General features: G+C 48.5%; 8 protein-coding genes across 21 annotated transcripts; 5 read left to right on the forward strand and 3 right to left on the reverse strand.

Annotated features, from left to right (window-relative positions):
* Nucleotides 1-285: 285 nt before the first annotated feature.
* Nucleotides 286-33,602, forward strand: MLLT1 (MLLT1 super elongation complex subunit). Its single transcript, XM_069878345.1, has 12 exons — nucleotides 286-421; nucleotides 3,431-3,611; nucleotides 6,915-6,997; nucleotides 16,888-17,031; nucleotides 18,621-18,746; nucleotides 20,298-20,843; nucleotides 25,661-25,748; nucleotides 26,558-26,669; nucleotides 27,835-27,934; nucleotides 28,150-28,221; nucleotides 31,040-31,111; nucleotides 31,628-33,602. Exons 1-12 carry the CDS (start codon nucleotides 410-412, stop codon nucleotides 31,754-31,756), a joined length of 1,665 nt encoding a protein of 554 aa, XP_069734446.1. The 5' UTR covers nucleotides 286-409; the 3' UTR covers nucleotides 31,757-33,602.
* A 3,368-nt stretch (nucleotides 33,603-36,970) lies between these two features.
* Nucleotides 36,971-58,711, reverse strand: ACSBG2 (acyl-CoA synthetase bubblegum family member 2). 2 transcript variants are annotated; one of them, XM_069878031.1, is made up of 15 exons: nucleotides 58,673-58,711; nucleotides 53,653-53,782; nucleotides 49,757-49,827; nucleotides 48,694-48,935; nucleotides 47,369-47,457; nucleotides 46,670-46,790; nucleotides 45,720-45,800; nucleotides 45,073-45,222; nucleotides 44,717-44,893; nucleotides 43,434-43,615; nucleotides 42,458-42,691; nucleotides 41,600-41,817; nucleotides 40,898-41,037; nucleotides 40,068-40,314; nucleotides 36,971-38,485 (listed from the first exon to the last, which is right to left on the reverse strand). In XM_069878031.1, exons 2-15 carry the CDS (start codon nucleotides 53,775-53,777, stop codon nucleotides 38,370-38,372), a joined length of 2,193 nt encoding a protein of 730 aa, XP_069734132.1. In that variant the 5' UTR covers nucleotides 53,778-53,782; nucleotides 58,673-58,711; the 3' UTR covers nucleotides 36,971-38,369. The 2 variants fall into 2 exon arrangements, with proteins under 2 accessions (XP_069734132.1, XP_069734131.1); XM_069878030.1 differs by lacking the exon at nucleotides 58,673-58,711 and adding an exon at nucleotides 54,117-54,234.
* Nucleotides 58,712-76,889: 18,178 nt separating this feature from the next.
* On the forward strand, nucleotides 76,890-149,540 carry RFX2 (regulatory factor X2). Of its 10 annotated transcripts, none has more exons than XM_069878036.1 (18): nucleotides 76,890-77,001; nucleotides 113,737-113,846; nucleotides 117,279-117,368; nucleotides 118,355-118,434; nucleotides 119,113-119,377; nucleotides 123,534-123,608; nucleotides 130,519-130,700; nucleotides 134,201-134,320; nucleotides 135,380-135,495; nucleotides 136,528-136,646; nucleotides 137,610-137,722; nucleotides 140,582-140,733; nucleotides 142,560-142,657; nucleotides 143,723-143,872; nucleotides 144,574-144,782; nucleotides 145,114-145,267; nucleotides 147,222-147,264; nucleotides 147,419-149,540. In XM_069878036.1, the coding sequence occupies exons 2-18, from the start codon at nucleotides 113,742-113,744 to the stop codon at nucleotides 147,526-147,528; spliced, it is 2,181 nt and encodes a 726-aa protein (XP_069734137.1). In that variant the 5' UTR covers nucleotides 76,890-77,001; nucleotides 113,737-113,741; the 3' UTR covers nucleotides 147,529-149,540. The 10 variants fall into 10 exon arrangements, with proteins under 10 accessions (XP_069734137.1, XP_069734141.1, XP_069734138.1 ...); XM_069878037.1 differs by having other exon boundaries at nucleotides 76,929-77,001; nucleotides 113,734-113,846; XM_069878035.1 differs by lacking the exons at nucleotides 76,890-77,001; nucleotides 113,737-113,846 and adding an exon at nucleotides 114,617-115,270 and having other exon boundaries at nucleotides 147,419-147,576; nucleotides 147,887-149,540.
* Nucleotides 149,541-152,467: 2,927 nt separating this feature from the next.
* LOC138731958 (la-related protein 6-like) lies at nucleotides 152,468-155,369 on the forward strand. The gene is made up of 3 exons (XM_069878271.1): nucleotides 152,468-152,634; nucleotides 152,926-153,136; nucleotides 153,922-155,369. Exons 1-3 carry the CDS (start codon nucleotides 152,468-152,470, stop codon nucleotides 154,909-154,911), a joined length of 1,368 nt encoding a protein of 455 aa, XP_069734372.1. The 3' UTR covers nucleotides 154,912-155,369.
* A 7,831-nt stretch (nucleotides 155,370-163,200) lies between these two features.
* CERS4 (ceramide synthase 4) lies at nucleotides 163,201-204,373 on the forward strand. 3 transcript variants are annotated; one of them, XM_069878140.1, is made up of 12 exons: nucleotides 163,201-163,245; nucleotides 167,109-167,163; nucleotides 176,161-176,334; nucleotides 187,042-187,159; nucleotides 189,673-189,791; nucleotides 191,707-191,764; nucleotides 193,817-193,867; nucleotides 194,946-195,038; nucleotides 195,892-196,020; nucleotides 196,813-196,919; nucleotides 197,305-197,461; nucleotides 202,455-204,373. In XM_069878140.1, exons 2-12 carry the CDS (start codon nucleotides 167,144-167,146, stop codon nucleotides 202,644-202,646), a joined length of 1,218 nt encoding a protein of 405 aa, XP_069734241.1. In that variant the 5' UTR covers nucleotides 163,201-163,245; nucleotides 167,109-167,143; the 3' UTR covers nucleotides 202,647-204,373. The 3 variants fall into 3 exon arrangements, with proteins under 3 accessions (XP_069734241.1, XP_069734239.1, XP_069734242.1); XM_069878138.1 differs by lacking the exons at nucleotides 163,201-163,245; nucleotides 167,109-167,163 and adding an exon at nucleotides 171,548-171,739; XM_069878141.1 differs by lacking the exons at nucleotides 163,201-163,245; nucleotides 167,109-167,163 and adding an exon at nucleotides 171,626-171,731.
* Nucleotides 204,374-209,549: 5,176 nt separating this feature from the next.
* LOC138731844 (kelch-like protein 23) lies at nucleotides 209,550-215,226 on the reverse strand. Its single transcript, XM_069878099.1, has 3 exons — nucleotides 213,952-215,226; nucleotides 212,458-212,869; nucleotides 209,550-212,255 (listed from the first exon to the last, which is right to left on the reverse strand). Exons 1-3 carry the CDS (start codon nucleotides 214,928-214,930, stop codon nucleotides 211,943-211,945), a joined length of 1,704 nt encoding a protein of 567 aa, XP_069734200.1. The 5' UTR covers nucleotides 214,931-215,226; the 3' UTR covers nucleotides 209,550-211,942.
* Nucleotides 215,227-217,223: 1,997 nt separating this feature from the next.
* On the reverse strand, nucleotides 217,224-222,321 carry LSM7 (LSM7 homolog, U6 small nuclear RNA and mRNA degradation associated). Its single transcript, XM_069877782.1, has 4 exons — nucleotides 222,223-222,321; nucleotides 220,716-220,806; nucleotides 219,452-219,523; nucleotides 217,224-218,286 (listed from the first exon to the last, which is right to left on the reverse strand). Exons 1-4 carry the CDS (start codon nucleotides 222,259-222,261, stop codon nucleotides 218,144-218,146), a joined length of 345 nt encoding a protein of 114 aa, XP_069733883.1. The 5' UTR covers nucleotides 222,262-222,321; the 3' UTR covers nucleotides 217,224-218,143.
* A 140-nt stretch (nucleotides 222,322-222,461) lies between these two features.
* On the forward strand, nucleotides 222,462-253,842 carry SPPL2B (signal peptide peptidase like 2B). Of its 2 annotated transcripts, none has more exons than XM_069878083.1 (15): nucleotides 222,462-222,619; nucleotides 233,200-233,319; nucleotides 236,387-236,569; nucleotides 237,227-237,316; nucleotides 237,710-237,849; nucleotides 239,585-239,727; nucleotides 240,591-240,687; nucleotides 240,841-240,957; nucleotides 242,411-242,492; nucleotides 243,588-243,662; nucleotides 243,789-243,851; nucleotides 245,252-245,351; nucleotides 246,907-246,984; nucleotides 247,666-247,826; nucleotides 248,802-253,842. In XM_069878083.1, the coding sequence occupies exons 1-15, from the start codon at nucleotides 222,563-222,565 to the stop codon at nucleotides 249,087-249,089; spliced, it is 1,794 nt and encodes a 597-aa protein (XP_069734184.1). In that variant the 5' UTR covers nucleotides 222,462-222,562; the 3' UTR covers nucleotides 249,090-253,842. The 2 variants fall into 2 exon arrangements, with proteins under 2 accessions (XP_069734184.1, XP_069734185.1); XM_069878084.1 differs by having other exon boundaries at nucleotides 247,666-247,894; nucleotides 248,802-248,929.
* The last annotated feature ends 2,953 nt before the right edge of the window (nucleotides 253,843-256,795 follow it).

Genomic DNA, 256,795 nt, shown 5'->3' on the forward strand with positions numbered 1-256,795 from the left:
GCCTCGGCGGCCGCCAGTCGCGGGGGGGCGGGGGGGGCTGGCGGAGCCCGGGCGGAAGCCCCGCCCCCCGGCGCGGCGCGAAGCGGCCATTGGCGGCGCGCGGGTGCCTCTCTGGCGGCGTCGGTTTCCGGTTCCGCGGGGCGGGCGCCGGGAGCGGGGGGGGTGGCGGGGCTGCTGCCTGTGAGTGACACACAATGAGGCGAGCGGCGGCGGCGGGGCCGTGAGGGGCCGCGACCGAGGAGGCGGCGGCGGCCGAGGAGGCGGGGAGGGGGGTGGGGGGGGGAAGAAAACGGAGAGCGCCTTCGCTCCTAGAGGGGGGGAAGAGAGACCCCCCCCCGCCGACCGCCCAGCGTAAACCGCCGCGGCGGGAGCGAGCGAGCGAGCGGGGCCCGCGGCGCTGCGCCCAGCCATGGACAATCAGGTGAGGGAAGCGGCGGCGCCCGCCCTGCCCCGGGGTGGGGGGGGGAACCCCGGCGCCGCCCCCCCCCGCCCCCCAATCTCCTGCGCCGGGGGCACCCGGGGAGGGGGCTGGGACCCCTCGGCATTGAGAGGGGGGCGGGCGTCCCCCGGTCTTGGAGGGAAAGGTGATACCCCCTCGGTGTTGCTGGGGGGCGTCGCCCCCTCTTTGGGGAGTCACGGATCTTTCCCCGCGCCCCCTTTTTGGAGGGTGGGGGGCGTCGCTCGTCCCTTCGGGGGCGGCCGCGCTGCAGCCTCGCCCGCGGCGGGGAGGGTGGAAGCGGCGGCGTTTCCCGCAAATTCCTGCCCGGGAAGGGGTGGTGCCGGCGTCGCTGCCCCCGTCAGCCGCCGTGCAAGGGGTTAATGCCACCGGGAGAGTTATTACCGCTGCGGGGAGGCGGTGGGAAGCCGCCTGTTGGCGGGAGGGCGGGCGGCTGGGGGGCTGCGGCAGGCGGGGGTGGATGCTGGAAGTTTACCTGAGGTGATGTGGAGCGGGGCTTTTGTGTGCGAGGGCGGGCGAGCCGGTAACAGGTTACCTACCGGGCTGAGGTGCAGGCGGCGAGTCCCGCTATCCCTGGAATAATCAGCCGAAGGAGAGGGAATGTAAGCTGGTTATGGATTTCAGGCAATTAGCACATCAAACAAAAAAGCAGAGCAGCTTTCAGAATGTTTATTGAGAAGTTGAAAAGCAGACTCCTTTGTAGTATTACAAATTGTTTGAATAGGATCCTGATTTCCCTTTGTTGAGAGACATGCTTGGGGAAAAAAAAAGAAAAACCTCCATTTTCAGTGGAGCAACTTTGGATGTTTGTTATGTTAGGAGATCTTTCCAAATGTGTTTCAACTTCTGGCTTAATTCATAGCGATTGCTAATTGGACCGATATGTGAGGAGTGTAGCAAGTACAACTTTCACTCTCAGTTAAACAGCTCTCTTTCATGTTTAATTTTGTTCTCTTACACATAATCCCATCTGTTTCTCAGCTAGAATTTCTCAGCCGTTTCAACTAGAAAGGCAGATTTTGTAGACCGACAGTCGTTTGCGCTTCTCTGGAGAGGGGTAGTAACTGGCAACAGTAGCACGATTTAAAGGGTAATTATGGAATCGATAATGTGAAGCTGCTGAACAGACTGGATCAGTTGATATGAATGCTTGCGTGAAGGCTGTGGGATGTATCCCAGATAAAGTAGACCTGCAGGCACCCTCCTATGTGAGCTTAGGATTTAGGTAGATAGTCTCCATGTAATGCTCTTCTGCACTAAGAGAAATCGCCGTGCTTTGAGTGAAATACACCTTGTCTTTTTTCTTATTCCTTAACATAACATGAAGGAACAGACAGCTGCATACCTTTATTTTTAGCGCGGAAGGGAGATGGAGACAATGTAGATAAGCCCTAAAGTCTAGAATGTGAAAAAATGGCCTGCCAAGAGAGCATGCAGAGGAAGGTAATGTAAAGGAATGCTGTAGCAAAACAGGTGAAGCAATTAATTTGATGAGTTTGTCCCCAAGTCATAGAATTTATGTGTTGGACAGCAGCTGAAAGTATCTCACTATCAAGATAATTGCCTAGAAGAGTGTGTAAGGCTTATAGCTGAGCTGAGAACCAGGCTGCAGTTTGGGAGGTCGAGCTTTGATGCCTGGTGCTCTGTAGACCTCCTGTGTGATCTTTTTACAAAGAAAAGAATACTGGGATTGAGTGACTTATGCTTTCTCAGAGAGCATTAACCATCCCCTGGAACTCACATTCCCGTTCAATGTCAGGATGGATATGCAAAAGTATTTTTTGAGCGTTAATTGTTGTCATGTTCCTTGTTGGGGAAATGAGGATAGCGCTTCTCCTAAACGTTTGTCTAGATATTGGGAAGCTTGCTTTTTCCATGTTCATCGTTTAACACAATGCCCTCGGGTTGCGTATGTGTCCACCTGTAATGTAGGTGTTGACACACAATGTTGCCTCTTCCCTTGCTGGGAACTGCCAGAAAGAACAAGACTCTTATTTCCAAGTCCTGGGTGAAGAAGGGGGTAAAGACTCAAAACTGCCTCTTTGTTGTAAGTTTCCAGTTGCTGGGGCTGGATTTTGTTGGGCTGAGTTTGGGATTGCTGTGCTGCTGGTCTGGTTTGTGTCATGCACATGCACAGCATTAGCAAGCAGTCAGATCCCTTTAGTGTTATTCCCTGTCCTAAACCTTTCCCTGAGATTTGCTTGCTTTATCTTGTGTCTGTATCACGTTTGACTTTCCTCTGCTACTTCTACTTAATTTGCTTTTTTTCTGACTGAGAAGTCTGCAATATTAAATGGATCTTCACAATTAATTTAATCAGTTTTTTAAGACATTTAATGGGATATTTGTGCGACACTGAATTCACCTTCTCTGTTATTCCATGATTAAAGTGGGATTCGGGTGTGCAAACTAGAATTGGGTCATTTTAGCGTTGGATGCTGTGCAAGCATGCGCTGTGTTAGACTTGGTCTTTGAAAGTATGTTAATAAAATACATTTAAAAGAATACAAGCAGTATTGTAATGGATTACATATCCCAGAGAATATCATAAAACACCAATTCATGATCTAATTTTTCCTGTTTTAAGATTAGTTTTCTGTCAGTGCTGTGAATTTTGTAAGCTGTGAACATCGAGTTCTGTCTCTGACACTTTCCAGAAATAAAGATTCCGCAATCAGGACTTTGCTGACAATTCAGTTGATAAGCGAGGGAGATAAACCTACCCCTCTTCTGAAGCTGCTTTCTCTGCAATGCTAATGTTGGGGAGAAAATAGGTATGAAATGGTGCTAGGAGCTATTTTTGTGATACCTTTTCTGTTGACAATGCTGTAGTTCTCAGAATTAGACCAATCTCTCTGTGGAGGCTGCTGAACTCCTCCCCTGCGGTGATTGTCTTCTGGCTATGGGGCTTAGCATTGTGCATAATGTTAACTGTTTCCTTTTGCTTATGGTGTTACCTCTGTCCTAAAACAGTGCACGGTTCAAGTCAAACTGGAGCTGGGGCACCGAGCCCAACTGCGGAAAAAGCCAACCACTGAAGGGTTCACCCATGACTGGATGGTGTTTGTCCGCGGCCCAGAGCAGTGTGACATCCAGCATTTTGTGGAGAGAGTGGTCTTCCGGCTACATGAGAGCTTCCCAAAACCCAAGCGAGGTGAGTGTTTGTGGAGATGCGTTGTTAGATCTCCTCAATAGGCGAGATCATTGTGCACATCAGGATTATCTCAGACTGTCGCTTTCCTGTAAAATATCACCTTAAAGAGGAGAAAAATGTACGCTGTGTGTGTTACAGCTTTAATCTTTCCTGTCTCTGTCTGAGGAAGGTCAGGGAGAATGGGACCTTTCTTCCAGTGAAAAGGCTGAAGGGGAGTTGCTTTCTCCTCTTATTTAAGCATTAGTACGTGCAGGTTCCAAGAGCCTCGGTGACAGCATAGAGTCATAGAATCGTTTGGTTAGGAAAAACCTTTGACATCATTGAGTCCAACCGTACCTGTCCACTACTAAACCAGATCCCTGAGGAGAAGTCAGTTTGTGTTACAAAATGGGAAAGATGTGTTTGATAATACTGGATGCTCCAATATATGGTTTGTGTGCACTCTGGAATGGGGAGACTTTGGCATCAATCATTAAATAGCTGTCAGGGTTATTCCCGTTCCGAGTTGCAGGTGTGTTTAAGCCAACAACAATGAACAGTGCTATAGGGGTGGTGGTCTTTTTGCCCCTGGCTGTATCTTCTTGTGCACAAGTGCTCTGTAGTCAGCAAGGTTTGGGACAGTAAACTAATTGTAGCTTTTTTTCTGCTGGATCTGTTCGTTGTTCTTTCTGGCTGTGCAGCAACATCAACCTTATTCTTGGCACAGGGCAGCAGGAATGCGTGGTTGAGGTGGACGAGCAGGAATTGCCCTTTCAGCAGCAGCAGACTTAGATCTGCTTAAGATTGTGTAACTGCATGTGCAGTGTTATTGTTGTGTGGTGTTACAAGGAATGCTGGCTACTGAGGAGTGTTGCTGTAAATGACTTTGTAATATGTGTCCTTTGAAATATTCCTTTGGAAGCCGGCTGGCCGTGCAGGATGTCTGAGGATGACCTCCTGCTGCCTTGGGTTTTGTGGGAGTCCACAGTGGAAAGTAACTCAGAGGTGCTGGGCTCATAAGGCTACGAATTGAGTCTGTATGTTAATAATATCTCCTTCCAATTGGCGTAGTAAAACTGATGTATGATAAGCAAGTGCAATACTGTGCTGAAAGCTGATTTATGAAATAGAAGTTACAGTCTGCCATGCTACAGTTCTTGTCATCTGCTGTAATTACTTTATTATAAACAGCTGTGTTGAGGTCGTCCATGGTCTGTGCTCCTTCAGCTGCCATCTCTGCCTCTAAAGAGATGGTTTTTTCCATCTCGAGGTCTCGGGTGCTTTCTTAGCTTGCTGATAATGCCGACTGCTCGTGACCAGACGGTCTGGGTTGTACAGAAGTGGTATGGCAGATGTGTGTTATTTCTGTGTTTCTTTGAAGGGTTTCTTCAGACGGCTCGCTCCTCCTTGGAGCAAAATCTGCGGGTGAAGGTGGCTTGTGCTGCTGGCAGATTGCTCGTGTACTCGTTTTAATTTGTTAGAATAGAGCGACTAAGGAACAAAGGCTGCTTGGCAGAGTGTCTGAGGGTTCCTGCTGCCATATTGGCACTGGGCTTTGGTTTGGGGCTTTTTCCTCTATGTGATAGGGCTCTTGCATGCAATTCAAGTTCAGGCAAGTCTAGAGATGTTGATTATTTTAGATGCTCTCTTTCCCCCCCCACCCCAAGCTGAATTTTGAGTGCTGCTTTCTAGCACCTTAATGATGGTAGAAGTGCTGAAAGCTGGGATAATATATCTGCATTAAAGGAAAATAATTTGTGTGCTTTTTAGGTTTGAGGTGCTGTTTCCTAATCATATTAACTACTTGGAGTTCTTTAGAGAAAGTAAAAACATTTGCACTGAATTCCTCTAATTACTTAATTGGCTTTATTTACATATAGTGTAGTGCCTAAATCATACCAAGTGCATCTGGTTCCCAAGAGGGAGAATATCTGTGTTGGTCTCATTTCCTCTGGTAGCTGTTTTGTGTAGTTATGTCACGGCCAAATAAATGATCCCAGAACCCTTAGAGTCGGCTCTCACTGTACTAAAATGCAGTGGGAGATGATTGAGTAGCGGGGAGAAACAACAGGTAGAGGGCTGTGAGAGCTGAGGCAGGAAGCACAAAGATTAATTTCTTAGCAGCAATTAACTTTTGTAATCACCGTTTATGCAGTACACAGAACGGTGACATTAGTGGCAAACTGTTCACCTTTCTCTGCTTCCGTGTATGTAAAGCAGCGCATACCCGCCTGTCAGGTTTGTTGGGAGGTACAGATGCAGTGGCTTGTACTATGGCTGTTAGGCAGCTATGGAAGTTGAGCATTGCAGGAGAGCATTGCAAGGAAAAAAATCTGCTTGCATAGTATAGTGAGTGTTTCAATTTGTAAATATTGGCATCAAAGTAAATGTTACCTTTCTGGACTGTTCCAATTCCTGCCTTTGGGGTCTTGATGGTTTTTTTGCAAAACACCTGTAACTGGCAATTTACACTTCTAGAGTCATGGAATGGTTTGGATTGGAAGGGACCCTAAAGCCCATCCAGTTCCAACCCCCTGCCATGGGCTACTTCCCACTGGATCAGGTTGCTCAAAGCCCCATCCAGCCTGGCCTTGAACACCTCCAGGGATGGGGCAACCACCACTGCTCTGGCCAGCCTGGGCCAGGGTCTTCGTTCATCATGAAAAATTTCTTCCTAATGTCTAATCTAAATCTTTCCCCTTCCAATTTAAAGCCACTCCCCTTTGTCCTTTCACTTCAGGCCCTTGTAAACAAGTCCTTCCCCAGCTTTCCTGGAGCCCCTTTCTGTACTGTATGCTGCTCCAAGGTCTCCCTGGAGCCTTCTCTTCTCCAGGCTGAACAACCCAAACTCTCTCAGCCTGTCCTTGTAACAGAGGTGCTCCAGCCCTCAGATCATCTTTGTCACCTCCACTGGACCCGTTCCATAACTTATGTTAGGGATTCCCGAACGGGACACAGGACTCCAGGTAAGGTCTCACCAGAGCGAAGTTGAGGGGCACAATCCCATCCCCCACCCTGCTGGCCATGCTGCTTTGGATGCAGCCCAGGATATGGTCAGCCTTCTGGGCTGCGCGAATGTAATTGTATCTCCTGGAGACTCTGGCCTGAGTGTTTTGTTTCCTTTCTGTGGGAGGAGCTAAGAACAGATTTTTGTATTCTTGTCTAAACCCATGACCACCATCTTATTTTGGGTTTTTCCACAAGGGTCAATGTTCTAAGGATGCTCTGAGTTGTCAGAGACCCATTTCTCATCTTGCAACTCCTTTTCCCCTCAGATTAAGTTGTATTATATTCAAAATTAACATTTCGTTGTTCTCTTTTCAGTGTGCAAGGAGCCCCCGTACAAGGTGGAGGAGTCTGGCTACGCCGGCTTCATTATGCCCATTGAAGTGCACTTCAAAAATAAGGTAGAATCTGATTTCTGGTCTTGTAATTGTTTTGAGCTGTGCCAGAGCCCGAAATCGCCTGACAGAAAGACTCTAAATTATATGACTGTTTTATGTGTGTGGTTTTTATTAGTCTAATAAATAGAATGTAACTGGGAGCTGGAAGCTCCTGCCAGACTTCAAAAGACAGCTTTTGGCAGAAATGGGATTGTGTAGAAAGGTGGTGTCAGGACAGAACCATGGTCCCAGAGATTTGGAGCAGAGATGGTGCCGCTTGCAGCAAGGTGCTCTAGCAAGAGAGTATTAAAGCCATTTAAAATAATTTATGCAAATAGGGAAGTAAATAAACATAAACCACTAATTTTATAAACATTTGTAAATGCTGTGTTGACTGGCAAGATAGTGAAAAGTCTATTTTTTTAATTTGCAGTCTTATTAAATTAACTGTACAGGTATAAAATTTGTACGGCACCAAGACAAAGATCTGCATATATAGGACATATAACGCTGTGTTAAAAATAATCGTTCTGATTCAGTACTCTTCCAAAAAGCAAATACTAAATATTTAAAACCTTAAGATATGTTGCCAACAGTACGAGTTAAAATTGGGGATTTATTGCATGCTTTAAGTCTTAACACAGAGGTCACACATTATGTGACTTGGAGGAGGCTGTGAAAATAGGGATTTGGACACTTGTACTCATATGAACATGGTTTCAGTCAAATTGGTTTGTTAGATGTAGATACTGAATCTTGCCGAGTGTGATTATTATTGCAGTAAATAAATTAAAAATCATAGAGTCATTTGATTGGAAAACAGGTTTGAGATAAACAAGTCCAACTGTCCCTGACCACCACTAAACCAGATCGCTGAGTACCTCATCTGCCTGTCTTTTAAATCCCTCCAGGGATGGGGACTCTCAACCACTTCCCTGGGCAGACAGTACCAGTGACTGAGAGCCCTTTCAGTGAAGAAATTTTTCCTAACATCCAGTCTAAACTTCCCCTGGCACAACTTGAGGGTCTTGCAATTGGAGCACAACAATTCTGTGCAGTGCTGCAGGCTACGGGAAGAGTGGCTAGAAAGCTGCCTGGAGGAGAAGGACCTGGGGGTGTTGGTTGACAGCGACTGACCATGAGCCAGCAGTGGCCCAGGTGGCCAAGAAGGCCAATGACATCTTGACTTGGATCAGAAACGGCGTGGCCAGCAGGTCCAGGGAGGTTCTTCTCCCTCTGTACTTGGCACTGGTGAGACCGCTCCTCGAATCCTGGGGTCAGTTCTGGGCCCCTCACCACAAGAAGGATGTTGAGGCTCTGGAGCGAGTCCAGAGAAGAGCAATGAAGCTGGTGAAGGGGCTGGAGAACAAGAGGAGCGGCTGAGAGAGCTGGAGAAGAGGAGGTCCTTTTATGCCAGGCAGCTTTCCAGCCACTCTTCCCTGAGCCTGGAGCCCTGTGTGGGGTTGTGTCCCAAGCGCAGGACCCGGCGCTTGGCCTTATATTGAACCTCATACCGTTGGTCACAGCCCATTGATTCAGCTGTTCAGATCCTCTGCTCAGATATTCTACTTTATTATCACTAAGAGGGAATGCAGATAAACTAAGATTTGACCATTAGGCCAGAACACTGTAATGCACGCTCTTGCCTTCCCCTCAACCCTCCATCGCACTGCTTTTCCTGACAGCGCACCACATTTAACAACCTAATGAGATTTAGATCCCCAGCATCCTTCCCCCTGCACCTCCCACAGATGTATCTGTGGTTTCCTTCCCACCCTGGTCTAGCACCATGTACTCTCCTGGTGGTGTCAGTTGTCAATAATTAATGGTTTACTTGGGTTTTTTTTGGCCTACTGCATTGCTCTTACCTGACTTTATGAGTCTGAGCAATAAGCCTAGTAATGAAACAGAACCACAACAAGACCGGTATTCTAAACCTGGGAATGTTTTCCCCACCACTTTCTTTTGGGAGGGTGGGGAAAGCCAAAGGATGTGAAGAGAAATGGCTCTTAGAGGGCAGGGATGGAAGTTATCAATAGAATCAGCTATTTTGGCAAAGACTGAAAATTATTACTTGAATGCAAAAAGCTGAAATGCAGTTTGAGTTCTAGTGGCTTTGCTGAGGTTTAGGGTGGAAATCAGGAAACACTTAATCAAGACTGTTTGCTTCATTCATGTTCCAAATCTGTCTTTACATCTCTGACCAGAACACATCAGCTTCTCCACGCTGGTTCTTCTAAGGGAATCTCGAATGTCTGTGATGGGTGAACAATGTCTTGTTTTACACTCACCTTTTATTTTGCCTTCCTTCTTTCACCCGGGCTTTCTTCTGCTTCCCTTTTCCCTGCAGCTCTGTGATGGTATCGTCTTTCACAAGTACTAAGATCTTTATTCCTCATTTCTGCCTCTCCTGTGTGTGTTTGTAGGTGCCCTTGTTTGCATTCCTCTGCTTTCTTCCTTTCCATCCCTTGTATTTGTGTGCTTCTCACAGACCGTGGAACTGGCAGCTTCCCTGAACACAGCTTGGGCTCACACCCACCGGGGTCATCGCTCTCATTGTTTCTGTACACATGTGACTGGGTAGTTGTTCTTTCCAGCATCAGGAATAGGATAGCTTTTATAAAGAAGGGAAATAGGTGGTCTCTGTTCTCAGTGGAAACAATGTAAGTAGGCGCTAATTTAGAAGAAGGCAGTTTGGTTTTGGCATTTTGGTCTTCAGAAACATGAAGAATTAATAGGACCAAAGGTTTAGTTGCAGACATGTTTTCAAAACTACAGATATTCAAAATGCTTGTCTTTGCCCTCTTTATTGGATGCTTGTGTTGTGGAGCAGTTCTTTGCCACTTGTAAGCTGATTGACAAATTGGCTGATGGAGTTCCACATAGCACTTCCAATTATGAAACGGGGGCAAGCGGTGGCTGAGGGAAGAACATGAAAGCTTCAGCCTTCTGGGCGTTTGAACAGAGCCAGGTTCCCAGGCTCAACCATGACCTGGAAATACGTAAGATATGCTGAGGGTGTTTGAAATTTGCTTTTACTGCTTAATAGTGTTTTCTCCATCCTTCTGTTCACAAATGTTGCATTCTCTGCACACATGGAAGTTAAGGGTGGTGCTTAGGATTGCTGGAAGCTTAGAAGCTGCCTGGCGATATGAAGAATTTGGCTTCTCTGACGGCTCTTGCCCAGTGATAATGCCATCTTGAAACAGTAATATTATTTTCAGTAAGTGGAGCTGAAGGAAATGCGAGAGGTAGATACTTCTGTGAAGACAGAAATGCCAAGACAAAAGAGAAGCAAAGACTGGGATATAGTAGGAATTAAAACGATTGGGAAAGAGGAAGAGGAGGAGTGGCAAAGGCTTAGAACAGAGCCTGTTTTCTCCTGCATCAGCGAACGTGATGTTAAAGCACTCACCAAATCAGTCTTTACTGCTTTGAGACTGTGTGTTTAGTCTTTGGGAGCTTCTTGACACTGGTGGGAAGCAGATATTTGCCTGACTTGAGGACAGCATCAGACTCAGCCCTGAATAACTCATTCCAAGTAGGTGTTAGGGATTGATTCTGAGATTGGGCAGAAAGTGTTCTCATAGGTGGCTGGGCAGGAGGAGCCGGGGTCTTTTGCTGGCCATATGCTCCCTACATCCTAGCACGTCTCCTCTCATCTGAAACAAGAGTAGCAAAGGCGCTGGGGCTTGTTTATCAATGCCTGTTTAGATTTGTAAAGGTGGGAAGAGAAGGGGTTTAAAGAGGGAAGGAACTGATCTGTGGAGGCTGATCTTTGCCATGGTTGGCTGAAATTGTTTTTCCACGGTTTAAGCCTTCTTTCTTAGCAGTTTCCTTTCTCTGTTCTAATTTGTTACTTGGATGATAAATTGTGGTTGTCAGAGCCAGTCTGCTCTTTGCTTTGGCTGAAAAAGCATGGGTCTGGTTGCTGCCGAGGAACAGTTTTACTAAGAACGACTTAAGAATGTCTTTAATGAACTTGGTCAGGGTGTTTTTTTGGGCAAGGTTGCATAAAGCTGCCTATTTACCCTTTGTGTTGGGGTACTCCGTCATTGTTGTCTGGAGTAGGAGGGTTGGTGCTCTTGCCCCCAGAATCTTTGGTGCCTTTGTCAGGCATGTGGGGGGAGCAGAGTGTTAAAAAAGGAGTAGAAGCCTGTTCTTACAGTCTGTGGACACAGCTGGACTTTGTTGGCTTGTTTGTCCTACCTGTGCTGTAACTCAGTTCCTCATTACATAGGGGCTTTCTCAGTCTTGTCATTTGAACTCCAGAATGTGTCCGTGGAAAATCACTGTGAGCGTGGGAAGGCTGTGTGTCTTGGGTTTTTCTGGAGAGCTGCAGCGACCATTGTAGGCCCCAGGACTTGCCTCCAGTCTCATTTGCTGTTGGCGGCCCTGCCAGAGCCTTCGCCTCTATTCCTGACCCTGCGAAACACGTGGCAAGGCCTCAGCAGGTGTAGAGTCAGAGCTTTGGGATGCACAGTTGACTGATGACAGTGAATCATTTGGGACTGTTGGACTGAAAATGTTAGTGTGCTATTTTTGGTTTTGAATCCTTTGTATTCCTTCCTGTAATGAATGAGGACTGCTGTTAGTGGCTGCTGGTGCCTGAATCAATACAACCCAGGGACAATAAATACGTTGCGGGTTTTCTGCTGCTCTTCCCCTTTTCTCTCCCCAACTCAATTTCAGTCTTGAGACTTTTTCATGGCCTCTTTGTTGTTTCCAAATCCATCTTCTATCCAGAGGCTGTAATACAGGTGTGGCTTCAGTACTCATTCACAGTTACGTGTTTTGCATCCTAATCAACTCTAGATCAGCCCCCAACAGAAGCTGAAGGTCCGAGGTACTGTACAGCCGTGCTGTCCTGATGTGAGGCCAGCGGTGTTAATGCAACGTGGGTAAGGTGTTTTGTTAAAGCCTGTTCAGAGATACTGCCTCCCAGTTTCAGTGCTGGAGATAAAAGGCTTCCAGTGTTTACGTAATGGATACATGGAACTTGGGCTATTTCTATCAGTGGAAAGGGAGATAAGCCAGGAAAGCAGAGAAATCACTCTCATTTTTCTGGTTAGCTTCAAAATAAACATGCATATTTTAGTCTAGAGAAGAGAAAGCTCTGGGGAGACCTTAAGGCAGCCTTGCAGTACTGAAAAGGGCTACAGGAAAGCTGGGGAGGAGCTCTGGATCAGGGAGTGCAGGGATGGGATGAGGAGGAACGGGTTTCAGCTGCAAGAGGGGAGATTGAGATGAGATTTTAGGAAGAAATGTTTCCCTTTTAGGGTGGGGCAGCCCTGGCCCAGGTTGTGCAGAGCAGTGGTGGCTGCCCCATCCCTGGAGGTGTTCAAGGCTGGGTTGGATGGGGCTTGGAGCAACCAGATCCAGTGGGAGGTGTCCAGGGGTTGGAACTGGATGGGCTTTGAAGTCCCTTCCAACCCAGACTATTCTGTGTTTCCATGATTTTACCCCTTCTGCAGTATTTATAGGTTTAATTATATAAAATACATAGAAGAATGTTGGAGGTGGGGGACAAATTACTTGTGTTTCAGTGCAGGAACTCAGTAGAGATGTTGTGCATGAGTGCACGCATGGCAGGATGAGTGAAACAGGATCAGTTAGAACTGCGCATCAGGACTGGGCTGTTAGGGACGTGTTGGTGTCAGAAGCTCTTGAGGAGGCAGTCCAGGGGCTGTGTCTGCACAGGACGCTTGATTTCACTGAACAAATTGAAACAGTCTTGGGCCAGGGTCTGTGGGGCTTTGAGTAAAGGAGGAGTAGGTTTAGTCTGTTAGTGTTTGTTTAGCATTGCTGCAGGTTGTGGAAGGAAGAGTAGAACTAGTCACATTGGCCTTTAAGTGGAAGTATTTGTTGCTCATGTCTTTTAGATCTGTTCTATATTGCCTTACTTACCAAGCCTACAGCACTTTCTATTGTGCTGCTGCTGAGCAGTGACTCCTTTTTACCTTTTTCCTGTCACAAATGAACACATACTGTCAGTTTAGCCATTCTTCTCTGAGCTGACTTAGTGGCTGGACATCAGGCCGCGTGTGCATGTGCTCTGGTAGCCATTCAGTGTGGCACATAGATACAACGTTCTGAAAGGAGGTTGTAGTGAGGTGGAGGTTGGTCTCGTCTGCCTGGCAGCCAGTGACAGGACAAGGGAGGAGGTTGAGGTGTTTAAAAGACAAGTAGATGTTGTACTTGGGGACACAGTCTGGCGGTGGACTTAGCAGGGCTGGATTGATGGCTGGGTGCAATGATCTTAAGGGACTTTTCCAACGGAAACCGTTCTATGATTTTATGGACGGGCATCTCCATAAACAGAATAGATCTCAGTGCCTGGCAAGGAAGTGCTGTCAAATGTAGCAGCTCTACTGGCCCTGCCAGTATTGTATCTTGTGTTTATAAGAGCCAATAGATCATTAAATGCTTGTCATTGAGCAGTCAGTGTATATTCCTAATTTTCAAAGGCAGTTATAGGCTTCGGATGGGAGCAGGTTCCAAAATGCTCTTCTGTTATTTTCCTTAACCCTGCAGAATCTCAGAAAAGATAAAGGGGTTTCACAGACTTGTTAGCAGAGGTATCATATGGCTGCTGGCTTTCAAAATGAATATTGGGCTATTCACTTTTAAATGTCCTGTCTGGAAGCGGAGTGGAAGACCAGTCAAACAGGTTGTACGAGCCTGGAAGGGAATTTCATCTATATAGTAAACCGGTTATGGATAAATGCCTTCGTCAGGCTGGATCCATAGTGAAAGGGAAGCAGCGTTAGATGTTATAGTTATTGAATAACCATCGCTCTGCTTCCTTGGTGTGCTAGATTTGTGTAGATAATCTTGTTTTATGGCTTTCCAGAAGTGATTTATGAGCTTTGTACACATGCTACCAGTGAAGTTCTTTTGATTTGTGTTTAAGTGGCGCAGGGCACACCCTGCCTTCAAAACAGGACCAGGAAATTTTAACAAAGGACTTTGAAAGATTCCTACTCTTGCGATAAGTGCCAGAAGAACTTTAACCCATTACTTCAAAACTCGGAAGAAAAATAAAGTTACTCCAGCATTGGTAACCATGAAGTGGCAGTCAGTGCAAGCAGGAAGCTGGAAAACAGTAAAAATAATGTGTAACTACTCAGTTTTGGAGGTTGGAGGACGATTAGGGGTTTCACTGAACAGAAGGGAATTTACAGCAGCTGCAAATAAAGCTAAGCTCCAGCTTTGTGGTGCACTTTTCTGGTTTACTTCTTCGGCATCTGAGGTTTGAGGGGCAGATATAAACTGAAAGGTGGCTTGCTCAGAGATCCCATACTAGTTAACAGTTTCACATCCAAATTTATTTTAATCTTAATAATGGCAATATCTACCAGTTAGAAATGGGTGTGATCCATCCTTTCTAAAGCCTTTCTTGGAAGTACAGTCCTTTAAAATAAGCTTGTGGTCATGGAGAACAACCAAACATGCACAAAGTCTCTCCTCTTCTCAGTTTTACTTGTTGACATCAAGGGCTGAATATCCTAAGGTGGATTAGTCGTATAGTAGAGCTTGGCTTCCTGGTGTAGCAGGGGGACATGAAGTGGTGTTGCAGCATGAAAACAGCCTGCTTGGACTTCAGTTTGTAGAGTGATAAAGCGCCTGCCCTTTGTTGCAACTCCAAGCAGCAGGAGGTGTGGATCCCAATGTGTTATTTGGAAAGGCTTTGAAGTGTGGCACTGTGGTTTCCATGTGGCTTTCCATGTAAAGTTACAGGATGTGTAGGTCCAGGCCAATTGAGAGAGATTTTTACTTGGCTTTCTTTGTTTTTTCCCTTCTTTCTCCTCCTCCCCTGGCTGTTGAACATTTTAGGGGGGGCCCAGATGGGTGAAGCTTTGGAGTGTCCTGAGCTGTAATCATTAGCTGTTGGTAAGGGCAGTAAAGTGAAGAATGTTTATTTGCAGCTTTTTGCTTTGAGACTTTTGTACTCATTCTTTTAGGAGTGCTGTAATCTTAACTGTTCATGTGGAGGGGGCTTCCGATGGTGTCAGATGAATCAAAGGGGATTTTAATGGTCATGGTACTCATCTGGGGCTCGGTTCCCAGGGTGGCCGTGATCTCCGAATTGGAGAAGAATCACATTGAAACACTGCCTTAATTTTACAAAAAGTGGCAGTGGCAGCAGAGGTACAATAAATATTTGGGAGATTAGCTGATGCTTTTGAGTCCAGATGAAAATGGGCTCTCTAGGATAAAAGGGAGTTGAATCTGCTGCCGCTTTCCTGCTCTGAAAGCAAACGGGCAGGTGACACAGCAGAGCTCTGATAATGATGGCGTAACAGCTTTGGGCTGAAGCCAGCTTTTGCTGGAGTATCCAAGATCAATTTATTCTGTGTCGTAAACTAGGAAGAGCATTTTAGAAACCATTCTTAGGCCACATTTGGATTTCTGTTCATCCTTCATTTAAGTTTATTAGACTTTGAGGGACCCTGTACAGCTGCTGGTTTAACTCCAGGGTAAGCACACACATGCAGAGCTCACTAATGATTCTGTTAATGAGAATGGTCTGAGAAGAGAGGAAAATGACAAGGCAGCATATTTAACAAGTATTTTTTTCCTTGTTACCATTCATCTGTTTTAGTAGACATTGAATCCTTTTAGGTGTGCACAGATTCTTCAGGAGCATTCCAAAAGAGGGCCTGAAGACCTTGTGTGGGTAGTGTGTTCTTGCCCATTAATGGCAGGCTCTTCTTTTGTGTGTCTGCCCTCCCCAGTTTGGGGAGTCAGGAGCCAAGACTCTGACCCCCAGGCAGGCTGAAGGTGGTGATTTTGATGTAACGCAGGGGTGGTTACCACGCATTTCATTGTCAGAGGTACCATTTGTACTAGAAACAGCTTCTCTAGTGATGTTAGCACCCACCGAGCAAACAGCAGGAGTCTGTGTGGTCTGAAGCCGTTGGACGCTTCAGCCTATTTTCAGCAAATCTAATGGCTCGGACTAGCAGCCTGTGGCGTCTGTTCCCGTGCAATAATGCAGCTCCGCCAGGAAATCAAGCTGCTGGATAGGAATTGTGGAAAATACTGCTGTGTGGCTGCTTGATGTTGCGCGTTGAACGAGGCATGTGGGATGCATTCATGTAAATACTGAAAGGATCGGAGGGCTCAGTGTGGTTTGTAGGAGAGTCTCGCTTGCCACATTTTGAGTTTTCATCTTGAAATGCAGAATGCAAGAGGATACCAGGGAATGTCATATGGATATTTGTAATATACAAGTAGATGCAGTGTTTGCAATTTCAGGAGGGGGAAAAAAGGAAGAGATTTCTTCCATTCTCTGCAGCAAATGCCATGTTAGCTGTGCTTCAGCAGGTGAAACAAAACCAGTGAGGCGCAGATGATCCCCAACATGCATACAAACTCCGGATTTCTTCACTAAAAGTGCCCTTGGAAAGTTCAAAAGCCCAGGATATCTCCCCATTCAGCCCCTGCAATGTGCATATTGAAAAGGGTTTTAGAAAACAAGTCATCCTTTTACCATTGTGGTTAATCTTTTCTCAGTACCGCAGAGATCCTGGGAGTTCAGGAGTTGTTCCTTCTCTTAATAAAGGATTTTGCTTTTCTTGATATTGATACTTACAGAACAGTTGCTTCCCAACAGAGATAGGGTCTGAATTTTGGTGAAAACAGACTAGGATAAAACTGATGAATCTGCTTTCCTAGGAACTCGAGCAGCTTTAAACAGACAGTTGTCAGTCAGTGTCCTTGTCTGTGCATTGCTTTGCCGTGAAAAGCTGTGCTGGAGTTCCTGATGAACAAAGTGTTAACTTTAGGCACAAATAGCTTACTTTCTACCACTCTGATCTCATGTGAAAATGTACATGCAGCACTCGGTGGTTTATTTGGGATTTCCAGGAGTGACTGTTGGAATCCTCTGAAGTCTGTCTTGTTTTCAGGAGGAGCCGAAAAAGGTTTGTTTCACATATGACCTGTTCTTAAATCTGGAGGGAAATCCACCTGTGAACCACCTTCGCTGCGAGAAGCTGACTTTTAACAACCCCACTAAAGAATTCCGACGCAAACTCATCCGGGCTGGCGGGGTAAGTGCCAGAGGGACAGGAGAGCCAAAGAGGTCCTGCTAAAATGTATATAGTTGTCTTGTTTTGCCCTGGGTTTTCTTTACAGCTGCAGCCCCACAGGCTACAGTTCTCCACGTTCATCTAAAGGATGACCCAGCCAATTTTTACTCCTGGTTTTATGACTGCAGCACTTGAAGCAGAACTAAGCCATTACTCGTGTGATTGGTGGTGCCTCATTCTCAATTTAAATGTGACCATTAATATCAAAGTACAAAAAACCTCGCTGGAAATGGAAACTTTGCATGGATGTCACACGCTGTCCATTAGGCAGTTATGGTTGTCTTCGACTTTCAGGGGGTTGGGAGCTGTAGCAGTATGGAAACACTCAAGAAAAGGGAGAGGCTTCCAATGTATTCATTACTAATTTTTGCTGCAGGAAAGCTTAATACTTAATACTTCCTGGTCAGTTGGCTGCTTGTGGCTTAGATAATAAGAAAATTAAGGAAAGGTGTTTAGAATTTAGAGTAAAAATGGGTGTGGGAGGAAAAAAAAATACATACCCTCTTAAAGGCACCATAAGATGTGGACTGCTGCAGTGGGAACTCTAACTTCTGGGAATGTAAATGCAGTGATAGACTAAAGAAACGATAACTGTAAGACCTAGGCAGAGCAATGCATGTCACAAAGTGCATGAGTTTTGTAACCAGACAGAGAAGGCCACAGCCATGTTCCCAGACAACTGTGTATAAACTAATGTGTAATTGTGTTCTATTCAAAGGCTTCATTCAAGGTGAGCTGGCAGAATTTTCTTCTGAAAAATCATGTTTCTAGGCTGAAAAATTAAACAAGTAAAGAAAGCTGTGGGCAAGTGTGTCAGTAATAACTCTCAAGAGCGACAGATATTCTGGGCAGATCTGCCCAGAGCTTCCTCAGCGTGCCAGGGCTTTTCCGTATCTGGCACAAAGAGGAGTGTGCTTATTTCAGCAAGGGGGTGGTTCGAACCTCGTTTGCTTTCTAGGATTTTTGTAGCAGGTTGTTGTGTTCCTTATGTGTTGGGGTGTGTTTCAGCTATGAATCACGCTCAATGCCGTTAATCCAGTGGAATTTTTGACAGGATTCTTGACAGAAGGAAAGTGTTTCATGGAGCTCAGTGTTCAGATCGTCTCAAGGGAGAGATTCAGAGCCTGCTTTGTTCTTTTAATTTCCTGAATGAATGAATTCAGCTTCTCCTGAGTTGCTGAAGTCTTGCTCATCCCCTCCAGATTTACCTTGCTGCCCTTCTACAGGTTAAAAGCATTTGCAGGGAATGCACAATTCTTGTGCAGAGTTTTATTGCCTGCTTGTGCTCAGAATTCTGGAGTTCCCTTTGGGGACAATACTCGATATCACACGGTGCCTTTTGTTTGTTTGTGGTTTTAATGCTCTGAGTCTGAGGAGTTGCCTTGAAACTGAGCACTACCCAGACAATATCATTGTATGGCCTTAAGCAGGGGGGAGAAGCATCCAAAAGATGAATGATGGTGTTAATTGAGCAAGTGACTTAACGTAATCATGCATTAATAGTCCATGCAACTTTACTCATACATAATTTTTGTCATTTTTGTTACCAGGTGATGGTAATGCCGGAAGGAGCAGAAGCGGTTTCAAGGCCAAGTCCCGATTACCCAATGTTACCCACAATACCGCTGTCTGCCTTCTCTGATCCCAAGAAGACCAAACCATCCCATGGGTCAAAGGTCAGTGAAGCTGCATTTGTGTCATCCTGAGGGGAAGAACTTCAGGCCTTGCTGCTAGGAACTCATTCTACAGCTGTTTCTGACAATGTTTCCCCTGTATCCTGTGGTTCTCTAGCTGATGGGCTGGAACTCAGTGTAACTTAGGAGTCCTTTTTATGATTTGCTAGGCTGCTCAACAGGGAAACTTTGGAAGAAAAATGAAATACCAGAGACTGGGATTCTTCGGTGAAGTATCTCTTCCTCCCGCTCTGCTGTAGTGCAGGAAGTTGAATGCAGTCCTCTGTGACTGCTCTGATGTCTGTCTGTGATGCTGAGGATGAGCTCTGGGGATCTTTCACTGTAAAGCTGTGCTCCAAGTCCTTGCATCTCTTGGCAGCGCGGCTAAGAAGAGCGTCCCTCTGTCGTTAGGGCCACTTAGGCCGGTGGTGTAAACACCTCCTGGTAGGAGATCCAGAACATAAAATACGCTGCACTCAGTCAAACCAGCGATGTCAAGATTTGATGTTTTCATCCAGTAGTATCTGGTCCTTGAGACTGCAGAAGCAGATTAAGCTTTCTTCTTTTCACTCATGTGATGAAGCTATTCTTGTGCAATTTTACATAGGAGAATCAGTCGACAGGCCATATGTTTTGACACAGATTACAGACACTTTATCAGCCTGAACAGTCATGAATGTTAACAGCAATTCATTTTCTGGTGTGATTCAATTCTGATACCCATTTTGTTCAGGGCTCTGAACACTTCTGGCACTTCGATTACGTCTTCTGATGTTGGTGACAGTCTCCTGCGCCTCCCCAGGTTGCTCTGAGGTGTGTGCAGGTGTTTGCATCTCAGTGTGTCCAGTGTATTTGCCAGTGTCTCCCCACCAGACTCACTTCTGTGAGCACTGAGTTCACACATAACTAGCAAAGGGAAGTAATCCTTTGCCTTCATGCGTGCCTGACTCTTGGGACAGGCAGTGACAGGCTCCTAATGATCAATGTCCTAAAGTTCTTATTAAAGGCAATAAAATACCTTCTGATAGCAGAGAGTTTGGCTCTCCTGTGGTGTGGGGCTGTGCAGCATTTCTGTCAAGCTGCTGCATTATGTGCTAAGCTGGAGGCTGGACTGCGAACATGATCTGCATTTCCTGTGGATGTAACCTTAAACTTCTCAGGTGCTGGGTTTTTTCCCTGAACTGTGATGTGAAGTGTAACTTCTTGTAACGCTGCTTGAGTGGGTTTCCCCCTGTCAGGCTTCAGACATTAACCCTGCAGGTTAAATCTGAACCAAACATCTATCAGTGTTTATAGACCAGGGAAAGGAACAGGTGTTTGTGCAACATTTTGTCCTCTCCTGATGGAGTTTAAGTGTCTGCTGTCAGTTTGTGCCCATCAGCTTTTGGGAAGTCAAGGTATCTGCCTCAGAGGTGGATCCGTACCTCGGGCACGTGTGGGTGGGTTTCTGCATGAAATGAATGCTTTGGTGTGATCGATGAGAACAAGTTTTATCAATCTGTGCTGAGCTTTGATTTCATACCTCACTTGCATGTTTCTGTTGCTGCATTTTAGGATGCAAACAAGGAAAGCAGCAAGGCATCTAAGCCCCACAAAGTAACCAAGGAGCACAGAGAGAGGCCAAGAAAAGACTCTGAGAGCAAAAACTCCTCCAAAGACCTTGAAAGAGAACAAAACAAGCCTTTGAAGGACTCCTCAAGAAAACCAACTGAGAACAAACTGCCTAAGGAGGAGAAGGCACCTCCAAAAGCTGCTTTCAAGGAACCAAAACTGGCTGTGAAGGAGACCAAACTGGAGAACACTTCTCCGAAGGGTGGGCCACAGCCGGAGTTGAAATCTTCCAGCAAGAGGCCCTCTAACGTGGAGTCACCAAAGCCCAGTGCCAAAAAACAAAAAAAGAGTAGCTCCAAAGGGGTGAAGAATATCCTAGGGACATCTCCCAGAACCTCGTCTTCCTCATACCCAGAGAAGAAACAAACCAAGGAGAAGATGAATACCAAAGTGGAAAAGGTAAAATCTGAAAGTGAGGCCAAGGAGATCAAAAAGCCTGTGGAAATGGAGGAGTCAAATTCAGAAGATGAAACTTCTTTCAAGTCAGAGGTGAGTAGGGATTTGTCCTCTATCAGAATTTTTAAGTGTGCTGCTTAAATCCCTGCATGAAAAAGGCGCTGAAAAATATACCTGCAGCTAAGATAGAGCAGTAGGTCAGCAGGCGCTTGGGCTTGGTTGTATCACAGACAGAGCTGCTGAGAAGTCAGTGTTTCAGGTTATCGGCTTCCCTTCATCCCATCTGTAGGGCTGGAGTAGAACAGGTGTGGATGTGATTCCTCCTTGCTTATGAAATATAATGATTTTGAGCATGATCTTAATTCAGAAAAAGAGGAAATAATTTCAGTTCTGGTCCTGAAAAACCCAGTATTAAAATTTAAATAGAACCCCTATTCCTGACATGGAAACATGCTGCTGGCTAAAGCTCAAAACACAGTCACGTGGCTCTGAACCCAAATAACTTGTGCTGTAAAATATAAACCGAATTATGGTATGGTGCTACTATTTTTAAAAGCTGTCTAAATGTATTTTTCATTTTACAACTAAGAACGTTCCTTGTCCTCTGTTTTCTAAAACTTGTTTTCTAAAAGAAGGCAAAATAAAGTAGGAGGGGAAAACCACAACTGAAATCCAAACTCTTAGAATCATGGAATGGTTTGTGTCAACAGGGATCTTAAAGATAATCCACTTCCAAACCCCCTGCTGTGGGCAGGGACACCTCTCATTGAATCAGAGTGCTTGATCAAGGTCCTAACCAGCCTGGCCTTGAATACCTCCATGGATGGGGCAGCCACCACTTCTCTGGGCAACCTGGGCCAGGACCTCCCCACCTTCTTTGTGAAGAATTTCTTCCTAATATCTAATCTAAATCTTGTCCCTTTCAATTTAAAGCTGTCACTCCAAGCCCTTGAAAAAAGTCCCTCCCCAGCTTTGCTGTCGCCCTTTTCGGTCCTGGAAGCTGCTCTAAGGTCTCCCTGGAGCCTTCTCTTCTCCAGGCTGAACAACCCTAACTCTGTCAACCTATCCTCATAGCAGAGGTGCTTCAGCCCTCTGATCATCTCTGTGGCTTCCTCTGGACCTGTTCCAACAGCTCCATACACTTTCTTATGTCGTGGATTCCAGGACTGGACATAGGGCTCCAGGTGGGGTGTCACGGGAGCGGAGCAGAGGGGCAGAATCCCCTTCCTCGCCCTGCTGGCCACGCTGCTCTGGATGCAGCCCAGGACATGGTTGGCCGCCTGGGCTGTGAGCACCCATTGCTGGCTCATGTCAAGCTTCTCATCAATCCGAGTCCGTCTTCTCAGGGCTGCTCTCTTGCTGCTTTTCTCTTGTGTATTTTGTATTTGCTATAAAAAAAACATGTATCTTCTCATAGGATTCACAGGATTGTATCCCATTAATTTTTTCAGCTGCTTCCTGCTGACCAATTTTAAAAGATTTGTTGTACTAGAATGAATCTAGCAGGGATGATTTGTATCATGATTTAATCAACACCACAATGCAGTGGAGAATTATTTCAGTAAGGATTGATGGGTGTATTGCAGGAAGGATTTTATCCAAAAGATGCCCAGCAGAAGCGTTTATCGGGGAAGTGTTAATTCAAGTTACTCAGCAAAGGTTTTTTTTCAGATTGATTAAACATGCAGCTTGTGCTTCTCAAAGCAGCAGCCCCTCTCCATTTTTAGCTTTATACCTGAAGCACGTTGGTGCGTGGCCCACCTATTCTTTCTGTCCCAGATACGCGGCCCTTATTGCATGCTCCTGCGCTCTGCTGAGCTCTGTGATCCTGAGCAGCTTGTACTTCCCTATTTCTTCGATGTCATCCATCCCCTTGGGACTCGCCATGCAGCTTAAGCCAGTAGCGCTGTTAAGGCTGTTCGGTGAAACCACAAACTGTGGTTGTGGTTCCTCAGTGTCTGCCACAGCCCTGTCCTGCCCAACTGAGCTCTGTGTGCCTCCGTGTCCTGTCTTGCACTGGCTCTCTCATCCAATGGATGCCAGACAGAGGGATTTGAGTGCTTGCCCAGAAGGAGGGTGAGAATACTCAGTGATGAAGGGAGAACCAGGCAGCTGCCAGTCGGAGCAGCTTAGGTTTCTGTGGAACTCGAAGCTCAAGGGTGTAACTGCATAATGCATTGGCATCGGCAGAGAAGGCCGTTTGAGCTCCTTTCCCACCCTGGGGGGGCTCGTTTGGCTCCCAGTGCTGCAGTTTGCTGCTCTGCCATTTGTATGGGTACAGCTGGTTGTGGCTCTGTGTGGTAAAGCCACATCACTGAGGCAAAGGAGCAGCTGGAGGTGGACTGGGGCCCGGAAACTCTTAAATCAGCTTTGGTGCAGCAGCCAGCGTATTGTGCAACATGCTCTGAGGCAGCAGCTCCACGATTGCTTTGAGTTGACATCTTTGTGGGCTGTTGTTGAAAGGAACAGTCTTGCTCTCATTTGTGCTGCTGGCATGAGAGCTTCGGTGACTTTGCAGTGGGTGGGAGGGGTTTCTCCTTCCATTTCTTTCTTCTTCCATTCATCTCCTGCTGAAATTTAGTTTCCATCCCTTTTTTTATCTCCCTCCTCCCCACCCCGTTTCTGTCAAGTCCACTTCCCTGAACTAGCCTCATCCATGGCTGCCCAAATGCTTGTGCTGACAAAAGGGAGAGGCTGGGATGTGAGGGCAGGTTTACATTTTCCCGTTGTCGGCATCTGCCTTTGTCATCTCCCAGCGACAGTAACTGCAGCCTGAGTGTGCAGAACATGTCCAGCCAGATGCCTTCCGAATGGTGGGTATAGCTGGTGGGACAAAAGGAGAGACAGCGGCCTGTACAGCTTCCAGCTTCCATTTCCTAGGGTCTGTTAAGTCATTTTAAGTGAATGCCTGCTAGTTTATTAGGAATAAAGGTGAACTGTGGGCAAGAACCAAGATCTGGGCTCCCTTATACTGAGAATATTGTTCTTTATTATCATTTGCAATACTTTTAAAAAAATAGGGCTGCTGCACTGTGCCAGTACTTCAGATAGCAGCGTTGATAAATTGTTTTTCTTTGCTACTGCATAATTTACAAGGTTGGTAATCCTCCTTTTTGACATTTTTCCCCGCCTTCTTACAGCGGAATAAATGAACCTCAGAAATCCTTGGGTAATAAATTGTAGGGAAGGGTGGTGCTGGGATGAAAGCCCTGCCACCGCTTTCATTGTTAACGCCCACAGTGGCTGATGTGCCTCTTTCTACCTGTTTACAATGGTTTTGTAGTATTAAACACTGTCTGTAGTGAAGTTTCTTGATGAATGAGAATGAGTGATTTTTCCAGCATCTGGATTTGGTAGTGAAAGTAATAGATTCCCAGGAATGGTGCAATGAAATGATCTGCTCGAGGGCAGGAAGGCTCTACAGAGGGACCTGGAGAGCCTGGATCTGTGGGCTGAGGCCAGTTGCATGAGGTTCAACAAGGCCCAAGTGCTGGGTTGTGTGTTTGGGACACAACAACCTCACACAGGGCTCCAGGCTTAGGGAAGAGTGGCTGGAGAGCTGCCTGGTAGAAAAGGACCTGTGGGCGTCGAGGGATAGTAGGCTGAATGTGAGTCAGCAGCAGCTCAGGTGGCCAAAAAGGCCAGTGACATCTCGGCCTGTATTTGGAATAAGGAGGCCACACCTTGAATCCTCTGTTCAGTTCTGGACCCCTCACTACAAGAAGGACATTGAGATGCTGGAGCCTGCCCAGAGGAGGGGAACGGAGCTGATGAAAGGCTTAGAGCACAAGCCTTATGAGGAGCGGCTGAGGGAGCTGGGGTTGTTTAGTCTGGAGAGGAGGAGATTGAGGGGAGGCCCAAGGAGGAGGTTGAGTCACCATCCCTGGAGGTGTTTAAAAGGCAGGTAGATGATGTACTTGGGGACTGGTCCAGTGGCAGGCTTAGCAGGGCGGGATCAATGATTGGACTAGATGATCTTAAGGGTCTTTTCCGACTAAAACCATTCTGTGATTCTATAAAATGGAAACGCTGAATTTCAAAGGAATTGCTTTAAAAAAGCAAGGTAATATTACAGTACCTTGGGAATCTTTAAACGTTTCCTACTGGGTAACAAAACCCCTTTAAGATCTTAGCAGCAGCTGGAGTGGGATCCCTGACTGAGCCATCCCTGCCACCTTGTGGCCCTTCAGGCTAAAGCCTGCAGTCGCTGTGCAGCGTCTGGGTTTACATTAAAACCATACACAGCACTTACCGCTCTATTTCTGGAAGCTGTTGCTGGCAGTAGTTCCTTATCTATTTACTCACCCTACTGCACAGTGTGTTCCTGGCATTCCTGCTGGATACTGACAGGCAGTGGGGTTGGTTTCACCAGAATTTAGCTGGTTTCTGCCATGTTTTCACAATAAATTGGAAACAGGACCATGGATCCCTCAAATTGGTATAGAAACAACTGTTTTGAGGGTCTAGGAATAAGTTCGAACTCATTTTGGAGTCAAGTGAGCCAGTTGGGATAGGCATCCTCCCCATGATCAGTGTGAGTTATCCAGAGGAGGTGTGGAAATGTTGCAATAAATACAGAGTCTAAAGGCTTCAGCTGTGCTGGCTGCATGCTGGTTGTCTCTCACAGTTCAAAGGAAGGATGTTTTTCAGGTGTTGTTTTTCATCACTTGAGGCTGTTTGGAATGGAAGGGTTTTGTTGGGAGCTGCTGATGCTACAGCGCATCCAAATTTTCATAAATGTTGGTTTCATTTATCCAGCATTTTGTGTATTTTCTGTAACTCCAGGACTGCATTCAGTGCAATGTTGTAGAGTGCTCACATGTTTCTTGTCTTAATGTGCTCTGCACTGACTTTCTAGATTAGAAAGGTTAAGATTCTTTTTCTTTCTTTCCCTTCTATGGGGGGTTAAGTCTGTCCAGTCCAGCCCTTCCAACTCCAGCTCCAGCTCCGACTCCAGCTCTGACTCGGATTTTGAGCCATCTCAGAACCACAGTCAAGGTGTGTTGCAAGAAATAAAATGTGTTAAAAATCTTCCTTGCATGACTGTACCAGGCTTGTGAGCATGAGATCTGCTTCCCCAGCACCATGTGTGAGGCCGATATGTTGTCTTGTGTGCCACCACATGTTGAAGCTGTGACACTTCAGCAAGAAAAGGCAATAATGTCACAGTGTAATTGTGAACAAGTGTTCCTGTGTTGGCAGCTGATTTACGGAGAGGGGATCTCTCTGGATTTAGTACTTTCCCTGTAGACTCTGGTTTTTGCCTTGGTTTATAAATGTGCTTGCTGCTGCCTGATCTGTAGTGCTACCAGAATATTTCTCCTCCAGTCTCATCTATGTTCTGTTAAAAATCATCCCTGTGACGTTTGTCACTTGGCCAGGGCAGAACAGAGCTCCTTTTGTTGATCCCCACACTGATGATCCAGAGGGACGCACTGCAGCAATCATAAACGTTCAAACCTCAGCAAATGCTGTGTTACTGCAAATGCTGCCTCTTGAATGACATCTAAAATAGTCCCCAAACGCAGGAAAAATGTGTCCTTTTGTTTTCATTTGAGAAGAGTGGGAGGATGTGGCAGGGGGCCAGGGTGACTTTATTGCAGTTGTAAAGTTTGTCAACTCTGCTCTAGCTTTGAGACATGATTACACTGTGTTTTAGCAATAGCTTTGTACAAAACCCGGTGGCATCTTATTGAGAAATCTTGATGTATCTTAACAATAACTGATTTGGGTTAGATTCAGTAGCTCAGATGGAGTTCTGTTTCACGTGTCCTAGTGCTGAATTGCTTTCTCCCATCTCACCCCAGGCCCGCTGCGCTCCATGGTGGAAGATCTGCAGTCAGAGGAATCGGATGATGATGACAGCTCCTCTGGGGAAGAGGCAGCAGTCAAAGCAAACCCAGTCAGCCGGGATTCCAGGTGGTAACAAAATGGGAAGAAAGATGTTTGTTGTATTTTTGCCCTGCACGTTTGGTGTTTTTGTGTGTCTTCCATTTGGAGGGAGGAATCAAAGCAGTGTGGCTGTGCGTGAAAGAAGGAGAGGAAGGAGGGATGCGTGGGATGGGGACAGAGTCGATGGAAACAGCAGGTTGAGAAGAGAAGTTGATGAGGAGCAGTCACCAGAGCTCAAAGAGAGGAAGCCCATGGGAAGTGATGTGTGGTGAGCTTGCAGGTGTTGGTGGCAGAGCCTCTTAAACCAGTCATGTCATTATTATCTTCAGATCTCTGCTGGGCTAGCTGGTGTGTGGCACCTTTGATCTGCAAAGATTAGAGGGGTGCTATGCTGGCTGTCAGCTTGTGCTGCTCATCCTGCAAGTGGCTGCTATGAAACTGCAAGGTGCTCGTCTTTGCTGACAGCATGTGCTGACAGTTGGTTACTTGGTTCCTTCTCCCCTCAGGAACACATTTGTACTGAAAACCTGGACTGTCAGGCTGACTATTTGAAACCAAATGCTTGGCTCAGATAGCAGCTGCAAATTGCAAATGATGCTGGTGTTCATCGAAACTAAACAAAATCCATTGTTACGCTCTGTCATTACCTACTAAACAGGAAGGGAGGCTTTGCAGATAGTTAATAAACAGTTCAAGATCGTTGGAAGTAGGATACCTGCTATGATACATCTGTAGGACTATGAGAAGAAACAAGAAATCCCACAGGTCACAAGAGAAACACCAAATGTTTTTGGGTTTTTTGCCTGTGTGCCCATGGAGGTGTGGATAAGCCTCTTGTGCAGGTACTTTATGATCTGGGAACAAATACCCAACATGAAAAGTTGCTATTTGTGACAATCAGGTGGTGCTTACTCAGTTACTGTAAGGAGACCTGTGTGTGAGAGAGCCGGGCTGCTATCTATAATACATAAACTAAAACTTCCCGCTCTGCCTGTGAAGGGAACGGAGACAGCAAAGGTGTTGCTAGCTGGGGAAAAAAAGACTCTTGGAAATGAGACTCGCCTTTTCTGCCAGACAATTCAGTAGTCTGTAATAAAGAAGAGAATTTCACTTAACTCTATGTGTTTCTATTGATAGCTCAGTAAGTTTCCTGTTACCTGGTGATGCTCATTCTCTGCTGCTGGTTTTTCAGACTGAGCCTTAGTGACAGTGACAGTGATAACAGTGCTGATTCCTGCCTTCCAAGTCGAGAACCACCTCCTGGTCAGAAACTGCCTCCAGCAAACAATAAGGTATTGCATCCTGCATGCCCGTGCCATGCTCCTTTCCACTGCTCTTGGTTCCCGCCTTGTGTTCAGTCCACGGTTTCCGACTTGCACCAGAGTTTCCCTGTTTCACTGTCTCCATCAGATGGCTGGTTTCTATCTGTTCAGCACTGCGCTTCCGTTAAACCACCACATTGTCTGAACTGATTTGGGTCCCTAATGTTGATCTATTTTAACCTCAGGCATCTGGAAGAAAAAGCCCAGAGTCTTGTAACAAGCCAGAGAAGATCCTGAAGAAGGGAACATACGACAAGGTATGTTTGAGGATTTATGTATCATAGAACAATTGGAGGCATTTGGGCTTCCAGTTCCCATCTCTCCCATCCCCAGGGAAAGAGCTGCTGGGGAAAAGACTTGCTGGTTAGAAACTAAAACTAGAGTTCTAATGAAATAATAATTATAATAATGATAATAAATAAAATTGTAAAATACACACGAATATATGAAATCGCCCTTGCCCCCCTCGATGGCTACATCACAACAAATGCTGCAGAGCAGGCATGAGGGAAAGTGTCCAAAGCTGGGAGGGAGCTGGGCTCAGGACCAGATTCAGGAATGTACATATCTGGATTTGGGGCAAACAGACAGACAAGGTCCTCACTAGACATTGGCCATCACAGAAGAGAGTGAGACCCTTGTGATCCATCAGTTTTATGTGGAATTTAACATATATGGGATGGAATCCTCTGCTGGTCAGTTTGGGGTCAACTCTCCTGCAGATGCTGCCTTTTCCGCCTCTTTGACTTGTGGCTCCACCAGCTCAAGGATGGCCTTGATTTCTACAGGAATAAGTGTAAGAATTGGCCTTTCTGCATCGCAGTGCCCCACGTGATCACTGCTAGAGAGAAACCCTGTCTGAAGCTACCTTTCAGAAAATGAAGTTACTTAGACGAGACTGAGCTGAAGTTAGAAACTGATTCTACATTAGCTCAAGCCACAACAGACACTGACATTTCTATGTAGAATCAGCCTGGCCTTCTCAGATCATTCTGTCTCAACAGGTTAAAGGCTTGAGAGTGATGAAAAGCAAATGTTGAAAGGGCAGGACTTTGGAGACTGACACTACAGAAATTGTCTGTTGAACAGCTGGGCCCCCAGGCTGTTTCCATGCACAAAACTTTAAAATTGTTTATTTATTTGCCCTTTCTCTGAACCACTGGTCCAGCCACTGCAGCAGTGACGAGGACCTCTACATTAAAAGGCCATTTTCATGCACCTTTGATCTGACAAATAAAAGATTGTCTTTGCTGGTGGAGTTGAAACCTTTGCTCAATGAAATTCCCTTTCCTCCTGTCCCCAGGGAAAGCTGAGCAGTTCATGCACTCCTAAAGCAGGACAAGCTTGCAAGCGAATAGCCAAACCCTGAACTGGCCAGAAAGTGCTCTGTCATTTTTTTTCATAAAGAAATCAAACGGGAGCTTAATGCCTTTCCTCTGTCTGATTGTTGAGGTCCTTGCAGTAATTGGAGAATCAGTCTGCAGATCTCAGGTGTTTTACTGCTTTTCCAGCAGGAGAATACAGCCCGGGTTAATCCCTTTGTGTTAGGTCTGAACAGAGCACTGTGCAGCCGAGTCTGCTGCCAGCCACAAAATTCTCTGCTGTTAACCATCGCTGAGGTGACCGCGATTCACACCTCCAACCCTGTGTTTAGTTTTGGGCTTCTCACTACAAGAAGGACATTGAGGCACTGGAGCATGTCCTGAGAAGGGAAATGGAACTGGAGAAGGGTTTAGAGCGCAAGCCTTTATGAGGAGCGGCTGAGGGAGCTGGGGTTGTTCAGTGTGAAAAAGGAGACTGAGGGAGACCTCATTGCTCTCTACAACTCCCTGGAAGGAGGTTGTAGTGAGGTGGAGATTGGTCTCTTCTCCCTGGTTGCCAGTGACAGGACAAGGAGAAACGGCCTCAAGATGTACTGGGGAGATTTAGGTTGGATATTAGGAGGAATTTCTTTACTGAAAGGGCTGTCGAGCGTTGGAAGAGGCTGCCCAGGGAGGAGGTTGAGTCACTGTCCCTGGAGGTGTTTAGAAGATGAGCACATGTTGTACTTGTGGACGTGGTCTGGTGGCAGACTTAGCAGTGCTGGATCGATGGCTGGACTCGATCTTAAAGCTCTTTTCCAACTGAAACCATTCTGTGATTCTATGAGATTTGGAGGGAGTGGTGTCTTTTGTTAGAGTACTTGTTATAGACAGAGGGGACACCCTGAAGATCAGAGAGCTTAAACACCATCAGCTTTCCCTGCTTTCCCTGTCAGGGGCTTTTATAAAAGCCTTTGGCCCTCCCAACAAGTGCAGTCTTCAGCACTGCTTGGATGTTGTGGGAAGAGCATGTTTCTCTGCTTAGACCATGGGTACATAGCACAACTGGCTTTTAGGGGAGAATTTGTTGAGGATTTTTGTTTTGTCCTAATTAACTGAGTTCAGTTTTGCTGATACAGATGTGAACAACTCTGGGGCAGCTTTACAGATGAAGAATCCATCCCTTGTGAGCAGTACTGTGCCAACAGAAACTCACCTTGTTGGCTGCCTAAATTAAAAATCAAACAATCCACCCTTATGTAAGCACAATTAACATGTTCAGCTTGTAATGAGCTCTGTATTTCCTATGGTGGTGTCTGTAAAGCTAGAATCACCTAATTTTCCTTACCTAAACCAAACTCACTGTTCAGGAGATTGCTGGGGTGTTGGTCACCGAACATTGCTGGGGGTGCTTGCATGTAACGAGTAGTTCATTAGGTCAACCTATTGGTGAAGAACTCACTGCAGTTCACCAAGATGAACCTCTCCTTATTGAGGACCTCTGAGCATTAAGGTTCTGACCACTTCGTGAAGCTGAGTAGAGGTGTGTGTTTAACAGTGCCATTACATAGTCTTGATGGTCTTCAGACCATCTGTATTTGTGGGAAGTCATTGGTCTCCTAGTACTTGATAAGGATGGAGGAGACAATAAAAAATGTAGGGAAGAATGTCTATAAAGGCCTCCAGCTCCTCTGATCCTTACTATGGGATTCACTGTGGCAGTCATACAAACATGCCACCCATGTCACTGTTTCTGTTCCTGCCTCCTTTACAGGCCTACACTGATGAATTAGTGGAGCTTCACAGGCGACTCATGGCACTACGAGAGCGCAATGTGCTACAGCAGGTAGAGATCCTTTGTCAGCTTTCTGGGCAGCTGTTGTTCTCTGTAATCTCTGTGTCCAAGGGTCTCAGCCAGACCCCTGTGATGCTGGATCTACACTTGCCTCCCCTTTCTGAGAGGGGCTGGGTCACTTTGAAAGCAGACATACGTAGAACAAAAAAAACCCAAAAAAACCAAAAAAAAAACCAGCTTTGCATGCAATGTTTTGCTGGAAAAGATACAGAATAGTGGTGTGTGCATCCTCCTTCTGTCATCCTGGTGGCATTCCTGGGCTCATTTAAAACAAAAGACATGCCCACGCCACTTTCCAGGCTGGGACAGTCAGGAGTGCAGGAGGAGTGAGTTTGCCTTGCTGGGAGAGGATTCCCTTCATGTTGTGAGACCTTCTCATCTCTGCAGCTGTTCGGAATGGATGAGAAAGGGACTGGATGGGTGGCTCTGTACCTGCTGGCGTTGATGCCGTCCTTAACCTCTGTACGCATCTCTATTTACATTCTTGCTTGTCTCCTTTCTGTACAGATTGTAAATCTCATTGAGGAAACCGGGCATTTTAATGTTACCAACACAACCTTTGACTTTGACCTCTTCTCCTTGGATGAGACAACCGTCCGTAAGCTGCAGAGCTACTTGGAAGCAGTAGCAACATGACGCTTGGCCTTAGAAGCAGGCTGCTTTTGAAACCAGAAATCCCGTTTATTGGTACCAGGAAACAAACCCATGGAACTAGGCCTTCTTATTCTCTTGATTCACCCGAAGCACTGCCTTAGAGAACAGCCATGCTCTATGAATGCACAGCCAGCTGCACTTTCTTGTAGGCTTCAACCAAGCACCCCGATTGCTGAGTCTGTCCTCCCTAGCTTCATACGTCTGCTTGGGCACAGTCCTGAGTGGAGCAAAAGATGTGCTGCGCTTAGCTGCACAGTGTGACCTTTTTGGTTTTCCTTCAAGAAACTGTGTGTTAAGAGCACGTTTTCAGGCGTCTCTGAGATCTGAAGAAGCGTGGACGATGTTTTCTTCACCAAATCTAGGGACCAGCCTGCCTGCGGAGAGCTCTAGCGAGTCCCAATTCCTCCAGCTCCATGAAGAAGCATTCATGCTGTATAAGTGAGATTGGCTTTTACAAAGCTAGCTGAGAGACTGATGACAGAGGAGGCTTCCTGGGGTCCCGCTGCTCTGCTGCGGAGGAAAGGGGATGGATCCCAGTTTGCATCACTTGCGAGTCGGCTCTGCCGTGGTCCGGTACAGAGCTCTGCTGTCCTTAGGCTCCCGATTCCTCCAGGGCATCGTTCCACGCGCAGGACCTTCAGCTTCCTGCAGAGACAGCTCGTGCTCTTTGAAGAGGCCTCCAGAATCTGCTGTCTCCCGCTGGGGTTTTGAGATGTTTTGTTTGTTGATCTGAGCTCCTAAACAAAGTCTCACTCCTTTCGGTCTGCTTTAACTGTAATAGGACTACAAACCTGTAAGCTGTATATTTTCTATATATATTATATATATGTATGTACTGTATGTATAAGAAGGGCCTAGTTGGGTCTCATGATCTTAAGGGTGTGTTTTTCTGTTATGTTTTTCTAATGGCTATGGCAGGGGAAGGACGCTTAATAAGGTTTGACTTGTTTGTTCAAATGCCTCTTGTGGACAGTTTTTAGTGTTTGAAAGCCTAACAGCGATCTTCAAAGCGTTTTGTGCTCTGGAAGGGACTCACCTGGCGTCTTCTCATGTGTCAGTGTTTAATACCTTTGCCAAAATCCGTGATTGGTTTTGTTCTATGTTCTCAAAGAGGAATCTCCTACAGTGGCCCCTATAGTAGTGGCTGTACTTTGGGAAAACCAAAACAAGGGAGAATTTTACCTTGGGACGCCCCTGGAACGTGCTGAGGTGTCGACTTGAGCACAGCCAGGTTCATTCCCCCCAACTCTCCCACCGCGCTGCCTGTTGGCAGGAAACCATAAACACTAATCCAGACTGTCATGTATTCCTAGTTAAACTAGTATTGACTCCGAGCGTTGTCCGGGTGGGTGTGAGGGAAGCCCTGTGGCTTTTACCAAACCTGTGTTATGCTCCTGCTCCCCGAATTCAGTATTTCTTGACAAAGTGCTCGGTTTTTCCAATCAGTATCGAAGCTTTAGCCAAATGTCGGGTGGGCTGCGGGCAACGGGGAGGGGAGCGGCGCTCTGGAGGAGCCCTCTGCTCACTAGCAAACCTCTCGTGTCTGTGTCAGCCCCGCCTGGGAGCTAGGGGGCTGTTTGCTCTGGGGTTTGCTGTCCCTTCTCCTGTAGGAAATGGCAGTCCCTTGTTTTGGGTTACTCCTTTCTTTATCATGGAAATGTTGCAACTAATCAACTGAAGTGGCAATATGATGATAAGCTTGTTTGAGTTGGGTCATGTTGACCCGATTCCCATTAATTTTGTCTTTGTACCATCTTTCATGTGTTGGTGTGTGTGTGTATATATATATATATAAAAAAACCAAGCTCATGCCAGGTGCAAACCCTGTCACGACAGTGATCTCGCTGTTTTCTTTCTTGTTGGACAACGCCAAGCCTGGCTAGACCCCCTGTGCGCAGGTGTACACGGAGAAGGTGGAGGACAGCGGGAAGTGGAGGAGCTGCAGTTGTGTCTCGGTTGGCAGCAGGATGCTCCGTGGTGGAGGCCGGCAGGCGAGTCCCTGGGTGTCGCAGCCTCGGGTGCTCGGAGGCGCCGGGGGTCTGTGCGACCCCCTCGCTGGGTCCGTGGTGCCGGTGGCCGGCACAGTGTGGTCGCTGCCGCCCCAGCCCCGGCTCCCGCTGCCTCCCACCCGCTGCCCCAGTTGAAGGGCAGGCTTGGTGACGGTGTCCTGTCCCTGAAGCAATAGGAGCAGCGGCGGAGACGAGCCTGAGCTCTCCCGAGGGCTTTGCCTCCTCTCCACCCGGGTACCTTTCTCCCACAGGCGTTGCATCCATGTCGCCCATCCCGGCAGCGTTTCTCCTGGCACTGCCAGGAGCCTCCAGTTCCCCCTCAAGGGATCGGAGGTGCCACCTCCCTTCCGCCCCCTTCTCGTGTTCAGATCCCGATGGTCCCGCTGCTCCCAGCTGGTCCAGGAACACGTGTGGGAGGGTGTTCCTGAACTTGGCTGGAAGTGGCCGGGGCTCCTGCCCACGGCTGTGGCATCGTCCTGTCCTGGAATCGACTTTATTCGTGAAGTCTAATGAGCATTGATAGGAATTTTGTTTGGTTTTTATAAGAAGTATTTTACACATGGATTTTTTTAGACTGTTTATAATCTCCTTGAAAACCCGAGATAGGATTGTTCCCCCAGCAATAGCTCTTCTCCGTTGTGTGCACATGCCGAGTTGTTACTAAGAGGTTTCTTGCAAGTACTTAGTTGTTCTACAGAGTTGTTGTTTTTTGGGGTATGTGGTAGCGTCGGGGACCGCAGGAGGAAGGACTCTGCAAACAGAACGGTCACCTTTGGGCCTCACCTTGTGTCCCCTTCTAGTTCCATGAGCGAGTTCCCGTGTAGATTCCCTATAGGCTGGCTGAATGCTGTTCTGAACATGCCGTGTACAGGTTTTTGTGGATAAAGTGTTTGTTCTTGTGTCACTCTTGAGAGCATGGATGGATTCTTGTACTCTAGGAAGGAGGTGGCAGTGCTGCCCTCAGCATTGCTTCAGGTCTCCGAGGATGTGTAGTAGCTTGCATTGTTAAAAAAAGGAAAAAAAAAAAAATATATATCCCAAATTGACTTCTAGCCATAATGGTTTTTCCAAGGAAAATGGACAGAGTTCTGTTACTTTTGGGTGTCCTTCACCTTGGTACTGAGGGCGCGAGCGAGTGCTGGTCAGTCTGAAGGCTTTCAGAGTTGCCGTGAGTTGGAGGTGGGATCAGGACACGGCTTCCTTGGTCCTCGGCCTTGGTAGGAAAGGGCAAACGAGGGGCCAGGAGTGTTTTCCTGTTGTCTTGGTCTGCGTGTGTATTAAGCTTTGAGGCTTTGATTACTGACATTTACTCTTAAAAAAACAAGGATAGCGAGGCTGGCTGGATCCCGACGCACCCGAGGAGCACCGGGCGCAGGCAGCGAGCCTGGCTGTGCGGTGGGAGCATTAGAGCCAGCGGAGCAATTGATGCAACAATCCAGAAGCGGTTTTTGTCAGATCTTGAACGTATTTGATGGTGAGAGAGGTTTAAACTCCCTTTTGGAGCTTATCCCGGCCCGTTCTCTGCAAGCAGAGACCCGAGTCCCTCTGGCTCTGCAGGTTCCAGCCTGGAATGCCCGGGAGCGCGGGCGGAGCGCTCGGAGAAAGCTTCTCTCTCCCAGGCCAGGAGCCGGGCACTCCGAGCTGGGGTGCTCATGTCGATGCTGTAGACAACGGGGAGTGCACCGTGTGCGGCTTCTAGAGGAGGAAACCCGCTCGGTATCGCTTTCCTGGGGGGTGAAATAGCCATCAAAAACGGACGAGATGAGATTGCACTCCTAAAGAAAAAATGTAAGTACTTCAACTTCTAGATGATTTTTAATTGTATTTCTGCTAGAGCCGAGGTATTAAATACCTCGTCACTTGAGGGGTTTAAAAGTTGTGTTGGGAAAATGAATTCTTCACTCAGCTGTAGGAAATTCAGCTGGCCCAAGACTGAACTTCAAGATTAAAATCATGTTTGTAATACGTTACAGGATTGTTTGTCCTGAATTTTAAACTTTTTTTGTTAAATTTGTGGAACTATGGAGGAATTTTCTAGAAAAAGTGAAATAAAGTAAGATGGAAAAGCAAACCCTCAGGTGTTTTGTGTTTGTTGTGTTGCTTCTTCAGGGTCAGCACTGAGACTTTCCCCAAGGGCCTTTTCTCCTTGTTGCCTACAGGAAAGCTGGGGAGGGGCTGTGGATCAGGGAGGGCAGGGAGGGGATGAGGGGAAAGGGTTTGAAGCTGCAAGAGGGGAGATTGAGACAAGATTTTGGAAAGAAATGTTTTGCTGTGAGGGTGGGGAGGCCCTGGCCCAGGCTGCCCAGAGCAGTGGTGGCTGCCCCATCCCTGGAGGGGTTCAAGGCCAGGTTGGATGGGGCTTGGAGCCTCTGATGCAGTGGGAGGTGTCCCTGCCTGTGGCAGGGGTGGGACTGGATGAGATCTAAGGTCCCTTCCATCCCAAACTCTTCTATGATTCAGTAGTGAGCAGGTATTGTTGGACTCGAGATGAAAGATCTTTTCCACCCTGGGCATTCTGTGACCCACTGCCCCCAAAACCTACCACGACCCAGCCGGGACAGAGAACAAGTCGTGTGGCTGCTCCTCCCCTGCAGGCTGGGAGCAGAGGTTAAGCGCTTCATTCTCTGGGCCAAGGCTGCAGGGTTTGGGCTTTGGGCTCCTCCCTGGTGCTGCTGAGGGAGCAGCTGCAGCCACAGGGAGGGAGCCAGCACTTTTCCCAGCCCTCCCACTGCTGAGGTGAATGAACCTGGAGCTGAATTAGCCTGGAGACGAGGAGGCTGAGGGGAGACCTCATTGCTCTCTACAACTCCCTGAAAGGAGGTTGTGGAGAGGAGGGAGCTGGGCTCTTCTCCCAAGGGACAGGGGACAGGACGAGAGGGAATGGCCTCAAGCTCCACCAGGGGAGGTTCAGGCTGAATATCATAAAAAAAATTGTCACGGAAAGGGTGATTGGTCCCTGGCAGAGGCTGCCCAGGGAGGGGGTTGAGTCACCGTCCCTGGAGGGGTTTAAGGGACGAGTGGACAAGGCACTGAGGGACATGGTTGAGTGGTTGATGGGAATGGTTGGACTCGATCTGGTGGGTCTTTTCCAACCTCATGATTCTATGATCTGCCCTGTGTGCCCAGACCCCAAGCCCAGGTGAGCCTCACTGTGCAGAAATGACCGAAGCGCTGAGAGACAGGACCTGCAGAGCTGTTTATTAGGAATTCCCCCAGCGTTGGAGGCATTTCCAGTTCACAGAGCCAAGAACACACGCTTGCAGGGGCTCAGCAGCGAATACAAGAGCACATTTCTACCCGCGCTGTAGGCACACAGGCACGTGGAACCCACCGAGCCCCAACAGGGTAACAGAGCTTTAGGCTTCACCCCCTCAGAAGCCCCGTTCCAGGCGCTGTCACCACCCAGGGCTGGAGGCGCAGAGCCACGGGGACTGAGGCGAGCGCTGCTGCTGTTATTCAAGAGCCGGGGGGCCTCTTGCCCTGCCCCTCAGCACCCACACCTCCTTGTCTCCTCTGGCCCTGGGTCACACCCAGACCCCAGGGCCCCACTGTCCCACCTGTGCTCCCAGAACGGTTTCTGGTTCCAAATAAGCCAGTTTACACCCCCTCCTTCGTCTGCTGCGGGGATTAATGCTCACTGCAGGCCCGGGGTAGCGAGGAATAAGCATTCAGAAGAGACCTTCAAGAGGTACTGGCTCTGGAGAAGTCCACGCTCTGTGTCCTGCATTCCCTGAATTCCACGTAAAGGGCCTTTCCCCGGGCTGGAGTGGCTGAGCACAGCCCTGCAGGAACCAGGTTCCCAAGCCCAGCTCCTCTTTACAGGTGCAGGTACAAAGCCTCAGCCCTCCCCAGCGCTCAGGGCAGCGTTCCTGGGGTTGTAAGGCTACAGGCAGACCCCACGCACTTGTACGCAGCCTCACGAACGGTCCCTTTGCACTTCACAGGCCGTTACTATTTTAACAAGACAGTTTATGGCTTCGTTCTAACGCAGTAAGATAAACCAGACTCAACATATTGCACAGACAAACCCAGCGAAGGGAGGCTCCACCCACGCGGAGGAGCCGGCGCGTGTGGTCACACGGCATCGTCATCCCCGACAGGAGACGGTTTAGGGTAGAGAGATTGAAAATGATTCCGATGGTATCAGCATGCAGTAAACGTGCATCGGGGAGGGAAGGGCAGCGCGAGGGAGGCATCTGCCTTTCTCCCTCAGCAGGGAAGCTGCAGTCCCTGATTGTTTTACATTCAGAACAGGAAAAGAAAACTTTGGTTAAAACATAACTTATAACGTGGATTTAAGGTAAACGTTGCATTGCTCTTAGAAGAATAAAAAGACAAAAAATACAAAGCAGGGAGACCTGGGAATATCTTGGCATGAGAACACAGGCAAACACCGAACACCAACACGCTCAACCACGCTGCGGTACGAGGGCCAAACTATGTACAGAGAAGTGATGTGGAAGGACTGGTGATGACCAAGCCTCCTTTATTTCACCTCAAGGCAGGGAATCCTTCCTGGAGCCCAGGTGGAAGGCAGGGAAAGCCTCCTCCAGGTTTGCTTCAGTCCAGGGCATGGAGCTGCCACGCTACTGCTGGAGAGGGTTCTCCGGTGTGGTGGGTGTTTCCACCTCCATGTAAAACTGAGCAATTACATCTTTGTATTTCTTTGCCACCTCCGGTCTCTTCAGCTTCATTGTTGGGCCTGGGGAAAGAACACAGCATGGGTTTTGATGGTGCCGGTGTCACAGACACACACATCGATGTTAGAGGGGAGCCTGGAGGAAGATTTGGAACACAGGAACTGATACTGACTTCTAAATTAGCCTTTGTGATTCCTAAAAATTCCCTTCCTTCCCCATGCATAAGAAACAGCCCAACCCTCCTGCAAGAGAGAACGCTGGACCAAGGTAAACGCTGCTCAGCTCGGTCCTGCCAGGCAGACTGGGAATTCACAGAATCGTAGAATAATTCGGGGTTGAAGGGACCTTAAAGATCATCCAGTTCCAACCCCTCTGCCATGGGCAGGGACACCTCCCACTGGATCAGGCTGCCCAAGCCCCATCCAACCTGGCCTTGAACCCCTCCAGGGATAGGGCAGTCACAGCTTCCCTGGGCAACCTGGGCCAGGGCCTCCCCGTCCTCACAGTGAAGAAATTTCTCCTTAAGTCCAGTCTAAATCTGCCCCTCTCCAGTTTATCCCTGTTCCCCCTTGTCCTATCACCACAAGCTTTTATGAATAGTCCCTCCCCAGCTTTCTTGTAGCCCCTTCAGCTACTGGAAGGTCACTGTAAGATCTCCTCGGAGCCTTCTCTTCTCCAGCCTGAACAACCCCAGCTCTCTCAGCCTGTCCTCGTATGGGAGGTGCTCCAGCCCTCAGGTCATCTTTGTAGCTTCCTCTGGACCCGTTCCAACAGTTCCATCTCCTTCTTATGATGAGGATTCCAGAACTGGACACAGGACTCCAGATGGGGTCTCACAAGAGAGGAATAGAAGGGCAGAATCCCCTCCCTCACCCTGCTGGCCGCGCTGCTTTTGATGCAGCCCAGGCTACGGTTGGCTCTCTGGGCTGTGAGCACACGTTGCCAGCTCATGTCGAGCTTCTCATCAACCAGCATCCCCAAGTCCTTCTCTGCAGGGCAGCTCTCGATCACATCATCCCCATCCTGTACTGAAATCAGGGATTGCCCCGACCCAGGTGTAGGACCTTGCACTTGGCCCTCTTGAACCCCATAAGGTTCTCACAGCTCCACTTCTCCAGCCTGTCCAGCTCCCTCTGGATGCCATCCCGTCCTTCCACTGTGGCAACTGCCCCACTCAGCTTGGTGTCATCTGCAGACCTGCTGAGGGTGCCCTCCATCTCGCTGTCAATATCATCGATGAAGATTTTAAACAGCACCAGTCCCAGTACAGAACCTTGAGGGACACCACTAGCCATGGATCTTCATCTGGACTTTGAGCCATTGACCGCTACTCTCTGAATATGACCCTCCAACCAGTTTCTTCTCCACTGTACTGTCTACCCATCAAATCCACCTCTCTCCAATTTAGAGAGAAGGATGTTGTGGGGGACTGTGTCAACGGCTTTACAGAAGTCCAGACAGATCACATCCGTCGGTGTACCCGTGTCCACTGCTGCGGGCACCCCATCCCACCCACCCCTTACATGACAGGGGAAAGCCGTAGTGAGGAAGGGCCGGGGCAGCTCCCTGTACGGGTGCCCTGGCTGTGCTGTCTGTTCCAGGCCCCAGGAAGGAGCAACCCCAAATGTCCCATCCACCACTCACCCAGTTCACCACCAGAGAGAGAGAAGTCCTTCTCCAGGAGGACCCACTTCTGGATTTTCTGCGCGTTGGAGACAGCCCTCTCATTGACTGCCGTGATTCCCTTCTGGATCGCCACGTAGACAGCCTGGTCTTTGTTGCTGATGATCTCAGAGACTTTTGTAGCCCTGCTTCCCAGTTTCTGACAGTATTTGATAACTTCGGGAGTGAGTTCATCTCCTGGCTCACCGGTTTCTGCGTTTACCTTGCACTGCAAGACAGGTTAGAACTGGTGACTTTGTGTCACTCAACACCTGATTCCCTTCAGGCTCAGGAGCCTCAGAGCTGGGAGAAACTGAGGTTGCTGGTTGCCATCAGCCTCGCTAATGAGCAACAACCACTAACGAGCGACAGCCACTGTCCTGAACAGCCACCAGCCTGCAGGGTCTCCAGATAGAAGTCCAGGATGACAGTTTAAAACAGAGTTTCTTAAAAAGAAGTTCTTGGGAGCTCCTTAGTCCCCAGGATGCTCCACAAAAGACTGAAAATGGATAAGGAAAGCAAAAGGATTTCTGTTTTTTCAGTCTCACTTTTAGGTCTTTTACTTCTCTTTCTGCCCTGTTAGGTACAGGGAGACTCCACTGCCCTGAAAAACAGAACCTGATCGTCTGACCAAGTGGCAACGCTCATTTCTCTGTACAGTTAGAAATGCAGTTTGTAACTCAGGTACAAGCCATACCCCACAATGCCTCAAGTCCCTAGAAGACCGTGTATAAATGTATAACAATTGCCTTCCTCACTGGAATTAACCACACTCAGTGGCACAAGCAGATTCCCACTCTCTTTTCCATTACCTTTAGCGTTAAAAGCATAGCAAGGAATTTTGCTCTGTCTCCAACCAACATGGCATTGCTGATGATGGGAAGAGTGTCTTTTACAGCATCCTCAATGGGAACAGGAGGAATATTCTCTCCTCCAGCAGTGATGAGCAGCTCTGGAAAATAGCCAAATCTTGATTAATGCTTCAAGATTTCCCTCCTTCCTTCACGATCTGAAATGACTTTATTATTTCTTTGTGTCTACCAGATCAAATAGTGGGGGTGTGTCCCAACCCCTGGAGAAGGCAATAAACCAGGAGGACTCGAGGCAGGCTGGGAGAGATGGGACTGAGCTGTGCACAGTGTTCCTGCAAGCCATTTTCACAACACAGTTAAGGTGGTGTTTGCTCTTCGAGGCAAACTAGCACAGCGAGCTGAACTGGAGGAGCCTGGACAGGCCCAACACCGTGAAAGAAGCCAACAAAGCATTAACTACCACTGCTGCTGCAATCAAAGGATTGCTTCTTGCTCTGCAAACACACAATGGTTTCAAAGGTCGTGCCTCTCCTGCCATGCTCGCTGCCAGGACACGCAGCAGCCACGTTCACGTTAAATACCTCAGAAGGAGAAGAGTCTGATTTCTGTGCAAGCCACAGCCATATAACCAGGGTTAGCAGGGTCTGAACGCTTCATATCACAGCCCCGTGTGAACCAGGACAAAGTGAGGGGATGCCTTACCTTTAATTCTGCCGGTGATGAAGAGGAATCCATCCTTATCGTGCTTGCCAAGGTCACCTGAATGCAGCCAGCCCTCTTCATCAATGGCCTCTCTGGTTTTCTCTTCCATGTTCAAGTAGCCCATGAAGATGTGCCTTCCCGAGAAGCAGATCTCCCCGACGCCATCTGCATCCGGATTATGGATCAGAGTCCGGCAGCCTTCGAGTTCCTTCCCACAGCTTGAAGAGAACACAAACATGAACCCAGGTCATTTTAAAAATAACCCAATCGATAGCTGAGCAGCAGAGCGAGGTTACTGCAGCGCCCTCCCAGCTGAACGGTTGGAACAAAGCCAGGCAGCTTTTTATTACAACCATGGAACTCATACCAGGCCTTTGAGGAACTACAGGAGAAGTCGTTCTGGCAGAGCCATCAGGGCTCACACACTTGGTGTTTTCCACCCATTGTTGTTAAGCACCTGAGCTCTGAGTGAGAAGATTTATGTCCCTGGCAGCAAACTTTAACTGCTAGTGGTATTTACTCTGCAGCCTGAACCTAAGGGGACTGAACAAGGCATTCAAAGCAACAGCATTTATTACTTTGGCATTAAAGTGACCTGTAGGCTAGAGTTACTAATTCTTCCTTCTTCCCGTGAATCCTTTGCTTCCTCCTCAGCTTCTACAGAATCCAGGCCAAGTTAGATTTAAGTAAAATAGCATTCGCCCTTCATCTGCAAGATGTGACCGAAGGAACTGGCTCCCTGGTGACTTTTTATTGGCAGCAAAACTCCAGGAATGAGCTGCACCAGGCAAGGCGGATGTGCCAGCTGCAAGGGAAACTCAAAGCAACTTTTCTTCCCATCCACTCAAGGGTATTTACCTGGTAAGCTTGAACAAGTGAGGCAGAGACATTGTGTGAGGCCCAGAGCTCTCGCTCATCCCATACAGCTCAAGCACAGGAATGTTCAGACTTAGAAAGAATTCCAGTGTCTCCTTGGAGATGGGAGCAGCCCCTGTGTAGCACCTTGTGCAGCGGTCCAGCCCCAGGGCCTTCCGCACTCTGTTGTACACTAAGTGCCTGGCTAAGCGGAAATTCACTGGGTCTTCAGAATAGCTGTAGAAGGGAAACAGTTATGAGATCTCAACCACCCAGGAGAACTTCTCCCAATTCCTCCTTTCACCTTCCTCCTATTTCAGTTTATTCAGTACAAAAATCATAGAATCATTGAATGGTTTGGGTTGGAAGGGACTTCAAAAGCCCACCCAGTTCCACCCCCTGCCACGGGCAGGGACACCTCCCACAGGATCTGGAGCTCCAAGCCCCATCCACCCTGGCCCTGAACACCTCCAGGGACGGGGCAGCCACCACTGCTCTGGGCAACCTGGGCCAGGGCCTCCCCACCATCATTGTGAACAATTTCTTCCTAATGTCTAATCTAAATCTTCCCCTTTCCAATTTAAAGCCACCCCTCCTCGTCCAGCACCCCAGGCCTTTGTAAAAAGTCCCTCCCCAGTTTCCTGGAGCCCCTTTCAGCACTGGAAGCTGCTCTAAGGTCTCCCCCACAGCCTCCTCTGCTCCAGTCTGACTAACCGCAGTTCTCAGCCTGTCCTCACAGCAGAGGTGCTCAGATCATCTTCATGGCCTCTCTGAACCCACTCCAACAGTTCCATATCTCTCTTATTTTGGAAATGAAATAGAAGAAATCGCTGCCCTCCCCAGCCTTTGCTGCTGATCCAAGCTCCACACTTGAGTTTTATTGTCTATGATTCTGTCTGTTAGCCAGGATAGAATTCCTGACCTGAGAGTAGAATCCTCTTGATGTTCCTAACAACCCTCAGCTGTAGTTCATAATTACCCATTCATCCGCTTCAGGTTTGTCTGCAGCCCAACTTCCTTGGCCCATGAGGCCACTTTTCTTCCAAATGCTGACGATTTTGCACCTATGGATTTCATTTTTTCTTCAATCTTTTCCCAGACACGAGGAACTCCCAGGAAAGCAGTCGGCCTCACTTCCCGAATGGTGTCTATCAAGGAGCCCTGCGTAAAGAAGAGTTTAATGCACCTTTAAATAGAGCTTCACTATAATCTTTAGGTCAGCACTTGCCACCAGCTGAGACTCAGGGCTCTGAGTTCATTATATCAACTCCAGTCATAGAATCATGGAATGGTTTGGGTCAGAAGGGACCTTAAAGCTCATCCAGTTCCAACCCCCTGCCATGGGTAGGGACACCTCCCACTGGATCAGGTTGTTCAAAGCCAGAGAAAGGGCATCCACTTCTCTGGCAACCTGGGCCAGGGCCTCCCCACCCTCACAGCAAAACTTTTCCTCCTAAGATCTCATCTCAATCTCCCCTCTTGCAGCTGAAAACCATCCTCCCTCATCCTATCCCTGCACTCCCTGATCAAAAGTCCTTCCTCAGCTTTCCTGGAGCCCCTCTCAGTACTAGATGCTGCTCTAAGGTCTCCCTGGAGCTGAACAACCCCAACTCCTTCAGCCTGTCCTTGTACAGTAGGTGCTCCAGCTCTTGGATCATCTGTGTGGCCTCCTCTGCACTCACTCCACCAACAGCTCCATGTCCTTCCTGTACTGAGGACTCCAGAACTGAGCACAAAACTCCAGGTGGGGTCTCACCAGAGCGGAGCAGAGGGGCAGAATCCCCTCCCCTCGCCCTGCTGTGCCACCAAGAGAAAGGAACCCCAAGATCATTCAAAAGCCAGAGTGATTTTGAGAAGACAGCAAGGGTCAATGCTTTCAGTGCCAACGCTGACACAGTGCCAAGAGAAGATCAGCTCTCTTATCAGGACACAGATTTAATGGTGGTAGCATTTTGCAATGTGGACAAAGCAAATAGAAAGCCGTTGCTCAACCAAGCTGTTGGGGTGGAGAAATGGTGTCAGGTGAGACACCAAGAAGCTCCAAGTTGTGAAGTGCTTGGTCAGCTTATCCCTGGCTTGCAATACAGAGGCAAAAGGCAAAGGTCAGAGTGGTTACATTCACGAAACAGAGATCCTCAAACAGCAGCAGCGGTCACTGTGCAAATAAACAGTGAGATAAGTCAGCGGTGTTGAGTTTTGAAGCATCAGCCCCAGATACAAGCAGGTAGATGAGAGTAGGCGTTTATTATCTTATGGTTTTACCTTTAATGCATCTGGTTGAGCAAAGAAAACTTGTACACCATACGTCATTGCCGTCCAGATATCACACATCTGCGCAGCGATATGGCTGAGGGGCAGATAGCTCACCACCACCTCCTTCTGCTCTTTGCCATCTGCCAGCATTAGGAAGCGCCCTGCGGCCAACGCCGTCCATGTCAGCTGTAACAAGAACCCCCAGCAGGACTGAGAGACAGCTCTTCCCAGCAGGCACAACCCAGAACACAGCTCACAGAACACGCTTGTGACGTCCCGCGATCTCAACACCTGGTATGTTTTCCCTCCGCACCCACCCTAGGTCACAGCTCTTGGGATGGGCAGCAAAACAAGAAGAAGCTTACGTTGTCGTGACTGAGCATCACTCCCTTCGGCTGCCCCGTTGTCCCTGAGGTATAGATGAGCGTACAGCACTGGTTAGGCTTCTGCGACTCAATGATTTCACGGAGCTGAGGGTCTGGAACATCTTTGCCAAGGGCCATGAACTCACTCCACTGGACAGAGAAGAGAAGAGCTCTATCACTTTGTAAGCTTATCACTCACGCGCAAAATTAAACATTATGCTACACAGGAGCAGATGGAAACAGTTTCCTATGTCCAAACCCCTGGAAAGATCTGGAAGAGGTTGTAAATATGCACTGTCAGCCCCACAATGTTTTCTGGTTACCAAGAGAGGCATGGTGAGAAGCAGAGAGACAAACCCAACCCTGAGGAAGCTCACAGGCTTTGTAGCAACCTTGGGAGTGCCAACGTGGAGCAACAGCGGGACCTGAGGCTGCCTTGGAGAGTTCAGTATGCTAACACCTGCCCTCCAACATTGATTATCAAGGTGTGAGCAAGCAGACAACTACTGCTTCAGCAAGGTGAGCAATCCTTCACCCAAACCAATAGAAGCTCCCGCAACGACAGTCCCAGGGAAGGTGGTGGTCATTTGAAACCATGAGCTACGCACAGCTGGGGCTTACAAGCTGTGAAAATGCTCAGTACTTACCGAGTACAGATCTGGTCTCTTCTCTTTTACCTCTTCCCCGTACTGGACAATGGCTTTCAGATGAGGTAGTCTATGCTGAATCTATGTTAAGAAGGGAGATTCAGGAGAAGGAGCAAATCCTGCTTGTCCCTTCTAAGCCTAAGTACCCCACCACTTCACATGCTACTGCTCCTTGCCCTTTGCAGTGACACTACGAAAATCTCATCTGTGTTACTGAGAGAGAACGGGGAAGCCTCACTGGAGGCAGCAACCACTTGGACTGAGATCATAGAATCACGGGATGGTTTGGGTTGGAAGGGACCTTGAAGACCATTCAGTTCCACACCCCTCACCATGGGTAGGGACACCTCCCACTGGATCAGGTTGCTCAAGGCTCCATCCAACCTGGTCTTGAACACCTCCAGGGATGGGGCAGCCACTGGGCAACCTGTTCCAGTGTCTCATCACCCTCATTGTGAAGAATTTCCTCCTAATGTCTAATCTAAATCTTCCCCCTTCCAATTTAAAGCCATTCCCCCTTGTCCCGTCACTCCATACCCTTGTAAAAAGTCCCTCTCCAGCTTTCCTGGAGCCCCTTTCAGCACTGGAAGCTGCTCTAAGGTCTCCCTGGAACTTTTTCTTTTCCAGGCTGAACAACCTCAGCTCCCTCAGCCTGTCCTCATAGCAAAGGTTGCCAGACAACATAGGGGAGGCTCAATTGTTCTTTTTGGCTTCATATATTTAAGCTCAAGGCTTTGCTGAGCTGTGGAACCACCACTTCACCTCTCTTGAGGTGAAGCAGTAGAGCATTCTCCACTGGCTTGAGCAGGGAGCCCATTAAGGAGGTTCCATCAGTTCATCTCCACTTTCAGACCCAGCATTTCCCTCCGGTGTTCCCCTTCCTGGCAGGAGCCCTCCCACACCTCTCTATCGGACGCTGTCACCTCCAGCCCTTCCAAAAGCGTATTTACCTCTAAGATCTTCTGAAGCTGTTTATCGTTTTCCACCACTACAATGTTGGCATTACAGTTCTCTGCTACATAGTGACAGGCCTCAGGAGAGTTTGTAGCATAGATACCAACGGCAAATCCCCTGCAAAAGAAAAGGGGGAAAAACAAACTGTGAAGGAAACCAGGGAACTAGAGGAGAAGCAAAGCTGCTGGCAAAAGTCAGAGCATTTCAAATATCAACAGAGGAAAAACTTTAGGAATAATATCCCATAAAACAAAAACAAAGAGCAGAGGACTTAATTCCAAGAGCAAAGGCTCTGGTCAGGGGCATGGGAAATGTCAGAATGGTGTAAAGGACCGCAGTGTCTCCGGTGGAAGCAACTATCAAACTCCAGGCTGTGATCCTCTGGCATTTCCCATCACGGTTTTCTTTAAAGCATAAGCAGGCTTTTGCATGAACCTGCTGCTTGTCTTCATTTGAGAGAAGCACCTGGCTAAAAAATGACTTCTTTGTCTCATTAATCCATAATGAAGTAAAGAGAAAGCTTAGGTTCTGCCTATCCTTATTACACTCACACAGAAGCAGTCAGTTTTGTTCCAGGTTTTTGATGAGATTCTTTATTTTGGTTTTTAAATTAAAACTGCTTCTCACATAAGTATTGACATTTCTGTCTGAATGCTAAAGCAAAATGCATGTCAAGAGCCAAGATTCATCCTTACCCTGCAAGGATGGCTCCAATGTCAGCAATGAACCACTCTGCAGAATTGAATCCCAAGATGCAAACTCCATGGAAACGCTCCAGTCCTAGCTGTAAACAAGAGATGAGATTACAGCAACCTTGGTTTCCCTTTGAAGGATGCTTAAGAGTTAATTTACAGATCTCTGCTGTGAGCACAAAATCAAGGGAAGCATTCAGGCTATTATATAGTAATTCACACTGGAAAACTTCCCAAGACCTGAAACTTGATGGGTTCTGTATTGGATCAGACACTGTCCCGATTTATCAGTAGGCAGGGAAAAAGGGATTTGCTCAGGTCTGCACTCGGTGTGAGCAGCTCACTGATGCTAATGGCGTTCTAAACCTGCAATCCAGGTAGTGCTTAGTCCCCTTTGGGCTGGGAATAAGAACCTAACTTAGACAAAAGGACCAAGGCCAGGTTGAAGGAGGCTTTGAGAATCCAGTGGGAGGTGTCCCTGCCCACGGCAGGGGGTGGAACTAGATGAGCTTTAAGGTCCCTTCCAACCCAAACCAGTCCACGATTCTGAATCTATGAACACCTGCTGTGACATTTAGTCATTTGGTACAGGTTATAGACAGTAGGTATCAAGGGTGACAAAGCAATGAGCTCCAGGGGCAGTCAGAGATGCTTTGCCATGGAATTCCAGCTGCTGAAGTCCCAATTTTTAAATCTCCTTCTGCTGTTCTCTGGTTTTGTCCCAGAGAGGAAGTCTGTAGGCTGGAAGACCCCACCATAGGAGTGAAAACAGAGTGGCCTTAACTTCAAGAAGATTTCATAATAGTGCCCTGATCCAGTGGGAGGTGTGCCTGCCCATGGCAGGGGTTGGAACTGGATGGGCTTTGAGGTGCCTTCCAACCCAAAGCAGTCCATGATTCTATGATAATGATATTAGTACGTAGAGAGAATGTGAGTTTCTCTCTCCAAGTGTCTTCATTCCCAACAATACAGGGAAAAGGCTTGGCCACTTTGACATTTAAGACTGATTCATACACATCCCCTCAAGGTTTTGCACAGAAAGATTACAAGTCACAGGCCTTCTGAGGGGTGTTGTCCTGGTTTGCCATACACTTCAAACACCTCATGTTAAAGGCTTCCCCACACACTTGGTTTTAGTTGAATGTGGAAGCAAGTTGTAAGTAATTCAAACAAAACCACTGTGGGAATTACCAGGTTGTTCAAGGCCTGTCCAGGTATTTCCCTGTCAGTCCAGGACTCTCCACACTCAGAGAACTTGCAAAGTTTGTCCAAAGCCATGATTAAACCAATTGAACCCAAAGGAGGAGCAGAATCCAACCAAACTTCACCTTCAAGAAGCTTTTTGCTGCTTTCCAGCACTCATCATAGTACATCTTGTACGTTAGTTTCACCCACTGGCCACCCTTCTTGGAAGCAAGGGCATAACGATCACTGTATTTACAAGCAGCTTCCTGGAACAGCTCATGAACGGTCTTTGGCACCTCGCTGCCTACGCCCTTTTCCTCCATCCTCAGCTGGACTTCCCCATCTCGCCGTACTGTCCACAGACTGGAGTCAGGAGGTGAAGAAGCTGGGGTAAAAGAAAAACATTCAGCACCTTATATTTAGAAATCACTCACTGCTATAATAGAAATATAAATACAAGTATCAAATGTATGAGAGTAGATGCTGTTATACCTCCTCTTGCCCCTCTTTTCTGACTTTTTGCCATATGACACTCAATATTTTAGATGACAACTGGTAGATGAAGTCTCTAAAGCACTTTCAAAACTGTGTTAATCATGCCTCATTCACATCCCCCTGCAGCTTCCTACAACAACCACGGATGCTGTGTTTTACCTTCTTTTTTTCCTAAGGAGAAGTGGCAGCAGCAAGTTATTATGCAGAAAAACATTTTAGGAGGGTTGGTAGCAACAGGACAAGGGGTAATGGTTTTAAGTTAAAACAAGAGAAGCTTAGACTAGGTATTAGGAAGAAATCTTTCATGCTGAGGGTGGTGAAACACTGGCACAGGTTGCCCAGAGGGACGGTAGATTCCCCAGTCCCTGGAGTTATGTTTATTCAAGGTCAGGTTGGATGGGGCGCTGAGGAAGTGGTGAGTGGAATATGTCCCTGTTCACTGCAGGGGGCGTTGGACTGGATGACCTGTAAAGGTCCCTTCCAACCCAAACTGTTCTATGATTCTATCACCTAGTAGATAAGCACTAGGCAGTGATGTTACCTGTTTTACTCCTTGAAGCACATCCGTGCTTTAAAGTCAAAGTTCAAGAGGCTTTTGCACAGACTGCCCCGCAATTTGAGTTTCTTCTCTCATTGTTATGGTTTGATAACTTCCTCTCTCATGTCAATAATAACCTATGCACCTCACAGTAACTAAAGCCTTTCACTTACCTTTGAAGCTATGCGTGTCTGGCTTTTCGTTGGTGCCCTCATCTGTCTTGATGCCAGGGACCTCATCAGCTCTGCAAGGCAAAAGCAGTTATCCCTAGATAGGCTTTACTTGTTCCACCAGTTCTATCAGTCCTTGGATGCCAAGTGGTTCCTATGCTCAGTTTTGGGCACCTCACAACAAGAAGGATATTCAGGAGCTGGAGCACATCTAGAGAAGCAAATGGAGCTGGGGAAGGGGCTGGAGAACAAGGGTTTTGAGAGGGAGCTGGGGTTGTTTAGCCTGGAGAAGGCCAAGGGGAGACCTCATCTCTGTCTACAACTGCCTGAAAGGAGGTTGTAGCAAGCTGGGTGTTGGGCTCATCTCCCAAATAAGAACTAACAGAACAAGAAGAAATGGCCTCAAACTGTGCCAGGGCAGGTTTAGACTGGAGATTAGGAAAAAAGTCTTCACAGAAAGGGTTCTTAGGCACCGGCAAAGACTCCCAGGGAGGTGGTGGAGTCCCACTCCCTGGTGGGGTTTAAAAGACGGGTAGATGAGGTGCTCAGGGATCTGGTTTAGTAGTGGACAGGGACGGCTGGACTCGATCTCAAAAGGTCTTTTCCAACCAAACAATTCTATGATTCCTGATGTTCTGCAAGTGACTTTATTAATTTTACCAGCCTGCATGGCTTCCACAATAAAACAGACCCCTTTCAGAGCATGCAAACTTTGCCTGTACTGCTTTAAAACATTGGCAGGTTGTCCTAATATAGCTATAATTTCAGATAAGCGGCAGAAGAATCCACGAACACAGCATCCAGCAAAACAGGGATCATTTCATACCACAGGAGCGAGAAGCAGGGCAGGAAGAGCACGTGGACCTGGAGCTTTACCCCTGCCCACGGTACGCGGGTCTACAGAACGGGGTTGCCCTGGGCCTCTCTCCTAAGCAGCACAGCAATGCCCCCAGTTCCACATCCTGCAGCGAATCCCACAGGGATGTCTAGCAGGAGGCCAGGCAGCTGAAGAGCAGGAAATGGATTTAACAGGAAGTCTTGTTAGGCATTCCTAATAAAATTAAAGCTTTGGGTTCCCGTCAGATGTTTGTGAAGCACAGGAAAGAGGCACATTCCCTGCCTGTTTCAGCCAGGCTCCTCACCAGGAGGAGCAATGCCAGCTGAAAGCTACACCTTTTCCTTACAACCTTGCAAGATCTGGTGAGATATCACCTGCCTGCGTTTGCAGAATAGCATTCTTCTTTCCCTCCTTTCCAAAGGGAGACTTCACAGCCATAAGTGATGAGGACAAGGAATAATGAAGTTTCACCTCCGACTTCAGACAAGTTGGACACCAGATGCTGTGTGATGCAGTGTTTAAGTCTCTCTGCCTGGCTTCCTAGGCCATCCCACCCTCCAACCTGCAGGCAGATGACCTCAAGTTGCACCAGGGCAAGTGTACGAATAGTAGGAAAAATTTTTTTACTGACAGAGTGGTGAAGCCCTGGCAGAGGCCGCCCAGGGCAGTGGTGGAATCTCCATCCTCAGAGGGGTTCAAAAAGCACCTAGATGTGGTGCCTTAGGACATGGTTTAGTAAGGATGGTGGTGCTATGCTGATGGTTGGACTCGATGATCTTGGAGGTCTCTTCCAACTTTAATAATTCTATGATTCTATGACCTTGGTCCATGCTGTGGGCAATAACCGCTTGGACCATCAGTGTAGCACCAAGGCCCGTGTTTCATCGAGCCAAGGCTCTATTCCAAAGAGCCACAAATGCCATCTTGCCTTGCCATGCCCTTCCAGGGCTGTGCTCTCCTGGCCATCACGATGGTGGTGGTTTCCTCACGCCAGCACTTGGTGTTTCCACTTCCCAATGGCAATGTTTGGTGCACAGCTCCTCCCTAGCTCAGGCTCCCAGGTCTTTCGAAACGGCTGCAGGCCCATGACACCACAACCACCCCAGCCCTCCACAGGGGCAGCTCTAGGGCCAGAAGCAACTCTGCCTGTCATAATCAGCCCCTCCTGTGCCCAGTCAGGAGCCCCTTGGTCCCTTGAAACTTCTCAGCCTGATCCAGGCAGGGATCCCCCTGAGCCCATTTTCCTCCCTTTCTACCAAACCAAAGGGAAGACAAGTGAGCACAAAGCACTGCAGGAACATCAGTGTGAGGAGTAAATCGCTCCCCTCTGGTTTACGTTGCCTCTGCCTACAGGGAAGCTGGGGAGGGGCTCTGGATCAGAGAGGGCAGGGATAAGATAAGGGAAATGGCTTTGAGCTGCAAGAGGGGAGACTGATATGAGATCTTAGGGAGAAATGTTTTGCTGTGAGGGCGGGGAGGCCCTGGCCCAGGTTGTCCAGAGCAGTGGTGGCTGCCCCATCCCTGGAGGCGTTCAAGGCCAGGTTAGATGGGGCTTGGAGGCTTCTGATCCAGTGGGAGGTGTCCCTGCTCATGGCAGGGGGGTTGGAACCAGATGGGCTTTGAGGTCCTTTCCAACCCAAAGCATTCTGTGATCCCATGATTCTCTGAATTTCTAGGAGATGCTCAACTATGGTATTATTGCTTTGGGCATCTGATAAGATTTAAGACAGAGAATATTTGCCTGTGCACACTCCAAAAGCAAAACTGCCTCTTCTATCTAATCTGTAAGTGAGGAACCACAGAGAAGTAAATCAATTTTTCCCTTATTTCCCCCAAAGGGATTACAAGATGTTCCCTACCACTTGTTTCCTCCTCATTACTGAGAGCATTTTTCAGCACAAATTAAACCTCAGTTGCAATAGTTCTGCATCATTTCTCCACTGGCTTTTATGATCAAAGCATGCAAATGACCCTGTAGAGGAGCAAAAGAGCCCCAGCTATTTCCGTTACAGCAAATTGAGTCATCTCTGTCTCCCCCTTGCCACATGCGATTTGGTAGAGAACTTTTTGTTGGCTATATCCCATACCCTGTGTGAGATACAGACTCTCACCTGCTTGTTAGTAAGAGGCTGTTGAGATTTACAGAGACTTAGAATCACTAAGGTTGGAAAATACCTCTAAGCTCATCCAGCCTGGTCATCAGACCAACCCCACCGTGCCTATTAAACCCCTTGGTGCCACATTTACATGGTTTTTGAACCCCTCCAGGGAAGGAGACTCCACCACTGCCATGGGCAGCCTCTGCTAGGGCGTCACCACTCTGTCAGTAAAGGAATTTTTCCTGATCTCCAATCTAAACTTCCCCCATCCCAACTAGAAGCCATGAGAAGTTGGATAATAATCAGCACAGGACCTGCTCACAAACCATCCCCACAGCAGCACACGGCGCTGTGTGCAGCACAGCACCACCTCACAAACAACACAGGACTCGGGAGGTCCTCCAAGTAACCAACACCCTCTCAGTTACACAGGACAACAATTACAGAAAGTTCCTTTACTTTAGGTGATCTTTCTGACTACACAGAATAATCTACCATTCATAGAATCATGGGCTGGAAGGGACCTTAAAGCCCATCCAGTTCCAACCCCTCCCACTGGATCAGGTTGCTCAAAGCCCAATCTAACACCTCCAGGGATGGGACAGCCATGACTTAAAATTTATATTGAACTTAATATTAAAACCTACCTAAAACCTAAATCATATAAATATAACCAACTCGCTATAAATACAGGACATTCCTGTGCCTCAGTCTTCTATTAGATGCACATTACTCCAAGCTCCATACTCTGTGGTAGTTCTGTACAACAAATTGAATTCTGTTCCTTTTCCTCTGAGAGGATGAGATTGGGGATTCAGCTTTGGGATTGCGGAAGTTGTAACAAATGTTTGAATTTTTTTTCAAAAACATCTTAATTAATCCAAGTAATTATGATGGAATACAAACTCTAGCCTGCATGTACAGGTCAAAGCAAAGAAAATGTCATCTTAAATTACACCAACCTCATTGCAGAGCTGAGCAGCACATCATCCAGTGCCACCTCACCGTTCCCCTGCAGACCTGAATTAAAATAAGCGGTGGGGTCTGGTTCCGCAAGTGCCACGCGTGTGTCTGACTCACACAGCATTGTCCCTGCAAAAACAGGTTGTAAAAATTAGCATACAATGCAACACTGCAGTAAATCAGCTCCCGGTGATGGAGCTGCCTGATCGCGGCGAAGCCGGTGTGACCTCAGAGTGCTGTGTTTGCACGAAACAGGGTAAATTCTAACAGCGGGCACAGCGCGCTCCGCACTGCGCTGGGTTCGTTCAAGCCCCCTGATCAGCACTAGGCAATAAATCCACTCCCACAGCCCCAAACGGCAGCTTTCGGAGAGCACCGCGAGCCCAACAATTCAAATTCCACACACCCTTTGCCTCAAACACTCCCCCCTCAGCTCTCAGCCCCCTCCCCAACCCAGCCTTACACCGCATCGCCTCTGCCTTTGTGCAGCCTCTCTTCCCGCAGCCGCTCCAGACGACGTGGACTCTGCTTTATTTTTAAACTAGCGCTCAGGAGGCAGATCTGGAGCATCTTATGTCATGTGCTGCCTGCCTCGCAATTGGAAGCAGCTCATCACCCCACACCGTCGCCTCTTACGGAAGCCCTGGCCCCGCGCCTGCTCGCCAGCCTCAGGAACCCCGGGGGGTTTGGGATCCCCCTCAGGGGACCCAGCCCCGGACACCCCAGAGACTGAACCCGTTCTCAGTAAAATCAGCCCTCGTGCTTTTGTGCCGCGTTGAGCATTAGGGGATTTCAGCACCTAAACGGAAGGGTTTCCAGTGCTGAAAACAGCATTGGTTTTATTTAAGGTTTACATTTGTTAAAGGCTTTTGATGCTTGACTTGACAGGCTGAGTATTAATTGTTCCAAGGGATTTCTAACAGATTGGTGATGTATCTCATTGCCCTTGATCTTTTTAAGCAGTGGATTTCAGCACACTGTACCGGCATTAGAGGGACGCAATTTAAAGCGGGGCAAGGAGCAGGTTTGTCTGAATAAGGAGAGGCAGGAGCGAAAGAAAAGAGCCCTTTTATCTAACAAACCTGACCCAGCCCAGCTGCAGCCTCTGACGGGTGGGAAAACCATGGGCAGCCACAATCTAGAGTGAGCAGCGCTGCCTCCAGCCCAGGGAAGCTCAGCCCCCCCTTTCCATTTCCTCATCCACGCAAGGAGACGTCGCTGCTCATGCCACACACTGCTCCAGGCTGCAACTCAGCGCACAAATAGTTTCCTTTATGAGCAGGCAAGAAAAGGATGGCTCCAAAAAACCAGTCTCTGAAGGTCCCAGAGAATTGGCAGATGTCACCCGATGCCCCATTCTGGGCTAAAAGAGTGGGTTATTCCGTTTATTTAATAAGAGCTGTGAGAAAAGGGGCATTACTGGGGACTCACAGGTGATGAAGGGACTGGAGCACCTCTGTTATGAGGAGAGGCTGAGGGACCCGGGTCTGTTCAGCCTGGAGAGGACTGAGAGGGGACCTTATCAATGCTGATCAATACCCAAAGGGCAGGGGCCAGGAGGATAGGGCCAGACTCTGCTCAGTGGTGCCCAGTGACAGGACGAAGGTCACCAGGCACAAACTGGAGCCCAGGAAATTCCACCTGAACATGAGGAAAAACTTCTTTCCTGTGAGGGTGACAGAGCACAGGAACAGGCTGCCCAAGAAGGGTGTGGAGTCTCCTTCTCTGGAGATATTCCAACCCACCAGTACATGCTCCTTTGCAACTGCTCAAGGTGACTCTGCTTTAGCCAGAGGGTTGGACGGGATGAGCTTCAGAGGGCCCTTCCAGCCCCCTCCATTCTAGGATTCTCCGATTATCTTTACAAAGCAGCCACCCAGACCTGTGAGACCTGGGTTCAGTTCCCTCCCCAGCCTGCAGGAACTCAAGCCCACAACTCACAGAGGTGACCACACTGTCTGGTGTCTGCTGCAGCCGTCACCACCATGTCTCTTGCTTAACGAGAGACCCAGGCAAGGAGGAAGAGGAGGAGAACATAAGCGAGGAGAAGCGTACCAAGATGCCATCATTGCACTTAAACCCCTTTCACAATCCTGTACTTACCTTCTTTCCCAGCGCCCCACAACAACGAGTTTAAGTCCTCTGCACCCCTTAAGCAAGCTTTTCTCTCTAACTACAGCACCATCTGCTCTTTATTGCAGCAGGAAAGGTTCAAGGGAAAGAGTGGAGGTGTCCTCAGGCCAGCTGTCCCACTGCCCAGCCCAGCGAGCTCTTGGGCGACAGAAGCTGGTTGGAAAAACATTGGGAAGAGAAAGGCCAAGTCCCATCTCTGTCACTGTCACATCCAGTAGGAAGGGTTTTTGAAGGAGAATCCAGATGTCAATGCCACGTGGCCCTCAGCACCTGGAGAGCAGCAGCCCACCACCACCTCTGGGATGCCTGTGTGCACTCACGCAGGAGCTTGCAAGCTGAAATCTGTGGTGCAATCTGGTCATGCCAGTTCCCTTGTGGACGCAAGCCACCGGAAGTCAGTCATGGATTTTTAAGTCAGATACAGGACTGTGCTGAGCTATTTACTCTCTCCATCCCTGCTAAGCACTACACCTGGCCCCTTCCTTCTCTGATGATTTGTTACAAACCCAGGTACGCTACACACGTCACTGGAAACACACGTGCTCATGGGGTAAATGGGAACACAATTGAGCCTCTCCCACCACACACAGTTTCCAGAGGAGCTAACAAACTGTGATGCACTACGCTTCTTCAGGAACATGAGAGCATGCACCCAAACAAGAATCTGCCAAGAGAAACCTCCCTTTTAATTAAACCTGTATGACAACTTCAGTCATTTAAATACTAAGCCTCTCCTGCTTTGAGGGAATGCTGTGTCCCAGAAGAACTGGAAGCAGGTGAATGATTCCATTGAAACCGCTGCAGAGCTTCACTAACAGAGAAGTGCAATGACGCGTGAACTCGTGACAGACAACGGGACAGGAGGAGAGGTTTCATTTTTCTGAACACGCCTTCACTTAAAACACACCCAGAGCTCCAAACCTATCAATTCAAATTCTGGTCTCCGTCCCTCAGCCACTTGATACTTTCCAGCACAGCCCACTTTGCTTCCTCCTCCTGATCTCTTTTCATTCTAACACCATGACATCTTATCTGATTCAACTACCCCTGTGCCGATCAGCTCTAGGAGATGACGGTGTTACCTCACCACATTTCCACTAAAAGATAAAACTGGCATTTTTGTTCCTTAGTTTTCTTTGATAATTTATTAAGCGAGGAAGCTGAGCAAAGCCCTCTTCCTCTTTCAGCCAAAATCCATTTTTAAAAGAGCAATGCTGAAAGCTTCCTAAGCACTGAAGGTTTTCTCCTCAGCAGCACCAGTGACCATGCACCGGAAGTTATAAACACTCTCCCAATGCAGGAGAAGAGGGAACAGGAGGAAAACTGACCTCAACCGCTATGAGGACGCTACCATGCCAAGATCTTGAGTGAAAGGCACAACTGCAGCGGACGCTGGGCTCAGCGCTGAGCTCGGGCTGAACAGTGCTGCCCACGCACTGTCACTGTCAGCCAGACCCACAGGCACCAGCGGCGTTGATACCGCTTGGATCCACAGCAGCACAGGCCACCACACAGCTTGTTAGTCTCAATTTCATGCAGATTTCTGGGGAATTCACCTAAAACATCCCAGTGTGCTGAAGGAGTGCTGTGACTCATGGGGAGGCTGCTCTGTTACCGCACCATCTGCACGTTCGCCAGTGCAGGGGGAAACCCCCGTGCAGGCAGCTGGGATGCACAGGGATGCATTTCCACCACCCGTGCTCCTGCTAGCGCCCATCACCCACAGCTCAGTCCCTGCCTGATGTCCAGTGTCACCAAGAACTGGTGGCACAGTCAGCATCAGAGCATCTCCCAGCGCTCTAGTCACCTCACACCGTGTCACTGGTGACAGCTGCCCACAGGAATGGACAGGACTTCTTACACCCCCCACCGCCCTCAGCCCTGAATTGGCCATGGAGTTATTTAACCAAAACCTCACCATATTCCAGCTCTGTTGGCCAGGCCGCTCATTTGTGAATAGGATGTTGGGAGAAACCAGCTCAGCAATGTCAGGAATCACAGAATGTCCTGAGCTAGAAGGGACTCAAAAGGATCAAGTCCAACTCCAGTCCCTGCACAGGACACCCCAACATTCACACGGGGAGGCTGAGGGTGTTGGCCAAATTCTTCTGGAATATTATACAATCATAGAATAGTTTGGGCTGGAAGGGATCTTAAAGATCACCTATTGTCAGGCGTGGCACTGAAACTGCTTTCCTGGGGAGCTGTTCCAGCCCTCCACCAGCCTGAGGGGAGAACCTTCTCCTCATGTCACAGAATCACTAGGTTGGAAAAGACCTCTTAGAGTTCAACTGCTAAACCATGTCACAAAACCATGTACCTGAGCATCTCGTCCATCCATCTTTTAAATACCTCCAGGGATGGGGACTCAACCACCTCCCTGGGCAGCCTCTGCCAGGGACCAATCACCCTTTCTGTGAAAAATCTTTTCCTGATGTCCAGCCTGACCCTCCCCTGGTGGAGCTTGAGGCCATTCCCCTTTGTCCTGTCCCCTGTCACTTGGGAGAAGAGCCCAGCACCTACAACCTCCTCTCAGGGAGTTGGAGAGAGCAATGAGGTCTCCCCTCAGCCTCCTCTTCTCCAGGCTAAACACCCCCAGCTCTCTCAGCTGCTCCTCTTGTTCTCCAGCCCCCTCACCAGCTTCTTCACTGGACTCGCTCCAGAGCCTCCAGTCTAACCCTCCCCGGCACCTTCCTGCCCTCTCTGGCTCCAGGCACCCCCAAAGTTCGCAGGGAAGCACCGTGGGAACAGCTGGACCGAGCCCCCTATCCCTATCCCCATCCCTATCCCCATCCCCGTCATGGCGTACGTGGATTCCCGCCTTTCCAGCGCAAAGAGGGGGGGGGGGGTGGTGTCACGTGACGGCCGCCCCGCGCGCCCCGTTACCTTGAGGAGCCGCAGCCACCGCCTCGCGCGCCGCCACGCGGGGCCGTTTAAGAGCGACGGCCGCGAGGGCCGGGGCCTCCGCCCGGGGGACGGGGCGGGGCCTGCGCGACCCTCCCAGCCAATCGCGAGCGGCCGGCGGCCCCGCGCGGCGGCGCCATTGGGCGAGGGGCGGGCGAGAGGCGCCGAGGCCCCGCCCCCTGCCCGGCGCGGGTCACGAGCGGCCATTGACCCGGCGCGAGGCCGCCCGGCAGGACCGCGGCGGCGGCTCTGGGCGCCCCGGCTGCTCCGCTGAGCCCTGAGCCCCACGGCCCCGACGCTGAGAGCTGCAGCCCTGTCTTTGAGCCCCGCAGCCCCAACGCTGAGAGCTGCAGCCCTGTCTTTGAGCCCCACAGCCCCAACTCTGAGCCCCAGCCCTGTATTTGAGCCCCACAGCCCCAACGCTGAGCCCCAGCCCTGTCTTTGAGCCCCACAGCCCCAACACTGAGCCCCAGCCTTGTCTTTGAGCCCCACAGCCCCAATGCTGAGAGCCCCAGCCCTGCCTTTGAGCCCCACAGCCCCAACACTGAGCCCCAGCCCTGTCTTTGAGCCCCACAGCCCCAACGCTGAGCCCCAGACCTGTCTTTGAGCCCCACAGCCCCAACACTGAGCCCCAGACCTGTCTTTGAGCCCCACAGCCCCAATGCTGAGAGCCCCAGCCCTGCCTTTGAGCCCCACAGCCCCAACACTGAGCCCCAGCCCTGTCTTTGAGCCCCACAGCCCCAACGCTGAGCCCCAGACCTGTCTTTGAGCCCCACAGCCCCAACACTGAGCCCCAGACCTGTCTTTGAGCCCCACAGCCCCGACACTGAGCCCCAGCCCTGTCTTTGAGCCCCACAGCCCCAACACTGAGCCCCAGCCCTGCCTTTGAGCCCCACAACCCCAACACTGAGCCCCAGCCCTGCCTTTGTGCCCCACAGCCCCAACACTGAGAGCCCCAGCCCTGTCTTTGAGCCCCACAGCCCCGACGCTGAGAGCCCCAGCCCTGTCTTTGAGCCCCACAGCCCCAACACTGAGCCCCAGCCCTGTCTTTGAGCCCCACAGCCCCAACACTGAGAGCTGCAGCCCTGCCTTTGAGCCTCACAGCCCCAACGCTGAGCCCCAGTCCTGTCTTTGAGCCCACACAGCCCCAATGCTGGGCCCTGAGCCCTGACTTTGAGCACCCCAGCCTCGCTACTAAGCACCCAGCCCTGCCTTGAGCCCCATGGTCCCGTCATTGAGTGCCCTGGCTCCACCATTGAGCTCCATAGCCCCACCACTGAACACCCCAGCCCCGCCACTGAGCCTCGTGGCCCCACTCTTGAGCGCCCCGGCTCCTCCTTTCAGCACAAAAGCCCTTCCACTGAACATTGCCCCACCATTGAGCACCCCAGCCCCACCACTGAGTGCCTCAGCCCCATCACTGAATGCCCCAGCCTCACCACTGAGTGACCCTGCCCTGCCTTTGAGCACTTTGGCCCCTCCATTGAGCCCCTTGACCCCTCCATCGAGCCCTGTGGGTCCTCTGCTGTGCACCCCAGCCCCACCACTGAGCACCCAACCCCACCACTGAGCCCCTCAGCCCCACCACTGAGCCCTTCAGCCCCACCACTGAGCCCCTCAGCCCCACCACTGAGCCCCTCAGCCCCACCACTGAGCATCCAACCCCACCACTGAGCCCTTCAGCCCCACCACTGAGCTCCTCAGCCCCACCACTGAGCACCCAGCCCCATCACTGAACTCCTCAGCCCCATCACTGAGCTCCTCAGCCCCACCACTGAGCACCCAGCCCCACCACTGAGCTCCTCAGCCCCACCACTGAGCACCGTGGCCCCGCTCTGGCCCCACCACTGAGCACCACGGCCCCACCACGTGCTGTGGTGTGGGAGGAAGGGAAGCGGTGCAGTGGTTGCTCACAGCCAAGGGGCTGCAGCAGAGGAGGAGGCTGCCCCCCCACAAAACCAGCCCAAACAATTGCCTCCCAATCAGCACGAGCAAAGGGAACGGGCTGGATCTGTGCTGGGGTTGTTTAGCTTGGAGAAGAGGAGGCTGAGGGGAGACCTCATTGCTCTCTACAACTACCTGAAAGGAGGTTGTGGAGAGGAGGGAGCTGGGCTCTTCTCCTAAGTGACAGGGGACAGGACAAGAGGGAATGGCCTCAAGCTGCACCAGGGGTGGGTCAGACTGGACATCAGAAAGAAAATTTTTCATGGAAAGGGTCATCAGGCACTGGCAGAGGCTGCCCAGGGAGGTGGTTGAGTCCCTATCCCTGGAGGTGTTTCGAAGATGGGTAGACAAGGTGCTCAGGGACATGGTTTAGTGGTGGATAGGAATGGTTGGAATTGATGATCCAAGAGGTCTTTTCCAACCTGGTGATTCTATGATTCTATGTTAGACACAGTCATTGGTCGGTTCTGGCCATGGTAGCAGCAGGCACTGTTCCTGGGCACAGGGGAGAACCTGTGGTCTGGTGCCAGCTCCACTATCTCCTGCCCTCCCTGGGTCTTGGTTATTTAAACTGGGGTCAAATCGCACATTTTCTAATCTATTTTTTTACAGGTTGTGTTCAGGCAGATCACCTGACTGTTCTTACTTGTTTCTAGTTGACAAAGTTGCAGAAAAGCCAGAAATTTGTTTATCCTGTTAGCAAAACAGCTGTATCCATCTAATTATTGATGCTATTTTGCCAGGGCAGACCAAGAATTCCTGAACATCTGTTTTCTCCTGCAAATTCTCCTTCCCACCGCCCACAGCTATTCCCCACTCACACGGGGTGGGGAGGAGATGGTTCACACCATTTAGCCGATGAGCAAACCTAAGGAATACGTCATGGGAGAAGCTCCTGCCAGAAGGTCAGGGCTGCAGCTGGAGCGGCAGCAGGTCCAGAGGATGGAGCTGAGGATGTTGCAGCTGCAAAACAGCCAGAGCGCAGTGAGAGGGCGATGGCCACGTCAGCCCCAGGAGCCCTGCGCAGGGCCGTCTGCGGGTCCAGGCACCCACGAGTTCTCACTTTGGTGGCTCTTTGCCACCTCCTGCAGTGTGAGCCTTCCCTTTCAGCCTGGCTGCGCTCCCCTCCCTTCCCCAGCTCCTCTCCAGCCTGTCCAAATACCTCGAGTGGCTCCATTTCAATTCAGATGGCAAATCTATTCTGAAGAGCGAAGATCCAAGCAGCACCTGGAGAGCTGGTAAGATCTGTAAACTTAGCAGACTCCTGGTTCCACGCCTCGGTCGTTAGCCAGCCCCTGCTCTGCTGACAGAAGCACGACATCCTTGGCCAACCAAGAAAAGATTCCGTGGCACAACCCAGAGGTTAACTGAAACAGCAGGAGTAACCAGTTCTATTTTTGGCAATGCTCTGAGCCAACAAATTACCTTGGGCAACAGCTTTGTGCTCCCAGTGTCCTTGCCTGTCACACTGGGGTCGCATCACCGCAAAGGTAAATGCTGTGGTGTTTGCAAAACTCCCATCGGTTCTGGGACCGGAGGGGACCACTTTACTGGTGAAAGACCAGACAAGAGCAAAGATCGGTGCAGACGGTCCTCAGGCAGCTCTGCCAAGAGGAGGAGAGGGATTCTTCTCACTGGCTATGAGGGATCAGCCTATTCCTTGGCATGACTACAGGAACTCTAATTATCGATTGGCGATAGCCCAGCCCAGCCCTTTATAAACACACATAGAGTTGTTAAGCTTGAACTAGGAGTGCTCCAGAGTGACTGCATTCTTTGTCAAGCATCACTTTTGTTGGCTTTGTGTTTACTAGCAATTAACTCTCGTGGAGTCCCAGGGTTCTCGCTTTCTGAGGCACAAGAGCAGAGCAGCCCAAGAAGCTCCGGGGGATGTTAACCCAGTACAGAATCGCTCACCTGGGGTGAATTCTGGCTGTGGCTGGCTGGGCCAGGACAGGCTGGAAAGCCTTTGCTGGTATCGCTTGTTCCAATCACCGGCTTCTGCCTGACCTAACTGAATTTTCATGCCATGCAAACTGCAACCAGCATGAGTTATGTAGGGGGGGAAACAGTAAATGCGTGTCCTAGTTCTGCATTTGTTGGCTACAGAGAGGAGAGGCAAGTGAAGAAAAGTCAAATAGGATCTACAGTTTGCATAGACAATTTCAGTCTCAGGGACTTCAAAGGGAATAAAGGCCACTTTCTCATCATCTGCCAACCAGCATAGCTCTGCAGAACCAGCCGTGCCCTGTGGCCACGCTCCCTGCCAAGATTAACATCCAAAACCAGGCTGGGGATTTTACAGCAGAGGAACAGATAAGCAAGCATCAGGGCCTTGGCGTTTGGCTCTGTAAAGCAGACCAACTACTGAAACGCATTGTCTGAATGATCAACCCACATTAGAGCACTCATCCAGATTATCCAAACAAAATACGTTGTCAAATCCCAGTATAAAGTTACATCTCAGTTTGGCTCAGGTGAGAAGAACTGTCCCATCTGCTGCACTTCAAAAAGCAGGTCACGAAGCGTGAGAGAGTCCAGCTGTAGACTTCCAGAAGATACCGGGCAGAGAGGGAGTATTCAAGAAATGCTAAAAGCCATTCCCCTTTGATGATGTCTGTCTGTGACAGAGTCCCTCTTAACCGAAGTTTCACATTACCCTTGAATTGTGCTTGTGGCACAAGATCGTGAGAGGGAGGAGGTGGCTGTAGGTTAAGCAGCCTCAAGCTCTGTTCATAACACAAGCTCAGCCTCCAAGGGACAACCAAAAACTCCATCAAATCCGTGTCATTCCTACTGGTAAATTTTATGGTGAGGATACCCAGATACCGCAGCGAGTTGAAAATGCAGATACATGTGTGATTTCATAGAATCACAGAATCACTAGGTTGCAAAAGATCTCTTGGATCATCGAGTCCAACCATTCCTATCTGCCATTAAACCATGTCCCTGGGCACCTCATCTACCTATCTTTTAAATACCCCCAGGGATGGGGACTCAACCACCTCCCTGGGAAGCCTTTGCCCAGGCCTGATGACCCTTTCCGTGAAAATTTTTTTCCTGATATCCCGTCTGACCCTCCCCTGGCGGAGCTTGAGGCCATTCCCTCTCGTCCTGTCCCCTGTTACTTGGGAGAAGAGCCCAGCTCCCTCCTCTCTACAACCTCCTTTCATGTAGTTGTAGAGAGCAATGAGGTCTCCTCTCAGCCTCCTCTTCTCAAGAGGAGGCTCTTGAGGCTCCCCTCAGCTTCCTCTTCTTCAACACAACCTCCAGTTAATGGTCTGCTTGGAACACTTCTGGTAGGAAGCAGCATGTTGGTTGTCTATGCCTAGGATGTTACACCTTGTTGGCTACAGAGAGATAAAACCCTTTTCCTGAGTGCAGACACTCCTGGAGGGATTAAAAAAGACATGTAGAGGTGGCACTAGGGACATGGGTTAGCTTAATGGTCAGACTCAGTGATATTAAGGGTCTTTTCCAACCTAAACAATTCTATGATTCTCTCGTTTCTCTCCTGCCTTGGCACTGGCAGGTATTGAACACACTGCAGCAGAAGCCCGAGGTGGAGGAAGATGCCGTTGGGGATAAGATGAGAGTGGTAGAATAAGTGCCTTGACACAGCCCGGGGTAAATGCAAGTTGGGGCCGTGGCGCTTTAGACTTGCGCATGTCAGATCACCCACCTGTGGTTAGGAACTGGGGTGAACAGCCAGCACACTCCTTCCTGACAGGGGGTTTGCTGGGGAGGTGCAGGCTGGCTGCCGAGAGCAGCGATCTTCATCTTGGGTTTCCTACAGAACACCACCACGCCTTCTGGTGAAGCAGAAACATTTACCTTTGTGGATTCTTTCCTATCTCAACCAAAGAATCATCTCTTCCTACAACTGTGGGCAGAGAGAGTGTGGAAATATGTTTCTTTTTCAGCTTAATCATCCCCCGTATGGAACAAATCGTATCTGTCCACCTCGATGACCCAAGGCAGTTTACACAACTTTTCACTTTCATCACCCTTCCGTTGCAGCCCTGGCGTCAGATCTGTAAGCTCTTCTGGGACAGCTTTTGGGAACACTTTTGGGAACACAACTTTCCAACTCTGGAGTCACTGGGAACAAGTGACTCAGCCCAAGATGTAGTTGCACCTCAGGACGTTGACTTGAGAGATGAGATGGGGTGGAAGGGGCAATACACTATTTCAGCAATTTCCACGTGAAGCTCAGCAAGAGCAAAATTAATGTACTGAGAAAATATGCTGGTAAACATGCGGTCACAGAGAAGGGAGAGAGACAGAAGAGTCTGTTTATAGCAGAGTCATTTCTGAGCTTAGAAGGCCATGCAATCTTTCTGTGCTTGCAGCCCAGAAAACCAAATGTATGCTGGGCTGCATCCAGAGCAGTGCGACCAGCAGGGTGAGGGAGGGGATTCTGCCCCTCTGCTCCACTCTGGGGAGAGCCCACCTGGAGCCCTGTGCTCAGTCCTGGAGTCCTTAGCACAGGAAGGACATGGAGCTGTTGGAGCAAGGCCAGGGGCCGCAAAGATGGTCTGAGGGCTGGAGCAGCTCCCATACGAGGACAGGCTGAGAGAGTTGAGGTTGTTCAGCCTGGAGAAGAGAAGGCTACAGGGAAACCTTAGAGCAGCTTCCAGTACTGAAAGATGTTCCAGGAAGGCTGGGGAGGGGCTCTTGATCAGGGAGTGCAGGGGTAGGATAAGGGGGAACAGTTTCCAGCTGAAAGAGAGGAGATTGAGATGAGATCTTAGGAAGAAATGTTCTCTTGTGAGGGTGGGGAGGCTCTGGCCCAGGTTATCCAGAGCAGTGGTGGCTGCCCCATCCCTGGAGGGGCTCAAGGCCAGGTTGGATGGGGCTTTGAGCAACCTGATCCAGTGGGAGGTGTCCCTGCCCATGGCAGGAGGTGGAACTGGGTGGGCTTTTGAAGTCCCTTCCAACCCAAACCATTCCATGATTCTACTATCTTTCCCACCAAGGCCTTGCAACATCTTTCTGGTCACGTGAAAGGGTTCTATAACAAATATGTGTAGGTGTCTCTTGAAAACAACACCAGACCCTGTCTGTCAAAGGCACAAACACCTTTTTATTCTTTTAATACTCATTAAAGCCTCCACACTAGTGGATCTTGAAACACCACAGTACAGGCAAAGGTGTTTGGTTGTTTTACGCAACATGCAGTGATGTACACAAAGTGTGAAAGGCAGCAGGGAACTGGAATTTCTAGCCTATATAATAATGCAGTTTGATGCTGGGTATCACCTCTCTGTGGAGCTCTTGCCTATATTTTCCGACTGTTAAAGCTAAAACTGAACGGCAATGCTATTTATGTCCATGGGTAACTCCCCTTTTGGAAAACAAAATTGCTGGAAAGTCATTTGCTCCAAGATGAGATGCATACAGAAAGCACACATGGCAGAGGGGAGCTGTTCCCAGCTCAGACAAACCAGCTGTGTCTCCATAATGTCAATAAACAGACGCCTTACCTCTTTTCTCTTGCTGCTGCGTGATGGGAACACCAGGATTGCTTCCCTACTCCCAAGCCGAGGGACTTTGCTGCAATGCTGTCACAATGTTTACCAGGCAGGTCTAGCCCAAAGCAGAACAAGGCTGTGCCTTGTCTTTCCTCCCTGTTTAAACTGTGTTATAACCAGTAAAGAGGATGAATGTGTAACTAGAGTAAGAGATAACAACACGGAAACATGCTCCATTGCTTGATGACACAGAGCCCAGACAGACGCTGTGTGCTTTGAGACAATTCAAGCAGAGAAGTTGCTGATGATGGCTGGAGGGCAGTGCAAGACCTATGCACCTCTTATTTGGTCTTAAATGTTAATAATCCATAGGGCAACTTAATGTTTTTCTGTGGTTTTTTTTAAATATAAACTCACCGGAGTAAAAATGTTACAGAACTTTTAAAGGCTCACAGTGATGAGGGTGTTGGGCTTCCCCAAATGACCAAGCTGTACCTTTCTCTTTAATCTCCATGTTCCAAACTTCCATGAAGTCTTCAACTTATTGTTCCAGTTCAGGGTGGAAGAAATGACCTGAAACACTAAGAAGAGCCACAAGGTAGGCAAATAGACAGTGGTTGTCCTCCCAAGGTCTGGTTGATAATAATTCTAGCCCAGCTTACCTGGCTGGTACATGAGTCCTCGTCCTTCCATGACCAGCTATGCCTACACAGCCACAGCAGAACAATTCCCAGTGTGGTTTTTTTTAATAGCAGAAAGTTCTCCCTACTCTGATGGCCGGAGGGAATCGTGCCATCGCAGCAGCTGACTCTCATCACCTCAGCACAGCGGCTGCAGCTCGTGGCATCGCAGCTCAGGCTCATTTTGCTGCTTGTTGAGGCTGCCAAGCCAGGCTTTGCACGAAGGTGGCTAAAGGAAAAGCACACCTACCTTTCTCTTGGCACTGCTGGGCAGATAGCAGAGGCTTGGCATGGGAAGGTGAGGACAGACCTGGCAGTTCACTACACCCTGTCCATCACCTTGAAGACTTAGCTACACCTCCCTTCAACATAGCTGAAGGCGTTTGCCACAATCCTTCTTCCAGCAGAGGAGGAGTGAAGTTCTCACCCCCTACACACCTGGTGACTATCAGCCCTGAAGATCTGTTGATGCACAAACGTTTGCCAAACTCATTGCAGGCAAAAGCATTTGATAAGGCTTAAATGATATAAATCACTTCTCTGAATTAGGGCAGATGATCTTGCCTGATAGTAATTTCAGCGATGTTTTCTCTGCTTCAGTGCTGGTGGCATTCCCCTCCAAGAGGCCCAAGAAGGTGCTGTGAATTTAAGGCAGGATCTTTCCACCAGTATACCTGTATCAGGGAGATAAACAGCCTTAGCATAAACCACAGAGAAAGCTGGGTTGAGCTGGTGACTGATTTTGCATGGCTGCGCACTGGGCAGTGATCGCACACACGGCTTTGCCAGGAGGAAAATAACCCTACCTGTTAGGAGACAACGAACTGATGAAGGTGTGTAACATCTTCATCCAGAAGCTGCCTGTTGCTAACATTAACTAGAAAAAAGAACCCCCAAAGCAGGACTTTTTTGCCTGCATTCATGTGGTGTGGTTTTGGAAGCTGGGGTAATAACAGCTCGGACATAAAGGGTCTGTGCCGGAATTTCTTTGTCTGCATTCCCAGAAAACATTGCTGCACTGAACAAACATGGAAATATGAATTAAGTCCTCCTTGGCCTCAGCCCTAGGAGGTATCACTGATGACATCCAGGAACCTCCTGGTTTGCTTGTGCCCTCCAGTAGCTCCTGGGACAGCTGAAGTCCTCCGTGAGGCCAGGATCTGTGAATTCCAGTCTGTTCCTACCTGTCTGCAGAGGAACTCAGCCACTTGTTCCTCCTGGTTGGGCAACCTGTAACTAACACCTACTACAATGCCACCCTTACCTACCTCTTTAATTCTTACCCAGCCCCAGGTGAGCTCCTACCTAAAGACCCTGTATTCCCATTGCAGCCCTTTGATCTTGGGAGCCACCCCACCACATCTCCGTGATCCCAGCCAGATGGTAGCCCTGCAGCCACATGAAGGTCTCCAGCTCTTCCAGCACACTCCACACTGCTGGCATGACTGTGCAGGCCCTTCAGGGAGGCACCTCAACACGCTGACTTCCTACAAATGCTTTTGGGGAATTCTCCATGGCGGTGCCTTATAAGCCCTTCACATACAAGTGCTGAAGGTGACACTGCTTAGACCGTTGTGTTGATTTTGTGAACCCTTCCCATCACATCTCCCAGGCCCTTTGCTGGTTGAGCCTGTCTGCCACTCCCTCCCAGGCTGCTGGTTACTCCATCTCCCCATCGCTCTTAGAGCATGGGCTTATCTGGGAAGCAGGGGGAGGCTTATGGAAACTCTGCAGTAGAAGTCCTGCATTGTACAAAATTTCCTCTGAAACCTTACGCCAGAGCTATTCAGTCATTGAGGGTTTGATTACACAGCTGTTGCCTTCATACAAAAGTTGTATTGATTTAGTTATATCCATATGATTATCTTTGATTACATTCAAGTTGTGGACACATTCTCCTCTAGCTTCTGTGAGCTGAGAAGCCTACAGCTCCTTGCAGGGAATGGCACACAAAGCCCCACATACACTCGTATTTCCACGTACCCCGTGGGTTTTGCAGAATTTCAGGATAGCTACAGCCAAACCTAACAGAAAACAGCCCAGATAAACGCTCAGTCCTTTAATCCTTCTGAAAGGAAATTTCCACTTAGGGAGGAAGAGAGCATTTGGGTTCCTAGCTGTGCTAAAAACTTGTTGAGGGGAAAATGCAAGGTTGAGAGGAGTAACCTCATCTAAGGCGCTGGAGCACTTCCCCTTAAGAGGCCAAGCTGAAGAGAGTTGGGTTTGTTCAGCCTGGAGAAGAGAAGGCTCCAGGGAGATCTTAGAGCAGCTTCCAGGGCTGAAAGGGGCTCCAGGAAAGCTGCGGATGGGGCTCTTGATCAGGGAGGGCAGGGATAGGATGAGGGGGGAACGGTTTTAAGCTGCAAGAGGAGAGATTGAGATGAGATCTTAGGCAGAAATGTTTCCCTGTGAGGGTGGGGAGGCCCTGGCCCAGGTTGCCCAGAGCAGTGGTGGCTGCCCCATCCCTGGAGGGGTTCAAGGCCAGGTTGGATGGGGCTTGGAGCCCCTGACTGAGTGGGACGTGTCTCTGCCCATGGCAGGGGGTGGAACTGGATGGGCTTTGAGGTCCCTTCCAATGCAAACCGTTCTGTGTTTCTATGATTCCAAAAAGTCTACATCGTCAAAGCAGCGAGCTGGGAAGCCTTTGCTGGGGACTGCTGTGATACTTGCTGCCACCCAAGGGAGAGAAAAGAAGGGGCAAGGGAAGGGCTGAACTACCTTTCTCTTCCTCTCATCCTCCGCACTCCTCTGTTTGCTTCCAGGCTGGGTAAGGCTGGAAGGAAATCAGTGCTCTTGTATCCTGTCAGGACAGGACAGAGCATTTGGGAACACTGGAGCAGCGACAGCCTGGAGTTTATTTTCCTGCTGGAGAGATGTGTGGGCAGAGGAGGACGTGTGCTAAGATGCCACTGGGAAATTCCTGCATGGCACAACCACACTCAACAGACTCATCCTCCTAAGCCCAGCCAAAAGCACTGCTGAGGACTGTTGTCTAAATAGCAGCAAATGCAGACGCGTATGATGCAGATGACAATGCTCCCAGGGCTGTTTTTGAGCAGGCTCACACCCAGCAATACGGATACACTGCCATACTCGTGGGATGTGGCAGCTCCACGCAGGAAAAGCCATCGCTGGTACCTCTGAAGAAGGTTCCTCCAGAGTAAATGGTATGGAGATTTACTCTGTTCTCAAGTGCTTCACATAATCAGCCACCTGTCTGCAAACCCCAAACCTATCCCATCTGCATTCCAGTTTAAAATCATTGTGAAGTTTTATTGCTGACGTATTAAAAGAAAATGCTTTATTGTAGTTTCAACAATCTTGGCTTCCATGAGATGGTGCTGCTTACGCTGTGCTAGAATGGACACAGAGCCACCAGCTCAGGTTCTTTGTTCCATCCTTCACACCAGATGCACTCAGAGCACTCACCAGTAAAATACAGCCTGGGCAGGGGGAACTGGGCACAGACAGGGAAGAGCTGTGAGAGTTAGTACCTGTGTAGCAACAGGGATTCTCCCCATTAAAACTGCCTGAACACAAGCAAATTTTTAATTGTTTGTTTTTTTTTAATCAAAGGCAAATTTTTGCTTTATTTCGGTTTTAATCATAGAATTGAAGAATGGTTTGGGTTGGAAGGGACCTCAAAGCCCATCCAGTTCCACCCCCTGCCATGGGCAGGGACACCTCCCACTGCATCAGGGGCTCCAAGCCCCATCCAACCTGGCCTTGAACGCCTCCAGGGATGGGGCAGCCACCATTGCTCTGGGCAACCTGGGCCAGGGCCTCCCCACCCTCACAGGAAAACATTTCTTCCTAAGATCTCATCTCAATCTCCTCTCTTTCAGCTGAAAACTGCTCCCCCTTATCCTACCCCTGCACTCCCTGATCAAGAGCCCCTCCCCAGCTTTCCTGTAGGCAAATTCTACAGGATCCTCTGGTATTTTTTTCAATTTGTCAGCAAAATAATTGAAGGGAGTAGCATCCTTGAAAGTTCCACTGTCAGCGACCAAACTAACACTGTTTTTCACAGATAAACGTGAAATTTCACAAGATCCTGCTACCTTTGCAGGGCATTTGCTTCCACCATAGGACTAGTTTTTATCAACATCTCCCTTTAGTGCAATCAACTCAAAAGGATCCGTCCAGCAGGATTGGATTGTAGCAGAATTCTAGTTTGTTTTGAGGACCATGCCCTCCTGTGGGTGTCTGCTACAGCTGCAGCAAACGTGCTCCCTTAGATCCAGGCTGGGTTTCCTCTCCTACTTTACCAGCTGTTTTCTTCAGTGAGGATCCTTCCCCAAGAGCCTCCCCAGTCCCTTGCGGAGTGAGGGATGAGCTCCTTAAAATTAACAGAAAAAAATCATTTCAGTGATCAGCTTGACACAAGAGGTGTCAGACAGATCCTTAACTAAAAATAACAGCCCTGTAATACTGCTTCAGATCCTGGGAGGGAGCAATCTGGCTTCCAGGGTTTGTAGGACTTCATAAACAGTTGAGTACTAGGCATTATCAAAAATTTCAGGATATTGCTGACAGGGTGTGACAAGACAGGGAGCCTCTGCTTTGAGTTTCATGCAATAATTGGGACTTTGGAAAGAATAAGAGCACATCCAAATGTGTTTTACATTTCTTTTGCAAAGGCACGAATTTTGTGCAGCAGAGTCATAGAATCATGGAATGCTTGGCTGGAAGCAACCTCAAAGCCCATCCAGTCCCACCCCTGCCATGGGCAGGGACACCTCCCACTGCATCAGGGGCTCCAAGCCCCATCCAACCTGGCCTTGAACCCCTCCAGGGATGGGGCAGCCACCCCTGCTCTGGGCAACCTGGGCCAGGGCCTCCCCACCCTCACAGCAAAACATTTCTTACCAAGATCTCATCTCAATCTCCCCTCTTGCAGCTCAAAACCATTCCCCTTCATCCTATCCCTGCACTCCCTGATCAAGAGCCCCTCCCCAGCTTTCCTGGAGCCCCTTTCAGCCCTGGAAGCTGCTCTAAGGTTTCCCCGGAGCCTTCTCTTCTCCAGGCTGAACAACCCCAACTCTCTCAGCCTTTCCTCGTATGGGATGTGCTTCCATATGGATCATCTCCATGGCCTCCTCTGGACTCATTCCAACAGCTCCACGTCCCTCCTGTCCTGAGGACTCTAGAACTGAACACAGGGACCCAGGTGAGGTCTCCAGTAGAGAATCGTGCCCTAAAACCTGAAATGGTAGCAGATCTACATACGAACACTCTGTCCTAGGTAATACTGAACTGGCAGGGACTGTGGGTGCTTCTGAAGGGTTTCAGTAAGCTCTTAGTAAATTTGAGTGATGACTCAAAACAAACATGATGTAATTCAACATGGACAAATACAAAGTACAGCGCTTAAGCAGGAAAAAGTGACCGCAGTATTGCAGGGTCAAAAAAAATGATTTATGTAGCACTTTTTTTAATGAAAAACCTGAATTTTTCTCTACAGGTAAAACAGAGGGTTGGTTAATTTAAAAACCAAGAGACTGAGGGAAGGAATGGTAATGATCATTAAACACATCAGAAGAAGATAGTAATAAAAAGGTATTAATCTGGTCTCCATTTTCGATGGTAAAGGGGGATGTTTATGTGCATTAGGTGACATTTCAAAAAAAAAAATCCACCTCCATTTTCTGTTTACTGTTTATTAAGGAATGATGCCCTCATCTGAAGGGTGATCTTTCTAAATATCCTTAGCTTAAGGGTCCGCAGCCCATCAAAAGAGCAACTTATTTCCCCCTCAGAATCCCCTCAAGCATGTCCTTGGTAATTAGACACAGCTTCATGATTTTTCCAGTATAACTCCCGTATTAACAGATGGGAAGGTTTCCTAACCCTGAATCTGCAGACAGACCAAATACTAACCAGCAAGTCCAGTCACTCCGGTTTATATTGCCTCACTCCGGCACTTTCGCTCTGCCTCTCCCTTTCCCAGTAACTCCTTTCCTGATACGTTAGGTAAGAAAACAAGTAATCCTGCAGCATTTGGAGCTGGCTGTGTTATTGGAGTCGCCATGGGTACAAATTCCACACACTTCCTTGGCTGAGGCTGGGACATACTTTTCAGAAAACGTTACAGAAAAAATACATCACCAAAGCTCTTTCTTGCCTGTCAATACAGCGACCATCCTTGTTCCTCCTGAAATGCCTGATGGGGACTTTTCAAAGCAATTGAAAAGTGCCTGTGATGATTCCGCTGGGTTTAACTGGGGGGATAAACCAACACCACCACTCCCCCTCAAAACAGAAATATTCTGTAAGCTTTATAAAAAACGCTGTTTTCCTTGGCAGCACCTGCCTTCAAACCTGTGGTGAAGAGCTCAGACCAACCTGGAGCACACGCTGGTTTTTATTCTGCAACCTTACTGCTAGAATTAAAATAAACAGGAGAGGAGTGGGGAGCGGAGTAGCTCCCTCTCGTGTGATTAAAGCAAGAGTCTGAGCCACGGCAGATCTACTGGTCACGTTAAATGGGAGAGGAATGCCCAAGGACTGGTTAACTCTGCATGGGCCAGGCCAGCTCTGAGGCAGTGGGGCTGATATGTTTTGGTGGGCAATGTAGGTACCAACAGGACACATCCCCACGTGTTTTTAAGGCTGTCCCTCCGTTTAAAAGTCTCCTTGCCAACTCTATCCTGGGCAGTTGGACCAGCAGGGCGAGGGAGGGGATTCTGCCCTTCTGCTCCACTCTGGTGAGACCCCACCTGGAGTTCTGTGCTCAGGAAGGACATGGAGCTGTAGGAGCGAATCCAGAGGAGGCCATGGAGATGATCCGAGGGCTGGAGCACTTCTTGTAGGAGGACAGGCTGAGAGAGTTGGGGTTGTTCAGCCTGGAGAAGGCTACAGGGAGACCTTATTGTGACCTTCCAGTACTGAAAGTGGCTCCAGGAAAGCTGGGGAGGGGCTCTTGATCAGGGAGTGCAGGGATAGGATAAGGGGGAATGGTTTGAAGCTGCAAGAGGGGAGATTAAGCTGAGGTCTTAGGAAGAAATGTTTTGCTGTGAGGGTGGGGAGGCCCTGGCCCAGGCTGCCCAGAGCAGGGGTGGCTGCCCCATCCCTGGAGGGGTTCAAGGCCAGGTTGGATGGGGCTTGGAGCCCCTGATCCAGTGGGAGGTGTCCCTGCCCATGGCAGGTGGTGGAACTGGATGGGCTTTGAGGTCCCTTCCAAACCAAACCAGTCCATTCCATGATTCTATGATTCTTTAGAGGCAAAACTGTACTTAACCTCGAGCACAGAGCCAAACAAGAGAATGTAGCTGTTCTTTGCAAAGTGACTGGGACAAAATTGTTCAGCATGAGCCAGGGCTCTTGCAACTGGTTAATATTGATTCCCAAGGGAGCTGCTTTAACTGCCTGGAGAGCTTTGTACATGCCGATTAATTTTCATAGGAATCTGTATCCAGAGGAGCATCCCAACCATGTAGAAGATTGGACTGGATGATCTTAGAGGTCTTTTCCAACCTGAATGATTTTACAATTCTATGAAACAGAATTTGTGATGCCAACTACTGAGAGCCTGCTTTTTACTGCAAAATGAAAGAATAAAGGCTACCCTTATGGAGATATTTTTGTCTCCATGTGTTCAGGACACTGCCACTGCCTTGCTGCTGGTGCTGGTCAGTCATTTCCAGACTGGAAATGTGACCCTCGGGCTACAAATCCCCTCCTGGTCACTCAGGGAAGGGATTTCAAGGCACCTCCACCTGAAATCTGCTGAGTTCCCAGCCTGAACTGCTTCGAGGAGGGCAGAGGAAGCGCATGCTGCACAGCACCGACTGTCACTGCAGGTGTAACAGGGATTTCACTTGAGGGGAGAAAGTGTAGAGCTGAGATAGCTGCTGATTTTGTAATTCTCAGCATCCAGAGACCATTGTTTAGGCTTCATTTTCTCACCACCAACAACATAAAACCACAGAATAATTAAGGCCTGAAAAGACCTCTAAGCTCATCCAGTCCAACTCTCAGCCCACCACCACCATCCCTACTAAACCATGTCCCACAGTGCCACGTCTACATGTTTCTTGAACCCTGTTGGGGATGGTGACTGCACCACTGCCCTGGGGAGTGCTTTACTAATCGTTCAGTAAGGACATTTTTCCTAATATCCAATCTAAACCTCCCCTCGTGCAACGTGAGGCCATTCCCTTTCATCCCATCTCCTGTCACTTGGGAGCAGAGGCTAGCACCCACCTCACCACAACCTCCTTTCAGGGGGCTGCAGGGAGCGATGAGATCTCCCCTCAGCCTCCTTTCCTCCAGGCTAAACACCCCCTCTGCCAGTACTCGTAAGCCTCGTTAAAAACCAAAAAAACCACTATAGTTTATCACTTTTGGAAAAAAGGGCAGGCAACTCAAGAAGTATCTCATTAGGTCATGAAAGGAGATAATTAGAAAGGCAAAAACCTAGCTCGAACCCAATCTGGCCACTGTTTTAAGAGACAAAAAGCAACGCTTTTACAAATAAATCCCTCAGTTAATCTCCCCACCGTAAACTGGCACCGTGCGGGTTCTCCGCAGCGCAGTGTCCCAACGCCTCGTCACGCTGCACATGTACAAATACATGGATCTGGGGGGGGAGCGCATTCTGCACACATTGTGGCCAAGCGCAGGCACTGGGAGCCGTTCCCGAGTTGCCGGCAGCTGGCAGATGTCTCCTCCGGACTCGCTCCGGCCCTGCACGGAGCTCACTGAACACACGCTCCTTGCTGCTGCAGCCACCGAGGCTTGGAGCCCGGCATTTTGTGGCCTTAGCCTGTTCTTTGAAAACCATAACTGATGCTCCACCAGGAAGTGGTTGCTGTCAAACAGACAATTTTCAAAGAACCATGGAGTCATAGAATAGTTTAGGTTGGAAGGGACCTTAAAGATCCTGTAGTTCCAACCCCCCTGCCATGGGCAGGGACATCCCACTGGATCAGGCTGCTCAAGGACCATCCAACCTGGCCTTAGGATCATAGGATCGTAGGATCATAGGATCACCAGGTTGGAAAAGACCCACTGGATCATCGAGTCCAACCATTCCCATCAATCACTAAACCACGTCCCTCAGCGCCTCGTCCACCCGTCCCTTAAACCCCTTCAGGGAAGGTGACTCAACCCCCTCCCTGGGCAGCCTCTGCCAGTGCCCAGTGACCCTTTCTGTGAAAAATATTTTTCTAATGTCCAGCCTGAACCTCCCCTGGTGGAGCTTGAGGCCTTGAATACCTCCAGGGATGGGGCAGCCACCATGCCCCTGGGCAACTTGTTCCAGGGACTCCCCACCCTCATTGTGAAGAAATTCTTCCTTATGTCCAGTCTAAATCTGCCCCTCTCCAGCTTATCCCCATTGCCCCTCATCCTATCACTCCAAGCCTTTGTGAACAGTCCCTCCTCAGCTTTCTTGTAGCCCCTTCAGGTACCGCAAGGTCTCTTTTTTTACATCATGGGATCCAGCCTCATCCACCCTCATCCCCAACCCAACTCCGGAGCTGCCGGTGCCTCATCCCCCCCTCACACAGACCCTCACGGAGCGACGCTCCGCAGCGCTTCACTTCTGCTCCTAAAATCCACCCCAAAATCAGGCCCACGAGCCCTGTTTCTCCACCACCCCCACCCCCCCCATGTTGGCGGTGACTTCACAGCCGGTTGCTATGGCAACGCTTTGATGTCATGAGGAACCGCGAGCTCGGGGAGGAAGAAACCGGTGCCAGCTCCGAGAAGCCCCGTGCGCGAACCAGGATTTTTTTTTTCCAATATTTAACACTAAATATTAATATTTAAGTGGCAAAATCAAACTTTTTGCCCCCGCTATGGGAGCGGGCAGCTCCCCCCATGGCCGCTTCGCCCCCACTCGTATCCCTCCCCCCCCCCCCCCTCCCCTCAACATTAACGCGTGCCCGGGGCGCCCCCCCCGCCCTGGAGCGCCAAAGCGCGCGCCAAGTCGAAGCCCCGCCCCCCGCGCGCTGCCATTGGCCCGCTCGCCGCCCCGCCCGGTGACAGGCGGGCGCTCAGCCAATCAGCGGCCGAGCGGGGGGCGTGGCCTCGCGCGGTGACGTGCGGGGAGAAGGGCGGGGGGGAGGGAGGTGGTAGCAACAGTTGCCTCGAGACCCGGCGCCAGGCGCCATAGTGACCGTAGCCCTGGAGACTGTTACTTGCCAACGGGAGCAACGCGCGGCCCCGGCCGCCGCCGCAGCCCAGCGCAGCCCGGCGGGGAGGGCAGGTGAGCGGGGGGGGGCCAGCCCGGGGTGGGGGGGCCCATTAGGCAAGGGGGGGCCCGCTAGCCAAGGGGGTCCCAGCTGCAGGGGGGGTCCGGGTCCTGCTAAAGGCGCTCCCGCCCGATAAGGGGGGTCCCGGCTGCAAAGTGGGGGGGGTTTCTTGTGCAAACCTCAAAGGGGTTTCTTGTGCAATAGGGGTCCCGTTCCCTAAGGGGTCCCGGCTGCCAAAGGGGCTCCTTGCGTAAAGGGGACCCGCTAGCCAAGAGGGTCCCAGCTGCAGGGAGGGTCCAAATCCTGCTAAAGGCGCTCCCGCCCGATATGGGGGGGTCCCGGCTGCCAGAGGGGCTCCTTGCGCAAAGGGGACCCGTTTACCAAGAGGGTCCCCCCCCCGCCAAGGTGTCTCCGCTGCAGAGGGGGTCCCGACTGCAAGGGGGTCCCGCTCGCTAACGGGGTCCTTGTACAAAGGGGGATCCGCCTGCCAGGGGGGTCACAGCTGCAGCGGGGGTCCCGGGTCCTGCTGGAGGGGTCCCCTCGCGCTAAGGGGGTCCCGCCTTCCAGGGGATCCCCCTTGCCCAGGGGTCCCGGGGTTGGGGGGGGGGGTGCCCCGCGCAGCCCCTGTGGGGTCGGTGGAGACGGCCCCCCCCGTTCCTGCCACCGGCGTCCTCTGCTTCCCGGGCCGTTTCCCCGGGCTCCGCCGCCTCCCGGTGTCCCGGGCGCTTCCCCGGGCGGCTGGAGAGGGGGGGCGGCGCCTCGTCCCGGCACCGCGTCCCGCCCGCCGCAAACGGCTTCTCCCGGCTCTGAGAGTCACGGTGGGACCGAGCCTCGGCTGCCAGGGACCCCGCCGGGCTTCGTCCCCGCTCCCGGGGCGCTGGGAACACGCGGGGACCGGGGAGAGGGGCCCGGCTGGCAGCCCTGTTGCCTTGGCTCCCTTTCCCTGGGCACTGCCCAGCTTGCACCCCTCTTGCCCGGCCTCCCTGTCCCCGCTTGCGCCCCTCTTGCTCGGTCTCCCTGTCCCCGCTTGCGCCCCTCTTGCTCGGTCTCCCTGTCCCCGCTTGCACCCCTCTTGCCCGGCCTCCCTGTCCCCGCTTGCGCCCCTCTTGCTCGGTCTCCCTGTCCCCGCTTGCGCCCCTCTTGCCCGGCCTCCCTGTCCCCGCTTGCACCCCTCTTGCTCGGTCTCCCTGTCCCTGTTTGCACCCCTCTTGCCTGGTCTCTTTCCTCCCCTCCTGCTCTCACTGGGATGTGTTGTGGGATTTCATCTCCAGTTCATCCCTGTAGCTTGCCAGCGCTTTGAAATCCCAGTGCTTGCTTTCTTCTTGGTCTTAGAAATGAGTGAAAATTGCAGTGAGAAATATTTTGAAGCATCTGCCATCTATTCCAGACTTGGTTTCTCCTGTTTGTTTTGAATAAAACGTGTTGTGAAACCAGACTCTTCTCCTGTTAAAAGCAGGAGTTTGTGTATTTGCCTGTTTTAAGGGAGAGGTCCTACGGTTTGATTAAATCTTTCCACTCTTTGGCTTAGATACCCCTCCAAAGTACTTTTTTTTTTTTTTTTTTGATTTTGCTGTTCAGAGAAGCAGATCTTACTAATTAAAGACCAAAGTGGAAATAGTAATTTCTTAAAATTTACTTTATGTTTTGAGCTTGCAGTATCCTTAAACTGACCATGCTTGGTGTCAGGTTCATTTCTTAATCAAGGTTTTTTTCATCTGTTTCTGCTCAAACTTTTCAACTCTCCATCTCGGTTACTAATCATTTGAGAACAGAGGGTTATCGCTGCCTTAAAAAAAGAAATAATCCAGTCTCATGATCTAAGCCTGAAGCTCCCAGAGGCCTGGGTTCCTTCTTTGCCTCTGCTCTTCGACTTGCTGCCTGCATTTGCTTCAGTTGGATGAATTCAGTCTCATCTTGGGCTTTGTTTGAACGTTACCTGTCTAGTGGAAGCTGGTTGGTATAGAAGGGGAGGCACCTCAGGAGCCCTCTCATGGTTACCTGTTTCAGGATGGGTTCGATCAGCTCAGGAAGGAATCTTGCGGGAATCTAGGCTGAGCCGAGTGGGACATTTGACTTCCAGATGGCTGAAGTCAGGAGAGGAAAGAACCACACTTGTAAGACCAACCTTTAGGTGCTGGATATCGTGTTGGGACTGGGATGTGGTGGCTCCGTCAGCAATGCTCATTGTTTCGTTTTGAAAATCTTAGCTCATATTTTATAAAACCCAACACATCTCACAGGTTCTTTACCTCTTGGTGTTGCTGTCCCAAGGGACCTGAAATATGTTTGAATGTTGTGAGAGGTTTTGCATTTTCCTCACAGCTGTGGGCATGCTCTGGGTTTGTGTTTTAAGCCTTTAGAGTCCATGTTCTCAAAGCTGTTCTCATACTGGTGAGGTTTGGAAGTCCTTATCTTTTCAAACTGAATCTGGGTTGTCAGGTAGCTGCGGGATCTTGGCCTTAAAGGTGAATGCACACACAAAAGCTACCAAGGGGTGACAACTGCAGTTGCTTTGTCTCCACTTGCTTTCTGCAAAATGGGAATGATCCTAGGGCTTTCATGGATGGGGATAAGAGGATTTGCTGCCACAGAGGAATGCAAGAGCCAGGTCTGTCAGACTTCACACAGGGCTCCCACAGACAGCCCCTGCTTTGCACTTCCCTGCTGTGCCATTTGCATCTCATGAATTCCTCTCATAGTGCCGTGTCCCTGTCCTGGGGCCCCGCGTGCCAGCTCTGTTTGCTGTGGAAGGGTCCGAGTGAGTGTGAAATCCCAGCGCTGTGCTACAGCCGCCAGAGAGGGTGCAAGATGTGCAGGCAACACGCTGGGTGCTGTGGCCATGGCCAAGTGCAGCCGATTCTTCCTTGGCATCAGATTTGCCCTCTCAGAGAGCGTTTTGTAGGTTTGGGGTGGAGATTTTTTCCTGTGAGAGTGGAGAGGCCCTGGCCCAGGTTGCCCAGAGCAGTGGTGGCTGCCCCATCCCTGGAGGGGTTCAAGACCAGGTTGGATGGGGCCTGGAGCCCCTGATCCAGTGGGAGGTGTCCCTGCCCATGGCAGGGGGTGGAACTGAATGGGCTTTGAGGTCCCTTCTGACCCAAACCATTCCCTGATTCTATGATTAACAAAATTGCTTCCTGCCCATTCCAGCTTGAAATACTTTTCAACTGAACCTGTGCCCAGCGCTGTTGGCAGAGAAGGCAGATTTATAAAGCTCACCTGAAGATGCTCAGGCAGAAGAGAGGGGTCCATTTTAGTTTTCAGTTCCCTTTGGGCTGAGAATGAGAAGGTAAGAGGGTAAGCTAGACAATGGGACTGAGGCCAGGTTGGATGAGGCTTTAAGCAACCTGATCCAGTGGAAGTTTCAGTGGAAGTTTTTCCATGGTCATGGCAGGGGGAGTGGAACTGGATGGGCTTTAAGGTCCCTTCCAACCCAAACCATTTAGGCTTCTATGATTTGCAGGTTGGGCATAGAGATAGAGGGCCACCTTCATCAAGGGATTGGCACCTGTTGAGTCCCTCACAGCTGGGGGATCCCAAGACCTAAGGCTGAGTGTGGTCTAGAGAGAGTCACTGTTAAGTCCTGTTTTAGGTACATTAGAAATCCACTTTCTATGTATTTTTGTGTGTGTAAATGTGAAATGGTAATTTAAGGCTGTAATCACTGAAGACCTGAGCAACCGGGCTGTTAGCATAAATTCTGCACTTGAGAGAGAGTCTTCATCGCCACTAAAAATCACCTCTGTGCTTGTTGCCCTCCCTGTCACAAAACTTCTTCAGGGCTGCCACGAATGTAAAGCTCCAGTTGGTGGTAAATCACTGGAGCTTTTCCTAGCTCCATCACAGTAAAATAGTCGGCGCCAGTCATTGTCTTTAAATAGTCTCAGACTTGTAACACCTCAGAGCACTGACAGCTGCTAGGTTTAATCACAACATGTTTTCGCTTTTAATACAGGCCTGTAAACATAGCTCTTTTAACGTATTCCAGCATATTTTCCTTGTTCAGTTTTAGTACTCAGGAGCTAAAAGCGTCCGGCGGCGTGCAGAGTGACAGCGCAGGGAGGGCAGTGCTGATTCAACAGGCGTATCTCACCACTCAGCCTCTCAGCCAGAGTTTCTGCTGGAGGCTGCTGAGTTATATTTAAACCAAGTTTTCCCTTCTTTCCCTCCCTCGAAACAAATGCCAGTGCACTTAACGGCTGGCTGCCCGCCAGCTGGAGCAAAACGCTGCCCGGGCCCGCGTGCCAGGGCTCGCCGTGGGTGCTGCAGGGAGGAGCACCCAACCTCCCCCGTGTGTCAGCGCGTGCAGCTCGGCCATCTGGGATTATGTTTCTGATATTTGAAACATATGCAAGGTTTCCTTCTGTAATCTGCGCTTTGAGACTTGGTATTTTGTCTTATTTGGGCTGGCAGTTCTTTATTCCCGTGTTCAAACATTCACCAATCCACCTTATTGTCTAAGAATGTGCTGGCTTTCTCATGTGAGGCTGTTTCTGCCTAAGTAGCACATGAACTAATTATGCCATAAATACATAAACAGATGACAAAACATTCCCATAGTGCAAGCCAGGTGCCCCTTTATACACTGTACAAAGAGGAAAGCTTTTGTACAGGGCACTGCCTACAGAAATTCACTTTTCCTAGCACAGAAAGAGGGGGAGATTATTGGGGAGGCCCTCGCCCAGGTTGCCCAGAGCAGTGGTGGCTGCCCCATCCCTGGAGGTGTTCAAGGCCAGGTTGGATGGGGCTTGGAGCAACCTGATCCAGTGGGAGGTGTCCCTGCCCGTGGCAGGTGGTGGAACTGAATGGGCTTTGAGGTCCCTTCCAACCCAAACCATTCTGTGATTCTGTTTCGGTACCCAAACTGCTTTCATTTGAGGTGGGGGAGGAAAAAAATCCCACTTGCCTTCAGCTTTGGGCATGTCTTTATGCAGGATGGCCGTGTTTGTGATTCACCCAGCTACAATGACTAGAAATGTATAAATTTCCATAGTTCAGCTGCCTTATTAAAATAAGATGTCCTGATGTATCGACATATGATTTCATGTTGATGAATGCAAAAATCTTCCCCTTCCAATGGTATTCCCACTTGCTTGTGACACTGAGGCGTTAGGTGGTATTTATCCAGCATTAAAATGTATATAGGGTTTAAAATTGTAATATCGGCAAGAGTCTTCCCAAACTGAACTTCATAAGCAGCTTGATTTCGTTGATCTGATCTTACCCAGGAGTTAAGAGCTGTAGCAATGCCAAATGAAGGTATTTAAAAATCAATTTAAAGGCAATTGATAAGCTTGTGTTTTTTTTCCCTAAATTAGATTTCTATTAAGAAAGTAAGAATTTCTTTTCCTGAGCTTAATAAATGCTGAAGAAGTCTCAGCATAGCACAAACATGTCATGGTGATGAAACTTGGAAAAGGATTAACAACTGAACATTGCAGTTGCTTTCAAAGAAACAGGGGTCACAGAATGCAGCACTGATGATGACTATATAATGCAAAAAAAGACAAAACGCATTCTTGTTTCCTTGTTACTACCGGATGCTCTGCTGAAGGAGGAAATCCTCTGTGTCTCTCTCAAGAAGCTGACAGAAGGAATAATTGTGCTGACTGCAGCAATATTCCTCACTGATGCATCATCTAATTCAGTGATGCACATTGTGACTGTCCAGTCCTCTCGAATAATTTTTCCCTTTTTGAGGTGTTTTTTTCTCTGCCTTTATGTACGGGAACGCCTCTGACTGTGACTGAGGACAAGTGACGGCAGGTACCTGCGTGTGTGCTGTGATGAAGACCAGGAGCTTGAGACACGTCCTGTTTTCTGTGGCAGAGTGACTTCATGCTTAGACTTCTTTAGGGCATCTCCTATGTTCACAAAGTCTCCAGTCCTTGCAGAGAAAATGCAGAACACAACCAGCTATGCAGGAGTTTGTTGGGATTACGTGGTTGGTGGCTCTTTGAGGTTAATGTGAGACAGAGGGCCCTGTTGAACGAAGCCCATAATTAAAGATACCCTTCTTTGGGAGCTGTCACTGCCAGAGACTGATGAGAAACAGAGAGAAAGGAACAGAGAGAAGAGAGAAAGGAAGAGGCACGGGTGGAATGATTATAAGCAAACAACTTAAGCATAACAAGCCATTTCCTTAGTTGCCACCTGGTTAGCCGTTGTGAGACTGTGCTTTAACATCAGTGTAAGATCCCATCACTACCATGACAACCCTGGAACTATTCTGGATATTTTCTGGCTTAACGCACAGTTGATCAAACATTCACCTTGTTTAGGGAATTATATCAGTTATTCTAGTTCTTACCCTCCACCAGAGAGGAGAACTGGGATGCTGGGAGTCAGCTGGCTTTAGAAAAAGGAACCTCGTGCTTGCAGGCAGTGTCCCTACCTGTGCAGGGCAAGGCAACAGTTTAGGAGGAACCTAAATCTTCATGTTTATGACCATAATTGGGAGTGTAAAGAAAATTCTGATGTGGTGTATTCGTCCACAAATGGCCAGTTTTGGGTACAGAGGGTGCCTGCTTGTCTGCTTCGTTAGCAGTGGGTGTGTGTGAATGGGGGGGGCCAGGCTGAGGAGCTCTCTGATCTCAGTGTGACCAGCCTGCCATCGCAAAGCCTGTGAAGATCCTGTTCTGCTGGTCTGTCTTGAGTAGCAAAGACACACTGTTTTGTGAGACTTTGAGTTAGATCAGCCTGCCTGTGTGTACCTGAGCAGGTAGAGAGGGGGAGACTTCGCTGGGACTTTTGTTTCTAAAACAGTAATTAAAGAAACTGGTGCACTGAGCATTTAGTTTTTGTTATTTTCATGTCTAGGCGTCCAAGTAGCCGTGTGCTGTGATGCAGTGATGGCCCGAATACAACACAGGTTGAAATTACTCTGTGCACTTGATTTGGGAAGGTAATTTATGATGGCTATGATGTGTATGCTCCTAGAATAGCACCTTTTGGAAAAAAACATGTTCAAAGGCAGAAACGGTCCAGATGATCTGAGCGTGCAGCATCCGATGACAGCTTTTGCACAAAGGAGTTCCCATGCTTTGTTGCTGACAGGACTGGATGCTGATGTAGTGGAGCTCTAATCAGTTCATGTGAAAAGGCCTTTTTCTTCTCCCTGCTTGGCTTTCTCCAAAACCTGACCCTGAGCTGAACCAATGCTCGGTGTTCTGTGGGTTGAATTAATCATAATTGTAGAATCATAAACGTGGAATGGTTTGGGTCAGATGGGACCTCAAAGCCTATCTAGTTCCACCCCCCCTGCCATGGGCAGGGACATCCCATGAGATCAGGCCGCCCAAGGCCCATCCAACCTGGCCCTGAACACCTCCAGGGATGGGACAGCCACCACTTCCTTGAGCAACCTGTTCCAGTGCTTCCCCACACACAGAGTGAAGAAATTCCTCCTTATGTCTAGCCTAAATCTGCCTCTCTCCAGTTTATACCCATTGCCTCTAGTCCTATCACTCCAAGCCTTTGTGAACAGCCCCTCCCCAGCTTTCTTGTAGGTGCTCTTTAAATACATTACTGCTTCTTGTGCCTAGGATGGGCTTACTGGCTGGTGGTGTACAGGTTCATTAGTCTACTCAGTGTGTCGGTGGGACTGGTTAACGAGAGACAGCCCCATGGTGTTTCTCTCCCCATCACCATGTGGCCATCATAGCAGAGGGTCTAACCAGTGTCTGAGGATGGAGCTGAGCCTCCACCTGGAGAAAGTGAGGCTTTGCTGAGAAGGGTGGGGAAGGCAGCCTGTCCTTACTGCACAGGGTATTGCTGCCTCCTGTGAGCAAGCATGCCTGTTCCTCACTGCTCAGCAACCTTTCCTGTGTGCTGCAGCCCGAGCTACGGCTGGAGAAGGGGAGGATTTGGAGTAGTGTGATTAGGTGGACAAATGGTTCCTCTGCATGCAGCTTGGGGATACTCGTGGGAAAGGAGGCTGATGGCCAGATTCTGCACAGAGCTGGATGTTCCAGTTGATTCAGGCAGAGCTGGGGCCTTTCTGGCAAGCAGGCAGCAGTGCTGTATTTTCTTTTATTCAGACTCTGTTCTTGTTTGGACAGCAAAGAGAATCTGTGTGTAGCCTCTGATAAGATGAAGCTTGCAGAAAGCTGGGAGGAAGCAAGCTCTGAGATAAGACCAGTTGGTGTGATTTGTAGGCAGGCTGTTCATCAGTGCTGTCACCTTGTTGGTCTGTCAAAGGATGCCTTTCTGCTTCTGTTTCCTCCCCTGCTCACCCTGAGTTGTCTTGGAGTCAAAAACGAACTCAAAATCCATCTCTGGGCTGTGAAATGTGGGAGTTTATGTGAATAAGTGCACAGGGACTGGTTCTGTCTAGTTTATCTTCAGTGCTTGCATTTAAACAAAGCATTTTTTGTGCTGTTTAAACCTCAAAAGAAGATGAAATGCAAATATTTTCAAATATTCATGACCTTAAATAACCAATCACAGAAGGAAATTTTCCCTTAATAGGTACAGATAAGAAGAGAAATAATGGCTTCTGGTGACCAAGCTGATCTTCAGTGCTTCCTTTATCTTAGCAAATATTCATTATTCTTAACATGATAGATGCACACCATTGTTCAGAAAAGTTGCCCTCATCGGTAAAGTGAAATATCCCTCATCCAGGTCTGAAACCCTTGCCTGCAGGCTGCCTGTTCTCCACGGTTGGTTGAACTCAGGATGCAGATTTTTCTATATTAATCACCTCCACCCAGACTGTAAATATCATGTTCAGCCTTCCTGTTTCAGGCACTAGCTCAGGTACATTCACCTGCTGAGGCTGACACGCTGCTGCTCTCCGACTGGTGCTGAGTGTTGCGAAAGCAAAGGTTGTTCTTACTCATGGCTTAGCTGAGATCTCTTGGTCTCAATGTTTTCCTTTGGCGATAGTATTTACCGTGGTAGTTCCCAGGAGGTTCCTCTCAACACTGAGCTGATAAAACCAGACAGGAGCCACTGACACACAGGAGGCACTGGGATGGTTAGAACGCTGCTTGTGGTGCTCATAAATTGACTTGTTTAAAATACTACAGTATTGTCTTATATGCTGCAACCATTAGAGATAATAGTGTAAGGTAAGGAGTTGTAAGCCAGGTAATTCATGTTTCAAATCATATTGAAGCAGCAGAAATGCTTTTGATTCTTACCACTGCTGTTTTCTGTATTTTCATTCTTCCCAATCTGGATGCTGCTCAGAACTTACAAAAAAACCAAACAAACAAAAAACCCAACAAAACCCAACCTCTTTTTTAATAAAAAGTGCAGTCAACATCTCCTAACATTTAATAAACTGTGTGTTCCCTGAGGTTTACCTGGCTGCCGAAACTTTGAGTCAGTTCATTATTGAATCTTTCTGGAGGTAGAGGCACTGAGCAGAAATAGCTTCTTGCAGCCTGGTTATCTGATATCCGTTAAAACCCAGGACTGAGCTGCTGCAGTGCCAGGAAGCCCCAGCGTACCCTGACAATCTGTTACCCTGGGTGCTGCAGCAGCACCGCCAGGGCTGGCCTCTGCCCTAGAGCGCTAACAGTGGTTTCATGGGCCAGGCAGAGCAAAGATTGTCTTATGACAGAGCTGGAGGTTAATTATTTTGTTCTGGCAGCGTGCTTTATCTGTCACAGAAACCTCCTCTGCAGTCACCATCCAAGACATTCCAGTGTGGTGCCTCATCAGCTGCTGCTGCGTCATCTCCGTACTGTTGGGAAGGGCCGTCGCCACAGCCCATCGTTACTAGGGAAGAGCCCGCTGCGCCTTCAAATCAAGAGTCTTTGGGATGTTTCGGCTTATAGAATCGTAGAATGGTTTGAGTTGGAAGGGACCTCAAAGCCCATCCAGTTCTAGCTCCAGCAGGGCCACCTCCCACTGGATCAGGGGCTCCACAAGCCCCATCCAACCTGGCCTTGAACACCTCCAGGGATGGGGCAGCCACAACTTCCCCGGGCGACCTGGGCCAGGGCCTCCCACCCTCATAGTGAAGAATTTCTTGCTAATGTCTAGTCTAAATTTTCCTCTTTCCAATTTATTGCCGTTCCCCCATGTCCTATCATCCATAAGCCCTTTACAGATCAACTTTGCTGAGAGCAAACACCCTCCTGTGCCTTCATGGAGGGAACACATGGCACAAGCTATTGTGATGGTGCTTAATTAACAAACATCTAATTTTTAGAGTTGATTTCTTAACGATGTGTGAGGACAGAGCACACACAAGTATGGGCTGGGTAATACCTCTCTGTTTATTTCCCTGTATCTATTGTCATGATGGGTTACTACCCCATCCCTGGAGGTGTTCAAGGCCAGGTTGGATGGGGCTTGTGGAGCCCCTGATCCATTAGGATCCATGGATTGGAACTGGGTGGGCTTTGAGGTCCCTTCCAACCCAAACCATTCCATGGTTACAGCCCGGCCAGGCAGTGGATTGCAGGGGAGTCTCTCCTAAATACAAACAGTGGAGCGAGGACTTTTGTACATCTTCTTTATGGATGCTTTCACTCATAAAAACATGATCTGCCTAATTGTAATGCTCAGGATTTTTTAAGTCTGCTCCTGTTGCCCTGTAGGGAAATGTGCTTTGTCTTTAGCTCTACAAGTACCATACACGCTCTGCCTTCATATCTCATTTGCAAAAAGTGCTGATCGTAATTTCCTTGATGAGACTGAAAGAAGACATTTTAATATCAAAACATCTGAGGGGGTGCCTGTCACAATAAAATCTCTGTGGGTTTATGGAGGCATGGGGCTGTGGCTGTGTATGGGAGATAGAGGTATAGTTTACTTCTTAAATACACACGCAGAGACATATTTAAATATGCCTCTATAGGCACATTACAGTAGAGTGTAGTTGCAAGAGTGTGCCACGCTGGCAGGTATTTATTCCACGTTCCCCACGCACCGCCTTGCCTCCAGACCCTGTCCCTCGGGGTTCCTGTGTAGATTGGTCTCTGATCTAGGAAGCCCCTTCTTCTCCTGCTCTGGATGCCACATCTGTTGGTATTGGTGAGTCTGTTTGGGAAACCCTGCTTTATTTGTTCTGTGCTTTCATTTCCATTTTCTATTAGGAAAAATTCAATACCTGCCTTCTCCAGGAGCCAGAAAGTTGAGGTGGGTAGGCCTGTAAGGATTCATATCTGGAAAGTGCTTTGGAATTCTCAAGTGGTTGCTGGTTTACTCACTGATGGAAATCACTTGTACCTTGTTTTGGATGGTGTCTTACTGCTCTCAGAATGCTTTGTGCACTTGGGTTTCACCCTCTGGACACTGAGAACAGGATTGCTCTGTCCCCTCTTCACAGAAACACCTCCTCGGTGGATTTTCTTCTCCCTGCTTGAGAGGGCTGACGTTCTGCAGGGTGCTGGCTGGGGGAGATGTGGAGACTGTGCTCAGAACCAAGTTTTGGTCCTGAAACACTGAAAGAGGGAAACCAACCGTCCAGCCCCTGGAGAAATGATTTCATTAGATAAATGCTTTTGGAGCAAAGAGTAATTGGGGGATTTCTTCCTGAAACAAGTCCAGACTTCAGGCTGGTTTGAAATCCAGGTGAACACACATGTTGAGTACTCTCAAAAGAGCGAATTTTGGAACAAAAATATCTGAATTGTAGACAAGGAAAAACTGTTGTTCTGTGCTGCTTTGTTGGCAGTACCTGCTGAGAAACACAAGGCATTGACACTCCCTCTCTTCACACATTTCAGGAGACAATTGTATGTCGTGGATTGAATTTTTTCAGCTGTGTTACAACTTCATGTCCTTAAAACTCAAGGTTTTTTCTTAAACGCCAGCAAATACCTAAATTAATAAATCATACATTGCAATTCTTATTTGTGTTCCCCGAAGAATTACTTAATGCATTGGTGATGAATCTCTTATTAGTCTATCATTAAGGAATGTTTGTGATAGCTTTCATTTTGGCAGCTACTTGGTTGAGTTTATGTTCTGCTGTTGAACAACAAAATGTTCCACAGTGAACATTTTGAATGCATCTTCTGATTTCTAACTGCTTTCTCCACACATCAGGCTTGAATGAGATGATTAACCAGAACATTATGCAATATTTCTGCTGGAGAAAAGTAAATTGTCAATGGACTTTACATGGTTAGAGCTGTCCTAGTCTGACAGTGAATTAATAGGTGTTAAGAACTGATAGCCTGTGGCCTCGAGGCAATAGTTTTTATATGTTTTTCTCTATCAAGTTTATAAAAATGTTACTAATTTTCTTGCATTAGCAAGTTAAGATGAGGCTTAAGCTGCTGTCTGTGTGGGGGAATCATGCTTCCAGGGAAATCAGTAATAGCATGTGCTGAGCAGTTAAAGACAGTAGGCAATAGCATGGTCTAATAATCTAATGACAGAGGATTTAAATGTCTGTACCCCTTTGCACCCCAGAAATGTTTCTCAGCTGGGTGTGAGTGGTCTGCATTACTCCTTTGAGACAACAGTGTGGTGAAAACCTGTTTTGAAAAGTAAACTGATCTGTGTAGTGGTGGCTTCTTGAGCTTCACAGAATCATAGAATTGTTTGGTTGGAAAAGACCTCTGAGAGCATTGAGTCCAACCATCCCTGTCCGCTGCTAAACCGTATCTCTGAGCACCTCATCTACCCATCTTTTAAACCCTTCCAGGGATGGGGAGTCCACCACCACCCCCGGCAGCTGTTCCAGTGCCCGAGAACCCTTTTAGTGAAGAAATTTTTCCTAGTATCCAATCTGAACATGCCCTGGCCAACTTGAGGCCATTTCCTTGGTGGCTGTTTTCCCACTGCAGAAGCACCAACAGGTCCTCCCTTGGACACACGTGTGCACACACTCCTAGAACTGAGGATCACGGCTGCAAACACAGGAAATGTTTAATTTTAATTGTTTTTCCTCTTTGCAAATGGCTTCTGGCATCATTGCTGTAAGTGCCTCTTTCTGATGTCTCTTATGAACTCAATATAAACTGCTTGGAGGACTACTCCAGGTCCATTTGTTTGAAGTGTATCTTTAAGATCCCTCCATAGCTCCATGCCAGTGTTGGAGGGTGTTAGCTGATTTTTTTTAGCGTATAGTGATTGTGGGAGACAAAAAAACCCCTGCTGTGAATGCTCAGCTGAACAATGTGCATTATTTCAGCTGGAGTGCTTTTTGCCTGAGCAATGTAAGTGCAGATGCGGAGATGATGATGGTGGTGTTTTTTTTTTCCCTCCATCTGCAGCAAGTAGAACTTCTCCACTAAGAGAATTAATGCTGCACTTGATCTTTAAAAGCTGCTGTTAATGTCTCGATTGTATGTGCCCCCCTGGCCTGTGGCACTGAGCTGAACCCCTTCACTTCGGATTCACAACATGCTGAGTAAGAACAGAAACTGCCCCTCCTGGTTTGGAAGATTGAACTGGAAATGCAGGATTAAGAAAATCTACTGTTTTTTGGTTTGAAACAGGCAGATGGGATCATTTAACATATCATTTGCTAAAGTTTATTTTGATTGAAGTCTGATGTCAAGTAGCATCCCAAGCAAATATTTAAGAACAAAGTACCATATTGCTTACTTAGAGCCCTGGGGCTGTCGGTTTAAACTAACTAAGGTTATAAAATCACTCGTATCGGCCAAGGTTCTGTTAGCAGAACAGTAATTGTTTGTATATAGTATTTTAAACCAGTTGTGTTTTCTGCTATTTCCTTAATGGAAAGCATGTTTTGACATCTTCCCCTTAGCTCCCTGCCTGAGCTGTCTGGATTTGGAATTCCATCTGGCTGCACTGAAGACACTCTTTACTCTGTTCCCCATCTGAATCTCTTCTCTGTACATAACGGAGCCACTGAAAACTTTAACTATTTTTTAAGAGAACAAATCATTCTGCTTTTAAAAGTGGCATTGCCGTGGCCTTCACTGGCCACCTGCTGAACCGAGGCACTCTAGAGGTATTGGAAGCTGGTTTTAAAATGCTTTTAGTTGTTTGAAGCATGTTTGGCTCATAAATCCCTCCAGATCATAGCCCATGAAAGACCTGTGAGTCAGGGAGTAGGAAAGGGTCAAGTATAGTTGTTGGAAAAACCCCAGCCTAAGACTTTAAGAACAGAATAAACTTTTTCAACGATGCCAAAACCCACCCATAATTAATACTCCTTGACCTGTCCTCTTTCCCCTTCATAAATGTCTTTTTTTCCTTCATTGTCTTTTTGGAGAAGAAACCTGCAAATAGGAAATTTACCCTATGGAATGGGGAGAGTAGTGTTGGCACATGTCTTCTGGCTTTCTGATTAGACCAGGGTTATGCAATTCAGTCAATGGAAGGAAAATTAGTAGAGAGCAGAAATGGGTCAGTAGCAAATCAATTCATAAATTAAGAAGGAAAATAAAGAGTGAATTCCTGATACCACTGGAAGAGGTGGATGCTGGCTGACTCTGATGCTTTTGAAGCTGTGCAGCTCAGACAGGAGAATCAGTTTGAGATGCTTTAATCAAGCCAGCCGTGCAATCCCTTACGGAAACAATCCATTGAAAGCTTCCCAGCCCACACAGAGGAGCAGGGTCTCACCTCTTGATGCCTCTGACTGATCTCTCTCTGCTGCACGTAATGACAAATCGTCATTGTTCTTGGCAGCAGAATGGGGGGGAAGGTTGATGCTGAGGGTTCAGAGTAATTCAGTGTTTCTTTCGCTGTGCTTTTTGCAAAAAACCCAGAATGTGTCGGTGCTTCAAGCAGTTCTGGAGGGTGCTTCAGCATTCAACTGGTGCTCCTGGAAGCAGGGATGTCTGGGTGCTATGGCTTAGCCGACACCCTCGCACCTCCTTGGTTGTTCCAGAAGGGAAGTGGCTGCTCCTGGTTTTTGCAGCTTTGGTCCAGCATCTGTAGATCACTGGCGTGTCACTGTGGGGGAGGCTGACCTTCCTTATAACAATAACAAGTTTTGTTAATCCTTGCAATGTTAATGAGGCTCTTTGTGTGAATTCGCAAACTTCTGGGCTGTGGAGGGAGTTCCACTTTCCTCCAGGAGCCCAGCAGTTCAGGCCGATTCCTCCTCCACCCTCCAGCTCATCCATATATTTCAGAATAGACGGGGTTGTCTGTTGCTGTTAAACTCTGTGTGACCAAACATGTGTGAGCTGTTGCCATCTGAAATAGCTGTGAAACGAAGGATAAGAAGGCATCCCAACCGCTGAGCCTTGCGGTCACTCACTGTGTCAGGGTAATCCCCTGTCCTGTGCAGTCACTCTTAGGTGATGCTTAGGATCTTGCTTCTCGCTCTGCCTTTTCTGCTCCTCTGTAAAATGCTTTATCATATCATGAGGGTGGGGAGGCCCTGGCCCAGGTTGCCCAGGGAAGTTGTGGCTGCCCCATCCCTGGAGGTGTTCAAGGCCAGGTTGGATGGAGCTTTGAGCAACCGGATCCAATGGGACGTGTTCCTGCCTGTGGCAGGTGGTGAAACTGGATGGGCTTTGAGGTCCCTTCCAACCCACACCATTCCAGGATCCTATAAAATGTGTAAAATGCCGCAGCCTATAAACTGTGGCCTAGTCCAAAATACTGTTCGTGTTGTGCGTTGAAAGGGTATTTCTAGAAAAATTCTCTCTTTGTTAAGAGCTCTGCTTGTATTTGCCTTGCTGATTATTTTGCCTTAGGAGGGCAGTCACTTTGTTCTCAGGAGCCGATGGCTTTCCTTTCCAGAGGAGATGGATTTGTTTTTTCCATCCCTGAATAATTTAGATACTATCGATAGCCTAGAAATATTACTTTGCAGAGTAACTTGCGTTAGACCACAGATGAATATTCTGTATTTCCACCTGCAAATTACAAACCTGCTGCATTACGTTTACTGTTACAAAGCTCGAGGGAATGCAATTTAGTTTTCATTTAATCAATTTATTTTGTGAAGGAAAACTTATATCAAATCCAGCAGCCCTATTAATAGGTGCATCTCAGAAATGAAACGATGTCTGATGCTGGTTCCAAATGTGTTGCGAGATTGGTGTTAGAAAAAGAAAACCAAACCAAAAACCACAATTATTGCTTCTCTTAATTGTGAAGTGGGCAGAGTCATTGTGAATAAAGAGATGTGTTTTAATTTTAAAAGGTTTTGTCATCCTTGGCTGTAGCAACCCCAACCCAGGAAACATCTCATAATTTGACAAACAAACATTTTCTGCCTGGCCTGTATTACAGCAAACATTGAGCCTGAAAACTTGGATTGAGATGGTGACAGAATTTAATAGGATGCTCTCAGCTGAGGCAAACACCGTTTTGTTTGTCCAGAGCATGGCAATGTGAGAGTGGGGCAGAGTGGTGCCCTTCCAACCCCTGGAGGATGCAGGTGTAGCGGACCCGTGACCTGCATAGAATCATGGAATCATAGAATAGTTTGGGTTGGAAGGGATCTTAAAGATCATCTAGTTCCAACCCCTTGCCATGGGCAGGGACATCCCACTGGATCAGGCTGCCGAAGCCCCATCCAACCTGGCCCTGAACACCTCCAGGGATGGGGCAGCCACAGCTTCCCTGGGCAACCTGGGCCAGGGCCTCCCCGTCCTCATGGTGAAGAAATTCCTCCTAATGTCCGGTCTAAATCTGCCCCTCTCCAGTTTACATCCGTTCCCCCTTGTCCTATCACCACAAGCTTTTATGAATAGTCCCTCTCCAGCTTTCTTGTAGCTCCTTTCAGGTACTGGAAGGTCACTGTAAGATCTCCTCGGAGCCTTCTCTTCTCCAGGCTGAACAAGCTCAACTCTCTCAGCCTGTCCTTGTATGGGAGGTGCTTCAGCCCTCAGGTCATCTTTGTAGCTTCCTCTGGACCCGTTCCAACAGTTCCATCTCCTTCTTATGATGAGGATTCCAGAACTGGACACAGGACTCCAGATAGGGTCTCACAAGAGAGGAATAGAAGGGCAGAATCCCCTCCCTCACCCTGCTGGCCGCGCTGCTTTTGATGCAGCCCAGGCTACGGTTGGCTCTCTGGGCTGTGAGCACATGTTGCCAGCTTATGTCGAGCTTCTCATCAACCAGCACCCCCAAGTCCTTCTCTGCAGGGCAGCTCTCAATCACATCATCCCCATCATGTACTGAAATCGGGGATTGCCCCAACTCAGGTGTAGGACCTTGCACTTGGCCCTCTTGAACCCCATGAGGTTCTCACAGCTCCACTTCTCCAGCCTGTCCAGCTCCCTCTGGATGCCATCCCGTCCTTCCACTGTGGCAACTGCCCCACTCAGCTTGGTGTCATCTGCAGACCTGCTGAGGGTGCCCTCCATCTCGCTGTCAATATCATCGATGAAGATTTTAAACAGCACCAGTCCCAGTACAGAACCTTGAGGGACACCACTAGTCATGGATCTTCATCTGGACTTTGAGCCATTGACCGCTACTCTCTGAATACGACCCTCCAACCAGTTTCTTCTCCACTGTACTGTTTACCCATCAAATCCACCTCTCTCCAATTTAGAGAGAAGGATGTTGTGGGGGACTGTGTCAACGGCTTTACAGAAGTCCAGACAGATCACATCCGTCGGTGTACCCGTGTCCACTGCTGCGGGCACCCCATCATAGAAAGCCACTAAGTTGGTCATACCCGACTTGCCCCTGGTGAGGCCGCGCTGGCTGCCATTTATCACCTCCATGTCCTCTATGTGCATTAGCACAGCTTCTAGGAGGATCTGTTCTGTGATCTCCCAGGCACAGAGGTGAGGATGACAGGTCGGTAGTTTGCAGGGTCGTCTTTTCTACCCTTTTTAAAAGTGGGCACTTCACCCTTCTTCCAGTCACCAGGGACTTGTCCTGATTGCCAGGCTGAGGGAGCTGTGGTGGTTTAATCTGAAGAAAAGGGGACAGAAGGGAGATCTTGCCACTCTACAACTCCCTGAAAGGAGGTTGTAGTGAGGTGGGGGTTGGTCTATTCTCCCTGGCAGCCAGTGAGAGAATAAGGGGAAATGGCCTCAAGTTGTACCAGGGGAGATTTCGGCTGGATAGCAGGAGGAATTTCTTTACTGGAAGGGTTGTCAAGCATTGGAAGAGGCTGCCCAGGGAGGAGGTTGAGTCACTGTCCCTGGAGGTGTTTAAAAGAGGAGTAGATGTTGTACTTGGGGACATGGTCTAGTGGTGACTTAGCAGGGCTGGATTGATGGTTGGACTCAATGATCTTAAAGGTATTTTCCAACCAAAACCATTCTATGATTCTGTGTGAAGCAGAGCCTGCCCGATGTTCTTATTGCAGGCTGGTGGCTTGGCTGGACGTGGCCATTGCTTGGGACCTTGTGTTTTCACTGCATCGTAAGAAAGGGTCTGGTGCCAGGACCTTCAGATGCCAGGAACCACTCTGTATCCAGGCTCCTTCCCAGGCTCTGGAGGTGTGTGGATGCTGCTCCTTGCTCCAGCTCCTGCTGTTGCTCAGTTTGCAAGTGGAAGCATTCTTAGCATTCCTTCCAGTCTGCAGGGTAGCTCCACATCTAATTACACTTCTCCACAACAGCTCGCCAGCAAATTAACATTATAATGGATCTTAAAGTTTTGTAATTACTTCAGAGTGCGACTGGGCTGCCACAGAGCGCTGGGCTCTGCCCTCAGCAGCCTTTCCGCCTAGGGCACAGGTGGGCAGCTGCTTCCTTCTCCTCCCTTTGGACTATTCCTGCAGGTGAAAGATTTGTTGTCCTGAGGCTTTGTTGTCTTTAGCAGCACCTTCCTCCTCTGTTGCAATGTGTTGTTCTGGCAATTCCTTTGGATAGAGGAGTGTCATCAAAGTTTGGGACCAATCTGTCAAGGGAAGCTCAATATATTCCCTGAATTTCTTTGCTGACCTGAAGTATCCCGGCCATTTCCAAACACTGGCAGGCGCCGCTTTCTTTTGTCCTGTCCCAATTTTGATTTTTTTGTTTCTACAGGCAAAAAAATGTCTACTGAAATAGCTGGAAGAGTTGCCTTTGGCAAAGATGGGGGTGCTCCTTGCCAAGTGGTAGCAGCACTGGTTCACCCGGAGGGAGGGGAGCAGAAAGCCTCGCACAGTGTGTAGTCTCTCAGATTATACCTTAGCTTGCCCTTGGGCAGGGCAGCAGCATCATTCTGCTCCTCGTCCCCCTTCTTTACAGCTTTGTGACTCATCCTGGCAAAATCAGGGCTTCGCTTGGATCTGTTAAAGCAAGTCCAGAGGAGGCCACGGAGATGATTCAAGGGTTGGAGCACTTCAGCTACGAGGACAGGCTGAGAGAGTTGGGATTGTTCAGCCTGGAGAAGATAAGGCTCCAGGGAGACCTTAGAGCAGCTTGCAGTACTGAAAGGGGCTCCAGGAAAGCTGAGGAAGGACTTTTGATCAGGGAGTGCAAGGATATGATGAGGGGAAATGGTTTTCAGCTGCAAGAGGGGAGATTGAGATTTTAGGAAGAAATGTTTTGATGTGAGGGTGGGGAGGCCCTGGCCCAGGTTGCCCAGAGCAGTGGTGGCTGCCCCATCCCTGGAGGGGTTCAGGGCCAGGTTGGATGGGGCTTGGAGCCCCTGATCCAGTGGGAGGTGTCCCTGCCCATGGCAGGGAGTGGAATGGTCTGGATAGCCTTTGAGATCCCTTCTAACCCAAACCTTTCCACTATTCATTATCACAGGAGAGTTCCAGCCTCTTGCCACTCAGGGGCTGGATGCAGCAGGAGCAGCAGGGATGTTTGCGAAGCTTCATTCTGGAAGCTAAACTTCAGTCATGATTTTAGACTCCCTGTGTAGGCAGCACAGAGGCAGTTACCCCCAGAGAAGGGCTCAGAGTAGGTGCAGCTCCTCATATCCAAAAAACTGAGGGCTTCAGCCCCCATTGAGGGTGCCTGGGGTTGCTGGATGCTGGAATTGCTGCACGTCCCATAGCACGTGCATCCAGAGCATCCTCCAGGTAACCTGAGTGGATTCAACCCGCACACGGCTTTACCTCTCTTTCCAGCTTAGTTTAGCCAGCATCTGCTTTTGGAAAAAGATCCATCTGCTATGAATTGAGATTGCTGCCTTTTTGTAGAAAGGGGGGAAAGGAAAGAAATAATAGTTAATAGTTAATGCATATGAGCAGCAATGCTGTTCGGTTGCCTAGCAGCCAGTTAGACAAGCAGGAGAATAAAAAGGGCTGAGTGAATGTGGCTGGAGCTGGTTTCTCAGTTTGCGGGTGGAATCTGACCCATGCAGTCCATTTTTTTTTCAGGAGGGGAAGGAGATGCTGGAATTTACCGCTAATGGATATTTTAGCTCTGTTGGATCATCTCTATCCACTCCTCCACCCCCATCTGTTTTTCCTTTCCAGTTTTTCAAGTGTAACTTGGAAAGCTTTAGCCATGAGGAGGTGTTAAAGTTTTGGATGGTTTCTGGAGATAGAATGGGCAAAAAAAATCTCTCAAAGTGGCTTTTCCCTTCTATTTAAGACTGGATTTTTAGCAGTCTGGAGCTCGTTAGCATTTCACGGTCCCTTCGATAGCACTGCTCTAGAGGCTCAGCACAGGCAGAGAACGCTGCACAGACTGGAAATAGCTCCTGCAGTCACACTTAACGCTTCTAACATTGCTCTCGTTCCTGCAAGAAGTGGATGTGCATTTCATTTTCTGGAAAGCAAAAGGGGAAAGATACTTTGAAAAAGGGGCTGCAAATAAATTGCCCCCTCCCCATGTGGCCAGAAATTCCCACAAGTGTAAGGTTGGATTAAAACCCACTGGGAGATAAAAATATGGAAAGCTGACTGTTTAAATACCGACTTTCTGAAATTGGGTCCTTTTTACTTTTTCAGTAAAAGTTGGAAAGCTCGAAACCCTTTTTCCAGTCAGGCCTGGCTCTGTGAGAGTGACAGGACTCCAGCAACCGGAGCCTTAACCCCCCCAGCATCCACATTTGAGAGGTGTCAGCTCTCAGCTTTAAGGTATTTTCCTCATCCTAGCAGTGACTTTTTAGCATGTTAAAGCAGGAACCAGGGTACTTGGCAGAAAGGAATGGAATGAGAAGAATCTTGAATTTCATTTGCCCATCTTACTAGGGAATAAGCATAGTGGAGCTTTCAGGGCAGCTTAGCCTCCTTTACGCTCCAAAATGAGTTGATGGGTCTTGGGTCAATGCCAGAAGAGATATCGCTCCAGTAATTTGGGTGGAAGGAACAACAGGGTCCAGACAGAAAGTCTTGGCTTGCTTGCAGGCTTGCATTCAACTGAGACCGGAGTTATTGAGGGACTGGTTGTGTTCATATACTGCTGTCATGGCAGAGATGTTCCTCTTAGCCAGCATGATCTCATAAAGTCCTTTATATGGCCAAATGTTGCAGTGTTAAAACATCTTTTAACTGTATTTCACACAGCCTGGAGGCTTCACTGCTGAAGTCTGCTGCAAGGCAATAGGACGTGCAGGGGTAGCGCTAAGGAAAGGAGCTTATTTTGAGTTTACTTTTCTCTCTGCTGAGTGCTATGCTACCAGATCACCCCAAAGAGCTGCAAACGGTGCATATTTTATCCCTTTGCTGGGCAGATTCTTCAAGCTATGACATTTCTTAATTTTCAGTTGTCAGTTTTGAGTTGCCAAGCTGTGCTAAACTCTTGGCTCTTTTCAGTGAGTGTCGCTCTCTGTTGAACGTCGCTCTGAGCAGCATAAGAAGATCAGCTGCCTCCTTCAAAATGTTCCTGGGTTGACTGATCTTGTCTAAGGGGCAAGGATTCCCCAGGAGGAGATAACTGCAATCAAATGCTGGAAGACCAAGGAGCAGTTTGGGGGCTGAGGTCAGCGATAGTTTGAAAACAAAAACCCCCTTAAATATAGAACACAATTTTTAAAAGACCTTCTTTAAAAAGAGCCCAGTACTTTGACTTTTAATTGTTGTCCAGTAAATGAGTGATTTCTGCCTTTCATGACATCTCAGAGAAGCGAATGCCACGCTGCAGTTCTCTTGCCACGCCCTGGAGGACTCTGCCCTTAGAGAAAGGCCAAAGGAAGCACTAAAAGCCCCCCAAGCTTGAAAACCAGGAACGTCAGTGATCAGCTTCGCTGTGAAGGTGATCCGATAGGATGCCAATCCCTAGGCTTAGATTTAAAAGCCAGAGGGACAAATTCTGCCCTAATTCTGCTCCTATTGAATTTGGGAGCCTGTGGCAGCAGCACGAGGCCTTAATGATGATTAGCAAGCACAGCAGAACTTTTATGTTTTAGATCTCACTCCTGAACCCAGGACAATGATCCATCTCCACCAGCCCAACAACAGTCTGTCTCTATTCTTTCTTTCCACGGAGAGCAAGCTCTCCCTTAAAATCCTCTGAGCATTTAGAGATCATTGCTTATGATGAACAGCCTGAAATTTTAATGTAAAAAAAATGCAAAGTAGAGAATTTCAATTAGTTTTCCATGTTGATGGAACTAGAAGAAAACATCTTTCTGGAGAGTCTCTCCTCTTCATTGAGTCAGAGGACACTCAAAACCCACAGATGCTCTCTTCAAAAAGCTGATTCCCCAGCCACACTGCATTTCCTTGGACTCAGATGCTACCAAGAAAAGCAAACATGGTTTAATGAACTAGGTCTGACTTTACAATCTAGAATTCTGCCGGGAAACTTCTAGGAATCTACAAATAGGTGGGAAGAAAAGGCTGAACGAGTTCTGGCTGAGGGGTTTGTGTGTTTGTGGCTCTGAGCAGGTGATGCTGCAGCTCTGCTGGTGCCTGTGTGATGCTTCCCTGGGATGCAAACTGGGAACGCGAGGCTCTCGCGTAGCGCCTGGTTACTGCCGCTTCCAAAGAGGGTAACTCCTTATTAATAGCTTTAAAAACAAGGATTTAAAAAACAAACTGAAGAAAACTGCTCCTTTCCTGGGCATCTGCTTTGAAGAGCATAGCCTGTTAATCCGTTTATTCTGAAATAACAATTAAATCAAAGAAAATAAAACCAAAACAAAGCTCCCAGCCCCGCAGCCCTCCCCCTTTCGGTTACTATAGCAAAGAAATTGTTTGTCAGTCCTCCCGGGCTTCTGAAAATACCCGCTGACATATTTAGTGTGCGTTCGCGGCGGGGAGGGCAGGCGGGGAGCGGGGATGGGGATGTTTGGTTTGGGAAGGGCTCCTCGCGTCGCCTAGCAACGCGCCCTGGACACGGGAGTGGACCGCGTCGCCCCTGGCAACCGCTGTTGCTCCCCAAACAGCGTGGGCCCCGCATCCTCCCCCAGCATCGGCCTCTGCCTCCGCCAGCACCCACTTGGGATGGGCCTGGGCTCGCACCCTATGGGGTGGGGGGTCCCTCCTACCCCACAACCCCTCCTAGCATCTTGGAAACGAGGCTAACGACAACTTCTCCTCTCTCCGCATCCGTTTATGATTCAAAAGGACTCTAAATCTTTCTACGCAGCTTGACAGAGTCTCAGCGCAATCCCGGTCCGTCAGCACGGCGCTGGAGGATGAGCTTTTACAACAGCAACTCTGCCTTGCCACTTGTTGAATGGATAAAGAACCTTGTTTTCTGGGTGTTCTCCCAGCCCCTCTCTGGCCAGACTGCAGGCAGAGGCTCAGTGGGCCCCGGTGGCTGTCACAAAGCCACCCGCTTGTGTCTCCAGGCCAAAAATACTGCCCACAGGAATTTGTTGCCTGGATAGAAGATATAACTCTGTTAATTCTAGTTTGGTAACAGTCAGTTCTCTTTCTTTGGGTGAGGGAGAACTACTAGAGCAGTGTACAGTTGTTGCAAGCCTTTATCTTCTCCTGATCATCTAGAATAGGGTCTGTCCTCACCAAAAATACAGCACTGCCTTTCTCCAAGTACAATGTTCAGATACATATTCCCAGACGGCATTTCTAGAGCCTCTAAAGCAGCCTTCCCATTTCTTTGCCTTTCCAGGAAGGATTTTGTCTCTGGATAGTTTGTCTCTTCTGTCTGGGGTCTTGTTTAGTCCTGGAGTCTGCAGTTACCAGTCACCAAGTGCTGTATGAACCCTAAATTTCCACAGGTAAAAAACCTCAGCTCTTCCCCTTCGGCACTGGTAGCAGTGGAAAGGAATTGCTTCTGTCCCAGTACTCGCTGAAACATGCACTGAGTGCTGTACCATCCCTAAAGGGGTTTAAAAGATGGGTAGATGAAGTGCTTAGGGATATGATTTTAGTAGTGGACTACTGTTGACTTGATTATCTCAAAGGTCTTTTCCAACCTAGGAATTCTATGATTCTGCAGTGGAAAAGTTGAATACCAACTGGGAGGTCAGCTTTGGGACTCCTATGCCAGCCCGTGGCTTCGATAAGCACACTTGCAAACACATGGAGATGACGTGGGCTTTGAACTTGGGGTGGTTTTACTGCACGTGTAGAAGCAGAATCATCAAACAAATCCCAAACTCGTGCGAAAAGTTTGCGCATCCCCATAAGGATGTTTCGGTGTGGCACCATCACGTAAAGGGTGAGCCTCCACCTTCTGGGGAGTTCAGGAGACCCCAGGGCTCCGTGGTGGTTCCTCCCCAGTAACAACAGTCCGTGGTCAGGGCAGTGTCCCCAGGATGTGCCAAGATAGTGCAGCCTGGAGAATCATCTCCTGTGCAGGCTGAACAGTGGGGCTGAGCTCATGCAGATGTTTGAGGGAGACAAAGAAACTTGGGCTCGGTGTCAGGAGAAAGCAAACAAGCCCTCACTCTTCTTTTCCTCCTCCTCTTGCCTGCAGAAGCACTACAAAGGGGAAAAGTGGCTACCTCTTGCTTCTCTTCTTGCTCCAGCTCTTCTTTCTGGCTTCCCAGACTCCCCAGTACAAACCCACAGCAACAGCAGTGCTTGCGACCGCTTGTTTATCCCCTTGTGCCGTGTTTCGTTCCACCCCATGGTGGAATTTCTGCCGGAGACCTCCGGGGCACTGACTCAGCTGATGCTAAAAGATAGGAGGCAAAGTCATCTCATCTCCAAACAACCGCAGTTTATGCTTGTGGCTTGTTCTGCTTCACTTTGTGAAGCACCACAATCCTTGTGAGTGGTGCTTTCTCAACAAATAACAATATCCCAGGCTCGGGTTGGCAGTGGCTACTTGCTGCTCGTGATGGAAATGGCTGCTGCTGCCCCCACCTCAAATGAAATACTGCTGCAAACCCCTGCTTCACGCTTACAACAAAATGATGCAAGAAGTAAGTTTCATCTAAGTAATTGCATTTTTTGAAAGTTAGACACCATGTCCCTCTGAGAGCATGGTTTCTTTCAAGCAGAGTTTTTCCAGATTCTGTTATTTCTTTGGCGATGATAAGGTCTTGTGTTCAGTGTGATCTGTGCTGAACAGATGTCTCTTCTGCAAGCCCCTCTGTTTGCAGTCTTTCCCCATCTCTAACGCAAAGTCAGGCAGAGCTGGAGCCAGCTCCAAATTAGCGGAGATTTCGCTGTTCATTTCACTGTGAAGTTCATAATAACATTAAAATGAGTCCTTGGAAAGTAACAGAATATGCATAAGATTTGTGGGAAAATGTATGCATCTGTACATAAGTGGGAAATCTCTTCTGTCCCAGCTCTTGCCTCGCTACACGTGATCGGTGATCACTGCCTTGTGTTGCCCGGGCCTGAGAAAGGATGCTCGCTTTCTAAAACTCCACAACGAGCCTTGGAGAGTTTATTTGCCAGCATTTGGGGTATCAAAAAGGCTGGCCTGCCGTAAGGCCATCAAAAGGATTGTTCAGTCCAAACAAGTAAAAAGGAGGGATGATGAACATAGAGATTTAAATTAAGCCAATCTCTTGGAATTAATTTAAAATTAGCGACATAGTCCATATTTTCCTGCCATAGGACAAGCTATAAAAGCAGGTCTTGCAAAACCACAGTCGAGTACCAAGATTTGCAGTTTTGGTCCAAAACGAGCTGAATTTGGTCAGGGGAGGATTAGCTGCACCCAGGTACCTGGGATTGTCCCAGGAACATGGAGACAAGCAGAGCTAGAAACCGCATGTCAAGTAACTGGATGTACTGGTTTGATTGATGGTTGGAACCATAAGATTTGTCCTAGAGCGGAACCTTTCACTGCTTTTGTGCCAGATTTTTGCACTTCTGCTATTAACTCACAGCTCTTGGAAGCCCTACAGTGCATTTATTAAAAATATGGGAAAATGTGAGCACAGAACTCATGTTTGCTTTCACTAGATAGCACCAAAACGTGTGTTACAGCCTGTGTCTGAAGGACCTAGACCTGGAGCACAATGTAGTGTGTAACTTTCCCTTTCTCTTTCCAGACATGACAGCTTCCAGACTGCTCACTTTTTTCTGGAGTAGCTTTATTTGCCGTCATTGTAGTGAAACTTCCCTGAAGTTGTGATTTAACTGATTAATTGGGAAGAAATGAGGAGTTTCAAGCAGTTGTTGGTGGGGTTGTGCTAAAAATCTGGAAGCTGTTGGACTTTTCCATCAGAGCAAAAAGCAGAGTCTGCGGGCGACTAAGGGTGAAATGCAGCATGGTGGCAAACGGGGTGCGTGCAGGTGGTCCTGAGCACCAGGAGGGATCGTTCAGATCTGCAAGAAGCCAGTGCTGGCTTTTGACACTTGGAGAGTGTGCGTGTTATGAACCCAGAAAGAAAAGGGGACAGGTTTTGGTATGGGAGGAAGGTTCACAACGTTGCTTTGCCTGTGGTCAGGTCTGAGAGCTGTGCATGTGGGATTTTTTCACAGGCTGCTGCCAGCAACATTAAACCATCACAGCTTCTGCTGTTCAGTCTCAGCTGGCTTTTAAGGAAACTCCAGATTCTATGGCCAGCACAGATGCATTCCTCGCTCTCGTGTGCCTCTCTGGAAGTTACTGTTAAAGAAACAGCCAGGATTAGCAAACTGCTGTTACACAACAATTAAGTGTGTGTATATATCTATTATTTGACTTGTTTCCATGAAATCTAATTAAAGAATGAGTGTATATTTGTATTTTAGTGTATTATTAACTCGCTAATAAAAGCCATTTCCATTTTTGTATTTTTCCACGAGGACCAGGTTTCTGAAAAAAACAAGCAAAACAACCAACCCCGGCTGCCCTTGAACCGCGTGTTTGGGGTTTATCTGTTTCCAGGTAACTGGAGCTCCTAGACAAGCAGCGTTTGCTTCTGTTTTAAATTAATTTAACCTAATCAGTAGAAGGCTCTGGTGCCTTCTTTGTTTATAATGTTTTGAATCAGTGTAATAAGCAGCCTTTCCAGAACGAGCTTATTATCAAGTTCCTTACCATGTCTGCTTCTCTTTTCCATCTCGTCCACTTACCAGCGCTTCTTGAAAGGGCAAAGGTGATGGCACGAGGCTCAGGACATCTGTAGATGAGCTGGTTCAGTGTCAGCTCCTGTCAGTCTAGAAGAGCTCACTTTCAGCTGCGATGGGGTTGAGGGCACATTCACACTCCTCAGAGCACAGAAGTGATCCTAACCTCTCCCCTCATCCTCTGCTGGTTTAGGAAGGCCTGATTGTGAAAGGCGAATGCTGCTTCAACCCTTGGGACACAAACAACATACGAGTCCCTGTTGCTGCTAGTGGGGATGCTGGGCACCACCCTGCAGCATCCCAGGCTCTGTGAGGTGGCTCGGTGTTGCGTGCGTGCAGGTGTTACAGGCTATCCTTGGCTTGGGATGAGGGGTTTGGTGTGAAGGTCAAGGTTTTCATGAGCTCCTATCAGATCTTAAGCTGCTCTGGCATTTCCTGGCTCCCACTGAAAGCCCAGAATAGCAAGCTCTTCTTCCAGGGCTTTTAGAGCAGCTAAAACCCCAGGAAATACTGTTGCTTTCCTAACTCAGTCCAGCATTGTGATTGCCAGTGGTACAACACTTTGGGCAAGTATTAAATTCAGGTGCCAAGCAACCAGACTTCCAAATGCTTTGAGCTGCAGCTGTGTTAGGAGCTTTGTTCTCCAAGCATCCTTTGTATGGTCTGCAGGACGAGATAACTCCTAAACAGGGATGCTGGTAGAGCAGCTTCTCCTTGGCTCTGCCATCTGAAAGCAAAGAATTTCTTCTTGTTTCATAGCTGGGTGAGCTGGAATCATGTTTTGCCAAAAGAGGGTGCAAAGCTGGAGGATCCTAAGGGAAGGCTGGGAGGGGCTTTTGATCAGGGAGGGCAGGGATAGGATGAGGGGGGATGGTTTGAAGCTGCAAGAGGGGAGACTGAGGTGAGATCTTAGGAATAAATATTTTACTCTGAGTGGGGAGGCTCTGGCCCAGGTTGCCCAGAGCAGTGGTGGCTGCCCTGTCCCTGGAGGGGTTCAAGGCCAGGTTGGATGGGGCTTGGAGCTCCTGATCCAGTGGGAGGTGTCTCTGCCCATGGCAGGGGGGTTGGAACTGAGTGGACTTCAAGGTCACTTCCAACCCAAACCATTCTGTGATTCTGTGATTGGTCCTTGATTCTGTGATACTTGGTCCTTGGTCTTAGTTCAGAGCCAGATGCGATGCAGGCTGCAAGTGCCTGCTTGTATTCTCCTCCAGCTTCTGAGGTTCTTGGGCAATGGAAAATCAAGTTATTATTTTCCTAACTGGAATTTCAGGGGAATGCCAGTTATTTCTTAGAGATACCATGGTTTGGAGGCACGTGCGGTGGGGATAAAGGATGCTGGATTTGGTACAAGCATTTGCCGTAGCTCTGCTCTAGGGAGGTAGAATTCACTTGATTGCTCTTCTTCTGAAGAACAAAACCCTTCTTTCTGTGCTCTGGGTAAAACACAACTAATGCCTTTTCCGGGCACGTTATTAAACAGACGCCAAGCCAAAACCGTTGAATGAAATGGAAAAAATTTAAGGTTTTCTTTAGTAAAATAAATGTGGCATGGAGTATGGTGAGATTGATGGATAGTGTGCATCTGCTAGAAAAGAAAGTCAAGACCTATTCTTCTCTGCATCCCTTTTCTTATTTTTGGTCACTTTTGAGAGTGTTGAGGATTCTCAGTAGTGAATCTATGAGAAGTAAAATCCATAGTTCCTTTTTCTGTAGTCAAGGGAGAAAATACCATTTAGAACGTGATGGTTAAATAACATTTTTATTTCTTCTGAATTCAGTTGCTGCTCTTCTGGTTTTCCTATTTATTTAAGCTGCAAGCCAACGAAACCTGCATCAAAGTTCCAGAAACCAAAAATCTATTTTTAAATGTAAGCCTTCCTTTCAAAATATGCAAAAAAAATGCACAAAGCCACACAAAAAAAGGCAAATCCTTGGATTTTCATTTTGATCTTCGCAGGTTAATGTTAAGGATGAGAAAAAAATATTTTTTATTTTTAATAAACTACAACCTTCCTATTATTTTCAAGAAAATACCGGATACCAGGAGATTTCTGTAGAAAAAATCATAGCTGTGCCATGAGCTTGTATGGGAAAACATGGTCTGGTTACCTGGCTTTTACGTCTTGGTCAGCCTCAGACCCCCTCAACAGAGAAAGCTTGGAGCACAGCGGAGTGCCCTGGCTGTTGGGTGACAGCACTAAAGGTGTCCAGAGGCTACCAACTGCTTTGAGTCAGGGTAAAGTTTCCTGTAAAATGCCACCAACAATCGCATCAACCCCTGCAGTTCTGGTGCATCCATCCTTTTTCACCGTGTCTTGATGTATCTACAAGAAGGACGTCAAGATGCTGGAGCATGTCCAGAGGAGGGGAATGGAGCTGGTGAAGGATTTAGAGCACAAGCCTTATGACGAGTGGCTGAAGGTGCTGGGGTTGTTTAGTCTGAAGGAAAGGAGACTGAGGGGAGACCTCAGCACTCTCTATGACTCCCTGAAAGGAGGTTGTAGTGAGGTGGAGGTTGGTCTATTCTCCCTGGCAGCCAGTGACAGAACAAGAGGAAATGGCCTCAAGATACACCAGGGGAGATTTAGATTGGATATTAGGAGGAATTTCTTTACTGGAAGGGTTGTCGAGCGTTGGAAGAGGCTGCCCAGGGAGGAGGTTGAGTCACTGTCCCTGGAGGTGTTTAAAAGAGGAGTAGATGTTGTACTTGGGAACATGGTCTGGTGGTGGGCTTAGCAGAGTTGGATTGATGGTTGGACTCGATGATCTTAAGGGTATTTTCCAAATGACACCATTTTGTGATTCTAGGAGAAGCGTGTCCCTGTCCCCTGATGGCATCCCCATTTTAGGTTGTATCCGCAGGCCATGCCGTGGGACGTGTCTGACAGCACATGGAGGCTGTGATTAAAAATCCACAATCCTCTCTTTCAGCTGGAGAGCCAGTGCAGCTGGCATTTGCTTCCTGTTTGAAGAACATGCACCATCAGGCATAAGAAGGCAGGCGTAATTATAGCAGCTTCACCTGGAAAAAAAAATTTTCTGCCTTTATGTCTTAATTTAGAATCATAGGACATTAAGGCTGGAAAATACCTCTAAGCACACCCAGTCCAACCACCAGCCCAACCCCACTGTGCCCACTAAACCGTGTCCCCAGGCGCCACATCTACACATTTTTTGAACCCCTCCAGGGAGGGAGACTTCCCCACTGCCCTGGGAGCTTCTGCCAGGGCTCCATGGCGCTCTCAGTAAAAAAATGTTTCCTAATATCCAATCTGAACCTCCTCTGGTGCAACTCGAGGCCGTTTCCTTTTGCTCTATCAATTGTTACTTGGGAGAAGAGACCAACACATGCCTTGCTCCAACCTCCTTTTCATTTCATTTGAAGTGAAAGCCATGAAGTGCATCCTTCAGTCATTAAAAATCTGATTTCCCATTGATTACCATACTTCAAGACTGAAATGTTCCTGGTGGATTTTTATGCCTCACATTTAAATCTTCTTTGAGAAGAAGTGGTGAAGCCCATTTCCGAACTGCAAATGGAGGTATTTCCTTCCCCAGCAGAGGTCCTATCACTCACCAAGGCTTGCTGGGAAGCTTAAGTATAAGTAGTTGTGAGAAACTTTGTCCCAGAGGTAGAATAATTGTCTGTTCTTCTTTAAAAAAACAACAACAACAAACTAATCAAAGTAATTTCTCCTTTCCCACATTTGTGTTCCGGTATTGTATTATATTCTATTTCAAAAGTTCTGCCAGAAGAAAAGGGTGTAATAAAGGAATTTAACACGTTTAAATAAGATCAAAGGATGACCAAGTAAGCTTTGAAAAGCAAATTAAATAAAGTAGTTCATGATTCGTCTTCCAGTGAGCAAATGATTCACTGAAACAGTGACAGCTTCAGTATTTTGAATGCAACACTGGTGTTTGTATGATTGTGACGCTGTGATTTTATGATTCTTCTGGGTTAAAAAATGGCTTTCCCTGGTTGCTGGCATGGGGTAGCTCGTACGTGTTACATTTTCCCCTTCGAAAATTAAAGATACATAAATACAAGACCTAAATCCCCCAGGAGAGCCAAGACTCTGCCAGTCTCACCCCTGATTTATGTAAGGTTGCACTCAAAAACATGAAAATAAGGCAGGAGGAGAGTTATAGTCGCTTCAGGTGGTGGCATTTTCTTCTAGCAGGAAAACACAAAGTACGTCGGCCGCAATGACAACAGAAGCCACCCTGGGCCTGAGGAAGGCAGGGACTTAAATTGTCTTTTATTTGAAGTCTCGAGCTGGCCGGGCTGGCTGCTGGTGCTTACGTGTCTCACGGAATGAGGACCAGAGCAAAATAAACCAAATGTCTCCCCGGGCCGGCTCCCTGCTCTGGCTCCCATCAGCCCCAGTTATTAAGACGTTTGAGGTCTGGGCATTGAGTGCCAAAACGTTTTTGTTTGAGTGTTCGGGAGCTGATGGTTTATATTAAAACCTTCTGTGGAAAATGCCTTACGGTTCCTCTGCATCTCCTGGATGGCAGAGCTGGGGGTGGGCAGCTGGGACCAAGGCTCCCTCCCCACTGCCAGGGGTTTTGCATCAGCCCCTGCTCCTTTCCCAGGCTCACGCTGCGAGCTCGGGAATCGGTGCTGAGGATGCTACTGCTTTCCCTTCTCTGCACTGTGCGATATCCTCCTGCTCCCCTTCCTTCTCTCCCTGCAAACTTGAATGTGGAGAATATTTCAAAATGCTCCTCTTATCTCTGTTTTCCCAGCATTTTGGAGCTGCTTTAGGCAGGAGAGATTAACAAAAGCAAGGCTATTTACATGAAAGCAACATGGCTTATGAATGAAACGGTGACAATTGGAGTTTTTATCAGCCCTGGAGGCTTGTAATATTCCTCCTTGTCTTTCTCAAACGCATTCAGGCTTTGACAGCCCGGAGACGGGTGCTCAAAACCTCCCTTACCTAGAGGAGCGCTGTGGCTTTTTTAGGAGTGGGAGAAGTGAAGCGCGGGGCAGGGGAAGCGTCGCATTCAAGGTCACAGAGCAAGCTGGTGGCACAACCAGAAATAGCACCTAGAAGTTACTCGTTTTTTTCTATATTTCCTGTCCTGTCACCACTGTTTGCTTGGATACCGAGATAGCTGTGTGCAAACAGAAGGTTTCCAGGGCGCAGCAGCCTCGTTATCTGCCTGATTCATTCAGTGATGATGCAACCTGGAATTCAGATGTCTGCAATGCCTTCCATGGCCCTGAGCCGTGATGCTGCATGGGACATCACCAGCCCGGTTGAGCAACTGGAGTTTTAAACTTGTCTCTACCTGAAACACTAATGGCTGAGTCAGGCCCTTCACACTGCAATTTTATGCCCTATGCCAGGTCGGGTCCCATCTGCTCATTCCACTGGCACAATAACTGACTTGTCCTATTGCTCTTCCTAACCCGCTAAGGAGCCCAGGAGCTGAGGAAATCAACTGTGGATGCTGATCTTCCCCGTGCCCCACCAGCAGCTTTGTTGACTGCTAATTAGATTCTCAGTTTGCGCAAACTCCCTACTACAGGGGGACTGCCAAGCTGTCAGGCTTTCACCGGCTGTCAGAAGCCACAAGACACCTTTAATAGCTCCTGTCAGTGATTTCTGCTCCAGCCACGAGTTGGAAGCAGGTGTGGCTGGGATGAACTTCTTTCTTAGACCAGATCTAAGAAGAAGGCAGCAGATCTTAGATCTCTGGGAATTTGGAGGGCTGACTTTTGAGCCACTGAGTCTCTATTAGAAGAGGAGGATCAAGAACACTGTAAAATTTCCTCCCCTGTGGGAGGTGAAAAATGAGATTGAAGGAGAGCAGCGAGTCCTTTCATGGGCGTTTGCTTTAGGGCTGTGGCAGAAGTGCCAAAGGGCTGCACAAGCTGACGGCTGAGCTCCAGCAGCAGATGTTCATTTAGTGACTGCAAGGGTTTTCCTTAATTTGTACACACAACACCCACGAAAAGGGAAGAACAAGACCTTGGATGCCATGTTTCCTCTCCTTCTTGAAAGGCGAAGCTTTATTCTTCCTCTGGAGCCTTGGATTGGGTGCCAGTTCACTTGGTAGCTCTGCTCCTGGGATATCGACAAAGCTTTGTGGCACCTTGTGATAGTTTCTTGGAGCATAAGAATTCTGTTTACGTTGTCAGCTTTTCATCAGCGCAAATTAATGTTAGCAGAAAATGCGCACATGTATCTGGGTCTCCAGTTCTCAGGAAGCACAGGATGGCTTTAATGAGAAATGAATTGTCCTTTATCCAGGATGTTTCACCGATAAACAAAATAATGAGAAGTCTTGTTCGTGTGCCTTGTTGGCCCACTACTCGTGTGTCTGTCTACCTTGTCTGGAAGTACCGGCTGCAGCTTTCATCGGGGTCTTTGTGTCTGGCTTGGTTATCATCATTAACGGAGCCTGCATTTCATAACAAATCTGAAAATAATGGTGATGATTTATTTTGGTAGTGGACAATTCAACTTCCCCCTGCCTGCCTCTCTTTTGGTCATTGATGGAAATCAGAAGACAAAATTTCTCAGCAGAGATGAGTAGATGGTAACTTTGAGATAACATCACTTCTAAGTGTCCTTTCCTGATTAGAATGACACTGCAAAAGAGACCTTTCTGTAGTCCTAAAATGCCGAGATCTGACCCTGCCAGAACTATTTTCAGATTGATCATTAAAATATATCGGGCAACTTCCCCAACTCTCTTCTGTAACCTCACCTTGTGATATTTTTCTGCTCACGAAACCCTAGAAAACAGTGAACCAGAGTCCTGGGCACAAGCATTGGACTATAAAGCACTCTTAGGGAAATGTGTGTGATAAAAATGACCCCTCTCTTCTGCCTGAGCATCTTCACGTGAGCTTTATAAACCTGCCTTCTCTGCCAACAGCGCTGGCCATAGGTTCAGTTGCAAAGAATTTTGAGCTGGAATGGGCAGGAAGCTGTTTCGTTAATTGTGGAATCGTGGAGTGGTTTGGGTCAGAAGGGACCTCAAAACACATCCAGTTTCACCCCCTGTCACTGGATCAGGGGCTCCAAGCCCCATCCAACCTGGCCTTGAACACCTCCAGGGATGGGGCAGCCACCACTGCTCTGGGCAACCTGGGCCAGGGCCTCCCCACCCTCACAGGGAAACGTTTCTTCCTAAGATCTCATCTCAGTCTCCCTTCTTTCAGCTTCAGACTGAAAACGCTTGTCCACTCCCTGCACTCCCTGATCAAGAGCATCTTCCCAGCTTTCCTGGAGCCCTTTTCAGCCCTGGAAGCTGCTTTAAGGTCTCCCTGGAGCCTTCTCTCCTCCAGGCTCAACAACCTCCACTCTCTCAGCCTGTCCTCATACAGGAGGTGCTCCAGCCCTCAGATCATCTCTGTGGCGTCCCCTGGACTAACTCCAATAGATCCATGTCCTTCCTGTGCTGAGGACTCCAGAACTGAATGCAGGGCTCCAGGTGAGGTCTCCAGAGGGCAGAGCAGAGAAGCAGGATCCCCTCTCTTATTTTCACAACCTCAACTCAGTATCTCCTGACCAAGAGGTTCTGACTGGAAACCAGGCAGGGGCTCTGATGGGGAAGAGGCGAGCGCTGCCTTTATTCAGTGGGGCTGCAGGGAGCAGGGTTGTGTGCATCTGCCTTGGGCAGGCTTGAGGGCTCTGAAGGGACCTGAGTGGCAATAAGTAGTGACTAAATTTCTTTACCTTGTTTCTGGATCGTTAAATTAGCCTGGTAACTGTGTTTGGAGCAGTGACTGTGGGTTCTGTCCCTGCACTTTCTCCTGGATGCATAAAAGATGATGTGAAAGAGAAAATGATTTGCAAGCTGCAGGGTTTCTGGGGAGTCAGGAGAGCAATTGTAATGTGCTAATGGGCAGCATGGGAACATGGGGTCAGCACTGATGGAAAAGAAGTCTTAAAAACCTATTTTGTGAAGAATCTCCATATTTTGTGGTTTGTTCGTTTTTTTTTCCCCAAAAGCTGAAAGAGAACAAGCAGCCAGCTTTTGTAACTTCACCCCCCCTCACATTTCTTTTTACTATCAAATGAGCAGGGCCCAGTGCCCCTCAGTTTCTCTTTTTTTTTTGCCTCTTAACTTGCAGGGAGATGGGTAAAAAGTTTAAATATTTGATGGAGAAGAGAAATGAAACAAAAGATTTCACATTCATTTGGAGGCTGCATTATGGTCACAGTGAGGCTTAATAAGGAGAAATGGCACCACTCAAAATCTTGGTGCTTCTGAACCTTTTAGTTTTGAAATGACAGCAGAAACTCTCTTAAAATAGTTTTTAAAACAAGAACTTTCACAAGAAACTGACACAAAAAGACTCCCTCACCCCTGTATTACATCAGGGGAGACCTCATTGCTCTCTAGAACTACCTGAAAGGAGGTTGTGGAGAGGAGGGAGCTGGGCTCTTCTCCCAAGTGACAGGGGACAGGACGAGAGGGAATGGCCTCAAGCTCCACCAGGGGAGGTTCAGGCTGGACATTAGGAAAAATTTTTCACAGAAAGGGTGATTGGTCCCTGGCAGAGGCTGCCCAGGGAGGGGGTTGAGTCCCCTTCCCTGGAGGGGTTTAAGGGATGGGCGGACGAGGTGCTGAGGGACATGGTTTAGTGATTGATGGGAATGGTTGGACTCAATGATCCGGTGGGTCTTTTCCAACCTGGTGATTCTATGATTCTATGAGCAGCACCCCCAAACCACTCTGTCCGCTCTCCATGGCAGTGACCCGCTGTGTCCTGCGGGCGCTGGGCTGTAACGTGTCCCATGTCGCGTTGGGGACAGACACCGGGTTCTGGGCTGGGCCATAAGGGAGCGAGGAGACCTGGGGATGGAGAGCCTGAGCTGCGGGGAGCCTCCCCATGCCCAACCCTTTCCTGCGTGGCCCTCGGATGCTGCTCGACATGACTGAGAGCTGCTAGGATGGGGGCACTGGGATGTCTCAAAGGTGCTGAGAACATCAGCCCTGGAGGGTGGCAGCGTGGGAGCCAGACTGCAGGGCGATGGCGTGTCTGTGATCGGGGACCTGGGTGACGCTGGTGGGACCTGGGGGTGAGGGCATGGATGGGAGAGTGGAGAGGGTTCTTTGTGGAGTGAGTTTTAAATGATGGTCGTTCACCGTTCTGCTGTTCATGTTTGATTATCGATTGTGATCATAAACCCAAACTGACCGCCACACTTTCCCAATGAAAGCATTTGCTAAGCTCCAGGCATGCACTTAGGTTGATTAGATTTGTTTTTGCAGTAGTTAAACATGATAAGGCAGAGTGAGAGAAAAAAAGAATTTTAAAAATACGCTCTTACTCTTCCAGCTCTGAAGTTGTCCTCGCTGTGACACAATAATTTTCCAATGCCACTTTTTGGTTATATTTAGAAGCGCATTTTCTGTTCCTTCCCTCTCCTTTCTGTGGAACAATTGTGCAACTTTCTTTTTCTTAATATAATACCGTATTAAAATTAGCTCTAAGACTAAAAAGAGTCCTCTGTGTAGGAAGGTAGCTACCTTCCTGCCTAGCACTTCCCCTGCATCTTCCACTGGGATTTTGTTCCTGTCAGACGTGGGTTCCTTAGGCGTTTGCTGTGGTGGAGCTGTGCTTTCCCAGGCTGATCTCCTCTGCTCTCCCCAGCAGTGAGCATGCAGAGTTCAGAGGGTGGATCGGACTCAGCAGCTTCTGTGGCTCTTCACACTTCTGCCTCAGCCCAAGCTCCGGTAGTGCAGCCAGTGCCAGCGTCGCAGCAGGTAACGTATGCGCAGCTGGGAACGCCGTTTCCATGGAGAAGGGACCTGTTTTACTGGCAGATGTATTTTAACCCAGGGTTAAATGTGGGAGAGGATTGTTAATCAGTTTGTCAAGGCAGTGGCGAGAACCTGTTGCTGGACTTCGTGTTGGCAAAGGCCATAGATGTTTCATGTGTTAGCCTACAAATATGCAAGCTTTAAAAGATGGGATTTAGGTTTTAACTCAGCTACCCAAGGAGATAGTTTCGTCCTAGTTTGGTGTTTGCTTCAGTACAATATTTTGTTGTCATGATTTGGTGTGCCTATAAAAGCAGGAGAGCATAAACCATCACAGAGTGACAGGTTGGAAGGGACCTCAGGGATCGTCTGGTCCAGCCTTCTAGGTGATCTGTAGTTTAAATGAGATGGCCCAGAACCCTGTCAAGCTGAGCCTTGGAAGTGTCCACTGTACAGCACTCCACCACTTCCCTGGGGACATCATTCCAGCATCTCTGCAAATAAGGTACCAAGCTCAGCACAGAAGAGGTGGGGCGAGGGCTGTTGCAGGGGCAGGGTGGAGGAGCCACGTGCTGCTCTCTTCCTTTGGTAGGTGGATCCTGACATTTTAAACTGGGGAAGGAGGATCCATGATTCATATGCATGAATGTGTGAGGCACTGGGAGGTCTCCTGACAGGAGAGGAGTGATAGCTTCAGCTGATGAATGAAAACTGCCTTCTGCGAAACGGGAAGGGTTAAGTAAAACTGGTTTCTTTTTATTCTGTTTGGGGAACTATCAAAAGAAGTTTCTGTCGCAGGAAGCTGGATGGATAAGAGGATGGGTGGGTGTAACTTAGCTACGCCCTTCTCTCCAATTCCCAAGTGAGCAGATGGAGCTGCCATTGGATGCTGATGAAAAGGAACAATTAAAAATTGTGGCAGGAGCATTTGTTTTGCCAGGAGACTTGGACATTCACGTTGTGTGATTCAGTGTGTGGTTGGCTGGCTCGCTCTCATCTTCCAGCCTTCCCATCTTTGATTTCTCTGAGTGATGTTTCTTGTTTGTATTGAAGTGGTGTGGATATTGCTGGTCAATAGTCGATCGTCAGTCATTAGTGAGAATTTGACCATGTCAGCATGCTTGAAGAAGTTTACAAGACCCATTGGCTTTGGATTATGAAGTTACCTCTCCAGCCATTGCCAAAGTTGTCATCATGACATGGAGTATTAAGTGGATCTTCGTGATTAAGGACAACCCAGAGGATTGTGGAAGATTGCTGAAGAGGAGGAGCACCCAGAGCCTTCCCTTCTCACCAGCAGCACAAAGGAAATACTGGGAATGAACCGGCAGCATGACTGGTGTGAGGCTGAAGCCTTTGGTGTTGACCACTGGTCTGCCTTTCACTACGAGCAAAGGCTGTATGAACAGGATGGTGTCATCTTACAGGTTGGGGATGACTAATTAATTGTCTTGGTTCGAAGGTACTAGGAGCAACCGGGCAGGCAGTGACAAATGAAACACGTAGCTGAGCTGAGCAGCAGTGCCAGAGGAGGAGGTGGTCGTTGGGTGAAAACAATGACAGTGAATGGGTAACAAGAAGGAGAAAGGAAAGGATCTTGCTGAGGCTTTGGTGTAGGGGGCATTGCAAAGGCCTGAATTGGAAAGGGGCTTAGAACGTTCCTATCGTGCACTGGTTACAGCTTCTTTAGGAGAGAAAATGGACAAAGTGATGTGTGCATGTCCTTACCACTAGCTCAGCTCCAGGATCTCCAACGTGTCCAGAGCTGCTGAAGGACAGCCTGGAGTCTGGTGATGGAGAGGCTGAACATTATCATATTCCTAGAGTTCTGCTAAGTATAGAATTTCTGGCAAAGGGTGTGTTGGAAGGGTGTCAGAGGGCTAAAAATCATAATTATGTACAAGTCTTACGAGGAGCAGCTGAGGGAACTGGGGTTGTTGAGCCTGGGGAAGCTGACAAGAGACCTTATCACTGTCTACAACTGCCTGAAAGGAGGTTGTAGAGTGGTGTGTGTTGGTCTCTTCTCCCAGGTGACAGGTGGTAGGACAAGAGGGAGTGGCTTCAAACTGCATCAGGGGAAGTTTAGACTGGACATCAGGAAAAATTTCTTCAAAGAAAGGGTTCTCAAGCACTGGCAGAGGCTGCATAGGAAGGTGGTTGAGTCCCCATCTCTGGAGGGGTTTAAAAGGGAGGTAGATGAGGGATGTGATTTAGTAGTGGAGAGGTGCAGTTGAAGATGACCTTAAATGTCTTTTCCAACCTAATGATTCTATGAGTCTATAAAATAGCCAGTAATTGTCAAGGTCTCTTCTGGGGTTCATCAAACGAGGGCTAAGGGTTTGAAGCTGAGAGAGGGGAGATTGAGATGAGATATTGGAAAGAAACGTTTTGCTGTGAGGGTGGGGAGGCCCTGGCCCAGGCTGCCCCATCCCTGGAGGGGTTCAAGGCCAGGTTGGATGGGGCTTGGAGGCCCTGACCCAGTGGGAGGTGTCCCTGCCCATGGCAGGGGTGGAACTGGATGGGCTTTAAGATCCCTTCTGACCATTATATGATTCTATGTTAGATGGTTTTGTAGCTTTTTGTTCAGTTGGTCCATCTGCGTGGTATTTTTAAAGCCTCATGCCACAGAAGAGGACTGTCTCCTTGGAGACAAGGAAAGTCCTCATCGGTTTAAAAGACCTTACTGATATTTGGCTTGGACTATTCCCTTATTACCCTCATGCCTGGGTCCCAGGCTCTGTTCCCATGAGCCTCACTTAAATAATTACTTTCCATCCACCACATCTCTGGGATCATTTTGGATCTGCAAGGTGCTGAACTCTCTATGAGGTGTGTGTCCAACCTTAAACTGGATGCCCAGCATTTCTCAAAGAGCTGGGAGATAATGGAAATGACAGGGAAGAGGCCAGTGACCACCGCAAGGCAACACGAAGCATTTCTATGCCCTTAGTGGCACTGAAATGAGATGCAGAATTGCTGGAGCTTTGGTGCTGGTAGAAGTTGTAAGGTCTGTGATGTCTTGGAGGATGCGATTCCATGAGGTAGGATGTGGTTTGGTACTGAAGCTGTGAGAGAAGAAACTTTGCAGCTGTAGGAGGAAAACATGGATGTGTGAGGAGCGGTTCTTGTTTAGCTGCAAGTGAACCTCGTGTTGAGTTCCTCCCATCAGTCAATTGTTTGCTGTTATTTCCTTGCATGGAGACTCAAAGATGATCCATGTCAGAAAATGTGGCTCCAGCTTTTCCCCAGTTCAGAGTACTGAGTTGAGGCTGGTGTCCGGTGCAGATTGTACTGGAAGGCTGGGGACCACAGGGACACTGAGTACTGCTGCCACGGGAAGGGGGACAAGCTTTCCGTGGAAATTTGAAAGGGAATACCTGACTCCCCTGTGTTGCCAACTGAAAGTAAGTGTGTTACTGTGCCTTCTTCTTTCAGAGGGTTTTGGTCCAGGCAGCAGGCTCCGCTCCCAAAGGAGCGCAGATGCAGCAAATCTCCGTTCCCAGAGTGCAGCAGGTTCCACAACAGGTAAGACCCCCTGCGGTGAGACACCACGCAGGGTCCCCAGTGTCCACAGGACCCCGTCTCCCACATGACATTTGAAACTATGCCAGGTAGCTGCTTAGAAAAATCCATGCTCTTAATTAGAGCTTTGTGCACTTAGGGAATTGAAGAGCACTGTGAGAGCACCTCTCTCCATCCCTCTTTTCCTTTCTTAGCCTAATGGCAAAAGAAACTCAAGACATTTAAAGTTTAGAAAGGGCAGTTATGTTTCACACATTTTGATGGATTTGATGGATGCTTTTAATTGCCATTTAATAGCCACCTTCCTTTATAAGATCTTTTTAGAGGCAAAGTATTTGGGATGTTTTTAATTAAACAACCAAGGGTACTGACTGCCTGTGGCTTCATCGAAAGGCTGGGTGACAGATAGCACCATGCAAGGGCTTTTATTTATCTGAACTTTGCCTCTTGGAGTCCTTGTTTCCTAAGAAACCAGCCATGTGTGGTGCTGCTTCATGTGGACAGCGGGTCTGGATCCCTTGACTTTCTCTCCAGCATTTTTTTATTTGGTTGCTCAGTTTCAGAAAAAAAACAAACCCTTGATGGAGGGCAGTGTGGTCCCTGCCAGCCCGAGGAGGAAAGGGCCGAGGTGCAGAGGGGCACTGCCAAGCTCCTCTCCGAAGGGAGGGCTCCAGCATCCTCTCAACCTCATTAGTCAGCGGTGAAACAGCCCTCAAACATGCGTGCAGAGGAAACCCAGCTCCATTGTTTCCACTGCTCCTGGAGCAATTAGTTATTTATTCATTTTAATTTGACCTTTTAAAATAAATACATCCTTTGGGAATCCTAAGCAAGGGGGGTGGGCGGTTGTTTATTTTTCTTTTCTTTTAAAAAGAAAGCCTAAATGTCAAGGTAAGGTTGAAAGTTGATTGAGGGTGTAATATGCAATTTCTCCTGCTGTTCCTAGGTGATAACATATCTGTAACTAGAGGTTGTGGTGCTTGTTTCAGGTGCAATCCGTGCAGCATGTATATCCATCCCAGGTCCAGTATGTGGAAGGAGGAGAAGCTGTTTATACCAATGGAACCATGTAAGAGGCTTTTGTTGGCTGTGGCCAAACCCTGTTCCCCTCCCAGCTGGGCTGATTTCTAGAGGCCTCCCAGGCTCTTTCCACCCCAGTGCTGCTGCTGGCACTGCCTGCTGTTCAAAGGAGGAAGAGGAGGGACCGTTTCACATGCTACGCTGTGTGCAGGGATTGTTTCAGGCAGACTCCAGCCTTGGGGGAGGTGTTGATCTCATGGAGGGATGGTTCTACAGGGAATCCTGCTCTCCCCTACATAAAAGGGTCTGGATTTTATCTCTGCCCAGCCTGTTGTGTGATGAGGTGGGATGGCTTTAGGAACCAGAGTGTAGCTGCTAGAGGAAGAAGGGGGGTTTGTTTCCTCTTCTTCCTGTCTGCTGCCCCCGCTGCCCTCTGGGATGCTCCCAGCCTTTGGCACTGAGGTTACCCACAATGGCTGCTGAGCAACTCCTGGGCTTTGCTCTCGCTGCCGCTCTGGGCCTTTGCTCCAGGCCTGGTTAGTGCTGTCAGGGTGACAGTGTTTTACAGCACAGGGTTTGGTTCCAATGGAGAAAATCTCTCTGACAGTGGAGTTGAGTTTTTCTAAAAGGTGGTCCAGCTTGGGCAGTCTATTGTCCATGAGATTAGCTCTCAGCTCCTCTCCACTGAGATGTATTCTACCTTCTGACCCTTCTGTTCCTTTGACAGACGAGCCGCCTACTCCTACAACACCGAAGCTCAGATTTACGCCCCCAGCAGTGCAGCATCCTATTTCGAACCGCAGGGAGGTGGAGCTCAGGTGACTACAGCGGCATCCTCTCCTACAGCCATTCCCTCTCACAACATGGTGGGCATCACCATGGACATTGGGGGAAGTCCGATCCTCTCCGGCTCGGGAGCCTATCTCATTCATGGGGGGATGGAAAACACTAGACATTCTCTGTCACATACTTCACGCTCCTCTCCAGCAACGGTATGTAGCCCTGCAGATATTGCAGCTCAGGGGCCAGAAATTATTCCAAGGGAACTGAAAAGCCTTCAGAAAATAAACCTTCCTATCGTTTCACTGTGTATATGTCTGTATAATGCCATGCAAATGCAAGGGAGAGAATAGACACTGGTGTGCTGCAGATACTTTTTGTTGAGAGCTGGGAATGGTGCTCTTGCTGATGGGCAGAGCCTTGTCAAACTTTCTGAGTGGATCACTGGAATTATGCACCGTGGAGAGAAGACAAAATTCTAAGGTTTGTTTTTGTGGGTTTTTTTTCCCCTGAGCAAAATGTTTTGGTTTTCCAATCCATAAGAACTGCCTATATTTACGTTTTCTAATCGGTATGGCTTCTGAACACAGGGCCAAAATAAAGAACTATATAAATATATTCATATAATTATGAAGAGACCCAGAAAATCCATTATTAACACAGTGGGTAATTAGCACATAAGGTGTGTCACGCTGATCCTGCCAAGTGCACAGTGATCTAGAAGTCTTTGTATGTATCTGCTCCACCATTGTGTATTCTGTCCATGCCATATGTTACAGAAAATGTATTTTAGGGATAATAGTGATGAAACAGAAATGTTTTAAAGCTCTGATTTTTTAATCCTATCCCTCTGAATGTCAATCAACGTGCCGGGTTGGTAGAAGCACAGCTGGACAGCTGTGTGGGACTTGGGGATACAGCTATTAACCCACCACAGCTGTTCTGCAGCTGGAATCCACCAGCCCTGGTGTAGCCACTGCTGCCAGGAATGGGTTGGAGCTCATTCACTGGGACACCGCTCACCTTCCTTTCCAGACTGACTTACTTGTGTTCATGTGTTTGATTGTGAACATAATTACAAACGTAGGTGAAATTCAGTGTATGTGACCAGGTTTTGAAATGTGAGCAGCACCACCCAGGGAGAAAACCAGGAGCCGTTTGCTACCAAGTACTCTTGAAAATCCAGCCAGTTAGGTTGTCTTGCTTTTCCCACTGAGTTTTAGAATATAGACTACATGGATTTTGAATCTTTGTGCCTTGAAAGGTTACCTTTGATCCTGGAGTGAACGTGCTCTGCCTTAGGTAGAAGTAGAGGGAAAGTCCTAAGCTTTAGGGGAAAGAGAAGATGACAGAGGCATCTGGATTAGCTGGGCTCTGTTTCTTGTGTGGGAATTTTGTGTGTGTTTTAACTGTTCGTAGTTAAAAACTGGCATCGGGCCATCCGCTGGTTTTTGTTATTTGAAGGAAGGAGTTGCTGATAGTGTCACCTGCCTGGGACTGCGTCTGGCAAAGCACAACCTCACTCCTGGGTTTTGGAGTTTTTTAGTCTCCATGGTGAATAGCACAATATAAAAAGCCCGAGTAGAATAGTGTCAATAGAAATGTCCTGTGAACAGATGGATTTTGTCACTCTCTATCACGTAAGATAAAGCTGTTCAGGAAGAAAGGAATTCAGGAAGTGACCTTTATGAAAATACATCTGAAATAAATTCACTCTGTTGCCTGTTTGACCTTTCAGAAGGTGTTTTAGCACAAACTGGGTTTCATGGAAGGGCTCAAGAGGTGAAATAGTACTTGTCTGGAAGGCAGCGTCGGGATGGGTCGGTGTGTGGCTCTCACTTGTGTCAGCACAGACCAGAGTCGGAGGGGGATGGAGCGAGCTGTGGTAACTGCTTTGAATTTCACATGGTAATGGGTGGACAGATAGCAGGAGGCCTAAGGAGAGCAGTGACTAGATCAAATCGATGGGTAGGGGCATTATTTACCGTGGCAATGTCTTACGTAAACATAGAATAGAGAAAGCTGATGTTAAGGAGGGTGGAGAGGCAGTGGTCCTGGCAGAATGTATTTGGGGCAGGATTAAGAGCTTTGGGGACAGAGAGACAAGTACAGCTCCTGCAGATGCAGGCAAGGAAGCCACAACGTTTGCATGTGGCCTTGGGGGTGCAGTGCAAAGTGGCCAGCAAAGTGGGGACTTGGCAACTGAGATGCAGCTGAAGGGAATGGGGAAATAAGAGGGCTTGGAGGATGTTCAGTGCTTGAGGTGGAGCCAACACTGAGACCTTGGAAGCGAAAGCAAGGAGAATATCATCAGAGGAGACTGGGAACAAGATGGTGCTTTGGAGTTGGCAGTGGTGTAAGAGCTGAGGGATATTTAGTAGAGAACATGTACACTAAACCTCCAAATAGTTAAAGAAGCCCCTCCTCCATATCAGCTGGAATAATAATATTCTGCTCCATTAAATGGGCCGAAAGAGCACATGAAGCAATTCCCTTTGATATCTGTGCCCATAAAGCACTATTAGTCTTCATTGAAACTAGGCTATATGAGAGAGGAAATCCTTGAGACCTCCCATAAGTGGGTCCTCAGAGCTCCTCACTTTCCTGCAGGGCTGTTTAAGAGCTTTTAGTCTTTTCCCTGTATATGTTTCTGCAGATGTCAGGTGTCCATTTGTATGGGACGGGCAGTGTTTCTGTGCTTGCGTAAGAGGCATTGCTCAACTGGTGCCTCACGGCTTCTTGAACAGAGGAAGGAAACGGTGTCTCCCTCTGCCACTGACTCATTTCCTGAAGGCTGTATCAGCAACCAGCCTTTAGTTCCTCATGGTACCTCACCGTGTACTAGACAATTTTCTCTAAAACCACTGACATGCAGTCTTAGCCTGACCCTTTTTAGAAATCAGTGACCCTTTTAGAATCCTTGAGAAGTGCCACAGTGACAGCACTCATGGATGGAAACCAAGGGACACATGGAGGTGCTTAACAACGTGTCCTGTTCAAACGTGGATGTGGCCCAGAACATATTTTAGGTCGTTGAATGTCACTTGAGAAGTCAGATCAGATTTATTCTATCTTCTCACCTTTCTGGTAGAGCTTGGTTTTATAAATGACTGGTTTTATCTCTACCTTCGTCTTCCCCATGCAATGAGTCAGTTGGAATTGGGGTGGAGGGAGCTAACGAGTAGTGAAAGAGGCCATCGTCAGATCGTTGGGCAGATGTAATGCTTTGTGCATGTGCCCACAGATGAGTTTAGGACCATGCAAGTCAGGTGAGGACAGATGCTAGAGAGAGCTGCTGACTGCAAGGTTTACTGGCTGATGAGTGCAGCCTTGTCCTGCCTGTACTCACGGGGCACAGATCACAGGGCTTTGAGAACCTCTGCTGGAGAGGAACAGCAGGTTCTGCTCCTGGCAGTCCCTTCATGGGGATGGGGGGTTGTTTTGGGTTCTTTTTTTCCTTCCTCACTTGCAAAAAGCTTGTGCTGAGGAGCTGCAGAGCTCCGGGGCCAGCAGCCATCCTTAAGTAGTTGCCAGAGGTCACCAAGGGAGCCCCAGGAGGAGAAAGGTGAAGAGTAGAAGGGTCCAGGCGAGGGTCTGGGCACAAGGCAGCAGCCATAGCTGGGCTGAGTGTGGGTCAGAAGCCAGGGAGAGGAAAGCAAGGTGGCTTTTCAAGGGCCAGGATGGCTCACAGTGACTTCGTTTGCAGAAGCTCTGCAGTCAATGGAATGAGCACAAGTAGCATCAAGATTAAGCTGACTTAATTGAAACCTGTGTTCTTCCTCCAGAGTCCCTTTGCTGTTCTCTTCAGTAGCAAAGAGCTCTTATCCATCCCAGCTTATGCATTGTGTGTGGCAGCTCTCCTCATGCCCCTGTTTTCTGAAGTTGCCATTACATTTTTATCAAATTGTTAAGAAGCGATAATAACTGCAGTCATTACTTCCAGTTTTCCTTGAAAGATCTGGGTGAAAAACACCTTCTTTGCAGTAAACGTCCTTTGACCTGCTGCTGGATGTCTGTCTGGTGGTTGTTTGGTCTAGGAATGAAGGGGAAAGGAGAAGGAAAACTGCTTTTCTTTTATAAATGGGCAGTGCAGGTAGTGGAGGATCAGTCCCCAGCCCGGTCTCGCTCTTTCACCCTGACAGGGATTCCTGCCGTGCTGTCCGTTTGCATGCCACACAATAACATCTCTGCAGCTTCATCCCATAAGGACTGTGCCTCATCCGTTTGCCTCTTTTTCACAAGATGTAAAGCATTAATCATTCAAATATTAAAGAAATAATAACCCTGGCTGTTGCTAACTATCTGATTTCCTTTCTTTTTCTTTCCACCCCCCTCCCTTTTTTTTTCCCCTGTGCGCATTTTCTTTAGCTTGAAATGGCGATTGAAAACCTACAAAAAACTGAAGGGATTACATCACACAAAAGCAGTTTGCTCAACAGCCATGTAAGTTACAATCGGAATTTACAACCTTTTTCCTGCTTTGGTGGGAGCATTCTTTGCAACCCTTTGGTGTATTCAGCAGCACAAGCCACTCAAAGCAGCCTGGGATTCAGCTGCGCTGCCCAAAGCAGCCTGGGATTCAGCTGCGCTGCCCAAAGCAGCCTGTTCCCGAGAAACACAAATCTGAAAAAAGTGCCCTGGTGTAAATGTTTGTTTATGGGATGCTCTGGATTCTGCTCACTGCCTCCGCCCTGTGTTTATTTATTTATTTCATCTGCCTTGCAATGGAAATTGCTGGCAATTCGATAAACACATTTGAGGAAGTTCTGTCCTTTCACTGGAAATGAAAGGTGGCTGGAAAAGAACTTGCAATTCCACAGCGATAGCTCGATGTGGATCGTAATAGACACCCCATAGCCAGGGCGTACCAAAAGCCGATGCCTGTGAATGCCTTTATTGCCTCTTTCTGTGCCTCAGGAAGACCATTATTGTGACAATGCTTTGCTTAATCCGCTTGCTAGACCTCTCTCTTCCCACTGTGCCAAGTTTCCCTGCTTTGTGTGAAGTTCCCTCTATCCTACTGGCCCTTCTGCATCGTGGTTTGTGGTTCCCATGCTGTGATGCTTCACCATGAGCACATGCTTGGGTGAGACTGGAAGAGTCTAATTCAAGGCCTGTTGAAGTCATTGGACTTGCATTGACTTTGCTGTGGTTTGGATTAGACTAAAGCATGTTCTGCACTGATAAATCACAGTGCACAAAGTGATGCTTCTTTATTCTAACAGATTTCCTTTTGCTTTGTGTTTGAGGATGGATCTGTTGTCGTTCTTTGGTCCTGCAAATAAATTCTGTGCTCTCTTCACCCAAAATGAAATGAACATGACATGGAATAGTCTGATTCTCTTAAGCTGATGCCAAACTCCAGGCCATGAATGAGCCTGATCCTTATTTCACCTTCTAGAAATTGAAGGTTCCTGGTTGTAGTGGGGGAAACACAAACTTGCAGAATCAGGCTGGTACTGAGCATCTTTGTGCCTCCCTCCTGTCCCAAGCCGTGGCCTTGCTCACACCCCTGTGCTGTGCCCGAGTGCCACGCAGATTTGTTTAAGGATAATATTGCTCTGCAGAATGTTTCTTGTTCATCGCAGCGCAGAATGGGACAGAGTAGAGCAGGATGGGGTGGACTGTGGTGTGGTATTGAAGGAGGGCTGAAAAAAAGCAAGAAAAGGGCAAAGGAAATAAAGCAAAGATAGAAAAGAGATTCCATGTGACCACAGGCTGCGTAGGATGGAGTTGGGGCCCGATCCAACCTCTGATCAGATCTTCCCAACCCTTCTCTTGCAGGGTAGCGGTAAAGGACTTAACATCTTTCTTCTCGGGTCATGGTTAATAGTTTGGTGTAAGGCTTAAGTTCTCTTAGAAATTCTAAAGCAAATAAACTACTTCTTGAGCATGTGTGTACACATCAGCTCTCTGCTCAGTGTTGGTCCAGGCACAAGCAACGTGCTGCCCCGGGCAGCTCCAGCGCTGGGGTGAGTAATTCCCTCTGCCAAAGCACAAAACCCGAGCCAAGGAAACCTGTGGGGCCCCTGCTGCCCTACGAACCTGAAGTGTCCTTGCTTTGCCTTCCTGGAGGACACAGCGATGCATGTGGGAATAATGAGAAGGTGATGGCACGAGCAGTGCCTGTCAGAAATGCAGCTCGTTGCAAGACTGGACCAGGCAATCTCTTTCCAGAGCTGGAGGAAGGTCGGTGCTGTTGCCAGGGAGGCTGCGCGCCCTCTGCCTGGGGGTGTTCTCAGGTCTTGACTGAATGATCCGAGGGACCTGACCTCCTTGGAAGTGAGCCCTGATTTGAGAAGGAGGCTGGACTGGAACTGCAGAATCATCGAATGGTTTGGGTGGGAAGTGACCTTTCAAGGTCATCTGATCCGACCTTCCTGCAGCGAGCAGGGATGTCTTCCACTCAAGCAGGTTGCTCAGAGCCCCGTCTAACCTGACCATGAATGTTTCCAGGGATGGAGCTCCCACCAGATGGAGAATGGAGACTGCCAGGGGCTGCTCCATGCTGCAGGTATAGGACAGCACTAGAGCTGAACGGCTCTGCGGGTCTTCCCCAGCACACGCAGTGTTACAAGGGTCTGTGTTACCTGGGATGTTCCAATTCCCACATCTTTATGTTAAAAAACCAACAAAGATGCAGACAGAGGAGGGTCTGTCTCAGTGCTTATGTGATTGACAGACGATATTGTCAGGCTGGAGCTGAGACCCAGAAAGTGAAGCAGCCGTGACTGTGGTTTGTTCAGGCTGAAAGCAGAAGGGGAGTTGTGAGATAATGCTGATTGCCCTGTTAGTTGTGACTTAATTGTTTTGAGTCTTAAGGCTGCAGATTTTCTCGTTAAGCATTCTGTCTCTCTTTTTAAATTTCCCATTTTGCAAATCTGTAAATTCTTGGCGTGGTGGTTTATTTTGTTGTGGTCAGCAGATGTTTCGTGCCAGGAATGTTTGGATTTTTCTTATTTAAAAGCAAAAGGCAAACTAAAGGTATCTCAGTCAAGAGGGAATTTTTTACATAATGCTGTTTTAACAAAGTCAATGTGCAATGAAGCCACACTTGATAACTTAATTTACCTTCAAAAACTCTCTGAGAGGTTATTTAAGTGCACTTGAAATATCACATTTGGAAGGCAAGCTAATGCTCTTACCCCAGTGACACGGGATGTTTCTAATGAAATCACGGCAATCCATGACCGTTACTGAAAACGCTCTGCTCACAAGGGTGCTCCAGAGCCACCAGGGCAGAGGATTACACTTTGCTGATTATGAGCTTGCAAATGATGTGAAAAAAGGTGATAACGATGACTACAGTTGTTGTACAGAGCGCCTAGAGCTGGGCACCTAAGGAAGGAGTTGGATGCTGTGACCTGCCTGAGGTCCCCCAGCTCCTACGTCATTGCGCTCACAGGAGGAGGGGAAAATGTGTGCTTTCCTCACTGCCTGTAAAACAGCCCCCCCAGATCCCAAAATAGAGCCCCCAGACCCACTGGGTTTCTTCCTTGTGGGTGAACGGCTCTTCGATTAGTGCTGATGAAGTTTCTCCCCGAGGAAAGGATCTTGCCCCCAAATGATGCTTGGGTGGAAACATCCAAAATGAGACTGAACGGAGAAGTAGGAAGCCTGTTAAATGGGACAATTCTCCCTTGGCCAGGGGAGGATTGCGGTGATCTAATGCAGGATGAACCTCCTGCTCAGTGGAGAAAAGCAGGAGATGGTGGAGCTTGTGCTCGCGTATTCTGATGGCTCAAGGCTTAACAATGCGAGGGACCAGAGCCGACAGGTGCTTATTCTAGAAAGGAGACTTCTGAAGAAAATATATGGGTTTTCATGAAACTTTAGCTGCAAAATGTCAGTGGGATCGAGCAGGGGCCTCCTGGGAAGCGTTTCCCCCCATCGTGGAGCTCAGGATGCTCAACAGGCACCCAGGTGGTCCAGGCTCTCTCCTAACTCTGAGCTGGACTGAGTGGGAATGTAGGAACTCGCTCCTCTGAGTCTCCAATACAAATACCTTAAATGTGAACCACAAACATGTGCCACCATTGGTTTCTTCTTCTTAGAGGTGCCCGTAAGAAAATCTCTCAGAAAACAAAGTTTTTTCTTTTCTCAGCCATCCTCGTGTATTGCTTTTTCCATCCCCAGAGCCACTCTCGACTCGAACAAGAACAAGGGTTTTGCTAAAGATTTTTATTTTAAATCAAAACACTCGATGGAAATAAAATTGGAGTAGAAATGGAATTGAAATGTTGCCCTGTAGTGCCGATAACAAACAAAGCAGCGTACGACTGCGTCATGATTTTATTGGAACCTGATGTATGAACAGAAAGGGAACTGTAGAAAATCTCAGTGTCTTAACTGAGCAAGATTCAAGAAGTAAACAGAGCAGGGGATACAAATGGAAGAAATCATTAGTGTTCTCATTTGCAGTGCCCAGTCTGTTCTTATACTGTGGTGCAGGAAGAGGAAAAATCCTGGTTTGATAATTATTTATATTCTGGTTGATTTCTTTTTTTAAGCTCTTTTGTGCATTTCGTAATTGATTTCTGATTCGATGGTGGGAGTTCATAGCGTGAAACTCTGCAGTGTTTAAAGGAATATAAAAAGGCACTTGCAGGAAAAGAAAGCTGGAAGAGGAAGGGAATAGTCTAGAAATATTTGGGATTAGACTGAAAATCATAAAATCATGGAATGAGTTGGGTTGGAAGGGACCTCAAGGCCAATCCAGTTCCAACCCCCCTGCCATGGGCAGGGACACCTCCCACTGGATCAGGGGCTCCAAGCCCCATCCAACCTGGCCTTGAACCCCTCCAGGGATGGGGCAGCCACCCCTGCTCTGGGCAACCTGGGCCAGGGCCTCCCCACCCTCATTGTGAAGAATTTCTTCCTAATGTCTAATCTAAATCTTTCCCTCTCCAATTTAAAGTCTTCCCTACTTGTCCTGTTACTCCAGGCCTTTGTAAAACGTGCCTCCCCAGCTTTCCTGAAGCCCCTTCTGGTGCTGGAAGCTGCTCTAAGGTCTCCCCGCAGACTTCCCTTCTCCAGGCTGAACAACCTCAACTCTCTCAGCCTGTCCTCGTACAGGATGTGCTGCATCCCTCGGATCATCTCTGTGGTCTCCTCTGGACCTGCTCCAACAGTTCCACCCCCTCCTTACGCTGGGGATTTCAGAACTGAACACAGGGCTCCAGGTGGGGTCTCACAAGACCAAAGTAGAGGATTAAATGTCCAGGATTAAATTTAATTGAGAGGACTTTACCTACAGGTGAATTTTCCATAATAACATGCAACTTTTTTTTTTTTTAAGGTTGGTATTAGAGCAGGTTGAGGCAATGAAGAGCTGGTCCATTCAGTATCTTGCATAGGATAAATAAAAGGTTCAAAACTGAAGAACCTTCTTAACCATTTAAGTGCAGGGGTTGGGCCAAGATTAGCATGGATGTGGAGTACTTAAAAACTGAGCTCCTGGTCTTTTAAGTCAAAACCACCAGGATCCACTTTTGTTAGAGCTTCACTAGGGAAGGGGAGAAACTCAAATCTATGAATCTGCTCTTTGGGGCTTCCCAGGGATGTCTCCTCTGCAGATGAGAGCACAAAGGGATGTGGGTCATTAGCAAACACCTCCTCTTAGGACTTGAGAATTTGATGGTCAAAGAGATCTTTGTCTGTGGAAGAGCACATCAAAGAGTGTCTTTACTGATGTGTAACTGGAGGTGGGTGGGAAGGTGACAAGCAGCTCTGTGAAAAGCAGGAGAGAGAGGAAGATGGCTAAGAGGTTTGTCATCTTCCAGCTGTAGCAGCCCCTGGTCTGCTCCCAAGGCCACCAAAACTGATGGATCCAGTCACTCCTGGTTGTTTTTTCCTCTTTGAGCTGTGGCAACTGCTGGTCTGCACCAAAGGCCAGCAGAGCTGATGGATCCAGTCCCTTGTGATTGAACTTGTGGTTGCTTTGGATCAAAGCTGACTAATGAATGAAATAGTTTTAACTGTACAGCTTTGGATTCAGCTCATTTTGTGTAGCAGAAGTTTAAATTTGGATACATGAATGATAAGTGCAGAACATACATTCATAGGTGCTGAAAAGCCTTTGGGCGAGAGCACAGTTGGATATGAAAATAACTTGAAGGAGTGAAGTGTCAGAGATGTCATCGCACATTTCAGGTTGTATCTTCACAGTAATTGATCTAAAACTCCAGGGTAGCAGTGAATTGAGACCTCAATGATTCACCAAGAGAGAATGGAAGGGAAGAGCCAGGTAGTGGAGCACAAGTGGAGAGGATGCAAGCGTAGGCTGGCTTGTACAGCCATGGGCATGGTTAAATCCCACTCATTTCTAGCCTGAGTTTGTTTTGAATTAATATAATTAAATTAATTAATTTAAAATTAAGTAATTACAAGATGTGCTTGAACTATTTATCGTAAGGAGATGATGCGGCTCGTATTCTGGCAGCCGCAACCTGAGTCTGGTTTGGTGTGAATGCAGGTGCTTCTGGTGGAGCTGAGCCTCCTACACGCAGGGATGGAGGGTTGGGTGGAGAGGGAGTCCTGCAAATGTCAATCCCAAATCTCCCTAACGACAATGAAAGGGCTGTTACCAAAGCTATTGATTTTAATCCATTTGTACCTCGAGTTCCTTCGAAACCTCACTTAATATAACACTTATTGGTGCTGAGGTTGTTTAAGCCAATTAAAAGAGATCAGGCGTTTTGTCTTTCTGCATTTTAATTCCTGTGCTGGCATTGCGTGCCAGGCCTGCCCTTTCAGGCCAGCTGGGTATAAATAATTCATATCTAATGGCAAACTTTAATCAACAGAAATGTCAGAAGAAGTTCAGGTAGTAAATTTAGAAAAATAGATGGACCCCCTCGGATATTTCAGGTTGCTTTGGTAACCGCTAATTTTATTGTTAAGGGAACAGTTTCAGACATGCCAATCTCCAAATTAATAAAGCCTTTGCAGCATATTTGGTTTGCCTAAAATGTATTCTTCTTAGGCAGCATCTTGACATCTTTATTCCTGGAAAATGCAAGTTCTTACAGCTTTATTTTGGCTCTGCAGGAATTCATCCGAATCCGAGGTGGACACGGGGATGGCAGGCGGACGGTGGTTTAAAGCTCTTGCACAATCTGACAGCATCTTTGCTTGGGTTGTTGGCTCTGGGCTGGGGGGCCTTTTACTTTTACTTGAACAAAACCAGCATAGGTACCACTTGAATTACCTGCCCAGCACTGAGTTCTCTTGAACTCTTAATGTCAGATGGGCTCTGCTGACATTTAAGAGTTGACATTGTTTTACGCAGCTGTTGCAGCCCTCTTTAGACTTTCATGTGTTCTTCATTTATTTATGTTTTCCGTACATAAAGCTCCAGTGGTTGTTGGACAACTACGAGACGGCGGAAGGTGTCAGCCTTCCCAGGAGCTCTCTCTACAACCATTACCTGCGGCACTGTCAGGAGCACAAGCTGGATCCGGTGAACGCCGCTTCCTTCGGAAAACTGATCCGTTCGGTGTTTATGGGGCTGAGGACTCGCCGCCTGGGAACCAGGTTGGTATGAATTTACATTGAAATGAACCCAAAAAACCTGCCTACAACTTCTCTCCTCTATACCGGGATCTTCCTGAGCATCACTGAGCAGGCACAGGTCTTTCCAAGAGCTACGGAAATGACCAGCTGTCATCTGGTGGCAAAAAACTTTGCTATTCTGAAGCACAGAGGTAATTTCCATACGCTGTGAGGCAAAGCTGCTTTCTCACTGTGAAACAGCAGGGCGAGAGGCTTGACAATACAGTTAACTTCAGACACCAGGTCTGTGGTGCCAGTATCTTGTCCAGCCATGCAGTGAAATTTGGTCCAAGTCCATTTCCTAAGGGCTCTAAGAATATTTTGTTTCAACTTAGGCTTCTTCTCATTCCACTGCTGTCTCAGAAAGATGAAGTTACTTGACTTCACAATTGCTCTTGTCAGCTGCAGAGCCCACAGTTCTGGTGTGGGAAATGGTTTCTTCCTTAGGGTCCAGTAATGTTCCTCCCTCACAGATGAGAACAGAATCCATGCCCACATCCTTGATGCCCACAAACTGTACATGCAAATAGCTTCTTTCTTAGATGCCCAGAGCAACAGGCTGAATCTTGTGACAGAATTTATGCTTTTAATACATCAAAGATCCATATGATGTTACAACAAAAGCATAACATAAAAAAAGTATACTTGCTGTAGTGACATACGTGTCCTTCAAGGGAGCATCCAAAGCTTCTGCACAGCTGGGTTTAGTATTTTATCCCAGTTTCTAATTTAGAAAAGTAATTAATACACTATAGAGACAGTGATTGCTCTGATTGTGTCAGATTTTATATGCAAACTTAGGTATTTGGGCTTCTAAACAGGAACAAAACCGGATGTGTCCAGGGCATTCCACAGCTGGAGCGTGGAGGCAACAGTCATAAGTAGAGCAGGGGAGAGCTTGGATTTCTGAAGATTGATTCAAGTGCAAGATCTCTGAAATAGTTTCTTTAGAGGAGAGAAAATCTTTAATCCCATCAGGGATTAAAGAGGAGGCTGAAGGGAGACCTTACTGCTCTCTACATCTACCTAAAAGGAGGTTGCAGAGAGGTAGGTGTTGGTCTCTTCTCCCAAGTAACAGGTGATAGGACAAGAGGGAATGGCCTCAAGCTGCACCAGGGGAAGTTTAGGTTGAACATTAGGAAAGATTTCTTCTCAGAAAGGATTCTCAGGCACTGGCAGAGGCTGTGCAGGGAGACCATAGAATCACCAGGTTGGAAAAGACCCTACCGGATCATTGAGTCTAACCATTCCTATCAAACACTAAACCATGTCCCTCAGTGCCTCGTCCACCTGTCCCTTAAATCCCTCCACGGAAGGTGACTCAACTCCCTCCCTGGGCAGCCTCTGGGTGCCCAATCACCCTTTCCGTGAAATATTTTTTTCCTAATGTTCAGCCTAAACCTCCTCTGGCAGAGCTTGAGGCCATTCCCTCTCGTCCTGTCCCCTGTCACGTGGGAGAAGAGCCCAGCTCCCTCCTCTCCACAACCTCCTCTCAGGGAGTTGCAGAGAGCAATGAGGTCTCCCCTCAGCCTCCTCTTCTCCAGGCTAAACACCCCCAGCTCTCTCAGCTGCTCCTCTTGTTCTCCAGCCCCCTCACCAGCTTTGTTGCTCTTCTCTGGACTCGCTCCAGAGCCTCAACATCCTTCTTGTGGTGAGGGGCCCAGAACTGAACACAGGATTCAAGGAGCAGTCTCACCAGTGCCGAGTCCAGAGGGAGAAGAACCTCCCTGGCCCTGCTGGTCACGCCGTTTCTGATCCAAGCCAAGATGCCATTGGCCTTCTTGGCCACCTGGGCCCCTGCTGGCTCATGTTCAGTCGCTGTCAACCAACACCCCCAGGTCCTTCTCCTCCAGGCAGCTTTCCAGCCAGACTTCTCCTAGTCTGTAGCTGCAAAGGGTTGTTGTGCCCCAAGTGCAGGACCCGGCATTTGGCCTTGTTAAACCTCATCCCATTGGTCTCAGCCCAGCGGTCCAGCCTGTTCAGATCCCTTTGGAGCCTCCTGACCCTCCAGCAGATCGACACTTCCACCCAGCTTAGTGTCATCCACAAACAAGTCCCCATCCCTGGAGGGGTTTAAAAGGCAGATAGATGAGGTACTTGGGGACATGATTTAGTAGTGGACAGGTACAGTTGGAGTTGATGATCTCAAAGGTCCTTTCCAACCTAATGATTCTATGATTAAAGAAAAATAAGCAAAAAACCCACTTAACATTGCAGATGTGCAGGCTGAGAAGGAGGAAAACCTCCATAAATATGGGAAGAACTGTCCACCATTGTTTTCTTATCCATTCATTTAGATTAGAAATGCAACTGTTATTTTATTTGCAGGTACTTCAAATCACTTAAGCCATGGCTGAAGCGTATTTCCTACCTGAGCACTCAGTGTGTGTAAAGCCTTTTGCCACTGCGACACAGGCTGAACCATCCACCCATCCCCTTGAAAAGAGAAAATCCCCTTAATAGGGAAGGAAGACTTAATTATTCGACAAATACTCCTCTGTTAAATGTCATTTTAATATAGTTTTACCTAAATGTATCTTCTCGTGGGAAGCCTCATTGATTTAAGGTGCTTTCCAAGCCTGTCATAATGACACAGCAAATGGATTTTAAGCATCCCCAGTAAGCGGAGACCTGGGCGCTGCTCCCCTGCCTTGGTCTCCTCTCCCACTGAGGACTCAGCTCAGCCACTGCTAGCGACACGTTGGTTAAAGCTGAGCTGGACATACTGTTGTCATGTATCCATGGCTGCAGAATTGTCCTTCTCGCTTCCAAAAGCAGATGCTTGAGGACTGAATAATTCCAGTTTGGTGGAAAAAAACCTTTTTAACTGATACAGCTGTCTAAAGTGATGGAAAGACTTTCTCCTAAGGAGCATCACAGCAGCTTTACTGACCAGCAGAGGAAGAATTAGAGCCTCTTCTGCTTGCAAAAAGCTTTCAAATTTGACAAAACCTACAAAAATGAGCAACTTCAGGAAGAAAACCACATCAAAAGTTGCCGTTGCTGTGAAAGTGCTGGCAACAGAAAGGCATTTTTCTTATCACAGCTGACTATTCAGTCAGGCTTGTTTTATCTGAGTCCAGATAAAGATGAGAGTTCATTTTTATGGCAAAAACAAACCCTTAAACCCTAATCAAATGGCAAAGAGTCCCCTGAGGTCCTTCTGTCATTCTGTTTAATAACTTTGTATTGTAACATTCGTCTCTTCTCCAGTTACCATGGGTTACTTGGAACAAACCTCGCTGGGTTTTAAATGCAGATGTCACTGAACTTTGTGACATGTGGTTTGAAATTTTAGAGGGGGTGATGGCATCTATTAGTTCATTAGTTCAACCGTTCTAATAGGGCCTGGGAGCCAAGCGGCGCGAGCTGTAAGGAGCAGGGTGTAATTGTCAGAAAAAGCCTGAAAGTCAGCTGCAGGGCTACGATGTCCCTTCCATTGAGTAGCTTAAACTGAGCAATTCCAATGCTGATCCTTCCAGGGGAAACTCCAAATATCATTATTATGGGATCCGTCTAAAACCAGAGTCTCCGCTGAACCGCTTGCAGGAGGACACCCAGTACATGGCAATGAGGCAGCAGCCCATCCACCAGAAGCAGAGGTAGGTGCTCCCAGTGTCTTGGAGCTCGTTAGCGGTGTCCCCAATACTGCCACGGGCACAGGTCCTTTCTCAAAGAAAGCTGCAGACCCCATCTTGGGACTTGGCTTGGGAGCGTGTTGGGACGGATCAAACCCAAGTGTTGCTGAAGTGCCGGATCCCTGCTGTGGAAAAGGTTTCTGTAAGTCACTGAGTAGTGGAAAGGTCCAAAACCAATGCCAGTAGATGTCCCATCCCTGGAACCATTCAAAGTCAAGTTGGAAGGGGCTCTAAGCAATGTGCTTGAGTGGAAGGTGGCCCCGCTCACTGCATGGGGGTGGAGCAGATGGCCTTGAAAGGTCCTTTCCAACCCAAACCATTCTACCATTCTATGAAGCAGCTCTTACCTGCCTAGAATTTTTGTCAGTGGCTTGACCCAGCCTTGCTGTGACGGAGAATGTGCTGCTTTTCACTGCCTCCCTCTGGCCAAGCTGCATTAGGACCTCAGCTCTGGAGTTACTGGGGCCAATTCGGTGTAAAGGTCCCCGGGGCTTGTGTGGTGCAGGGGTGGGTTCTGGGGTTTGGATTTTGAGGTTTCTTTTGCGCAACAGTGCAAGCTAAATGGTGCTGTAGTTGGTCTTGTGTCTCAGTAATTCTGAATATAAAAAACAATGTGCAAATGAATTTGGAATTGTCTTCTGGAAGTGCAGACACTTCTGCTTCTTGTGAGAGTAAAGAAGGAGCAGAATTTCTCTCTTCAGCTCCCAAACAGAAAGACAATGCAAAAATCAGCTCTCAAGTGTTTGGGCACCCACTCCAGCTCTGTGGCTCTATTTTGTGTCACCTTGTGCAAACTTCTTAACCCCTTTAATTCTCTCTTGGAGAGTGCTTTTCAACAGGAGGTTCTCATTTTCCCCCTCCACTTGAGTAAATGATAGAAGAAATCAGCCCTAAAAAATGCTGTCCTTGAGTGTAACCTCCTGTATTACCTGACGAATGCAAAAGCCTGCATGAGCACATTGTGAATAACATGCGTGGGTTTGCACGTGCCCCTGTCAATCCCAAGCTGTGCTCTAAATGCAGGTATCGACCGGTGCAGAAGATGGATGGCATGGCAGAGAGCGGGTCCCAGAGTAACCCACACACCACGCCGGAGCAATCGGTCGCTGCTCAAAGTCAACACCATCAGCAGTTCATAGGTGAGGAAACTGCTTCAATGGGTTAGGTAGCTCACGTCTGGGCCCTGGAGCTTTAAGAAGATGGAAACACCTTGTCCAGCCAGCCCCTGCTGTTCTCCATGTGTTTGTTTTAATAATAAATCTACAGTATTATATATTTTGTATATAGATACATGCTATATATTGTGCATATTTAATATATAGCTCGTGTGTATACTAATTAATATATACTTTAATAAGCTTTTGTAATGCATATATTATATATAGTATCTATTCATATATATATATATATAGTATATATTCTAATAAGCTCTTGTAACATCACACTTCCTAAGTGTATTTGCCAACTCCTTTACCCACAGGAAGCTTTTCCTTGTGCTTTTTGGTCTGTCGGTTCCCCCTGAGCAGGTTTTTAATCCATCTGGTTTCATCCCAATTGGATGAAAGGAGCAGAGGTCCTGAAGGGCCTTGCTAAGACCGGCAGCCAGAGAAAGAGGAGCGATTCTCTTCATTGAAAGGGCTGCAATGTGTATCCCACCACAAACAATCCGTCTGGACCTTCTCCTTGAGAGACGAGCTCTCCAGCTTTGCTGGTCATGGTTCTACATGTCTCCACCACCTCCAGTGGAGATACCAAATCCCAGCCAGCTCCAGCCCTTTTCTGAACTACAACTGCTCCTGATACCTCTACTGTCCAATTATATTTTCCATTGGACTCTCAAAATACCAGAAAGAGATTTTTCAGACTTTGGAGAAGATCTAGCGGGAAGCATGGTAGATGAGGACAATGTATTTTTTGTTTCTTTTATTACAGAGAGAAAGAAATTGCTTTTCTTTCCCCACAGAATAAGTGGACTGCAGTTGTTCACTTTTTCCCAGTATACCAACATGAATCAGGGCAGGCAGTAGATTATCGGTCTCTTTTCTCCTGTTTTATCCCACTGAAACATTAAACCAGTGATGGCAGCACCTTGAGCTTATCCGTAGTCCTGCAGAACTGGGTGCTCCTAACTCTTACCATCTCTCCCAACCTTTTTTTTTTTTTTCCCCTAGATGTAACCCACGTCTTTCCCGAGTTCCCAGCCCCTGATCTCGGTAACGTCCTGTTACAAGAAGGGGTCACCATGAATGACGTGAAAACCCTGCAGCTTCTTTACAGGAGACACTGTGAGGTGATTATTTTGAATATTTTAAATTGGATTTATTAACTGATGTGGGATATAATTCACAAGCTCATCACATATCCTGCTCTTAGGAAAACTAGAATGTAATAGGGAAGCTCAACATGAGCTGCCAACGTGCACTTGCAGCCCAGAAGGCCAGCTGTGTCCTGGGCTGCATCCAAAGCAGCGTGGCCAGAAGGGTGAGGGAGGGGATTCTGCCCCTCTGCTCCGCTCTCATGAGACCTAATCTGGAGTCCTGTGTCCAGTTCTGGAATCCCCAACATAAGAAAAGCTATGGAGCTGTTGGAATGGGTCCAGAGGAGGCCACAAAGATGGTCCAAGGGCTGGAGCACCTCTGCTACGAGGACAGGCTGAGAGAGTTGGGGTTGTTCAGCCTGGAGAAGAGAAGGCTCTGGGGAGACCTTAGAGCAGCTTCCAGTACTGAAAGGGGCTCCTGGAAAGCTGGAGAGGGGCTTTTTACAAAGGCCTGGAGTGATAGGACAAAGGGGAATGGCTTTAAATTGGAAGGAAGAAAATTTCGATTAGACATTAGGAAGAAATTTTTCACAAAGAAGGTGGGGAGGCCTGGCCCAGGTTGGCCAGAGAAGTGGCTGCCCCATCCTTGGAGGTGTTTGAGGTGAGGTTGGATCGGGCTTGGAGCAACTGGATCCCGTGGGAGGTGTCCCTGCCCATGGCAGGGATCTGGAACTGGATGGGCCTTGAGGTCCCTTCTAACCCAAACTGTTCCATGATTCCATGATTCGCTAGGTATCACGGCTCAAGTATCGTACATTATGTTATATATTTTCATTGTGTGACCTGGTTAATGTTATGTTGATGATTGAAACAATGCCCTTCCCATTTTTTTTCTTGTAAAGTATTTAATCTAAATGGCAGCACATTACATTTATGCTTACACTGCGTGACAAGGTGCCAGGAGAGCAGCTAATGAATTGTGGTCTTTGTTTTTAGGCAACTTTGGATGTTGTAATGAATCTTCAATTTCATTATATCGAGAAACTGTGGCAATCGTTCTGGAATCCTAAAACACCATCTAGTGACAGCTCTGCTGCCCTGCCATCCAGGTACGCTGCTGCACTTTGATTGTTTCCGAAAGCTCCATTTTTCAGTGGTGTTTTATCTTTTAAAAATGCATGTTTTCAGCTTCACTAGGCATTGTGACAGCTTTGTAGGACTTGAAAGTACTTACTTCCCTGCAGAATCATTAGAAAGAGTGTCCACAGTGTTTAATATTGTAGTGACCATGCAAGGTTCCCCCCTCAGAGGAAAGCATCTGCTCTGATTACGCTCATCTACAAGTCTTATACCTCCTGGAACACTGCTGAATCCAGAATGCAGGGAGTGTCTGGATGGATTTCATAAACAATCAGCAGGAGCAGCCAGTAACGATCCCATGTCATTAGGTCTCAGTCTCAAGTGACAGCTCAGACTCTGAGGTTTTAGTGACATCTCAACTGACTCGTGTCTTTGGATGGCTGGCTGGATCTTTAGGTGTTTTGAGGCAGATAATGGCAAATGAAGCTACTCTGATCTTTGTACTCCCGCCCGGGTCATTGTTATTGCCTTTTCTTCATCTTTTATGCCCTGGCAGTCTGCCGCCAGGAGACAGGGGATGGGAATAGTGAAAAGAGAGAAAACAAAGTTTTCTTGTTAAAATTTATATTATAAGTCTACATTGTCCACTCCCACTGATTCTGTAAGGAGTTCCAGTACTGACATTCTATATTCAGAAGGAAAATGGTAGAAGTTTGAGTAATAAGCGAACATCCTATAATAATCTGTAGAATATGGCCCTATTGTCCTCAGTAGATGTTACCCAATGGATATTTTCCCACAAAGAACTGCAGTAGCTTTTCTTTGAAAAGTCTCTTTTAGTTAAAGATGTATCTCCCAGGTGTGTTGCAAGCACAGAGAGTCTGTGCTGGGTACCACCAGGCTCTCGTGGATGCTGGAGACAGCGTTTCCACAGGGCTCTGTCTAAGCTGATGCCTCTTGCTAAGGCTGTGCCTCTCCCTGCCACTGCTCATGATCGGGACAGGGAAATAAAGCACTCCCACCCCTGCTTTGTGGGATATACACAAATATCATAGAGTCATAGAATAGTTTGGGTTGGAAGGGACCTTAAAGATCATCTAGTTCCAACCCCCCTGCCATGGGCAGGGACACCTCCCATTAGATCAGGCTGCCCAAGGCCCCATGCAACCTGGCCTTGAACACCTCCAGGGATCAGACATCCACATTCCCTGGGCAACCGGTTCCAGGGCCTCCCCACTCACATTGTGAAGAAATTCTTCTTTATATCAAGCCCAAATCTACCCCTCTCCAGTTTATCCCCATTCCCCCTTGTCCTATCACCACAAGCCTTTATGAAAGTCCCTCTCCAGCTTTCTTGTATATCCTTTCAGGTACTGGAAGGTCACTGTAAGATCTCCCCACAGCCTTCTCTTCTCCACGATGAACGAGCCTAACTCTTTCAGCCTGTCCTCATAGGGAAGGTGCTTCCAACAGTTCCATCTCCTTCCTATGTTGAGGATTCCAGAACTGGACACAGGACTCCAGATAGGGTCTCACAAGAGAGGAACAGAGGGGCAGAATCCCCTCCCTCACCCTGCTGGCCATGCTGCTTTTGATGCAGCCCAGGATACAGTTGGCTCTCTGGGCTGTGAGCGCACATTGCCAGCTCATGTTGAGCTTCTCATCAACCAGCACCCCAAGTCCTTCTCTGCAGGGCAGCTCTCAATCACATCATCCCCATCTTGTACTGAAATCGGGGATTGCCCCGACCCAGGTGTAGGACCTTGCACTTGGCCCTGTTGAACCCCATGAGGTTCTCACAGCCCCGCTTCTCCAGCCTGTCCAGCTCCCTCTGGATGCCATCCCATCCTTCCACTGTGGCAACTGCCCCACTCAGCTTGGTGTCATCTGCAAACTTGGTGAGGGTGCCCTCGATCTTGCTCTCAGTATCACTGATGATTTTAAACAGCATCAGTCCCAGTACAGACCCCTGAGGGACACCACTAGTCACAGATCTCCATCTGGACTTTGAGCCATTGACCGCTACTCTCTGAATATGACCCTCCAACCAGTTTCTTCTCCACTGTACTGTCCTCCCATCAGATCCATCTCTCTCCAGTTTAGAGAGAGGGATGCTGTGGCTTTACAGGAGTCCAGATAGATAGTCTAGATATTGGGCAGGGACACCTCCCACTGGATCAGGGGCTCCAAGCCCCATCCAGCCTGGCCTTGAACACTTGCAGGGATGGGGCAGCCACCCCTGCTCTGGGCAACCCGGCCCAGGGCCTCTCCATCCTCACAGCAAAACATTTCTTCCTAAGATCTCATCTCAATCTCCCCTCTCTCAGCATTTGAAGGTGTTAAAGACCTTGAAACCATTTGTAGGATCTAGCAATACCAGCTACCCTGCTCAAAAATCTGGTCATGGCAAATGTTATGTCCCCACTGCCGGAGCCAAGGAGGTTTAGGACAGAGGAGAGACATGTGAAGGTTTTGGACATAGCTGGGTCTGTAAGGAGGAACCAGCTGAGCCTTTGTTTGCTGAGATGACTCTGTTGAAGTACAGTTCCCGTGGACACATAAACATGAGGCTGAAGACAGAGGAAGCAAAGGCCAAGGAGATGTGGATTTGAGGGAAAACTGTGGCTGGAGCTCTGGCCCCGCAGACAGAGAGGAGCTTGCAGAGTCATAGAATCATAGAATCATAGAATAACCAGGTTGGAAGAGACCCACCGGATCATCAAGTCCAACCATAATGAAGACTTACACAAATGATTGAACATTTTCTTTTGAAAGAAACACGAATGGCATTTTTCTGCTGAAAACTTGGGTCAGAAATCAAGAGGAAGGGTGAATGTACTGAAAGCAAACCTGCTGCTAATGTTACCTCCCTCCTCCTTTTCACACAGCGAAGAAGAACATGAAGGGACCCTGCCGAAAGATAAGCTGATCACCCTGTGCAAATATGAACCCATCCTCAAATGGATGAGAAGCTGTGACCACATCTTGTACCAGGCCTTGGTGGAGATCCTCATCCCAGACGTGCTCAGACCAGTGCCCAGTGAGTATCCTCAGTGTGGTCGGGAGAATACGGGTGGCCCTGATTCCAGCTCAGCTCCTGCTTCTCACTAGGCTGAGTCACGGGATGTTGTGTCTGACAAACAGTGATCAACTCATTCAATTTGGCTACCACTTGCCACAAAGATTTCCATTGTAAAAGCTAATTTAGAGGGGTTTGTTTTGAATGCAAGCTAAAATATTATGGCAGTAGCAATATTTCTCCTGCAGCATTGACTGCATCAGTGGCATGTCACGGGCCAAGCTTTTTAAAATTTCATAGAATCGTAAAATCATGGAATCGTTTGGGTTGGAAGGGACCTCAAAAACCCACCCAGTTCCAGTCCCCATTGGGCAGGGACACCTCCCCCTGGATCGGGTTGCTCCAAGCCCCATCCAACCTGGCCTTGAACACCTCCAGGGATGAGGCAGCCACCACTGCTCTGGGCCACCTTTGACCACCCTCTTCGTGAAAAATTTCTTCCTAATGTCTAATCGAAATCTTCCCTCTTCCAATTTAAAGCCATTCCCCCTTGTCCCATCACTCCAGACCCTTGTAAAAAGTCCCTCCCTGGCTTTCCTGGAGCCCCTTTCAGTACTAGAAGCTGCTTTGAGCTCTCCCCAGAGCTGTTTTTTCCCAGGCTGAACAATCCCAACTCTCTCAGCCTGTCCTCATAGCAGAGGCTCTTCAACCCTTGGATCATCTTCGTGGCCTCCTCTGGACCCATTCCAACAGCTCCATAGCCTTTCTTATGTTGAGAATTCCAGAACTAGACACAGGACTCCAGGAGGTGGGGTCTCATGGGAGCAGAGTAGAGGGGGGTTTGTTTTTTTGCATATCACACTTCATGACTTTGTCTAAGTGTCAAGGTAAAAACATAAGCTTCATACACAAGGAAGCACAACTCATTCTCTGTGATTTGGCTCCTCGGTGAAGTGCGTGCATCAGTCGCCCCGAGGCCTTGACTCACATAGACTGGTTTGAGCAAGGCTGGAAAGTCATGTCCTTTGGAGGTGCTGTTGTCAGTCTACGTGCTGGAGCACATGTGGCTTTAAAGGGCATATTTCAGAATCTGGAAGATGGTCAGAAGACCATGAATATGACAAGAATAAGAATCACAGAGTCATAGAATCATAGAATCACTAGGTTGGAAAAGACTTTTGAGATCATCAAGTCCAAAAAGACCTTTGAGATCATCAAGTCCAACCGTCCTTGTCCACTACTAAACCAGATCCCTAAGCCCTTCATCTACCCATCTTTTAAATACTTCCAGGGACAGTGACTCAGTCACCTCCCTGGGCAGCTGTTCCGGTGCCTCAGAATCCTTTCAGTGAGGAAAGTTTTCCTTATGTCCAATCTGAACCTGCCCTGACACGGCCTGAGGCCATTCCCTCTCATCCTATCACCTGTCACTTGGGAGAAGAGACCAACACCCACTTCTCCACAACCTCCTTTCAGGCAGTTGTAGACCATGATAAGGTCTCCCCTCGGCCTCTTCCAGGCTAAACAACCTCAGCTCCCTCAGCTGCTCCTCATAAGACTTGTTCTTCAGCCCCAAAAAATTAAGAATGAGAATGAGAATGAGAATGAGAATGAGAATGAGAATGAGAATGAGAATAAGAGGAAGAAGAGTAGTTTGAGTAACGATATTGGAGAATATGAATAATAAAAGTTTGAGTGCATCTCCGGACCCAGCAGATATCCTAGATGCTAAATCGAGACCATAGCTCACCAGATCTCAGGCTGTGCTTTCCACAGCAGTCTTCAGCTAGAAAGTGGTGTCCAAAGATGATGGAGCAGCCTTTCTAACTCTGCAGACTTCTTTGCAGGCACACTCACCCAGGCGATTCGTAACTTTGCCAAGAGTTTGGAAGGGTGGCTGATGAACGCCATGAGTGAATTTCCTCCCCAGGTTGTCCAGACCAAGGTAAGCAGAGGGAGCACGGCGCAGGTCGGGGGTTTGGACTGTGGGGGTGTGTGTGTTGCTGTTTTCCACAGTGATTTGGAACCACTGCTGGGGTTTGGCCACATGTATTCCAGATTAGCACGATGTAATGAATACTTATGAAACCAAATGAACAAGGAGTATGAGGGCAGGCAGGGCAATTTCTTCGTAACCAGAAGCTGATGATGGTCTGTCCATCAAGCCATTCCTAAGTCCTGAAATTGCAGATAAAGGTTTGTGGAAGAAAATCTCTGCACTGGGATGAGGCTGTCTTAGTGGAAAACACAGGACACCTCATGGGTTGAATCATAGAATGGTTTGGGTTGGAAGGGACCTCAAAGCCCATCCTGTGCCAACCCCTGCCATGGGCAGGGACACCTCCCACTAGATCAGGTTGCTCCAAGCCCCATCCAACCTGGCCTTGAACCCCTCCAGGGACAGGGCAGCCACCACTGCTCTGGGCAACCTGGGCCAGGGCCTCCCCACCCTCACAGCAAAACATTTCTCCCTAAGATCTCATCTGAATCTCCCCTCTTTCAACCTAAAACCATTCCCCCTCATACTGTCCCTGCATTCCCTGATCAAGAGCCCCTTCCCAGCTTTCTTGAAGGCCCTTTCAGTACTGGAAGCTGCTCTAAGGTATCCCTGGAGCCTTCTCTCCTCCAGGCTGAACAATCCCAACTCTCTCAGCCTGGCCTTGGATGGGAGGTGCTCCAGATGCCATCGTAGAGACTGGACATAAGGCTCCTACTCCCCATCTTCTAAAGCCACGTGTTCTTGCAGCCTGTCCTCACTTTGCTGCTCTCTGCTGGAGGCAAACCATGAAAACTTGTTAGTTTAAAGAAAAGAAATGCAGAGGCTGGTTTGCAAGATCTATTCAATGCAAAAGTGCTGCTCTGGAGGGCTCGTGTGTGCTTTGGACAGCAGCGTGGGTGGAACTGTGCAGGTTTTCCCAGTTGATGTGCACTGTGCGCTTGAGCTCAATGTTCACTTGGCCTTTGAGCCCCAAGGCCTCCTGCTCGCGATGGCCTGCGTGCTCTGTTGCAGGTCGGGGTGGTGAGTGCCTTCGCGCAGACGTTACGGAGATACACGTCCCTGAACCACCTGGCTCAGGCTGCCCGTGCGGTGCTGCAGAACACTTCCCAGATAAACCAGATGCTCAGCGATCTCAATCGGGTCGACTTCGCCAATGTTCAGGTAACTTATGATGTCTTTTTCTAGATCCTGTGGTCTAGAACTGGGACTCAATAATGAGGTTGTCTGCTGGTAACCTGCATCTTATTTCCAATACTAAAAAGCAATTAAATGAACAATTTAATGATTTCAGTGTTACTTTTCCAGGTAAGTCTGCCTTCTCACTCTGGATAGTGGAGAAGGTATTAAGGAAATTCTGTAAGAAATAGTACTACCAACAATAATACAGTCCTAATAATACTGTACTGTGGTCTGGAATCCTCGTCTACTTAAAATGAAATTGAATTAGAATCATAGAATCATGGAATGGTTTGGGTTGGAAGGGACCTCAAAGCCCATCCAGGTCCACCTCTGCCATGGGCAGGGACACCTCCCACTGGATCAGGGGCTCCAAGCCCCATCCAACCTGGCCTTGAACACCCCCAGGGATGGGGCAGCCACCACTGCTCTGGGCAACCTGGGCCAGGGCCTCCCGACTCTCACAGCAAAACATTTCTTCCTGAAATCTCATCTCAATCTCTCGTCTTTGAGTGCCAAACCATTCCCCCTCATGCTGTCCCTGCATTCCCTGATCAAGAGCCCCTCCCCAGCTTTCCTGGAACCCCTTTCAGCACTGGAAGCTGCTCTAAGGTCAATTCCTGGGTTGGGATGCACCAGCCGTGCAGGCTCGGCATGAGTAACCGTCAGCCCTTCTTCCCGAGCAGGAACAAGCCTCGTGGGTGTGCCAGTGTGAGGAAGGCATGGTACAGAAGCTGGAGCAGGATTTCAAGCTCACTCTGCAGCAACAGAGCTCTCTGGACCAGTGGGCTAGTTGGCTGGATAATGTTGTTACTCAAGTCCTGAAGCATCATGAGGGCAGTCCCAGCTTCCCCAAGGCAGCCAGGCAGTTCCTGTTGAAATGGTCCTTCTATAGGTACGTTTTCTTTCTCGTTTTGGAGATATTTCTGTATTGAGCTTTGGGCAAATAAACAGCTCCTTGAAAACCCAGGCAAATTTCTTTATTCCCATGCAACTCTGATTAACTGTTGTTCTGCCCTGGTACAGAAGGGAGGGTTGTGTTTCCGTATCCTTTCAGGATGGGGTTAGGAAGTCTATTGATTTCTTAAAGTGCTTTCGTACTCTTGGGTTAGAGGCGGGACCCAGAGCGCTGCATCCCACAGGACCCTCAGGGCCCAGAGTTCACAGCAGCTGAGACACAAGTGTAAAACACAACTCACAGGTTTTGTTTCCCGGCTATTTTCCAGCTCCATGGTGATCCGTGACCTCACTTTGCGCAGTGCTGCCAGCTTTGGTTCCTTCCACCTGATTCGCCTGCTCTATGATGAATACATGTTTTATCTGGTGGAGCATCGTGTTGCCCAGGCGACGGGGGAGACGCCGATTGCTGTAATGGGAGAGGTGAGAACTGTTTGTTCCCTAGAAGCAAACCCAAACCAAGCAGCGCTTAAAGAGACACGAGTAGTTCACAAACCACACTCTGTCCTGGATGTGGTTTTGTATCCATGTTTGCCAAAGGATTTACTGAGTTGTTTTGAGTGCCTGGGACAAGAATCCAGCTCCTTGAGCTTCTTCAGTCCTAGCTTGCTGATACCTGTGCTGGTGGAGCCTGGGGCAGCTGAGCATCTGCTGGGCTCTGGAGTTCTGGAGGAGGAAAGAAAAGGATCTCCCCACTTCTCTCCATAACCTGTGGTCAGCAACCCTTGCTTTAGAGTTCCCACTAGGGCAAAGTCCCAGCAAACACAAAGCCTAAACCAAGCAGAAAAAGGTCCAAAAGTTACTTTCCCTGCAGCTTTCAGTGGTAGCATTCAGTGAACTTCAGGCCTCTGCAAGCTCCAGTTACACGCGCAGTCAGCCACTCCCTCAGTTTTGAGTTGAGGAAGAGAAATGGTGGATTATTTGTGGTGGGTGGGTGAGATTGGTTATTGTTTTAACAAATCAGACAGTAAATCTGGTGCCTGGCTTGCGAACAGGTCCTGGCCTGCTGAGCTGAAGCCACTTCCAAATCTTCGTTCTGAAATCACAGAATCATGGAATGGTTTGGGTCAGAAGGGACCTCAAACCCATCCGGTTCCACACCCTGCCATGGGCAGGGACACCTCCCACTGCATCAGGGGCTTCATGCCCCATCCAGCCTGGCCTTGAACACCTCCAGAGATGGGGCGGCCACCCCTGCTCTGGGCAACCTGGGCCAGGGCCTCCCCACCCTCATCATGAAGTATTTCTTCCTAATATCTATTCTAAATCTTCCCCCTTCCAATTCAAAGCCGTTCCTCCTCATCCTATCCCTGCACTCCCTTGTAATAAGTCCCTCCCCAGCTTTCTTGTTGGCGTCGATATAAAAGTTCCTGATCAATCTGTGACAGCAATGTAGAAACTATTGTTAGGTTAAAACTGATCTCATTTGCTTATTGAAGCTCTTACTGTTTTCTTCCTTCCATGGAGCTCGTGTAGGGGAACCAGACAAATCAATCCCATGCTTTTTGCTTTCCCTTCCCCTCCCGTTTGACCCATGCTGTTGCACGAAGTCAGCAGCACCATGAGTTCCCACCATTCCCTGCAAAACCTCTCTCTTTATTGTTATTAAAGGAACATGAAAGGCAGCGAGCAGCTTCCAGTAAAACCTGGCTGTGGGAGACTCTCATCCTTCAGGTTTCACCTTTCCTTCATTAAACTCTTGCAGTATTTCCATTCTCCAGGAGGAGGTGGATTCTTCCCAGCAAAAAAGGATGAATCCTGTCTTTCCATTTCCATTGCTCGCTTTATAACTCCTGCTCCAGCCCTGCATGACTTGTTAGCATTATTGTTACAGCGCTTAGTGTTTCAGACCTCATCGCAGAGGGAGACAACACAGCTCCAGAACCCAAGACCTGCCCAGCTCTCTGCTTATACTTGGCAATGTGCTCTTGCAAGCCAAAGTGCTTTCCTGATGGGAATGCGAAGGCTTTGCAGCGAGGTGGAGTGATGGCAGAGTCCCAGGGGAGGGGAAGGGCTGGCATGTGGGAGCAGCTGCCTGGCAGACACAGAGGGCTGGAGGAAAGGCACCATCCTTTGGTCTGTGGCGCCACTTGGTCATGACTTGGGAGATGGAAACATTTCTCCCTTCGTTCCAGAGCTCGATCCTGCCCTGGATTGTTGTGTGGTGTTTGCCCAGAGGTTTAAATGTCAGTGGCAGACTTTTCCCCAAAGCACATGGTTGGTTTTGCTTTCTGCTCTTCACCACTGGCACTACTGATGTTTGTGGTTTCTCCTGAGCTGCTTGTTAGAATTGCTTGGAAATAGAAGCCAACTTGCAGGTCTGACGCCTCAGATCTCCATAGGCCTCACTTACCTTATAAGTCCTTTTCTCTTTCAGTTTGGAGACCTCACATCCCTGTCCCCGACACTGCTGGACAAAGGTACCTCCTCTCCCTGAGGGGAAATCTTGCTGGGTTGGGACTGAATTGCTGTGGGAAGGGGAACCTCGTCCTGGTTTTTGCCCCCTACCCTGTTTGGAAGAAGGACCTTTTCCTCTCCGATCCCCTCTCTGATGCTGAGACGTGTCCTTTGCAGATGACATTAGCGACCTGGGCAGCGAGGTGGACACGGATTCCCGGAGCGTAGGGGAGCCGCTGGTGAAACGGGAACGCAGCGACCCCGGCCACTCGTTGCAGGAGATCTGAAACGGGGACTCGGCTTTTTTCCAGCTGGACGAAGACACCCGGAGCCAGGTTTGACAGTCGCAAGCCTGAGTCTCCCTGTATCTGCGTTATTAGTGCCTCTTAGTTTCTCTTATGTTTACTTGTGTTTGAGGATGGGCTCGAGGGCTGAGCCCAGGCGGGCGGTGGGATGGGGCTGGTTTGTCCGCCTGCTCTCCTGCCTGCTGCCGGCAGCACAACCGCTGGCTGGAGGGAAAAGGTCCAAAGTCTACGACCAAGTGACAGAAGCCTCTGTGGTCAGCAACGGATCGGATGTGTGTGGCTAGGAGAGGTTCTCCTCTCCAGCCTGGGCCAGGCGGGCAAACGAGGCTTTCTTTTTCAGGGAAGGTGGTTTGGGTTTCTTCCCCACTTCTCAGACTTCACTGTGATACAAACTTGAACCAATCAGTGCCCAAGAAGAAGGAAAAATGCCTGACCCTTCTCCTCCAGACTTTCAAGACAAGCTGTCCTGGCTCTGACTTTGCCAAATCATTCGTGCCAGAGCCCACAGGACAGTCCGTCTCTCTTGTACCTGCGCGGGGCGAGGGCTCCGGGCTGCACATCCGTCTGGTCCCAGTGGATCGGTGCTCGTGCAAGCTCTGGGACTGATGCCTGCATGCTCCGGGACTGACGTGTGCTCGCTTTGGGAATACGGGACGCGTGTTCCCACCTGCTCCCTTGGCTCCCCAGCCTGGCCTTTCATCACCGATCTGCAAATGCTCCTGGGACGCTGTCAGGCCAAACATACCAAAGGACTCGGAGGAAGCGGCAGCTGCTCACAAAGCGTGTCTGTTGCCCGCTGCGCTCTGATGGGCAATCCCATTGCCTGCGCAATCCCTGTCCTTGCCAGGAGACCCAGGCAGAGGGGAACCGGTCCCATGTCCTGGGTTTTGTAAGCTCCTCACTTCATGTTCTGCTCAAATATTGAAGGTAGGGAAGCTCGCGGGGCTGCGTCTGGAGCGTGGGCGAGGGTGTGCGACTGCAGTGCCTTAGGGTGGGCCCGGTGCCTGCTTCCCCCCAGCTCTGGGCGAGCCAGCGCAGCTCAAATCCCGATCAAACAGCCCCGTCCCGCGGAGCAGCGAGGGGCTCTCACGGGCCCCAGCTGTGCTCAACACCACGTTGAACATTTCCCCTTGCTGTTTCGCTTGTCCTTCTGTGGCGTTGTTGCAGTGGTGGCTCCTGCAGGGTGAAGCTGGGGGAGCTTCTTCTCTAGGGGGTGTTTATTCTCCCTTTCTATGTCCTGTGGAGTCTGGGCTGACGTGGGCTGCAGGGCAGAGGAGGGGGCTGGAATCTGTCATCAAGCCAAAGCACCGGGACGTATCTTTCTGTGAATAAAGGCTGTGTCATAAATAGCTTTTATTATTATTATTATTCTTTCTAATGATACAGTATTTGATGTGAGCTTTTCCAGGGGTCTCATGTACATTTACATCAGAGTATATTCTATCCAAATATATTATTTACTCATTCCAAGTGGTACTGAGGTAGCTCTGACACTTTACAAAACGTTGCTAATGGAAAGTAAAAAGGAAGTGTGTATCGTGGCACATCTTTCCCTCTTTCTGTCCCGTCCTGTTGTCTGTCAGGGTGATGTTTGTCTGTAAATGTCTCCTATCAAAGTAGCAGGAGACAAGTGAGAAAGCTGGATTAATTTGTAAATAACGGCAATGAACCCTCCCTGGGTTGGAGTCCACACTTCAGATCCTGCTGGTGAGATAAGATGGTCTAAAAAACCAACTGAGCAACCAAGGCTTAAACTCCCCTGCTCCCACCGAGTGCGATATTATCTGCAGCTGGGGCATTGGCTCTGCTTTTCACCCCCCACTGACCCAGCCCAGCCACCTTCTGCTCACCACGGACGTGCAAATGAGATGCTCTGGAGCTGTGCAGCACTGTGCAAGGAGTCTGGATAACCCCCTAAACCTGATACGGACAAAATTCCCAGCTAAAACTGAATAGCAATAAACATGTATCAAACGCTCAGGCCTGTACAATAATTGGTGTGGTCCCATTTCTTCTTCAGTCAGCGAAAGGAGATGTCAGGCAGATGCTGCAGCCTTGTGGTGGCAGGGGGAGATGCAGGATCTGCCCAGCTCAGACTAATTAAAGCAGTTTTAGAATCATAGAATCACCAGATTGGAAAAGACCCACCGGATCATCGAGTCCAACCATTCCCATCAGTCACTAAACCATATCCCTGAGCGCATCGTCCACCCGTCCCTTAAACCCCTCCAGGGAAGGTGACTCAACCCCCTCCCTGGGCAGCCTCTGCCAGTGCCCAATGACCCTTTCCATGAAATTTTTTTCCTAATGTCCAGCCTGAACCTCCCCTGGTGGAGCTTGAGGCCATTCCCTCTCGTCCTGTCCCCTGTCACTTGGGAAAAGAGCCCAGCTCCCTCCTCTCCACAACCTCCTCTCAGGTAGCTGTAGAGAGCAATGAGGTCTTCCCTCAGCCTCCTCTTCTCCAAGCTAAACACCCCCAGCTCTCTCAGCTGCTCCTCATAAGACTTGTTCTCCAACCCCTTCACCAGCTTTGTTGCTCTTCTCTGGACTCACTCCAGAGCCTTTTGGCCAGGGATCTGGTGTCCACGGGGAGGTCCACGGATTCACCACAAAACAGCTGGTTTGTAGGGGTAATAAGCCCGTTAACCAGAGTTCATGTAAGGGAGAAGAGGCTGAAAGATCATAGAATCGTAGAATTGTTTGGTTGGAGAAGACCTTTGAGATCCTCAAGTCCAACTGATGAGCCTGCTGCCAAGCCCGGGGCTGCAGGGAGCATTTTCTGGTTATGCTTCCAGATCAGCTGTGGAGGATGGGAACAGTGAGACAGGGATGTGGTGAGATCATCCCTGCTCTGGCCCTTCGGGAAGGGGAAGGTTTAGCCTCAACCTCTTCCCCTCTGTGTCCTTCTTGCTTGCTTGCAGGGATGGCTGGACTGTCCTGAGCCTCTTGCTTTGGATACCAAGTCTCAGGGCTGAAACGAGGGGTTATTTCACTGTGGCTCCCTGGGGAGCTGAGCAGCACCTCTCTCCCTGAGCAAGTGGAACAAGAAGCTGGCTCAACAGGGTCCTATTAAAACATAGAATCATAAGGATGGAAAAGACCTTAGAGATCATCGACTCCAACCGTACCTGTCCACTACTAAAACATGTCCCCAAGCACCTCATCTATCTGCCTTTTAAACACCTCCAGGGATGGGGACTCCACCACCTCCCTGGGAGCCTCTGCCAGTTGCTGAGAATACTTTCTGTGAAGAAATTTTTCTTAATGTCCAATCTAAATTCTGATGCGGCTTGAGGCCTCTTGTCCTCTCACCTGTCACTTAGGAGAAGAGACCAACACCCACCTCTCTGCAACCTCCTTTTAGGTAGCTGTAGAGAGCAATAAGGAAACAGCCTAGATGGGAGAGTTGGGGAGGTGCTGCTAAGCCCTGTGCTGTCCTGACACAGTGCATCTGCCCCCTGTTGCACATTCAGGTGAAGTTTGTCCTCGTGGTCACCTGCCACCAAGTGCCACCACCCTTCAGGGGCCACAGCAGCTCCCTGCTCCCCTGCCTGGTGGCTCTTGGCCACTTCTCTCATCCCACAGCTTTCTCTTCCATCCGTCTTCTCCCCACCATGCAGTTCCCCGTCAGCAGAGAAAGCCAGAAGGTGGCAGAGGAGGTGACACCAAGTGCACCAACCCCATGGAAACCAGGCCAGAAGCTGTTCGGCATTGCTGGTCCCTGTGGTTTGTCCCAGAAGGATGAGCTGTGAGCTGGAGAGTGCGGCACAGCCCAGGGACTGATGAGGAGCAGCTCTGCGTGCTTGGGGCGAAGCGTTGGAGCCGGGGAGGCTGCTGCAGCTGCAGAGCTGTGGCCCGGGACTGACCTGCCCACGTTGGAGATGCTTCCAGTCTGGTGACAGGTTGATTTCAGAGCTCAGGGTGGACGCGTGACAAGCCCTTGGCTGGTCCTTGTGGCCACCGGGCACAGAGCGACATCAGATAAACCCCATGCATGGGTTGGGCTCCCAGCATCAGCCCCTCCAGACGGCAGCTCTGGTTCGCAGCCGCCTCCGCAGCCCCCCGTGCTCCGGCTTTTCCACCCGCCTGGCAGAGCCGTCCGCCCGTGCCCCCTGCTCCCCTGGCAGCCGTGTCCCCACCTCACGCTGCCCTCCCACTGCTGCCTGATGCGGGGCTCAAGCAGCAAGGATGAGTTTCATCCCAGATCTCCTTCCCTACCTTGTAGTGAAGCTGTGAGGCACCCAGCCCTAGCCCCTCTTCTGCCTCTCGTGGGGTGGAGGGCATTTCAGCAGGAGGAAGGACCCTCGCCCATCCCTCCGGCAGCACCAGGAGCCCGAACGGTGCCCTGGACTGAGCCCTGCTCCACCTCCACTGTCCCTGCGCTAGACAGAGAAACCGAGGCAGGGAGCGAGATGCCCCACCGGGCACCGCTGGCTACTGGTACCACTGGCTCTGCTCCCCTCTGCCTGCCAGGCTCAGCCCTCGCTGCAGGAGGAGCCGGGCTGCTGGGGGCTCAGCTGGAGCCCTTCCACCTGCAGATGGGTTTCACCTGGGGCTCGGTGGGGGCAGGTCATTAACCACCCACTGGGGGTCCTGAGTGGCTGCTCTTATAAACCAGCAGCCTGCTGCCCCCCCTTAAGGGTTTTTGCTTCTTTTCCTTTCTTTTCTCTGTTGTTTAGCAGCCTTAGTTTGGCGGTGGGGAGGGTTGGGATGTGCTACCTGCAGGTCTCTAGGTTGTAGTGTTGGGACAACAAGTGCTGCCAAGCAGGTAAGGGCGCAGCAAGGAGCTGCCTCTGCTGCCCCGCCCCTGGCTCTGGGGTTGGGGGCTGCAGCCCCAGCAGAGCTCTGCCCTGGGCCTGGCTGTGGGCAGGAAGCATCCCAGCACTGTCCTCCTTCTGTTTTATGTCTCAGAGGAAGGATCATGTCATCCCAGAGCTCTGGGGTGGCCTTAGGGCTCAGGTCCCAGCCCGGCTCCAGCTCAGCTCTGCCAGGGCGAAGAAACTCCTTCTCGGCGCTGCATCTCCTCCCAGCGCGGAGCCGCTCGCTCGCCCTGCTCAGCCAGGAGGGCTTCTTTGAGAGCTTCCGTGGGTACGTGGCCGCTGGGATGCGTGTGGGGGCTGAGCCCTGGCTTTGCCACCTGTTTGTCCCCATGGGACTCTGTCCCTTGTCTGAGGTGGGTTCAGGTTCGTGGTCTGGTGCTGGTGCTCCCAGCATGAGGGGCGCTTGTAGGGTGCTGGTTGCTCCCCTAGAGCCAGGGCAAGGTGGTGGCCCCGGGCCTCCCCGGTGTCCCCGCTGTCCCCACTGTGGTGGCTGAGACCGGGCAGTGCTGCACGTCCCTAAGGCCACCGCCTCATGCCTGTGCCCCTGCTGCTCTGCCAGGACCTTCCACATGACGAGCAGCCCCTTGGGAACTAACCGGTTGGCTGGCAACTGCTCCATCCCTGACCCGCAGCTGGTGCAGAGGATCGTGTCCCAGGTGGAGTTCTACTTTTCTGATGAAAACCTGGCCAAGGATACTTTCCTGTTGAAGCACATCCAGAAGAACAAGATGGGCTTTGTCAGCATCAAGCTGCTGACGTCCTTTAAGAAGGTAGGCGGCCCATGGCCCCAGCCAGCTGGGGTGGGAAAGGGGAGGGTGGGTGGGGGTCTGGGTGTTCTCTACTCTCTCCTGTGGGATGTAAAGGGAGGTCCGGGCTCCGCTTGGGCTGCATGTGGGCTGGCAAAGCACTGGGCTCCGCTATCTGCCTTGGATGTGCTGCATCCACCTCCCCTGCCACAGGCAGGGACACCTCCCACTGGATCAGGGGCTCCAAGCCCCATCCAACCCGGCCTTGAACCCCTCCAGGGATGGGGCAGCCACCACTGCTCTGGGCAACCTGGGCCAGGGCCTCCCCACCCTCACAGGAAAACATTTCTTCCTGAGATCTCATCTCAATCTCCCCTCTTCCAGCTGGAAACTGTTCCCCCTCCTCCTATCCCTGCACACCCTGATCAACAGCCCCTCCCTAGCTTTCCTGGAGCCCCTCTCACTGCTGGAAGGGAATGAGGTGATGAACGGTCCTCAAACCAACCCTGGGGCTGGAGTCACTTTTTCTGCCCCTGGTCCCCTGGGCTGCTTTGGCAGAGATTGCTCCTGAACCAAAGAGCTGGAAGGAGATGCCGGCAGGGTGACGCACAGGGAGCTGTGGCTGGTTGCCACGACCCAGGGGGGCACTGGGGACCTTCTCCTGCAGACCTGAAGGTGCTTATGACAAAGGTGGATAGTGCCTCATGCTGGCTCCAGGTTGAGGGGGTTGCAGCCTGCCCCGAAGGTGGGTTTGAGAGGCCCCTGCCTGGGGAGACTGATGGGGACACGGGGCCGCCTCTCTCCCACAGGTGAAATTCCTGACGCGTGACTGGCGGCTCACGCTCTACGCCCTGCAGTTCTCGGAGCTGCTGGAGGTGAACGAGGAGGGCACCAAAGTGAGGCGGCGAGTCCCCATCCCCGAGTCCCTGCTGAGCATCCCCCCCAGCAGGATGCTGCTGGCCTGGGAACTGCTGCCTCAGGAGCAGGAGGCGCTGCCACGGCTCCAGAAGAAGTTCCTCGAGACCATCACGAGGATGTTCAGCCCCTTCGGCGCCATCGCCTCCATCCGCATCCTGCGGCCGGGCCGCAAGCTGCCCTCGGATGTGCGGAAATACGCATCGCGCTTCCCTGAGCTGCTGAGCAAGTGCTGCGTGCTGGTGGAGTACGAGAGCCTGGAGAGCGCTCACAGGGCCTTTGAGGACCTCGGCTGCCAAAGCCGCCCCGACGGCGAGAGCATCAGGGTGGTCCAGCTCCGCGGGAAGGGTTCCAAGAAGAAACCTGAGGCTGAGGCGGGCGTGGAGGAGGAGCAGCTGGGTTGGAAGGCGCAGGCAGCGACCGTGACCTTTCCCTGTGGCGTTGGGGACTCGCTGCTCCGCAGCTCCCTGCGTGTGGATGGCATCCCGGCGTCGCCGCCCTCGCACCCGAGCGAGGAACCCGGGGCACCCGCCTGGCCCAGCAGCGATGTCGAGCTCGGCGACTTCAACGCCTTCCCTGGATCGCGTGTTGCCAGCGAAGCCTTCTCTCCGCTCGGGGCCAGCGTGGGCACGGGCAGCTGCTACAGCCTCTGGTCCAGCAGCGAGAGCCTCTGCGGCTGGGAGAGAGGGACGGGGGCCTGGGCGCTCTGGCCCCGCAGCCCCTCTCCGCCTGCCAAACCTCCTCCTGCTGTTCCCTCGGCAGCCAAGCCGGGCACCGAGTCCCTTGGCCTGCGGGATGGGGTGTTTTGGTTTCCCCGTGGCCCTGATGGCACCAAGAGCTTGCACAGCGGTTTTGGGAGAGGAGAGCTCATTCTCCGGCACTGAGGCTGAGGCTCCTTGACGGTTGGGTTTGGGGATTATTATTTTCTTCTGTTTTTCCTCCTTCTCTCTCGAGCTGCTCTCTGGGGCCCCCAGAGCTGCGGGTGGTGGTGGAGCAGCTGCTCCAGGGGATGGGAGTTATGGGGCTGGGGGGTGTGAGGCACCGGGAGCTGCGCCGATGCTGATGGGACTGTCCCTGCCCAGGGTCCAGAAGGGCTGCCACCCCCACAGTGGCGTCTGGGGCTGCCCCCAACAAGGGACACTGCCCCCCCGGGTCCCCAGAGCTGGGATGGCCCCAGAGTTGTCCTCACCCTGTCCCTTCTGCGAGCCAGACCTGGAACGGGGATGCTGCTTCCCCAAGGTGCCGTTGGCTGCGTTGGCCCCAGGGTGTGGAACTGGGATGGGACGTGGGCAATAAAGAGAGAGGAAGCTTCAAAGCACTTTCTGGCCAGTGCAGTGATTTATTTTCCTATTATTATTGCTGTATTTTTCCCCTTCTTGGTCTTGCAGCAGCCCAAGGTGCTGTTGGGCAGCGAGAAGAGACAAAGCCGGGCTGAGGGGGGAACGGCCTCGAGCTCTGTCAGGTGAGGTTCAGGCTGGACATCAGAAAAAATTTTTCATGGAAAGGGTCATTGGGCACTGGCAGAGGCTGCCCAGGGAGGGGGTTGAGTCCCCTTCCCTGGAGGGGTTTAAAGGATGGGTGGATGAGGTGCTGAGGGACGTGGTTTAGTGATTGATGGGAATGGTTGGACTTGATGATCCTGGGGGTCTTTTCCAACCTGGTGATTCTGGGGTTCAGGATCTGAGGCTGGTGGAAGCCCAGGGAGGGTGGGATTGTCTTGAGGCTCTGCAGGGCTTTGCCCCAGCCCCGTCCCTGGGGCCGGGGACGCTGCAGGGGCTCATGATGAAGGCCTTGCAGCCCTTGTTGTCATGTGTGTCCTTCCCCAGCCACCCCCCAGGGCTGTTCTTGTCCCCTCTGTGTGGGGCTGGGTCTGAGAGTCCCGCAGGCTCTGGTTTGCCAGGGCTCCTGGGCTCTCTCGCCAAGGGGCTGCTTGCCTGGGGACAGGGGTGTCCCCCCTGCTTGCCTGGGGACAGGGGTGTCCCCCCTGCTTGCCTGGGGACAGGGGGGCTTTTGTGGCTCATGGGCACCTTTTTCCAGTGCCCGCTCTGCTCCCTCCCTCTCCCATACAGACACAGAGCAGCCCTGGAGAAACAGATTTAATGGAGGGGAAAAATAGAGAAAAGCTACTCTCAAGCCTATTCCAGCCCCCTTCCCACCAAAACCACACACCTCCTCTCCCATCCCGATCTCCTACCCTCCATGGCTCTAACCCCAGAGGCTGAATCTCTGCTGTTTTCCGGAGCCCTGTGCTTGCTTGGTGGTGTTGGCTCAAGGCTCATAAGCCTCTTCTCTGCCCTGGATGGTTGGGGCACTGGCAGATCCAGCCCTAAGTGCCCCCACGGCTCCTCAGGCAGCAAGAAGGAAGGGAGGTCAGAATGGAGGAAGGTTGCGCTGGGGTCCAGGGACCTGTCAAGATGACCCAGGATGTCATCAAAAGACAAGCCCCCAGACGGAGCAAAGTTGTTTTCCAGGTCCTCAAGGACTTTGTGGGTGGTGGGGACATCACAGCCTGGGGCAATGTTGGTGCCAGGGGCTGTGCCGATGTTGGTGGTGGAGATGTTGCTCTGGTCAGAGCGCCCCTCGTGGGGCTGGGTGCTGGGGGTGGATGTCAGCAGCACTGGTGGGGCTGGAGCCACTGTAGTCTCCAGGGATGGGGACACTGCAGGGACCATCCTGGCTGATCCTTAGTTCCCCCTGGAAGGATTTGAGGAACCTCAGGATATTTTCAAGAAGATCCTTGCCAGGCAGGGTGTCTGTCTGCTCCAAGAGGGCTTGGAAGTCACAGGCAGCAGAGGTGCTGGCAGAGTCATCACTGCCTGGGGGTTCATCCATGGTGGGGGTGACTGTGCTGGAGATGTGTGCATTCTCCTCTCTGCTGCTGTCACCATGGTCCTCACACAGGAGGTTACTGCTGGATTTGTTGTGGCTGACCTCCTCTTTGATGGCCTCCTGTCTGATGACCCTCTTAGCTGTGGCAATGTTGCCTTCAGATTCCCCAAGGGTTTGGCCAGCTGGGGCTTCAGAGGAGGTAGTGGAATTATCAGTGTCCAGGGTGGCATGGGGAAGTTTGGGATTCCTGGGGACGTAGATCCTGATTATCGTCCCCTTCCTGTTCTTCTTGTCTTTGGGCTTCTTTTTGGAGAGTGGGAGGTCTTTTCTTTGGTCCAGGGGGGTCCTGGAGTCTCCAGGGACAAACAGGGCAGCACCCAAGTGAGCATAGTCACTGTGCTTGTTGGTGGACTTGGCTGGTGCAGGCAGGTTGGGGCTGGGCTGCTGGGGCTGGAAGCACCGGGGGTCAAGGAAGCAGTTGGCAGGAAACATCTGGAACCCTGTGAGGATGAGAGGGAGCTGGGCTGGGCTGGGGGACCTTCCAGGAGCACCCACTGAGCCGGCGCCCATCACTGATGTCCCCCAACTGTGCCACAGGCATGTGGGGAGCTTGTGAGCAGGGAACTCCTCGTGGGGTGAGCTCTTGTGCCAGAGGGATGGGGTCTGCAAATCAGGGAGATTTGCTTCCCGAGGAGAAATCATAGAACCATAGAACAGTTTGGGTTGGAAGGGACCTTAAAGATCATCCAGTTCCAATGCCCGTGCGATAAGCAGAGATGTCTCCCACTAGACCAGGCTGCCCAAGGCACATCCACCCTGGCCTTGAACCCCTCCAGGGATGGGGCAGCCACAGCTTCCCTGGGCAACCTGGGCCAGGGCCTCTCATCTCTCATGGTGAAGAAATTCTTCCTTGTGTCTAGCCTAAACCTGTCCCTCTCCAGTTTGTACCCACTGCCCCTTGTCCTGTTCCTAATACCTTTGTGAATAGTCCCTCCCCAATGGGAGAGAAGGACCAAGGAACCGGTAGGTTCACTGGAATTGGATTTCGAGGGCAGGGATGCTCGCCCCAGCCTGCCATACCCTGTGCCATCGCTGCCTGGGGACAGGGCTGGTGGGGACACTGGGAGAGCCCAGGATCAGGGATGATGAAGGTGTAGAAGGTGTTGAGATGCCAGAGCAGACAGAGGGGCTGTACCTGCTGGTGGGACCTGTGCTGGAGGGGCCAAGGCCACACGCAAGGACGGCTGCTGCTCGGGCTGTTGCCACAGGATGGTTGAGCCTGGAAGAGAGACAGGAGCCATGGGGAGAATCACCTCTGCTCTTGTCCCTAACAGCATCCCTGGGCTCCAGGGCTCAGGGTGGGTCTCTACCTTGCACGTAGAAGGTTCGGGGGATGAAAATAGTCTGATGAGCCCAGGGTTTTGATGGGCCCTGGGGACCTGTCGCTTTGAGCTGCCGTCCCGGCTGCGCCATGGTGTCTTCTGGCCGTTGGTCGCTAGGGACTCGCTGGGGTGTCCCAGGATGGCTTGTTGGGCCTCCCTATGTTCTACCCCACCCCAAAAGCCTCCCCAGCTCCTCCAGGGGAGGGAAAGAGGTTGGGTGGACGTGCTGCTGATCACTTCTCCCTCAGTTCCAGCGATAGGTCACATGGCAATGTTTCAAAACTGCTGCAAGGCAGGTTCAGCCGTAACCTTCAGAAGCATTTCTTTACTGAGAGGGTGGTGAAACCCTGGGACAAGCTGCCTAGAGAGGTGGTTGATGCACCAGCCTCCCCACATGCCAGAGCTATTGGGCCATTTCCCTTCAGAAGGTGCTTCTGCTCAGCCCTGAGGCGACCAGTCAGTTGGACTGGAAATGGTTGCACATCCTCACCAACTGAAATCTTCTCGACTATTCAGGCCTTGGGGCTCTCTGGAAGCAGAAGGGCCCCACCCAGGCCATGACAAAGCCTAGAGAGAGCCCTGATGCTCTCTGGAGGAAAAGCCTTGTGATGGCGAGGAAAGGGGCCTGCAGCACCCAGCCCACAGCCAGAAAGAGCTGAGAGCTGCTGTTTGTGCCCCGTCTTGTCTCAAGGGCCCTCAGGCAAAGCACCAGCAGATCCAGGGAGGTTCTTCTCCCTCTGGACTCGGCACTGGTGAGACCGCTCCTCGAATACTGGGGTCAGTTCTGGGGCCCTCACCACAAGAAGGATGTTGAGGCTCTGGAGTGAGTCCAGAGAAGAGCAACAAAGCTGGTGAGAGGGCATGGGTCTACTGTTCAGCCTGACCCTCCCCTGGTGGAGCTTGAGGCCATTCCCTCTCGTCCTGTCCCTTGGGAGAAGAGCTCAGCTCCCTCCTCTCCACAACCTCCTCTCAGGGAGTTGGAGAGAGCAATGAGGTCTCCCCTCAGCCTCCTCTTCTCCAGGCTAAACACCCCCAGCTCTCTCAGATGCTCCTCTTGTTCTCCAGCCCCCTCACCAGCTTCGTTGCTCTTCACTGGACTCGCTCCAGAGCCTCAACATCCTTCTTGTGGTGAGGGGCCCAGAACTGACCCCAGGATTCGAGGAGCGGTCTCACCAGTGCCGAGTCCAGAGGGAGAAGAACCTCCCTGGGCAACAGGGAGCTGCACATTATCATGCTAGGGTAGAGTGTGATCAACAGTATTGGAATCTCTCGGGGTGGTATTTGCCCTCAGAAGGGAGATGTTAGTCCGGCACTTCCCAGAGGATGCTGCTTGGACAAGAACAGCCACTGGTGGAGGGAAAGGGGCCTGGAAGGTTTGCAAATGTCTCATATCTCTCCCTAATCCAGGCATTCTTTAAATCCCACGAGCTGTTGTACGTTTCTGCGTAACGAAGATGGCAGAGACCTGCTCAAAGCACTCTGAACGCATCCTTGCCAGGAGGGGATATGACAGAGTGTTTCTCGGTGTGTTTGTGTTGCTTATTAGACTTTGTGAGAATATTGAAATCAGTCAAGGATCGAGGTATCAGCTGCTGAGTCAGAGATTTTCCAAGGTCCCCCACACCACGTGCTGTAGATCAGTCAGTGCTCCCAGTGTCAGACAGCGTGGGGAGCGTCTAGCAGCCGGGGAACCCACCTGCCCTGGCAGAACAACCCAGGTATGTTCATTTGTGAAGGTGCTGTGGGGCAAACTCAGCTCTGGCTGTTGGAACAGGCAGGCTCTGACGGCCTTCGGAGAAACAGGATCTGAGATATTCATGCCTGCAGTGCATTCTGTTATTGCATTATATTTTATTGAACTGCAAACAGAGCTGGGCTCCTTCTGGTTCGCCTTAATGGTGTAAAGGCCCATGACCTCACCGACCACAGCAACGCCGAGGCTGTGCCGAGCCTGGGGCAGGCAGCAAGCGGGTGTGGAGGCGCCCAAGCGGAGCGAGAATTCATGGTCACTAAAGAAGTGGTTGCGGCAGATTTGGAGCAGGGTCATCCACTTTCTGTGTGAGGGTTTGTTTGGAATGACCTAGCTTGGCTGATGACGCACAGACTTCCAGACTCCTTCACCTTGTCGGGTTTGGAGTGTTGGCTTGAGTACTGGCGCCAATTTAGAACAAGAGCATTTCCAGAAGAAAGGGAGCTTTGGTGCCGTTGATAAGGGTGATAGCAACAGGAGGGTTTGATTGGATAGTAGGAAAATATTCTTCACTGCAAGAGTGGTGAAGCTCTGGCAGAGGCTGCCCCGGGCAGCAGTGGAGATGCCATCCAGGGAGGGGTTCAAAAATGTGTAGATCATAGAATCACCAGGTTGGAAAAGACCCACTGGATCATTGAGTCCAACCATTCCTAGATGTGGCGCTTCGGGAAATGGTCTAGTGGGCAGGGTGGGGTTGGGTTGACAGTTGGACTGGATGAGCTTAGGGGTCTTTTCCTACCTTAATGATTCTATGATTCTACGATCTTGTCAGCTCGCAGGCATCAATAATTGCCTGCTCTTCCCTGCGCTCTCTGGGCAGTTCCAGGGAGATATCGACTTGTCAGGGGCTCTGCAGCCGATGTGCTAAACTACAGGCTGGATTGTGCATTGCTGGGTTGGTACGGAGCATGGGGATGGAAACGGGTAATTGGGAAAACGATCCTCAGTCCCTGTATCTGTTTTCAAGTTGCCAACATTTCTAGCTGCACAGGTATTGATAAGCGTGCTCGTCCTGACCATGCTGAGCGCAGCTTTATGAGAGTCTGGAAATAAAGAGCTAATGGACAGCATTTCCACAGGAGGAGAGCATGGACGGGAGCGCTCCAGGATGCATCACAGCGCATAGCAAACACTGAGAGTACACGTGAGCTGTGCTCCCAAGGGCTGAAAGCAAGACTGATGGGGTGGAATTGTTTTGTGCCTGTGTAACACAGGAGGACAGAATAGATCATAGAGTGGTTTGGATTGGAAGGGACCTCAAAGCCCATCCAGTTCCCCCCCTGCCATGGGCAGGGACACCTCCCACTGGATCAGGGGCTCCAAGCCCCATCCAACCTGGCCTTGAACGCCTCCAGGGATGGGGCAGCCACCACCGCTCTGGGCCACCTGGGCCAGGGCCTCTCAACTCTCACAGCAAAACATTTCTCCCTAAGGTTTCATCTCAATCTCTCCTCTTGCAGCTGACAAATGTTCCCTCTTGTCCTTCCCCTGCCCTCCCTGATCAAGACCCTGTCCCCAGGTTTCTTGGAAGCCCTTTCAGCGCTGGAAGCTGCTCTGAGGTCTCCCTGCAGCCTTCTCTTCTCCAGGCTGAACAACCTCAACTCTCTCAGCCTGTCCTCACGCATGAGCTGCTCCAGCCCCTGGATCATGTCTGTGGCCTCCTCTGCACTCGCTCCAACAGCTCCATGTCCTTCCTATGCTGAGGACTCCAGAACTGAACACAGCGTTCACCAGGTCTCCCCAGAGCGGAGCAGAGGAGCAGTCCCCTTTTCTTCCCCTGCTGGCCAGGCTGCTGGGGATGCAGCCCAGGACACGGTTGGCTTTGTGGGGTGGGAGCGCCCATTGCTGGCTCACGTTGAGCTTCTCATTCACCAGGAGCATTTTAAATGTGTTATTACACAAGTGACAGAGCGGGTGCTCAGGCGTGGAACGAGCAGATTGGCTCTAAGAGCTTTGGGAGAGGAATGGAGCGAAGGAAGAGGTTCTGGGTGAAAGTAAAGGGGGAAGCGTGCCCGGCAAGAAGAGGAACACAGGTGGGTTCGGGGGTCACTGTGGGGTGGCCGGAGGCCAAGCCTTCCACCAGCCGCAGCCGGAGTCAGGGGCTGCTGAGGGAGATCCCCCTTCTTTCTCTCCTCACTGGCTCTCAGGAAAGGTGCCCACGAAGTCGCTGTTGGGCCGGCTCGGGAGCGCTTTGCTCTCCGTTGGGCAGTGCAGGGAGTCAGGATCGCCGGGCAGGGATGGAAGGGGCACACGGGCTCTTTGGAGCTGTCATTCCAGTGGGATCCCTCTGGATCGGGGCTACCTGGGCATTCCTGGCCCCTTCGGAGCTTCTTTCCCTCCTCCAGCCCTTCTCCTCCAGGAGCCATTGGCAGCTGAAGAGGTCGAGGTTTCTCGGGTCGCGGTGTCCCCTCAGGCCCTCCTGCTGCTCAGTGGCTCCCGGGAAGGCTCAGGTGGGGTTCCCCGCGCCCTCCCACGTCCCACAGCCCCCCTTGTCCCCCGGGGTCCCCTGTGTCCCTCTGTCCTCCCTCAGCCCCCCTTGTCCCCTGTGTCCCTCTGTCCTCCCTCAGCCCCCCTTGTCCCCCGGGGTCCCCCACGTCCCTCTGTCCTCCCTCAGCCCCCCTTGTCCCCCGGGGTCCTTTGTGTCCCTCTGTCCTCCCTCAGCCCCCCTTGTCCCCCAGGGTCCCTTGTGTCCCTCTGTCCTCCCTCAGCCCCCCTTGTCCCCCAGGGTCCCTTGTGTCCCTCTGTCCTCCCTCAGCCCCCCTTGTCCCCCGGGGTCCCCCGTGTCCCTCTGTCCTCCCTCAACCCCCTTGTCCCCCGGAGTCCCCTGTGTCCCTCTGTCCTCCCTCAACCCCTTGTCCCCCGGGGTCCCCCATGTCCCTCTGTCCTCCCTCAACCCCTTGTCCCCCGGGGTCCCCCATGTCCCTCTGTCCTCCCTCAGCCCCCTTGTCCCCTGGGGTCCCCTGTGTCCCTCTGTCCTCCCTCAGCCCCCTTGTCCCCTGGGGTCCCCCATGTCCCTCTGTCCTCCCTCAGGCCCCCTTGTCCCCCAGGGTCCCCTGAGTCCCTCTGTCCTCCCTCAGCCCCGGGGTCCCCTAGTCCCCCCCGTGTCTCTCTCCTGTTCTCCTGCCCCCGAGCTCCCACGCAGCCCCGGGCTGGGTGCGGGGCTGGGTCAGCGCTGGGTCCCCGCTGGGCTGTGGCCCCGAGCAGCTCCGCCTTCGCCTCCTGGCTCCGCCCGGGGCCGCGGGGCGCCCGGAGAGCGGGTGGGGAGCGAGGGGAGCCGAGGGAGAACGGGGGTGCGGGGGGGGGGGTGGGGGTCCTGGGGGGGAACGGGGCTGCGGGGGGGGGGGCCGGCCCCGCGTGGGGGGGGGGAGGGTGGGAATGCGGGGAGCCCGGGGGGAGCGGGGACCGGGGGCTCCGAGCTGGGGGGGGGGGGGGTGGGGAGAGGCGGTGTCGGGGCTCGGGATCCCCTCGGGCTGCAGCCCCCCGGGGGCCTGGGGGAGAGCGGGGCAGCGGGCGGTGCTCGGGCTGGGGGCTGTGGTTGTGGCTGTAGGGCTTGGGGTCCCCTCAGGCTGCAGCCCCCGAGGGATCTAGGGGAGAGCAGGGCAGCGGGTGATGCTCAGGATGTGGGGCTGGGGGGCACTGGGTCCCCTCGGGCCACAGCCCTCCGGGCACAAGAGGGGGTCTGGGGGAGAGCAGGGCAGCAGGAGGTGCTCAGGCTATGGGTCTGGGGGCTGTGGCTGTAGGGCTTGGGGTCCCCTCAGGCTGTTGCTCCTTGAGGATCTGGGGGGAGCAGGGCAGCAGGTGATGCTCGAGCTGTGGGTCTGGGGGTGTGGGGCACTGGGTCCCCTTGGCTGCAGCTCCCCGGGGATCTGGGGGAGAGCAAGGGCAGCGGGTGATGCTCGAGCTGTGGGGCTCGGGGTCCCCTCGGGCCACAGGCCTCCAGGCACAAGAGGAGGTCTGGGGGAGAGCGGGGCAGCGGGCGATGCTCGGGCTGGGGGCTGTGGTTGTGGCTGTAGGGATTGGGGTCCCCGTGATGCTCGGGCTGTGGGGCTGTGGGCTGTGGGGCGCTGGTTCTCCTTGGCTGCAGCCCCCCGGGGATCTAGGGGAGAACAGGGCAGCGGGCGATGCTTGGGCTGGGGGCTGTGGTTGTACCTGTAGGGATTGGGGTCCCCTCAGGCTGCAGCCCCCGAGGGATCTAGGGGAGAGCAGGGCAGCGGGTGATGCTCAGGCTGTGGGTCTGGGGGCTGTGGGGCACTGGGTCCCCTTGGCTGCAGCTCCCCGGGGATCTGGGGGAGAGCAAGGGCAGCAGGTGATGCTCGAGCTGTGGGGCTTGGGGTCCCCTTGGGCTGCAGCTCCCCAGGCACGGGCAGGGGTCGCGGAGCAGCTCCCATCCCAGCGGGGACGTATCCTGAGCAGAGCTGTGGTGGCCGGGCTCCCACCTGCCCTGGGCACCCGGGGGCGAAGGGATGGGATGGGGCAGAGGAGAAACTCTCGGCATGGTTCCCGGCCGTCGGGCATCGCTGTGGGCATAGCGGGCTCCAAGGAGCCACCCTAGGGCCGTGAGCTGCGGGTAGAGCCTGCCCGGAGCCTGGGGAACACGGGGGGGGACGACATGGGCAGGGGCAGCGCTGCCTGGGGAAGGAAAAGCTGGAAGGGGATGTGTGTGGTTGTCTTGCTGTTGGAGAAGCGGGTTTGTGTCGTAGGCAAAGGTCAAGCAGGGTAAGGACAGATGCGATTCATACGAGGGTAAGGTTGCCCAAAATCCCAAGGGAAACGCTGGCTGGCGAGTGCCACGGCTGGAATCGTGGGCTTTGGGGAGCCCTGGCAGATGGGTAGGACTGGAGGTGGTGTTGGAGCAGGAGGGGAGAGCGTCCAGGGTGGATGACGATGCTTCACGTGATGTCCGAGGTCTGGATTTTAGCTGGCCAGATGTGAAAATGCTGCGTTTTCGTCATTTATCAGCACCTGAAGGTTGTTCCTTGTTCTGCGAGTGGAACATGAAATTCTCTGAGATGAGTTTAGCCCAAGTCAGATGGAAGGTGCGCGTTGGGAGGCCAAACGAGACAATGTTTGTCCTCCAAAGGAGCTGATCACTCCTCAGCCAACAGGAACCAGGGGCTGGAAGATGTGAGACAGCATTAGTGGCCAGTGGATCTACAGGCTTGGGTTTATCTGGATGGTCAAGAGGCTCATGGAGACTTGTAAATCCAGAGGACCTTTTCCTCATTTCTGTTTAAGGAAAGAAAGAAAAAGCTGCTCTGTTGTTAAGCTGAGGTTGTGTGTTGGGAGAGAACAGACTTTTTGAGGGACTGGTGTTCCGAGCTGCGAAGGAGCTGGCAGAGTTGAAAAGTACTTCTGATGTTGAGCCCAAAGGGCTTTTCGCCTGGAATCGTTGCTCCTGGGTGAGGAATGGGTTATTGGCTGTTATGAACTGGTGAAATGCATAGAAAATAGTTGTTTTCGTAATCTAATTCCTATCTTGTGTTAGGAGTTGTATTAAGGAGATAAGGAAAAGATGTCTCAGCTTGACAGCAGCTCCCAGGTGGGCAGGAGAACAAATACCTGCAATGAAGAGTGATTATTCCCTTGTCCTTCTGTCAGAGGTGTCCTCAGTCCACAGAACCTGGGTTTATTCTTGCAGTCTGCCTCATAGGGGATTCCAAGACTTGGCTTCTCTGTGACAGAGCTGAGATCCCAGCTGTCAGCTCTTCTCTGCTTGAGGAGCTCCTTCTGTACTTCAGCTCTGATCAAGCTGGAAATGTCTTTTCAGAGTTGGTGCCCTTTTCCCATGTTCTCCGTTGGTGTCTGGGCAGACCTTGGTCTGTGGAGAGAGTGGGCTGGAGGTGGTGGGCTGCCTGCAGACGTCGTCACAGGATGGATCCACAGGACATCCTTCAAAGGATTTCTTGTGTGCACTTTTAGGGGCAGAAATTGAGCTTCTTTTTCAGACTTCTCCACTTGAGGGAGTTCCTTCTCTTCCTGAGGCTAGTTGTGTGATGGGAGGCATCTTTGTTGTGGTTTTGATAGCTGCTTATGGTTTTCTGATATCCTTTGGGATGCAGGACTTTAATGGTATCTGGTCTGCAGGAGAGCACGAGCTCTGAAGAGATGGTATCACAAGAGCAGCTAATTTTCGATAGACCTGGCAGTGTCCGCTGAACACAAACCCACCCATCTCAGCCATTCCTGCAATAGAGAATTGCCTGGAAGGCAGCTGAGGATCTTTGATCTGGAAGGATCTTCTATTAAATTCAGGGGGCTCAAGAAGCAAAAAGGTGTCAGGAAAGTGTGATCGCTTTCTGTCCTTTGAGCTATACATTAAGAAAATTCATATTGTTTTTCTCAATGTTTGTTCTATATTGTAACCCCAGTTTCTATAATACTCTAATCTCTTCCCTGCAGAGTTTTTTTTTTTTAAAAATCGCTTTTGGGTTCATAGATTCATATCAGTTTTTCTGCTCTGCTGTGTTTATGGCTGAGAGCAATGCTTCACGGGCCAGAGAAGGAGCTGAAAGCCTCTGCAGATGATGGATTTTAGCCTTCCCTGGTTCTAGAAAGGAGAAGATGTGGGCTTGATACCCAACTATCAAACTCCAAACCAGTTGTTTGTGCTTGGGAACAGTGCTGGGTCTTCTCTTTCTGGAGAGCCACGGGGCTTCTCTTTCTGGAGAGCCCTGCGCATAGAAGGAGGATGAAAGAGTTGAGTTTGTGAGCACTGCTTGCAGCAGAGCAAGTGATTGAATGTCCATTCTGTAGCAGTGGGGGTGCCATGTATCCGGGGTCTGATTGTTTGTCCAGACTTTGGAAGCAGTTGTTTTAAACAAAAGATCTCTCAGGGCATCTTCAGGTCTTAATTCAAAGCCTGTTTCTCTGCAAGAGAGTGAAACGCAGCTGAAATGTTTACTGCACGCTACTTCTTCAGGTCTAAGATGGGTAGGGGCAAGTTTTATGAGCTTGCTACTCACCCTGAAGAGAAGCAGGGGAGAAAGTCAGGCACCGAGCGTTTAATGTGATGCGATGCTGGAGAGTCCCTGCGAGTGAGTTCATAGGTACCCTCAGCAACTGCTTTGGGCTGCAGGTGTAAGATCTTTAAACTTAACTTTCTGTTTTCATTTCTTTTCAGGTTCCTTTTGCAGTGACCAGTGGGGACTTGATGAGATGGATCTGGATGTTTCCAGGTATGATGCAGCAGTTGGTCTTTGGAGATCAAGGAAGGTGTTTTCTGCACCAGGACCGTTAGGTCAGCTTGAGGTACATTTCTGTTGAGAGGAGCAGTAACACCTTGGTGTGCCCTTAGCCTCTTGGCTCATCATCCCTTTTTTTTCCTCATCCCTTACGCTGAGCCTGCACCCCTAGTTTGGAAGCCAGGGAGTGAATTGCGCTGAGGAACCAGTGACAGGGAAACCAACCCTGAGTGAAAAGAAGAAAATGTTTAAGCTTGGTGAAAGGTGTGGAGCACAAGTCTTAGGGGGAGCAGCTGAGGGACCTGGGGCTGTTTAGCCTGGAGAAGAGGAGGCTGAGGGGAGACCTTGTCACTGTCTGCAGCTGCCTGAAAGGAGGTTGGTAGCAAGGTATGTGCTGGGCTCCTCTCACAGGTAACAAGGGATAGGACAGAAAGAAGTGGCTTCAAGTTGCACCAGGGGAGGTTTAGATTGGATATTAGGAATAATTTCCTTACTGACAGTGGTAAAGCATGGAAGAGGCTGCCCAGGGCAGTGGTGGAGTTGCCATCCCTGAAGGGGTTCAAAAACTGTGTAGTTGTAGCACCTGGGGACGCGGTTTAGTAGGGGTAGCGGGGTTGGGCTGACAGTTGGTACTGGATGAGCTTAGAGATCTTTTCCAACCTTAATGAATCTGTGGTTCTAAGTTGTAGCCCAAACTGTTTTCTCGGTGCAGCTTCCCAGATCCTTGTGCTGAGTCCGGGGAGGCGGTGGCCGTGCAGTGGGAGTGCTGGTCAGGAATGGGTGGAGGTCAGGCAACGCCTTTGATGCAGCTGTGGTTTACACTGGCTCTGAGTTCCAAGGAAGCTGTCTCAGCAGGGAATCCTTTCCCGCTGGAAAGAGCAGCAGTTTCGTTTTGAGGGCAGTAGTGGATCTCTCCACCCATCGATGCAACTTTAAAGGAAATGCACCGGTTTCTTCTCTCACTGTGGTCACCTGGGCTCCAGTCGTTGGCTTTGTTCACGGCACGCAAACTCAGAAGAATGAGGTGATGGAATCCCAAAGAATAAGCATGCACAAGTCCAAGCAAATAGTCCATCTGAGTTTTCTGTCTTGTGGGCAGTAACTAACACATACTTGTTCTCTGAAATGCTGGAAGTTGGGCACTCTCTGGAAAATCAGGCTTTTCTGAAATGTGGGCTCTCTGGGTGCATCCAACCATTGCTCTGGCACAACAAGTCTGTACTCACTAAAATCCAGTGTAAAGAAGGCAGAGTGGGTCTGAACAGGCAGTTTTAGCTGTGACATTAGAGCCTGTTCATAATAAGATTTCTAGGGTCAGGATTGTGTATTGTACTCTGTGTGTTATCTTAGGACCATAGAGTGGTTTGGGTTAGAAGGGATCTCAAAGCCCATCCAGTTCCACCCCCTGCCATGGGCAGGGACACCTCCCACTGGACCAGAAACTCCAAGCCCCATTCAACCTGGCCTTGAACCCCTCCAGGGATGGGGCAGCCACCACTGCTCTGGGCAACCTGGGCCAGGGCCTCCCCACCCTCACAGCAAAACATTTCTCCCTAAGATTTCATCTCAGTCTCCCCTCTTTCAGCTGAAAATCATTCCCCTCGTGCTATCCCTGTACTCCCTGATCAAGAGAACCCTCCCAGCTTTGCTGGCACCCCTTTCAGTCCTGGAAGCTGCTCTAAGGTCCCCCCAGAATCTTGGAGGTGTCCCTGCCCATGGCGGGGGGTGGAACTGGATGGGCTTTAAGGTCCCTTCCAACTCAAACCATTCTGTGAAATGATCAGCTCTCTCGGAACGGATTGTTGATGGGATGGGGAAAGCTTGGATGGAGACAAGTTCTCTTGATGTTGTGCGCTGGTCAGAACAGAGAGGGAAGGTGCCTGTTGGAAGAACTTGCGGTTTGCATTCTGCTTTCTCAACTCTCCATGTTTCAGGACATTTCAGTAATCTGTGCTAACTGAGAATAATGGATATGCAACCTTTCCTGAAGCACCCATCATCACATGGTAAATTGCATCAATCGTTAAGCATAAGTTACGAGTGTGAAAAGTGAGTCATGATTCATTTAATCTTGGTGAAAGGGAAATATTTCTCTCGGTTTCTGTTTCTTCCTCGGTGTTGTTAATGGATGTTGCTTTTGCGGTGATTTGGGGAATGGAGATGTTCTTCTCAGATAAGGCTTGGGGGTTTGAACTGGAAAATCGTGCAAAGCTGTTCTGGTTTTAGAGGTGTAAGAGTATCATTTTAAAAAGTCTTAATTCCAGACTAATTAAATGTCTTTTTCCCCTCCTCTACTCTCTGAAACTGCCTGGGGAGTTTGCGGGAAGAGAGACCTGGGAAAGGGATGGACCTGTTGGTCTTGAAATTCAAAGCCAGCTCACACAAAGCAATGAAAGTCTGCGAGTCTCCTGCATGAGGAGGTTGGGGGAGAAAGAGGATTGTGTGCAGAGTCATGCTTGGCATCTTGTAGGTGCACTTGGCTGGGATAGAGGTTGCCTACCTCACCTTCACGTGAACCAATTCCTCCCAGCTGATAGATCCCTGTGTTTCTGATCTGCATTGGCATTCGAGATGAACCAGTCCCATTTTGGTGTGTTCTCTTTGCTAGATCTAATCCTAGGATCTAGTCCTGCACATCCGACCCTTTGTTTTCCTTATGTATCTCAAGGGATTCTCTCATTCTGACTTTGGATCAGCAGCTCAGGAGCTCAGCGCTTCCCTTGGCTGAGTGCTAGTGGTTCCTGGTGTGGTGAAATAGCGAACTCATCTGTGGGGAAATGGCCACTTTGTGGGAGGGAGAAGGACAACCGAGTGCTTGGCTGTCTGGAGGGGTGAATGTACAAATAAGGAGCACAGATGAAGCTTTGGAGCACAGGGAAATAAGAACTGTGGATAGAATGAGGGATGAAGAGCTCCTGAGGGATGCTGCAAATGGTAGAAGGAAGCTCGTGGCTGTACAGAACAGGGAGAGCTCTCTGTGAAAGGCATGGAAGGGCTCACCAGGGGTAATTCTTAGAGGACAGATGAGGTGAGGCCATCAGACCAGAACTGTATGGGTCTGGAGAATCATTTATGACTTGGAAGGGCTAAAGAATCAGGTAGTGGCCTGGACATGCACTGCACTGTCCCATGAGCTTCTAGGAAAGACGCTTTATTGACAGCTGTGTAGTGTTTCATTGTGTCTGGAAGATGGCTCAGAAACTGGAACCCACTGCTTCCTTTTGCCTTTTCCCAGGTTCTAGGTTAGAATTAAACTTTGAGCCAGATCTGTGATTGCCGAGTAACAGGAATAGTGATAATCCATTGAAAAAACGTTTGTTGGCAGTAGAAGAGATGTCTGCATTTTGCATTGTATTGAAAAGTCTGGGCAAGCGAGTTCTTTTTCTCCAGCATCTGCACCTCCTTGCACAGGACCTGGGTTACGGGGCCAGGATTTGCCTTTGGAAAAGATTTGAGGGTCTCAGAGAGTTCCTGCTGCTCATGCTTGAAGTTTTGAGCCTTATGCAGTGTGTCTTCTCACAGTGTGGGATTCCTTCTTGTTCTTTTCTCCTTGCCTGGAGGAGAAGGACATGGGGGTGTTGATTGACAGCAGCTGAACATGAGCCAGCAGTGGCCCAGGTGGCCAAGAAGGCCAATGGCATCTTGGCTTGGATCAGAAACTGTGAGGCCAGCAGTTCCAGGGAGGTTCTTCTCCCTCTGGACTCAGCACTGGTGAGACCGCTCCTCGAATCCTGTGTTCAGTTCTGGGCCCCTCACCACAAGAAGGATGTTGAGGCTCTGGAGCGAGTCCAGAGAAGAGCAACAAAGCTGGTGAGGGGGCTGGAGAAGAAGAGGAGCGTCTGAGAGAGCTGGGGGTGTTTAGCCTGGAGAAGAGGAGGCTGAGGGGAGACCTCATTGCTCTCTCCAACTCCCTGAGAGGAGGTTGTGGAGAGGAGGGAGCTGGGCTCTTCTCCCAAGTGACAGGGGACAGGACGAGAGGGGTTGCCCTCAAGCTCCACCAGGGGAGGTTCAGGCTGGACATTAGGAAAAAATTTTTCACAGAAAGGGTGATTGAGCACTGGCAGAGGCTGTTCAGGGAGGGGGTTGAGTCACCTTCCCTGGAGGGGTTTGAGGGACGGTGGACGAGGTGCTGAGGGACATAGTTTAGTGATTGATGGGAATGGTTGGACTTGATGATCCGGTGGGTCTTTTCCAACCTGGTGATTCTGTGATTCTATGATATTGGCAGCAAGAGGAATGCTAAGAACAATTTAAGTCTTCGCTCCGAGTCCCTCCTGCTCACAGCCAAGGTGGAGCTGGAGGCACTCAGTGCCTTTTCTGGCCTTGCTTCTAACTGGTTAAACCAGTCCTTGTTTTTTCCTGAGCAAAACCAAGGAGCTGTGCCCGGCCCTCTTGGTGAGGGCTGATCTAGTGGGAAGAGCTGTGGGATTTACATCCTGATGTGGCTGAGTGCCACCAGCCTGAACCCTGTGCTGTCGGTCAGACCTGCAGTCGGCTTGGGAGCCAAACCCTCGGCTGGCAGAGCCGCCTGGCACCGACGGAGCTGGCAGGTGGAGCGCAAGGTAGGGAAGTGAGTAAGGAATTTATGCTGGGGACGGAAGGAGTGTTGCTCCTGGGAGATGGAGGCAAGCGAGTTTGTCTGCTCGCTGGACTTTTGTTTGCAGCTCCTAGCATTTATTTGGGCATTTTATGCTTTTTCTGAGACAGAGGCCTCCCTCCCAAAAGAGGGAAAGTTGTTGCCTTTGGAAAGAGCAGCACGTGGCCAGCCTGCACCAGTGTGGGATGGGGTTAATGGTGATGGAAAGCTGGGAAGTCCAGGAGTCAAGGCAGAGGAAACCAGCTCACTCCATAGACTGAAGAGAGATGTTTGCTCATCAGGGATTGTGGAGGTGAATTTTGCCTTTCTGCTTTCAAAGTTAGGAATGGAGAATCCAACTTCTGTTGGACCAGGAGTGGAAGGAAGGAAACAGTGAAAAGTTCCTCGCAAAAGATGAAGGATGGCAACATTAATTTATTCTTGGGTGGGCATCAGCCATGAATTTATTTGGTAGGAAGTGTCAGCGGGTAGATTTGAGATAGAAGAACATCTGAAAGCCAGGATGTTGGGGGGAACAGGGTGTTGGTGGAGAAAATTTTAACTTTTCAGGCAGCTTCCAAGGAAGAGGATGTGAAGAACAAAGTCTGGATGAGGAAGAGTGGTTCTGGAGAACCTGGTGTTGGTGATTACAAAGGGAGAGAGATTGTGGTTTTGCTTCCTTCACTCCTAGTTAGAAAGATCTTATTTCATGCAAGGAGAGATTCTGCCAGAAGTTGTGGGTTTGGGGAAAGGCTGATGGCGTTCAGAATTGCAAGAGAAAGAGATGAGAACACTGTGGAATGGAGGAGAAATAAAGCAGCATGAGCTGCAAAAAAAAAAAAGATTCATACCCGAATCCATCCATGTGTTTGGAGATCATCAGTTGTGCATCAGTTCTGGACAGAGCAGCAGCTCACGATCATCGCCAGCTGAAGTTCAAAGGGATGGGAGTTCGCAGGGTGATGGAGTTTTTAGGGAAGATGCTTTGGCAAAGGGAACGAAGAGAAAGCTGCCAGGCGAGTGATGGTCAGTGGGTGCTTCATGGGCTGGAACCGTACAGGAAGATTTAGGATTGGTTTGGTTGATTTTGGTTGTTTATTTGGGGGTTTTGGGGGGATTTTTTTTTTTTTTGCCACAGAAGGGCATTCTTAGGTATTTATCTCAGTTAATAACTTCTGTCTGAACCCCTTGGACACTGTCCATCTGTGGGTCAATTCCCTTGATGATGGAAGCCTTAAAATGGTGGAGAACCAACAGAGGGATGGGGAAAGAGAGGCATCTCAGGCAAGGGCAATGTTGTTACAGATAAGGTGGTATCAGAAAGCAGGAATGAGGCCGGGATAGCCAACGGGGATGAGGAAATGAAAATAAACAGAGCAAAGCTGAGAAGAAATTGGAAAAAGTTCATGTATTCCCTTCAGGCAGGAGACTGGAACTGGCTAATCTCAGCATGCAGAAAGTAGTTGTACATGGAATTCTGGATTTTGGAGCAAGGATTTCTTTATCTACAAGATAAATATATCTATTATATGTACAATATATATAGATGTATATCTATAATATATAGCTATTATCTTAATATGTATCTATGTATCTTTATCTAATAAATCTTCAGTGATAATTCTTGATACACATTAGGGAAAATGCGTGAAACATATTAGAACAAATATATGAAGAAAAACTTATCTTAGCACCTGTAATCAAGATATGGTGATCTTTAGAGGATAAATATAATACAGGTGTTCAAAAGAGCCCATATCCAGTTAATCTGAGCTTTCTTTGCCAAAATTCTTTATTTCTGCATAAGGTAACTGTGGGGAACATCCTACCTGAAGCTGTAACGTCTCTAGGGGAGCTGTGGCAGGGAATCGGAGTTAAAGTGGGAGACACTGAGATTATGGAAAGTATCCAGTAGGGGAGAAACTGCCTGGAAGGGCTGTCGGAGGGAATTTGCCCATGGAGTTGTTGAATGATTGATTTCTTAGCAAAATCAGTTAAAGGTTTAAATGCATAATATGCAGTGGTAGCCCAAATTCAGGTGGTGTGGACTGGAGTAGGACTGGAATCCAGTGGGTTTTGCCATTGGAAATAACCGAGAGCCTTTATAAAGATGCAGAGGACTCTGTTTCTTGGCCCCAGCTGCTCTCCAAAGACAGGACAAGCCTCTCCCTTTTGGTCTGCGGAGTATCCAGGTTTAAGAGGCATTTTTTTTGCTTTAATTATTTCAGCCATAGCTCCATGGAGAAAATAAAGCAACCGGAGTTGAGAAGCAACATATTTTCATCCCTTTGGTGGTGTTTCCACATTAAGGAACACTTTCCCCTGGGGAGTGCTGGGCTGCTGGTGGGTCGTTAAATCCTGTAGCAGGATTTTCTGCAGGAATTCCTGTGCTGGCTCTGGCAGCGATGCCCTTGGCTGAGCCTTGGCGGAGCTGAACGCTTGGCCCAGAGCCACTTTGGGGCTGTTTGTACCTGTGGTGTTGTCTGCCCACACAGCAGGTAATCCACCTGTAGACAAGGGATCAGCTCTGGTGTCATCAAGAACTGGAAAACCCTCGTAGCCAGAGGAAGAGGAGTGAGGTGCCCTCGAACAGCAGAGTGTGCAGAGTTGGGTGTTTGGGCAGTGCCAGCAGAATCTGCGTTAAAAAATGCGGCTGTTAATGCTGGACACTGCTCCCATATAGACCCCGCTCCCAGAAACCCTGGTCAGAGACAGAATCTGATCAGAGACAGAGGAGGGTGTGAAGAAAGGGTTTCCACTTCTCTGGTGGTAGCTGGTTGTCCAGCTAAATACACTAGGGAGAGGATGAGGAGCGGTGGACGTGTTTAGCCTGGACACTGAATGGTGAGAGAAGAGCATTGTCCTATGGACAGTGAGAGAACTTGTGTGTGGTGAAACCCAATGTTAGTGCAAACCCAATTGGCATTAGAATTCTTTACTGTAGTTCTTTTGTTCCTGCCAGATTGCTTAGGAGCAGTGTTCCTGTGTGAGGAATCGATGCCAATCCATGGAAGCACTTCTAGTGCATCGGGGCTCCTGGTGAAGGGGTAGTTGTTGGTGTCCTAGCAAAAAGGGGGCTTCTAGAAAGCTGGGGAGGGGCTCTTGATCAGGGAGTGCAGGGGTAGCATGAGGGGAATGATTTTCAGCTGAAAGAGGGGAGACTGAGATGAGATCTTAGGGAGAAATGTTTTGCTGAGAGGGTAGGGAGGCCCTGGCCCAGGTTGCCCAAAGCAGTGGTGGCTGCCCCATCCCTGGAGGGGTTCAAGGCCAGGTTGGATGGGGCTTGGAGCTCCTGATCCAGTGGGAGGTGTCCCTGCAGGGCTTGGAACTGGATGGGCTTTGAGGTCCCTTCCAACCCAACCCATTCTATGCAAAAAGCTGGAAGGGTCCCAGGGAATTCTCAGCTGCTCCTAGAATTCACAGCTTCCTGAGGTGGAGAGGAGGGAACAATTTAGTGAGTTGTCTGTTGGAATTGGGAAAGAAATAGGAAGTTCTCTGCTACTGGATTCACAATTCCTACCGCAAAGGTCTCAGTTGGTGCCTCATTCCCACGCTTCCCCTTTCCTCCTGCGCCTGCCCACAGTCTTGGCTGCTGTTTGCAGCTCTGTTGGGATATTTGTTGTCACCAGCTGGAAGGAGCAGCCTCTACTGGAGGGCGGTGCAGCTCCTGCTGTGCTTGAGGTGGAATTCTCTGGCAACGGAATATTTGCATTGGGTGCTTTGTTGCAGCCATCCTACTGTTTTGGTTTTTTTTTTTTTGCTGCTCAGTTCTCTGATTGTGGATGTAAATCCCACCTTTGTGCATGAAAATTTCTTACCTGAAAGTACTTTCCTTGATCATTCAAAGCAGGAGATAGAGATCTTTTCTTTTTTAAAGGAGCGGTCTCAGAATAACATTCATTATAATGCAGACATATGCACCCAGAGGGATTGCAATGTCTAAATAGAAACAAATCAATGCAAAATATCCATGACTGAAAAATAAGGATATGTACATATAAAAGGAGAGCTGAGGGCCAGCCCTGGAGCGGTCTTGCCGCTTCCCTGTGATACTGAGCTGTCAGTCCTGTAGGAAGGAACCTGCGGCTGTGAGAAGCTGCAGTATTAAACTTGCACCCTTCTGATAGACCTTGCTGAGAAGGACACTTAATTCTGTGGAATTCTGAGGCGCTTCCCTCCGTTTCAGCCCTTTTTTTGGTTCAGTGCCAGGCGTCAGCAGTCACCAAGCACCCGATAAAACTCCACGAGCGGCTTCTCGGTTCCTTGTGCGCTGCTGCCTTCCACAGCTCCTCTGCTCTTGCAGCTGCTGCAGCTTCAACCCAGGGTGGACTCTTTCCTCTTCTTCCCTGGCTGTGCCGATAGGTTTGCCGTGCGCCAGGCTGAACTTGGCTTATTCTCATCTCTCTCCCTTCCAGGATGGCTCGCTCGCTGTACGAGTGGTTGTGGCAGCAGGAGTTCTGGCTGCCCCCAGGGATCACCTGGGAGGACATGCAAGAATCTGAAGACATCAAGTACCCTAAGCCTCGCCACCTCCTGCTCAGCATCCCTTTTGCTTTCATCCTGATTTTCATTCGCTATGCCTTTGAAAGGTGAGTTCTTCAGCATTCTTTGGGGCTTTTAGGTATAATGCTGGTAGTCTGGGTCCAAAAACTGGCTTTAAGCTGAAAGAGGGGAGATTGAGATGAGATCTGTGGAAGAAATGTTTCCCTGTGAGGGTGGGGTGACACTGGCCCAGGTTGTCCAGAGCAGGGGTGGCTGCCCCATCCCTGGAGGTGTTCAAGGCCAGGTTGGATGGGGCTTGGAGTAACCTGATCCAGTGGGAGGTGTCCCTGCCCATGGCAGGTGGTGGAACTGGATGGGCTTTAAGGTCCCTTCCAACCCAAACTATTTCATGACTCTGATTCTGTTGCCTGTGCCAGGGCGTGACTTCAGAGCTCCACAGAAACTCCGGGGTGTAAATCTTGCTGAGGTGCATTTTTCAGCTCTCTCTTTCCAGCCCTGCGTCCTGGCTAAAGAAGTGTGTTGAATCTAGAACACAAACCCTACCCTTAAGGTCTAATTATAAGCAATGCAACTGCCTACATGTAAACCTGGCAGGCCTTAGATGAAGTTTGTGCTCACGGTTTAGAAGGCAGACCCACTCTGTTGTGTCCCCTTGCCCAGTCCTTGCTGTCCCTGGCTGGAGCGCCAGGACATCGTCTTTAGACCACGCACGTACAGTTCAGACTCATTTATCTTGGGTAACTGGGATCTGGGCTCTCACACCGCACAGACAAGCCTGAATAAGATGTGTTAGATAGAACTGAGTCTTCTGATCTCAGAATCGGCTCTTGCAGCCATGCAACCATGTGCCTGTCCCTCCCTGCAGCTCCAGGTTCAGGAGCGTCGTTCCGTTGTGGGACCATGCAGGGGTGTTTGGAGCTGCTGCTTCCTGGCCAGAGCCATCTGGGGGTCTTGCATGTTCCTGTACAGCACAGAAAATGTGGGAATTATGGCAAGGGCATAGCTCGAAAACCTGCAGGGTTCCTTGACTCTGAATTCTCTGTAAGTCCTGAGCTGGTGCTGGTGCTTTGTGCAGTTCAGTCAATGGATGGTGTGACTGGAGAACATCCGGGTTTGCTGTGGGTGACTCACATTTATTGGTGACAGCCACTGTCAGACTGCAGAGTCCCCTGCCATGGCTGCTATATACTCTTTAAAGTCCTCTTCACTGGTTTGAAATATCTCTATTGCGAGTTGCTGATCAAAGAGTCACTTTTGGAAATAGTTTAGTCAAATATACAGTGGTTTCAAGCATTAAGATGAGGGAAAAGACAATTAAAATGCTTTTGTCATCTTTTCTGATGAAGTGGCTGCACAAGAAAATGGGAGCAGACCTTGGTAGGCTACAAAGAGGTTTCTTCTCCAGATTATCTGTGATGCAAGGACAGCTTGGAAGAGCTTCTAGAAGTTGAAATGGTTCAGAGCTCTGCTGCGAGGATGGTTTTAATAATAATAAAAAAACCTTATAGCCGATATTTTTGTGTAAACACAAATGCATGAGTGATTCTTTAAATAAGCCATTTTTGGTGATACAAAATCAGAATCCAGATCTTTGTAAACAATACATTTTGTGTGCATTCCGTACATTCCGTGGATTTTATCCTGCTCTGGGGACACAGGCGCCTCTGTTACCTCCCATGAGGTGGGAACTGAGGTGCTGCCGATTACCATAAAAACACAAGCAGCTCCCACTTCTTCCTTGCTGGTCCCCCAGCTCTGGCTGGATGTAGAGCTCCCTCGGGCAGGCTCTGTCTGTTGGGGGCTTGGACACGTCTGTCTTTGGAAGCTGGAGAGCAGCCCTGTGTGCTGCCCTGGCTGGGGTTGAGCAGTTCCAGGCTCTCCGGTACAAGGCAGGAACAGGGAGAAGAAAGAGCCAGACCCTTCTCTGTGGTGCCTGGTGGCAGGATAAGAAGCGCTGGGCACAAGTGGAAACACGTGGCCCTCCATCAGGATATAAGAAAATGCTTTTTAACTGTGAGGGCGATTGAAACTGGGAGCGGGAGCAGCGTCTCCATCTGTGGAGACACTGGAAGCCCAGCTGGACACAGCCCTCAGCCTGTTGACCCAGCATGAGCGGCATCGCTGGAACGGGTGAGCTCCAGAGGGTCCTTTCAGCGTGGGGTTGTGCTGCTGTGACTTGGTCCCTTTATTCCCTTCCCTCTTGCCACACCGCTCTTGGTCAGTCTAAATATTGTGTTCAGTTCTGGGCCCCTCACCACAAGAAGGATGTTGAGGCTCTGGAGAAGAGCAACGAAGCTGGTGACGGGGCTGGAGAACAAGAGGAGCATCTGAGAGAGCTGGGGGTGTTTAGCCTGGAGAAGAGGAGGCTGAGGGGAGACCTCATTGCTCTCTATAACTACCTGAAAGGAGGTTGTGGAGAGGAGGGGGCTGGGCTCTTCTCCCAAGTGACAGGGGACAGGACGAGAGGGAATGGCTTCAGGCTCCACCAGGGAAGGTTCAGGCTGGACATCAGGAAAAAATTTTTCACGTAAAGGGTCATTGGGCCCTGTCAGAGGCTGCCCAAGGAGGGGGTTGAGTCACCTTCCCTGGAGGGGTTTAAGGGATGGGTGGACGAAGTGCTGAGGGACATGGTTTAGTGTTTGATAGGAATGGTTGGACTCAATGGTCCGATGGGTCTTTTCCAATCTGGTGGTTCTACGATTCTATGAAATATCTTGTCCACCTGCTTTAAGATGCCAATGGCCAGGTGAAAGGTGTTTTTTCTCTCCCATCCAAGCGCTGGCTCAGCTGGGAGAGTTTCCAAATGCCTGGCCTTACTCATTAATTTTAAACCTGGTTTGATTCACAAACTTTATTAAATAAAAGCTTCTTGTCACACCCTTAAAAAAGATAAAATCACCAGTGCCTTGTACAGGTCCAGGAAACCTGTAATCATGCCGCTGGCTTACCTAAGCCAGTTACAAACCAGCGCTGTGACCTGTATTCCTGTTTGCCCTAACTCTTTGCAGTCATTTATTTATTTCAGTGCGACATTTTCTCTTTCTCACCCATGACTGTTCCACATTCAGTCCATCCCGGAGAAGGAAGCTGCCCCTGGTGAGCGGGATGAGCGACTCTAGCCCTCTTGCACCCTCACCCGTGTGTTCAGTGGCCAGAGCCCCGTTCCACGTGACGTGCACAAAGTTCGAGACTCGCAGACCGAAAGGATGTGTGTGGTATTTCTCCGTCTCTGTGCAGATGGCTGGATTTTGTAGCTTTGTACCTCTGGTCTGAGGGTCATAGTGAGCATCTGTGACCGGTGTAGAAGTTTGGGTTTGGTGGCTTTAGCGTGGCCTCTGGTGATTAATTCCGCCCTCACCTATTACTTGCAGCCGTGCAAAGCGGTTTTGTTCTCTAGATCCTCTGTGTTGATGGAGGTGCCTGTGCTGGGATTTCAGAAATGCTGTAATCTGTTCCAGTCATTTATATCCAAGTCAGAGCTCTAGGAAAATACTTCTAGGCAGGAGCCCAGAGGATTTTCTGCAATCCCTTATCCAGCAGCTGCATCAGCCGCTGTGCTTGGCGCAGGGTTCCATCTTCTTGGTTTGGACATTAAACCTGAGAAGGACCCTGCTTCCTCGAGCGTGGCTTTTTCTCTCCTTGGTACCCGTTTGCTGAGCAGAGAGAAGCTGAGGCAGTGATGTCCTTTCACCAACCACTTATTCTGTGGCTGAGGTGGTGGCTGTGGGAAGAGGACAAGCAGTCGCTGGGTGGGGCCTGGGAGAGCTGAGGAGGTTGTGGGTGCAGCCCTGGGGGTGAAGAAACAGCTCATGTCGGTGAAGCAACATCCTTGTGAGCCAGTTTGCTCTGGGGAAGGTGGGAAGACAGGGCGTTCGGTGCTGGAGAGCTGAACACCCGCTGTGGTGTTCGTGGGCTTTGCCACGATAGTGAAGTGGGTGCTGGGGGAGGCAGATAACGATGCCCTAACGAAAGGGACGACCTGGAAGTTGGGAACCTCCCCACTTTCTTTGATGTTTCCAGATACGTTCTGCACCCGTAACTCAGAGTCTGGTTTAAGCACCTGCACACCTTAGCAGGACTTCTCCCTCGACACGTGCCTGCAAGCAGGGATGCTGGATTCTCTTCTCGTTCTGTAGTGTTTGAGACTTTACCACAAAAATGAAATTCCTGGTGGGCTTTGATGATGAAGGAATCACCACTTTTATTGCAAAATGTTTCTTGGTGTGGAAAATTTGGGAACTGCAGTGGATTGAGGGACAATAAAGCAGAAAGCTGAAAAACAGAGTTTACATCTCATTTAGTTGTCTGATTTTGGACTTGACCAGTGATTTTGGGGTGTTGAAAGCCAGTGTCAGTGAATTTGAATCCAAATAGTTCCCACATTGCACTAAAGGAAGGTTTTAGTCTGAAGGGTTAGGTCTCCTCTTCAGAGGGTTGCGACACCTTAAAAGAAAAGGGTACGGTTGATCTGCAGGGAACAGATCCTTGAACTCTGAACAGGAAGAAAGACAGAAGGGAACGCCTTTTTTGAGTATTTTATTTTGAAATGTATCTTTCTGAAACTCATTTTGCACAGAGACTTTTGTTGTTGACTGATAACCAGGAGGGACCTGAAAGCAGCTTCCTGTTAGGTCCTACAGGCAGGAGTTGGTGCAAAGACGTGGGAAACGTTGTAGTATTGTCGAGGTTTAGCCTCACCTGGCCAGATTCAGCAGCTAAAAAAGTGCAGCTGAGCCTCCAAAATCCCTTCCCCCCATCACACCCCACAGGGAAAGGGGAGAGGGAAATCACAGAATAGTTAGAGCTGGAAGGGACCTTAAAGATCATCTAGTTCCATGCCCCGTGCGGTGCGCAGGGTCATCCCGCTAGATCAGGTTACTTAAAGCCTCATTCAACCTGAGGAAAATGAGAGGAAGAAGACTTATGGGTTGGATACTAAAACTACAGCTTTAATGAAATTATGATTATAATTTTGAAAAGAACTAGAAAGTAGTGAAATATATACAAAGATATGAAATTGTGCCCCCACCGTGCGATGACTCTGTCACCAAAGATGCTGCAGAGCAGGCGAGAGGGTTTGCATCCATGGCTAAGAGGGAGCTGGGCTCAGGGACTGGGTTCAGGAACACACAGATCCAGGACAGACAGACAGATGAGGTCCTCGCTAGACGTTGGTCATCACAGAAGACAGCGAGACCCTCGTGATCCCTCAGTCTTATACCACGTGTGAGGTATATAGGAGGGAATCCTCTCTTGATCAGTTTGGGGTCACCTGCCCAATTTCCCCTCCTCGCACGCGTGGCCCCTTTTCCACCAGCTTGAGGATGGCCCTGGTTGAGTATAAACCTCAGCCTTTTTGCACACCAATGCCCTCTGTTATCACTTTAGAGAAGAGCACCATCTCAAAAACATGCTCTTAGTTTTCAGAGAAATTAAGTTGCTCACAGCAACTGAATTAGTCACAAAACTGACTCTAATTTACATCAATCTACAACAATTTAATTGTTGTTTAATTGAAAACCGGGAACTGACTTGGCTCAGCTTAACCAGTAGCGCTGTAGTGCTTGAGATCTGGTATCAACGTGGAACACAGTTTAAATTCAATGTGAAGTTATCTCCTGTAAGCAAGAGCAGGCAGAGACTATTCTCAGGAGCCAAAGGAAACTGTGAGCCTTAAAGAGATGGTGCAGCTCAGAGAACAGAAGTTCTGGTTGTTGCTGTCACTGGTTCTACATTTTTTGATTCTAGAAAATATTTGTGGAGTGGCACCCTGATAAATTCAAAAACATTTGCAGGAATAAAAAAAAAACAGCTCTCCGACGTTAAATAATTTCTTGTCTCTCGCACTAATTCTGACAGGCTCTGTGTGGTGGGGAGGTGCCAATTTATTCCCCTTCATTTATTCCTCTTGTTGATAGGAATGGTTGGACTTGATGATCCTGTGGGTCTTTTCCAACCTAGTGATTCTATGATTCTGTGATGAATCTGTTTAGTTTCAGCTTCAGCAGGTTTTGCACAAGACAGTTTGGTGGTTGCTGAATAAAGCACCCGAGTGTGAACTTCACCGAGGTAAACCGTGAAGGGAGAGGAGCTCACTGATGAAGAAGTAGGCTGGAGATGAGAATCATCTTGCTGACTGCATCTTGCTTTACCTCGCTGCAGAGAGTTGTACGGTTTAGTCCTTGGACTTTCTCCTTCTGTTTTCCAGAGAGCTGATAAACTGCCATGAGACCATCCCTGCAAATGAGATGATGACTCTGGGATGTTGAAATCCGTACAAGCATCATGCTCTTAGGGTTGTGCTTGGAACAAGATTTAACTGAAAACTGAGTCAGAGCACAGATCCAACATGTACAAACGTCCCTTAGGAAGAATTTCAGGCCTTGATTTCCCAATGATGTTTATAAAAGTAGGATCGGTCCTGTAATTCGTGGTTAAACTCTAAACCTCAACAACAAAGCAACTGTAACTTTGGTTAATTACACCCTGTGTTTATCAGCTGCAGTGGCCTGGTTTCTCTTACAGGGAGGTTTTATGCCATGGTTATAACAAACCAGCAGGAAAGAGAGAGAAGGCAGGGATTAAACAAAAATGCTCATGGATATCTCATCCTTGGAGGGGTTCAAGGCCAGGCAGGATGGGGCGTGGAGCACCCTGATCCAGTGGGAGGTGTCTCTGCCTGTGGCAGGGGGTGAAACTGGATGGGCTTTGAGATCCCTTCTAACCCAAACCATGATTCTAAATCTGTCAGGATAATTTAAATAGTTTTTCAATAAAAAACTTGCTGTTGAGCTGCCCTGACACCTGGCAGAAACCTTCCCTTTCCTTTTATTGTGTCTGGAAAATGTCAGACCTTTCAGTTGCCAGTGTGGGCTGATAAGAAGCTGCAATAAGGTTCTTCTTCAACAACAGAGCTTGATTGCATCTTCCTCTTCAGAAGAGCTTGTATCAAATGGCTTCCTTTTAAAAAAGAATGATCAGGCCCACTTCAAGCAACAGCTTCATACAAGAGCCAAGACCTAGTTCAGAGCTAAAGGTAAATGTTTTCTCAATTTCTATGTAGTTGCAGATATCATTGAAACACTGTGGCGTGTTCTTAGCACCTCCTGGTCCAATGTCTCTATTAACCCCTTTGATATTAGACAAATCATAAGATATAATTAAAACATCCCCTAAGAGCAATCAGAGCTAAACCCCAGAACTCCCAGTGATGGCTGCATTCCTCTGCCAACCAGTAGCACCAAGGTGCTGCTGAATTCCACTAAGTCCATGCTTACACACGGCTCTTGCGATTACTACGTGGCTAGTGATCACACTCCCGCCTGGCCCTTCTCTTGTGGCAGAAACATCTCTTTTTTGATTGATGGTGGTACATCTTTGAATGTTGCTGTAGTGAGCGATGCCAAAGGAGGTTCCCAGAGGTGATGTAAGAACAGCTGATGCAGCTGGTGGGCTGGTTGTGCAAAAGCCAGGTGGAAATCGGCTCTTGGATGAATCAGTGAAAGGATGAACCATTCAGTGGTTTGTGCCTTTATGTAATAGAAGTTGCAACCTTCTCTATGTAGGTGGTCTTTTCATAAAATTGCTTTTATACCTGTTAGTTAAATTAAGGAAAACTTTCAGAAGATTCTTCTGGAAGGATGCTTGGTGCAGAACGGTCTGTTGGCACGGGCACATACGGAGCAGAGGCTGTATGGCTCAAAGAGACCATGGGCAGTCAACACCATGTGAGCTCTTCTGGAGCCCTCAGCACAACAAGGACATGGAGCTGTTGGAGCAGGTCCAGAGGAGGCCACAGAAATGATCTGAGAGCTGGAGCACCTTTGCTGTGAGGAGAGGCTGAGAGAGTTGGGGTTGTTCAGCCTGGAGAAGAGAAGTCTCTGGGGAGACCTTAGAGCAGCTTCTAGTACTGAAAGGGGCTACAGGAAAGCTGGGGAGGGGCTTTTTAGCAAGGCCTGTTGTGACAGGACAAGGTGAAATGGTTTTAAGTGGAAGGAGGGGAGATTTAGACTGGATATAAGGAACAAATCTTTTACAATAAGGGTGCTGAAACACTAGGTCGCATTGCCCAGGGGGGTAGTGGATGCCCCATCCCTGGAAGCATTCAAGGTCAGGTTGGACGGGGCTCTGAGGAACTTGATCCTATTAAAGATGTCTCTACTCCTGCAGGGGGGTTGGACTGGATGACCTTGAAAGATCGCTTCCAGTCTAAAGCATTCTATGATACTATATAATCGTGGTCATAAATATATCCTATACTGGTTTTAAGTAAAACATCATTAAACATCTACATCATGAAGCAGTTTCTGCAGCTTTTTTGCTGTAAAGTGAAAAAAGGAACCTTGTGCTGTGTCTGAACAGGTGGAAGTGTGGATCTGCTGGAGGGTAGGGAGGCTCCAAAGGGATCTGAACAGTCTGGACCACTGGGCTGAGACCAATGGGATGAGGTTTACCAAGGCCAAATGCCAGGTCCTGCACTTGGGGCACAACAACCCTGGGCCGCTACAGACTAGGAGAAGTCTGGCTGGAAAGCTCCTGGAGGAGAAGGACCTGGGGGGGTCAGTTGACAGCGGCTGAACATGAGCCAGCAGTGGCCCAGGTGGCCAAGAAGGCCAATGGCATCTTGGCTTGGATCAGAAACGGCGTGGCCAGCAGGGCCAGGGAGGTTCTTCTCCCTCTGGACTCGGCACTGGTGAGACCGCTCCTCGAATCCTGTGTTCAGTTCTGGGCCCCTCACCACAAGAAGGATGTTGAGGCTCTGGAGAGAGTCCAGAGAAGAGCAACAAAGCTGGTGAAGGGGCTGGAGAACAAGAGGAGCATCTGAGAGAGCTGGGGGTGTTTAGCCTGGAGAAGAGGAGGCTGAGGGGAGACCTCATTGCTCTCTACAACTACCTGAGAGGAGGTTGTGGAGAGGAGGGAGCTGGGCTCTTCTCCCAAGTGACAGAGGACAGGACGAGAGGGAATGGCCTCAAGCTCCACCAGGGGAGGGTCAGACTGGACATCAGAAAAAAAAATTTCATGGCAAGGGTCATTGGGCACTGGCAGAGGCTGTCCAGGGAGGGGGTTGAGTCACCTTCCCTGGAGGTGTTTAAAAGACGGGTGGTTGAGGTGCTGAGGTTTAGTGTTTGATGGGAATGGTTGGACTTGATGATCCTGTGGATCTTTTCCAACCTAGTGATTCTGTGAATGATTAGGGAGAACTGACCAGAGCAGCAGCCTGGGCAGCCTGCAGTGTCCGGGCAGAGCAGGCTGGGTTTTCAGCTCTCGCTCCTCTGTGTGGGATCTCTGCCCTCAGCACCCATTTCCAGCTGATAACCCAGTGGTCAGGGAGGCTGTTAGCACCTGAAGCAAGAAAAGCTTTACTCTAAAATGCAGAGATAAGGTCTTCCAGAGGTTTTGTGTGTTCTGTGTTCAGCAGCAGTGCTGAGAAGTGCTTCAAGGCAGACAGTCTGCTCCTTCTTCTGATGGGACCAACTGTGTGCCAGTGGCAGCATGTAAAAGGTTTTTAATGAGGAGCAACTAATTGTCCAGAAATTCAAGGAGAATGCAGTTAACTGGGGCCTTTTCTTTGAACGCTAGTTTGCAAGGTTTTCTGTTGGGGCAGTGTCGGTGCAGGATTGCTCTCATTGCCATTGATGGGGCTGTGTCCTCCTGCTGAGGGGAAGAAGAGTTTGTAGAGGAGGAGCTGAGTTGCTGAGCTCAGCAATTCTACACCTGTGTTTGTTACCCCTTGGTAACATTTTTCTATCAATGCAGATTTTTTTTTTTTTTGCATTCTTCCACTGTGGAAGACTGCAGATGCCTAGCCAGCATAAGCATCCGTGCTTGTGGCCAGGTTTCTTATTGCTGTGTTCTTAGTTTGCAACCGATATCTGATTCACATTAGGAAAAACAGAGCTGGGTTCCTCCGGTAATGACAAAGCGGCCTCTTATTTCTGCAGGACATTTCTTTCTGCATTAATACCACACATCTGATAGAACCCCAGTCTTCATCCTGAGCCAAGTCTTTAGTTCAAGCAGGTGGCATGTGTGTTCAGTATTGTTAGATCATAGAATCATGGAATAGTTTGGGTTGGAAGGGACCTTAATGATCATCCAGTCCCACCCCTACTGTGGGCAGGGACACCTCCAGTGTCCAGGGTGATCAAAGCCCCATCCACCCTGGCCTTGAACACCTCCAGGGATGGGGCAGCCACAACTTCCCTGAGCAACATGTTCCAGTGCCTCACCAGTCTCATCGTGTAGAAATTCCTCCTTATGTCCAGTCTAAATCTGCCCCCCTCTAGTTTATACCCATTGCCCCTTGGCCTGTAACCACAAGCCTTTGTAAAAAGTCCCTCCCCAGCTTTCTTGTAGCCCCTTTCAGGTACTGGAGCACTGAACAACGTTTAGCCCTTATCATCAGCGTGGCACTGGGCGTACGCTGCCAGCAAGCCAGACACCAGCGATAGGCATCGGGGCTGCAAGTCTGGGCTTTCTGCCTTAATCCCAGCTGCCCAAGCCCAGTGGATTCAGACGTTGACAGAGCACAATATAGCATTTCCCAACCTCATGCAATTCTGGATATTGCCACATAGCATCCAGGAAAGTAGGGTCCCCGTCCCACTGTTTCTGCTCTTAGTTTGGGTTTTTATCTTCCCAGTTTCTTTATCTGCCTTATCTTGACATGATACTTGGGCTTAGATTCAAAATGTGGGAGGCAGTCATTAGGTGCTGCCTTATGTTTTAATTGTGCTGCCATATCAGAAAATGCTGTTCTGGTTTTGGCTGAACCTTTATCTGTTCTTTCGCAGAGCCGTAGCCCTGCCCCTCAGTAGCAAACTAGGTGTGAGAGACAAGCAGCGACCAAAAGCTCAGCCCAACCCTGTGCTGGAGGCGTTCTACACTACACGCTGCAAGAAGCCTGGAGAGGTGAGTCCTTTCTTCCTTGGCTGTCCTCTAGGTTTAGCCATTGTGTTTCTGGCCAAATAAAATCACATTTGGAGTCCTGAAGTTCACTAATGTCACTCGTCTTTGGAAGCTCAACAAGCCACTGTAGCGCTGGCCCTGAGACCAGCCAGCCGCAGGGATTATTCTGCAAATGTCGTCAGCTATGTTCCTCTCCTGAACATCTGGGAGAGCAGCTTTCTCTAGGTAGCAGCCAAAAAAAATTTAAATCTCAAACTTCTGTGGACAAGAAACTCTTCTCCCAAAGGAAATAATGACAACTTCTGTTCCTCCTTGTGCTTCCCTTGCGCATGGCACAAATTAAAACACGGGAGGCTCTGTCTGAACATCAGGAAACGTTTTCTTATTGTGAAGGTGACCAGGCACTGGAATAGGTTTCCCAAAGAGCTTGTGCAGTCTCCATCCTTGGGGATATTCAAAAGCCATCTGGACATGATTCTAGGTAGCTCTGCTTGAGCAGGGTGTGTGGACCAGATGACCTCTAGAGGTCCCTTCCAACCCCAGCCATTCAGTAGTGACTCTCTGGATTCTCTGATGCCTTCTATTCATGTACTGGCAAATTGCTGTCACATCAACTGCCTTGAGCTGATCCCCATGGTGCTAGTTCTTGCAGCCTGGCAGCCAAGTGCTCCTAGTTCTGGGGTCATTCTGTTGCTGTACAATCCCTGAATTTGAGATTGGCCTTTCAGGAAGTGAACTAAAGTCTTGATCGTCATCACAGGGATTGTGAGGAGCATCAGAAAACTGCAAACACAAATGGTGGGTTGTTTTGCCATGAGAGATAAAACAAGTGATCTTGAAGAAGTTGGGGCAATCAGAGTCAGAATCGTAGAATGGGTTGGGTTGGAAGGGACCTCAAAGCCCATCCAGTTCCAACCCTCTGCCATGGGCAGGGACACCTCCCACTGGATCAGGTTGCTCAAAGCCCCATCCAACCTGGTCTTGAACGCCTCCAGGGATGGGGCAGCCACCACTGCTCTGGGCAACCTGGGCCAGGGCCTCCCCACCCTCACAGGAAAACATTTCTTTCTAAGATCTCATCTCAATCTCCCTTCTTTCAGCTGAAAACTATTCCCCTCATCCTATCCCTGCACTCCCTGGTCAAGAGCCAGCTTTCCTGGAGCCTCCTTCCATACTGGAAGGCCACTCCAAGGTCTCCTTGGAGCTTTCTCTTCTCCAGGCTGAACAACCCCAACTCTCTCAGCCTGTCCTCATATGGGAGCCCACCATGAGTCTCCTGCTGGCAGTGCCGTGGAGCAGGAGCAGGGCTGCTGGCTGCTGCATTGCGCTCTCCCTTCACCGGTTCCACCACAGCCAGTCTCCTGCCTTCCTCCCTCTCCCATGAGCTCGCAGAGACCTGTGTATGAGGAAGCTTTTATGTGCTCAGTACAAGCTGAGATTTTGCTGTTCTCAGCAGCCTTCTCCTTGGGAGGGATTCCATATTATGGAGCAGCTGGAGAATAGAAACCAGTGTCTCCATTTGTCTCCACCACAAGCACAGCAATCACTAAGAAAGAGTGGGAGGAAGCACACCTGAAAATCGGCAGTGGACACACTTCTATACAACATGCTGGGACCGTGTCAGTCACTCTGACATAGTATCATTAAGGTAAATGCATTTCATGAGAAACTATTGCTTTACTTAAAAAAATAAAGCTATCCACAATGCTATTTCCCTGAGGAGTATAAAACGTGACAAACTTCTGTCATATCCCATTCCAGACTTTTAATAGTCTAAGGACAAGAAGGTAATTGCAGGATTTCTATGAGTGGTTCGTTGAGAAATTATCCCGAGCAGGAGAATATCATGTAGGAAAATCATAGAAACCCAAGGTTGGAAAAGACCTTTGAGATCATCACATCCAACCATCCCTATCCACTACTGAACCAGATCCCTGAGCACCTCATCTACCCCTCTTTTAAATGTCTCCAGGGATGGTGACTCCACCACCAGCCTGGGCAACCGTTCCAGTGCCTGAGGACCCTTTCAGTGAAGAAGCTTTTCCTGATGTCCTAATGCCGTTGCCTCTGTTCAAGAGTCACGTTATTTGCTGGTAACTGTACCAGGATGCTGAAAGGGATAACAAGATTCGTTGCGGAACTTTAAAAATCATTTCACCTGCAGAAAATCTGTGCTGGAGGGGTAGGTTTATGGGACTCTGTCCCTGAAGACAGGGTGAGGAAGTGATTCAACAACAAACTCCTATGAGGAGATGAGACCGGCGCTTGAAAGGTAGGAAGTTCACATAAGGAATGTAAAGTTGCTATATTTAGCATTTAGCATTAATAAGATTTTCTACTTTTGGAGGTCTTCACACTAAGATAGGACAGCTTTCTGAAAGATGCCTCAGCCTGAAGAGCCTCGGGCTTGCCTGGAGCCTCCAGCCGGGCTCGGTGATGGGGCACACGAGATGCCCACGTTGCTCCTCCCGACCTTTAGACTTGGATCTGAGCCCTGCTCCTCACCTGTTTTCCAGGATGACCTGATCTGTTTAGCCAAACAGTGTGACTTGCCAGTGAGGAAGGTGGAGAGGTGGTTCTGGCACCGGAGGAACACAGACCGACCCAGCCTGTCAAAGAAGTTTTGCGAGGCCTGGTGAGTGGTAGCACAAACCATGAGCAGCAGGGGCCTTTCACACTCCATCCTACACAAAGGATCCAGCTCGCTGCCTCTGTGCCCTCCATCCTTGCCCACAGAGTGTCCCAGCTCGCTGCCTCCACCCTGTGCCTCCAGGATCTTCCCTGCCCCACCTAGTTCTTCTGCACCTCTCCGCTGCTTCTCTGTTATTGAAACATTCCTTGCTTTTCCGTTCTATTTTCACTCGCAACTCTCCTTTTACTCCTGTCTCACCTTTTTTCCTTATAGGACCCCTGTTTCTATCTCTTAAGCCTGGCATTCTGCTTTTGAACAGCGTTGTCCCTGAAAAGCTCCCTAGTGTTTTGCAGCTTTACTGGTTCTTGGCTAAATTCTTCAGGAATATTGTCAGGCTTGGTGCCATGACTGCTTCCCTGGGAGCTGTTCCAGTGCTCCACCACCCTCTGGGGGAAGAACCTTTTCCTAGTGTCCAACCGAACGCTCCCGTGCCATCTTCCTGCCATTCCCTTGGGTCCTGTCACCAGTCACCAGAGAGAAGAGCTCGGTGCCTTCTCCTCCTCCTTGCCTTGTGAGGAAGCTGTAACCTGCTGTGAGGTGTCCCCTCAGTCTCCTCTTCTCCACACTGACCAGACCAAGTGACTACAACCACTCCTCATATGACTTCTCCTCTGGATCCCTCACCAATTTTGTGGCCCCAAAAGATGTGGAGGCACAAAATAAATCTCACGTCAGCCATTTCTGCAAATGTTAGACTTGGCTAAGCTTTCCCTAGAAAAGGAGGATTCTCCTGAGCTTGGTTGAAAAAGCCTTACTTTAGCAGTGGCTGCCTTGCTGTCAGTGGAAGGAAATCGATTCTCCCAGGAGAATCACAAAGATGAAAGTCATCATTAAATTTCCTGCAGTGCCGTTCATATCTGTAAGTGTGTTTTCATAGGGTAGGCATCAACTTCGAGTTGATCACCTCGTACTCCATTTAACACTCAACCTCTGACTGAAAACCCCTGCTTGAAAACCCTAATTGAAAAAGAAAAGAAAAAAAAAAACAGGCGTGTATTATTCATTGTATTCCAGCTAATTGCAATCAAAGCTGTGGACAAGGAGTTGTAGGGCAACCACGCTTCCACCAAGCTGAAATCTAAGTTCTCCCTGTGCTCAGCTGACGTGCAGTAAATAGTAACAGTAAATAGCAAGCAATAAATGCTTTTCTGAGTCAGCTCGCGGTGCTCCATCCTGTCTTTCCAACTGAAGCTTTGTGCAGTGTCTGGCTGGGAGCTCCTGGGGCTCTCACTGACAGGCGGAATCTCTTAGAGTGTAGTTACTTCTGATTTGTTATGGAGATTTTTGGAAATGAGAAAACTGGTTTAGACCATTGGACTCCTTTGAAGTTTCCTGTGTTTAGTCTGTCAGCTGCCTGTTTACTCCGTTGGGTGAAATTCCTCTCATTCCTTACTTTACTGTGGATGTTGAGCATGACCTGCCCCTGTCCACTGAGCTTGGTAAACATTTTCTAGGAACTTCTTTTGGGTTTAGTGTGGGTAAAGTCACTACCAGCTCCTGACTGAGACCAAGCAGGACAGTAATTAGTTACTTTACATGATAAGGACTTTAGCATGCCTAATTGCCAGCGCTTAGGGGAGACGGAGGCAGGTGGTGGGAGGTTTGGGGTAATTATCTGGGTGGTTTCATTCAGTGGGGTTCTCATCTTCTCTGCCATCTCTAAAGCAGAAGAATTGCTCTTCGGGAAGTCTGTTGAATGTGCCAGTAACGCTCGTGTAATGATCTGGGCAAACCTCGAGTGTGTTAATGTGTGTCTTTGCCTGCCTGGCAACATTCTTTGAATGTAATTGAGACACGGAATTGGAGCTTGGTGCTTAATGAATGGGTTTCTAACATTCTTTCTTTTGTTTGTTTGTAGCTGGCGGTTTACATTTTACATCATTGCTTTCTTCACTGGACTTGCTGTCCTGTACGATGTGAGTACCCAACCTCCTGTTCCACCCAGCCAGAGCCTGCACATGGAATCATTAAAGTTGGGAAAGACCTCTAAGCTCATCCAGTCCAACCATCAGCCCAACCCCACTGTGCCTGCTAAACCATATCCTTGAGCACCACATGTACACCGTTTTTGAACCCCTCCAGGGATGGAGACTCCCCCACTGCCCTGGGAGCCTCTGCCAGGGCTTCGCTGCTCTTTTATAGTGAAGAATTTTTTCCTGCTATCCAATCTAACCCTCCCCTAGTGCAACTTCAGGCCATTTCCTCTCATCCTGTAGCTTTGAGGTCCCTTCCAACCCAACCCATTCTATCGTTCTATGAATCTATGATTCTTTGTCTTCCAATTTTAATTAAAAAGGAGTCATCTGTGGTACGGACAGCACCTCTAGGCCCCTTAGTACACGGCATGTTATTCCATTATCTGAAATTGCACCAAAATGAGTACATTAAAAAGAAGAACAAATAATGTGAAAAGGCCTATTTGCCTGTGACACTTCTATACTTTTTCGCACGTTTCCTTTGTCACCTGAGTAATGTTTTCACATGCATTTGTTTTTGTGAAACGCCCTTCTTTCTTTAGAAAGAAGTGTTTATACTGTGTGTTAGTAGCTTTAGACTGGAGGCAAAACCCTCTGCCCCGTGAGTCCATGAGGTAGGAAGTAGCAAGGGAAACTTACTGCACAATGGGCACCAGAAAACAGCCTCGATTGTCGAGTGGAGAAATGGAATTCAGGGACCTGGGGTTCCTTTCTAGTGTAGGTGACATGGTGTAGCATAATTTTGGCTTTGCCCTTTTTGGTTCTGTCTCACACATCTCTCCGGGTTTTTACCTGGATTTGAGGTAAATCCCACTCCCTTTGCTGCTCCTAGATGGCAGGAGGCTGTGTCTGTGCCTCATCGCCACTGGTCAGAAGAACCACTGCTTGCCTTCCCCAGTGCTCATCCACCAGTGGGTGCTCCTCAAGAGGAGAGATGTTGCCTTCTTGCTCTTATCTCTGCCAGCTGTTATAGAAAATTACCCGTACAGATGTGGCTTAGGGTACGTTTCATCACTGGATGCATGAGGACACACTTGCACTGATCACATCTGGGTACAGAAAAGGGTCAGAACATCCTCCAGACTTCTGGGGACTTCAGTTGCCATGTTCCTATGGAGTTTTCGAAGCTACCCAGTTCTGAACTACCAGTTTTCATAGAATCATAGAATCACCAGGTTGGAAAAGACCCACCGGATCATCAACCATTCCTATCAAACACTAAACCATGTCCCTCAGCACCTCATCCACCCGTCCCTTAAACACCTCCAGGGAAGGTGACTCGACCCCCTCCCTGGGCAGCCTCTGACAGTGCCCAATCACCCTTTCCATGAAAAATTTTTTCCTGATGTCCAGCCTAAACCACCCCTGGTGGAGCTTGAGGCCATTCCCTCTCATCCTGTCCCCTGTCACTTGGGAGAAGAGCCCAGCTCCCTCCTCTCCACAACCTCCTTTCAGGGAGTTGGAGAGAGCAATGAGGTCTCCCCTTTTGTATGAAGTGTGAACAAAGCAGGATCTTTTCGGAGGTTCATTACTTAACAGGGTGCAGCATGGTCCTCAATTAGAGGAAATATCATGTTCTGACACACAAGTTTTCAGCCTTCTTGCCGTGTTAAAGTATTGTCCAAGCCACAGAGCTTCTTAATGGAACAGTTGTAAGAATATTTTAATGCATTAAAACATAACCACCACTACCCCAGACTTGTAGAAGGCTGCAGCAAGTTGGTAGAAGTCTTCCTTGAGCTATTTTATTTGGACCTGGGCTAAACAGCCTGAGAAATTACAGCACAACAGCTACAAATTTGCAAAGTCGCAGGCAACTGCGACTTCTTGTAGTGGAAATCTCTTGGCAACTGAATTCCAGACAGTGCAGCCAGCTCTACCTGTAATAAAACATGACAAATTCTGTAGTGGGAACACACTAAAGGAGTTTGGCAGCTGATAAGAGAAGAATTCCTCTGGCATTATCACATTCGTGTTGCATTTTCTTTGCAGAAGCCCTGGCTTTGGGACCACAGAGAGTGCTGGACAGGTTACCCACAGCAGGTGAGTCACACAAGAGGAGAAAATGCTGTTATAGATCATGTGTTGTCTTTGAGTATCTTTTGGAAATCAGGTTATGTTACTGACAAAAGAGAAGGCACTGAGTCAAATTCAGACTCACAAGCCCTGACTCAGGTGTAGGACCTTGCATTTGGACTCGTTGAACCTCCTGAGGTTCTCACAGCCCCACTTCTCCAGCCTGTCCAGCTCCCTCTGGATGCCATCCCGTCCTTCCACTGTGGCAACTGCCCCACTCAGCTTGGTGTCATCTGCAGACCTGCTGAGGGTGCCCTCCATCTCGCTGTCAATATCATCGATGAAGATTTTAAACAGCACCAGTCCCAGTACAGAACCTTGAGGGACACCACTAGTCATGGATCTTCATCTGGACTTTGAGCCATTGACCGCTACTCTCTGAATACAACCATCCAACCAGTTTCTTATCCACCGTACTGTCCACCCATCAAGTCCATCTCTCTCCAATTTAGAGAGAGGGATGTTGTGGGGGACCACGTGAAAGGCTTTACAGGAGTCCAGATAGACAGTCTAGATAGTGAAGCTGCGCTGGCTGCCATTAATCACCTCCCGGCCCTCCATGTGCATTAGCACAGCTTCTAGGAGGATCTGTTCCATGATCTTCCCGGGCACAGAGGTGAGGATGACAGGTCGGTAGTTCCCAGCGTCGTCTTTTCTGCCCTTCTTAAAACAGGGCACAACTTTACCCTTCTTCCAGTCACTGGGGGCTTCTCCTGGTTGCCAGGACTTTTCAAATATCATGGAGAGTGGCTTGGCAACCACATCAGCCAATTCCCTTAGGACTCTGGGATGCATCTCATCAGGTCCCATGGACTTATATATGTTCCAGATGGTGCGGCGAAGTGGAATTTCCCCTGCTCATTGCTTTCCCTTCAGCACAGATGACATTTAATAAGTAACCACTTGTTCAGTTGAAATATTTCCCCCTGAAGCTGCAAGAACCAGTTTTGTTGGTTTGGTTGTCTGCTGTTCTTTTGCCTAGGAAGGAATCTTCGCTCCCAGCCCTTGCTCCACTTTATCTGGTCGGTGTTTCTCTCTCTCCTAGCCTCTCCTGCCATCCGTGTTCTGGTACTACCTGCTGGAGCTCTCCTTCTACTGCTCGCTGGTCTTCACCCTGCCCTTTGATGTGAAGAGGAAGGTGAGTGGCAGCCTCAGGGAAGAATCCAGCGCAGACAGGACCTAAGTTGAACAGTCAGGAGAACAATCTCCAAGAGCCTTTGTGTAGTGCTAGTCTGAGTTTTTGGGGGATGCTGTCCTAGCTCGTTCCCAGGAATTTCCATTCCCAGTCAGTGGGAAGTGGAGAATGCAAACCCTGACGCAGAAAGGTGCAAACTACTGCAGAATTCTCAATACAAACTTAAAAGCCGAGTTGAAGAATTACTCTCCCAGACTATTCTAGTCTGCAGTGATTCTAGAGACAGGAAAAGAGATGATTCTTTGCCAGATAAGCTGTGTGTTCCTGGGTGAACCTACAGGCAGGATTTGATGCTATAGGTGTACGCGAGCAGCAAGGCTGCAGGTAGGTCCTTACAAGTAGAGGGTGGTTGTGAGGCCCCATCCACAAGCCTGGGGGTGCGAGGCAGTTTTGCAGACAGGTAGACTTGCACAGGAATGGGGCAGAGATGGGTATGGACACTGCTTTGTGAAAGAAAGAAACCTCTCTTCATGTTGAACTTGTCTGTACTAAATCATTGGATTTTACCATTCTGTCTTCTGATTTGGATCATCATCATGTCATTACTGGTGAAGAAGAGAGTGTTCTTTGTCGTGAGATCCTCAATTCACATCACGAACTCTTCATTCTAGAGTCTCTTGGTAGCCTACGTTTCTAGAATGTGTTTGGTAGAAGAGTTATGTGGGTAAGAAGAGATATATGGGGGGTTTCTTAGTCATTGGTGGGGAGATTTCATTGCTACCCGCTGGAGGCAAGCTTTAACCAGCGCAGGAGGTACATTAAATATTTTATTCTCAGCTTTCCCCTTTCTCACCAGGACTTCAAGGAGCAGATAATCCATCACGCTGCAACTATCTTCCTGATCAGCTTCTCGTATTGTGCCAATTACATCCGCATTGGGACGCTGGTGTTAGTAATTCACGATGCTTCCGATTGCTTCCTGGAGGTGAGCTCCACAGCTTACGTGTCAGTCAGAACTGATGTAGCAAGGGTGCTCTTCAGCCAAAGGGCGTCTTTAGACCTAGCACAGTGTGGGCCAAGAGTTAGAGTGTTTCAGGGATAATTCAGTGCAGAAGTGTACTCAGAGCCCTGCATTCAGTCCTGGAGTCCTCAGCATAGGAGGGATCTGGAGCTGTTGGAGCAAGTCCAGAGGAAGCCACAAAGATGATCCGAGGGCTGGAGCACCTCCCACGCAAGAACAAGCTGGGAGAGTTGGGGTTGTTCAGCCTGGAAAAGAGAAGGCTCCAGGGAGACCTTAAAGCAGGTCCCAGTACTGAAAGGGGCTCCAAGAAAGCTGGGAAGGGGCTCTTGATCCGGGAGCATAGGAATAGGATGAGGGGAAAAGGTTTGAAGCTGAAAGAGAGGAGATTGAGGTCTTAGGAAGAAATGTTTTGCTGTGAGGGTGGGGAGGCCCTGGCCCAGGTTGCCCAGAGCAGTGGTGGCTGCCCCATCCCTGGAGGGGTTCAAGAGCAGGTTGGATGGGGCTTGGAGCCCCTGATCCAGTGGGAGGTGTCCCTGCCCATGGCAGGGGTTGGAACTGGATGGGCTTTGAGGTTCCTTCTGACGCAAACCATTTTATGTTTCTATCTCGTGACCAAGCTGAGGTTGCCCTGCAGGTAGCCTGGAGGAGGCACAGTTACCTGCACGCAGATTGTGTCATGTCTGGCTCTTTGGCCTCCTAGAGCATGTGCAGATGCACTGTCTTGGCCTGCTGTTTGATTGTTCCTTCTCCTTCCAGCCAACTAAAATATTCAATTACATGAAGTGGAAAAAAACTTGTGACAGCCTCTTTATGGTCTTCTCAGCTGTTTTCCTCATCAGCCGCTTGGTCATTTACCCCTACACGTGAGTTTGCTGCAGTCAAGGGAAATGGAGAAGCTGCCTTTTAGGGGACAGGATAATTCGGCTGGCTGCTGAATCTTTTGCTTCAGCCTTTGCTTCTCAGTCCTTGCACTTATGTCCCTGCCCTTCGCGCAGGCTGCTGAGCCACGGTGCTGTCCTGGGGGGAGCGAGGGTGGGCTGCCTTGGGGCTATAGAGGAATCTTAAAGCCCTGAAGTGTACAAGACAGGAGAAGACCTCCACCTATGGCTCTGCCTCTTGTTTCTGGTGGGGAACTGAGGGTTGGCTCAGTTATGTTATAAGTAAGAAGGAGATGAGAGCTTTCTGAGCTTAGTTGTGGCCCTACTAACCACACGCTTTTCCTCCACCGTGATTCCCTCTCTCTTGCAGAGTGCTCTATAACACCTACTATTACTCCATGGAGATATTCCAGCCCTTCTTTGGATACTACTTCGTGAATGTTCTCCTGATAATTCTGCAGCTGCTCCACGTCTTCTGGTCCTGCCTAATTATTCGCATGCTCAACAAGTTCATCCTCCAGGGCACGGTATGGATCGGTTTGTAGTCCCCTGTACGTCACACGGGGGGGAAGGGTCCATCTGGGCTGCTCACGAGCACAGGGGTTCCTCTGGGATGGATTCCTTCTTGCCCTAGTGAAATTATATGTGTGCATTCCAAACAGGGAGGTGAAGGGAACACTCAATATTATTAGGGAAAATTGGCCAAAAAAAAAGTACAATTGTCATGAGTCCCTACAATATCGAGTGCACTTCCAGTGCTTCTATTCAAGACAAATGTAAGTTGGACTCCAGGGGAGATTTCTATGAGCAAAGCCATTGACATCTGCGTAAGGATCCCGGCACTCGGTCTAGTATGATTTGCATTTGTAGTGAAACAAAGAAATCTAAGCCAGGGAAAGTTGTCATGACTGGTGAGGCCAGTGCAAAAGTGTTTCTTCCTAGTACAGGATTTTTAGTGACAGTGTTGCTGAGATCACAGAATCACAGAATGGCTGAGGTTGGAAGGTACCTCTGGAAGGCTTGTCCATATTCCCTGATTCAAGCAAGGTCACCTGGAGTAGGTTGCCCAGGGCCATGTCCAAATGGCTTTTGAATATTTCCAAGGATGGAGACCTCAGCACCTCTCTGATCACCCTGTGCCAGTGCCTGAACACCTTCTCAGTTCAAAAACGGTTTCTGATCTTCAGAGGGAGTGTTTCAATTTGTGCTCATTGCTTCTTGTCCCGTCACTGGGCAACACTGAGAAGAGCCTGGCTCTGTCTTCTTTGCACCCTCCCTTCAGGTATCCATATCCATTGATAACGTCCATTGATGCATCCTTCTCCAGGCTGGACAGTCCCAGCTCTTTCAGCCTTTCCTCACGAGATGCTCCAGTCCCTTCATCAACTTTGCAGTCCTTCGCTGGACTCTCCAGTGTGTCCGTGTCTCTCTTGTACTGAGGAGCCCAGAACTGGACACAGCACTCCAGCAGAGAGAGGGGAAGGATCAGCTCCCTCACCCTGCTGGCAATGCCTCTCCTGATACAGACCATGAAGGGCAAGAGCACTTTGCTGGCTCATGCTCAACTTGGTGTCTGCCAGAGCCTCCAGATTTTCCTTAGAAAAGTGGTCAGCCCAGCATATCATGGTTCCTGGGGCTGTTCCTCCCCAAGTATAGGACTTCACATTCCCCTTGTTCATCTTCACAAAGTTCTCGTCAGCCCACTTCTCCAGCCTGTTGAGGGCCCTGTCAGCAGCAGCACGAGCCTCTGGCATACCAGCCGCTCCTCCTGGTTTTGCATCTTCAGCAAACTTGCTTAGAATCATAGAATCACCAGGTTGGAAAAGACCTCTGAGATCATTGAGTCCAACCTTACCTATCTGCCATTAAACCATATCCTTAAGTACCTCATCTACCCATTTTTTAAATACCTCTAGGGATGGTGACTCAACCACCTCCCTAGGCAGCCGTTCCAGTGTCTGATGACCCTTTTTGGTGAAAAATTTTTTCCTAATGTCCAATCTGAACCTTCCCTGGTGCAGCTTGTTTGAATTCCCCCTTGTCCTATCACCTGTCGCTTGGGAGAAAAATCCAACACCCTCCTCTCTACAACCTCCTTGTAGGCAGTTGTAGGCAGCGATGAGGTCTCCCCTCAGCCTCCTCTTCTCCAGGCTAAACAACCCCAGCTCTCTCAGCCGTTCCTCATAAGGAATTATTGCAGGTTTTGTAGTAGATGTCTACAGAGTAGACATTTTGGTCTGAACCAGCTGTCTGGACCCTTTTTCATATCAGAAGAGGTAAACGGACGTGCCCAAAGCGTAATCCATTCAGGATTGCACTCAGGTAGTGCTGTTTATCTCTACCAGAGAGAGCCTGGATGGATGTGTGAGGTGCAGCTGTATAAACTTCAGTGAAATGCATCCCACTCTCTCTGCCCGTAGCGTTTGCTGTGAGACCAAACTGCTGCTCAGCATGAAATTCTTCCCAGAATCAAAGGCACGACCTAATGGCATTGGACTGGCCGCATGCCAAGGACACAATCCAGGAGTAACAAGTCAGGGCCATGTGGGAGTTGACCTCATAGCCCAGGAGGAGTTGTTTTATTAGCACCCAACTGGGGAATTCTGTCTTATGGGAACTGAGAACATGCAATAAAGGCTCATCTCCATCCACATTGTCCCCATTTTCTTTATCTGCCTTCCCTGAAGGTAGCACAGAGCAAATAATTTGCAAATTAGGAAGGACAAACTTCACAGGGCAGAAATGAAGACGCAACTGAAGAGTCCCTTGTATTGTTTTCCTAATGCTCGTGTGGGCTGAATTATCATTGCAGTTATTACAGTGTAAAATGATGAGGTAGTAAACAGCCTTACTAGAAAGACACGAACCCTCAGGGAGAAAAATACCGAAGCATATACAGAATTTTTGCCTGTGTTATCTAAAAATCATCCGGCACATTTCATGCAAAAACCACATTTGAAAGCTTTCCGCGTTGAGCAGCGAATAACAAAGAGAAATAATCCTAAACAGATCTGTTCCAATGATGATATTTAGTAGCCCAAAGTGGAATCAGGAAGAACACAGGACGTTCTCCCCTTTTTGAGAGCCATGGAGTTCTTGCTCCAGTCAGAAGTTCATGTTCTTCTCACGGGCCTTTCTGATCTCCACAGTTCTGCTTTCTCGCACAGGTTTACCTGCAGCAACTTCTCGCGTGCTGTGCCCTCACCTGCATTAATTAGAACTCAGCCTAGATCCTGATGGACAGGATTCATTCTCTCAAACAGGCGAGCTGAGATACATCGTCATAATTTGTGCAGATGTGTAGCTCCTTCAGGAATCTCTCCGGGTTTAAGGCTTCAGCCATCTCCTGTGGCCACAAATGGGTGAACTTAGGAATATTGTTTACTGTTTGTCCTTATGCAGCAGATTGAGACTCCAGCATAGTTCCTGCACTGCCAGTTCCAGGATGGCCTGAGGTCCAGGTTGTTCACAGAAGACAACATCTCCTACCCATATTGGCCTTGGAGGCAATTTGAATTCGGTGCAGGCTTAGGTTCTCACCAAACCTGTCTGCATTTGCATGTAGGCATCTCTAGAAAGAGCAAACAGACTTCTTAATGTGACCCAAGAGATATTCCCAGAACAGAGTAAATGGAGACAATGGATGTCCATGCAGCAGCTGATGCCCCTGAGCAGCTTCCAAAGCTCAGGTCCCAGAAGGAGTTTGCTGCTTTCCCTCAGAGCTCTTTCCAACCAGGATTGTGACACCTCAATTTATCCACTGGTATGGCATCTTGTATTGCAGAGCAGCAACAGCCCGGGAAGCCAGCAAGTGCTGGGCTGCTTTTTCCAAACTCTGGTTTTACCACATTGTTTCTTCGTTGTCTTCTTTGTAAGGTGGTGAATTAAATATTTACAAAAGTAATTACAGAACCCGCAGTCAATAGCAAGAGGAAAAAGCAGACCATAAAGCTGAATGTAATCAGAGTTGAGTGGCTTTGTGCTGAGCTGTTGGTTTGTTTGGAGGCTTTCACAGTGCCCAAAGCAGAATGCCAGGCTGCAGCCGCCCAGGCCAAGTGTGGTCAGGTGCTGTCTCCTTGTCCCCTTAGAAAATGTGAAAGAACTGGATTAACTGCCTCCTACATCTTTCTTCCACGTGCTGGTGCCCAGAGCAGCAGGGTGGTTCTCCTCAGTTTTCCATGGTTGTCCTCAGTCCTGGGGATCTGTGATGTGGTGCTGCTAATCAGCTTGTGCAGTAATTCCTAATGTTTACAAGGATGTGCATGCAGGAGGGTTGGGAAGGGCTCTTCATCAGGGAGTGCAGGGATAGGACAAAAGGGAGTGGTTTGGCGCTTAAAGAGAGGAGATTGAGATGAGATCTTAGGAAGAAATGTTTTGCTGTGAGGGTGAGGAGGCCCTGGCCCAGGTTGCCCGGAGCAGTGGTGGCTGCCCCATCCCTGGAGGGGTTCAAGACCAGGTTGGATGGGGCTTGGAGCCCCTGATGCAGTGGGAGGTGTCCCTGCCCATGGCAGGGCTTTGATGTCCCTTGCAGCCCAAACCATTCTCTGATTCTATGATCACAGCTAGGTATCCACTGAGACTGAAATCAGAGAGGCAGAGAGAACCTCTTTCCAAAGGTGATTTAAAAGCTGAAGGGATAGGCTAGAACTGTGAGAAAAAGGCAAGTGGGTGGAGTAGCAGATGAATGTCTAGGCTGCAGCTCAGCAGTTTAACAAGGCCAAATGCCAGGTCCTGCACTTGGGGCACAACAACCCTGAGCAGCTACAGACTAGGAGAAGTCTGGCTGGAAAGTGTCTGGAGAAGAAAGACCTGGGGGTGTTGGGTGACAGCGACTGAACCTGAGCCAGCAGTGGCCCAGGTGGCCAAGAAGGCCAATAGCATCTTGGCTTGGATGAGAAACGGCGTGGCCAGCAGGTGCAGGGAGGTTCTTCTCCCTCTGTACTTGGCACTGGAGAGACCGCACCTCGAATCCTGGGGTCAGTTCTGGGCCCCTCACCACAAGAAGGATGCTGAGGCTCTGGAGCGAGTCCAGAGAAGAGCAACGAGGCTGGGGAAGGGGCTGGAGAACAAGAGGAGCGTCTGAGAGAGCTGGGGGTGTTTTGCCTGGAGAAGAGGAGGCTGAGGGGAGACCTCATTGCTCTCTCCAACTCCCTGAAAGGAGGTTGTGGAGAGGAGGGAGCTGGGCTCTTCTCCCAAGTGACAGGGGACAGGAGGAGAGGGAATGGGCTCAAGCTCCACCAGGGGAGGTTCAGGCTGGACATTAGGAAAAAATTTTTCACAGAAAGGGTGATTGGGCACTGGCAGAGGCTGCCCAGGGAGGGGGTTGAGACACCTTCCCTGGAGGGGTTTAAGGGACAGGTGGATGAGGCGCTGAGGGACAAGGTTTAGTGATTGATGGGAATGGTTGGACTCGATGATCCAGTGGGTTTTTTCCAACCTGGTGATTCTATGATTCAGCTAGCACTGCATCTTGGGCAGCCTGCTGTGTTTGTATTGCTTCTCATTTATTTTTTTCTGTAGATGGACAAGGACATGAGAAGTGACACGGAAGAAAGTGACAAGGATGAAGAAGGAGAAAAGATCAAGGAAAAGGAGAAAAATGGGGTCACATATTTCAGCAACGTCACAAGCAACGATTATATCCAGAGGAATGGGTCTGAGCCCCTGAACAACAGAAGCCATCTCACCAACGGTCACGTCAAGGAAAGATAACGACTGCTGACGTGCGTCTGACCTGGTCTGTAACGAGTCCAGGCCACCGTCTTTAGAAACAGTTTTGTTTGTTGTGTAGATAAAATGGAGTGCAATTACAGTATCCTAGCGGAATACCTGCTTCCTCTAAACCAAATTGTTTATGGTCAGTGATATTTGAAGGAAGATTTTGGTCTTTCTTCAATAAAAGCTTACTATAGGATGTAGCCTTGAACCAGGTAGAAAGGGATCAAAGTTGTTTGACTTGTATTAGGTTATACCATAGTTGTTAAATGTGTTAATCTTGAAAAATACTTCCTTTTTTTTAAAAAAAAGGTGGATAAACCCTAACAATGTCAAATCTCACTCACCTGATGCTGTTTGTAGGAATCTGGTCAGCCTCTGGGGGTCCTGGTCTGTTGTCACTAATGATGCCACTAACAAGGAGGTGTGAAACTCAATACAGGGACAGCTCTTTTGAGAAGACAGGTGCCCCACGAACACTCAGGAAATCAAAATTGAGCGTAGCGAAATGAAAGCTTTGGAAAGACATAGGAAAAACTTTCTTCTCAAAGGGAATGCTGCTGTGTGCCATGTTCTGTAAGGGAATGGATCTCAGTCCCTTCTGTTGTCAGCGTTCGTGCCACAAAGGTGGGTGCCACGAAGCCCAGACTGCAGAGCGCCCGCCCAAATCGTAGCTGGAAGACCTGGAAAATCCAAGCAGTTGTGTCTCAGGTGTCAGGTAATCCTTTAAACCTAACTTGGAAGGAAACACAGTCCAAAGAAGGGAGGTGACAAGACACTAGATAATCTAGAAGCCAACACTGAGTAAGTGCTCATGTTTCCTCCCGGTGTGATTGGCACAGTGTGAAATGTTTACAGGGTCAGCTTGTGGCTAGAAGGAACACATTTCCCCGGTCCTCAGAGGAAAAGGGATCCAGAGAAGATCTGCAGAACCCTATGGAATAATGCTTTAACGTGGCCTCCTAAAGCCAGGGCCTTTGCCCGGGTGTGTCAAGAAGAGCAAGTTTAAAGCAATAGTCCAGGAGGTGATGACGCAGTTTGGATTCAGTTGGCTTGATGTCCTCTATCTTGTATCCTGTATATTCTTAGACTTTAGATTCTGTGATTCCTTGAAAGAGTGAAATAAGTGAGTATGATGCAAATTTCTGTTTTATAAATCAATCCATGAAACCAAAGGTTTAGCAGATTCACTGTAATGAGCGCAGGGGCTCGGGCTGCTCAGGCACCTCCCTGTATGTGCCCAGTAAGGACCAGTGCAAACTGGGGGGGCATGGACCAAGGAAGTGCCTGATGTGAAGAGGTGGTGCACATGTTTAAAATTAAAAGGCAAGTGACAGCATAGAAAGACAAGAGGGGGTTTGAGCAATCCACTCAGTTCATCTGAGCTTTGATCTCAGCTTATATGTGCTCAGCTTGGCTTTCAGTCCAAATATATTGGATACTTTCAGAGGGGAAAAAGTGATTCCAGGGCAGTAACTCGCTCTGGGAGGAGAACATCTGTTCGTGCATCGTCATTTAAATTTGTATTTGCTGAAGATTATTTGCCTCTGAAATCTTGAGCTAATGTGAAGTTCAAAGTCCACATTCTGCATCCTGTCATGTTTCTTTAACCTGAGCCTACAACCTTGCCACTCCTCTGCAGGTGATGTGCTCTGGAGGGGTGGTCATGCATCATTTTGTACTACTGAATGGAAACGTCCTTTATAAATTACTTTTGAAAGGTTTGCTTGTCTGGGCTCTTTTCTACTTCTTTAACAAGCAGGAGGCACCCTGGCTCGTTTCACCTTCTTGGTAGACGTGTGATGAGGAGGACATGTATAGGGGCCATTGCCAAGTCAATGCACATGTAGCACATGTGGGGAGGATGTTGCACACCCAGGACATGCAGCCAGTGGAGAACTGCAGCTCTGATTTATCTCCTAGGTCAAGCTGGGTTTGGCCCTGGAACACAGGGCACCCTAGACCTAGGTTACCTATATAGCCAGGGCAGCAACCAGTCCAATATTGCGGCACTAAGGAGATACTTCGGACTCGCAAGGATAAGAGGAGAGAAATTAGTGTCTGTTCTTCCTTTTCATGAGGTTTTCAAGACTAGGAAAGATCCCTATAATAAAATCACCCCGCCTCTTACCTGAGGAGCAGAGTGCTTCCCAGAGACTGCACAATGCGCTGTGGAGCCCGTGCAGACTATGTTGATGCCTGCTGAGTTTTATCCTCAGGGCTTTGCTGTCCCCCTGAAGGCTGAGATAAGCTCATTAGGAGACAAATTTGTTTCTCGGGAAAGGATAGATCAAGGATTCAGTAGAGCTGTTGGACTTAGATTAAGAATTACTGAGTGCTGCTTTTAGCTGAGCACTATAGTGATGAGTCACTAGGGCAGATAAACTGCCAAATATTGTTTTCTTGCCATCAACTTGCTTAAAGAAGCTCTCTGGGTAATCAGCTTCCTCCCCTTGTTGCCCCACCTTCTCTCTTCACGTCTCCCCAATGCTGAGAAGCTTGTGAGTGCTGTGATAGTATTTATGGATTTAACGCATTGACTCCCCCCAGGCCCCCATCCTAGGGGCAGGGAGGCTGCTGGAGAAAAGGCTTGGGTGCTGAAAAACCCAGCGGACCAGATGGAGCAGAACCTGAAGCTCTTTCCCCTGTATGTTTATCATGCCACGTGTGTGGAGCTGGTGTGTGTCACACTGATGCGGCGTGGTGGGTGAGTGGAGGACTGGCAAATCTTGGCCCCCAGGCTGGCATCTGGGCGTCCTAGCCCAAAATTACAGCTGACAGGAACCTTTTATCACTGAATCTTTATCGTGAATCTCTTTCCCTGTATCTTTGTCACCCCGTGTGTGCAGGGCAGGCGTGCATCACACAGGGCGTGCATCACATAATGTTCTCAAGCAGCTGTGGGAGATGAGGTGAGGGCTCCAGGCGAGCTATGAGGAGAAGAACATTGCTGCTTGAGGCTGGTGAATGAGTGGAGGACCGGCAAAGCATGGGCCCCAGGCTGGCATCTGGCCATCCTAGCCCAAAATTACAGCTGGCAGGAATCTTCTGACTCCGTGCAAACCTAGTGGATGGATCCTGTTTGAAGAGCAGTTTGGCACAATTGTGCTCTTCCCTTTGCACACTCTCAATAAACTGATAGCGAAGTTGTGCGTCCAACACACTTTTTCATGCCGATGTGTACGCTGAATGATGCGTGTAGATGTCTTAGACTTGAAGAGGGGCTGCTTCTTGCATTTGGACACGTACAACAGACACAGTGCCTGCAGGTCCCTACGGAGCAGCAAGACATTGTTCAAAAGCTGAAGTCGTGTCCAAACAAGGAGAGAGGAAAGGACCTGTAACTGTGGCAGATCAGTGTGAACATGCAAGAAAGCAGCCAAGAAACATCTTGAGAAACAACTTGAAAGGCAATGCCAATCTGAAACACCGCAAAGACTGCAGGACTCAGGTGATCATTGAGCAAGAACACGGAGACAAGATCGGGCTGAAGGCAGAAAATTCAGTGAGGTGCTGGCAAATGACTTCCCTGCTTAAAAGTTCAGAGAGGGTCCAATACCTGACATCTTGCTGAGGCTGCATCCCAAGAGGATCCATCTCAAGCTTATGGGTGAGATGTTATAAGTCAAACAGACACTGATGGCCACCTCCAGACCTGGGTGGCTGTAAAGTGTAACCTCGTACCAGAAGGAGGTAAAGGACCAACTGTGGAAGGCCAGCTTTTGATTCAAATCATCTTGTTATCAGGAAAATTTAAGAAGGTTCCAAGTGGGAATGTGAGGAGCTACAACCATCTGGAGTCCGACATGCAGACTGGTCAGGCTGGGAGCAAGTGTAATGAATGGTGGGAAGTCTCCTGAAGGGCCGGGCTGCGTTAGAATTTCAGAATAGCTCTGGGGAGAGGTTTGTCAGCTTAGTGCTCGATATGTGATGGTTCAAAATGCAAATAGGATTATGGGATGTTGCCGGGCAAAGTGGAGAAAACAAAACTCAGGCTGATGGGACCTTGAGGGTGCCAGAAAACCTTAAGAGCTGGGGCCAGTGTCACCTGGGACCTCCATCCTCAACCTCTGCCAGTTGTCAGAGTGGGTTAATGGGGAGGGCATTGCTCCCTGGGAAGGAAACAGCTGGTGGAAAGAGGGGGTGAGGGAGAAGCCCCTGTTGTTATAGTCACCAGGTAAGGATTTCAGTCATGTGTGCAGCAGAATAATCACAGTTTGCCACCTCCTTGACACCCACTAAATTACCCTCCTGGGCTAGGTCATCGTACCCCACCTCCGAGGTCCCGGGCAGGTCAGAACAAGTGATGCAATTCAACTAGGCTGAAGTCACGTACGTGGGGCTGAGATGGGGGCTGGGGAGGAAGCATGAATGATGAGCTTTTGAGCTGGGAGTCCTGATTTAGGAGTGAGATTTATGCGTTGCTGTGTCCCGGAGTCTCTGCTTTCTGTGCCCACCTTCTTGACTAAGGTGGGACTGCTGGAGGGGTTCTGGCATCACGAATCCTGGCTGCTACCTGGGAAGACTTGAAGGAGTCTGCAGATGTACGCTACCCACAGGACCTCCTGCTCTGCATCCCTGGTGCCCTGCTGATCATCATCCCATGCATCTTTGGGAGGCCAGTGCAGCAAATCTGGTTTCTCCTGCGCCAGTTGCCACCAGTGCTTCCCAGGGTTGCTCCGGCCCGATCCTTACCTGCTACAAAGTGGACGGGGGATTGTCCCCAGGAACACTGAATCTCTCCTTTTTTTTTTTTTTTTGGCATATGGTGTTTGCGTGACAGCTCCTTGCCCTGCCCTTCCTCTCTCCTGTACCTGTAACACAACCTGTACCAGCAAGTATGAAAGGACAAGTTTGTCCCTCGGTCACACCTCGGCTGCGGGTGGAGGGCCTTCTGCTGAGAGTCCAGGTGGGAGCTTGCAACACAGACAGGGGATTTGCTGGGTCATCAGCGTTGGAATCCCCCAGCGAGGCAGGGGATGCTCGCAGAGGTGCTGTGTGAGCCCCTGCTCTCAGCAGAGAAGCAGAAAGAGGGGATGACGTGGCTCCTGGAGCTCATTGTGGGACTGTTGTCCAAAAAGTCCAATTCGTTACCTGGCACGCAAACAGCTGATCTCCCACATCAAGTTAAGACATTGGTTTTATTGCAGCGTTGCGTAAGTCTGGGTGTTCTGTGGCTTTTCCACAAATCAAGCACACCTGGCAGGAGCCTCCGCACTCAATTCGTTAGAAAAGTTACCAGTGGTTGCATCACACAAGTTCTCTCCTGCACACGCTCAGCGAGTAGGGGGTCTGCTGCTGGAGGTGGGCTGCTCGTGTCTCCCTGCCAAACTGGCAGTCTTGGTGACAGATCACAGAATCACAGAATCACCAGGCTGGAAAAGACCCACCGGATCATCGAGTCCAACCATTCCCATCAATCACTAAACCATGTCCCTCAGCACCTCGTCCACCCATCCCTTAAACCCCTCCAGGGAAGGGGACTCAACCCCCTCCCTGGGCAGCCTCTGCCAGTGCCCAATGACCCTTTCTGGGAAAAACTTATTCCTAATGTCCAGTCTGAACCTCCCTTCGTGGAGCTTGAGGCCATTCCCTCTCCTCCTGTCCCCTGTCACTTGGGAGAAGAGCCCAGCCCCCTCCTCTCCACAACCTCCTTTCAGGGAGTTGGAGAGAGCAATGAGGTCTCCCCTCAGCCTCCTCTTCTCCAGGCTAAACACCCCCAGCTCTCTCAGATGCTCCTCTTGTTCTCCAGCCCCTTCACCAGCTTCGTCGCTCTTTTTGTAACAGGAGCGCTTTGCTCACATCTTCCCACCTTGCCCAGCCCTGCCCTGCTGCCTCCTCCCACACCAGAGCTCCCCGGTTCAATCGGGGACCATGGACACCAGTGTCTGGCTGAGGGAAATGCTGCTTCCCAGGGGAGCCCAAGGACTGACAGACATCTCCCCCGGTCTTGCGTGTGGAAACAAGGCAGGTCCCCATGGTTCAGCACAGGAGATGGAGTCAGATTGGGCTTTGGGCCCCTTTTCCAGCAGTATGGACGCTGACACATGGGAACATAGACACCAACACCCACCTCCTCCAACCTCCTTTCAGGGAGTTGTAGAGAGCAATAAGACCTCCCCTCAGCCTCCTCCAGGCTAAACACCCCCAGCTCCCTCAGCTGCCCCTGTAACCCTTGTTCTCCAGCCCCTCCGCAGCTCTGTCCTCCTCTCCAGATGCACTCCAGACCCTTGATGTCCTTCTTGTAATGAGGGGCCCAAAACTGAACCCAAGATTTGAGGTGTGACCTCACCAGCAGTGAGTGCAGGGGGACGATCCCTTTCCTCCTCCTGCTGGACACACCATGGCTGATCCAAGCCAGGATGCTGTTGGCCTTCTTGGCCACTTCAGCCACTGTCAACCAACACCTCCAGGTCCTTTTCTGCCAGGCAGCTCTCCAGCCGCTCTTCCCTAAGCCTGGAGCCCTGCGTGGGATTGTTGTGTCCCAAACACACAACCCAGCACTTGGGCCTTGCTGAACCTCATGCAACTGGCCTCAGCCCATGGATCCAGGCTCTCCAGGTCCCTCTGTAGAGCCTTCCTGCCCTTGAACAGATCAACACTCCCACCCAGCTTGGTGTCACCTACAAATTGACTGAGGGAGCACTTGATCCCTTCCCCCAGGTCATGGATAAAGATGTTAAACAGAACTGGTCCCAGCACTGAGCCCTGGGGACACCCCTCATGACCAGCCACCAAGTAGATTTTAGCTCTGTTCCCGTCAGTGCGTGGGCCTGGATCATGACTCGCACTGGTGCGTGGGTTCTAAAATTAATTTTTGAGTTAAATTTGTATGAAGCTTTGTCAGAGTAATTAAATAAAATTCTCATGAGCTCATCTTTACATTCATTTTAATCACAGTTTATCAATCTTAATGCTAGGGAGTTTTATTTGGCATTCACTCATAAAATAGAGTACGTTGGAAATTATGTTTTTTAGCCCATGAATGTGAACAGTCTCAAAGAGCTGGATGTTTTTCCTGATGTTACTGAGTGAACTATGTACTTGTTTCTTTATCATCACAAGCTAAAACTTCTTTTATCTTTGAGTTTGCTGTCAGCAGCTGATAATTACCAGTCAAAATTGTGTTAGAGGTGAGGAAAAAAAAGGTATATTTAGACTTCTAGAGCAAAGGCATCGAATCCCATTGTGTACAGCTGGCAAAATTTTACCATAGAATCATGGAATGGTTTGGGGTGGAAGGGATCTCAAAACCCATCCAATCCCATCCCTACCATGGGCAGGGACACCTCCCACTGGATCAGGGGCTCCAAGCCCCATCCAACCTGGCCTGGAACCCCTCCAGGGATGGGGCAGCCACCCCTGCTCTGGGCAACCCGGGCCAGGACCTCCCTGCCCTCATCATGAAGAATTTCTTCCTAATGTCTCATCTAAATCTTCCCCCTTCCAATATCAAGCCATTCCCCGCATCGTCCTATCATTGCAGGCCCTTGTAAATAGGCTCTTCTCAGCTTTCTTTCAGAAAGCACTGAAATCTTCATAGTTTTCCTCTTCCTCAAGCTATCTGCTCTCTCAATGAAATCTTCCTGCTGAAACCTCTGTAACATATGGAATCAGAATGGAGAGAGGAGCCACCAAAGGTCTCCATCAAAAAAATCAGGTTCTCTTTGGCTCTCAGCTTGAGGTTCAGCACTAAATGCACACAAACACCCCCATCAATCAAGAGATCTACTCTCCCTCCCCATGTGAACAATAAATTATTCAGTGTTTGAGTCCTGTTATTATGCTGTTTAAAGCTCTTCTCCTGGAAGCTTGCTCATTGCTCCACACTGCAGCATTTCTGAGGAAACCAAGAACCCCCGGGCTTTGCGTGCCTCCCACAGGCTGCAGTTTATAAGCGTCTCCATAGGTGATCGACAACCACCCACGTAATGAGAGGAGACAAGCAGAAGCGTTGTGGTAGGCATGCTGCATCCTGTTTAATGCTGATGGAGCAGGGATGTGGCCATGGCACGGACCCCGGCAGCCGTGGGCCATCTGGGGAGACCCTGCTGAATTAACAGCACCCACGTGGAAGTGTGAACCAAGCTGAGGTTCTGCAAATCCCCATCCAAAGAAGTGTAGATACCTCTGGGGATGTTGCAGTGCCCTGGGCGCAGCCTGGGAGGTTATTCCAGCTCTGGAGGAACTCTTAATTCCTTGTTTTTCCTGTTTTAGCTGGAGATTTACTTTCTCTTTCACCTCATTCTTCTCCGGGCTGGCTCTCCAGGTTGATGTAAGGTTGTGGGCAGGGTGATGGTGTGGAGTGGCACCTTTCAAGGGTTCCTTATTCATGGTCCTAGGCCATTTCAAAGAGCCCGTCCAAAGAGCAAGTGTGGCCACAGCTGTGGGTCCAAAGCCAAAGTTGGTCAAATCCAGGATGTATTCATTTTGTTGAGATTTCTCTTTCAAAACTGGAAAATCAGTGTTACAATTCCAGGGTTTTAATAGGGCTTGGATGACTTTTAACCTTGTAGTGTATTGTACGTGAAGTCATCATCAGAATTTATAGCAGGACATAGAATTTAAAGTCAATGTAAAAACAAAGTATGTCTAAGCAAGACCATGGTTTACCTTGATTTTGCATGATTCAAAGCTTTTTAGAGTATCAGGTCTTATGTCTGTAGGAAAATCTTCGAGATCTGCTGGATGTGTGACTCCACTGCAACGCGAAGGCTCAGAAAAATGCAGAGGATGGATAAAGCTACGTATATGTATGTCCATCAGCAATGTACAGAAACCTGCAAATGCTCTCTTTAAATATTCTATGATTCTGTGTTTTCCACTCAGGCTTTGAGTATGCTTCCAAGTGTTCTGAGACATTTTACACGTATGCCAGGGGAGGTTTTTCTTTGAGAAAGGAAGGAGGTGGAAAACTCTGGGCAATCTGGGCCAGGGCCTCCCCACTGATGCTAGTGACTTTCCTGTCTCTCCCAGCTGGTCAAAGGACAGAAACCACAGAGGTTCCAGGGCAGAGCAGCCCTTTACTTACATCAGCCCTGAGGAGTTCATGTACCATAACAACCCAACCACTATTTCCAATAATGACCTGCAAACTCAGTGTAGACATGAAGGTTTCACTGGCTTTTGTTTAAAATTCATTTTCCAAGTAGAAAAAAAACCCCAAAGTTATGAAGGAATAGATCTATTTTCAAAATTAAACCAATTAGCAGACCAAACTTGACGTGATCTAACTCCCATCAGCCCGAAAGCATGTGGCTTTTTCTTTTTGGTGATGCTGGATCTGGCTTCGTTCATGCCCACGTATCGAATCTTCGCACAGAGACACAGCCATGAATAGGAAGGGGGCAAGGGAGTTTGTTATCAATGACCTGACATATATCAATGTAGGGATCAAAGAGGACCACAACGGGGAGGGCACTATTCCCCTTCCTCTGGCCAAGGAGATAAATCCGTCCATTCACAGTGCTGCAGCCCATGAAGAACTTCTGGGTCAAGCATTCTTCATCCACCTGCGTCCACTCATCCGTCTCCACATCGAATCGAAACGCGCCCCCTCCGATAGTGTAGAGAGCACCATTCAGGGCTGTGATACAAAGGTCATACCTGGGAGGGAAGGAACTCTTGATCAGAAAGATCCAGATCCTGAAACGCTTACTGGGACCTTGGTCCTCATAACAAAAGTCCCGTTTAAACAGAGAATCACAAAAGCGTTGGTGGGACCGGACTTCTGGATTTCTCCAGTCCAACCTCTTCTTGGAGAAGGACCAACTTTTCTTCTCCTGTCAGGTCCCAGATTATTTCTTACCTTGGAAGCGGGGAGAATGAGATCACATCCCAGCTGTCCGTCTCTGTGTTCAGCCTTTGCACTCCATCATAAACGTGTCCATTTTCATCCAGGCCACAGACCACATAGATCCTGGTTCCCACGCTGACCGCGTCTCCTCTCTCCACAGGCTGAGCCATAGGACTCATGCTCTCCCACTCTGACTCCACCAAAGCCATGCGCTCCACTGCTGGGATTATCCCTTCATCTGTGCTCCCTCCAAGCACATACAGGTAGAGCCCTGCTCCTACTGCACAGTGGCTGTGGCGGGACTTCTTCATGGCAGGTCCCTCCAGCCAGCTGTTGTCCAAGCAATTGTAGATAAGCACCCAATCCACACTATACCAGACAAACTCATCCCGGAAATATCCGCCTGTCACGAAAAGGAAGCTTCCTGGAAAGACAGCAGAGAATGTTACCAGTTATACAAAGGCTGAAACTTGCTCTTGAGAACCAGGGCTTTTGCTTCTCCCAGGGCTGAACCGATGAGGTTCAAGACGAGCAGAGAAAATGACTGCTCTTTGCATCAGTTTGCAGTATTTGATTCTTATCAGCACAAACATGCAGAGCCTACAGATGCAGGAAGTCCTTCCAAGTTTACTCCTGCTCTTGAACAGAATCAAGGAAACACCAGCTGAAAAAAACCTCTGGGGATCTCCTGTCTGAAGCCCTATGTGAAATGGGAGCATCACCAATGCAAATAAGGGAACCCATGGCTTTGAGCTGTCTTGAAAGTCTCCAAGCATGAAGATTTCACAACATCCATGGGTGAGTTTAACTTAGTGGCACCTGTAAATCAGGAGTCACCATCTGTCAAAACCACCATGAGAGAGAAGACCAAAAAACCAGACTGCTTAAAGTGAAATCATCATCCTCACTCCAGTGAGAGTGAGCACAAGGAGTTCAATAGTGCCTGCAACGTGAAAAGGCTGTTGTTCATGCTGGAGAAGAGGGGGCTGAGGAGAGACCTCATTGCTCTCTGCAGCTCCCTGAAAGGAGGTTGTGGTGAGGTGGCTGTTGATCTCTTCTCCCAAGGAAGGATGAGAGGGAATGGCCTCAAGTTGTACCAGGGGAGGCTTAGATTGGATATTAGGAAAAATTTATTTACTGAGAGAGTGGTGAAGCACTGGCTGAGGCTGCCCCCAGGGCAGTGGGGGAGTCCCCATCCCTGGAAGGGTTAAAAAAATGTGTAGCTGTGGCACTTGGGGACACGGTTTATCAGGCACAGTGGTGCTGGATTGATGGTTGGACTGGATGAGCTTAGAGGTCTTTTCCAACCTTAATGATTCTCTGATTCTCCCAGGATAAAGGCAAACAAAACTATTCTTTGAATGTACATAAACAAAAACACGAATGAGGTTTCAGCAATGCTGAACAAGGCAGTTTTACAGGAGAAGAAGCTGAACTCCCTGCACGGGGGGCTCTCAGCCTCAATTCCTGTTTGCACGTGCTCAGTCCCACTTCTCTGCAAGTTACCTACTGCTGCCACTGCATACTGGGTGAGGTTCCTGCGCTGCAGTGGAGCACAAGCCTGCCAGGTCCCTGTTTTAGGTTGAAAGACAAACAGTTCTTGCTGTTCCTTGTCATGCTTTCCTCCCAGGACATATAAGGTGTCGTAGCTCCGACCAGCACAAGGACTCAGTTCCATATTTTGCCAGCTGGGTGGAGGACAGCTGTCTAGCCTCTTTACGAGCCTGGAAAAGGTATCTGTCTCTCCAAGACGCTTGCTGCGCTTCACCAGGATATCAAGGAAGGACAAACTCAGGAAAGTGACCCTGACTTCACCCACCAAATCCAGAAAGTCTTCCTCTCTCATTGCTGGGTCCTCCATTATCCACCTCATAACACTGTCGAAAACCACGTCTTCTCGCAAAACGAAGAGCTCATCACTTTTTAGGAACTGCATCAGCATTTCTTTGGATAGTGCCTTAAATTCTTCCTGGCACATCACATCCCCCCAGTGAGTGAGAGCCACGTTCATAGCAGACGCATGCAGCTCTACAAAGGCAAATCGCTGCGAGTAGGTCATCAAGCCCAGGCAGTTGGAAACATGCAGCTCTCGCTCGAGGAACTTCTCGCACAACAGTTTGACCCTGTCAAACTGAAAATAATCAGCTGTCTCCAGTAAGCTGGTCACGTTTTCTTGGCCTATTTGCACCTGGGCTGTGCGAGTGAACTCAAGCAGCGCCTGAAAAGGCACTGCATCAATCCCCCTGATCACTATGTGGTGTTCAGCACTCTCTCGTGCCCCCCCAAAAAACATGGCTTCAAAGTAACGACTGTGGACTGAGAGTAACCTGCGGCTGACCTGAAAGAGTCTCTCTCCAACCTCAAGAACTGTGTCTGCAGTCATTTCTGTCTGAGGTCCCAGCTCCTCTGGTTCTTGCGTGGGCTCCATGCTTGCTGACTGGCAGGCAGTTAAAATTAACCCAGCTCTTACGCAGCCGTTACTCATGTGAGGTCTGGAAACATTATCCCCTAGCTATGATAAATACAAGATAAGCCAATCTTGTCCTAAAAATAGACTGTTTTCTACCGTCCTGCTTTGCTCTTCAGCCTCTCCTGCTGCTTCCAGTGCAGGAATAGCAGGAGAGCTGTATAACCAACGAACCACAGATTTAATTGACACCTGCCCTAGCCAGGCAAGACAACAGTGAATCAGGGGAGCTGTCAGCCAAGCAAGGAGTCTGGACTATGAGGAGGAAAGAGAAAAAACCACCAAAATCTTCCTAAGTACTGCCTAAACATCAAGAAGTTGTAGAAGAACCTTGAACCTATTAAAAAAAAAGAATCATAGAATCACTTGGTTGTTAAAGACCTTTGAGATCGAGTCCACCATATCTGTCCACCACTAAACCAGACCCCTGAGTACCTCATCTACCCATCTTTTACATCCCTCCAGTGATGGTAACACAACGACCTCCCTGGGAGGTCCCTGGGCTTCTATCAGTGCCTGAGAACCCTTCTGGTGAAGAAATTTTTCGTAATAGCCAATCTAATCCTTCCCTGGTGCAATTTGAGGCCGTTCCCTCTCATCCTATTGCCTGTTACCTGGGAGAAGGGACCAAGACCCACCTTGCTACAACCTCCTCTCAGGCAGTTGGAGACAGCAATAAGGTCTCCCCTCAGCCTAGCAGTACCCACTAGGATACCTTCCAGGTCCCCAAATCAAAACCGTAAGAAAGCTTGAGATCTCCCGGGAAAAACAGCACTGACTTCCCCAGAGCCACATCCTTCATCAGTTCAATATCAAGTTCAGATTGCTCACAGTACGTAGTATAAATTTAACTTCACACTTTAGTTATGAGACAAGGGAAGGAATGAGCCCCACTGACACCCAGCTGGCTGTCACATACTCAGTTGAGAATGAGCTCAACCTCACTGCACTAAAGCAGTCACAGCACACAGAGCAGCTCAGATTCCACACTCTGAACTTTTGCAAGGTTTTTAGACCAGGCTATTAAGGGGAGACATCTGCCCAGTGACCTTGAACTAGTGCCCCTTCTCCCAGTGAGCCCATCCCAGAAAGACTCAGTCCCATTTCTTGGCAGAGTTTGACAGGCGGAACAGTGCTGTCTGGATCAAGGGCACCTTTTTTTCCCTGGAGGCTCACAGATGGTTTTAGAATCACATTTAGGAATTAATCCAATAAGAAAAGTATGTAGACATTTAAAATCAGCTATCATTTTCTTATTTTTAGATGCTCGACTCCCCATTGTAACCCAGAAGTCTGCACTGCAGAAGAGGACAGCCGTGTAACTCAATGAAGACCGAGCAACCTATTAACTGGGCTGGAAATGCTAGAAACACTCACTTCTCCAGAGTTTATGCGCTTACTGCATGACTTCAGGCAGATCTCTCTGTACCATCTGCATCCAGAGCCTGGAATCCACTCAAGAGCTTAAACAGATCTGCTTCTGACACTACACTCTGAAGAGTGAGAGGAGATGGCACAGTGTGTTATTGCTGCGAACAACCACCACTCCCTCTCCCACCCAAGGGACAGTTTGGGACTACTCTGGCTGATGGCGAGCAAATTCTGCTCCAAACACTCCAAATAAGGAGTCTCTTTTGAATTATGAAACTGTTTGACGAACAAGTTTTGTAGTGTTCGAAAGAAATCATGCTGCAAGGAGCACAACTCTACAGACAGCTCGGTGAGGAGCTTCTAGGAGATTAAAATCCAGAGCACTTCAGTTTAACCGGGCAACGTGCCACATGAGACAGCTGGTCCCTAGTTTCGTAGTTCCCTGGAGAAGTCAGATACACTGAACTGGAATTTATTTACTTCAAGTTCCCCTCTGTGTCAGAGCAGACCCTGGAAAGGCTCCGCATAGGAGTGTGGTGCTGCTGACAAAAATGAGCAGCCAATGCAACCCTGTCCTTGCCACATTTTCCTGACAACCTCTCAGAACAAGACTGCTGCTGCCACCACAACAATTTTCTCTGCCATAGCCTCCCCTAAAGGGAAACCAGGTGGCAGAAGCAGGTTACGCACAGCCCATGGGCACAGACCACTAGACACTCTTTAAAAAACACCAAAAGAAAGGCAGGAGTCCTCAGAAAAGGGACCACATGCTGCCATTGCTCACAGATTCCCTAGCCCAGGGTGGAGCACAGCTTCTGACCTACTCCCTCCTGATTATGTCATGTTTACAAACCTCCTCAACAAATTTCATTTAGATTTACAACTGTGGAGACCTGCAATGTCAGCTGGAAAGCACTTTTTCAGACTAAAAACCCAAGCATTTATGAACAGATTAATTTGTGTTTATTTACTCAAAACTCCTCAAGTCTTGCTATTTCTGCAGTACAAAAGAAATAAAAATGTTTACTTACAAATCAAGTTATAACAAACAGAACCACGAGTGGATGGCTACAATATAAAAATATGCAGCATTTCCAGACACTGCCTACAATTGAACATTAGAGGCTTAAATATTCTTCCCCTCAAATTCCAAGTATTGGATAGATCCATAACGTTCACATCACTCAGCCAGGAATCATCCTAGAAGTCAGTCCAATCCTGTGGAAGAGTGGGAGTGTTCTGATACCTAGACCACAGCCCACAGGGTCTAGAACAAACACTAGAAGAGATCCCCTTGGCTGCACAGGCGGGGACGGGCATGATACAAGGACAATAACTTTCCTGCGTGTGCTGGAGCAACTGGGCAAGAGACTCTACTCAGCAGCAGAAAGATGACAACTCAATGCTTCCCAGCTGAGAGCTGGCTTCTAAGAGGAAGAAAACCATGTTCTACTGTGGTTTGGCTTCAGATTAATTTGGATTAAATACATTTTTAATGTAGTTAAAAATGTAAACAATATAACCATTTTTCAGGGCATTTTTTACTAATTTTATGTGGTTACTTCAAAACTCACAAGATCAAGAGGGTCTCGGACAATTCCATGACAATATATTCCTCCTGCTGGCTCCAAACAGTGCCATTTGGAGAAAAAAAAAAATAAAATCAGAGCTTACTTCTTACACACTGTACCCCATCCTCTCATCATTACAGAAAACCCTAAAAATAAAAGTTGACCATTCTTTCACCCTAACAAATACACATTCAAACTCCTCCCTCAAAACAGGGAGCTTCTCACACACTGATAGTTTTCTCTGATGTTTTGCATCCTTGAAGTCTTCAGAGACAATCCAAAGAAAACATTAGCCATCTTGCTGCTGAATGAAAGGGTTTGGAATGGCTTCCATGCCATCCTGTGGACAAATGAGAACCACAGAGGTCCCTCTGCAGACCACAAGCCCCAGCTGACGCGTGTCTTCCGTCAATTTGTATTGATCATCTGGATCTGAAAAGCAGAGATGCACAATTACGATGGCAGCATCAAGGAAAGAAACTCAATTCCATCAGCTCCAAAAGGCACAGACATACGAGGTTTCTCCAGGTGCCTCTGCATCATTTTATTGAACAAATGGGCTATGAAAGTGATGCAGCGGTAACATCTGATTTCTTCAAGACATTACTGATATACTCATTTTCAAAGCAGCACATGCTGTGAGCAATGAGGTTTTGTATGCAAATCAGAAACAAGATCTTTTAGAGTTCAAGGGCGCTTTCACTCATACAGCCAGAAACATACATACAAGTGATTAAAAAAGCTCTTGATCCCAATTCAAAAGCCATTATAAGCAAGCAGTTGGGGATCAATGCAAATCAGACCCTGACTTCCGAACACACCAAGTACAGAATGTACCGGTCCGTTCCCAGATCGAGCCAAACAAGGCTGGGGACAGGGACAAACACTCCACACAGCAACAGCCAATTCTACCCTCCTTGAGATGTCAACACATTTGATCAACATGAACTGCATTCATCTTTTAAAACTGCCTTCTAAGAGTAAAATTAAAGCTTCTGGCGCTTCCTTGTAAGCAGGAAAGAGAATGCTCTTCAGAAATGCTACCTTAACATGTGATAAATTTTGTTTAAGAAAAGAGAAAGGGAAATGGGAGTATATATCCTTGGATGGGAAAAATAAACAAATAATAAGAGAAAATCCTACAGCTCTGTTAGTTCTAAGAAGCTATAGAGAGCTTTAGATCTGCAGAAATGGAAAGATTGCATTTACAGCAGAGTTTAAGACATTAAGATACCAGTTCTTGCCCAGATGCTTTTTCCTCCTCTGAGCAAACCAGCATCCCTCCACCTGTATAAACAAAGGCAAAGGCAATTGCCTCATCTGAAGAGACACATCCTAGCTTATTCCAGCTTTAGAGAACAAGCACACCAAATGAGTTACACAGGAGCTCAAGCAAGGACTACCACAGGGAATGTGCTTAATCCAGCTTCTGTTACCTTATCCCTTTCTTTATGACTTAGTTCAAACACGACTCAGTTGGACGATGCAAACCTGCAGTTTCTGGTTATTTCCTCATGTTGCTGTATGATTCTTGTTAAGAGAATTATTCTTGGAGGGAGGAGAGGGAGAAGCTTTACACTGACAGCATGTGACTTACCTCGCATGTATTCGATGGTACCATCAAGCACAAGGTTGAGAAGAGGGTCAAATCCTTTCAAGACACCACTCGCTATTTAAGAACACACACAAGACAGTGATTAGAGAATACTTCAGCATAACAAATCAATACAAGGCACACCACAAAACAAAAAACCCACCCCAGAGCCAAATAAAAACCCTTAAGCAAAGAGGTACAGCAAAAATTAGACAAGACTAATATTTTAAGTGTTTTCCTCAGAAGACCCATCTTCCAGGTGCCCTCCTGGAGTACAATCGTTTTGGCATAAGCACTGCCTTCACGGGAATGTACGGCAGACAGACAAGTGCTTTGTCCTAAACCAGAAAGGGATTCCACACAACTGCTCACTAAACAAATAACAAGCGATCTCCCAGTTGGAAAAACACTTGTTGGTTGCCAGCATTGCCATCAATGCTAACAGCCCAAACGGAAGAAGATCGCAGGTGTCATATGAAGAGGAAGAAACTTGGCATAAATTTTTAAGAAAATCTAAACCAAGAGATTCAATGGAATTGTCAACTGCCCAAAAACTACAAAAAAGATCCCCAATCAGTAAGGAGTCTGAGTAACTTCCAAAACCTCATAAGCATCAGATTCCAGTAGAGTTTTAAAAGAGATTTTTAAAAGCAGGCTGAGTCTGCTTTGCAGAAGCTTCTGCTGAGCATCTGCTACGCAGCACGCCTGCACCTTTCAGACAAGTAGTTTGCAGGTGGCACTGCCAGCTGCATCGGGATGGAGAGCTGGATTTATAACACAGGGCAAATGAGGGGCAAGCAACGACACAAACACCTTAGAAGCGACGAAAAAGCACGGTGAAATATATTGAAACAACCCATGAACTCCAGGCACATGGAGTATGTGAGGAGATAGAAAGGGATGACAGGTGTATTAATAGCAATTAACCATAAATGTTTCATGGTTGCTTTACGTGCACCCTCGCGCTGTGAAAAAACAGCTAGAAGAAACAAGTCAGCTGAGGACAACTAACGGAAGATGAAAGAAAAGCATGCGATGAGACCTATAGATAGAATTACAGCCAGGGGATTAATGGCATGGTAAAAGCGGTTAAGCTTCACGCTGGTGACAGCAAACAGTAACAAACAGAAGCTCCCTGCTACTCATCATCTGTCCCTGAAAGGCACCAGCATGGCCACAACGGAGACAAAAGCCCAGGAGCGCGGGGCAAGAACACGGAAGGTGAAGGGAGCTCCGCACCACAGGGCAGATGTCTGGCCCCACTCACCTTCTCGCCCACCCTGGAACTTCACTCGGATCGTTTTGTCGATGTATTTCGAGAGGTCCAAGATACTCTCCTTCTTCTTCTTCTCTTTATCCTAAAGGGGAGAAGCAAAGGCAACCAGCATTAATAAGAATCTTCCCCTGGATTATATGTATACTTGATCGTTCAGCACTGTTTGTCACACGGACACCACCCAGGCAGAGCTCCCACCGAGGCAGAGCTGGAGGTACCAGAGGGCAGGCAGGCCAGGGTGGTACCAGCCATAACCCCCTGGGAACCACGCTCAAGGATACGGGACAGGACAAAACAAGATAGGCCCCTCAGGCCCCTCTTCACAGGGAAGGGACTGGATTCTGGATCCTCTCGCCTCCTCAGAGGCTGCTGTGGTCAGGGAGATGGGATGAGCCCTCCAGTCCCCTCGCCTCCCCACAGTCAGCCACTCATTGCAGGGACAGGATGGGCCTCCCAGGACCCCTCACACGCAGCTACGCTCAGCAGGGACGGGATAGACCCTCCCCAGCCCCTCTCACATCCTCAGAGGCGGCTGCGTTCAATGAAGACAGGACAGGGTGGGACAGACTCATAGAATCATAGAAGAGTTTGGTTTGGAAGGGATCTTAAAGATCATCTAGTTCCAACCCCCCTGCCATGGGCAGGGACACCTCCTGCTTGATCTGGTTGTCCAAAGCCCCATCCAGCCTGGCCTTGAACACCTCCAGGGATGGGGCAGCCACAACTTCCCTGGGCAAACTGTGCCAGTGTCTCACCACCCGCATGATGAAGAAATTCTGCCTAATATCTAGTCTAAATCTGCCCCCTCCAGTTTATACCCGTTGCCCCTAGTCCTATCACTACAAGCCTTTGCAAACAGTCTCTCCCCAGCTTTCTTGTAAGGCCCCCTTCAGGAATTGTTGAAAGAACTCAGAAACAGCACAAAGCAAACCCATTCCTGTAGAAGAAATTAATGTAACCTGCATCTTAGTACTGTATACAAAGTTCTTCTCCTCAGAAATGGGGAGAAGTCAGCGAGGCTGAGATGGATCTCCTGGGCCGCAGTCTGGGGGGACAGGACCGGACCCCGGGACCCCCGCGCCTCCTCACACGCGACTGGGATTCGGGGGGACGGGCCCATCCCGGGCGGTCACATTTGACCACGAGTCCCCCAGACCTCCTCGCAGGGGGCAAAGACCGCGCTCAGCAGGGCCTGGACAGGGCCCCGGGAGGAGCTCGGCCTGTCTCCTGGGCCCCTCGCCCCGTCCCAGGCGGCCGCGGTCTGTGGGGAAGGGACAGGGCCCCGGGCCCCTTCTCAGGGGACTGCGGTTACAGGACCAGGTCCCCTCCGGGCTGCCACGTTCGGCGGGGAGCGGACGGACCCCGGGCTCCCAAGGCGTCCTCACAGGCGACCGCGCCAGGCCCCTGCGGCGCCCTCGCCCCCTCACAGGCGGCCACGCTAGGAGGAGCCGGGCCGGGCCGGGCCCGCACTCCCCCTCACAGGTGACCGGCCCCTCACCGCCATCTTGCCGGCGCCGCCGCCGCCGCCGCTCGCCATTTCATTCGCGGCCGCCAGAGGGGACGCGGCGCGCGGGGGCGGGACTTCCGGCGCGGCCCATTGGCGGGACCGGGTGGCCGGGAGGCGGGACTTCCGGCGTGCTGCCCGTCGGCCGCCCTGGGCGCGCGGTCCATTGGTGATCTAGGAGCATGCGGAGGCGGGACTTCCGCCGCAGCCCATTGGCGGCCTGTGCGGCGGGGGCGGGGCTTCCGGCGCGCGTTGCCGGGTTACGCGGTGCGGAAGAGCCCGGCCCGGCCCGGTTGGACACAAAGCGGCGGCGGCGACGGGGCCCGGGCCCGGGATGGCGGCGCGGCGGGGCCCGCTCCGACTCTGGCTGCTCCTGCACCTCCTGCCGCAGGTGAGTGCCGAGCCGGAGCGGGGGCTGGGGCTGAGGCGGCCTCGGCAGGCTGGGAGCGGGGCTCGGGCTCCGCCGGGGCGGGGAAGGGCTGCACCGGCCCCGCTCGTGTCCCGGGCCGCGGCCCCGCTGCCGTGGAGTCCCCCGAGGCGGCAGCGTTTGTGTGTGAGCGCTCGGGGCTCGCTGGGGCTGTGAGTTCTGTCCCTGTGGTCGGTTCTGGGCTGTTTACTTTGAGAAAGACCTCGAGGGGCTGGAGCGCGTCCCGGGGAGGGAACGGAGCTGGGGAGGGGCTGGAGGACAAAGGTTATGAGAGGAAGCTGGGGATGTTTAGCCTGGAGAAAATGAGGCTGAGGGGAGACCTCATCGCTCTCCACACATGCCTGAAAGAGGGTTGTGGTGAGGTGGGCGCTGGGCTCTTCTCCCAAGTGACAGCAATAGGATGAGTGGAAATGTCATCAAGTTGCACCACGGCAGGTTCAGATTGGATATCTGGAAAAATGTCTTCAATGAAGGGGTTCTCAGGCACTGGCAGAGGCTGCCAGGGAGGTGGTGGAGTCCCCATCCCTGGAGGTAGATAAAAGACAGGCAGACAAGATGCTCAGAGATCTAGTTCAGTAGTGGACAGGGATGGTTGGACTTGATCTCAAAGTTCTTTCCCAACCAGACAATCCTATGATTCTTTCTATAGGTAATTGTATACCCTCACGGTTCCTATCATCCAGGCCCCCTTTGGGGCCAGCTGCTGACTCCAGGCAGAGATTCAGTTGGGGCTGGGGTCCCTCTTGGCTTCAGGCTCATCCCAGCTTACAAACTCACTCTGAGAAAGCAACTGTCAGAAAAGAGAGGGGATTTCTGCTGAACCTGGCCTCAGGGCCTGTCTTGAGCATCGTATTCTTGTTGCTTATAGTGCTAATAAGTCATTGGGGGGATAAATAAGGCTGTGACAAACTGAGTGTGTGGTCCTGGTACAGCAGAGAGTGGATTCTTGACTGTTTATTAGGTTGTTTGGAGGGTGCTGTGTCTTCCTGAGTGTTACCGGTGTAGCATCAACAGTCTGATTTTTCCCTCGGCCATACCTGTCTCCTTACTGAATCCTTGCTAGTGATCTTTAGTTACAGAATGGTCTGATTGCCCATTAATGTCTTCTTTTATGTTTCTGCATCACCCTCTTGTTTCTTTTCCTCCATCATCTTTTCCTGCATCGTCTCTTCCTTATTCCCCACATGGCCGGTGGATTTTAGCATGTCTGTTAACACTTCAAGTGCACTGGTAGTGCCAGCACAGGCCCCACATATCCATGAAATCTAGGAGTGGATCAAGGTCTGGCATGGAGTCAGTTTGATCCATCAGTTTGGAAAAGGTGAGCGCGTCAGAGTGTGGAAGGACAGCTGGCGAGATTGTCCGCTGCTGGATAGTTGAGGATCTCGGTTTCAGCTTTGTGCATTGCAGCATGCTCTCTTTTTGTAAGCAGTTTGGTGTGTCTGTGCTGTGGAGCAGTTTTAGCACGCTGGAGTGAGCTCTGAGCAGCCCTGCTGCAGCAGCAAACAGTGAGTTTACTGAATGCTGCTAGTGTGCTTCCGTTAGCCGGGCTGGCTCGTTTAGAATTTGTTTGAATACCTCATATTTTGCAATGCTTCTGCACCTCTTGAGCTTGTCACTGTGGTTTGGAGTAGCTCCTCGCCCTCAGCTTGAGGCAGAGAATGATGCTCTGTACTACCATGACGCCCCGGTGACTGATGGATGGGGTTATTCCGGGGACAATGCTGGCAGCTCTCACAATACGCTGTTGTCTGCGTTCGCTGTGCACCAGCTGTACTCCTCATCCATGCCTTACTCTTGTTTTAGTGCTGTCGGGCGTTTGGAATATAATATGTATTTGTCTCCCTCCTTGAGATAGGATAATAGGATTTATTTTTCTTTTCTGTGGGGTAGGGTGAGGTTGTGTCTACATTTGCTTCTAAACTCTGATTTATTTAGGGAGAAGTAACAGCTTGGCAGGGAAACATGGCTCTCCCAGCATTATGCCCTCATCTGGGAATGCCTGAAAAGGAGTGCAATCTTCTGCCACTTAGGTCTGGCTTTGGTATCAGAGTCCTCACTTTTCATTTAACTTCCCTCTCATTCTAATGAGTCCTTCATGGTATTGCTGCCTCTCAGCTGTCCTGTAACCACAGCAGATACACATGAGCCTGCGACTAATGAAGCAACATGAGCTGGGGTGAGCGTGTTGGATCTCAGTGGTCTTCACCGTACAAGGTTTCTGCAGGATGCATCAAGGCGATGGTTTCTGTCTTTAAATCGGAGCACTCTGAAGAGGTCTGAAGAGTCGAAGACTGTCTGAAATTCAAGATGACAGTGGTGGTTGACAGTTTAGTTTCATGGAGTTGTTGCATTGGGAATATGAAACTTGCACAGTGCTTGTTGAGGAGCTGTTTTCTCTGGGTGCAAATTTGCTGTCTGCTGTTGATAGTCTCAGAAGCGATTGGTGCAGTTCATGAGAAAGAATGCACCCTGGCTCTTGGGAACTCTGCAGCGTGTCTGGCATGACGCGTACAGTAAGAGTAGCCGTAGTCTATAATTCCTTCTTCAAGGAACACAGCTCCTAGCATCTCTTAAATCTCTGGGATTCAGGTGACCCAGTCACCTAATGGAGGTGAAGAAAGTATACGGGGCATCCAGGTGAGTCTGGGGTCAGAGGCAGGGAGGAACAAACACAAATAAGACGCTGGGTTGACTCAGTCTCTCACATTGCAGTTTCTTGAGATACAGGAGAGCTGAGTTCCTCCTCTCTGTCTTCTTCCATTATTTAACTTGCAAGCCCCAGTACTTGTCTCTGAGCTGCATTAATTCACCAATATGACAAAAAAGCCTCACTCAGCAAAAAAAATGGGGAGTGTTTTACTCTTTTAATACATTAAATAAAGAGGTGCAGAGCCAACAAGCGGGCTCTTCCAGTGCCATAACCTCTGCAAAGCTCAGAATCTGCTGGGATCACTGCTTTGAGGATTGTTGTGTAATTAACACAAAGCAAAGTGTTTTATGCAAAGCTGCAAAACAAAGAAAAGGTTTTCACCCAAGAGAAGCTCAAAGTCTGAGGGCATGGACAGGCAACTGAGCCAGTCTAATTGCTTATGGCAATTATATGCAACAACCCTCAAAGCAGCGATTCCAGCAGATTCTGAGCTTTGCAGAGGTCTTGGGGCACTCTTGCTTGAATGAAGATGCCAGATTTGTAACAAAGTAAAAATGCAAATACTCTCTCTTTAGTCATATAGGGAAGATAGATAATTCCCTGTTTACTTGGAAGAAGTCACTTGTGCTGTTGGAGGCCGGGCAGCCCATCCCTGTTGAAGCTTGTCATAGGGCTTTCCACGTCATGTACTGTAAGAAGCAAGTATCGTAAACCCCCATGTTGTCACCACCGTGTTGTCACAACTGCTGTTGGTTTTCTGTCAGCCTTTTTAAAAACCTGGGCTTGATACCCAAACACTTGGAAAAGAGCTCTTGGGGGCTGTGGGAACATTGTGTGCAGTCTGTGCAAGAGATTACATTTTCCAATGGGTTAGTCTAGGATATGGAATGACCTCTAGGAACAAAAAACCATCATAAACGTTGCCACTGTGCCAGTGCATCAGCTGCAGTGCTTTGAACTGACTTATGTTGTCTGATACCTAGTGACATAAATAAGAACAACCCGGGAAGCATCAAAGCCCTGTGGTACTGAAACAAGAAACTGATGCTCTTTGCTCTGCTTAGGTGGTCTGACAGACGTGTTCTGCCCCTCCCTTTCACCAAACCAGCTGTACTTTGGTTCAGGCTCTAGAGGAGGTCAAGGCCTGCCTGCTGCCAGGCTGAGAACTCTTCTAGGAAACCCATAAGAAGCAAAAAGAGACAGTGGACACCGATAAGGAGCCTCATATGAAGTTTTGGCTACGAGTCAACTGCTTTTATCCCTTAAATATGACAACCTCGGTGAGCCTTCTTTGCACTCTTCTTGCTGGGCAGCATGGCTGTGCAGAGATGATCTCCCTTGGCGCTGGGACCGCTCTCATCGGCACTGCCCGAGGCGATGAGATTTTTTACCAACCGACCACAGATCACTGGTGAGCCCCGTCTGAATTTTCCTTGGGCGCCAGCTGGACTGCATGCCAGCCAGTTCCCCTCTTTGATGGGGATTAGTTGTTCAGCCCAAATAAGGAATGTCTTAAATAGAATAAACCATTTAGCGTTATAATGTTGCATGATTCGGTGTGCTGTTTGTTCAGCTTTCTTAGCAGGAGTAGCCAGGCTGGCTCAGAAGCAACCAGGCCAGAGGCTGGGATATTTCCAGTTAAAACCTTTCCCAGCGCACACAACCTGTTCAGTCAAAACAGGGCCTCCAGAGTCAGTGAAAACCAAGAGAATACAGAGGTTTCAGGGACACAGATGATCAACACCAGATGCACCGAGACAAGATCACAGACTGTTTGAAAGAGCAAAGGATCCCATGAGGAAAGAGAAGACCCCAGACCCAGCATCACTGCTGGGCCAAAGCATTGCGTGAGGGGAGGATAAATCATTTGTAAGGGGATAATCACATGGGGATTTCTTTCTTTGTGTCAGCCTCTCTCCCTGGAGCTGTACCTCTATATTTCTATTAAATTATTTAGTTGATAAAATCCAATGCCTGAGAGTCTGCTTTGGGAAACCTTGGGTTTGAACTCCAGAGCGAACTCACACTGGACACATAGACAGGGGTATAAGTCAATGGGAGATAAGCACTATGAAACTCAGAAATCCGAGGTAAGTGACACTGGGAATCAAGTGTGCACATAGAATCATTTGGCCATAAGCACTTATAACCTGTTTTTACCTCATCGAACTCCTAAGTCATACTGTTCTTTAAATATGAGTTTTCTCTAAAAAACCATTCACAACAGATAAGAGGATAAGCACAGACTTGTGGCTATAAACAGAGTTCAGAACTCCTCTTTGATGTTAAGTGATGATTGCTTTTTAAAAGTCTTAATCTACATTCTCTGTGGACTCCATTCTCCCTGGACTTTCTGAAAGTCTGTGCACCCCCTTCTGCTTTTAGCCTTGCTCATATTCCCTTTAATTCTTCTCATCCTTGATTTTTACTTGGCTTTTGGCACACAGAAACTCATAGCTTCTAAAATGTTTTCAGCACTTACCGTTAGGAGCCTCTTACTCCTCTAATGTTTCTTTAAAGAACATCCATTACGTTTATCTGAAAGCGTAATTGTGTATTGCTGTCTTCAGTGCGCATTTGGGGATATTGCGGCATTCCCTTAAGAGATATCGAAATGGAAATGCAGCAACACAGCCCATACTTCCCTTGTTTTAAAGTTGTGTGGCTTATATCTTATAAATGTAAACTTTTTAATTGTCTGGGTTGTTTTTCAAATGCATAAAGCACTTACAGGCAGCTCCTGCAAAACTGCCTGAAGACTTTGGAGACAGTCGAACACGTAATGTTCAGAATTAAGTTTATTGATTTTTCTTTTTAGCCCAGTTAGATCCTGTGACAATAAGCAGGAAACACTTTTCTTCTGGTCTTTACTCTGTGCCTGTATTTAGACTCCTGTGGCTTTTCCCCCTCTACTCCGCTCCCGTGAGACCCCCATCTGGACCCCTGTGTCCAGTTCTGGAATCCCCAACATAAGGAGGAGAAGGAGCTGTTGGAGCAGGTCCAGAGGAGGCCACGGAGATGATCCGAGGGCTGCAGCACCTCTGCTATGAAGACAGGCTGAGAGAGTTGGGGCTGTTCAGCCTGGAGAAGAGAAGGCTTCAGGGAGACCCTATAGCAACCTTCCAGTACCTGAAGGGGCTCCAGGAAAGCTGGGGAGGGACATTCTTACAAGGACATGGAGTGATATAACGAGGGCGTGTGGCTTTAAATTGGAAGGCAGAAGATTTAGATTGGACATTAGGAAGAAATTCTTCATCATGAGGATGGAGAGGCCTTGGCCCAGGCTCCCCCATCCCTGGAGGTGTTGAAGGCCAGGTAGGATGGGTCTTGGAGCAACCTGATCCAGTGGGAGGTGTCCTTGCCCATGGCAGGGAGGTGGAACTGGATGGGGTCTAAGATCCCTTCCAGTCCAAACCGTTGTATGATTCCATGATTATCTTTCAATACTACTTCTGTTTGTTGAAGGGGGTTTAGGTGCTGTGGTTGGATGGCTGTGATGTGAGTTAAAGAGCCCACCGCAGCAAATAGTTGGGAGTTGTTTGCTAAACACATTTTCTCCTCACTGCATGTGCACAGTAGGGTCTCCCTTCCTCCAAAAGCCGCTGTGTCCTGTAAACCTGCACTGTGTAGAAGTGGCTTTAACCTGCTCTGAAATGAGCTGTGTAACCTGCCATGCCTGGCACCTGTGAGGACAAATGTAAGAGATTTTAGAGCACTCAGTGAACTCTAATGTTATAAAAAAGGGAAAAGTTTCTGCGTGAGTTACCAAGACCAATTATAAACAGAAGAGCTAAATATAAAGATTTCTGCCTCCTATGTATTTTTAGGCTGGTGTTTCTGTAGCGCTTTGCTGGCATCTTGCAGCAGAATGGCACCATTCAACCTCCAGGCAGCGTGGAAACAGTTCATGTTTAACGGGCAAATCTTTGAAGTGTTCCAACAAGCATTCTCTTACCCTGGGTGTCTTCAGGGATGCAGGATAATTTTGTGCAATGGGGTTTGAAATACAGAGGGAGAAAATGAGAGCAATGGGCTATTTGTGGATTTTTGAACAAGAGTCTTTAAGACACGACTTTGCAGGTGCCTCGGGTCATCTTTATCCTCTTGTTTCTCAGCTGCTGCCTGGAGAAACAAACATGCAAGATGTATTTGTAACTGTAATTATCAAGTCATTAGTATGTTTATGTTATGAATGTTAAGCTAGGTGTTGACAAATCAGTCTGTCACAACTCTGTCTGATTGAGTAGCAGTGATGATTAGGGGTGTTACGTTGTATGTGTCTCCAGAACAAGTTTTCATCAGTTCTGGTAGGCACAGTGATTTGCCCGTGGAAATCCTGAGCAAGAAAATAATAAAATATATACAGATATATGAAATTGCAACCCCACTACTTGATGGCTACATCACCCCAGATGCTGCAGAGCAGACACGAGGGAAAATTTCTGCACAGGAAGAGTTCTCAGGCTCTTGGGGGAGGCTTCCAGTGAGGTGATTGAGTCCCCATCCCTGGAGGGGTTTAAAAGGTGGGTAGTTGAGGTGCTTGGGGATATGATTTAGTAGTAGATACATTTGGAGTTAATGATCTCAAAGGTCTTTTCCAACCTAATGATTCTGTGATTCTATGAAAGGGTCTGGGGCTTGGGAGGAAGCTGGGCTCAGGAACTCAATTCAGGAATGCATTGATCCGGGACACACAGACAGACAAGGTCTTCACTGGACATCAGACATTACAGAAGAGACCAAGACCCTCATGATCTCTCAGTTTTATACCAACTATGATGTATATGGAATACACTGCTGGTCAGTTTGGGATCGCTTATCCTGCCCACCCCTCCCTGCAGATACGACCTTTTCCGCCTCTTCGACTTACAGCTCCACCAGCTCAAGGATGGCCTTGGTTTCTATAGGAATAAGTGCAAGCGTTGGCCTTTCTGCATCCCAGTGCCCCATGTGATCCTGCCTGAAGAACCTACAGCTAACTTTTAGAAAATGAAGTTACTTAGACTAGGCAGAACTGAAGTGAGAAACCACATTATCTCAAAGCAAAACACTTGGGTGGTGTTAAAATTAAATTGTGTGCACCTTCTCGTTCTAATAGGGAAAAGACCCTGTTATGGAAGAGTGGAGCAACATGAGATACCTGCTTCAAAATGAGAAGGAGGGTTTGTATCGGAGCCCTCACACTGCAAGAGCAGGACAGTAGACCTTATAATGTATTTTGACTTTCTACGGTAGTTTCTGAGGGCAGTAGGAATTATTTGGTTCAATTAATCTGAGAATGAAGTCACCGCTAATTAAAGGTCAATCATGCCACCATTGATGTCAGGGAAGTTGCACATTCATTCACGGTTGCTTTGTCTTCCTGATTTCTGGTCACCTAGGTCAATACTTACTAGGACTTGGTGTACACGTGGACAACAGCATCAACTCCACTAAACTAGTTGCTTTACAGGTTCTGCGTATGGTAGTGTAGGTAGCTTTGGTCCAGGTTTTAGGGTGGAAGATGAAGAATGTATACTCACGAATTTGCATCACTGTGTGCAGGGAAGGGGAGGAAGGGAGGAGACGTTTAAGAGAACAGAGTTCATAATCAAGAAGACTGATGTGTAACTGTCATAAGGAGATGCTTGCTAGGACCTGCATGTGATGATCAATCCCCCTGTGCTAGCCCTTGGTCTTTTGTTTCTGCTGGAAAACAGCCTCATACAATCTGACATAACCAAAATGATGAGGAAATTACTCTGTTTCCTGTGTATTATTTTGCAGGGATGGAAAGTACTTGTTAAAAGAGCGCTTCTTGCAGTTAGATGTGGTTAGAGGGCTTAGTCGAAGAAACAGTCTATGTACAGCACATCACAACTGCAAAGATACTTTAAGCTGGTGTATTTGCTGCATGTTACTGTGTTTAATTTTCTCTGCAGTCATAGAATGGTTTGTGTTGGAAGGGACCTTAAAGGTCATCCAGTTCCACCCCCCTGCCATGGGCAGGGACACCTCCCACTGGATCAGGGGCTCCAAGCCCCATCCAACCTGGCCTTGAACACCTCTTGGGACGGGCCAGCCACAACTTACCTGGGCCAGGCCTCCCCACCCTTATCATGAAGAACTTCTTCCTAATGCCTAATCTAAATCTTCCCCTTTCCATTTTAAAGCCATCTCCCCTCATCCTATCACTCCATGCCCTTGTAAAAAGACCCTCTCCAGCTTTCTTGTAGCCCCCTTCAGGTATTGAAAGGCCACAATAGTCTTTGTTCTCTTTCTCTAAATTGCTACAGGATCTGGGTTCTGTTACTTCAATTTCCCTGATTAAGCCAACTGGGATTATTCTTGCTCCCAGAGCAAGAGGCTGGTGTGGCTCTATCCTGAAGCCAAGCTGTGTACCAGCTGGAAATAACTCATACCACAAGCCTGCCTTGGTGAGGTGAAGGCTAGTTCCCATAAGGGTAACTAAATGTGTATGGAGTCTTCTTTTTTTTGCACCTTTTGAAGCTTTGAGGAATTAGTAGTTCAAAGAGAGCTTTGAGCGAAGAATGTTAGGCTAGGTGGTCATGCTGCAAACTCTGTGACTGTGCGTGAGGTGCACAAACAGCTTGGAGTGTAGCGTTCTGGGTTCTGCTCAGGACCACAGCCTGGGCTGTGCTTGGGTGTTGGATTCATATGGCCATTCCACTGCAGCTCAGCTTTCTTTCAGAGGCTGAACATCAAGTTAAAGGTGGCCAAAGCTTATGATTCATTGTTCAAGTTAACGGACCTTACCTATAAAGAACTGGAGTGAAGCTCTCCTGTTCTGCCTCTCTGACCATGGTGAGGGTTAACCCTAGCTCACTTCCTTTCTCACCCCCAGTGAGACAGGAGTGGAGAAAGGAAGAATAAAAGCCAAAAGACTTTGGGTTGGGATTAAAACTGTATAATGAGCTAAGGAGACGTAGATGAACAAAGAGAAGAAAACAAATATGATGCAAAGGCAATTGCTCACCACCTCCTACAGGCAGCCCAATGCCCAGCTAGTTCCTGAGCAAAAGGTGACCAACCTCCCTAAAAAAAACATCCTCTTTTCACTTTCCATTGCTGAGTGTGGTGCTATATGCTGTGGAACAGTTCCATTTTTAGTCATCTGCCTGTCTGTGTCCCCTCCTCTGTGCAACCGCCAGTCTCTTCACTAGGGGACAGTGAAAAATGCTGCACACACTGTTCAGCGTCAGCTGGAGCAGAAGCTTCTCAGCAGTGTTTTGGTCACAAATCTAAACCACAGCACCAGACCAGCTCTTGTGAAGAAGATTAACTCCATCCCAACCAGATCCAGCACAGGCCTGTTGTTCTAAGTCTTAGATATGTGATCTTCACTGCTAGTGGCAAATCTTGTTGGAGTTGTGAGAGCAGTGCCTGCTGGTTGCTGGAGCAGTGACTTGAGACCTGCGTGTGCTACTTAGGGTAGAAAAAGAGCTGATGATGCTGTGCGGTCTTGTCAGACGTACAGCGAAGGTGTCCAAGGCTGGGTTTTGGAGCAACGTCAATCTGGAGTTGGTTGTTACTTCAGGCTGTGTTTTCAGGAGTCAGTAGGGACAAGGTCTCTCATTCTAGCTCACTCCTCTGTTCCACAGTAGTAAAAGTTCTTTCCATTGCTCTGATTATATACGGGCATGCACCATTCCAGCTGTGTTATTTAGGTATTTTTAAGCATATCCAGTGACATTCAGTGTGGTTTCGTTTAATTTTTGACCAGTTGCTGTGTAAGAAGGAATCTGCTTAATGTATCTGAAGTCTGTAGAATCCTTTGTTTTTCTTTAAAATACAAAGCAGGCTGGTCATCAGCAAGTTGCACCAATCACTGCTGCTATTTTATGTGACCTAAAATTCTTATAATGACAATTTTGTTTTATTTTGTTTTCAGGTGTTCTGTGAGTACGGGATGGTCCACGTCCTTTCAGAGAAAGGGAGCAGCAAAGGCAAGGACTACTGTATCCTCTTCAACTCTCAGTGGGCCCACTTGCCACATGATCTGGGAAAAGCTGTAAGTACCTAGCCAAACAGTGACAGAGGAATGTATTAAAAATACCTTTGTTGCAGGGAATCTTCTAATTTCTAACTTGGATTAGCAGAATTTGAAGCAACTACTTTGTTTTCCTTAGAAGGTATTTTTATCTGTTAAGGTCACCCTGGGCAGTGCTGTGGTGGCAATTTTCTTTTCCCAGCAGCACGCAGAGGTAGTGACTATTTCTGGTTCAAACCAAAAATCTTCCTTTTGTACAACATGATGAATTGAATGACAATGGCATTTACCTGTGGTTGGAGAGGAGATTTTGTATCCCAGTATCATACAAAAAAGATACCACGTGGCCTTACAAGTGCACTGAACTGTGACCCTTAGTGCTTTCTCAGTGGTTCATAGTTCTGTCAAGTATAAGAGTAAGTAGTCACAAACTGTGTTGAGCTTTTGCTGCATTATCCAAAGCTGACAATTGAGTCAATTCTTCTCTCTGTTTCATGAGAAAAAGTCACTGTCGCTGACTGACAAAATCAGCAAATACACTTTGAATGAGCTACTGATGGGGAGTAACTGACTGACCCTCTGTTCATTTCATTCATTGTATTCCTTAAACTACCAGTTGAGTGCTATACAGAATTAATGTTCCTTTACAATCTGTAATCAAGTCTTAATTACCCATGGTGGTTTTATTGCAACTGCAGATTACTTCCTAGACATGCCGATAGCTCAGAGGCTGCCTTTGCCTTGAGTAGACTCGGCTAACACACTCTTGCCCTTGACCTGCCTCTAAGGAAGGTGAAGTCAGTGCATGCATGTGCTGTAGCCCCTTGCTTCAGCAGACTTGCGTGAAGCTGATTTGGTTTGAGAGGCTTAGGGTCTCATTCATCTGGATCCAGGCAGACTTCACATGGACTCTCTAGCATTCTAGGATGTGACGGCTGGAGGATGCCTGGGACAAAGTGATCACGAGATGATAGGTTTTTCAGTTCTGGGTGAGATGAAGAGGGGGATTAGCAGAAATGGCGTGACCGGCAGGTCCAGGGAGGTTATTCTCCCTCTGTACTCAGCACTGGTGAGACCGCTCTTTGAATCCTGGGTTCAGTTCTAGGCGCCTCACCACAAGAAGGATGTTGAGGCTCTGGAGCGAATCCAGAGAAGAGCAACGAAGCTGGTGAGGGGGCTGGAGAAGTAGAGGAGCAGCTGAGAGAGCTGAGGGTGTTTAGCCTGGAGAAGAGGAGGCTGAGGGGAGACCTCATTGCTCTCTCCAACTCCCTGAGAGGAGGTTGTGGAGAGCAGGGAGCTGGGCTTTTCTCCCAAGTGACAGGGGACAGGACGAGAGGGAATGGCCTCAAGCTCCACCAGGGGAGGTTTTGGCTGGGCATTAGGAAAAAATTTTTCCCGGAAAGGGTGATTGGGCACTGGCAGAGGCTGCCCAGGGAGGGGGTTGAGTCATCTTCCCTGGAGGGGTTTAAGGGACGGATGGACGAGGCGCTGAGGGACATGGTTTAGTGATTGATGGGAATGGTTGGACTCGATGATCTGGTGGGTCTCTTCCAACCTGGTTATTCTATGATTAAACATCCAGAGGGCAGACTTTTGGACTGTTCAGAAGGCTGGTTGGCAAAGTCCCATGGGAGACAGTCCTTAAGGGCAAGGGAGCCCACGAGGGCTGGAAACTCTTCAAAAAGGAAATCGTAGCAGCTCAGGAGCAAGCCGTCCCCATGTTCCGGAAAAGGAGCCGGTTGGGGAAAGAAACAGCTTGGTTGAATAGGGAGATCTTGAGAGATATCAGAAAGAAGAGAGATGTCTATGAGCTTTGGAAGAAGGGACAGGCATCTTGGGTGGACTACAGGAGGGAAGTCGAGATTGTGCAGATTAAAAATCAGGAGGGCTAATCAGATTGGCCAAGTCTGTGAAAGATAACAAAAAATCTTACTATAAATACATTAACAATAAAAGGAGGACTAGGGAAAATATTCAGTTCCTATTGGTTGCAGAAGGAACAACAGAGACAGGAATGAGGACAAGGCTGAGGTACTTAATGCCTTCTTTGCCTCGGTCTTTAATAGTAAGGAAATTTGTTCCCTCTGTGTACAAACCCAGGAGTTAGAGGAGCAGAATGAGGCTCCCATGATCCCAGAGGAGGCGGTTAGAGACTTGCTTGCCCAGCTAGAGACCCACAAGTCTATGGGGCTGGATAGGATCCACCCAAGGGTATTGAAGGAGCTGCTGGGTGTGCTGGCAAGAGAACCAGGTGATCAGGCCCAGTCAACACAGGTTCATGAAAGGCAGGTTTTGCCAAACTAACCTGATCGACTTATGTGATAAAGTGACTTGACTAATGGGTGAGAGAAAGACTGTGCGGGTCTTGTTGGACCTCAGTAAAGCTTTTGACACATTTTCTCACAGCATTCTGCTTCGGAAACTGTCAGCTTCAGGGCTGGACAGGCACACCTGGGTTGAAAACTGGTTGGATGGCTGGGCCCAGAGAGTGGTGGTGTTATTTCTAAAACCTTGAAGTGTATTTGGGTCTGAGGAGGGACAAAACGAAGGAATTGGGGCAGCCCTGCAACATCTCTGAATCCCAAGAAGTGAGAGAGGCAGCTTAGAATCCAGTATCCATCTGCTTAGGATACCAAAAGTTGGCTAACTGGACGTGTTTGGTTTCAAACTGGAAGTTTATTTTTGCTGCTTATGCTTTTGTACTTTACCCCAGCTTGTGTTCGTGTTTCTAGTTGCTCGTACCCTACATCATCTCAGCCTGCCGCTCTGTGCCACCCTAGCAATTATCACACTCCTCCTACATCCTGGGTGCGTGCATCAGAACGGCAACAGTGCTGAAGAAAACAAGTGCAAGTGCAGATCATAACCCAAATGTTGTTACCAGCCAAATTCTGTACAATAAGGTGAAGCAAGGCAGGACTCTATGTAATAAAGAGCGCAGCACTATTTCAGCTTTCCTGTTTCTCTGTGAATACTCCATTACTTGTAAGTTCTTAAGTAGCCTTTAGAAACTCTGTGGTTTCTGCTCTTCGCTTCTTTTATAATTTGATTTTATACATATGTATTTAACTAATTTCTTTCTTTTCAGTCACTCTTGCAACTGCAGGATCAGACAGCATCTGTTTTGTGTTCTCCTTCTGATGTGCCTGATGGGGGATTTAATAATCAAATCCCCATGGTGATGCGAGGGAATTGCACCTTCTATGAGAAAGTGAGACTTGCTCAGATAAATGGAGCTCGTGGGCTGCTGATTGTTAGTAGAGAGAGACTGGTGAGTCTTTTTATATTGCTGATACTCCTCTGGTGTTAGATATTCTCTTATCTTCAGTGCTTATTGTTGGTGTATGATGCTCCGGTTTAAAACAAATAATATGTGTGTGTGTGCTTATGCATGTACATACACTGCTATGTGTGGAAATAACACATCTGAAGGATGGATTAATGAAACAAGGAGGTGCTCGTTTCAGTGGGCAGTGCTGCACAGAGCCATGTAACATTCAAGTCAAGGGCTCGGGTTTATTCTTGTGTCATACTAAATACTAGAATGGAAGGAGGAGATTTGTTTCTTGACTCGTTCTGTTCTACTTTAAGTGAGATCTAGAGCATGGTGAATCCAGAGCTGGAGCATCATCAGTGTAATTTTTGTCAAATTAGTAGGTTTGAATACTGTAATCAATGCTAAAGGCGCTCATCAGGCATAAAACCATGGCCCCAATGTGCAAAAGATACTGCTTGAAGTTTGCTTGCTGCATTTTGCTGTTACAGGCTTCACTGATCAAGTTTTACTGGAAACAGGCCTGCATTTTGACTTTGAGGTTTTGCTGTGTTACATTCCTCTCTAAAATATTTTCCAAATTAACAGAAACAGAACATGCTGAAGTATTTGCAGAAATTAATATTTCCTTACCTGGTCTGAACTGTCTTTCAGGTTCCTCCTGGGGGTAACAGGAGTCAGTATGAAGAGATTGATATTCCTGTGGCTCTGCTCAGCTATGCCGATATGTTGGATATTGGCAAGGTAAATTCAGTGTAAATGCTTTGGTTTGTGTTATCTACTTGAAATGAGTTGGTGCTCAATGGTATTTGAGGTCCATCTTAAGAGCTTTGATTGTGTAGAGAAACGTACTTGTTAAAATTGCATTTTTATGTTTTGAAAGAAAATGCAAATCTTTTGGGAGGTTATTTCTCATGTTCAGAATGGAAACAAAGCGGAGCCTCATGTTGGAAATAAATAACACCAGTACTAGATCCAATTGGTTGCTTTTGAGTATAATACATACAATGTATACTAATAATAAATATAGTAAATATCTAGTAAAGCTTGATTCTGAGGTTGCTTAGTGAAAAATAAGTAACCGAACCTTTGCTAAGGTGGCTTTTTGGAAGTTTTTCATATCTTGTGCCTCCACAGAGTTTCGGCAGCTCAGTGAAAGGGGCGATGTACGCCCCAAATGAGCCCGTGCTGGACTATAACATGGTGATTATATTCGTCATGGCTGTGGGGACTGTTGCCATTGGAGGTTACTGGGCAGGAAGCAGAGATGTGAAAAAGTGAGTAACTGGAATGTAATAGTGTTTTGCACAGGAAAAAAGATCACCTGGTGGCTTGGGAAGGGTCTGCAGCACAAGCCTTATGAGGAGCAGCTGAGGGAGCTGGGGTTGTTTGGTTTGGAGAAAATGAGACTGAGAAGAGACCTCTTTGCTCTCTGCAGCTCCCTCAAAGGAGATGGAGGTTGGTCCCTTCTCCCTGGTACCAAGTGATAGGGCAAGGGGAAATGGCCTCAAAATGCACCAGGGGAGATTTGGGTTGGATATTAGGAGGAATTTCTTTACTGAAAGAGTTGTCAAGCATTGGAAGAGGCTGCCCAGGGAGGAGGAGGTTGAGTCACCATCCCTGGAGGTGTTCAAAAGACAAGTAAGTGTTGTACTTGGGACATGGTCTAGTGGTGACTTAGCAGGGCTGGATTGATGGTTGGACTCAATGATCTTAAAGTTTTTTTCCAACCAAAACCATTCTGTGAAAGGCCCTGAGCCTTGCATTGGCTTTGTCCCTATATGAAATTATAGGAGTATAATTTGCAGGTAGAGTGTTTTAGTGTTTTGCCTCATCAAAAAAACCAAACATTTGAAAAGCCCAGAAGGAAAACAGAATGGTGAGATGTTTCCTGTTATGGCTTCTGCAAAAATCCGCATAAAAGCGTTTTGTAAAAAAATAATAAAAGTGGTTTTTACCAGTATAGTGCAAACCAAACTGATGAGCTGGCTGACACATGCCATTTGTTGTGAATCTTCCACTGCAATTGTAGGGTTACTTTTTGCCAGTAAGAGGAGTTGCGGGGGAGGAGGTTCTGTGCCACACTAGCATTGGCTTTGTACACACAGCCTGGCTTTAGGATTTCTGCTGAAGTCAGCGAATTATTCTGTGGTAATTTTCAGGACTCTGAGTACTTAGTGGATGAAAAATAGTACTCGTGATAAACCAGTACTCACTGCATTAGTTTATGAAGTGCCTTATATCCTGGGCTGCATCCAAAGCAGCGTGGCCAGCAGGGCAAGGAAGGGGATTCTGCTCCTCTTCTCCACTCTTGTGAGACCCCACCTGGAGCCCTGTGTCGAGTTCTGGAATCCTCAACATAAGACAGATACAGAACTATTGGAATGGGCCCAGAGTGGGGCATGGAGATGATCCGAGGGCTGGAGCACCTCTGCTATGAGGAGAGGCTGAAAGAGTTGGGGTTGTTCAGCCTGGAGAAGAGAAGGCTCCAGGGAGACCTTAGACCAGCTTCCAGTTCTGACATGGGCTCCAGGAAAGCTGGGGAGGGACTTTTTACAAGGGCCTGAAGTGATAGGACAAGTGGGAATGGCTTTAAATTGGAGAGGGGAAGATTTGCATTAGACATTAGAAAGAAATTCTTTGTCATGAGGGTGGGGAGGCCCTGGACCAGGTTGCCCAGAGCAGTGGTGGCTGCCCCATCCCTGCAGGGGTTCAAGACCAGGTTGGATGGGGCTTGGAGCCCCTGATGCAGTGGGAGGTGTCCCTGCCATTGACAGGGGGTGGAACTGGATCAGCTTTAAGGTCTTTTCCAACCCAACCCATTCCATGATTCTGTCCATATTCACGTATCTATGTAAAATGTAGAGTTCAATGGACTTGAGAGGAAATCAGTGCAGACATTGGTGTTGTGCCATGTTTTCCAACCCCGTATAGCTCTCGCTGAAGTTTCAGTGCCCTTCTATATTCTGTTGTGGAAGGAATGGACTGATTATAGCTGTGTTACTCTTTCAGGCGGTACATGAAGCACAAACGTGATGACGGGGCGGAGAAACACGATGATGAAACCGTTGATGTGACTCCAATAATGATCTGTGTATTTGTAGTGATGTGCTGCTCAATGCTGGTCCTCCTTTATTTCTTCTACGACCACTTAGGTATTCCTAAAGTTGTATTTGTGTTGATACATCTTCAATAACCCGATGCTGCTGTAATTTAAAGAACATTTTTACTGTGAAAATAATTAGGAAATGGCTGTCTTTGGCCATATTTCTTCATCCAGATATGATTTAAAACCCTGTAAGAAAACCCACTGAGCAGATTTCTGTACCTGCTTTTAGTAATGTTGAATTAGGGGATTATAGAGCTTCTTTCAAACGTTAAAGCCTGCCAAGCAGATGCAGACTTAATGTCTCCCACCGTTTTATTTTTGTCAAAGGTGTTCTCACACCTATATTTGTCTTTATTATTGTGCAATCTGAAGTGTTGTGGGATCCAATTTTTTTATCTTTATAAACGTGATAGGTTTCTACTGATCATTTATCAAATTGATTGAGAAAAGCACATGAGAGCCTAATGCACTGGAACTTCTATCCTTATGCTTCTGAGGAAGTTATGAGAGAGGCTCATCCCATCTGTGTTAATTCATTTTGCTACTGGTTTATTTTAAGAGTTCCCTTATAATGCTCACAGATACTCATAATGAAGATAAACACTTCACTGTAAATTGTCTTTCAGGCTTATGATTTAGTGACTTATTTTAAGAATATTAGCGCGGAGGATTTTATCTTTTGAAGTGGCTGTTGCATAAAGTACACCTGAGTAAACTGAGTGAGAATTAGATACTTAAAGAGCATAAATCTAGTCAACAATCATTTGAAGTCTCTGAATTCAGACTTCACTGGTGAAATGTAAGCCTCATTTTTCAGTTAGGCTTTTGGTTTGTGTGTTCTTTACTGAGATATGAAAAAAGTCATCTCTTACATTATCCTACTCGGACTTACTTCTTTTTCTTTCTCAGTCTACGTTATCATAGGAATATTCTGCCTGGCTGCCTCAATTGGTCTTTACAGTTGTCTGTCTCCCTTTGTAAGAAGATTCCCCTTGGGAAAGTGCAGGTATGTGGCAACTTCTGCTTTTTTAGTAGGCAAAATTAATTTTTTATAAGGTTGGGTAGGTGTGAGATTTACAAGGTGGTTTCATACTTCAAAATGTTTGTAAGGGAAGAGGGTAACTGTATATACTATAGCCTTGGTGTGTTCCATTTTCAGAGTCCCGGAAAACAACTTGCCTTATTTTCATAAACGTCCAGAAGTCCGGATGTTGCTGTTGGCAGTATTTTGTCTCTCTGTCAGCGTAGTCTGGGGAGTCTTCAGAAATGAGGATCAGTAAGTGTATATTTTAGTTTCTGTGCTAGAAACTGTAATATGCTTTGTAGTGTAAGTAACAGACATCCACAGAAGCCTAAACTTACCCAGAATTTTGGAGTGACAGGAAAGAAACTGGAGACTTGGGCAGAAATTCTTAGTTGTTCCTTATGTTCCTCATCTTTGTCTCATAGGCTTAAGAAAACTATCTCTTGTTAAGCTTGAATTTCTCTGAGTTCTGGTCCATATTCTGATCTCTTTGGCTTAAGCCAAGTTTGCAGCAGTGGTATGGAAAGTTGGACACGAGTTGTCTAATGTATTTCTCCAGTTGATGGTCTGTGTGCGCGTTTGCTCAGAGAAAATAAGAGCTGTGAGGATTCAGATCTTTACTTTCTCTCAGCTGCGTGGTATATGTGAACAATTCTCTATTTCCAGTATTGCTGCAGTACCTAATTATAGCCTGTTCTTACCACTTTTGTTAGAGGGTTTTGTTTGTTTGGGGTTTTTTACCCCTTACCTCACTCCCAGATGTTCCGGAGTCCCCATATATACATGATGTGTTCATCTTCTTGGTCAGGAATTCTGTTAGAACTGAAATGCTCGTGCCTGTTTCTGATGATGGCACCAATGATGCCTTTGATGCTTGTGCCTTGAATGCCTGTTGCTGCCTTTGTGGGGTCGACTTTCTCTGTTAAGGTTGTGGATTGTTCAGAACTCATAAATCCAGGAAGCATCAGGTGAAACACCTTTTAGAGAAGTGAGTGTCAGTCTGAGGAGTACAATAGTTCTATTCCAAACTGGGGTGTTTAGGCCTAGGAAATCCATTCTCTGACTGAAAGCTGGAGTAGACCCGAGTGTCTCCTGCACGAATCTCCATCAGCCAGTGCTTGGGTGTTGATCACAACAGCACAATCTCTCATCTGCATCTAGATCTTAGTGGGTTTAGGGAAATCTTAGTGTTTCATACCTTGAAGCCTGCTTCTCTTTGATCCTAAGCAATTGACAGTAAAGCAAAGAGCCTTGGTATTTCCATACCAAATGAAAATCAGCCTCAGCGTTAGGCTGCCCTCAGGACACCAGGGTGTACACATCTACACAGGCCAAAGGACCCCAGTGCTTCCTATTTTGGTACCCACTGAACATGATCAGCCAGTTTTCAATCCACCTTCCTGTCTGCTCATCCAGCCTATACTTCATCCATTTCTGTAGGAGGATCTTATTGGAGATTCTGGATGGAAAGCCTAGGTAGATGGTATCACCACTGCTCTTCCCTCAGCTATTAAATCAGCCATTTCATTGTAGAGGCCTGTCAGGCTAATCAAGCACAACTGCTCCTATCTGAATCCGTGCTGACGACAATGTTGACTTCAAATAAGTAATTTTATTAAATAGTTTTGTCCCAAGCAAGTTCTTAGTGAGGGCAAGTAGCTTCCCTACTGTTTCCTGCAAAAATGTTCCTCTCCACTTTCTTTAGGTGGGCCTGGGTTCTCCAAGATGCTCTAGGAATCGCTTTCTGTCTTTACATGTTGAAAACAATTCGCCTGCCTACATTTAAGGTATGAAAGTTAAACAGATGTTAAAAGAGGGTGTTTGCCTGTCTATACTTGAACAGAGGAGACGCTTATGATCATAGATTCATAGAATAGTTTGGGTTGGAAAGAACCTTAAAGTCCATCTAGTTCCAACCACCCTGCCATGGGCAGGGACACCTCCCACTGGATCAAGGGCCCCAAGCCCCATCCAGCCTTGAACACCTCCAGGGATGGGGCAGACACCACTGCTCTGGGCAACCTGGGCCAGGGCCTCCCCACCCTCATCGTGACAAATTTCTTCCTAATGTCTAATCTACATCTTCCCCCTTCCAATTTAAAGCCATTCCCCCTCGTCCTATCACTGCAGTCCGTTTTAAAAAAGACCCTCCCCAGCTTTCCTGGAGCCTCTTTCAGTTCTGGAAGGCTGCTGTAAGTTTCCCTGGAGCTGGAAGTGCACTTCCATTAATTTGTAGCTTGGAAAAGTGTAATGTAATGAGTCCAATACAGAACAATAAGTGGCACATGATTATTATATCTGGTAACTTTAAGTTCTGTAGGGTGTTGAGTACTAGTGATTCACACATCCATCACTTGTGGGGAGGTTGGGGTTGGTTGGTTTTTTGGGTTTTTTTGATATTTGACACAGAATTAGTGCATCTTTCTGGTGGGTTTTTCCAAATCTTCCAAAACTTGTTCAGTGTCCTAAGACAAAAGTCAGTATTAGTTCTTTAGTTGCCCCTTAGGCAGCTCTTCAACCTCTGTTTTAATTAATCTTCACCTATATATTTGTTTCCCTGTACAGACTGGCCGAAGTACTGCGGGTACTGTTTCAAGCTGTGCTTAGCAGAACTTCTTAATGTCTCCTAATAGAAGCGGCACCATTTCCACATTTTACATGAGTAAGAATTTTAGGGACTAACACATGATTTTGTGATAAAGATTTACTTCTTTTCTATGGTGCACGCGAGTCCCAATTCGTCCATTTAAACTATTTAGGAATTAAGAAAAAGATATGGGTCCTCGTTGTCTTTTGAATAGTCCTAAGGTGTTCATTATTAATTCTTTGTTATTTACTAATGCATAGGATATAAACACCAAGTATCTTCTTTGTTCCCTCAGGGCTGTACCTTGCTCCTCCTGGTTCTTTTTGTCTATGATGTATTCTTTGTATTTATCACACCTTTTCTAACAAAGGTAAGTAAGGTACTTCCCTGGTGCCTGCTGTTCTCAAAGTGCAATGACCTGTTTCTCTGTGTTCCTAAACCATCCCAGACCCACTGAGTCAAGTGCTGATTTGCATTTTTGCCTTTTTTTCTTTAGACTGGAGAGAGTATAATGGTGGAGGTGGCTGCAGGCCCGTCTGATTCTGCCACTCATGAAAAGGTATGGAGTCTGAAAATACAGCAATAATTTCCAACTGTTACTCTTTCAACTTCTCTAAAATTCAAACACCACAAAGCTGAAATGGAGTTGCCAGCCTGAAAAGAGTTTAATGTGGAAACAAGCACTCCTAAGCTCTCTGTAAATCTGCACCAAACACAGGGGGCAAAGCCAACTTTCAGTGGTTCAGCACAACAGCTTTGGTCTTCCTTTATCTTTTTATGTTACTTTAAAAGGGTTTCAGTCTAAGGAATGTTAGCTCAGCTTCACAAAAACATGGAACATCAATTGTAAATAGAAATTATTGCTAATGAAGCATATCCATTTTTTCCTAAAGGGATAAAACTTTTATCACCGGTCTATCTCTTCCCCTTCTTTCTCCTTCTCTGTTTTGGTAATTGCTTTATGGAAAGCGGAGGCTACAGGCAAAGGAGAGAAAGATGAATTGGAGACAGAAAGGAAAGAGAAATAGGTATGGAGTGGTTCTGTACCGTTTGACTGCAGCCAGATGTATGCACAGAGCTGCACAACATGATGTAGCTGACCCAGGCAGGGAAGTACAGGAGAAGGTGGAAAGATAAACAAATAAGACTTGAATCTGTAGGAAATCTGGATTTGCTGGCTTAAGGATGTTTGGTCTCTTTTTAGCAATGACAGTAATACTGTTGCATGGGAAAATAGTACAGAAAATACTTGCATGCAGGCTGAACTCAGTGGATCAATCCATGCAATCCATACCAATTCCTTTAACTTCTTACATTCTTGTCTTTTGTACCCCTCTAGCACCCCTTTAGTTTCAGTGTTATGCACAGAATGAATGGTATAAAACCATAATGATAAAATCATTCTGGCACTAACATAAGAAAACAATAAAGAGACAATAAAGTTTCTTTAATGAACTCTATTAAAGGAGAATATGTTTGCAATGCACCTTGTCATAGTGTGCCTATATAAAACATAGTAACACCTCGGGGGGGAAGTTATTAATGTTTAAAATTTTTCAAGTCCTTGCTCTTTGTTGCAACTTACATGAAATATAAAAGGTTATTTCTTATGCACCTGGCAGATAACCTAAACTTTTTACGTTTCTGCAGTTAAAGCAGAGTTGATTCCCTAAAGAGTGTGAGAACTTTGAAATTAATAGTGTTTTGAGACATCTGTCCTATGGAGTTGTCTTGGCCGTTTGTTTTTACAGTGTTTCATCACTCCTATTTTGCATGCGTTGATTGTCAGTAATATCAATAAAAGGTCTTAAACATAAGGATCTATAGTGGAAAAAGGAAAAAGAGACATTTGCGCTATTTGGAGAGTGTGGTTTCAGTACAACAGGAACAAATTCTGGGAGGTGGTGTCAGTGTGTAGAGAAAACAGCTTTTCATGAGGGATGTGTCTCTCATTCCAAGCTCCCGATGGTCCTGAAGGTTCCACGACTGAACTCCTCACCGTTAGCTCTGTGTGACCGGCCTTTTTCTCTCCTAGGATTTGGAGACATTTTAGTTCCAGGTATTTCTTCTTTAGCATGTTAAGACTTCTACTTGTTGCAATCATATTAGTTTATTCCTCTTGTACTAATGCTTCAAGTCAGAAATTTGATTTGACTTCTATAAACCTGATAAATTTATAAATGTATCTTTTATGCTCTTTTTTTTTTCTGCACTGTTCACTTTTCCATAAGAAATTAAATGCATATTAATCTTATGGTTTGGTTTTACATGCAGCGATGTCAAAAAATGTAGAGAATTCTCAAGAGCTGATTTAGCAACTAAATTTATAGGATAAAACATCTTTAATGCTGTGGTGATAGAGAAAATTATTTGTCCGTTTGTACACAATTTGAGTAGAGACATACCTGACTGCTGATAACTTCATAACTGTCAGTCACACAGCAGTGTTTTACCAGGCCTGCTCTCAAATTTGGCTCCAGATGGAGCCACCTGGCACCACCGCAGGTGGAAGCAAGTGTGCATCTTCTGGCTTTCAGATTCCTTCTGATAAATCCTTTGTTTATTTTCTTGTATTTTGGGAACTGTGTCATCCCAGACTGTGTTCCCTCCTCCCTCCTACCTATAATAGGCACAAGCATTAACCATCAGCGTTTCCTGGTTTTACTAGGAGCTGGAAGAGGTGAACTTCATAGAATCATAGAATAACCAGGTTGGAAGAGACCCACTAGATCATCGAGTCCAACCATTCCTATCAAACACTAAACCATGCCCCTTAGCACCTCATCCACCCATCCCTTAAACCCCTCCAGGGAAGGTGACTCAACCCCCTCCCTGGGCAGCCTCTGCCAGTGCCCAATCACCCTTTCTGTGAAAAATTTTTTCCTAATGTCCAGCCTAAATCTCCCCTGGCAGAGCTTGAGGCCATTCCCTCTCGTCCTGTCCCCTGACACTTGGGAGAAGAGGCCAGCTCCCTCCTCTCTACAGCCTCCTTTCAGGTTGAGAATAGAGAGCAATAGAGCATAGCAAATTGCATAGAGAGCAATGAGGTCTCCCCTCAGCCTCCTCTTCTCCAGGCTAAACACCTCCAGCTCTCTCAGCCGTTCCTCATAAGGCCTGTTCTCCAGCCCCTTCACCAGCTTCGTTGCTCTTCTCTGGACTCGCTCCAGAGCCTCAACATCCTTCTTGTGGTGAGGGGCCCAGAACCGAACACAGGATTCAAGGAGCAATCTTACCAGTGCCGAGTACAGAGGGAGAAGAACCTCCCTGGACCTGCTGGTCATGCCGTTTCTGATATGCCATTTCTGATACTTGCCCTTATTCTTGTTGTGAACTCTGTATTAGGGGTGGCTTGATGTTTTGTATCTAGGATCTGCATATTTGTAGATGTAAATTTTATTATGAGAGTGTTCCTGTTGTGCGGGGCTCATATTATCATCGGTTTTGTTAGCTGTGCAGCCTCCAGAGTGAGGCTGTCTGGTACTGAAACACCAGGGTGCTCAATTAACTGTTGGAAAAAAGTATATCTTAAAAGTCCCTAGATAATTTGATGGGTTTGTGTATCCCAGTTTGTGAATGGCTTGGAAGCAGGTTGTAATTGTCCTTTCCTTTCCTAGGCTTACTGGTAGCCTATTGCCATAGGTTTGATATTCAGGTGCAGTCGTCCCGAGTCTATTTTGTAGCCTGCACAATAGGTACGTATAACAGCAACACCCAAACACAATACCCACAGGAGCTGGTCCTGTTAAAAGCATACCATCCATCTCCTACTGCATTGTTTGTTTGGTTTATTCTTCTCCTCCTTTTATTATTAAACAGAAATATTTTAGCAAAGTACTTTGAGGCTAGTTCAGCCACCCTGCCATGGGCAGGGACACTTCCCACTGGATCAGGTTGCTCCAAGCCCCATCCAACCTGGTCTTGAACCCCTCCGGGGTGGGACAGCCACGGCTTCCCTGGGCAACCTGGGCCAGGGCCTCCCCACCCTCACAGCAAAACATTTCTTCCAAGATCTTATCTCAATCTCCCCTCTTTCGGCTGAAATCCATGCCCCATCATCCTGTCTCTGCCCTCCCTGATCGAGAGCCCCTTCCCAGCTTTCCTGAAGCCCCTTTCAGTACTGGAAGGTCACTCTAAGGTCTTCGCAGAGCCTTATCTTCTCCAGGCTGAACAACCCTATCTCTCTTAGTCTGTCATTGTATGGGAGATGCACCAGCCCTTGGGTCATCCCCATGGCCTCCTCTGGACTGGAGATGTTGTTTGACATTTCACTTGAAAAAACCTCCTGTTTGAATGCTTGTTTAGCTGATTATTTAGTTGTTCTTGACCACAGCTGTATCTGAATAACTGGTTTTGCTGGCTCTGTTTCCTTCCAGCATATGGCATAGGCCTCCTTGTGACCTTCGTTGCCTTGGCACTGATGCAGATGGGCCAGCCTGCTCTCCTCTACTTGGTGCCCTGTACTCTTCTCACCAGCTTTGCCGTGGCTCTTTGGAGAAAGGAGCTTACAATGTTCTGGACGGGCAGCGGCTTTGCGGTGAATACCAGTTTGATATGAGTGTCTTCAAGAAATACTAATATTATAAAAACCTAACTAAAGTTAAAGTTGAGTAAAATATTGCAGTATTATAAAACAATTCCAAAGGTTTTTGTTTCCATTGTTTGCTTTTTTATATCCTTTTTTGCCTCAGTAAGTTGTTTTTTTTAATATTTATGGCCACTTAAGCCGCATAGTGAAAAGTAAAGTAGACCTTGTCTGTCCTTCTTGATTCTGCCATAATTTTCATGTTTTGATCTCTGTTTAAATTGTTATTGTTATTAATAATGTTTTAAGATGTTATATAGAACATAATGGTTTTAATATTATATAAACCATACCCTTACAGTTTTTCTTTTGATTTTTTTTTTTACTGTTTATGAACACAGGAATCTAGTTTAGTGTAGTCAATTATCACCTTGTCACTGTGTTGTAAGTTAAATCAATTTGATTCCAAAAGGAATAATTCTATTGTGATGCATGTTTATAGATTTTGAATAATTACCCAAAGGGCAAATCTGTCAAGCTAGAGTTTCCTTCCAGTGCGATTTATTTTGCTGTTCAACTATTTACGATATTTTTCACAACTTTCCTTTGGAGAACTGAATTTAATTGTTGGAAAAGTATTTGAGGCCAGCTGAAACATGGTGGGAAAAGGTGCCAGTTGTTGTATGCCGATGGGAAAGGTGGGCACAGCCAGAGAATGGCCGCATGCCAAAGTGCAGTCTGCCTGTTCCCATCCGAAATCAGTGAGGAGTGACCAGGCAGAAAGCGACTGAACACATTTCTGGAAGGAAAATCCCTTTGTGCAGTAGAACACAAAGATGTGATAACTGTATGCATGTGTCTGCTATTGGAGAATGATAAACATAGATGATGGACCTATTGTCTTCATCTTGTGTGACCATCACTCCTGATAAGTGGACGCAGTAATTCTTGCTTTCCATTGTCCTGACTGTGATCTCCCGTTTCCAGAAAGACCTACCTCAGCCTCCCTTGGTGATAGCTCCTCTCAACTGCCCTGAGCTTCCCAAAGACAGCAGTGTACCAGCCTCTCAGCAAGACGCGGAGCAAATGACCAATCCGACCCTCCACGTGAAGGAGCTGCACAGCCCCACCTCGGCTGCAGAGGAGCTGGCTGATACCGACACAAAGACAGACCAGTCAGAAACTCCTGTTGCACTGAGTGAGGAACCAGCTGGTCAGGATAAAGACGACGTTGAAAGTAAATGTCTAAATGCAGAGCAAAAACAGCTGGAATGAACCATGTGATAAGAACTCCTTTTTTTCCTTCACAAACATATCCATATGAAACCAGTATGTATTTAGGACTGGTTTAGTAGTGTTTGCGTTCATCGAGGAACCTCGCTGCGAGTCTGATCATCAAATCCAACAACGAATGTTCTGCCTCTGGCTTCGGTACAGCTATACACTTCAAACACCTTTCTGAAATATGGTGCTTTACAAGGGTTCTGATGTATGGATTTCAATGATCATTTTATTAGTGAATGCCTTTGACCTTTCCATTTTCATCATACCGGGGTAGTATTAAGAACCTTTATTTGCACAGCACTCGGTGCTCGTGTGGCTGTTCTGCTGCTTTAGCCTAGTGTAGGTTAAATGGAGGAAAGCATTGAACAAGTCTGCTGCAATGCTTCATTGAGAGAACCATGATAGAGTTTTTAGCACTTTCCCTAATGTTGCTTTTTACTTTCCTTTTCCCTTCTTGTCAAAGCCATCAATATAAGGGAATGCTTTAGTATAAACTGACATTCAGGAAATGCAGAGAATGGTTACATCACCAGCCTCTGAAAGGATTTCTACTACCGTGGTGCATTAAATGCATCTCTTAACCTTTTTGTCTTTTTTTTTTTTTTTTTATTTCCAGGTACCTGGGTTGGCTACTAGTCTAGTTTAAAAGGTAGGATGAATGGAGCTACAGGAAGCTTTCTAAGCACTTGTGTGAACTCTAGGGACTGTCTCTGATAATAAACAGTGTTTGTCACAGAACACTGGAAGCAAAAGTGTATTAAGAATGTTTAATTTTTTAGAAGTAAAATACAAGCCAAATAGGTAAGAAAATAGGCAGTAGCTCTATACTAAGCTTAATAGACAGCATTTTTGTAGGGAGAATGTAACAGTAAAGCAGTAAATGTTCATCTGTTGAGAGTTTTGAGCTTCTTGTTATTTGTTTAAGGAATAGGATTGTGATTTCAGATTCCGAAGAAAATCATCTGATGTTTTCATCCCCAAGGGAGCACATACGATGCTATAGTCAGTTGTGAGTTAAAGCTACTTGCTCCTCAGTAAGTAATCAACTGTCTCAGTCATCGGTTTGTCTTTGTCCCAAGAGCAGCCAAAGTCTGTCAGGTTCTGGAATGAGGCTGTGATCTAGCCTGTTAGCTCGCACCTCTTGCTACGTGACGTTGTGAAGGACCACGTTTGTGAATTTACAACTTTTTGGGGTGCCGCTGGTCTTACTTTATATTCTTGAAATTATGTGTTTTCCTGTATAACATGGTTGAGTCTTTTATGCATCAAGTGTAGGGATCACAGAAGGGTGATGTGATTTGCATATTTATTTCATCTGAACATTTGGCTTTATCAAAGATGTCTGTTCTTCACTTACATTGCAGTCCTAGAAAGCCTCAAACACTTCACATCAAAACTGAAATAGAACATGGAAGTATTCTAGGGTCCTAGAATTCCAGTTGCATGGAAGAACTACTCCTCAGAGTATATGAGAGCCCAACGTGTCACTACAAAAGAATCATTACAGTGACACACTCAGCAGCAGTGCTTTAGTTGAAGTCTCCAGTTGGCCTGTCGAGCTGGATTCCGAAGGGCTCTCTTTAATGTCTGTTAAATTTCAGCCATTGGCTTTTTGGCTATGTCTTCCAAAAGTTTGCCTTGTACTTTCTGGATGATGGTGTCTGTTTTTTTCCATTTCACACTGGGTGGATAGTATTCCTGCTCTAAAATATGAAAGGCTGTCTTTAAAACCCCCCTATGGCTTCAGAGTTTTATCAGCTTCTGCTGGAAGCCTCGAGTGCTGTCTGATCAGTTGATTTAATGCTGAGTTTCTTGAAAGGCTTCCTGAGGCCAAAGGCTTGCACTACATTTAATTTACAAATCACCCTAATGGAAGACAGTGGTACTGAAGAGATTCGTGTCTCAATCTCCTCTTTAATGGACTGGGTTTCTTTGCCAGCACTAATCTGAACCAATTATTACAAATAAAAAGCAGCAAAGACATTTTACTGAAAACTTCGGCCAGCTGGATTATGCCTTAATTTAAGCCATTGTATAAGTGTGTATATTAAATTAAGAAAACAATCTTGTGTTTAAATAATTAACTTGACAAATAGCAAGAAAACTAATTTGGAGGCTGACTCGGAGTGCTATGTTTTTTTGCCTTGATTGTCTTTTAGTCAATGTTATTTGGAGTAGCTTTTTATACATTTAAAAGTCAGTAGCTTTCTGATGATGAAACGTTAAGTTTTATCATCCATCTGAAAGTATATTTTAACATTTGTTCTCTTATGCTGTGGGTTAGGACAGGTTTATTTCTCAGATTGTTACTTAATTAAAATGGAAGAATTCGTAACGATTAACCTGTAGGCATTAACCAGTTGCTTTGTTCACTGCATTCTAGGTAGGTCTGCTTGGAGCACTTGCTTCACCTTATGTTTCTGGGATTTTTCATCTATTTTTAAGCTTGGTTCAGGGTGGGTTTTTTTTTTCCAAACTACGAAGATCCATGTGGAAAACAAACAATAGCTGCTCGATGCAATACCTCTAGTCAGAGTGTGTGAACTGCTCTGAGTTACAGACTTTGACTCTTCCAGTACTGTACAGACCCTGGTGCACCAGTTTGGCTGCGACTGTTTGGACCCTAATCCTGGGCAGTTCAATCACCTATATCAAAACCCAAGGCTGTGCTGTTTTGTCTTTCAGAAACCTCCCTGACCAGCTTAATATAGCTTCATGTACAGGAAGACGGGAAGATCTGTTCAGTGTGGCTGACTGATTTTATTTGATGATTGCAGACATACGTCCCCTACCAAACTTGAGTTAAAAATGCACAAAGTAATGCAAGTAATGTTAAAAGTAATGTTGATGTGTTTCTTGTTTGCATCTCTCATCTTCTAAGGCTTTAGCTAACTAAAAATTCAACAATGAGGATTCTATTTCTGAGCACTTCAGTTCAAGGCAAGCATTTGTTTTAGTCAAAAAAAACCCCACCAACCCCCAAAAAACCCCAAACCCAGCACCCCAATAAAAGATGCATTTCAAAAACCAAACAAAACCTCTTTGGATCAAAGTAGTGAGGATCAGATTCTTTCCTTGGTCTGAAGTTACTAAATACCAATGTGTCAAAGCAAATGTTCAGCTTTGACTGTGCCATGCAGCCTGAAAGGGTGACAAGTAAGGAGAAGCATCCCAAACCCTCTTTTGGCTCTGGGGATTTCATTTTTTCTTGTCACAAATGAAGAGCATTTTAAATGAAATTCAGAAGAGAAACAGAAAATACGTGTCGAAAAATGTGTTCTGTTTTTACCAGTGGCAGTCAAAAAAAAGCACATCCAAGTGGGTAAGGATTCTACTTGTGAAAGTAGTTAAGATGTTCTCTAAACCTGGACAAATGCCAGAAGACAGAAAATCTACATCGTGGCATGTTTTCCAGTAGATGTATTAATGTGTCGAATGGGAAGCTTCATTTAGAGAACTGTTGGTTTCCTTTTTGTCCTCCTTTTCTATTAACCATACCAAATTTTGTAAACTTCTTAAGTGATGTCTTGGTCTCAGACAATCAGTGAGGCTTTTCCTGCAGAAGCTGCTCTTCTCTTACAGTAGCCCTCAATGTCTTTTGTTCAGAATGCTTTGCAAGCCTTGATAGTGTTTTTTTTAGAAATGCACATTCCTGTGTTTTGGATTCAGTGTTTGCATCCACAGTGTTGCTCAGGCTGAGAACATACCATGACTGTAGTGGTGGTGCCTGTAGTCTTAGATCCATAGAATCCTAGAATGGTTTCAGTTGGAAAAGACCTTTAAGGTCATTGAGTCCAACCATCGATCCAGCCCTGCTTAGTCACCACCAGACCATGTCCCCAAGTATGATGTCTACTCCTCTTTTGAACACCTCCAGGGATGGAGACTCAACCACCTCCCTGGGCAGCCCGTTCCTAGTCTTCTAAGGGAAAAGCTCTGACTGGGGAGCCAGAAAGAATCTCGTTAGTAAACAGTGGTGAAATAATGTGAGTTTGAGCTTTATGAGTGTGGCTGCATTCATTAATGAATTAATGAGCTGCAGCTCTCACTTTGTTCTCTAGTATCTGCTGGGGAACAGAACACTCAGAGAATTTACAGGTAGTTTTCTACCTAAGCACAAACCATGTGCTCCTGTAGGTTCTTGCTTTGAAAGCTCTCTCCAAACACCGTGCTTGGGTCCACGGAGACATTTAGTGTCTCCTGGATCTCTCACCCTGCACTTTGAGGAACTTTTCCTGGCTAGACAATTTAAAAATTAAAAAGCAGCAGCCTATATTGGGTGTCTGGTAACAGCATTGTCTTGAAGTAAACGCTTACGTGCAGTTATTTCAGTGCAAGATCATGCAGTTTTACTCTTGTCTCTGTTTTCTTTAGCAGCGCATGTATTTCTGGTTTCTTGCACTGTGCTGGCTATTGAGGACGTAAAGCCCTGGAATATTTCTCTTTAATGGCAGCTTTGATTATCAGGTAACAGCACCAAGTATTTTGTATCTGCTTTTGTCATTTGACGTGTTATTTGTAGTACGTCCATGGGTAAATAAGCTGGCAAAGCAGTAGTGCACGGCTGGTGCCTATTTACACTTGACGTGCATCCCACAGACTTACCAGCAGATCCAAAGCCTGCAGAGATGGTGCCTTTTTCCATGACAGATACAATATCTGATGTTCTAAAATAAGATCTGTGTAAGGGGTGCATCATCAGGAAAATGTGGACATCGAGTCATGGTTGGACTTGATGATCCGGTGGGTCTCTTCCAACCTGGTTATTCTATGATTCTATTATTAGAGAGTCAAGAGAACAGGAACTACAGTCAGAAGTCCAGAAAACATCAGCAACAAGGGATGATGAGTCTTCAGGTGTTTATCCAGAGTGTGGTTCCCCAGCTGGCTGCAGAACATGAAGCAGAGTTGCTCCAACAAGCTCTTTGGCTTCTCAGTTTCGGCTCTGTGCCAGCAGCACTAGGCAGGATGGAGAGGGGAAACCACTGCTCTAAAGAGAAGACCTGAGGCCATAGAATCATGTCATAGAATAGTTTGGGTTGGAAGGGACCTTAAAGATCATCTGGTTCCAACCCAATCTGAAATGCTATTGGAAATTGGAAAAACAAAGAAACAATTTTGTTTGTAGATAATGGTAGAGGTGACATTAGAATGAATAGGCTTGAATAGAATGAATAGACTTAAATTACTGTAAGAGAATGTTAGGGCTGTTGGTAGAAAGACGAGCAACTTGGGTGCTTGGCCATGGGAACCATGTGAGACCTCTATGGGCAGGGCTAGTGCCAAAGCGGCTATTGCTGAGTGCATCTTGTTCTGAGGGTAAACGAACTGAACCACCTAGACAAGAGTCATCCTGTGCCACCAGCTAGAGGGGCCAGTGAATCCCTGCCAGGTGGAGTCTGAGGGTCAGGCTTTCTATAAATCAGAGCATGAACATATCGTGTAGCAGCCACTTTATATCTTACGAGTGCTGTAACGCAGTTTGCAAGCATTGTGGCTGACAATTCAGATTGTGTGTTGCGAAGACGCTCTGTTGCTTTTGTGTTGCTAATTTAATGATAAACCCTCTGGAAGGAAACCCCGTCGAAGCACGTTGGATAGATGCAGGGCTCGTTCTACTGAGATAAGAAATGTTTTATATAATGCATGTTTAATCTGTTGAATTGCATTGAATGTTTGTGACATCCCAGAAAGTTTTCGGAACAGGACAGCTTTGTGTGCTACCAGAACATTATTTTGGCACTGGCACAAGAGAATTCTCTTCACTGATCCTCTGTATCTCTGCTTTTATCCATTATGTGTTCTTCTTTCAGTGTTCTACCTTTGCCTTTTCCTCTACCAGTTTTGCAGATAGATGTTCAAATTATGTGGAGTAAAGATGAGCTTTTGCCATCGGTAGATTAGTGATAGATGATAAATAACATGTTTAATTGGATTTTCTTGCGTTGGGAACTAGTATATTGTGCACAGCGTCATCTGTCATTTTAGAAACTAGTAGAGGACTTCTCGTGTGATGCAGTGACTCCGTTTGAGTTCTGTTTTCCCTGCAGGTGTTGGGAATATTGAAGCTCCTGGTCCTGTTGTTGATCTGGTAGCCAAGGGTTACATGTGCGCATGCTCCTGGAAGAATTTGGAGCCCCCTTCCTCAGCTGAAGGCAGCAATGCTGTTTCTCACAATATTTTCCTGCATATTAACATGCAAGTTCAGCTCCAGGTGGCAAACTTCCTCCAGGTGAACTGAGGGATCTTTGAGATGATCCGTAGGCTGGAAATTTTTGGTTGAGAGCTACTTTCTGCTGACACACACACTGCATGTTGTGAACTTTCTCAGGGTGCTTAATGTAAATGTTCAGTAGATAGAAATATTCAGAGATGCGGTCTCAAAGTAAACAAGCTTACCAAAGAAATGGAGCTGGTGGGGTGCCCTGCAGTAGCAGATAAACAACACCTAGTAGTCAAGACTGCTGAAAGTTTTTTTTCCACTTCCAAGAGCATGATGCTTTTCAGGAATAACATTATCCTGCCTGGGCTGTGCTGTAAGCTCAGTGGTGCTCCCAGCAGACCTCAAGGTGGGATCCTACACCGGATCCATGGTGCAGGCGTTACCATGTCACCATGGCTGATGTTTCCAATGCACTAACCTATTCCTTAGCTGGCAGTTTGTAAAGGATAGAAAGATCTCTTTTCATATTAAAGGTGTAGCTGAAGTGAGAGCTCATTGCTCTCTACAACTACCTGAAAGGAGGTTGTGGAGAGGAGGGAGCTGGGCTCTTCTCCCAAGGGACAGGGGACAGGACAAGAGGGAATGGCCTCAAGCTCCGCCAGGGGAGGTTTAGGCTGGACATTAGGAAAAATTTTTTCACAGAAAGGGTCATTGGGCACTGGCAGAGGCTGCCCAGGGAGGGGGTTGAGTCACCTTCCCTGGAGGGGTTTAAGGGACAGGTGGATGAGGTGCTGAGGGACATGGTTTAGTGATTGATGGGAATGGTTGGACTCGATGATCCGGTGGGTCTTTTCCAACCTGGTAATTCTATGATTCTATGGTTCTGTGAGGGAAATGCTGCAAACCTGCCATTTCCCCATTGTAGATCCAGTCTTTAAATGGCTCGGGTGGTGGGGAGCTGGTGATGTCTGGGAGGAGCACAATCCTTGACAGGTGTTGTCCACAGAAGAAGCCAGTAGGTATTTTTTGTTCTGCTCCGACCAAAGTTGTTCCAGTTCACATTGAACAAAAACCCCAATACAGTGGTTCAGGTTTGGTTGGACAAGAAGACCTGCAGTGCACGCAGTCTGGTTTGAGTCAGAATCTGGTTTTTTTCATAGCTGTCAGTGAAGAGTTCAAAAAAATAGAGTCACAGATGTCATAGAATCATAGAATCACCAGGTTGGAAGAGACCCACCAGATCATCGAGTCCAACCATTCCTATCAATCACTAAACCATGTCCCTCAGCACCTTGTCCACCCGTCCCTTAAACACCTGGGTGAGGAGACAGCTGGATGCACTCGAATTGCCAGCTGATGGCAACGGTCTGTGTGTGCTGGTGTGGACATCTACTGCTTGTTTGTCTCCAAGTCACACGTTGTCATTTGTCTTCTCTGAGAACCTTTTGAGTCCCAGACTTCCATAGGCCCAGCCCAGGCTGTGCGAGAGCAGAAAGGTGTCTCTGTTTGATAGGGCACTCCCAGAGCTCTCTGA

Source organism: Phaenicophaeus curvirostris, chromosome 28, assembly GCF_032191515.1.
Source record: "Phaenicophaeus curvirostris isolate KB17595 chromosome 28, BPBGC_Pcur_1.0, whole genome shotgun sequence".
NCBI lineage: Eukaryota > Metazoa > Chordata > Aves > Cuculiformes > Cuculidae > Phaenicophaeus > Phaenicophaeus curvirostris.

Excerpts from the sequence above, each read along its gene's own strand:
- MLLT1 (XM_069878345.1), top strand. Across the intron at positions 20,844-25,660 it reads AAACTTCTTTCAAGTCAGAG|TCTGTCCAGTCCAGCCCTTC; the intron begins GTGAGTAGGGAT and ends TGGGGGGTTAAG. Across the intron at positions 27,935-28,149 it reads TGCCTCCAGCAAACAATAAG|GCATCTGGAAGAAAAAGCCC; the intron begins GTATTGCATCCT and ends TTTTAACCTCAG.
- LSM7 (XM_069877782.1), bottom strand. The coding sequence starts at position 222,261 with ATGGCGAGCGGCGGCGGCGGCGGCGCCGGCAAGATGGCG. Across the intron at positions 220,807-222,222 it reads GCGGCGCCGGCAAGATGGCG|GATAAAGAGAAGAAGAAGAA; the intron begins GTGAGGGGCCGG and ends TCTCCCCTTTAG. Across the intron at positions 218,287-219,451 it reads TACCATCGAATACATGCGAG|ATCCAGATGATCAATACAAA; the intron begins GTAAGTCACATG and ends TCTGCTTTTCAG.
- SPPL2B (XM_069878083.1), top strand. The coding sequence starts at position 222,563 with ATGGCGGCGCGGCGGGGCCCGCTCCGACTCTGGCTGCTCCTGCACCTC. Across the intron at positions 236,570-237,226 it reads TTGTTAGTAGAGAGAGACTG|GTTCCTCCTGGGGGTAACAG; the intron begins GTGAGTCTTTTT and ends ACTGTCTTTCAG. Across the intron at positions 247,827-248,801 it reads GGACGGGCAGCGGCTTTGCG|AAAGACCTACCTCAGCCTCC; the intron begins GTGAATACCAGT and ends TCCCGTTTCCAG.
- LOC138731844 (XM_069878099.1), bottom strand. The coding sequence starts at position 214,930 with ATGAGTAACGGCTGCGTAAGAGCTGGGTTAATTTTAACTGCCTGCCAG. Across the intron at positions 212,870-213,951 it reads GTATGCAGTGGCAGCAGTAG|GAAGCTTCCTTTTCGTGACA; the intron begins GTAACTTGCAGA and ends CTGTCTTTCCAG. Across the intron at positions 212,256-212,457 it reads TCATTCTCCCCGCTTCCAAG|GTATGACCTTTGTATCACAG; the intron begins GTAAGAAATAAT and ends CTTCCCTCCCAG.
- RFX2 (XM_069878034.1), top strand. The coding sequence starts at position 115,163 with ATGAACCGGCAGCATGACTGGTGTGAGGCTGAAGCCTTTGGTGTTGAC. Across the intron at positions 134,321-135,379 it reads CCCATCCACCAGAAGCAGAG|GTATCGACCGGTGCAGAAGA; the intron begins GTAGGTGCTCCC and ends CTCTAAATGCAG. Across the intron at positions 140,734-142,559 it reads CGTGCTCAGACCAGTGCCCA|GCACACTCACCCAGGCGATT; the intron begins GTGAGTATCCTC and ends ACTTCTTTGCAG.
- LOC138731958 (XM_069878271.1), top strand. The coding sequence starts at position 152,468 with ATGTCATCCCAGAGCTCTGGGGTGGCCTTAGGGCTCAGGTCCCAGCCC. Across the intron at positions 152,635-152,925 it reads TTCTTTGAGAGCTTCCGTGG|GACCTTCCACATGACGAGCA; the intron begins GTACGTGGCCGC and ends CTGCTCTGCCAG. Across the intron at positions 153,137-153,921 it reads TGCTGACGTCCTTTAAGAAG|GTGAAATTCCTGACGCGTGA; the intron begins GTAGGCGGCCCA and ends TCTCTCCCACAG.
- CERS4 (XM_069878138.1), top strand. The coding sequence starts at position 171,609 with ATGTGGCTGAGTGCCACCAGCCTGAACCCTGTGCTGTCGGTCAGACCT. Across the intron at positions 176,335-187,041 it reads ATTCGCTATGCCTTTGAAAG|AGCCGTAGCCCTGCCCCTCA; the intron begins GTGAGTTCTTCA and ends GTTCTTTCGCAG. Across the intron at positions 196,021-196,812 it reads CTTCCGATTGCTTCCTGGAG|CCAACTAAAATATTCAATTA; the intron begins GTGAGCTCCACA and ends TTCTCCTTCCAG.
- ACSBG2 (XM_069878030.1), bottom strand. Across the intron at positions 48,936-49,756 it reads AGACACGCATAGCTTCAAAG|CTTCTTCACCTCCTGACTCC; the intron begins GTAAGTGAAAGG and ends CTTTTACCCCAG. Across the intron at positions 40,315-40,897 it reads CTATGCTTTTAACGCTAAAG|TGCAAGGTAAACGCAGAAAC; the intron begins GTAATGGAAAAG and ends CCTGTCTTGCAG.